The sequence below is a fragment of the Hyperoodon ampullatus genome, assembly GCF_949752795.1.
Source record: "Hyperoodon ampullatus genome assembly, chromosome: 9".
NCBI lineage: Eukaryota > Metazoa > Chordata > Mammalia > Artiodactyla > Ziphiidae > Hyperoodon > Hyperoodon ampullatus.
Window position 1 is genome coordinate 63,038,482 of NC_136922.1, and position 284,198 is coordinate 63,322,679.

Sequence of the window (284,198 nt, forward strand, 5' to 3'; positions counted from 1 at the left end):
AACAGAAATAATCCACTTAAAGCCTGCCTTAAGTCTCTTGTGATTATGCGTTTTTCCTTTATTTGGACCTCAGGGGCATGCATTTTAATTGATCAGAGTCTTTGAATCATGATCTCTTGTCATCATTAGCCCATATATGGCCCAACTTTATTCTATTTTAGTCTTTTCTTTTTTGGAAGTTTGTACGTAGTAGCACATATAAGGAATCTATTGCCCAATCCAAAACTAGATCATTACCAATCACTTACAAATTTATCTATATACCCCTCCCTCAGAGGGAACATTCTTTTGAATGTTGTGTTTATCATTCCTTTGCTCTTAGTTTTTTCAGTTTTATCGAATGAATATATGTCTAAACAATAGGTTGTTTGCTTCTACTTGTTTCTGAACTTTGTTAGTCAATATGCATTTTCTCAATCAGTGGACACCTAAAAGGAGATCCCTACCACGTGGGGACCTGAGAAACTATTCCTGAAGTCCGAGGGCATCCTAACAGCCTGCATGTCCCACCGCAGGGGCATGGTTAATGAAGGATGATGCATCCCCACGGTGGCTGCTAGGCAGCACCACAGCAACGTGGTGGATGAATAATTAATGACACAGGGAAATGTTCACTCTGAATTACAACAGGAAAAAGCAGGTTACAAAACTGTAGACACAGGATCATTCCAGTTTTGTGGAAAAAAGAAAAAACATGAGGCTCTATGGTTTGATAAACTTCTGGTGGATGTAAACATTATAAAAAATTCCTGGGTTGTGGGATAAAGAGTATCGTCTTCTTTGTTTTTTTTTCTTTTTTTTTTTGCGGTACGCGGGCCTCTCACTGTTGTGGCTTCTCCCGTTGCGGAGCACAGGCTCCGGACGCGCAGGCTCAGCGGCCATGGCTCACGGGCCCAGCCGCTCCGCGGCATGTGGGATCCTCCCGGACACTGGGGAACGAACCCGTGTCCCCTGCATAGGCAGGTGGACTCTCAACCACTGCGCCACCAGGAAAGCCCTGGAAAAAATATTTTTAAAACCCAAAGAAGGGCTCCCCTGGTGGCGCAGTGGTTGAGAGTCCGCCTGCCGATGCAGGGGACACGGATTCGTGCCCCAGTCCGGGAGGATCCCACATGCCGCGGAGCGGCTGGGCCCGTGAGCCATGGCCGCTGAGCCTGCGCGTCCGGAGCCTGTGCTCCGCAACGGGAGAGGCCACAACAGTGAGAGGCCCGCGTACCGCAAAAAAAATATATATATATATATTTTTTCCAAATTAAATATATGTAATATGTATTCCACTTATAAACAGATGGATGATATTACAAGTCAAGCAGGGCAGAGCTCGTGTTTGGAGAGGCTGGGACTCTCTCCACTAGGCTCAGAGGTGGGGAGGATGCGTATCACCTGCCAGGAGTCACGGGGAAGGCGAGGGTCCATGCCACACACTGAGCAAAGAGGGAGGGCAGGGAGAAGGTGGTGGATTTGCTACAAACAGGTGTTGCCTCTGAGAGCAAAGAGCTCTGGCGAGGGGAGGGTGGGAGCTCTCCTGAAATGGGGGGGCCTCCATTTTTTGCCCGATGGCTGCTTGACACGCTGGTGTAGCCATGGTCTCTCTTTCAACCTTCACAGTAAGCCTCTGAGGTCGACTTTGACCAATTTTTAACAGATGAGGAAACTGAGGCTCAGATGTTACAGGCTGAATAGTGTCCCCCAAATCCATATGTTGAAGCCCCAATCCTTAATACACCAGAATTAGACTGTATTTGGAGATAGGTTCTTTAAAGAGGTCATTGCTTTAAAATGAGGTCATTAGGGTGGGCCCTAATCCAATGTGACGAGGGTCCTTGTAAAAAAAGGAGAATAGGACACAGACGCACGCAGAGGGAAGCCCATGTGAAGACACAGGGAGAAGACGGCCATCTACCAGCCAAGGAGAGAAGCCTCAGAAGGAACCAAATCTGTTGACACCTTGGTCTGGGACTTCTAAGGTCCAGAATCATGAGAAAATAAATTTCTGTTGTTTAAGCTACCCAGTCTGTGGTATTTTACAGCAGCTCAAGCAAATTAATACAGATGGGTTGGCTGACTCATCCAGGGTCACAAAGTTGTTAGGTGGAAGAGCTAGGATCCAGACTTGGGTCTGTCTAACCCTAACACCTGAGCTCTCGGCCACTCCACTGTTTAGGAGGGCAGACAACAAGGTTTTCCTCTTTATGCGTGACTCGGGCTGCGTTTGGTGCTGGGTCCCAGTTCTGACCAGCACCCTTGTCTCCTTGTGTTCCGGCAGTAGCTCCAGATCCCAAGGGCACCCACAGCCCTCCTCCTTCCTTGCTGCTTCTGTGGATGCAGCCCTGAGAAGGCCAGGACACTGTGCGGGGCCTTGGGGACATCTTTCCAGAGCCCGTTGAGGCCCGGGGCTCTTCTGAGTTAGCTCTGCAGTGGCTAACCCTGACTCTGAATCAGCCTCCAGGAAACTCTAAGGGGTCAGAACTCAGGGTCCCAGCTGCTACTTCACAGGTTCTTACCAGGAGGTAACACCTGTAGCCACAGGAACGGGAGAACGTGTTTTACACCTTCTGCCGGTCTTGCCGGAGTTTGAGAGCAGCGAGGTGCCCCCTCCTCGGGCACCTGAATGCCAGGCCAGCCAGCTTCCTTGGGTGTAGACGCAGGGAGCCGGGAGCTGGAGGATGACTCCCGGCCAAGTTCTTCATCATCGGTGAAGGACCTGAACCCCAGTGGGGAAGGGGCTGCCCAAGGACAGACACAAGGCCCGGGCCTGGAAGCCAGTCACCCTTCACCACCTGCTGAGCTGGGGCTGGCCCGGGACAGCCCGCTTCTCCCCCAGGCCCTGGGCCCACCCCCAGCTTCCGGGGTCTGCCGCCGGTGGTGGCAGGGGGCTGGCATACCTGAGAGGTTGGTGAGGGTCATGACTGCGTGGCAGTACTGTTCCAGTAGCATCCACATGGGCTGGTCTCTGGGTGCCTGGCTGGGCCCGGCCGCCTAGAGGACAGGAAAAATGAGGGTCAGGCCCTGGCTAGACAGTGACAGCACATGTCTGCCTGTTCCCCACCCCACCCCGCCTCGTCCTGTCACTCATCCCTTACCCCTCTACTGTACAGAGGAGAAAACAGAGGAGGGAAATGCCCAAGGCCACACAGCAGAACAGCAGCCTGGCCAGACCTGGAACCCTGAAAAGGCCTTAGAAGTGATCTAGTGCATCTTGGCTCCCAAGGGAAGACTAATGCTCTGTCCATCCCTTGGCCCCCAAAGGTCTCTTCTTCCAGATGGGATGTGCCCTGTGTCCTTCTGTCAGCAAAGCTGGGGTGGGGGTGTCCACCAGCCCTTCGTTTCCCCAGCAAACATTTGTACTGTGTCTACTGTGTGTCAGGCCCTGGCTGGGGGACATGGTGTCCTCAGGGTAGTCCCAGGCCAGGTAGGGATCCCCTAGACTTGGAAGGTGCAGAAAAGAGGGGAGAAGAGTAGATGATTTGACTTTGTTTCCCTGTCATACAGGTAAACAGGCAGTTACAAATGTTAACACATGGGACTCCTAACTTGGACTTGGGAAGACAGGGGAGGCTTCCTGGAAGAGGTGGCACTTTGGAGGCAACCAGATGGGTGAGTAGGGGAAAAGGAAGGAACCACTGTGCCAATGTGAGCACTTGCCAGGAAACAAATGTGATTGTTGCGACAACGGCAATTCCATCCAAAAGACAGAAACCATCTAGGATCCCATCTCCTGAAAAAATCATGAGGGAGTGCTGGATGTAGAGTGACAAAGTAGATGTGGTTATCTCTGCCCTTCAGGGGACCATCTTCTGGAGGGAAAGATGGTTGGGTAATCAACTTGTTACAGTGTCTACAATGTGCTGAGAAGGAATAAGGTAGCATCACAGAGGGGGTCATGCTGATGTGGGCTTTGAAGGTTGAGTAGGAGTTTGCCCAGCTGATAAGGGTGGGGCCAGGAAAGGCATCCTAGATAGAGAGCAAAACATGTTCAAAGGCAGAGAGGCTGGGAAGTGCATGGTGTGAAACTGAACAAAAGCAATGCCCTCTAAAATTCTAACCCTTGTTTCCCATTTTTCCAAGACCATCACTTCTCTTACCTTGTGGCCAGTGCGTGCGCACACGTGCACTTGCACATGTGTAAGCAAGATGACTTTTTTTTCTTTTTTAATTTATTTGGTTGCACCAGGTCTTAGTTGCGACAGGCAGGCTTACTTAGTGGCAGCATGCATGTGGGATCTAGTTCCCTGACCAGGGATCGAACCCCCGCCTCCTGCATTGGGAGCACAGAGTCTTAACCACTGCGCCAACAGGGAAGTCCCACAAGACGACTTTTGCACGTCCCCCCAACACCGATATTCCTGATCCTGGGATTCTGGAAGGCACTGCCCCACTAGTGGGCAGCCCCTCCCCGTTCTCCTGCCTGTCAGATATTTCCACCCTGGCAGCTGGGTCAATGTTTGCCCCAGGATGTCCCCGGGACCAGAGCCCAACAGCCCTCAAACATCACGTTCCCCATGTCGGGCTCAGTCCATTTCCTGTGCTGGGGCTAGAGGCTGCATGCTCAGCGTCACCACACCGACCTGGAGCCCCTAATTAATGACCCCGTTCGGTCAGGTGGGAGAGCCGAGGACGGCACAGCCACCACTTACAGGCACTCACTGCACCTGGGTTCTGCCAACTGTCTCCACAGGGCTGGAGGCAGGAGGAAGTGCTGGGAAGCAGAGGTGCTGTGTGTGAGATTAGTGTGTGTGCAAGGCATGTGTGCAGGGTGTGTATATGTCTGTGTGGGGTGTGTGGTTGTGTGTGAGAGTAGTATGTGTACAGTGCATGTAGTGTGTGTGCGTCTGGCTGCTGTGAGGGGCTTCCTGAGCCATCAGCCGGGAGCTCTGGCCACTTGGCCTGCAGGACAGACACTGGGGGCCATGGCCTTGCTCTTCACATATCCCAGGGCTGCTACCTGCCCACCTCACCCTTGGCAGAGAGCCACCTGCCAAGGGTGAGGTGGGCTGGGGAGGGGACACTCTGGGTCCTGGGAGTGTTCTGATGCCCCACCCTCAGCTGGGTCAGGGGAGAGTGTGGGCCCTAAGCCCAACCCATCCCCCGTTCCCATCCCCCTTCTCTTCGTTTGAGAAGCAGCTAGTACGCTCTCTCTGGGGGCAGGGGGGAGGGCTGAGTTCCTAGTGAGCCACCAGCCTCTGGAAGTCATGGTAGAGGCAATGCTCAATGCAGAGGCGTGTGGTGTTGATGGTGGACTCTGACCAACCAGATTCTGCATCTTAGATGCAAGCTCCTTTTCTCAAAGCCCCCAGTGGCCACACTGTGGCCCCATCACTCAGGCATCTCATGTTCAACTTTGGGAGGGTCTGAACACTTGGCTCTGAGCTCATGGACGGGGCGGCCAGGCATCCTGTGCCAGGACTCAGGCACTGAGTGGGGCTGTCCTTGTATCAGTTGCTGTCATCTGAGGCTGTGGCTGAGTCTTCTTGCTGAGCAAAGCAGGGGGCACTGGCTGCCGTGCTCAGTATTGATGTGTGCTGTTCAAGCCTGGGCAAAATGGGCGAGCAGATCAGAAGTGGTTGTGAAATAATTCCCAAGTCTGGGCTCCATCTCCAACTCCTTCTCCACTGGTTGAATAAGCTGGCAAAGCCAAAGATGTTCATTCTCTTCAAGGGGGCTGGTTGGGTGGATTTGACTCAGTTCAAACCTGCAACATACCCTGGAGGTGCCCATTTTGGACAGAGCCGCTGCTGCTAACGGTGGTGGGTGGGTGGGGGAGGGGCGGGCAGGGAGGAGGAAGGAGAGACCGGTGCCCTCAGAAAGCCCACAGTGGGCCAGGGAAAGCAGAGACACAGCCATGAATAATTATCCCCAAGGCCCGGGTGATGAGCTCTCAGAGGCAGCAGACTGCGAACATGCCCATGTTCAGGGCTCTGGGGATGTTGCTTCTCAGCTCTGTGGCCTTGGCCAAGTTACTTAAATTTTTTGAGCCTTGGCCTCCTCCTTTAAAATGGGGATAATACAAACCCCATGGGGCTCTGGTGTGCATTAAACAAATTACTGACTGTCAAGAGCTGCTACATAGAAGACACGTGTTACATGGTGGCTCTTGTCAAGGACTTTAGGAGGAGTACAGTTAGGGAGCTCAGTAATGGGGGGTTCAGACCTCATTTGGGGGAGTCCCACAGCCCAGTTCAAGCCCTTCTCCTCTAGAAAAGCCTCTTAGAAACCCCATGCAGCCAGCATGGCTCCCCCTCTCAGCCCTCACCAGCCCTCCCGTGTACAGTGGCCCCTGAAGACGCACCTGCACCTCCCTCACTGGGCTCACTGCTCAGCAGTGCTCAGTGGATGCTGGGTGAGAAAACTGCACATGGAAGCTGAGTCCAGGAGGATGGAAGGACTTGGTCCAAGGTAGCATGAAGGGTAAGAAGAGCAGAAAGAAATTCCGGGGCAGGAGCTGAGCGAGCAAAGGCTCAGAGGCAGGGAAGCACAGGGCCTGCTCAGGAAGCAGCAAGCCTCTGGTTTGGGGATGCTATTAAGAGGACAGAGGGTGGGAAAGAGGCTTCTTGGATGTGAAGTCAGCATTTACTATGTGCTAGACACAGCTCTAAATGCTTCAGGGCAGCCCATTTAATCCTCACCACAGCCTCTGAGGTGGCTGTGAATGACCCCATTTTACAGGTCAGGAAACTGAGGCCCAGAGAAGCGAAGTCACCTCCCAAGGCCACATAGCGGGTAAGGGGCTAAGGCAGGACTGTTCAGACAGTCTGGTAGGTCCCGAGTTGGTCAGACACACACTGAAGAGCTGGTCCCGTGTGAGGGGGTGAAAGTCTGGGGTCCGCAGGTGCTGGGAGGAGCCCAGCTCCAAAGAAGGGTGAGTCAGAAGCAGATCTCACCAGTGGAGTGGGGGCCTGGGGGCAGAGAGCTAGGTCATGGGAGGAGGGGAGGGAGACCCAGCCAGTCTGGCAGGGCCTTGCTCAAGGGAGACAAGAAGTCTGGCTTCTAGAACTGACTCTGAGCCACCTGAAGACCCCATTGTCTCTCTTTTGTGGGGGACACCTTGGACTTCTGTACTGATCAGTGCTTGGCTGTCACAGGGGCAGAGAGCTGCCCCCCACCCCACCCCGCCTCAGCCCCGCCCCATGAGGCTACAGGCTGCTGGAGCTCAGGGCCCATATCTGTCTGCTTCACATCTGGGTCCCCAGTTCCCAGTCCAGAGCCTGGCATGTAGCGGGTTCTCAATAAATGTTTGTTTGGATGAGACCATGGCCCCCTCGGCCAGGGAGAGCTGCACCCCTACCCCCAATTCTGGGAACTCAGTTCTGGGCTTTTCCTGCTTGTCAGGTAGCCTTCTTTCTGAATTCTCCCTTTGAGGACACCCCGGGTCCAGCCTCTGTGTGCCTGGAGTTGGAAGTCCTCCCTTATACAGGGCAAGGGAGAGGCCCTGGCAGGGGGAGCCAAGACAAGAGAGCCAGCTGTTCTTCCTCCACCTTGGGCCCTGTCCAGGCAGAACCTGGGGCCCAGGCGCCAGGCGGGCCTCAAAGGTGCCACCTCCCTGGAGCCGGGGGTCTGGCCCAGCCTTGTGCTCCCTCCTGGCTTGGCGACAAAGCTTCCTCTAAATTTAGCTGCTGGTCTAAGCCTGGGAGAGTTGGGACCACAGGTCCTGCAGCCAGGCTGCCAGTACTGGACAGGAACGGGGTGAGCTCCCTCCCTGCCTTCTCCCTCTCTGCCCAAGGTCAGAGAGGACTCCTCTGGAGTGTGTGTGGGGGGGTTCCTCCCCAGTGTTTTCTTTCATTCACTGGTCTCACTGAGCCTGAGCGAGGAACAGAGGAAGGAGAAACTCAGGCCCTACCCGGGGGAAGGAGGAAGAGATGGGGACACTGAAGACGGGGTATGGGGAGGAGGGAAGGAGGGGCAGAAGAGAGGGAGGAAAGGGGGAGGGATGGGGCGTGAGGAGGCAGAGTCTGCGCCCTGAGCAGACACAGCCCAGACAGTACTGGAGCTGCGGTGGCCTGAGGCAGAGGGTGAGGGACTGGCAGTCAGATGAAGGAAGTAGGTAATTGTTTTCTGGAGTATCCGAGCAGGCTTCCTGGAAGGGGAGACTTTTTAGCTGCTCAGTTCTAACTTATTAGCTGCCGGGACCTTGAGTGAGGGCCCCAAGAGCCCGCAGCAGCTTTCCATAGGGCTCTCCCTATCCTGAGTGTTCCAGCAGTTCCCTCTTTCTAAGATGTCCCACTATCCCATCTAGTCTGAATCCAGCCACCAACTTGCCTGGAGAAACTTCCAGGTCTTTCCTCGGCATGCGTTCTCTCTCATCTCAGAAAGCCTGTGGCTCCCTCTAGCCTCTGTCCCTCTTCTCTGACCTCGGCCAAGCCCTGGGTCCTGCATACAGATGTCTGAGGGAGCAAGGCGGGAGGGAAGGCAGGAGCTGGCCTGCGAGAGGTCCTACAACAGGTCACGAGGCCTAAAATCTCCTTAATGATCAACTCACCTAATATCCAGTTTGCCTAAAAGTCACCTCTTTCTGATTTGTTTTGGCATCTGAGTGTCTTACACTTTCGTGAAGGGAAGGGAATATGGAGTCAGGCTGCCTGGTTTGAATCCTGGCCCTGCTACTACCAGATGAGTGACCTTGGGCACATGACCTTGCCTTAGCTTCTTCATCTGTCAAATGGGGATATTGATGGTCTTATGCCTTAGGGTGGTTGTGAAGCTGAAAACAGGTAATGTGTGTCAGAGCTCAGAACAGTACCAAGCATGTGGTAAGTCCTGTGTAGATACTAAACAGAATTAAAAAAAAAAAAGCTTATTGGATAATATATCCCTCCCTCTGGCAGATTTGAAATGATATCTTAAAAAATTAGAATTTTGGGGCTTCCCTGGTGGCGCAGTGGTTGAGAGTCCGCCTGCCGATGCAGGGGACATGGGTTTGTGCCCCGGTCTGGGAAGATCCCACATGCCACGGAGCGGCTGGGCCCGTGAGCCATGGCCACGGGGCCTGTGCGTCCGGAGCCTGTGCTCCACAATGGTAGAGGCCACATCAGTGAGAGGCCCGCGTACCGCAAAGAAAAAAAAAAAATTAGAATTTTGAGTAAAGTGACTTATGACTGACTGAGGAGTCCTAAAAATGACTAAAATTAGATAAAGTAGAAAATGATAGCTAAAGGAATACAGAATAGTCCCATAATTCATAAAGTGCTGCAAATCTGAGACTTACTAGGAATACGAAATTAAATAGGCAGACAGACAAACTGGTTTTTTAAAAAAATACTAAAACAGCAACAAAATGGCAGAAACAGAGACTAAATTAGCTGATTAGGTTAGAAAACTCTCAGAGAGTAGTTGAATTTGGGGGAAGAGTTATTAGATGAATTAGCTTCTGGTAAATGGCCCTTGAGTCCCCTGCCCTCAACCCTCTACAGACCCCGGGTGTGTGTGCAGGGTCCTGGCCTTGGTTTTGGGGAGAGCTGTGTAGGTTAGGGGGGTGTCCAGGCTTCTGGAATTTGGGCCTTCCGCCTTTGTTGAGCCTTCTCAGGACAGACAGCCCCACCAGAAGCAAGAACCTGGGGCAAGAGACCACAGAAGTGCTGTTCTAAGGCCCTGGCGGGGAGCACCTTGTTGCTCAAAGGTCCAAGGGGTTGGACCCAGACAAGACTTCTTGGGGTCTTCACAGAGGGGGAGGCAAGGTTAGAATCAAGGGGTTTGGAATCCAGCAGCCATATTTCTTAGCCTTACTCAACCTGCATTTCCGTCTGTAAATAACTGTCCCAACCTTCCCAGTGTTTTAGTAAAGGGCTTAGCATGGCACCCGGTGCCCAAGAAGCCTGCATGATTTCAGCACTGCTTCCCAACGTAGCTTCTCAAAGGCCTCGGAGGGCAACTGGTAGCACCAGGGTCAAGGCTTGGCTCCTGCAGGCTCTTGCAGTGCGGGCTGACCCAGGGTGTCCTCCCAACTCAACCACCAGCTGGAATTTTCACAACTGCATTTGAGATCAGGCCCCTCCCCAGCTTAGCGAGCCCTGAACTCCCTGTGCCCTTGGGATAGAAATCAGATCCCACCAGGACCCACCATGCCCCCTGGAGCCTCACACCATCTCTTCTCAGGGTTGGGACTCTGGAGCCTTCCTCCCAGCTTGCTCTTCCCTCAGCCTCCCTCTAGGACCAGCCCATCTCCGTCCCTGCCATCCTGCCCACCTCCTGCCAGACTTCCTCCCAATCCTGGCAGAGGCTCTTATACCTGCACACACTTGTTCTCAGTTCCCATGATCAGAGTTTGTAAATACACACTTAATTCTTAGCCGTTGTTTTCTTCGGCCAGTGGCTTCTTTAGGCTATCAACTTCATAGGGCAGGGGCCATGGGCTGGTGTTTTCACCCTTATGTCTTTACCATGCATGATCTTCCTTAAATACTGGCTGAATCAAGTATTATTGAATAAATGAGAGGGAGGGAGGCCAGACCCTCCTGGATCACCTTCCTTCCCCCCCCACCCGCTCCAGGTCACTTACTCTCTTTTCATAGAGAGCAGAAATCTCAGAATAGTTGGACGAGGACCCAGAAATAAATCCCATTACCACGAAGACCCAAAGCAAGGAAGCCTGCGCTTTGGGGCTAGAGAGACCACGGTCCTCTCTAGCTGGTTACGTGCTGAGTAACTTTGGGTGAGTAACTAGCCTCTAGTCTTGGGCCATCCGGGGAGCTAGGGGCAGGGTCTGGGCTGACTCTAAGAGGAGAGCAGACTGTTGCCTCTGAGGTCGCCAGTTCCGATGTCCCCGGTACCCAGGGTACCCTCTCAAAGACCCCTCAACCTGGCCGGGCTCTGGGGTAGCAACCAGAAACCCTCTCCATCCCACCAGCTTGGGCGGTTGGCATCATGGCCCCCAGAGAGGGATGGCTGAGGGGCCACCCTGGCTCTAACACCAACTGTCTTGAAGGCAACTATCCCCGGAACAAGTGCCAGGGGGCAGAAAGAGCTCAGAGCCCAGGACATCGGGAGTGGGAGGTGGGCAGGAGCGGGTGGTAGTGAACCCACTCCACAGCCTCCACCCATCCCTGCAATGTCGTTAAAAGGACCTGGCAGGTCTAGGGGCCATCTGCCCATCGGGGCACTGACCACACCTCAGCATGGTGCCCTCTCGTCCACCTGACCAGATCCCCTGGTAGGGCAGGGCCCCTAGTGCCTTCATCTCTGCTTACTCTGTGCCAGGCATGGTGCTCAGAGCTTTACCTGTACTATCTCAACTATTCCTCATGACAACCCTATTCAGTAAGCACCAAAATCATCCTCATTTTACCCAGGAGGAAACTGAGGCTGGGGAAATTTGAGTAGCCTGTCCAAGGTCACACACTAAGCAGCAAAGCAGGGATTTGATCAGGTCTGTCTGCAAAGCCACTTTGCCACAGACAGTGGACGCTCACTACCCATCTGTTGAATGAGTGTTGAATGAAGGAGTCCTCTGTGTACATATGGGGATGGGGCCAGGCATCCTGACCTCCAGCCTGGCTCTGTCCCTTGCACTGCATGGCCTCTGAAGCCTTTTAGTGTCATGGCTCTTCATGAAAAGTGTGGCCTAGGACAGGTCACCCTTCCTCTCCGAGCCTCAGTTTCCCCACCTGTAAAATGGGGAGAGGGTAAGAGGTAGATTCCTCTGACATCTGTTTCTGGAAATCACCCCCTCCTAGCCTCACCCCCACTTCTTCAGCTCTTCCTGTACAGCTCCTCTCCATCCCATCACCCTCGGCTCCTACTTGCAGACCCTGACTCTGGCCAGTGGGCACACCCACAGCTCTGAGAAACCCCTGGCAAGGCTGGTTCCCCCAAGTGCCCCCTCTGCCCCATTGCTCCTTTGATACTGAGGGCTGCCTGGTTTCAGGCACTGAGACAAGTGTGGGGACCGGGCTGTAGGAGACGGGGGACAGCTTTCTGGGGGTCCCTTGTGGGGAAGGGCCAGAACTGGGATGGGGTGAGGAAGGGACTTGAGGCTCCTGCAGGGGAGACGCAGCGGGATCTATGGGGGAGGTGACAGAGTGGACAGGGGACAGGAAATTTCTGGACCCGAGGAAGGGCATGTCCTAGACACTAGGGCGTCCCCCAGAATGCTCTGCTCCTCCACAAAGGCTTCCAGGTCCCATCCTAGCTGGTGTGAAGAGTTTCATCTCCCCTCCACTTGCCCCCTCATCCAGGTAGGACATCTCCATCCCATCACCGGGCACAGGGATCCCCAACCCCATCCCGGCTACCATGCCCTAAGACCTCCTCCATCCAACTCCTAACAGGGCTAAGTGAAACCGAGCCCAGTAACTGAGCAGTGAGACCCCCTACCGCCTCGCAGTCAGGAGAGCAAGGAGCTCCAGCTCCCGGCGCCCCGACCCTGCGAACAGATCCCCCCGCCCCGCGCCTCCCCGTCCCACGCCTCCCCGCCAGCCACCACTCCCCGCACTTACTCTGAGCAGAGGCGGCAGGAGGCAGAGCAGGCAGAGCAGCGGGTGCGGGGCGTGGAGAAGGCGCGGGGGCCCCGCGGGACCCCCCATGCCCTCAGCGGCTGCGGACCCGATCGCACCTCAGAGCACAGCGGTCCCGCCCTCCCCCGCCCCAGGCTAGAGCTGTGCGGGCCCCTCCCTCCCCAACGCGCCAGGCGGCCAAGGTATGGCCCTGGGCACGGGAAGGGGGGGTATTCTCCCCGCTCCACGCTCCGCAGTGACACCGCCCCACGGCCCGCCCCCTCCAGGTTATTTATAGCGGTGCTGGGTGGCAGCTTCTGCCCAGGCAGCCGGAGAGAACAGACTCTGCTTCCAGTCTGCAGGGAAGGGGTTAATGCCTTTCACCAGCCTGCCACCTTTGCCAGGGCTGTAGCTGCCCACGCTGGGGAGAGAGGAATTGAGAAAGGGAGGCGGGGGTCTTTGTGGTTTTGGCCAGAGCACAGAGTGAGCTGGGCGGTTCTCATCCCCACCAGGCTTCCCAGCCCTGCCGGCATCTTCTAATTGTCTGGGGAGCTTTTACCACACACCACTGCCCACTGGGACGATCGAAATTTGAACGTGGAGGCCAGATTAAATAATAATTCTGTGTCAGTGTTCAACTTCTCGATTTTGATAACTGCCCTATCCATAGGTAAGAGAAAATTCTTGGTCTTAGGGAGTAATATTTAGGGCTAAAGGGATACCATATCTTTAACTTATTTTCAAAGGGTTCAGAAATACACACACACATACACATACAAATACACATATAGAGAGAAAGAGAACAATAAAACAAGTGAGGTAAAATGTAAATAATTGGTAAATGTGGGCAAAGAGTATGTGGGTATACTTTGGATCATTCTTCCAACTTTTCTGTAAATTTGAAATAAAATGCTAAAAAAATATATCCAACAACAACAAAGGAACAACAACAACAAATGCGGCAATGCCAGACCCCACCCAGAGCTTCTGATGATACAGGCTGGGGCAGGGCCCAGGCACTGATATGTTTTAGTAAATTTCACAGGGATCCTGATATCGGGCAGGGCTGCGCAGTGCTGGTCTCAGATGGGGACAGGTCCAGCCTAGGGCTGGGTCAGGGCTCAGGAGGTGAGGATTCTGGGAACCACTGAAGAAGGCTGTGGAACTCTTCTAACAGGTGGGCCTGGTGCACAGCGTTTAAAAGCTTAAGCAGCAATTCCAATGTTATTAGGATCTGAGGGGAAAGCATTTGAGGAATGTGATTAGTGAGGCACTGAGCTTTTCCTGGAGGGTGCAGACGAGGTGGGTACAGCCCAAGTTCAAGAGCCTTAGACACTCTGTTTACTCTGGTCTCTGCCTGGGATACTTTTCTGTCCCTCAGTTCTTCTCCTCCACCTGCTTCCTCCAGGCAGCCCTTCCTGACTGTACCAGCTCCCACATTGGCCTGCCCTGAAATCTCAGGGCCTAAATCTGAGCCCCTAGATTCTCCTCTATGTGGACTGTTCTCTTATGGCCCCTTGGTTGAGGCTGGCCTCCACGCAGCTTGGTTGGGATGCAGGGGAGGCACTTCTTTTTATTTGTTCCTCCCTTTCTCCTCTGTTGCACAGAGCCTAGCTCCAATGGTGCAGGGGCATTTTTATGGGGAGATCAAAGGAAGAGTTGACCAGATCTCCCCATTCATCTGAAGGTGACAGGGTAGAAACCCCTGAGACAGGATATGGCTTTACTGGACCCAGTCAGATGGGCTTGATCAGAGAGGGCTCCTGGTAGGAGATAACCACTTAGTCGGACTTTGATTGAAGGGTGGGTAGCCTCAGAGCTGATGAGTCATCATGAGGTTCAACAGTTGTTTTCAGCACGTGTTACTGGAACATCTCCATCACAATGGGTGCCGTAAAGCAGAGAGCGGAGGCTCCGACCTTGAGGCCAGGCTCATTGCCTGTGAAGAGAGTGCCAGCAGAGGGAAGGGGTGTGGACCCTGTGAGATCTGGGCCTGAATAACTGTGATACGAGGTGCGGGACAGCTCAGGGAGTGGGGTGGGGGTGGGGGCGCTCTGGGGGAAAGGCACTACAGGAGCTCCTTGAATGATTTAAACAGATGGAGAAGGGAGAGGTCTTTCCTCCAGATGGAGGAGTTGGGGAGAACAGGAGGAAGGAGCTGGGCAAGCACAGCTGGCTGGGCTGGGTGTCTAGCTGGGGTGAGGACAGTGTAGGGTCAGGCAGTGAAGGACAGGCTGTAAGGAAGCTAGATCTGCTCTAGTTCTAGGAGGGTCTACAGAGCAGGCACATGGGTGCTCAGTCTTGATTCTTCCCTGGTAGGACATTCTGTGTGAGCTTCCCTGGCTTTCCTTGTGTTTCCAAACGGTGCCCTCCTCCAACCTGGAAAGTTCATAGGAGGGCATCCCTTGGACAACTAGAGCTGCATTTTGCACCAAGGTAGGGATTGATCCCCAGGAACCCAGGGGTTTACATCTCCCAACCCCCAAAGGTATGCTTTGCCATTGACTGGCTAGTGCTCCTTTTCCTGGAGGTGAACCAACTCCAAATGTGATTAACTTGGGGCTCCCAGGCATCTCACTGCTGGGGGTCTTCTTTCCCTTTTCTGTCTTGCATTGCCCCCTCTCTTACCAGTCTCTCCTGGGAGCACCTCCCTTATGAGTGCTGTGTGGGAATTCTCATCTCACCTCTGGGAATCTAAGGGAGCCTAGAAGGTTAGGAGAGTCTGGACTTGGCCCTCCTAAATGTCATGGGTTAAAAACAAACAGCAACAACAATAAGACACATACAAAAACTTTTGAGCCCCTAAACTGTCCTCTGGACAACTTTTCTCTGCTTTCAGAGACTGCTGGTGGCAGAAGAAACCCTGCCAGCAGCTATGATCTGGACGAGGCTAATACAAATCGTCATTCATAAGCTTTCTCTTCCTAAGGGCAGACTGGCGCAGAGGGGCCTTTTTATTTATGAAAATGCCTTTATGGCCCTTTTTGGTTATGAAAGGCAAACTGAGGATGGTCTAGAAGGGAGGTGGGTGGCTTGCTTTGTAAAATGAAGCAGTGGAAATTCTGCATTTAGCCTAGTTTGGCATCTAAGTCAGTGACGGTGTAGAAGGGCTGGGATCTGGGCCGAGGGTTGTCCCCGGGACTTGGAGAGAAAAAGGGGGGGACAAAGACTGCTGGGTCTGAGGAGGGGTGGGCTGGAGGGGCTTCCCAGAGGTGTGAATAGTCAGTGAACGTGAGCGATGGGGCTGGAATTATTCTCTGCTACCCCCATCTTCAGAAATAGTCCATCCTACATGGCAGCCTGTGTCAGTGGCGCTTGGGGAATGAGGACGGGTGCCTGTGCGTGGATAGAGCTGGAGAGGGGTCAGCAGCTGCAGGAGGGAAGGGTGCTCCACATTGTTTTGTCCAGAACGGTCCTGTCCCTCTGAGCAATGCTCCGTCCTCTGCTCCAGTGTTTCTCAACAATTTTTCTTTCTTGTTGGTTTTTTTTTTTTGCGGTACGCGGGCCTCTCACTGTTGTGACCTCTCCCGTTGCGGAACACAGGCTCCGGACGCGCAGGCTCAGCGGCCGTGGCTCACGGGTCCAGTTGCTCCGCGGCATGTGGGATCCTCCCGGACCGGGGCACGAACCCGTGTCCCCTGCATCGGCAGGCGGACTCTCAACCACTGCGCCACCAGGGAAGCCCCCCCATTTTTTCTTTTTACATTATCATCCCTCCACCCAAAAGGAGCCCTTTTTATATATTTTCCTAATTGCCCTCCCCCCTATGAAATTTTAATACCACAGACGTATTGTATATCTATTTATGTACTGTGGTTCTTTGGAGGGCCATAAACCCTTATAATATCTAAGATTGTTTTGCCTTCCAAGTGCCACTTTTTGCCTCCTTGGGGGCAAGATTCTCCTCCCTTCCTGCCCCCACCCTCCCCAGTGCACGTTCTAATTCAGCCACGTGATTGGATTGGCCTATGCAATCAACCAGGCTGGACAAAGGAGAGGGCCTCACCCTACCGAGCACAGTTGGTTGGTACAGGAGTGGATGGCTGATCTGAACTGACTCAGTCAGAGTCCTTCCCTGGGATTTTTAAACTTTGCATCAAAGAGAAAGACTATTCCTCTTTTGGAGAAACTGACAGATGCAGAGCACAGCCGTTGACTTGGCTGTTGACTGTTGTCTGGGGAAAGCCAAGCTGAAGGAAAGGGGAGCAGAGAAAAGAGGAGGGGAGAGGGACCTGGTGGCCTTTGAGGCTCTGATTCCAGTCCAGCCAGAAACCCACTTTGCCTCTGCCCCCAGAAAGGGACTCTCAATAAATCTTCACTGATGCCTGAGCTAGTTTGAAGTGTATTTCTGTTGCTTACCGTGCAAGGAATTCTGATCAACACAGAAGGATCAAGAATTGAACAGGAGTAGAATTTAGAGTAAAAGGTGACCAGGAAAGTGGAAGACACCCCATGTCTGGGAACCAAAACTGTTGGGGAGAGTCCGACTTTCTGTAAGTCTAATGGGCTGGAACAATCAGGTCATTGTGTGTGGTTATGAAAGGAAAGGGTGACTTTGGAGGACTGGGGTTCTTAGGGACACAGGTTGCATGTGTCTCTGAGTGGAAGAGGGACAGGGTTGGATCTGCAATCTAGAATGCTTGCTTGGGCGGCAGGGTGTTCTTGCGCTAGAGCCACAAGTCTGAAGTTAAGGAGAAAGCAGAGTGGCTGGTGCAGCAGCCCGGGCAAGAGATAAGATGGCGTCTCAGTCCAGAGTCTGAGGGAAAGGCAGGGGCTGCACCACACAGGGGGCATTGTCCATACTCCCTGTCCCGCCTGGCAGGGCCATCACATAGACCCCATCTCTCATTTGGGACTGAGACTCCTCAGACCCATTGCCACAGCAGATGAGGGGGAATGCCCCCTTTATGGCCAGATGACATCTTGTCCCCCAGGTTTATGATGCTATCTCCTTATTTTAGCTGTGGTCACACTCATTTAGCCCCAGACTGCAAAGTATGCTTTTGCGATGCAATTTCAGAACACAATTTTATAGCATTGCTGAAAGAGTAGGCATTGATTTTGCTCTTTTTTTTTTTTTTTTTTGCGGTACATGGGTCTCTCACCGTTGTCGCCTCTCCCACTGCGGAGCACAGGCTCCGGATGCACAGGCTCAGCGGCCATGGCTCACGGGCCCAGCTGCTCTGCGGCATGTGGGATCTTACCGGATCGGGGCACAAACCCGTGTCCCCTGCATCAGCAGGTGGACTCTCAACCACTGCGCCACCAGGGAAGCCCAGATTTTGCTCATTTTTAATTTTTATTTTTTCTGTTGGTTCTGTAGGATATTACTCTGATCTCTCTTTCTCTCTCCCTCTATTTTTTTTTCCTCCCAAATTCTGGTTCAGGGTGGTCAGATCCAAGTATGAGTTATGATCAGCTCTGTTGTCACTTGGCTCCAAAGAAAAACAAGTCATCATGTTTGATTAATAGGGATTAAGTCAGCTCTGGCACAGTTTTTACCTGCTCATCAAGGAGCCTTGAACTTTGTGCCTGGAGAACAGCTGTGGGGCTTGTATTTTCCCGAACAGCTCGGGCTCTGGTGCTGAGTGGCACTTGGGGCCTGACTCCTGGATGTCATGTCTGTGGTTTCACAGCTGCCCCCTGTCTCCTGTGTAGGCTCCTCCTAGGGGCAGGTGCCACGGGCTGAGCTGGGCAGAAACCCACGGAGAGGATCCCGAGGGTGGGGCCGGCCGGGCTGCCGCTGTCCCCTGGGAAAGGGTCTGGTCTATGGTGTCCGTCCTGCTCCAGTGCCTCCTGGATGACACATCTCTCTCTACCTTTTCTCCTCAGTTGCTGTACCTGTCAAGTGAAATAATAACACCTACCATGGAGGGTCTTTGTGAGGACTGGAGGAGAACACCACTTCCTGGAAATGCGAGGGAATATTAATCATTGTCACTCTGTTTCTTCCCATTCAAAGTCAACAAACATTGAGGACTCATTATGTACAAGATACCGTGCCTGGCGTGACTGTGGGTGCCTAGCACGGAGTAGGTTCCTAACAAATGTTTGTCGAATGGACAAAGGAATGGGGATGACCATGGGAGGCTTGGAGTACGAGGCTCAGACAGAGGGATTTGAGATGGCCCTGACACAACGGGCAGACTCTGAGTGTTTCCACCCAAGTCTGCCTTTCCTGGACTCCTGTAAGAGCACTAGGCAGGAAGGCAGAGGACAGTCGGTACAAATTCAATTGCTATTGAGCACCTATCAAGTGCAGGGCGCAGGGAGAGGAGACACAGTGGCTGTCCCAGCATGATGGCAGGAACAGACCAGTAATCAGACAAGGGCTGTGAGGGCCAGTGAGTGTGGAGTCACCAATACCACCCAGCCCCCGGGATGGTGGAGGATGAGCAGAGCTCACCTGCCTGATGGTGGAGGTGTGGAGGCCAGTGGAAGGGCGGTCAAGGTGGAGGGAGGGTCTCCCAGAGTGAGTGAGAAAGAGACAGGCTCGGGGACCACCGGGAGGCTTTCGGCGTGGAGTCAGTCATGGATGGGCAGTGGGGACCACTGAGGTGAGGCTGAGCAGTGGCCAGAGCCCCAGCCAGGGGGCATGTGGGCTGGGTAAGGCAGGCACTGGCTGAACTGGTGACATGGTCACATCGGCACTGTAGAAAGAACAGAGTGGACAATGGCTTGGCTGGGACATGCCCCAAAGGCAGGAGACAAGTCGGGTGGCTCTAAGGATAGGAAGGGGTGGTGGCCTGAGTTCTGGTCCTGATGCTGCTCCGCAGAGAACATCGGAGCTGGAAGGAAGCTTAACAGTCACTCAGTTCCCATCCCCACTTTACTGGTGACAGAGGCCCAGTGAGGGCCCTGCAGGAAGGCTGCCCCTTGACTGTACCACCGGCCCATCCCCTCCCCACCTCTGCCTGCAGAGTGAGATGAGCCCACGTCACAGGTCCCTTCCTCTTCTCCTGGGCCAGGCTGCTTCTGCTGCGGGGTAACTTGTGGGTCGGTCCCCCAGAGGGCAGGAGCCCGAGACATAGCTTAATAAAAGGTGGGTGGTCTGTGAGGTTGATGGGTCCTGGATTCAGCCCTTTGCTGCCAAGAGTCAGGCCCAGTGGCTGGGCAGCTTGGGAGTATCTGACTGAACTTGCCCCAAGCCTGCATTGGGAGTAAGGGTCCAGTCCTTCTGCATGACTTACCAGCTGTCTGCCCTTGGCCAAAAGCTTCACCCTCTGAGCCTCAGGCTTCTCATCTGTCAAGTGAGGATAAGGCTTCTCTGTGGTTGGTGTGCCTTACATTACCCCCAGGTCATGGAAGAGTCTGGAGAAGTTCAGATTCCCAGGGAGCTGGTCTCCCTGTCGGGGTCCCTGGTCTCTGTTTGGCCACTCTCCACACTGGGGGTTGATGGCCTTCCGGGCAGACACTCTGATAACTTCCTGGCCCAGTGGGGGCTGGCAGTTCTGCTTTGCTCCCTGGGCCAGAGCCAGCCGATCAGTGATGTGGGATAAAATCCACTTCCTTCCACCCTGATCTCCTTTTCACCACCGTCCTCAGCTGTGCCTGGAACAAGACAAGGCCCTGAAAATGACAAATTAGGGGACGTGGAGGTTATCACCGCTAAAGACTTGCACCTGCTAATTCACCCCCTTTCATCTTCCCAAGATATACAGAAAATCATCAGCAGTGCCAAAGGCTAGACATAAGCCAGAAACAAGGAGACATTTAATCCAAGCTCTAAGAAAGTCCTGAAAGAGGACACCAGCCGCTCTGGGCCCTGCTTTGCTGCCAATATGCCTGTGTCCCAACTGTGGGAGGGCTGCTCTCCCCTTGGCCTCTCCCACCCATAGCGCTTTCCATGTGACAACAGCTGTCCTTTGAGATTTAGCTCAAGTTGCTGTAAGCACATTATCCCGCATCCCAGGGGAGGTTCAGTGACCTCTCCGGGAGGTCATGTATTCCAGGGAGCTCATGTTCTCATGGTCATCTCTGGTCAGAGTCCCAGCTTTTGCTGGCCTCTTGTCCTGCCCTTGTCTCTTCTGTCTGGCTTGCACAGACCCACACATGCATTTCCCCTGAGCCCCTGACCACAGAGCAGAGTGCGGCTACCCCTGCTACGTGGAAGCTCAGCAGTGAGATCCTTCTTCCTCCTGCTGAGCCAAGACCCTTCTGCTCCTGCTGGCTGTGCATGGATCTGCCGCCTTGAACTTCACCCCTGCCAGGCGCCAGCCCCACTAGCCCCTGCCTGGGGACAGAGGCTATGCAGGGCCCAGCGAATTGTCTGCTGGGTAATAGGGAGGGAGAACAGTCCTCATTAGAGGCCCCACAGCAGGGTGCTTCTGGGTGTGTGTAGTGGGACAGCGTCTGTTGTGGATGAGTGTGCCCACAGGCCACCAGAGAGGTGGGTTCGAGACCGTTCAAATGATTGCCAGAGTGGCGCATTCAGACCACTCTTTCCCTCCAGCCTCTGGCCTGCTGTGACCCACCCTCACGGGTCTCAGAGCTGCTCTGCCATTTGGCTTTGTCTGTGTTCGTCACGGGGTTCTAGACAAACGGAGCCAGTAGGATATGTATACATAAAAAAAATTCATTTTAAGGAATTGGCTCATGCAGATGTGGGAGGGAGGCAAGGCTGAAGTCCATAGGTGAGCTGGCAGTTGGAAATTCAGGTGAGAGTTTGTATTGCAGTCTTGAGTCTGAAATCTGCAGGGCAGGGCAGGCAGGCTGGAAAATCAGGCAGGGTCTCCATGTGGGAGTCTTGAGGCCGAATTCCTTCATCTTTGGGGAAACGTCAACTTCACCTGATTGGACGAGGGCCACGCACACTAGGAAGGTAATCTGCTTTACTCAAAGCCTACTGGTTTAAATGATTTAAAATCTAAAAAACACCTTCATAGCAACATCTCAATGGGTGTTTGAGCAAGCAACCGGGTACCATAGCTTAGCCAAGTTGACACATAACATTAACCATGGCAAAGCCCTATACCTGTCTGTTTTGTGGGCCTGGATGCCTGAACCCCAAGTGTGGGCTTGATTTTGAGTTTTTCTGGGAGTCTCCTAGCTCACATGTAAACACCCAATGCTACTAGTTGGGCTAAAAGGCGGGGTGCCCAACTCCTTCTAGCGGGTATCACAGAAGCTTGGGCATCTACTATGTCTGTATGAGAGGACAGAACCATTTGTTAGACACAGATAACTCTGGGTCACAGACAACTCACAGCGAATCATGGGTCAATGATTTCTTACTTTTTCCTTTGTGCTTTTCGGTATTTTCCAAAATTTTACAAGGGTATGTATTCCTTTTTACTATTAAGAAAAGATGCATTTTAAAATGTAGGAATTAGTTATGGCTTGTTCTGGGGGTTGAGAAGGGGTTTCCCTCAGCCCCGCAGGTAGGGTGAGTGAGTCTGGGCATTTAAGGAAGTCTGCTGTGGAGGAGACCACAGGGATCCTGACCCCTAGGCCTGAGCCTACCCCCATTGCACTGAACAGGCTCATGGTTTGCGGATCTAGTCGAAGACTTGGGGGCTGAAGGCTGCGGGGAGAGTGAGGGCCCTGGGTTAATTCAGCGCCTGGAGTCTGGGGTACCTTGTTGCCCCCCCCACATAGAAGCTCCTAGGGAGTGGTGAGTGGGGATACTGAGAGAGCTGTTTTTGGGTCAGGTGGGTCAGGTGGGTTTTGGCTATTGGCCTGCAGTGAATATAGAAATTGAGAGTAAGTGTGTGGAAACTTTTATGGCAGTTAGCAGAGTAGTTTTATGCTTGTTGAATCTAATCATAAAAATGTGAACATATATTCTGTGTATCTTTATGGTTTATTTCATTTTTTCTAGAAGTCTATTTTTATTGTACAGCCTTTGGGGGTGCCCTCCTCCAGGCTGCTTTCCTTGACCATCCTGGGCCCAGTGATCTCCCCACTCCTGTGTTCCCCCTGAGTCTGAGCCTCATACTCCTGCCCTGGCTCTCCCCTCAGCTTGGTTTCTTCTCACTTGCACCCATGGGTATTCATAAACACTAATTTTAAAAATTATGTTTTATAACATAAGAAACACCCAAATATATTACCATTATTAAAAATAGGGCTTCCTTGGTGGCACAGTGGTTGAGAGTCCGCCTGCCGATGCAGGGGACACGGGTTCGGGCCCCGGTCCGGGAAGGTCCCACATGCCGCGGAGCGGCTGGGCCCGTGAGCCATGGCCACTGAGCCTGCGCGTCCGGAGCCTGTGCTCCGCAACGGGAGAGGCCACAACAGTGAGAGGCCCACGTACCGCAAAAAAATTAAAAATAAAAAAATAAAAATAAATAAAAAAGAAAAATAAGAGAGACAGACAGCCCCCTTGGCCCTCTCAGTTCCATCAACCTCCCCAGAAAACACGTTTTATCAGTTTCCTGAGTTCGTTTTCACACCTTAAATTTTTCATTTATGCTTGAAATTTTGTACTTCTATTTCTTCTGAGGGTGTTTACACAAATGTCATACTGTGCAGATGCACTTTCACTGAACAATATGTCTTAGAGATCTTTCAGTATCAGTACTTATGTGCTATGTGTCATTTATGTATGTCTTCTATGTATATCATCTATGCTACAGAATGAATATGGCATAAAATACCATCCATGGTAATGGTGGCCTTGTGTACCAGAGGGGGGTACAGTGCCCTTGTTAACGGAAGTGTGCTACGTTTCCAGAGTTCCACTGTTATTGACTACACTGCAGAGAACACTTTTGCACGTGCCTCTTTGTGTAACATGTGCAAGTATTTCCCTGGGATACAAACTCCAACGTGGGATTGCTGAATTGGAAGATACAGACATTTTGTATTTTAATAGATGCTGTTAAATTGTCCTCCAAATTGCTGGCTTCCCAGCACCTGAGACCCCCAATATATCCTACTCGTGTCTAGAGCAGTTATTATCAATCTTCATTTTGCCAATCTGATAAACAGGAAGGTGAATCTCATTCTTGCTTTAATTTGCATTTCTCTGATTACTCATGAGGCTAAGCATATTTTCTTATGGTCATTAGCCATTTGTAGAGGAAACGCTCACTGAATGAATTAGGGGCTGAATAAAGATACTGTGAATGGAGGAGAAGAGTAACTCAGCTTGGGACAGATTGCTCTATGAAGTCCAGGCTGGTCCAGGAGGGATGCTCACAGGACCTGGCTGGGGTGTAGGGTGAGGATGGCATTTCTGACACTTAGAACAATAGAGTCACACAGTCAAAGACCAGACTGGGACCTGAACCCGAGGCTTCCTCAGCTCATGGGATCTCACCCTAATTGGTGTTCCTCATTAAAGGATCTGTCACTGTCTGGCTCAGGAACCTAACAGATGTGGTAGGGAGGACTGTAGTCTTTTGGCTACAATTCGTTTGTTATCCATTGTTGCAAACTACCCCAAACGTAATGGTTAAGACAACAGCAATCTTGGTTTGCTCATGCTTCTGCAATTTGGGGAGGGCTCAATGGGAACAGCTCAGTTGTCAATGGCCAGATCCATGAGTTGTCTGCTGGGCCTAGATCATTCAAGAAGGCTTCTTCATTCACATAGCTGGGCCAAGATGGCTGGACCAGTTGAGGCCTGGATGGGCATCGTGCTGCATGGCCTTTTCAAGTGACAGCATGGTGATTTCAGGGAAGTGACATTTTTACCTGGTCATTGGCTCCCCTCAGGATGCACGAGTGAAAGCTGCCAGGTCTTCTTAATGCTCGGATCTGGAAGCCCCGGAATGTCATTGATGCCTCATCCATGGGCTAAATCACAGCCTCAGGGCCAGGGGAGGGGAAATAGATCTCACTAACGTGGAACAGTGGCACGGGCCTATTGCAAATGAGCATGTGGGTTGAGAGAGATTGTTGTAGCTTTTGGAAACACCATCTACTATACAATTAAAATCCTCTCAAACAGACTGAGAAAAAAGAGGGGAATTTGTAAGGATATGGAGTGTCTCAGTGAAGTCCAGGCCAGGAAATGCAGCAGAGGGAAGGTTTGGCTTGGGAAAACCCATCAATAACTCAGACTGCATCCCCCTCACTTCCCTGGGGGCACCAAGGCCTCCTGTACACACCAGTTTTCTCTGCTTTCTGTGTTCATGGGCTCTATGACGCTGCCTCAGGATAGTGCCCTCAGACCCCAAGTCCTCAGCTTCCCTAGGTTTTTGTGAATCCCAGTTCCAAGCCCCAGAGAGTCCGACTGGTCCAGCTCAGGGCAGCTTTTCTCCCAAATGTGGAAAACGAGGCTCAGAGACGCCAAAGGTGTTGCCTGGCGCCGGAGAGCGGCGGGGTCGGGTTCCTAGCCTTGAGCTTCCATCTGATCCAGAGCCAAGGCTCACCCCAGGCTGTCCCTGAGCGCGGACCCCCTCCCCACCTCCCCCCAAGCCCCTGTCAAGCTCAGACCTCGGGAGCTGACAGCCTCCTCTGGTCCCCGCTCGGAAGGGGCGACATCCTGCCATGCAGGGTGGGTAGGGGGCCACTTAGAGGTGTGATTCATCTAGAGTGAAGGGCTTCAGTCACCCCAGCGGGCTTTCTGCCTTCTCACTCTAGCTTCAGCGTGGGCTGGGAGTGCAGAGTTTCCGAGGTGAGGTGCAGAAGGAGGCAGGCAGTAATGCTCACTTCGGAGGCCCCTCGGTGAAGGCAATCCATCTTTCTGGCAGCTCTGATGAGAAGGCTTGTTATATCTCCCTGGGGTGCAGCTGCCTGGCTGGGATGAGACACCCCAGGGCTGCTTCTGACCTCACACCTTCCCCTACAGTCTATCAAAAACCTGGTCTGTGGTCCCACGTCACCTGTACCACTTTCTCGGCCCTACCCAGGGGCTGGTCTGCTCTAGGTTTCCAGACCCTTCTTCTTCTGTGCAGGTCCTTAGCTGATGTCAACCCACAGCCTGGAATATCCCCTTCCCCCTTTTCTACCTAAGTGTACCCTCTCCACCCTCCACGGCTTGCAGCAAAGGTCACCTCCTCCACAATGCCTTGGTCAGGTTCTCATGAGAAATGTTTCTACCTCCCTTTGGACATCTCTCTCCTTTCAGCTTGGATCACTGGGATTCTGGACCCAGGCAGCAAGGCCTGGAACATCTTCATAACATATCATTTATTCATTCAACTATTTATCGAGTGCCCATTCTGTGCCAGGCACCGTTGTAGCACTGGGGAACAGATGAGATGAAAGTCACGGCCTCTGCGGACCTGAGATTCTTTTGTGGGAGGCCGGCGATAAACAAGATGATTGAGTCACGTGCGCGGTGAGTCACATGGAGTAGGTGCTATGGGGTGAGATGAATCAGGGGAGGGAGCATAGAGTGCCAGGGATGGGACAGGATGGGGTGGGGGTCGCCTTCTAAGGTGGCCACGTCACTCACCAGCTGTGTGAGTTTCAGCCAATTTCTTGATTTCAATCCACCAACTTTTAGTTGCCTTGACTATAAAACCAGAACAATGGCACCTAGCTCAGGTAGAAAGTCACAGATAATGGAAAGTCAGTGCCTGGTGCATAGTAGGTGCTTCCTAACTGAGCTGTTACTACTACCACCATCATCGCCTGCCAACAAGGACTTGAAAGCAAAGTTTGCCCGAATAATCCTCCCTGGGCGGGTGGTGGGGAACAACTCCATCTCATCAGATTCCAGCTCCTGAAAGGGGCACAGAGTTCTAGAGGGTTCTGTCGCTTTAAGAGGATGAAAAGGGGGGTAAATCTGCCTCTGCAGCCCCTCAGCTCAGAACACTTAAGCTGACTCCCTTTCATGATTTCAGGCAGTCCTCAGCATGCCCCTGCCACTCTACCTGGGAGTTCAGTTTCTAGGAAGAGTTGATTAATTGGGTGTCAGTAATTGGTTTTGGCTGCTGGAAGGCAGAGGTCACAGATTCTGGGGGGTGGAGCGCTCTGCAAGCGGGATGCACGTAGCAAGGTGGCTGGAGCCCTCAGCTGGGAGGGAAGCATGGGTCCTCTTTCCTGCGTGTGTGTGTGTGTGTGTGTGTGTGTGTGTGTGACAGAGAGAGAGTGAGAGAGAGTTCCCACTTCTCCCTGGGCCTCTGCCAGGACAAAATGGGGTGTTTCAGCAAGGTGGGCCAGCACGTGGAGAGTCTGCAGGTGAGGTGGGACACATCCTCTTGGTAGGCAGAACTTGGTTTCTAGGCTCCAAGAGTCCCCCTGGCTTCTTCCACCTACCAGGTCTCTTGACCATGGGGTAGCCAGCAATTGCGCCAGAGCCACTGCCTTTGGCAGGCCTGGGGCACAGACCTTTGGCTCTGAGGTGGGGACCCGGACCCCATGGCCTCTCTCAGGCCCACCTGGTGCCAGGACTCGAGTTAATGCTCACCAAAAGAGCCCCTTCTCCCTGAGGAAAATTGCTGCCGAGGGGGGATAAATTTAGGACTCCAGATGGTTTCTCAACCACGCAGAAGCAGGGCTCAGCCTGGAGTCTGTTGATCTTTTTTCGGTTACGTAATGTAATTCTACCTTGAATTTGCATAGCCCTTTTTCTTTTCTTTTTGAAGCTCTGTCCCGTCGACCCATTCAATGCCGGCACCTCTTCGCACAGTATATCAGCCAAAGCCTTCTTCCCGCTCTCCAGATGGTCAGCGGCGGCCCCTCAGCAGGTCAGAGGAGCCTGGGCCGCACTGAGCCGTCTATACAGACAGCCCCACCCTGATAGAAAAACAACTCAGTGTGGGTGAGGTCTAGTTAGCCCCTTACCGCCCTCACCCCATGGTGTGGACAGTGCTCTGGGCCCAGAGAGCGTGAGCACAGGGCAGAGGGGTACCCGAAAGTGGGATCCGGCTGCTCGCCGCTCAAAAGCCAATGAAGAGGCCAGGTTGGTGGAAAGGAAAATTTGCTTTATTTTGGATGCCGGCAACTGGGGTCGGGGGGGTGGGACATCTGCAGGCACATGTCCCCAGTGTGCACAAACACAGACCCTTGCACGAACACGCACACAGAGGCCTGCATACACACACACATGCACACACACACACACAGAGGCCTGCATACACACACACATACGCACGCACACACCTGCATAGCCTGCACCTGGAACTTGCCAGCCGCTCTCCCTTCTCAGGGTCCTTACACCTGCTGTTCCCTCTGTCTGGGAGGCATCTGCCCTGATACCTGTGTGGCTCCCTCCCTCACCTCCTGCTTCAAATGTCACTGAGGCCCTCCCTGGCTGCCCTGCAGTGGACACCGCTGTGCCCCACCAGATCACCTGCCTTTAGGCTGGTGCACCGTAGAGATGAGTTGGAGAGGAGAGGCCTCGGATCCTTGGAGGAGACCCCGGGCAACACCTTCCTTCCACTACCTCATGTCAGGGAGGAGTGACACATGACACTCAAGGCCACACAGCTGATGAGAGGTCCAGCTGCGCCTGGAATCCAGGCTTTCCAACTCCTGGCTAAAACTCCGGGGCACAGGGTTACCACCCGGCTTCATACCCTCAGGCTGCTCCCCTCTCCTGGGGTCTCAGTTTTGCCATCCGTGAATTGGGTGCTTGTCTCCATGGCCTTTGAGGGACCTGCCTTCACTGGGACTCCCCTTTCCTGCCAGCTCTGGGGAAAGATAGACACTGAGCGGGTTCCATCTATGGTGTCCTTCTCCCAACCACTTTGGGATTCCGTCCCACCTTTCTACTCCCCAGCCCACCGGCCCCCAGCACCTCAATGCAGGAGTGAGGGGTCACTTGACTGTCTGAAAGCCAAATGCTGGGCTCTCTTAATGGATTTCAGAAGCTTTCTGCCTTTGCTGCCACAGTAGAAAAGACTTTCTTCTTTGTGGTATTGAAGGAACTATAAGCAGTTATGCCTTTTGAGATCTAAAATGAGCACTATAACCCCAGGTGAGATGCGGGGCGGGTAAATTACTGGCCGGCAGAACGGACAGTGGCCATCTTTCTCAGATCCAGAAGTTATCATTACAAAGAGAAATTCATTCTTTTCTTTTCAGCCTAGGGGGTAGGCTACCAACAGCACGAAGTGGATTTCTCCCTGAATTACAGATGTGCACTCCCACTGTCTGTAGCCATTCAGCCCCCGTCGGGTCTCAGCTGGGCCAGCCTCTCCAGCAGGAGCGGCTGCATCTGCAAAATAAGGATTTCCTGGCCATGTTCCCTCTGGGAAAGCCTCTGACCCTCCCTCCACCATGGCCACAGAGAAGCACGTCACCCTCCTTCGCTCTGGCCCTCCCCTTCCCAAGGAAGAGGCATCAGGAGTCCTGACATGCCAGACCCTATTTATTCAGACCCTTCTTGCTTCTCCAGCCTCTTATCCTCTGGTCCGGCACCCACCAGCCACCCAGCCTTCCTGATCTGGGTGCCCCATGCCTGCCCACCTTCCCACTGCCTTTGATCACACCAGTCTCTTTGCCAGGATGATCAGCCCTAGACCGGCCCCTCTGCCTGGGGAAACCCCTCCAGGCCCATGCCAGCCCCTGCAGGAGACTTGATGACTCTCCCATGCTCCTTTCCCTCTCTCCTGGTGCTCACCCTGGCTGTGCCCCCTCTCAGGGGCAGCCAGCCACACCCATGTCACACACCCACCCTCAGCCTGAGGACTAAAAGGAAGGCCACAAGGTACCTCCTCTAGACCAACTTCCCACCGGGTGCTGGGCTGCAGGAGCCCCTCTCCTCCATCCTGCAGGAGCTCTCAGCCTCTGGTTACATAGCCCACAGTGACGGGGAGCTCACTCCCTTCCTCCTACACCCATACACACACTCGCCCACCAGCCTCCTCAGTGGATGAATGTGTGCCCTTCCTTGTGTTAAGGCCCCATCACCCTCCCCCAAGGGATGACTCTTGCCCCCTGAGCCCCTCCTGCTTCCCCAGACATCCCAACACCCATGGGGAGCTAGATGGGCAAGACGTTGTTGCCTTCACGGCCATGCCAGGGGCAGGGGGGTGGGTCTGAACAAACCTTCACCCCCCTGTCTTTTGCTCGGACCGTCGATATTGCACTATGATCTGGGCTGTCCCGAAGTGCCCTTATGCTGTGCCCCCGACATGGAGCTCAGGACCCACCAGCAGATGAAGATTCACTCAGCATGTCAGGAGGAGACCACCCACTGTCATCCAGGTGTGTGGGGAGGGCAGGGCCTCAGAGCCCAGCCTCACCCAGGTTCCCACTTTCCTCAGAAGAATCTGAAAACCAGACCAGGGTCCTACCACACAGGCCAAATCTGGGAGAGAATTGGGCCAGCCTTGAACATGCCTGTCTTCTAGAGGTTTCCAGAATGCTCAGCTTCTGTGTATCTGTAAGCTGGATTCTAAGACTCAAGTATTCCATGAATGTTTGCCACTCCCAGTCTGGATTCCAAGTTCAAGAATTCCCAAGGTGTGCACGTTTATTCTTTGGTGTTTGTCAGGCTGCTGGGCTCCACTTCCTGTTCTGGTCCTCAGAGAGCTTGATGGCCATTGCAAGGCTGTCCGTGACCAGCGCAGCCGCTGAAGCAGGAGCCCAGGGCTGCCTTCACGGTGCCGACCCCCACAGCAGCATCCCAATCCAGCCAGTCGCTCATCCCATCCATCCAACCCAGCTGGGCTCTGTCCCCACTCACGCCTCAGCTTCCTCTCCTATCACAGTCTCCTCATAACGCTACCTCACCTGCACACGCCAGGTATTTTCCCCTCCTTCCTGTGACTGTGTCATCCTGGAAAGGTGATGTCCTCCTCATCTTCCTTCTTCAGGGTCAAGCCCTGTGCCCTCCCCTTGCCTTTAGGGGAGCTCCCTCAGGGCCCACTGACTTCCTTGGGGTTCCCTAAATCCCTATGGACCTCCTTGGGAGCCCCCCGGCTTTGCATGCTGGAGCCCACCCTCCAGCCACCTCTGACTGAGCCACTGATTGATCCCTGGATGCCCAGCAGGGTGGGAGTTTCCTCCTCTGTGCTCACTGGACATGAGTGGAATTAAAAGGGAAGGAGTCCTGACAACAGCCAACGCTTCATAGCGCTTACCTTGCACCAGACGAGATGCTGAGTGCTTACTATTATATATGAACTCATTTCATCTCCACTATCACCGCATTTTGCATATGATGAAACAGCGTTGGAGAGAGCTTAACTAACTTGCCCAGGTTCATATACCTGAGTGTCAGGATCAGGATTGAAACCCAGGTAGTGATGCCTTTGACCTCCACTCTCTACTGCCCTCTGTGATACAGCGATGGGGAGGACAATGGAGGGCTGTGTCCAGTGACGATTAGCTCAGCGGACAATGGCTAACTGAGAAATGTGCTCATCTGTGCTGATTCCCATGTTAACATGCCATGTTCCAGCCCTGGGTGTACAGAAGTAGTTAAGACCTGTCCCCAACCTGATGGAGCTCACAGACTTGTGGCAAACAAGATGACGGGTCCACAGAGCCTTGCAAAATACCATGTGGCACTGTGCTGGTGGTGAAGGGGGAAGGAAAGATGCTCTAGGTGGAGCAGATAAACTACCTGGGTTTAGAGCTAAGGGGAGGATCTACCAAGTATGGCCACAGCCAAGGCCAAAGGCATGCAAAGCAGAGTAAACAGCACATGCAAAGATCCTGAGGCAGGGAGGGCTGAGGTTTGGGAACAGTAAGGTCAATGTGGCTGGAGTGTTAGGTCACGTCAGGTGACCCCTAAGGAAGTTTGGAGGAATTTTTGTTATCTTCCCATGTGGGGTGTGAGGGGCTGGGGTGGAGGACCCTTCCCTTCCATAATTCCAGGCTCCTCTGCTGAAGCTTACATCTGCCTTTCCTGGATTTCTGGATTTCCTGCTATTTTAAGCCCTGATTTGGCCCCAGCAGGACAGAACTTGTTCCTTGTAGGTGCCAGTAATTATGGTGTAAATTTCTTCTTCCTACACAATCTGTTTCTTCCCTGTTGCTTTTTTTTCCTGTTGTTTTGTTCTCTAGTGATTAGGTTCTCCTCACATGTGTGGCAGTCCTTAGCTGTCTGTTCATACTTGGAGAGGGGCACTGCAGAGGTTAGAAGCTCTGTATTCATGGGGGGGGGCGTGATCTGGCTGAGCTATTTGTTGGGGGACAACCGATGTCGATTCCTTAGGTCAATAGGACACCTTAAGTCAACTTCTCTTGCCTTGGTCAGATTCTCCAGAGAACACCCCCTCCACCCGGCCTCCTGCTAGAGGAAAAAACACTTTGCAGCAGGCATTCTGGAAGCTGAGTAAGAGGGAATAAGCCTGGGGTAGGGGATGGCCTTGATATTCAGCCTGTAAGTCTTCATAATCCTTTTATTTTCAGGATGGTGCTTCTCCCATCCACTCGTAGTCCATGGTCCAGCCGCCCTCTGTTTCGCCCTCTCTGAGAACCCACCTTGGTCCTGTGTGTGGGGGGTGAGGAGTGCCAGCTGCCCTGGGTTGATGAGCAGGGTGTGAGCACCTGGCCTTATCCCACACAGTGTTCAATAACCCTCCGGTTGTGTGCCCACAGTCAGCCCACTTGATCTGCCTTTTCCAGAAGCAGCCAGTCCAGTCTCCTAAAGCAAATCATGTTGCTTATCAGCATCCACCACTGCGGGCTTATGATGCAGCGAAGTTAGGGACCACTAATCAGGCTGACCCCCAGCTTTCAGAATCGTGGTGAGGTCATCTCCTTTCCAGTTTGTCCTTGTGGGTTTATGGTGTTAAATAATGTTTGCTGTCATTTTAGTGGGGTTTAAGAACAGATCGAGCTCAAATGTGTGTTTGCTCTGCCACTTTAATTGAAAAATCTGTTTCAGTTATTTTTTGTGTGGTAGCCACTTACCCCCCAAATTAGAGACTGAAACCGAGAAGCATTTATTCATATATATTTTTTTGCGGTACGCAGGCCCCTCACTGCTGTGGCCCCTCCTGCTGCGGAGCACAGGCTCTGGACGCGCAGGCTCAGCGGCCATGGCTCACGGGCCCAGCCGCTCCGCGGCATGTGGGATCCTCCTGGACCGGGGCACGAACCCGCGTCCCCTGCATCGGCAGGCGAACCCTCAACCACTGCGCCACCAGGGAAGCCCGAGAAGCATTTATTTTTATTTAATTATTCTGTGAGTTGGCTGGGCAGGGCTGCTGGTCAGGGCCGGTTTGGCTACTCTCTGCACTCAGGTGGCACCTTGGCTGGGCTGGTGGTCTGTCTGGGAGCCCCTCACTCGTTTGCCTGGCAGTTGGCTCCATATCAGCTGGGGCGGTAGGCACGGCCACCAGGATCCAGAGGCCACCTGGGCTTTTCAACATGCTCCAGGTCACAGGGTTCCCCAGAGCAGCAAGAGAGGAAACAAGCTCCAGTGTATGAGCACTTTTTTAAAAAAGAGACTTTATTTGTTAGAGCAGTCTTAGGTTCACAGTGAAATTGAACAGAAAGTACAGAGGGTTCCCACTTTCCCCCTGTCCCTCAACTTCCCCCACTATCAACATCCTTCCCTAGATGGGTACGTTTGTTGCAATCAGTGAATCTACACTGATATCTTATTACTCAAAGTCCACAGTTTCCATTTGGTTCACTCTTGGGGTACATTCTATGGGTTTTGACAACTGTAGGTAAAGACATGTATCCACCATTACAGTACCATACAGAATAGTTTCACTGCCCTAAAAATCCTCTGTGCTCAGCCTATTAATCCTTCCTTTCCCCCATCCCTGCAAAAGTTGATCCTTTTACTGTTTCCATAGTTTTGCCCCTTCCAGGATGTCATCATATAATTGAAATCATGGACTATGTAGCCTTTTCCGATGGGCTTCTTTCACTTAGTAATATGATTTAAGGTTCCTCCATGACTTTCAGGGCTTGAGAGATCATTATTTTTTAGCACCAAATAATATTCCATTATCTGGATGGACCACAGTATATTCATCCATTCACCTATTGAATGACATCTCAGTTGCTTCCAAGTTTGGGCAATTATGAACAAAGCTGGTATCGACATCTGTGTACAGGTGTTTGTGTGGACATACATTTTCAACTCTCTTGGGTAAATACCAAGGAGCGAGAGATGGAACAAGCCCCATGTGCAAGTGCTTTTCAACCCCCTGCCAGCATCACCTTTGCTGATGCGTATTGACCAAAGCAAGACACATGGCCCAGCCGAGACTGGGAGTGGGGAAGTGATGCGGAGGAATAGATGTGACCTCCCAGTGGGAGGAGCAGCCAAGTCATTTGCAAAGACAAGTTGCCTGCTGGAAAGGGAAGAATTTTGGTCAGTTTTGCAATCTACCCCACCCTGGTACATGCTTTTGAAATCTGGATGTTCTGCCTGAAGTATAAAGTTGTTGGATTCTGGCCCATTTGAAATGTAAAGAATGGGACAAAGCTGTTGGATTAGACAGTTTTGGCAGCTTTGAAGTTCAGAGGGTGAAGTCCATAATTGTAAGTTTCACACAGTCAACTTCTTTATTTAAAAATAGTTGTGCAGCTGGTACCATGTGATGGGCACGGGGGGTACATCAGGGAAGGAGAGAACGTCCTTTCAGGGGAGGGAAGGGGATAGAGACAGCAAAGAGAATAACATGTGCCCTGAAGGAAGAAATGGGTGATGTGGTGGGAATGGAGGGGGTGAGGAGGGAGAATGTGCTCTGTGTAGGGAGGTGGGGACCCCCAACCACTGAGCTGAGGCAGGAGGGTGAGGAAGGCCGGAGAGGAGGCTGCTGGGAAGGAGCCCTGCTCCCTCTCCTCTGCCCTTCCTCCCCCTCGGCATCCTGTCTTCATCTCTGCATTTCTAAATCAGGGCTTTTCAGGTTGTAGCGCAGGAGAAGCCCCTGGGGATCTTGTTAAAGTGCAGGTCTGCTTCAGCAGGTCGGGGCTGGGATCTGAGAGTCTGCGTTTCTAACAAGCTCTCTCTGATGCCCATCCTGCAGCCCAGAGTCTGTGGGTGGGGGAGCCCTGACCCTTCTCAGGCTGGGGTGTCCAGGTTCAGGGAAGGGCCTGGCTGGTGGTGAGGAGAGAGGGAGGGAAAAAGGGGTCACCCCTGGGATCAGGGGGCCCCATGGCTGTTCTCTCCTGGGACACTCAGCGGACCCTCCTGGCTTCTGGGGAGGAGTAAGCTACAGAAGATCACATCCCCTCACAGGGATCTCAGAACTGATGTCTAAGCATCTTTGGGTACCATTTCAGATGAGGAGAGTGATGCCGGGGGAAAGAAAGTTCTTGCCAAAGGTCAGCAAGTGAGTGAACAGAGCCGCCAGGACTGGACACCAGGGCCCCTGACTCTTTCCTTCATGCAGGTGGCATTTATCAAACCCCTCCTGTGTGGCAGGCCCTGTGCGCTCCAAGGAGTTTATTGGCTGGTGGAGAAGATAAAATACAGGCACAAAACAGCAGATATGGAGGCTGGGACCGGTCAGGAATGCATGGCAGAATTGAAGTGAGGATAATATGGCTGGGTTCAGGCAACGATGGGGTTGAGAGCAGTTGGGTGGATTTGAAGAGTTGTTTAGGAGGTAACATGAAGAGGCCTGGGTGAGCCAGGGTGACAAACGATGGTGAGAGAGGAAGGAGGTTGGGATGGGTGAGGGCATGGACGCAAGTGTCCTCACTGGGGTGGGGACGGGGGAGGAGGAGAGGGATGGGGGATGGGGACTTTGCCTTTGCACCTGCTGAGTTAGAGGGGCTGAGGTCTGGCAAGTGGAGGTGGCTGGACACTGTAGTCGGGAGGGCAGGAGAGCAAGTGGGGCTAAAGTACAGACAGTCGCTCTGTGGATGAACTTCTAGAAGGAATGAGTGACTCTTGGATGCTCCCAATGACATATTAGTAGAGGCAGCACAGAGAGATCTGGCTTTGCTGATTCAGAAGGCTTTTGTGAATCGGTCAATACCCCAGGTCTGAAGAATGTGGTCCATTGGGGGTCATTGCTTTGCTTTGCACTTGGACCACTTTATTGTGTTCCTCAGTCCCCCTCCCCCAGCTAGCACGGGCCCAGGCTGGGGGGACGAGAGGAGGTCCCCCCGTCTGTAGTCTTGTTTCCCAGACTGGTTCTGGGATCAGCTGCAGAGGCATCACCTGGGGACATGTTAGAAATGCAAATTCTCAGCCCATCTCAGACCTATCAACTCAGAATATGCATTTTATTAGAGCCCCAGGTGGTCCATGAGCAGTGGCCCAGGTGAGTAGTTCTCCATCTGGGTTCCACACTCGAATCCCCAAGAGAGTGTTACGAAATACTACTGCCTGGGTCCCTCAACCCAGAGCTTTTGATGTAGTTGGTCTGGAGGAGTTCCCAGGCTGCAGGGAGGTTCCAGCTCCCTGGGTGACTCCATGCCCATCCAGGGTGAGAACCCCAGTCCGAGCCCCCAGCCTTCTTTGAGGGACTCGTGCTGGGAATGTGGAAGGGCAGTGCCTTTGTGGAAGCCACTTTGCATCTTTGGTCCTCATGTTAATCCACCCTGTCCCCTCTGCCTCTTAGGAGCTCAGAGGAGGGCAGGTGATGTGGCAGGTTGAGGGGTGTCTTAGTCATGAAGGGCTGGCAGGCAGGCATCTAGTTGTTTGAAACACATGCCGACCTCAGCAGCAGCAAATCCTGCTGAGTGAGGAGTCTGGGGGCTCCCTCAGTCCATTCCCTGAGGACTTCCATCTGGAGGAGAAGCTTTCAAAGAGCAGAGGGAGGGGAGAGCCCACCAGGCCTGGGTTAAGAGAAGGGGAACCGGAGATGTTTTCTGGGTGGAGTGCTGGGCCTCCTCCCTCTCTCACCTGGAGCTAGGGACCAGAAAGTTAGGTGTGCCAACTCCAAGGTGTGCCCAGCAACCCTGTTACTCAGGGGGAAAGCAGAAATCAAGATGCATTCCTTAATGCCTTGACCTTCAAAGTATGGCCTTTGGACCAGAAGCATCAGGATAGTTTGAGGCTTGTTGAGAATGCAGAATCTCAGGCCCTACTGGACTGGACCTATTGGATCATAATCCATAGTTTAACAAGCTCCCCAGGTGACTCACATGCACGTTAGTTTGCAAAGCCCTAATCTCCTGGGCCCCAGCTGACATGCAGTGTCCAGGACCCACAGAGACAGCAAGTCCCGGTATCATGGAGGCTCTTCCTGTCCAATGGTTTCCAGGCTCCTCTGACGGGTCTGGTTATGGCTCTGGGCTCGGTGAGGCCTGGCAGGACCCAACTGAGCCAAAAAGGGGCCCAAGCATGGAATTGTCTTTCCAAGCAAACCTCTGAAATCTGCTCTCCTTGCACGTCTGCCGGCAGCTTTCTGCCCTGCACTGCCCTCTGGTGGTCATGGGGAGCCATTGCCGCCTCACATTGCCCCCTCTCTCCTGTCAGCAGCCCATGTTTCAGCTGACATTGGAAGGAGGAGGACTGTCCTGCTGCTGCCCCCTGCCTTAAGGCTCAGGGACCCCCAAGAACACAATAGAAGCAGTTTGGAAAACACTGGGCTTTAGCAGCAGGTTAGCAAATGGAGGCTGCCCTTTTGTCTGGGTGAAGAGTCCTGGCTCAGCCCTTCTCCCTGTCACTGCTGTGTCCTGGACACCTTGTTGGAAGCTGTTCAGAGCTGGGGCATGGGCTGGAGGAGAGAGAACGAGTTTCTGGAGTAAGGACGTGCAGGTGGGAGGAGGCTGGACGTTCAGGGAGCCCTGCGTGGTAGCTGCAGGACACGAGGCAGCAGCCAGGTTGCGGAGAGCCTCGTGGGCCGTTACCTGTTGGGACCTTTTCCCGGGGCCCACGGTTCCAACAGGGCAGAGGCTTGACTGCATTTGCTCTGGGAGACTGCTTGATGGAGCATGGACTAATGTAGACACTGGGAGCTGTGAGGGGCCCATGCCATAGGTCAGAGAGCATGAAGGGCTTTGTATGAGCCAGGCTTTGGTGGAGAAAGGCCAACACTCTCCCACATCCCAGAGAGAATATGTCAGCCCAGAGTCAGGAGCTGGCTGGGATGTGAGCTGGCCGGCTGTGTGGGCAAGGAGTGTCTCGAGAGACACACGACTTCGTGAAGTTTCTTCTAGGGATGTAACCCAGGTCTTCCCAAAGCTCCAAGAGCTTGTTTTCTTGGTCATATGGATGGAGAGGCCTGACTCCCTGCCCTGCCTGGCCTAGTTCAGCTGACCACTCCCTGGGGCTCCATCACCTGCCAGGTCCATAGTAGCCTCACTTCACACATATTCTGGGGGAGCTGCCTTGGCCCTCTGGTTGCCCTTCTAAGCTCAGGGTACTGGGCCCATGGGGTGACCTGAGGAAGAAAGAATGAGGGGCACAGAGTCCATGGGCTGGGTACAGGCCCCTGCCTCCCCCAGGTTCGCCAGGTCTCCCTTTGTACCCTCTCCTGGCAGCTCCATCCCCCATCCAGGTCCATCCTAACCTGGCCCGCGGCTCCAGCTCCGGCTCTGCAGTGGACTCACTGAGCCATCAGGAACCAGTCACCTCTCCTCCCAGATCTTGGTTTTCCCACCCAAGGGGGAATAGGAGTTTGGCCCGGAAATCATCTAGTTCTTGCAGATGGCTTTCGGCTTTGAGAACCTGAGGTCCTCGTCCTCCAGCAGAAGGGCCAGGCTGCCCAGACCAGCCCCACCCTCCAACTTCCAGGGACCAGCCCTGCAGGTCTTTGTCTGAGTGTCTCTCCCTGTTGCACATGATAGGCAGGCTCAAAAATCCTGGCCAATTCATGCACCCTGGGCAGCCCTCAACCACGACCCTGGGAGTTGGTGGACAAATGCCTCAACTTCCTGGAGTGGGGCGACTCTGAAGCCCCCCGACAGGTGATCTCCAGTTGCCCGCAGTGGTGACGGGCTTGATGACACACCCTTTATTACTTGCCTGTCTGCCTGCCTTCCCTGCTTTCCTTCCCACGCTCCTATTGGTGTTTCCTGGGATCCTCTCTCAGATAAACTATTTGCTCTCAAATCCTTGTCTGAGGGTCTGCTTCGGGGGGGTGGGGGGAGGAACCAAATTAAGGCAATATCTAGCTGAGCCACTTTATTTTCCTGATTTTTTGGTGCAGTATGAGCCAGAAAAGGGTGTGGGGGACGGATCCCTGGGCTGGGGGCAGGGAGACCCTGCTTTTCACCTGTGATCTTGGGACATAGTAATAAGAATGAAGGGATAGGGTTCAGGTTGGCCCTGCATCATTAGGGGGCTGTGGAGTGAGACTCTAAGAAACGCTGGCCCTGACTTCCCTTCTGGGGCAGGCCCTCTCTGCCAGGCTGGCCTCAGGCCCCGGGACCCTTGCGGGCGACCACAAAGCAGATGCCCTCGTTGATGCAGTGGGCCTCTGAGTAGCTGACGGGGGAGTACTGGCACCTCAGCACCTGGCAGCCGGCCTCCTGCAAGGCCTTCTCCACCGTCTCCTTCTCCAGGTGGAGCCCAAAGAACTTCTTGGCGCCCACCATATAGTGCTGGGTGCACAGGGCTACTGCGCACGGTGACCAGGTGCCTGCCCGGCTTCAGCAGGCTGACCAGGCCTTGCCTGGCCGCCCGGTAGGCGTCCACGTCATGGCAGGCGCACTCCAGGGCCAGCAGGGTCAGCACGCAGTCAACTGGTGGCACCTGGGCAGGCCCCAGTGGGTGCGGCTGGTTCGCGTCACGCTTCAGTAACCCGCGTGGCTGTCCTTCGGAGACGGGCCTCCTTCTCCTGCCACTTGCTCCTGTGGGGGAGGGTCATGGAGGTGATGATGAAAGTTATGACAACATCCCTCCACCCCTCGCCCCCTATGCAGGGGCTCCCTATGGGCAAGGCCCATGATTTAACCTGTTGAGCTACTCTTTGAGGGAGATCGTATTTCCCCCATTATACAGATGAGGAAACTGAGGCACAGAGAGGTTGAGTGATTTGCTCAAGGCTACACAGCTGGTAGGTGACAGGGGATTTGACATTTGATTCTTCCTTCTTCCTCTTTGTCCACTTCCTCCTTCCTCTCCTTCTATTTATCTTTCTTCTTGATAATTCAAAATAATTCAATTTTTGATACATTGCCTTATTAATTTTTCAAGTTGTAAAATATATATAACAGAAACTTGCCATTTAAATCACTTTAAATGTACAATTCAGGGGCCTTAATTGCATCCACAATGTGTGCAACTATCACTACTGTCTGCTTCCAAAATTTTTTATCACCCCATACTGAAACTTTGTCCCCATTCAGCAACATATCCGCATGCTTCTTCCCTGCAGCCCTTGACCCTTTAAATATGCTCTGTTAAACATGCTCTTTCCCATTGCTGGGACTTGGCCCTTGCTGTCCCCTCTGCCTGACACTCTCTTTCCCCAGATCTTCACATTCTTTCTCCTTCACCTCACCCAGGAAGCTGCTCCGAGGGCTCCTCCTTGGAGAGGCCTCCTCTTACCATCTGCTGTGGACGGAATTGTGCCCCCCTCATAATCATATGCTGAAACCCTAACATGAATGTGAGGGTATTTGGAGATGCAGCCTTTGGCAGGTAATTAGAGGTAGATGAGATCATGAGGGTGGGGCCTCTCATGGTGGGATTTGTGCCTTTTAAAAGAAGACACACTAGAGAGCTTGCTGACTTTCCTTTTCCTTCTTGTGAGGACACAACAAGAAGACGGCTGTTTACCAGCCAGGAAAAGGGCCCTCACCAGACCTGATCTTGAACTTCCAGTCTCCAGAACCGTGAGAAATGAATGTCTTTGTTTAAGCCACTGGGTCTATGGCATTTCTATGGCAGCCTGAGGTGATTAAGACACCATTCCACCTAACACAGCACCCCTACCTCTTGTAGGCCTCTACTCAGCTGAAGATTCTTCTCTAGAACACTTGCTTTTCCCTGAATATCTACCTCTATCTAGCTTGGTTGTGTTGTCTTCCCTACTAGAATGTGAGCTCCTTGGGGCTGAGACTTTGTCTGTTCACTGTAATAGTTCCAGTATCTAGAAGCAGGCGTGACCATCAGAATGCTCTCCGTGAATGATGACAGGAATGAATGAAGCCCAGGCTGGGTTGATGTGGAGACCCTGTGCTTAGAGACCCTCCAGCTCTGTCCCCCTTCAGGCTGCCCCTACCTATAACTAGGTCAGAGCCCCATGGGCCAAGGATGGGTCAGGAATTTAAACTCTGATCTTTGTCCTGGCTCTAAGGTGTCCTAGAGGCCACTCTCCATGTCTGGGCCTCAGTTTCCTCAGCTGCAAAATCAGGGCCAGCATCCTGCCTGTGACCCCTGGGGCTCTGGTAGATGGGTTCCCTCTCTGTGAATTGGATGGGGAAGGTGCCTGGAGGGGTCAGTGCTGTTGGTCTGTGGGATTTTGTAAGAGTGCTTCAGGGGGATTCCTTGAAGCCCATGTCTTCCCATAACAAGTCCCCCTCCAACATTAGGGTTAAGGAGAAGCTGTACCAGAGGGAAGTGAGATCTGTGTGAGCTAGAGCAATCAGGGGAGGCTTCCAGGAGGAGGCGGGACTGAAGCTGGTTCTGCAGGATGGGTGGGATACAAAGTATGGAGAGCCCAGTAGGGCAACCAAAGCTAAGAGCACAGGCAGCTCTGAGGCTGGAGGCAGGACTCACTCAAAGAGAGGGAGGTGCTCTGGGTCAGAGACCCAGGTCAGGAAGAACCTGTAGGGAAGTGGCAGGTGAAGCAGGGTGGCAGGTTCAGGCTCTGGCCTGCAGGTGACGGGGAGACCTCATCTGAGAGGGATGGTGGCCGTGGGTACCTGTCTCCCTCCAGCTCACACACGTACTGCATGGCTGGGGACCAGTCGTAGGCCCCTGGCTCCTTCTTCAGCCACTTCTTCAACTCCTGGGGGTTCTGCTCCGAGTGGTCTGAGGCGATGATCTCCCGGAAGGCTTCACAGGCCGAGAGCAGCTGGTAGATGGTGGGGCCTGGGCCAGTGTTGATCAGGACGTCACCTCTCACTCCTGCTGCAGGAGACAGTGTTTTCCAGGTGCGTGGGAGCGGGGGACACCCTACTCCAGGCCCAGCTGTGATGGATGGAGATGCCGGGCTCTGCCCTGCCCCAGGACTTGCCAGCAGGGGAGGGTGGCTCACAGGGGACCCGACCCTGCCTTGGGTAGCAGCCAGGCTGTGTGGGGAGTCCAGACCCCCATGCCTGGGGCTCAGGGGGTGACGGCTGGCAGGTGGGGCACAGCCTGGCGCACACCACGTCCCCCTGCTGCCCCAAGGGTTGCTACCAGAGGCCTGATAGGACAAGTTCTGCACTTCTGGGCAGGTTTCAGATTGACTTCTTGGTTGGAACTGGTTTGTTTCCAACAGTCTTCTGACTCTGGGTTTAAAACAATGGTGAGAGTGACCCCCCATGGCCCACTCTCCCACCTCCTCTGTTGCAGAAGACAGAGCTTCTGATAAGGGATAAGACCCGAGCCAGTGGGTTCAAAACTGGCTCAGCCAATCAGGGGAGGCAAGGGGATCCGGTGATGAGTTGAGGGGAAGGATCTTTGCCTCGGAGAAGCACTAAGTGCACTTCCCTCTTCTCCCTGCTTCCCCCCTCCTCCGCTCTCCATTGAAACACACCTGTCTATTTTTCAAGGCTCAGTGCCGGTCCTTCCTCTAGAAAGTGTCCTCAGATGTCTCTGTGAGCCTTAAGCTTTCTTTCATCTGTATTTTTGTGGACATTGCTTAATATACCGTTCTTGGCACTGATTACATAGTAAGGCAATGTTTGCTGAGTGACTGAGTAACCCCTAATTGTTCAGTATACTCCCTGCCCAACTGTGCATGGCAGCCCTGCGTTAACTGATCTTGAAGTTCGCTGCTGCCACTGACTGGCAGTCTGACCTGGTCTGGCCACCCCCTTCTTTCCCACCTCAGCCTCTCCTTGTGTGCACTGAGGAACCTGGGCGATAATCCTTGCTGATCACCCAGCCTGACGCCCAAGAGCAGGGTTTTGTAAACTGAGCTGTGGTTTGGCTTTGTGTATCCATGAGCTCTCTTAATTCTGAGTAAAAGATTAGGAGTGTGACTGTGTGTGTGTGTGTGTGTGTGTGTGCGCGCGCACGCCTGTGCACCAGAGCTTTCCTCAGATTTTCAAGGGGATTCAGGAGCCAAGGCTACAAACCCCGGCTTTACGGGAAGACAGGCAGAGATAGTCAGATGCGGGCAGTGTGCTCATGTCTGTTGTCTCAAATCCCCTCCAGCATGAGCCTGTGAGCCCCACAGCTCAGGAGTTACCTTCCCATTTCACAGGGGGAAGAAACTGAGACTGACTGTCACAGACTCAAGCCTGGCTCTTTGGCTTCTAAGGCCAGTGCTTAGGTCCCGCTCAGTGGCCACCCGGCAGAGGGCCTCATGGGTTCACAGGCTGAACTGCCTTTGCAACATCCTTGGTGAGCAGTGTCCCAGAGCACAGGTCCCCTGCCGCCGGCAGCTCTTCCTGTCAGGTGCAGCCCTGTCTCTCCCTGAGATGGAGACCAGACACTCACCTGAAGAGAAGGTTTCAAAGAGGTTTTTCAGGTTAAATGTCAAGATTTCATTTTCAGCTACGGTGCCTGAATCGAAGGTGCAGTACGTCTTTAAGTAGTCCTGGGAGTCGATCTCTTTCCTGTAGTCCTCTCCTGTGTACAGCTTGCCCTCCATTCTAGCTGGGACCTGGCTGTGTTTCCCATTGCTGTAGTCCCGTTATATCCACTTTCCTCTCCCTGCCTCTTCCCATCAGGAGTTTCATAATCTCCTTAGACAGACCCTCCCGCCCAGGGAGGAGCTCAGATTCCACATAGTTGGAGTCAGGCCACGATGTTAGCTTTTCTGGCTGGAGTTTATCTGTTTGATAATTATTTCAACACAGAAATGCAACAGGGTGGCCAACATGTGCTCCTGGGGGTTCTCAGTGCTTGGCTCGTGAGAGGTGATGTTTTGAATGCACGTACTGCGGGTGAGGGTTAAGGTTGGGAGGGCATGAAGCAGAGGGGCAGTGCCCCAGAACTAAGAGAGAGACACAGATGGACAAAGACACAGAGAGACCAGCATCTGGAATAGGTCAAGGATGCTTCCCTCTTTGGGATTGGTGGAAAAATGAGACGAAGAAAGGAAAAACCCGTAGGGTGGAAAACAGGATGCAAAGGTGGCTAAGATTTCACTGACTGAGGTCAGTGAGCTTGCTCTTGAAAATAGTTTGTCCTGACCTTGGTTAAATATTTCCTCCTGTCTTCAATCCTGTTTACTCTATTTGCTTAATCAATCCTTTATTTATTTATTTTTTTGCCGGTACGCAGGCCTCTCACTGTTGTGGCCTCTCCCGTTGCGGAGCACAGGCCCCGGACGCGCAGGCTCAGCGGCCATGGCTCACAGGCCCAGCTGCTCCGCGGTATGTGGGATCTTCGCGGACCAGGGCACGAACCCGTGTCCCCTGCATTGGCAGGCGGACTCTCAACCACTGCGCCACCAGGGAAGCCCAATAAATCCTTTATTTTGCTGAGGGTAAAAGTAAACTTAACCGGGGCCCCTGAAAAGGTTGGGAAGCCTCTGTTTGCACAAACCATTTAAAAACTATTGGCATACATAAACACAACATGTGATTAAATTGCATAGAATTTGTGCAAACACACACACACACACACACGCAAACACACACATATGACTACCAGTAAAACTAGGAAAAGATGAATAAGAGCAGTGGGTTGTATCAGTGACAATATCCTGGTTGTGATATTTACTATGTTTTGAAAGATGCCGCCATTATGGAAACTGGGTAAAGCATACGTGGATCTCTGTGTATTATTTCTATAGCTGCATCTGAATCTACATGATCTCAAATAAAAGTTTTATATAAAAAAGTGTTGCCAAATCTCTTTCAAAAATTCACCTAAGATCAGAGATTTCAGGTAGCAAACTCTAGTGTGTTTTGCAAACAGGCAAGTCTGGGGCCCTGGCCTATAATACGTGCCAGGTGTGTCCCCCACCCTCGTTCGCTGCCGTCTTCACAACAATCAGTAGAGAGGATGTTGAGACCCTCCCCCCTCCCGTTGGAGATGAGGAGGATGAAGGTGACGGGCCTTTTCCCAAGGGGGTCCTGCAGCAAGTCTAGGTCTAGGTACAGATTCAAGGCCCATGTCCAAAGCCAAAATAAAGACCAGCTCCAAACCTTATTCTCTCCCCATCATACTGCGCAGTCTATCCAGGTCCCTTAGCTGTGCTGCTCAAACTAGTGTGCCTGGGAATAGCCTGGGGACCCGGCTAAATGCAAATTCTGGTTCCCAGGTGATACTGAGGCCACTGTGATGTGAGCCGCACAGCCCCAAGTCCTACCACCCAGAATCAACATTTATTTTTCAGGTTTTTGAGTTTTAACAGACTAGAAACTCTATTTTATTGTTTTCAGTGCAAATTTCCCCCTCTTCTGATATTACTAGAACCTGTACTTGTGCTATTTCCACTCAGTGAGAAAAGGGTCTATTATATAATAAATGGTGAGGGCACAACTGCCTGTCCAGTTGGAAGAAAATAAAGTTAGATGTCTCTCCAATTTGTTAAAAAAGTATTTTATATTCAGACTCAATTAACATAAACTCTAGGAGGATTAAAATTATTGGTGACACTGAGTGTGTCATATTTGTCACAGGGTTTCTTGTTATAAGTGTGCCCCCAGACATGTGAACCTGCAGTGTTTTTGCAGGGCCGTAGAGTCACCGTGTGTGCCCCCCATGCCTGCTTGGTTGTCCGGCACGGGGTCAGCATCCCTTCTCTGTATCACTCTAAATGAGCTCGTAATGTCAGTTTTTAGTGTTGCCTAATAAACAGTACACAGAGGTCCAAGTAACTTGACTTAACTGCTCCCCAAGTGGTTGACAGGTAAGAGACTTACAGGTGTTCATTGTTATAAATAATCTCATAATTAATATCCTCGTGCAATAAGCTTTTTCTGTATTTTGGATTCTGGCTTTGGGCTGGATTCCTAGACATAAGATTAATGGATCAATTTTTAAAAACTTTTCGTACAAATAATTTAGGTAAATACTTGCCAAATTATTTTTCTAAGGAAAACAATGCTTTTGCTGTTTATTGTTTCAGGACAAATATTTAATTTTTCTTTAATAAAATGTGTTAAATTATTTTTCCTTTGGGCTTGTTTCTATCTAAGCTTTGAAAATCCTTCCATGTCCAGAGATCTGATAGCTATCCAATTGTGATAGCTTCTGTGATGATTTTAAAAAGATATTTAGCCTTTATTTTGGTGTTTGGTATGAGATGAGGCTCTGTGTGACTGCTTACAACTCACTAGAGAAAAGTCTTGTTTACCCCTGCAAGTTCTGGACTCATTTCTTCACCCCACAGGCTCATGTGGGAAGAAAGATAACAGGGGTATCAGAGCGGGAGATGCTGAGATGATAGTTTTCCTAATCTGGAGAATGAGACTGATTCTTTTCTCAGCTGGTCGACTCTTAAACAGTTTATTTTCTTGATAGCTTGAAAATGTGCTCCTGTGTTTGAAATTAGGGCAGAAGTCTTCTTAAATGGAAATTTTCCTGAGTTATTCAAAAGTCACAGTATAGAAGGATGTTTAAGATGATGCAGACATTCTTAAAAGGGACTGAGACAGCCCTGGCATCAACAAAATGTCAAATTGATGAAGGCAAACCTTAGGACAGTGGTTTCTACACTCACCCCTCTACAGTCTATTCTCAACCCCAAAGCCAGAGAGATCCTGTTAAAACCTAGCTTAGAGCCTGTCTCTCCTCTGCTCAAAAACCAATTCAGAGTAAAAGCTCAAGTCCTTCCGAGAGCCACAGGCCTTCGTAGTGGGTCTTGCTGCCTCATTCCCTCCTGGCCTCCCTGTTTCACAAGCACTCAGGCTCAATGCTGTCTCAGGACCTTTGCACTTGTTCCTTCTACCTGGAGTGCTCTTTTTCTGAGTATCTGCATGGCTTTTATCCTGTCTTTCTTCAAGTTTTTGCTGAAATACTACTATCTAAGTAATCGTTATGGTCTAATGTTTGTGTTTCCCCTAGATTCATATATTGAAATCCTAACCGCTAGCATGATGGTATCAGGAGATAGGGCCTTTGGAGGTGCTTAGGTCATGACGGTGGAGCCCTCTTGGAGGGGATTCGTTCCATTATAAAAGAGGCCCCACCAAGCTCCCTCACTCTTTCTGCCATGTGAAGATGCAGTAGGAGGATAGCCATCTACGAACCAGGAAGCAGGTCCTCACCAGACACTGAATCTGTCGGTGCCTTGATCTTGGATTTCCATACTTTCCTTTTGAAATAAATCTAGAAACATGTATGATGGCTTAAAGTCAATAATATGTTAAGTAACAGTATAGGTTTTATGGACTGAATTGTGTCCCTCAAAATTCGTATGTTGAAGTTCTAACCCCCAGTACCTCAGAATGTACGTGTAGTTGGAGACTGGGCCATTAAAGAGGTAATTAAGTTAAAATGAGGTATTTAGCGTAGACCTAATCCAGTTAACTGGTATCCTTTTAAGGAGAGAAGATTAGGACACAGACATGCAGAGGGAAGACCATGCGAAGACACAGGGAGAAGGCGGCCATTTATATGCCAAGGAGAGAGACCTCAGAAGGAACCAACTCTGCTGACACCTTGATCTTGGACATCTAACCTTCAGAACTGTGAGGGAATACATTTCTGTTGTTTAAGCCACCCAGTGTGTGGTACTTTGTACACCAGTGCTAGCAGACCAATACACTGGGTGATGCGCGGATGGGGCGGAGATTGTGAAGGTGGTCCCCAAGTGACTGAGTTTGGGGAAGCTGATACTGGGCAAAGGCATGGGTTTGGCTGGAATCCTAGCCTTGTCAGTTCCTAGTTGTGTGATCTTTAGCACAATCTTAACGTCTCTGAATCTCAGTGTCTTGGTTTAAAGAATGGGCCGATAGCAAGCACCTTGCCTGGAGGTTGTAGGATTAAAGATGTGATAACGTGTGAAAATGCCTGGTGTTCAATAACTGGCAGTCTCCTTATGGGACAGCAGGCACCAAGGGGGCCAGGGATTCATCCTTTAATTTGAGCACCAAGTCAGCAGAGAGTCCTGGGCCTCCTTATCCTTGCAGCGGAGGCCAACCAAGGTGGGTCAGCCTGGGGGAACCCAGGAGACGGCTGAGGTGCTGGGGGTGGACCTCTAGGGGCCACTTCACTGGGGGTTTACTCCTCTAGGAACCAGGAGCCAGGCACTCTCCCCAATTCAAACCTTGTGAGATGCTACTCAGATTGGAACAGCGACTTGTTCTAGGCCACCCAGATGGACAGGGCCAGTGCCAGGACCTAATCCCGGAGCCCGCGGCCTGATCCCTGGGATGCACGGAGCTTGTACCTTCTGGGTTCCGCCTCCAGCTCTCAGGGCAAGTTTGAAGGTTGCTCCGCCCCTTCCCTCCCGCCTTCCCAGCCCGCGCGCTCCCAGGGAAGGGGCGGAGTTCTCCGGGTCTGATGACACCGTCGCCGCGGCAACGCGGCCATACTGGCCGCGACGGACCCGGGATCTGGGGCTGCGGCGCTGCGGCCTCGTGGGCAGACCGGAGCATGGACAGCCTCTTCGTGGAGGAGGTGGCGGCCTCCCTGGTCAGGGAGTTCCTCAGCAGGAAGGTACGTGGCGCCGCCCTCACAGCCCTGGGAAGTTGCTCAATTTTGGGGGTGGCGGGGCGAACAGTCTGGAGGCACTCCTGCAACCTCTGCACCTTGCGGGAGGGAGCCCTTCCTCTACCCGCTGCCTGCCCTAGAGATGCCCGAGGCAAGCGCCACTTTCCCGGGCCTGGGGAACTACCTTTCCCAGGAGCCATTTCTCTCACGGTGCACTTCCCGCAAAGCGGGGCGAGACCGCGGCCGTCCTCCCGGGCGTCTCCCTCCAGGGCGCGCGAACCAGGGGCCTGGGCCCTCCCCATTTTCCTAAAGTTCACGAGGCTCTGGGAGCCCAGCAGGCCGGCCTTGCCGCCGGGCTCCATAACCAGTCCCAAGGCTTACATCCCACTAGGAAAGAACTTACCCCCAAAGGAAATCCAAAGGGCTAAAAAAAGTTGTTGTCAGTCAGACCTTTTAGTCTTGTTCATCAGTGGGAAATTCAATCGTTGAGGTCGTTTTGTTTTTAATTTCTCCTATTGTCTTGTCCCAGGAGAGTTTTCAGAGAACTCAGAAGTTGGGGAGGTCCTTGGCTCCCACCTGCCCTGACAGTGGAGATGAAGGCAGGCTGGGGAAAAGGTCACTGGGGGTCACTGTGTACTGGTGTGTAGGGAAAGCACCCACTGCTGACCCAGGCTGACCACCTGCTATGTGTTTGGTGTCCTCCTGGCGTCATGTTGGGCGGGGACGATGGGCTCTTGTCTGGCATTAAAAGACACAAACAAAATAAACAGTGTTTTGAATGGGGGAAAGGGAAGGGCTTTGGAGTCAGAGGGAACAGTTCAAATATCTGCTATTAATTAGCAGCTCAAGCTGGAGTACCTTACTCACTGCCTTGATTTCCTTATCTGTAAAAGAGGAATAATAAGACCTACTCTTGGCAGATTTATAAAGAGGATTAATAATAATGTACGGGCAGGTCCCAGCCACTGTATCTGGCACATAGTTGGCATTCAACATTGTCTCCTCCCCCATCTCTGATGTGCACTTGTTTTGAAAGTGTCTTTCTTTGCTTTTTGAAAATGTATTTTTATTTAAAATGCAATGTGGCCTCACTGTACCTGCTCTGTTTTTATGGCTAATTGACCTGCCATCACCTAGTCCTGGCTACACAGGGGATATCAGTGATACACCCTGTGAGGCTGACCACAGCCATCGTTTCTTTTAAGTCTGGGCTACCAAGCAAAACTCTCTGAGAGTTTTCCTCATACGTATCCTTTCTCGAGTACAAACGAAATCCAGAGACCTCACCTGATATCCAAGGCTCCCCTGTAGCTTGACCTCACCTTACCAGCCCAATCTCATTTCCAGCTTCTCTCACATGCTTTCTTTTCCCTGTTCCACCCATGGCCCATCCCAAGTTCCATTTCCTTCAAGATGTCTCAGGTAACTGCGGCTGAAATAACGGATTCATTTGTCTGTGGTTTGCTCATCGGTGCTCATGTCATAGTTTACACATCTGCCTGTCTCACCCACCAGACAGGTCCACAGAGCTGACACCTGAACTGGGCGGAACCTTGGCAGTCGTCTGGTTCACTTGGTCTCCTCTCCTTCCTACTTTTCATCGGGCACACTAAAGCCCCGAGAGGAGAAAGGAGTTGCCTGCAGTCATTCAGAAAGTCATGGAGAGTTGGAACTGCAGCTCAGGTTGGCTGCTTTGCTTATCACCTTCTGCTCTGGGGCAGAGACTGTGTACTCCCCTCAGGGCTTGGCACAAGGCAGGTACCGAGCGGTTCTAACCAAGAACGTGCCCATCGTGGTGCAAGGTACCTTCTAGATGCCTGTTTGTTTTCTCAAATCCTCATAACAGTCCTGAAAGAGGTATAATTATTTATTCCCTTTCACGAAAGACTATGATCAGACTGGCAGGCGAAGAAACTTGCCCAAGGTGAGCAGGTCAGATCATGTCACTCCTCTGTCCAAAACCGTCCATGTGCTTCCTTTTGCAATTAGAATAAAATCCCAGGGAAGGCCTCACCAGGGCCTACCAGGCTCCCCATGACGTGGCTGCCGGTTCCCCCTCGAACCTCACCTTCCACTACTCCTCCTCTACCCTCCAACCTACTTTGTACCCAGCTACACTGGCCTCCACCAAGCGTGATCCCCCTGCAGGGAGAACCATGACAGTCTCCTGGCAATGGCAGGGTCCACCAAGGTGACTCTTCTGGTGCCCTAGCCTTCCAGGCCTCCCTCCTCTCGTGCCCCAGCCTCCCTCTCCTGCAGGGACCTGTCCCATCTGACCTTTGACACTCCTTCCAGGTGGTCATGCCCTAGGCTTGTTTCCATAATCTCAGTTCCAAGCATCCCATCGTCCCTCACTTCCAGCTCACCCCCATCAGTAGCCCGCTATAAACTATTCTTCAGCCTCATTCCCATCTCCATTCCACTGTTTCTGCCAACTTTTCATCATTCCTCAGCCCTCTGTGACCTCTCCTCACGTCTTACCCGCCCATCATTGTAATCACGCCCTCAACACCACGCTCAACTCCCTTGCCTGTCTCTCCCTTCTTTATACTCCTCTGATGTTAAAAATTCAGCTTGGTCTACTCTGTGCCTGCACTGCAGAGCTGAATGGGGCTGGGGGAAAACACACCACCATGTTGATGGTTTCATGCCAAATTCATGGCCACTCACTCCTGTGATGCCTCAGGGATGCCTGCCCATCTGCTTATACCTCTCCAGCCCGTTCACTCTCTCAAATCTTGACCGACCATTTCACACATCTCTCTCCTCAAGCTCCAAAGCCCCCTCCTCCTCTAATTTCACTGAGAAAATAGAAGCAGCCTTGAGAAAACTCCAGCACGCCCTACCACCATAGTAACTAACCTTCCTGGGCCTGAACTATTTGCCCCACCCTGCCTCCTGTTCTTAGGGATGAATTCTCCATCTTCCTGGGTAAGGCCAACCCCTCCCTGTGTGCCTGTCCCCTCTTGTGTGTTCCAGGACACTGGTGCAGTTATCATCATCTCTCTGTATTGTAGCATACATTTTGCTTTCTCTACTGGGTTAGTCTTATCAACGTGTATACGTGCTCCTACCAATTCCATCTTGACCCCCAAGACCCTCCAGCTACTAGTCTCTTTCTCTTTTATAGCAAAACCCATGAAAGGGCTCTGTATGTTCTGATTCTAATTCTTCTCCTTGTTTTCTCAAACCCACTTTAATCAGGCTTTTGTCCCCATCACTCCATGGTAACAACTCTTGTCAAGTTCACCAATGACTTCTGATTTTTGTTCCTTACACTTATTGATCTAACAATTGTGTTTGACTCAGTTGATTATGCCTTTCTTGGAAACTCATTCCCCTTGGCTTCTGGAGATCACCCCCTCCTGGTTTTCCTTCTATACCTTCTCAGGTTCCTGGCAAGTCCCCCCTGGCTTCCTGAGCTGTGCATGCTGGTGGGCTTAAAGACTGAGTCTCTGGCCCTCTTCTCTTCTCCATTCATTTCCCAGCCACTTCCACCACTGTTGTGGGTTCCAATACCATCGATATGCTGACAGTTTCCAAATGTCTAACTCTATCCAAGACCTCTCCTTGAACTCTTACATTCTTTCCAACTGCCTATGTTACATTTCCACTTGGATATCCAATAAACATCTCAACTCCACTTGGATATCCAATAAACATCTCAACTTAACACGTTCAGAACTCAATTCCTGATTCCTTCACCTCCTGCAATTTTTCCAGCTTCAGTAAGTAGCATCACTAACTGTCTGGTTGCTTGGACCAAAACCTTTGGAACCATTCCTGGCTTTTTTTTCCTTTTTGTGCACCCTGCATGCAGTCCATCAGTAAATCTGTGGGCTTTCCCATCAGAGCACTTAAAGAATGTAGCTACTTATTCCCACTTATGCTGCAACCACCCTGGTCCAAGTCACCTCCATCTTTCATGTGAGTTGTTCAATAGCCTTCTAATCTTAATATGTGATCCCCTATCTCATACAGTCTGTTCTCAACCTAGCAGCCAAGTGATCCTTTGCAAATATAAGTTAGTCCAGGATGCTCCTTTTTTCAAATCCTCCAGGAGCCTTTCCATTGTACAAAAGCCGACAAGGCCTTTCCTTAGCAAGCTCTGGGCAACCTCTCTGACCTCATTTCTTGACACTTTTCCCTAGTTACATGGCTCTAGCTGTACTGGCCTCCTTGTAGCTGCCACAGGGCCTTTACCCTTGTAGAACACTACCCACAGGTGTCTGCACAATCTGCTCCCTTAGTTCCCTCATGTCTCGACTCTAATGTCGCTTAATCATGAAGCCTTTCCTGATCACCTTTTATAAAGTAGCAACCCTTCCCTGCACTCCCTCCTGGCCCTGTCTGTTTCCTGACTCTGCTGTATTTTTTTTCCCATAGGGTATTCTATTTGTTGTCTTTTTCCTGATAGTAGGTGAGCTCTATGAGGGCCAGGACTTTGGTCTGTTCACTCCTCTGCCTCTAGCAGATGAACGAGTGGACTAATGGTTTGTTCCTTTCATTTCACAGATGGGGAAACTTGAAGACAGGAGTGAGCACATGGATGATGCTCAATAAATAGCTGACTACCTAAAATAGTGTCTCCCCTCTCTCTGTTTTCTCTGTCTTCATAATCGAGCATATTAGCAGCTGGTGTACTGTACATTTACCCCTTTGTTTATGGTTTGCTTCCCTAACAGAATGTCAGTTCCATGAGGGCAGGACTTGGTCATAATCCATCTATATCTCCTGCAGCTAGAACAGAGCCTTGTTGTGCACAGAGTAGGTGCACGACAAGTGTTTGTTGAATGAATGATGGGACCGATGACTGGCTGATTTCTGAGGGCATCCTTGTCCACTGCTCCAGTGGTTTTCAAATGCCAGTTTGCACCACAATCCCAGGGAATATGTTAAGTGTGCCAAGACTTGCTGATCTGAACTGCTGACAAACATCGAGAGTTACCCAGAAGAGAGGGACCCTCATTATACAGGTTTCCACATCACTTTGGTGGGAAAGCTATGGTTAAGCCCCCATGAAATGCAGGTGCCTCTTGAGTCTCACCTCTCCTTCCGGCTGACTCTCCTTAATGGACCCAGGCATGTCCCTACCTTTTCCCCAACATTTCTTTCTGTTTCCCCCCTCCCCAAGACTTCTTTTCATTCCTTTTGGTTCAAGGTTGTGTTCATATGTCTTGTTTCACAAATTCTTCTTGTCCCAATTCATGGCAGGCAGCAGGTTTTGTCTTGTTTTCCCAGCACTGAGAGCCTCTGTAAAATTCTGAATACAAAGCCTAGGGGAGCCACTGAGGCCTGGCTTGCACTGGGGTCTGGATCCATCAGAAGCAAGGGACTCCCTTAATGCCAGGCTGAGCTGTGTGTGAGGCATCTCCTCATCTTCCGCCATTTGGTTATCACTGCGTTCTGGGGAGGTGGGCAAGCCACAGCTGCTGTCGTTTTCAAATGAAGAAGCCAGGCTCTTAGGGGGAATAGTGCTTCCCATGGCTGGCCTTCTGGGAGTTCAGGGCCGGATGATGGAAAGCGGCTGCGCTTGGGCACTGCAGACGCTTACCACGTGCTTCGTGTGAGTCTGGGTCCTCGCATCACTGCCTCGCAGCCTGGGATGGTCAGAACTCCCGCTATGTGAGTCCACTGTGTTATGTTGGACAAATCGACCCTGGTGCCCCATCTGAAAGAAGGAAATGAATATTGGCCTTTTGTTTATGCTTTTCCTTTTGTTTATTTTTAAAGCTTCATGTCCTGTGGCCCCAAATCTAGGCCAAACCCAGGGCTCCTGAGCCAGCTTTGGGCCAGACAGTTGTTACCCGGATTTCACTTTCCTTTTCTGTAAAACGTGCTGACAACTTCAGCCTGAGCCCGGCCCACAGGGTGGCTGTTAGATTCGGAATAATAATTGTGAAGATGATAACAAGTGTAAAGGTTATACAAAAATAAATGCTTAAGTCAGTTTTTGGTCCTCCCAATATCCTGAGAGGAGGGCAGGAGAAGATGATCATAAAGAACATCAACAGTCTTTTGTTTATCCTCTGCGTCAGAGCTGGAAGGTTTTGATTTAAAATGGTAAAGAGTGATTCAGAGTTCTTCCCTCAGGGCTTAAAGAAGACGTGTGTGACCATGGACCAGGAACGCCCGCGCTCTGATCTCAGCATAAACAGCAGAAACCATCTCCGAAAGGTTTTGCATCTTGAAGTTCTCTACAAGGAGAACAAGGTACGTGCTTTTAACGTGTGGTACGGAGTTCTGGAACGGAATGTGGCAACGTCAAAAGCACTCGTGAGCCCTGCCAGGTCATCCGAGACCAGTGGGCGGAGGCTTGCCATACATGCGGTCAGGGAGAAACAGACCAGGCTGAGGGCGGACAGATCCCAACTGTGTGTGTGGGGTTTCCAGCCTGAGTCGGCAGCGCCCAACTGGCCTACCGCGCCGCGCATGCGCAGCTCTGGGGCGCAGTTTGAACCCGAGCCTGCAACAATTATTCCCGGTGCTCCCTCCTCCCCGCCATGAGGCTATTTTTAGTAAGACTGTACTTAAAAATATAGCATTCAGTTATGCTAAAAATTTCCATTCTCTGCCTGCATATGGTTTTCCTTCTGCAGTTCTGAGTAACACCTTTTTCTTAAGGTCACTGTGACGTTTAATTCAGGCAGACGCAGGGCTTGGGTTCAGCTAACGCGGGTGTGTTGGAGTTGAGGTAGCAAATGGAACAGGCACCTCGGGGTGCTTCCCTGAACCCCCAGCCTCGATGCCCCCACTTTCTGTTACAAGCCTTCAGGGTACCCCTTATTTTTCCTTTGTTGTGCTTATTATGTTTATAATAGAATATTTGTGTGGTGGTTTAATTAGGATCTGCCTTCCGCACTACCTTGGACGCTGCAGGATGCGTTGTATCCCCATACTTGACATGGGGCTGATGACATAGTAAATAGTCAGTGTGTATGTATGAATGAATGAGCGAGTGAATGAATATACACGCACGAAGGAATGAAGCCACCGTTCTGAATTAATTGCTCTTTCTGTAAGAAGAGAGAATGTTATAATTTGATTCAAGAATGGGCTCTCCAGCAGATGCCCTGTGGGAGGGCATAGTGTCAGAGGTGGAAAGAACTTCGTGATCCTGTCGTTCAGCATTTATCACAAGGGGCAGCCAGGTGAAGTCCTACCGGAGGCCCGGTAAAGACCTTCACCCTCTGGGTCCTGCAGTGACACTTGGGCCCCTCCATCTCCTGTAGACAGAAGACTGTTGCCCCAGGCAGCAGATACTCAGCAATCCTCCTCTGGCTGTCTTTTAAGGCAGGAGAGTAGACTGTACATTTTAGAAAGATTTTCCACAGAGAGTGAGACAGTTAAGCAGAAAATTCAATTAACCATTGCTGCACAGTGGAATTTTTATATAAATACATCTTTACCTAATTTCCCAGAAGCATCTTTGCCATTCAAGTTATTATTATTATTATTATTTTGCGGTACGCGGGCCTCTCACCGCTGTGGCCTCTCCCATTGCGGAGCACAGGCTCCGGACGCGCAGGCTCAGCGGCCATGGCTCACAGGCCCAGCCCCTCCGTGGCATGTGGGATCTTCCCGGACCGGGGCACGAACCCGCGTCCCCTGCATCGGCAGGCAGACTCCCAACCACTGCGCCACCAGGGAAGCCCCTCAAGTTATTTTTATTTCTTCACTGTGGTATAGTCTCCCTAAGGTAACTATTATCTTGAGATACTTAAGATATTTTCATTAGATCTTGATAAGTGCCCTGATAATTTGATTTATACAGTAGTTAGTAGCTGTTATACAATGAATTGGAGCTTATATTTTACAGGAAAATATACTCATTAATCTATCTATGGCATTATAATTTTGACGTTCACTCAGCACAAAGCTAGAGTGATTCTGGGAAAGCCCTGCCAATTTAATGTTAATTCCAGTAACTTGTTTTTCCCTATTAAGTGTGCAGTAGATAAAATGCCTGTGTAAAATTGAGGTTTTGAAAAATGGTATCTAGATTCATATAAAGGCTGTATCTATTACGAGCAAAATGATGTAAAAGGCCACAAAGTACAGTTCAGGTATTCAGGGCCCTAACTCTCTCCTACTGAAAGAAGAACAAGAAGGTTGAAATAATTATTTAACATCCCCCCCCCAAACTGTCTTCCTTGTAAATTTCATCTAGACTTAGACAAAATAGCTTTTTGGGTCCCATTCTAAAAAAAATAAAACTGTCCCCTGATTTTGACTGCCTGATAATTCTGTTGAGTTTGATCATAACTCTGTGGGTCTTGGTCCCAGAGTTCTGCTATGTAGGTCAAGGGAATAGAAAGGGGGAAAGACTGGATACACCCGAGAGTTCCCTCTGTGCCAGGCTCTTTATCAGGCGCTTTACCACTCTGACTGCAAACTCACCACATGCCCCACGCCTGGCCGCAGTTCCTAAAGGGCCTGGGTGTTACTGGGCAGGTGGGCGGGCTGACACATGGTCTAGCCCGTGAGGCCAGCCTGTGGATTGCTGCTTGGATAACTGTGTCTGTACAAGTTACTTAGGAGACTTTCTAAAAGAAATCAAGGTTCTAATCTTGGTGATTCTGGCTTAGTAAGACTCAGCGGGGCCTGAGAATCTGTCTTTTATTTTTTTTATTTTTCCACTTTTTTATTTTTATTTTATTTATTTATTTTATTTCTTTAGTTTTTTCTTTATTTATATATTTTTTTATTAGTTTCTGCTTTATAGCAAAGTGAATCAGTCATACATATACATCTGTTCCCCCATCCCTTCCCTCTTGCGTCTCCCTCCCTCCCACCCTCCCCATCCCACCCTTCCAGGCGGTCACAAGGCACCGAGCTGATCTCCCTGTGCTATGCGGCTGCTTCCCACTATCTATCTACCTTACGTATGGTACTGTATATATGTCCATGCCTCTCTTTCGCTTTGTCACAGCTTACCCTTCCCCCTCCCCATATCCTCAAGTCCATTCTCAAGTAGGTCTGTGTCTTTATTCCTGTTTTACCCCTAGGTTCTTCATGACATTTTTTTTTCTTAAATTCCATATATATGTGTTAGCATATGGTATTTGTCTTTCTCTTTCTGAGTTACTTCACTCTGTATGACAGACTCTAGGTCTATCCACCTCATTACAAATAGCTCAGTTTCGTTTCTTTTTATGGCTGAGTAATATTCCATTGTATATATGTGCCACATCTTCTTTATCCATTCATCCGATGATGGACACTTAGGTTGTTTCCATCTCCGGGCTATTGTGAATAGAGATGCAATGAACATTTTGGTACATGTCTCTTTTTGAATTATGGTTTTCTCAGGGTATATGCCTAGTAGTGGGATTGCTGGGTCATATGGTAGTTCTATTTTTAGTTTTTTAAGGAACCTCCATACTGTTCTCCATAGTGGCTGTACCAATTCACATTCCCACCAGCAGTGCAAGAGTGTCCCCTTTTCTCCACACCCTCTCCAGCATTTATTGTTTCTAGATTTCTTGATGATGGCCATTCTGACTGGTGTGAGATGATATCTCATTGTAGTTTTGATTTGCATTTCTCTAATGATTAATGATGTTGAGCATTCTTTCAGGTGTTTGTTGGCAGTCTGTATATCTTCTTTGGAGAAATGCCTATTTAAGTCTTCTGCCCATTTTTGGATTGGGTTGTTTGTTTTTTTGCTATTGAGCTGCATGAGCTGCTTATAAATTTTGGAGATTAATCCTTTGTCAGTTGCTTCATTTGCAAATATTTTCTCCCATTCTGAGGGTTGTCTTTTGGTCTTGTTCATGGTTTCCTTTGCTGTGCAAAAGCTTTGAAGTTTCATTAGGTCCCATTTGTTTATCTTTGTTTTTATTTCCATTTCTCTAGGAGGTGGGTCCAAAAGGATCTTGCTGTGCTTTATGTCATAGAGTGTTCTGCCTATGTTTTCCTCTAAGAGTTTGATAGTTTCCGGCCTTACATTTAGGTCTTTAATCCATTTTGAGCTTATTTTTGTGTATGGTGTTAGGGAATGATCTAATCTCATACTTTTACATGTCCCTATCCAGTTTTCCCAGCACCACTTATTGAAGAGGCTGTCCTTTCTCCACTGTACATTCCTGCCTCCTTTATCAAAGATAAGTTGACCATATGTGCGTGGGTTTATCTCTGGGCTTTCTATCCTGTTCCATTGATCTATCTTTCTGTTTTTGTGCCAGTACCACACTGTCTTGATTACTGTAGCTTTGTAGTATAGTCTGAGGTCAGGGAGCCTGATTCCTCCAGCTCCGTTTTTCGTTCTCAAGATTGCTTTGGCTATTCGGGGTCTTTTGTTTTTCCAAACAAAGTTTGAAATTTTTTGTTCTAGTTCTGTGAAAAATGCCAGTGGTAGTTTGATAGGGATTGCATTGAATCTGTAGATTGCTTTGGGTAGTAGAGTCATTTTCACAATATTGATTCTTCCAATCCAGGAGCATGGTATATCTCTCCATCTATTTGTATCATCTTTAATTTCTTTTATCAGTGTCTTATAATTTTCTGCATACAGGTCTTTTGTCTCCTTAGGTAGGTTTATTCCTAGATATTTTATTCTTATTGTTGCAGTGGTAAATGGGAGTGTTTTCTTGAGTTCACTTTCAGATTTTTCATCATTAGTGTACAGGAATGCCAGAGATTTCTGTGCATTAATTTTGTATCCTGCTACTTTACCAAATTCATTGATTAGCTCTATTAGTTTTCTGGTAGCATCTTTAGGATTCTCTATGTATAGTATTATGTCATCTGCAAACAGTGATAGCTTTACTTCTTCTTTTCCAATTTGGATTCCTTTTATTTCCTTTTCTTCTCTGATTGCTGTGGCTAAAACTTCCAAAACTATGTTGAATAAGAGTGGTGAGAGTGGGCAGCCTTGTCTTGTTCCTGATCTTAGTGGAAATGCTTTCAGTTTTTCACCATTGAGGACGATGTTGGCTGTGGGTTTGTCATATATGGCCTTTATTATGTTGAGGAAAGTTCCCTCTATGCCTACTTTCTGCAGGGTTTTTATCATAAATGGGTGTTGAATTTTGTCGAAAGCTTTCTCTGCATCTATTGAGATGATCATATGGTTTTTCTTCTTCAATTTGTTAATATGGTGTATCACATTGATTGATTTGCGTATATTGAAGAATCCTTGCATTCCTGGAATAAGCCCCACTTGATCATGGTGTATGATCCTTTTAATGTGCTGTTGGATTCTGTTTGCTAGTATTTTGTTGAGGATTTTCGCATCTATGTTCATCAGTGATATTGGCCTGTAGTTTTCTTTCTTTGTGACATCCTTGCCTGGTTTTGGTATCAAGGTGATGGTGGCCTCGTAGAATGAGTTTGGGAGTGCTCCTCCCTCTGCTATATTTTGGAAGAGTTTGAGAAGGATAGATGTTAGCTCTTCTCTAAATGTTTGATAGAATTTGCCTGTGAAGCCATCTGGTCCTGGGCTTTTGTTTGTTGGAAGATTTTTAATAACAGTTTCAATTTCAGTGCTTGTGATTGGTCTATTCATATTTTCTATTTCTTCCTGATTCAGTCTTGGCAGGTTGTGCATTTCTAAGAATTTGTCCATTTCTTCCAGGTTGTCCATTTTATTGGCATAGAGTTGCTTGTAGTAATCTCTCATGATCTTTTGTATTTCTGCAGTGTCAGTTGTTACTTCTCCTTTTTCATTTCTAATTCTATTGATTTGAGTCTTCTCCCTTTTTTTCTTGATGAGTCTGGCTAATGGTTTATCAATTTTGTTTATCTTCTCAAAGAACCAGCTTTTAGTTTTATTGATCTTTGCTAATGTTTCCTTCATTTCTTTTTCATTTATTTCTGATCTGATCTTTATGATTTCTTTCCTTCTGCTAACTTTGGGGGTTTTTTGTTCTTCTTTCTCTAATTGCTTTAGGTGCAGGGTCAGGTTGTTTACTCGAGATGTTTCCTGTTTCTTAAGGTGGGATTGTATTGCTATAAACTTCCCTCTTAGAACTGCTTTTGCTGCGTCCCATAGGTTTTGGGTCGTCGTGTCTCCATTGTCATTTGTTTCTAGGTATTTTTTTATTTCCTCTTTGATTTCTTCAGTGATCACTCCGTTATTAAGTAGTGTATTGTTTAGCCTCCATGTGTTTGTATTTTTTACAGCTCTTTTCCTGTAATTGATATCTAGTCTCATAGCATTGTGGTCAGAAAAGATACTTGATACAATTTCAATTTTCTTAAATTTACCAAGGCTTGATTTGTGACCCAAGATATGATCTATCCTGGAGAATGTTCCATGAGCACTTGAGAAAAATGTGTATTCTGTTGTTTTTGGATGGAATGTCCTATAAATATCAATTAAGTCCATCTTGTTTAATGTATCATTTAAAGCTTTTGTTTCCTTATTTATTTTCATTTTGGATGATCTGTCCATTGGTGAAAGTGGGGTGTTAAAGTCCCCTACTATGATTGTGTTACTGTCGATTTCCCCTTTTATGGCTGTTAGTATTTGCCTTATGTATTGAGGTGCTCCTATGTTGGGTGCATAAATATTTACAATTGTTATATCTTCTTCTTGGATCGATCCCTTGATTATTATGTAGTGTCCTTGTTTGTCTCTTCTAGCAGTCTTTATTTTAAAGCCTATTTTGTCTGATATGAGAATTGCTACTCCAGCTTTCTTTTGGTTTCCATTTGCATGGAATATCTTTTTCCATCCCCTTGCTTTCAGTCTGCATGTGTCTCTAGGTCTGAAGTGGGTCTCTTGTAGACAGCATATATACGGGTCTTGTTTTTGTATCCATTCAGCCAATCTGTGTCTTTTGGTGGGAGCATTTAGTCCATTTACATTTAAGGTAATTATCGATATGTATGTTCCTATTCCCATTTTCTTAATTGTTTTGTGTTCGTTATTGTAGGTCTTTTCCTTCTGTTGTGTTTCTTGCCTAGAGAAGTTCCTTTAGCATTTGTTGTAAAGCTGGTTTGGTGGTGCTGAACTCTCTCAGCTTTTGCTTGTCTGTAAACGTTTTAATTTCTCCATCAAATTTGAATTAGATCCTTGCTGGGTAGAGTAATCTTGGTTGCAGGGGAGGGAGGGGCACGGAGTGCGGGGCGAGCCTGCAGCGGCAGAGGCCGGCGTGACGTTGCACCAGCCCGAGGCGCGCCGTGCGTTCTCCCAGGGAAGCCTTCCCTGGCTCCCGGGACCCCGGCAGTGACGGGCTGCACAGGCTCCCGGAAGGGCGGCGTGGACAGTGACCTGTGCTCGCACACAGGCCTCTTGGCGGCGGCAGCAGCAGCCCCAGCGTCCCACGCCCGTCTCTGGGCTCCGCGCTTTCAGCCGCGGCTCACGCCCGTCTGTGGAGCTCCTTTAAGCAGCGCTTTTAATCCCCTCTCCTCGCGCACCAGGAAACCAAGAGGGAAGAAAAAGTCTCTTGCCTCTTCGGCAGCTCCAGAGTTTTCCTGGACTCCCTCCCGGAGTGGCGCATTAGCCCCCTTCAGGCTGAGTTCTCGCCGCCAGCCCCAGTCCTCTCCCTGCGCTCTGACCGAAGCCCGAGCCTCAGCTTCCAGCGCCGCCCACCCCGGCGGGCGAGCAGACAAGCCTCTCGGGCTGGTGAGTGCCGGTTGGTACCGATCCTCTGTGCGGGAATCTCTCCGCTTTGCCCTACCCAGGTACGTGGGGAGTTTCTTGCCTTTTGGGAGGTCTGAGGTCTTCTGCCAGCGTTCAGTAGGTGTTCTGTAGGAGTTGTTCCACGTGTAGCTGTATTTCTGGTGTATCTGTGGGGAGGAAGGTGATCTCCGCGTCTTACTCTTCCGCCATCTTCCCCTCCTTTTTCTTGTAAGAAACATTAGCAGGTGTATTTATGCCCTACCTTATACATTTTGATAAGCCCTTTGGGAACCTAGAAAATAATTTATCATGCCTCTCTTCTTTACCCCAGCATAATAAGAAACAAGCTCTGGATCAATAGTTGAAATGTGCAGGGGCCACCTACTTAAAGTGAGGTTTCAGCAGGCTAAATTCCTCTTTGAGCATGGTTAGGGATTGTATGTGTCTTCAAAACCTGTCACAAAGGAAATAAAGTTTAGAACATTGTCAATCCCCACTTTATACCTCAATCCCTACCATAGTCTCTTCCACCAACGCTACTACAACTACAACCTGACATCCAGACACTGGCGGCATCTTTCTCAAAAGCCCAAGACGTGTGCTCCCTTGCCCAGTTGGCTGAAACACCTCCTGATGTCCAGCCTGTGTAGTTCTAAGGGCCAATGAGTCAATCCCTCAGCCCAGTTGCCTGTTAAGCACTTTGAATAATTTATGCATAATGTTAAAAAAATTTAACATTTTTTTTGTGCTTACCGTATGCCAGGCACCATGCTATGTGCCTTATGTGTATTAGTCCATTTGATTGTCATAAAATCTTATTAGGCGGGTGCTACTTTTATTCTTAATTTTATAGATGAGGATGCTGAGATTTGGAGAAGGAAAGTGACTTGCTCAATGTCTCATACCCGCCTCTTAAGTTGTAGAGCTGGGATTTGATCCCAGATTGATTTGACCCCAAAGCCAATCTCTTGGTCACTTTGCTATATTGTCTCTCAGGCCACTTGGTCATACCAACTAAATTATGTACAAATCTCAACACCTCAGTCTAACTCAGATTTTAGAGCCATACTGTCACCTGCGAGTGAGACCTTGGGCAACATACTTTAAGTCTTTGTGCCTCAATGTCCTCACCTGAAAAATGGGGATAACATTACCTACCTCATAGGTGGTAAAAAGGATTAAATGAGTTAATGTAGGTAAAGCACATTTAGAAAAACACCTGGCACATGGTAAGTACAGAATGGTTAGTATTATTATTTAAATCAGAATGTGCCATGGGGAATACTGTGTCCTCTGAAACAATATCCAGATGATGCTAGCCTAACAAACTATGGTAATCCCAGTAGGCAGAGATTATTTTTTGCTCTAACATTGGCATAATATATTTAGGAGTTCTGCTCTAGTCACTGTCTGTCTCCTATATAAATAGAGAAACTTTGTTTTTCCCTGTAAATCTTTTAATCCACAAATATTATGGAGAAACTACTAGCTGTTTTAGCACTGTACTAAGAGTGAGACCATTACAAAAGAAATATGAGATAGGAGCCCTGTCTTCAAAGAACCAACAGTCCAGTGGAAGAGAGTAGCACAGGATAGATAACAATGAGGATGCTGGGCAGTACCAATTAAGTGCTCAACGATATGGTCCTTATTTGAAGAGACGTAAGAGTTCAATTCAAAGAGGTGAATTGGAATCAATATTCACATCTAAGCCAATTGATGAGAATATTCACTCCTAAAGCATGCTGCAGAGCTGTCTGTTTGCATGTTCACTAAAGCCAGAGTCAGTCTAGCCTAGTGGGCATTGGGGCAAATGTCACCTAGTCGCCCAGCAATTCCCTATTTACTCTCCGAACTGTTTCCTACCCAGCTGCCTTCACTATTTATCTCCTTACCCTGTGTTCTTTTTCTTAATAGCATTTATTACTATCTGACTGGACCATATATATTTACTCATTTTGTCCTAGTCCGTCTGTCCCACTGGATTCTCTGCTCCTTGACAGCGGGAACTTTGTTGTCGTCACTGCTCAATCCCCAGGCCCCACAAGAGTGCCTGGCTCACAAAATATTCTTTGGGACAAAGGAATAAACCCTTACCAGACCTGCTGTCTCCAGCTTTCTCCTTTGTTCTAAAGCCAGGCTGTCCCCAGTGCTGCTGCAGGTAATTATAATAGTTACTGTTTATTAAGACTTCCTATGGGCCAGGCTATGTAATGTGTTCCACACAGCCACCCCAGTGAAATCAAGAATGTTATTCTTTCCAGCTTATCAATGCAGCAACTAAGGCCTAAAGACATTGTGTACCTTGTCCAGGTTCACATACTTAAGAAGTGACTGACTTCCAATAAGGGTTGACCTTATGCTCTCTGGCTTTAATCTAGCAGTATTGGGACATGGCCAAAATTTGACTCCTTTTTTTTTTTTTTTTTGGCTGTCCCACACGGCTTGTGGGATTTTAGTTCCCCAACCAGGGACTGAACCCATGCCCTTGGCAGTGAGAGAGTGGAGTCCTAACCACTGGACCACCAGAGAATTCCCGAACATGCCCAGAATTTGAAGCAGAGAAGTAGAACCCTAAAGAGGCAGGAGTGGTGGAAGGGTGGATGTGAGAGTCAGTGGGTAGGTGTGATGGGTTGAATTATACCCTGCCGCCCTCCCAAATTCACATGGTGACGTCCTAACCTCAGTACTTTAGAATGTGACCTATGTGTAAATAAGGCTGTTGGAAAAGTAATTGTTTCTGATGAGGTTATACCGAGGTGAGGTGGAGCCTAAATCCAACATGACTGCTGTTCTGATGAAAAGGGGAAATCTGTACATGCACACACAAGGAGAATGCCCTGTGAAGATGAAAGCAGAGACTGGAGCGATTGCCAGCAAACCACCACAAACTAGGAGAGAGGTGTGGAATAGATGTCTTCCCCGCAGTTCTCAGAAAGTACCAACACTGCCCATACCTTGATCTCAGACACCTAGCCTCCAGAGCTATGAAGCAATAAATTTCTGTTGTTTAAGCCACCCAGCTTGTGACATTTTGTTATGGCAGTCCTAACAAATTAATACAGTAGGAGTAGGCAAGAAGACTGAGAGAGAGAGAGGAAAAAACCTCTCACAGCTCCTGGTGGGCGTTCTTGCCCGTATTCCATCCTTGCCTCTTCTACCTTCACCCACAAGCCAATCTGGCATTCTGAAGACATAGCTTTCTTCTGGCAAGACCCTGGCAAGCCTTCTGAAGGACCTAGTGATTTCCTAGGAGATGAAAGCGAGCTTCCTGATTGTCCTTGTTAACTCTGTTAACCAGGCCCACAAAGTGGATCATAGTGCACAGATAGCCACTTAGAAATTTCACTGCCCCGTGCAAAGAAACCTACAGGGACTTCACAGGCTCTGTGGCCTCTCCAAGGCCAATGTTGCCCTGAACTATCCCAGATCTTTGTATGAACATAAGCTTTAGAAAATCCCATGAAGATAGCTCCCTCATCATTCATATGTTGGTGGCCCTGCTTGATGGAAAAAGTTGGAAACGGGACATTCAGGAGGAAGATACATCCCTAATATCTGCAGCGTCTACTGCGGGATATTGATTCCATTGTCCTTTAACCCGCTGGCACTGGGTTGATAGTATATTACTGGTAATGAAGAGAGAATCCTGCCAGGAATTGTTAAATGGTTGCAAGTCACTATAACAAATCTTTTCACAGTAAAAATAATGAGGGCTCAAGATGATTTCAAAAAGAATGGCAAGAAAAAATGTTTTTCTCCATCCCAGGCCCAATACCCATCCCCACAAACCTACTCAGGGAATTTCAGCAACGTGTAGTCTCCTTCCAAGCCCCAGAAATTTCTGTATTGGACAGAACTTCCCTGTCATGACAAAAGGAACCTTTCCTCATGCGTGGGGTAAGTGTTTGATTTCTATAACACAGTGGTCAGCAAACTTTTTCTGTAAAGGGTCAGACAGTAAATAATTTAGGCTTTGAGGGCCATCACTGTTGCAACTGCTCAGTCGTGCTATTGTTGTGTGAAAGTGGCCATAGATCTCACACAAATGAATGGCTCTGGTTATGTGCCAATAAAACTTTATTTAAAAAAACAGGCAGGGGCCAGATTTGGCCTATAGGCCATAGTTTGCCAACCCCTGGTGTATAGCACAAAAAGACTAGAACTTTGCTGCCAATGGAAACAGTGCTCCTTTTTCCAAAGTTTTGGTGTCCAGCTCTTTCCTGGGAAGTGTCATCTCAGGGCTCACATTCTTTTGCATCGCTGTCGTGAAACAGAAGAGAGAAATGAATGAATCTATCTCATTATTCCTTTTAGGGCTCCATATTGCCAACCAACACTGAACTAAAGTGATGCCAACCTGTAACCCTTTAATTTCTTCCCCTAGACTTTATCAGCTCATAAATTTTGTGATAAAGAACAAAGAAGAAATTGCCTTGCAGAATGTCTCCTTCAGTGATGAAATGGCATTGATAGAAGAGTACTAGGCTTTGTCTAGAGCCCTGACTTTTTGTTCCTGTCTCTGCCCCTGACAAGCCCAGTGACCCCTCACAAATCATTTCATCTTTCTGGTGTGACAACTCCTTCCCTTCCTACTTTATGGGATTGTCACGAGAATAAACTAAAAAGACCACAATAACAGACATGAAAACATTTTACAAAAACTTAAATTGTCACAGATCTATTGCTCCAAGGAAGCAGGAGGATGAGAGGGGTGCTTTTCTGCACAGGTGGAAATGTTACAACTAAAATAGAACTGAACCCTTGTGATGTAGAGGGACCAGGACAGGAGAGGGCAAAGGGCTGCACATGAAGCTGTGGCAGTTTCAAGCCTGCCCATTAGACTGGCTGGCTGTTGTGTCATTTATATCTAAATTGATTCCTTTCACTTTTGGTTGTTTCCCAGCAAGTCTATTGGAAAGAGCAGGTGCTCATTATTGAATTCCCTTGTTTATTTTCCCCCAAATCTATTAAATCAGTACCAAACACTTAGAATTCTCTGACACTAAAGCAAGTGATTTATTTATCTATAGCTATCTATTGCATCTGGCTTTGATAGGCTTTATCTCTATGTGCTAAAAACACAGAGCCCTTTAAAAGTTTGATTTTATTGCAAAAAGGAAAACAGCTGTATAGGGGAACCTGGATGGGAGTAAAGGAGAGCAACTCTCTGGCTGACAAGTCTAAATGTCAGTGCTTTTTTCAAGCGCATCAAAACATATAGAATCCAATTGTGGACCAAGAGGCCAGACTTTCATAAATCCTTATAGGGAACTTTGTTTGGGTTTAAGCCTAGGGTGGGAGATTAGGTGTAGAGGAAAGAGCGGTGGGATCAGGAGCCCTGATTTAAGTCTGGGTTCTGCCACTAACTTGCTGTGTGATTTTAGCTAAGTTACTCCGTCACTCTTGACCAGTGTCTTCTCATTTGTAAAGTGAAGAGATTTTAATTTTAAGACTCCTTTTCCTACCCACTCTCTAGGAATTAAGGATTCAGTCACCATGATGCATAAACCAATAGTGCCTACTATGGATCTCATCATTCATTTGTTCAGGAAACATTTATTGAGATGCTACCGTGAGCTAGGCACTGAGGGTATAATGACAGACAGACACACTCTTTTGTATCCCATGGAGTAGAGAGGATCTCTCTCTTCCCTCCTTTGAATCAGAGAAGCAGAAGGGCTTTGATACGATCATTGTTCAATTACTCTTTTATTATCCTTCACATTATTTTATTTTTTAATTTTTATTGGAGTATAGTTGCTTTATAATGTTATGTTAATTTCTGCTGTACAACAAAGTGAATCAGCTATATGTATACATATATCAATTATTTTAGCCCATTCTTTTGAATAGCACAGATTTTACCCAAGTCTTAGCACAATCTTGACCTGACCTAGAAACAGATTCTGATATGGTCGTGAACACATAGTTTGACTATGCACGTGGAAGATATTTTTTGACTTAAGGCTTATTGGAGGCTGGTTTCCAGTTTGGCGCAAGAGTTGCCAAGCTTTTAGACCTTGTCTGTTCAGGGACTCTGGTTAGCCCTGTAACCTCACCAGAGGCCTTGAGCCCAACTAGCTCTACCTTTGGACTGGGCCAGGGTGGGCAGGACTGGATAGAGGAAAAAGCAGCTTGAACAGGCTCTCCAGAGAAAAAGACAAACCCAGAGCTCCAGAAAGCATAGGATGTGAAAGAAATGGGTAGGATAGCACAGAAGTGTTTAAAAGGGCTGGAATGACTAGGAGGGATAGGTAAGGGACAGGAAGAAGGAAAAGTTGGGCACAGTTTTCTGGGCTCATAATAGACAAGCAGAGCCATGCTGGGGCTACTACATAGCTGTGAAAGTTAAATATTCACCCACTGACATTTATCTGCTGAGTGCCTAATAGGTACTTTGCTAGATTCTGGAGATGCAGAGGTAAATTAGACTTCATCCGTGCTCTCAGAGAGCTCATGGTCCATTGAAGGAGGCAAATGAACAAATGGTCAATTAGAATACAGACCTGAACTAGGTGAGGACAGTGTTCTAGTCTGCTTCATTCACTGCTGTTTCCTCAGCTTAGTATATAACCTGGGACAAGACTTTGTTGTAGACCAGATGATGGCTCAGAGAAAGAGGGAAGTGGAAGAATCAAAGAGATATTAAGGAGAGAGACTAGACCGCATTTGATGATGAATTGGAGTTAAGGGCAGAGGGAAGATTCAAGGATGACCTTCAGCCCTCTGATTAGGACAATTAAGTGGACGGTGATGCCATTCCCTGAGAGGTGAACCCAGAAGTTTGAGGCAAGTACAGAGACTGCTGAATAAGGATTGGGATGCTGGTAAGTCAGTAAATAGTGTCTAGTCCCTCTGTCTTCAGGAATTCCAATGCTTGAGTAACATCCTGAGGTTTCTGAAGGGATAAAAGAGAAAATCTACTTGGGGATATTTCACCTAATGTCGGTGATGTATCTCAGCTGATAGACGTGAGTATAGGGTTTGCCTTTCATCTACAAAGGACTATGACCTCATCTGTGATTCCTTGAAAATTTGAGGTTATCATTCTCATAAAGGCTTCTTTTTAGCACTATTATGGCAATTAAGTTCAGGCAGAATGGAGCCACATCCCCAAATATTATATTGGGCAGCAAGATGAAAAACCACGATGAGATACTACTTCATACCCACTAGGAAGGCTATAACTTTTTTAAAAGGAAAATAACAAGTATTGACAAGGATGTAGAGAAACTGAAACACTCATACACTTCTGGTGGGAACATAAAATGATACAGCCTCTGTGGAAAACATTTTGGCAGTTACTCAACAAGTTAAACATAGACTTGCCATATTACCCAGTAACTCTACTCCTAGGTATATAATGAAAAGAGTTGAAAAGGAGGGAACAACAACAAAAAAAAACACAGGTGAATTGAGCAACACAAAAGCAAAGGGCAGATAATGTTTCAAGAAGTAAAAAATGGTCAACTTTATTAAATACCTTTTACAGGTAATATAGGGACAGACAAATGACGATTGAACTTGTTAGTAGAGAAGTCATTGGTAAATTTGATAAAAAGGAAATTGAAAGAGTGGAAAATATTTTAATATAAACCTGGATGTGTATTAAGGAGAAAATGTGAGATCAGAAAGTGAGGGGCGGATAGACAATTTCTTTTGAGAGTTTTGGTGCTAAGGGGAGGAGAAATATGGGACTATAGCTGGAGGGGGATTTGGTATTAAGAGAGTGTATTTTTAAGAGGGTAGATTCTAGAACGCATCTAGCCAATATAAATGGCTGAATGAAACTGATGACATAAAACACCAAAGGGATAATTGCAGAAGAAAAAATATTGAGAAAGCAAGAAGGGTATTCAGAGCACTAGTAGATGGGATCCGTAGCAAATGTAGAAATGTTGGCTTTCCATGAGAACGAGTAATATTTATAGATTTTGCAGTGGAGAAGGAAACGATTATGGTATGATTACAAATGCAGGTAAGATGGTAGATTTGGTGGGGAAGATATAAAAGAATTTTCTCTTGACTCTTCAGTTTTCTCAGTGAAGGATGAGATAAGGGCATAAAATAACAAGAGTGAGGGTAGGGTTTTGAGAAATTGAGGGGAAGATAAAGTATTGGATATTCATTTTGTATAATGGAAATGGGTGTATAATATGGAAAGATTGATAATTTAAGATATGTGGTCAAGAATTTAAGGTGAGATCAGTTAGCTTTGTCTTGTAAATTTCTACAGCAACATCCATCACTTGTATATAGGAACAAAGTAGGTAGATAGCTAAATTTAACAAGGGTTGTGGTTTTGCCAGGGAAGTACTAGGGTGGGAAAGTGAGTAGGGAGATGAAGGTTTATGACCCCCCTCTGCCACCTGCAGTCTCCGCCAGTGAAGGGGCTTCTAGTGTGTGGAAGCCTTTCCTCCTTCACGGCTCCCTCCCACTGGTGCAGGTCCCGTTCCTATTCTCTTGTCTCTGCTTTTTCTTTTTTCTTTTGCCCTACCCAGGTACGTGGGGAGTTTCTTCCCTTTGGGAGGTCTGAGGTCTTCTGCCAGCGTTCAGTGGGTGTTCTATAGGAGCAGTTCCACGTGTAGATGTATTTCTGATGTATCTGTGGGAGGAAGGTGATCTCCACGTCTTACTCTTCCGACGTCTTGAAGTTCCCTCCAGTCTATTTTAGAACGTTCTCAACACCTCAAAAAGAAGCCCTTGTATCTTTTAGCTATTAATCCCCTGTGTTCCCAACAGCTTCTGCCTCAGCCTTAAGCAATTATTGATCTATTTTTTATCTATAGATTTGCCTGTTCTGAGCATTTCATATGAATAGAATCACATAATATGTGGTCTTTTGTGACTGACTTCTTTCACTTAGCATAATGTTTTTAAGGTTCAGCCATGTTGTAGCATATATTAGTTCTTCATTCCTTTTGATGTCTGAATAATATTCTGTTGTATGGATTTGCCACATTTTGTTTATCCATTCATCAGTTGATGAGCATTTGGGTTGTTTTCATCTTTGGGTATTATGAATATTGCTGCTATGAATATTTATGTACAAGTTTTTGTATGGACATATATTTTCATTTATCTTGGGAATATACCTACAAGTGGGTCATACAGTAACACTGTTTCACCCTCTGAGAAACTACCAAACTTTTCCAAAGCAGGTATACCATTTTACATTCTCACTAACAGTGTATGATGGTTCTGATTTCTCTAAATCCCCACCAACAGTTATGATTATCTTTTTGATTCTAGCCATCCGAATGGGTATGAAATGGTATCTTTCTGTGGTTTTGATTTGTGTTTTCCTGATGAATAATGATGTCAAGCGTCTCTAATGTGCTTGCTGGCCATTGGTATATCTTCCTTGGAGAAATGTCTATTTAGATCTTCTGCCCATTTTAAAAGTTGGGTTATTTACCTTCTTATCACAGGCATGTAAGAGTTCTTTATATATTCTGAATAAAAATCCCTTATCAGATACATGATTGACAAATATTTTCTCCCATTCTGTAGGTTGTTGTGCTATATTCTTTACATGAATTATTTGAGTTGATCTTTGCAACAGCTGTATGAGATATTATCCTTCTATTTTTTTTTAGAGACCAGAAAACAGGCTCAGAGTGGTTAAGTACCTATCCTAACTCACAATGCTAGCATGGGATGGTTCCAAGATTTGCGCTTAGATCTCTATTGGAATTTCAGTTAAAGTCCTCCATCCTCTTGCCTTGATGCTCATATATACGGTTTGTATTTGATGAAAGAAATTGAATCTTAGGATTGTATTGCCCTGTCTATTCTTCACTCCTAGACATTCCAGGGGATAAACACTGAAAATGAAAACACTTTGGCAGTACTCCTCAAATTGATTCTCTGGGGACCATGCTGATTCCCAGCAAGAAGGTGTAGCCACAAGGCTCCTGAGGTTGTTTGAATTGATGTTCTGAGTCTGGATTTATAAGCATGGGGAATTGTTCCTTTAGAAGACAGTGACAAAGAGAACCCTTTTAATGTGAGCCAGATGCAGCCATGATTTTGATTAAATGTTTGCTGGTAACCATACTTAGGCGGGAACATTTGCCCACTGATGAGCGCCCTGGAGTTTTAGCAGGTGAATTTATGTAGGAAATACAGCTCCAAGTACTTCTTCCTGAGGAGAGATGTTAGGCAAAAAGAAGCTTAATTTCCTTTCTTCCATTTTTTGTCCACCTGCCATTTAGGAAGCCTAAGTAAATACATTCCTGTATTGGGATAATACCACTTCCCCTTGGCCTTCTATCTTCCCCAGCTTTGGCTTTGCAGGTGCCCAGTAAGTGTTGGTGCTTGCATCTGGGCCACATCTGTGCAGGCATCTTGGGTTGTCCAAGAATAGTGCATGGCTCCATAAGCCTATAGTAGCAACCCTCTGACATTAGAATTTGCTGTTGATATTTTTCATACACACTCACACTCTTAAGCAAACACACTCCTTTCCTTTCAGACCTACCTTCTTAGATGTCCTTACTAGTCTATCTTTGAAATGCTGGATCATCATACAGGATACATGATATTTAGAGGAAACAGGTTTCAATGGTGTTTCTGGATTCTTCTTAGTTCTAGGTCAGCCTAGATTAAGCAATCTCTAGTCTGGAGGGCTTTACTCACCTCCCAATCTGCCATGCAGTCACAAGGTCCATCTTGTCTTATCACTTTTACTTAAGTCACCACCCTGCAGATTATCCATCATTAACTAGACCCTTATTCACGTATTGCTCTGCACTTGACAGAATTGGACCCAACTTTCTCCCCAACTTCATGAGCGCTTCTTTCCTGCCATCTGTAACTCATAGTCTATCATTAAGAGACTCCCCAGTAGCTTCAAGTTCTTCTCTCAGTGTTCCCTTAATCTCTGTTTTATAACTGGAATATGGCTGTGCCTTGAGGAAATCACTTCCCCTGCAGTCCTCTTGAGCAAACGTTAGTTTTCCTCACATACCCCAAGGAGTCGACTCATTGTCACTTTCAAACCATTTCTGCTCCTTTCTCTTTCAAACTTCAGAGCTCATTTGTAGTTCTTGCTATTAGATAATAGCATGTGCTACCCCATCTTATTTCTTTACCTTCATTCATTAGACACTTTCCCAATCTTCTTCTCCACTTTTAGTACTGCCACCATCTTGGCAACTTCAACATCTGTCATCTATGTGGATATTCATCCAGCATTTTTGGCCTTGCAAATCTTTCATGCCCTCAATTCCAATGATATTTTTCTTCCATCATACTTAAGCCACTCACTCTAATGCTCATGCACTAGACATTGACATTCTCAAAAATTACAGCAACTCTGAAATCCTGATTTTAAAACATACATCTCTTGGGCTACAACTGATTATTCTTCCTAGCAAAATACTTCTCTCTCATGCAGGTATACACACCTACACACACCCAACTCTAAAAATTCTTCAATTTTGAACTCCAGTCTGTGAATTCTACTACTTTTCAGCATCAGCCACATTTCTCTTTTCACATTTCCTCATTGCTTACCAATTTATCATTAGTATCATTTACTTTCATAAATCTAACGACTAATGGTATTGAGCATTTTTTCATATGTTTGTTGGCTATTTGTATATCTTCATTAACACAATGTCTATTTAAGTCCTTTACCTGATTTTCAGTTGGGTTGTTTGTATTTTTGTTGCTGAGTTGTAAGAGTTCTTTCTGTATTCTGGATACTACACTTTTATTAAATATATGATTTGCCAGGATCTTTCTTTGGTGTGCCTTTTCGCTTTCTTCATGGTATTTTTTTGCAGAAGAAAACATTTTAAAATTTTGATATAGTCCAATTTACTCTTTCTTTGTTGCTTGTGCTTTTTGTGTCATATCTAGGAAACCATTGCTTAACCAAGTTCTATGTTTTTGATCCCCATAACTGACCAAAAAAGTTGAAACCCATTCATTCAACAGAAATATTCATGGCCACCTACTATGTGCCAGGCTCTACTGTAAATACTGGGGAGAGTGATGAACAAGATGGTGGAGACAGAGATTGCTAGCTTATCTCCAACATTTAAGTTCTCTTCTACTAGGTAGACTACATTTCTTATTTTCTCTTGTAGTTAGATGTGGCTATGTGAGTTTTTCCCAATGAAATGTGAGCAGGAGTAATGCATACCCCTTTTGAGCCTGGCCCATAAATATTCCCATGTGCCCTCCTATATGCTCTTTTCTGCTTCTGCAATTGGAATGGAGATGTCCTGGCAGAAATGACAGAAACCGCTCTTTTGCCACTTATCTCGATAGGGTTGTGACGAGGATTAACTATGTATATGGATATTTAGCATAATTCCTACATAGAGTTGGTAGTCAATAAATGTTAGTTTCTGTAATCATTATTACAGTCTTTGGATGCTACACTAGTCACCCAGGATGGGAAACATGTTAGAAACCCCTCATAATTCAGCAGATAGTACAATGAAGTCTGCTCTTTTGTGACCAGTGTGTCAGACCTCCTGATGCTAGCAGTCTTTTCTCTTTCTACACAGTTTCTCTGTGATGAACCAAGATAATTCTAAGCCACCTTAAATAATATTTAAAGGACCATAATTTGGGAAATACTAATCTAGTGAAACGTAGTTTAACTGAAAACAATATAAGTGTGGTTATAATGGTTATGAGAATTCTAAACTGTGCTAAACACCTTGCATTTACACAACATTATTCTATAAAAGAGCCCTACCACTGCCTCTTCCCCTACTTACCTATATCTGATAAGAAAGCTCAGGTACTCTCTCTTCTGTGGGCCAGGAGGAAGTTCAGACCTGACCTGTGTGTGGGAACACTCCAGCGTCATCCCCTCACCACCATAAAAGCCAAGCCAATCTCCTTCTTCTGCTCTCTTAAGCCATTCTTGAACCTGCTTGAGAGCCTGCCCTGCTCTCCCCAGAAAGCCTCCTTATGTAGTAAAGTTTTTCATACTCTCTAGGTGTATGTGTTATCAGTCTCGACATCCAAACCGAATTTGGGTTGAAGGATCCATCCTGTCTCTGTGGTGTGATTACAACAACTGCTCCTGTGAGCAGGACATCAAGGTGCTATCCCTTACTACCAGGGGTCTTTCTTCTCTTGCTTTGGCTTTCTAACTGGCTCTGCTGTATGCTGGTGAACAGGCACTTGGGCTACTGCCTGCTGGCTAGCTTGTGCTTTGAACTTGCTTCTTTGTGCTGCATTTGTTAGTCCTACTGAGTGTCTGCTAAAGCTTTGACCAACATAAGTCAGTTTAGCCACTTGGCATATAGTGAAAGGATTATTGGATTGGGACCTTTCTTAAAGCAGTCCTGAATCCTGTGTCTCAACCTGGACCTATTTGTGATTCTCAGGTTGAATCACGTGTTTCAATTCCAAAATAAGGTGTGACTGACACTAACCTCAAAGAAATGACTCTTACCTTGTGAACACTGGTTGTGTCTCAACCACATGTTGGCCCCCTTTCTATATAGAGCTCAGGAGAAAGACTGACAGTCTGTTCAATATACAGGTCCATTGGATGGTCACTCGTGTGGAGGAAGAGCAGTTAACTATGTGGGATGCTGAGGTCATACTTCTAAAAGTAAATGACTCACTAGTACCTTACAAAATGCTTCTGCTGCTGCCCCTGTGCCTCTGTCATAAATAAAAATGATCCTGATCCTCAGACCTCTAGAGAGAAACATCTGTGTCACCTCTGTGACAAAGCCAAGAGATTAGTTCAACCATTGCCATGGGGAAGTCCATAACACTGATGGTACTGACTTGATTTGAGGTTCTCTGGAAGAAGAAACTTATAAAAACTTTTACCTATAAGAGCAATAACATCTGCAGATCTAATGTAAAAGACAAAACACAAAACCCCAAACTGTCAAAGTCTTCAAAAACAAGAAGTCTAAAAAACTGTCACAGCCAAGAGGAGCCTAAGAAGTTATAACATGGAATGACTACATTTAATGTAGAATCTTGGTTGGGATCCTGGGACAGAAAAAGAACATTAGGTAAAAAATAAGGAAATCTGGGGCTTCCACGGTGGCACAGTGGTTGAGAATCTGCCTGCTAATGCAGGGGACACAGGTTCGAGCCCTGATCTGGGAAGATCCCACATGCCGCAGAGCAACTAGGCCCGTGAGCCACAGCCACTGAGCCTGCGCGTCTGGAGCCTGTGCTCCGCAACAAGAGAGGCCGTGACAGTGGGAGGCCCGCGCACCACGATGAAGAGTGGCCCCTGCTTGCCACAACTAGAGAAAGCCCACGCACAGAAACGAAGACCCAACACAGCCAAAAATAAAAATAAATTAATTAAAAGAAGGCTCAACATTTAAAAAAAAAAAAAAAAGGAAATCTGATGAAGTACAGACTTTAGTTAATAATACTGTTTCAGTGTTGGTTCACTAAGTTGAACAATTTTACCATACTAATGTACAATGTTAATAAGGGAAATTTGTTGTGGAGTATATGAATGTGATCTTCACAATTATTCTGTAAATCTAAAACTGTTCTAAAATAAAAAGTTTTTAAAAAACCACACAATACTAGGTGATGAGATCTGGGAGACAACAGAATTAAACACTGAATGGGAGTGGCCATGTGGAATGGTTTGGAGGGAACACCTTCTTCCTAACATGTGCACCACAAGAATTGAACCAGAGAAGATGAGGAAGAGTGGAAGGTCAATTTGGGAAGGCTCTTTAATGGGTGTTGAGGAAGCAGTCCCTTTCTCTAACCAGAGCACCTAGACTTCTCTGCACCCCTCCCCTCCCCCCATGTATCTTCAAGGGTGGTGCTTTGTGATGTCACAGCCACCCCAGCACTACCATTGGCTGACCAATCAAAGCTGATGGGTGTGGCTCTTCATTGTCCTGGCAGGGTATATATAGAGAGGCCAGGAGCCTTGGAGTAGACCACACTGTTGCTACTGACATGGCAGAGGAAACTGAAAACCCACAGGAGCCTAACTGCGATGCAGAGACAAACACTGAAAGTTCAGAGCAACAGACACCAGGCGTCCAAGGCAAGAGGGAGAGGACGAATTCTCCACTCCAGGGCTATAAGATGGAGAAGGTCAGATTACCCGACTCACGTGCCTCCTCTTCATCCCCCACCCAAGACTTACCCAGCCCTTCCCTGGCACAAACCCCTTCTCAATCCACACCCATTCTCTCAAAGTTCTCCTTCCCATCCTCTTTCCCCAAATCAGTATCTTTCTGTATCACTTTGTTTTCCGACCAGATTCGGAAGGTGGTCGAGTTAACAAAATCAGTCCGTCTTCAGAATTCGGGAAGAGGTCCTACACAGAAGAAGTCAGAGGTACTACTGTTCTACTCCCGGCGGAGTACAACAATGACTAAAGAGCCAGAGGAGGATGAAAACGTCCCAGAGGGCTCTTCCAGCAGTTCATAAAGTGCTGCCCTGGGTCTATCAGGTGACTGAGACCTTGCTGTCTCTGTCGTCTCTCCAGAAAAAGCACTGGAGAAATGGTCATTTGTGTCGAGATCAAACACAAATGGTCACCTGTGTAGAGACCAAATAAAAAAGCCCTCAGCTATTGATTTACAAGCTGTTGTAAAAAGATGTGTGTGTATCTCTGTCTGTTCTTCGGTGATGGGGAGTGAAGGAAGGCAGGAAGGGGCAGGCGTGTGAGAAGGGAGGGAGGTAGTATCCTGCCAGTGTGGGGCCCAGACCAGCCAGTCCATAGTTAGCCAGACACTGGGAATAAGGACTGGGTGAGGACTGAGCTCTGAAGACAGATTTCTTCCTGAACACTTTATCCTGCTGGTGAGGAGGAAAAGGACTTGGTGTTTCTGTGTGTGTTTGGGAGGTCCCACATGGGGAGAGGGGTGATGTATGGGTGGTGGCAGTGTGTGTCATAATCTGATTCCACTTTTGATGTTTGACAGTTGACAGTTTTGAAGCCTCATTAATTCCCCTTCCCCTTCTGGCCCACGTCTGGCCCACACTGTATGTCCATCTACTCCCAGCCAGGGCGTAGGTGAACATAAAATAGAAACAGCTATGCCTAACCTGAACCATCCGAATTATTTCCGTGCCTAACTTTTCCATAGCCAAGACATCCATTACCCTAAAATATCCTCTAGTGCACGTGGAGAACCTGACCCAATAAGTAATAAAGTTAAGTCTCTGGCCCTTATAATCAGCTTGAAAACTATGGGACCCTATGGACCTTTCCCTCTAGTTAAAATAATACCTTTCACCTCAGTGTTTAAGAAAAGGCTCAATCTAAATGAAAGCACGGTTTTCACAGATTGAAACCCATTATATAAGACCTATTTAGAGAAGGTGTGGTTATCCCCACTTCTGCTGCCTTTAACAGCCAAGTTTTACTTGTTCTTAAACCCGGGAAAACAGGACCGGTGCCTCAGTGTGAATTCGTACCCTTGGCGTCATGGCCCCACCCACTAGGGCTCCATATATATTATTGAAATGACTGATTCCACCCAATAATAATAAGTAACTGGTAAATACTTTGTAGTTATAGCAAAGTATTTGGCTAGCATGTTCTATTCAGTGCCTATTTCAACAACCTCTCAGCTGCAGTTAACCTTCACCTTTAAAGGGACACAATACACCTTCACCTGGGTACTCAATGGGCTCAGTCTCCACGCCTGCCATCTCACATAGTCTTCACAGGCAATATTTTAACCAGCTCTAACTTTTTTCGGGTACACAGTTATGACATCACACTAATGACATCCTCCTTTGAGGAGATTCACATGAGACACATAGTACAGGGCCCCACCACTTCAGTTAAGTTCCTGAAAATTATTTAGTAAGTTGAGGGCTGCTCCAGTCCTGACAGTGTCAAGAAACAGCTTTTAGTCTTCTTAGTACCCACATTGTTAAAACAAGCCCAACATGTTTTCGACATTTTTAGATTCTGGAGGCAACATTCCTCATTTACAAAGCTTTTTTGTTCTGTAACTTGCAAATAGGCCCAACTTGAATGAGACCCCCTGTAAAAAGATACTAGAATCTGCCTGAATTGCCATAGAACAGGCATTCCTGTTACGGCCCCCCGAGATTCCTTCACTGTGGGAGCTTTAGCAACCTTCTCTCATATATCTTGGAGTCCCTCTACCATCAGTGATGGCCGTTAGTTGCATGGGCTTCTGATACAAGGAACTACCTTCCTTGGCCCAATGCTGTATGCCATTAGTGTAGCAATTGGTGGGTACATACTGGACTTTCCTGGAAATATAGACTATCTCAGGTCCTGAACCTGTGACCCTCAGTATACAGCTGCCCGTTAGGCCTTTGATCATGGAAGCAGCACCCTGCAAGCCTAGCACAGCTAGTGAGGCCTCCTTGCTACAGGATGGAGCTGAACCTGGGCCCTCTGCATACCCTACTTTCAGGAGAGGGTAACGTCCCCTGTGCTGGGTCCCTTGCTGGATGCCACAGTGCTAGAGGAGGTCATCTCTTAGAACACTTGGATACCTGGGGAGCCCCTTAGGCTCAACACAGTGAATACCAAAGGGAGTTCATTCACTTAACCAATGGCATTGTCACTATCACACTTAATGGAGCTTGCTTGACTCTTGCTTCTTTTCATCTCTTAATCAGAATGTTCCTGATAAAGGACAGGACACAGGGTCAGCTCAGTTGGCCAAACTTTAGGCAGTTATCTTAGCACTTGGCCATGTCTTGGCCAACAATTGGCCTCATCTGCACATTTTTATAGATCTTTGGGCCACTGCCAGTGGTCTGACCATCTGTTCTGGCCAATGAAAACAATTCCTTCTCCAAGGTTGCCTCATTTGGGGTAAAGAACTCATAGAATCTCTTGCCTCACGGATACCCAAAATATAAATCAAGGTCACACATCTTCTGCACATATTAAAGCCACAATACAATGTCTCACCATAGCACTCTTTATCTTTGAAGTTCTACACACTGATAGAGAGACTAAGGCACTCATTTCACTTCTCAGAATATATAGTACTAGCTCTTGATAGTACTAGATATTCAATGGAACATTCACCTTTCTTATTGGTCTCATGCTGCAGGTGCCATAATGGCTTACATAAACAAGTCCAAATTAAATTAAATAAACAACGCAATGTTTTAGTTATCAGACAAACACCATGAGTAAGTTGTCATTGAGACTGATCCCATTTTTTTCAGTTTTATTGAGGTATAATGGATAAATAAAAATTGTGTATACTTAAGGCGTAGAACTTGATGTTTCAATTATTTCTATATCTATACCTATATCTATAGAATGAAAGAATCACAACCATCTAATTACCCATCACTTCACAGTTACCAGTTTTTTCTTTTTTTTTTTTTTTTTGGTCTAACTGCATTTTTGATGCATAACTCATTATGTGAGTAATAATCCTTTTCATACCTTCTTGGTATATGTGTGGCATCATTAGTCTTGACATTCAAACCAAATTTTGGGTGGGGGATGTACATTCCACTTCTGTGAGGTGACAACAAGCTCACATATCCATAAATATATATATGTAGATATACTCATAGGCATATGAGTATGACACTTTAAAAAAGATACCAGTATTTCAGGAAACAAATATGTCCTGAGTGCCTAGTAGGTGTCAGATATTACTGTTGGTTCTGGAATTAGAGTGAAGAACATGAAATCAATAGTTCCTGTCATCAAGTAACTTCTGTTTTCATGGGCAAAGGGGTCGTTCTTGTTGTTGGTGTGGGGAACCTTCTCTAAGGAGCTGATATTTGAATCAAGATCTGAATAATGAGGTTGAGTCCCCCCAAGTGGAAAGGTGGAGTGCCCCCATAATGCACTGGGGAACTAGGACTGCTTCTCAAACAGCAAACACAGCCTTTCCAATTTCATAAAGGAAGAAGCTGAGCTAGCTGACACCTCTGCAGTTTGGCTAGGGACTGTAGGAACTAATGACCTCCACTAGAATTTTGGGGGCGGGGAGTCCTCCTCGCCTCTGGACACTGAGTCTCTCTGTCCCTGTCAACCCAGAGCCCACGGGATAAACATAACCAAGTCATGTTCTCTTTAAAGGCAGAGGGTGGAAGGTGTGAAGCCAACTGTGTGGGGTGGGAGATGTAAAGTGCTTGACGAGTCTGAATCACTTTGCTGTACAGCAGAAATTAACACAGCACTGTAAATCAACTGTACTTCAATAAAATAAATTTAAAAGTTTTTAAAAATAAAAATAAATTAAAAAATAAATAACGTGCTTGACGATCGGTGCCAGATGTTGGACTTAAGCCCCTGAAGTTTCCCCTCGTTGCTCTAGTTTGGGAATGGACGCATTTCATGACGGTATTATTCACAGCCTCTGCTGACTATAGTGGTGCAAGAGAAAGAACATGAGTGTTCTCACCGTGTGAACCCCACCGGCGCCTCACCACCCACAGTTCCTTTTCTCACACTTATAAAGCCAGCTCAGAGGGTCCCAAGAGATCTTTCTGACTTCCTCCCCCAAATCTGTAGCTGAAGAACCAGGGGTGCAGAGCCTCAGCAGCCAGGCCAGAGACATGCCTCAGTAAATTAATGGAAAATTAAAACTCAAAATCAAACTTCCTTTGATGAATAGTGAACTATAGCTCGTTTCCTTACCAATGACTGTCAACTGGAGGCAGCACTGGCTCCCGACCACCACCAAGGGACATTTGAAAATTGTGTGCAGACATTTTGGGTTGTCAGAATGATTCAGGGTAAGGGTGCTCCTGGCATTAATACTCAGGGGTCTGCAGTGCATTAGACAATCCCACGTTACAAAATGCCAGCATGTGCCATTGAGAACCATTGCAGGCCTACACCAGGCTGTATCCACTTAGAAAAATACAGAAGAATACAGTCATGTCTTCACCTTGTCTCCTCCTTCTCCTCAGCAGAAAGCATGAGGAGGGTGAGACTGGAGACCTCGGTTCTAGCTCTAGCTCTGGCATTACATCATTGTGATCATGGTAATCTGGCATTACATCATTCACACAAGCCTTCCTCTCTGGACCTCAGTTACCTCATTTGTAAAATAGTGGTTTTGCCAAGATGGCCCTCAAGAACTCTTCCGATTCAGCATTCTGGGCCTTCTTCTTTCAGAATAGGGTCCAGGCAGTGCTTGGGCTGCAGCTTTTTAAGAACCCAGATTTCTGGACCCCTCCATAGACATGCTAAATCAGAACTGATGAAGGTGGGGCACTGGGATCTGTATTCACCTCCCCCCACAGTGATTCTGAAGTACAGTAAGTTTGAGAACCATGCTACTGTGGCCCTGAATGGGAGGTGGGAATGATCTCTTTATACTCTGTAAGTGCTAGCTGATCAAGTATAGCTCTGCCGTTTAAAACATTAGAAGCCTGGTTCTCAAACTTACTGTGGGCTCCCTGCCAGACCGCTGAGGTCTGTGAGCAGTGGTGGGGGAGTCAGCTCAGGGACTGGGGCTGGTGGAGGCAAAAGGTCTCAGAGGGTGCAGTCTGACTTTTGAAGACTGTAGGGCTTACTTCTCTAACTGAGAGGAGACAGCCTGCACCTGTTACAGCTGCACACCTGCCACTTGCCTTCTCAAGCAGCTACCCTGATGAGGCTGCAAGCTCAGGCTCCATGCTTCGATGGCTGCTAACTACAGAACTTCTTTATTTGGTCTAAGTAGGGCCTCTGCAGCCTGTCTCCTTCATCCCAGCACAGGGGGTGGAGCCTGCAGTGAGCATGTTGTGTACAACACACCCAGAGTGAATTGATGGCTTCTTCCTGTTGGCTCATAGAATGCTTTGCTCTTCCATCCACCAGTCCAAACTTGAAGGCCTTCATCAGTGCTCAAAGCCAAAAGGCTAAGACATAGAGTTCACCTTTGGCTAGTTTGGTGGAAAAAAGGTTGGTTCTTTGAGCTTGGAAATAACGTGTCAAACAGACTGCTTTTATTCATCATGCAAAAGATGCGAGAGTTGTGTCCCAAGGAAGCTTTGAAGATTTATTGCCTGGCATTCTTGATGACCTTCAGGCTGACAGGCCATCGGTAATCACCCTACTAAGTAATGCAAAACATGTTGGCCACAGTTTTCTCAGGGAGTCTCAGGGATTTCGAGGCCTCTCAAGAAAACGGAGGAAGGGAAGAAGTTAATAGCCAAACATAAGCTAGTGTCCTAATTTAGGATGTACCCTCTCTCCTATAGATAGCAATCTCTCTCAGTTTATTTTGCCTAAAGTCATAAAATATATAGATGGGAGGTTGTGAGTGAAAGTTAAAATAGCAACATTCCAGCATACTTTTCTTATGTATTACTTAGAAATAATCTGTGTTTTCCCCTCTGCTGCCCCCCCACCCCCAGAGGGGGGGAAAAACCACCATTAAAGTAGTGTTTACAGTTCCTGAGCACCAGTTTCTGCTCAGAGAAAAGGCCAAAGAATGTATATGTCCATCATTCAATGGTTGGATGTAAAGATTTCATTACAAGTAATTAATTTATTGAGAGTAAAAAAATAAGTCAAAACAAAGGCCAAAATACGATGCACTGTCAGTGAGGTAGGGCCCACTTTACACCTGTTGGAAAGCTTGCTAGTTTTTAATCTGCCCTGATAGGAAGAAAGCATTTTTGTACCTGACAGCGTTGATAAATGTGGCGAACACTGGCCCTACATTTTAAAATCAATATGGAATGTTTTTCAGAGCAAACCTGGCTCAAGCCAGCATACCAAACATAAATGACTAACAACCAGCATGGAGACTAATTGTTTAAATGAGTTCCAGGGGACAAACAAAAATCACAAGAGGGAAAGACAGAAGACAAGGCTGATAAAAGGAAAATGGGCTCAGCTTGGTTCAAGGAAACTTTTCTCTAATAAAAAGGATCTTTGGAATGTGAAAGGGACTTGTTATGGCAGAAAGCAGTAAAATGCAGGCAAGAAATGAGCAGGCATTCATACAGTACTTTACAGCTAGTATGCACTTTGGGGCTGAAAGTCTGAACTATGAATCAGAATCATACAAAGCTATAGTGCAGAAGCCCTAACATAACCTCAGAATCTTCCAGGTTAGAAGTATCCAACTGTAGCTTATAATTTGCCTGGATTCATTTATTTCTTCAACAAGCATTTATAAAGAATTCTGGAGAGTCATTAGTGACTAGAACAGTGTCCCTGCCCTCAAGAGGTTCACAGGAGAGTAAGATAGAGATATGGAAGAAAATTTCCAGCACCATGCAATAGTGCTGTGATTGAAAGAGGCATGGGGGCCTGTGAGAGCACAGAGCAGGGGAACCGAGTCCAACCTGGCAGGAGGAGAATCCAGGCAAACCTTACTAGAGAGAGACTATGGGGTCAGACAGGCCTGAGTTCTTAACCCAGGTTCTACTGCCTTGTAGTTGTGTGTGACTTTGAGCATTTACAGATGAAGAATAGGAGTCTCAGAGCGTCTGACTAACTTGTCATGATGGTTAACTTTATGTGTCAGCTTGACTGGGCCACAAAGTGGCCAGATATTTGGTCAAACTTTTGTCTGAATGTGTCTGTGAAGGTGTTTATGGGTGAGATTAACGTTTGAATCAGCAGAGGAGAGCAGATTGCCCTCCCTAATGTGGCTGGGCCTCATCCAATCCATTGAAGGCCTGAAGAGAACAAGATGACTAAGGGGCCGCCTCCTACCAGACTGCCTTCTAGTGGAGATATAGGGTTTTTTTTTTCCTGCCTTCAGATTCAAACTGAAACATTGGCTTTTGCTTATTGGCTTTTAAACTGGAGTAACACCATCAGCTTTCCTGGCTCTCAGGCTTTCCTACTCAGACTGGAGCTACACCCCGGGCTGTCCAGGGTCTCCACCTTGCTGACTGCAGGTCTTGGGGCTTGTCAGCTTCCATAATCACATGAACCAATTCCTTATAATAAAACATACTCATTCCCCCTATTGATTCTGCTTCTCTGGAGAACCCTGACTAATATACTTGCTCAAGTTTACATTGCTGGAAAATGGCAGAGCTGAAATTTCGGACAGGGTCACTCTTACTGCAAAGCCCACACTCGTGACCACTGCACTGCCAGGAGAGTGCATGCTACCTGGGAGCTACCATCCCACACCCCCACCCCTTGGTAGGGCATTCCTGTATAGAGTGCTCAGGGAAAACTTGCTTTCTAGACCCTTCTCTTCTCTGACAAGGAAAGGAAGCACTTGTGCCTGCTTCTGATTCCCCTTACTCATACCTCATTCTAGGGCTAATGTGTTTTTTACACCCAAGACAAATTTAGGATTCTTTCTGTTCTAGATATTTGAAATCATCTTTTTTTGCATGAAGATCTCAGTTGCCTACAGGTCAAACAAGAAACACAGGAATCATATGTGTATGTATTCAAGTTGATCAAAATGATATTGGGAGCTTGAGTTATACATAATTTGCCTAAATTATTTTCTCATTAAATAGATAAGCCTTCTAGTTGCTTTAACCGATGTGGACTATATCACTACTGTTTAAAGGCAAAGAAAAGTAAAGCTGTCATTTGTTGAACATCTGTTATATGCCTGGCTCTGTCACTGTAATGGTTAATTTTATGTGTCAATCTGACGGGGCCACAGGGTACCCACATAATTGAACGAACATTATTCTGGGTGTTTTTCTGATGGTGTTTTCAGATGAAATTAACATTTAAATGTGTGGACTCTAAATAAGGCAGATTGCCCTCCACAGTATGGGTGGGCTTCATCCTTAGCTGAAGGCCTGAAGAGAGCAAAAAGATTGACCCTCCCCCGAGTGGAAGGGAATTCTCTAGCTGACAGCTTTGGACTTTGCACTATCAGCATTCCCTGGTCTCCAGCTGGCCAGCCCACAATGCAGATTTGGACTCGCCAGTCTCCATAATTACACAGGCCAGTGCCTTATAATAAATCTCTTTAGCTAAGTATACACATCCTATTGGTTCTCTTTCTCTGGAGAATCCTGACTAATATAGTCGCATATTTTATTTTATTCTTTAAAAAGTTCTGTGAGATTTAAACATTATTATGCACAGTTAACAGACAAAACAGTGAGGCACAGAGAGACTAAGTACGTGCCTAAGACTACAGAGTTAACCCATGCTTTTCCCCTTCCCCAGGCTGATTCCAGACCCCTGTTTATACTTCCCATTTGCACAGAGCAAAATGTTACCAGTGGCTTAGAAATGTTACCAGTGATACCAGTGTCACTAGTGGTTCCAGACTATAGTGCATCCAGCCCAAACTGTAATACCCATTGAAGGACATGGCACAGCACACACAGACACACAAATCTATTTGCTCTGTGCAAATAGAGCTATCAAGGTGGGAGTGTACTTCAGTATTCACAAAAGCTACTTCCTCATCCAATATGCATTTCTCCAATCTGAGAGCCTGCTCTGCACAGCAAAGACAGAGCTCCAGCAAATTTAATTTTTCTCCAATGCTGAAAAACTCCAAGTTTGGAAAACTCTTTCTCATTTCTTGTCAAGGTGCTGGATGTCCTGGGTTAAGTCCAGCCCCTTATGAAACTACTAAAGGAAAAGGGCATCACAGGACACTGGACAGCAAAGCGGTGTCAGGAAGAACTGGGGAGAGGATCAGGTGGTAGACAGGGATAGATTTAGTTGAGGAGTGGGCTGGCCTCGGGTTTTCTGGTGAAAGGTTTTTTCATCCAACATTTATTAAGAACCTGTGCTGTGCCAGGCATGGGAAATCCAAACACAAGTAACACACTGGCTCTGCCTTCGAGTCCATAACCTAGCATATTTCACAAGACGACAGGGAATTCATTCATCTGTAGAACAAACAGAACAACTACCAACTCTGTGCCAAGCCAGTGTGCTAAGTGCTGGGCATAGAGTGGTGAGTAAATCATGTATTATGTACAGCAGAAAGTAACACAACATTGTAAATCAACTATGCTCCAATACAAATTTAAAAAAAATAAAAAGGTATAGATGCATACAAAACATCATGTATTATAGACTCCTAACCATAAGTAGGCTCACAGTCTACTGGGCCATTACACCTGGCTTCACAATCCCCAGAGTGGGGAGAGGACCCTGGAGCTCCTCTCAGATCTCCTTTAGTTGGTCTCTTCTGAAACAATATGCTGTGTCTCTCTTTGTAGATTCTGAATTCACTCCCTACCTCAGGAACATTACCCTGTGACTGGGGAGAGATTATTGTATTTTCAGTCATACTAAGCTAGTGCTTTGGGGAAAAAATAAGACAGACAGACACTATATTCAGACATGCAACCTCCTCAGCCAGGAAGCAAGGCAGCCAGGTGGAGCAGTGACGGCCATCAGTCTTCCCTAGCCCAACCCAAGAACAAACAATCCTACAATAGCAAAACAAGGAAATTGACATTGGTACAATCTACAGAGCTTATTCAGATTTCATCAGTTTTACAATGCACTCGTGTGTGTGAAGGTCCATGTAATTTTATCACATGTATGGATTCGTGTAACTACCACCATGATCACAATATGGAGCTGTCTCATCACCACTAAGGTCCCATGTATTGTTCTTTTATAGTCACATCCATTTCCCTGTCATCCTCCCCATCCATAAAAGCTGGCAACCACTAATCTGTTCCCCACTTCTTTAATTTTGTTATTTCAAGAATGTTACATAAATGCCATCATACATAATGTAACACTCTGAGATTGGTTTTTCCCACTGAGCCAAATTCCCTTGAGATTCATCCACGTTGTTACATGCATTCCTTTTTATTGTTGCATAGTATTTCTGGGTATGGATGTGCCACAGTTGGCTTAATTATCAACCTGCTGAACTACATTTGTGTTGCTTCCAGTTTTCAGCTATTACAAATAAAGTTGCTATGAACATTCACATACAGGATTTTGTGTGGACATTGGTTTTTGTTTCTCTGGGATAAATGCACGAGTGTAATTGCTGGGTCATATGATAATTAGTTTTAAAAGAAACTGACACACTACTTTCCACATGGCTGTATTATTAAAGGTTCCACCATAAACATATAGTGATCCAAACTCTCTGCATCTTCACCAGCATTTGCCATTGTCAATATTCTATTTTATTTTAGCCATTCTGATAGGTGCATATCATATATCATTATGGTTTTAATTGTATTTTCCTTAGTGGCTAATGATATTGAACATTTTTTTCATGTTTTAATTTTCCATTATTATATCTTATTTTGTGAAATGTCTGTTCGTGACTTTTATCTATTTTCTATTGGATTTTTAAAAATTTACCATACTGTTTTATCAGTTTGTTAGTATTCTAGTTATGAATCCTTTGGCAGTTATATAGCTTGCAAATTATCTTCCAGTGATTGGTTATTAAAAGTATATAATTAGTGGGACTTCCCTAGTGACACAGTGGTTAAGAATCTGCCTGCCAATGCAGGGGACACGGGTTCGAGCCCTGGTCTGGGAAGATCCCACATGCCACGGAGCAACTAAGCCCATGAGCCACAGCTACTGAGCCTGCACTCTAGAGCCCGCAAGCCACAACTACTGTAGCCTGCACGCCTAGAGCCCATGCTCTGCCACAAGAGAAGCCACTGCAATGAGAAGCCCGCGCACCACAACCAAGAGTAGCCCCTGCTCGCCTCAACTAGAGAAAAACCACATGCAGCAACAAAGACCCAACACAGCCAGAAATAATAAATAAATAAATAAATAAATAAATAAATTTATTTTTTAAAAAGTATCTAATTAGGGAAGGCCTTTGGGAATGGTGGAGTTAGGGCCTGTGAAAATATTTTCCTTCATAAAAGCCATGAGAACACTGGCAAAAATTCTAAATCAACTTTTCGAGAACTCTGGAAATTAACCAGAACACATAAATAACTCTTACAACTTGACGATAAAAAGACAATAACCCACTTAAAAATGGTTAAGTGATTTGAATAGTTATTTCTCTGAAGACTACATAAAAATGGCCAATAAGCACATGAAATGATGCTCAACATTGCTAGTCATTTAGATAATTCAAATCACAACCACAATGAAATTGCAGTAAACACACCCAGTAAAATGGCTACATTTTTTTTAAAAGACAGTAACACATATTAGTGAGGATGTGATGAAACTGGAATCTTCATACACCAATGGTGGGAATGTAAAATGGTGCAGCCACTTTGGAAAAAAAGTCTGGCAATTCCTCAGAAACCTAAACATAAATTTACCATATGACACAGCAATTCCATTCCTAGGTATATACACAAAAACTTTTTTTTGAAGTATAGTTGATTTATAATGTTTCAGGTGTACAGTAGAGTGATTTAGTTTTATATATATTTATATATATATATATATATATATATATATATATATATATATATATATAACTTTTTCAGTTATATATAAATATAAAACCTTTTCAGATTCTTTTCCATTATAGGTTATTATAACTATATTCAACTATATTGAATATAGTTCCCTGTGCTATACAGTAGGTCCTTGTTATCTATTTTACATATAGTAGCTTACAAAAACTCGTACATGAATATTCACAGCAGCATTATTCACAATAACTAAAAAGTGGAAACAACACAAATGTCCACCAACTGATGACTGGATAAACAAAATGTGGTGTATCTATACAATGGAATATTATTAGCCATACAAGGAACAAAGTACAGACATATCTACAACATGAATGAACCTTGAAACGTTATGCTAAGAGAAAGAAGGCAGACAAAAAAGGACACATATTTGTATGAGTCCATTTATATGAAATGTCCAGAGTAGGCAAATTGATAGAGACAGAAAGTAGATTAGTAGTTACCATGAGCTGGGGGAAAGGAAGATTGAGGAGTGACCTTTAATGGGTATGAGGTTTCCTTCTCAGGTGATGAAATATTCTGGAATTAGTGGTGGTGTTTGTACAACTTTGTGAATATAATAAAAACCACTAAATTGTACACTTAATTTTTTTTTACTTTAACATTCATTTAATCAAACTAAAGGAAACACATATATTAAGAGAGTTTCACTAAGAGTAGTAGAGTAGGTAGGCTCACAGTTTCTCTCTAAAGTCAATAGCTCTTTGGCTTCACAGAAATGATGGGCGGGGCGGGGGGTGGTGTCGATGGATCCTAAACCAGGAGGACAGGTTGCCACGTTAACAGCCCAAATGAGTTCTCGAGGAGTTTGGGGGGGCTTCAAAATGTGTCCTCTTCATATGCTCATGTAAACAATCTCAAGTATTATGAGCTACAGTTCAACAAAGCCTCTGACAGAATTGGTTACCAGAGATGGGCAAGCCTGGTTGGTCCCACAGAAGGAGCTGGCATCTGGACCATGCTGGCCGTCCCTGACCCCAGGAAAGAGCTGCTCAGTTCTCTGAGCTGCTTTGCAGGGACAAATGCCGTGGGAAACGCCCCCCTTGGTGGCGGTACAGGAAGGTACAGGCCACATATATGGGGAAAACCACGTCTTGGTTTTCCAGGTTCATTACCTCTAGCTCTTGATTCTGTCTCAGAGAAAGCATCCGGTATTCTGTGCGCTTCCTGAAAATGGCTCTCCCATTCCTGTCCAAGGAGAACAGGCGCAGGCGGAACACGACCTTTCTCCTCCCGTGTAGGCTGACCCCGAGGCTGAGGGACTTTTTCCGTGCGCTGCACCGGCTAAGGGACTTTTTCCGTGCGCTGCACCGGAAAATGATGCGCTGGTTGGCGTAGCACAGCACCAGGTCCCAGCTGAATTTTAAGCCTTCCAACCGCCAGCTGCACTGCTTGTCCCTGTGGAGCTGGCCCCCGCACCGCATGCTTCTCTCCTGGGGGTCGGACACGTAGACGCCCACGGGCCAGAGATTTCTGGTCTGCTCAGCCCGGAGGGGGCCAAGCCAATGCTCGTTGTACAAGGGACACAACCAAGAGGGAGGGATCAGCGCATCCTGCTGGATGACGTGTGCTGACGTCGGGTCGCACATTACGTAGGCAAGCCGCAGCTGCTGGAACACTGGCACGAAGGCTCTGCCCTGCTCGGTCTCCAGGAAAGGGGTGCCCTCCGAATCCCACCTGTAACTGGCAAACCATGTGTTGGTGTGAGGCAATAGGGCACAGCGCGGGCCCCTCCATGTCGGCTGCAGCTGCAAGAACATCCACATTTTCAGCATGGTGTACACGTCCATCTCCACCCCCATCACCAAGAGCCGTGAAGAGGCAACGACCTCTCGCATAAGATCCAGGCTGACTTCTCGCAATAGCTCCTCACTACACTGGGTCATCACGTTGTCCAGCAGCCACTGAAGACACATGGTCCTGATGTTCTTGAGTCCGTAGCTTTCAGCAGAGTAGTAGTAGCTGCACACGGTCTGGGCACTGACAGTCTCCTTCATGACCTGCCCGCACCGCTGAATCAGCTCATCCAGCTGCAGCATGCTGGCTGTGGCCAGGATGGCGACGACTCGACCGGGTGGGATGAGAATGGAGCCTCGGTACAGGGAACCTAAAGCCTCGTGCAGTGCCTCGCGATCAATGTTCTCGTCAGGCATCTGCAACTCTATAGTATCCATGTTTGTCTCCCGCCAAGTGCCACTGAACATGCTAGCAAAGTACCCTGACTGGCACAAGTAGACCCTATGCAAGTTCCACTCCTCCCCCAGTGCGCAGATCCGCACGTCGCTCCCTTCTCCTCTCAGGAAGAGTGCCTCATAAATGGACCCTGAACGATCTTTAGCACGTTTCCAGGGGGGCTCTTTTGTGAGCGGCCCCCCTGGGCCTGTCTTCCGCTTGCGGCTCCTCTGACGGGCGGCGGGTCTCGCCTCTTCACTCTCCTTCCCTTCCTTTCTCTCTGCCACTACTGCCTCCTCAGCCGCCTCCTTCCCCCCACTGGCACCTGGCTCCTCTGGGGCACGCCCCCACCAGTGCCGTGGCATCCGACTGCTTTGTGCTCCCATGGCCTATACCTCAGTGGTGCAGTGGACAAGCTTCCTCTCCAGGCGCCGTTGCCGCGGGCACGAGCTCATCCCAGAGTGCTGCTGGGTACTATGACGTTTGCTCTAATGGTCTCTCGAGAGGACGCCACGCTAAGCCACACCCACTAGGCCCCACCCTGCCGGGTAAGGGCACTCCGTACCAGGGATTCCACTCTGTTTATCTTTCCCTCCTGGGATGACTGCTCTCAGGCTCCCTTCATAGGATGATGGTGGAACAGAGGCCTTTGTGTGCCAATTTTACCCATTAATTTCAAGAACACAATTCGCTCTTGCCCATCTAAAACAGTTAGTGATTATTCCTTTATGGAGAATTACATCTTGGTCCCAGCTCTGTCCTCTAGGCACCTTAATTTCCATAATTAACTTCTTTCTTTCTTTTTAATTAATTAATTAATTAATTTTTTATTAGTTCCTGCTTTACAACAAAGTGAATCAGTTATACATATACATCTGTTCCCATATCCCTTCCCTCTTGTGTCTCCCTCCCTCCCACTCTTCCTATCCCACCCCTCCAGAAGGTCACAAAGCACCCAGCTGATCTCCCTGTGCTATGCGGCTGCTTCCCACTAGCTATCTACCTTACGTTTGGTAGTGTATGTATGTCCATGCCTCTCTCTCGCTTTGTCACAGCTTACCCTTCCCCCTCCCCATATCCTCAAGTCCATTCTCAAGTAGGTCTGTGTCTTTATTCCTGTTTTACCCCTAGGTTCTTCATGACATTTTTTTTTCCTTAAATTCCATATATATGTGTTAGCATACGGCATTTGTCTTTCTCTTTCTGACTTACTTCACTCTGTATGACAGACTCTAGGACTATCCCCTGAGAAAACCATAATTCAAAAGAGTCATGTAGCAAAATGTTTATTGCAGCTCTACTTACAATAGCCTGAAGATGGAAACAACCTAAGTGTCCATCATCCGAAGAATGGATAAAGAAGATGTGGCACATATATACAATGGAATATTACTCAGCCATAAAAAGAAACGAAATTGAGCTTTCTACTTCTTTATTCCCTTCAAGTAACCAGGAAATACCAGAATTTCTCCTGACCTTCCTTCAGGTTTTTACTGCTTCATTCTAGTCTCCCTTTTGCTGCTAATTAGGAGGTAAGTCATCCACGCAGAATTTGTACAACCCAATCAAATGAGAACGTTCTGTCATCACTGAGAATCTGTATCGTGTAGCTGATGCAAATCCTCCAATAATGAGAAAGTTTCATGTTCTGTATGAAAACAAATTTCCGGTAATTAGCATCCTCTTGTCATCAGTGTGTTCCGGCAGGTTGGCTGAATGGCCTGGGCCAAGGGATTGGCAGCTCTCCAAAGCCTCAGTCTGTTGGGAGTTCAGGCCTCTCAATAGTCTGAAAGGAAATAACTTACGAAAGAGGGAGAATGCTCAGCACTTTTCATTTCACACCATAGGAGTGGCCTAACACTCAGCACCCTCTGTGCAGAAAGCCCCCAAACACTCTCCTGTCATTGTCACTTTCCCATTCAACCTTCTTGGGTCTATTGCGACTTCAATGTTTGACTTGGGAAAGCCTCCTTCCTTCTCTTTGTCTCAACCTTTTCTGTTAATTGAGTAATCTAGGGGAGGGCCAGGAGGAACTCTGGATCTACTGGATTTGTATTCTTTGACTGTCTTCACCCCCACCACTACCACCAACACCAAAAAACTCCCCAGGTAACTAAAAGGGGTTCTACGCTGAATTCCAGTGTGATGAGGGGAGGTTCCCCACACCAATGAGCATTTCTCAGACGCCAGCTGGGCATTCTACAATTCATCTCAATTCTGAAACTACCTACCCGGAGACAGCATCAGATTGCACGGGTTAAGGGTTCAGTCCTACAAGGCTGCCCCACCCCCTTCAGACGGCAGTCACAAGCCCAGGTTGTCACTTGTGCTTCTGACCGACCAGCTATGTATTAGAGGTTCCAATGGCTTCCTCCTTGGGTTTGATTAATGTGCTAGAGTGGCTCACAGAACTCAGAGAAACATTTTATTCACTAGATCACCAGTTTATTATAAACGAATATAACTCAAGAACAGCCAGATGGAAGGAGAAGCATAGGGCAAGGTATGTGGGAAGGGGGGCCACCCTCCCAGCACCTCCAAGTGTTCACCAACCTGGAAGCTCTCTAAACCCAGTCCTTTTGGATTTTTATGGAGGATTCATTACATGGGTATGATTGATTAATTCCTTGGCCATAGATGATTGATTCAACCTCCAGCCCCTCTCTTATCCCCAGAAATCAGGGGGAGTTCCAACTCTCTATTCATGGTTGGTTCCCCTGACAACAAGTCCCCCATCCCCAGCTGCTTTCCAAAAGTCACCTCATTAACATAAACCTAGTTATGGTGCAAAGGGGCTTGTTATAAATAAGAAGACTCATTTCACCTTCATGGCTCTGAAGTGATTTCAGGAGCTGAGGACAAGAGACCAAATTTATGACAAAAGATGCTCACATTGCTCTTATTGTTCATGAAATTCCAAGGGTTTGGGGAGCTATGAGCCAGGAACTGTGGACAAAGAACAAATTTATATGAGAAATACATTTTGGTCCACTGAATGACCAAGTATAAATTTCTTATAAATCACAATATTGCAGTGACTGAGACAACAGCAACAAAGGGCTTTATTGGCAGGATATTGGGAGGCTTGCAGATGCAATGGGAGGCTGGAGACAAGGCTAGGAAACAGAAAGGAACCAGGACAGAAACAATTTGAGCTTAAACTGCTGCTTGTATGGATGACTTTCAATCATGTGTATTTTGTGCTTACATCGCTCTGCTTAAGATTGAAAGTGCTGGGATTTAGAATCTAGTTGTCTCTATTTAGGTCACCTGCTGGCCTCTTGGATTTGGAACAAGGGTAGGGCAGCAGGAGCCTCCAGGAACCCTTTTGACTTCCATTATGGGAAGGCAAGCTTCCTGATCACCTCTGCAAATTCAAATAGCATGATCAAACTATTCCGTTTATTGACCCGTTAACAACAAACAAATATCTTAGCTTCCCACTTTTGTAGCCTCAGAAGCTGGAGTCACATCCTTCCCTTTTCATCTCCTCACTACCTTCCTCCAGCTTTTATCTGCTTGTTCCTTTATTTTTCCTATTGCCAAGGTTGATAAAGTGTATGCTTTATTTTGCAACCATGCTTAAGTTTTCCATGCTTTTTCTATAGATTAATTTTTTAAAATAAAGTTTAACATTTATTATTTTTATTTATTAACTATTTTGTTTACACGTCAGTCCAGTTGATGTCTCTCTAGTTATTTTGGTTGTCTAAAGCTCATTTTCTAGTAGAGTTTTCTAGTAGAGTTCTGCTATGTAGGTCAAGGGAATAGAAAGGGGGAAAGACTGGATACACCCGAGGGTTCCCTCTGTGCCAGGCTCTTTATCAGGCGCTTTACCACTCTGACTGCAAACTCACCACATGCCCCACGCCTGGCCGCAGTTCCAAAGGGCCTGGGTGTTACTGGGCAGGTGGGATGCGGACTGACACATGGTCTAGCCCCTGAGGCCAGCCTGTGGATTGCTGCTTGGATAACCGTGTCTGTACAAGTTACTTAGGAGACTTTCTAAAAGAAATCAAGGTTCTAATCTTGGTGATTCTGGCTTAGTAAGACTCAGCGGGGCCTGAGAATCTGTCTTTTAAAAAAACCTCCAAAGGTTATATTTAGTGCTATCAGGGTAGAGAAATACTGATACCACTTATTTCCAAAGCTTACTACTAAAGAGTTTCATTTTGGACTTCCCTGGTGGCGCAGTGGTTAAGAATCCACCTGCCAATGCAGGGGACATGGGTTCGAGCCCTCATCTGGGAAGGTTCCACGTGCTGCGGAGCAAGTAAGCCTGTGCACCACAACTATTGAGCCTGTGCTCTAGAGCCTGCGATCCACAACTACTGAGCCCGTGTGCCTAGAGCCCGTGCTCCACAACAAGAAAAGCCACTGCAATGAGAAGGCCACGCACCACAACAAAGAGTAGCCCCTGCTCATCGCGACTAGAGAAAGCCCGCGCGCATCAATGAAGACCCAATGCAGCCAAAAATAAATAAATACATAAATTTATTTTAAAAAAAAGTTTCATCTTGTCTTTTTTAAAGATTGGGGTGTAAACTGAGTCAATCCTGACTGCCTCTCTCTGCTCTTGCGCTAACTTTCTGCAGCGTTGTCTCTGTAATTCCTTATGCGCAGTGTTAAATGTAGAGTACATAAACTAAAATCATTCAGGTCCCAAATGTTTATAAAGTTGTAGGGTTAGCGATCATAAAGACTTATTTTTTTAAATAAAAAGATACATATTTTATAAAGTTATTCCCAGGAGAAAAAAACAAGAGGAAATTTGCTTGGGTATTCCTCTGTTCATATCACATTTTGTTACAATTGTTCATTGAATCTCCTGACTCATGCATTGGATGCTAGTTCTTTTAAGGTACTGATTTTTGTCTTCATCTGTGTTGCTACCTAACACAGTACCTGATATATAATAAGCAGTCAGTGAATGTTTGCTGAGAGAATGTATGGATGAGTAAGAAGCTGATAAACTATGTCAAAGAATTGTGATGGCTGTCTTTCCCACCCTTCCCCAAAGCTGTACATAAAATTAATGATTTTTTTTCTTCTGATGATAGGCAAAGGGAAATCCTCTAAAAACAAACCTTGAACTCATCACCAGATATTTTCTGGATCACTTTGGAAATACTTGTAACAATTTTACTCAAGAGACACCAATCCCTGCACTCTCAATACCAAAGAAAAGTAACAAATTACCATTGAGATGCTCAGAGACCACGCTGGTAAATATATATGACCTTGCAAATGAAGATGCGAGTTGGAGAACATCATTGTCAGAAACAAGCAAAGCCAGGTACCTCTTCTCATTTATACTGTGGATTAGTTTCTTATTTCTGCTATAACAAATTACTGTAAACTCAGTGGCTGTAATAGGGTTCTCCAGAGAAACAAAACCAAAAGGAACCAATAGGATATAAATGTGTATACGTCTAAATATATATGTGCATAAATATATATTTAAATAAAGAGATTTATTTTGAGGAATTGGTCCATGTTGTTGTAGGGCTGGCGAGTCTGAGATCTATAGAGCAGACTGGCATGTTGGAAGCTCAGGCAGGATTTCTGTGTTACAGTCTTGAGGCAGAATTACTTCTTTGGGAAACCTTTGTTTTTGCTCTTAAGATCTTCAACTGATTGAATGAGGCCCACCTGTATTATCTAGGGTGATGTCCTTTATTTAAAGTCAACTGATTGTAGATATTAATCACAATATGTTAATTAATCACAATATAAAAAATATCTTCACAGCAACATCTAGACTAGTGTTTGACCAAACAACTGGGCACCATAGCCTAGCCAAGCTGACATACAAAATTTAACCATCATGGTGTCCTAAAGCAACACCAATTTATTTATTTTACAGTTCTGAGGTCAGAAGTCCAAAATTGGTCTTACTGGGCTAATGGCAAGGTGTCAGTAGGGCTGGTTCTTTCCAGAGGCTTTGAGGGGAGAATCTGTTTCCTTTCATTCTTCAAGTTCTAGAGGCCGCCTGTATTCCTGGGCTTGTGGCTGGCTGCTTCCTCCATCTTCAAATCACATCACTACAACCCCTGCTTCTGTGTCACATCTCCTACTACTGACTCTCATCCTCCTGTCTCCCTCTAATAAGGACCCCCGTGATTGCATTGGGCCCACACAGTCAATCTAGGATAATGTACCATCTCAAGATTCTTAACATAATCATGTCTGCAACGTCCCTTTCTTTTGCCATGTAAGGTAACATATTCACAGGTTCCAGGGACTAGGTTGTGAACATCTTCAGGAGGCCATCACTCAGCCTCCCATCCTCTGCATTTTCAGAATCCCTGTCATGGAGCACTGTTCTTTTCCTCTGGAAGCCATGAGAATGGACCACTTTGTGATGGAGGATACTTATTATGCAAAATGTTTAATTTAAATTCCATGATTCATAAGGTTCGGGGGCTTCCTTTGCATTTTCTTTTTTTTTTTTTTTTTTTACACCCAACACCATCAAATAATTTATTTGAAATCAGAATTAAAAGAACATATGACAGTTGTGAAATGTATGTTGATTCTGTTACTTCTCATCAGTTGTACAATTAATCTAGGACAAATTACCAGATAAATTTTACATTATTTCTTCAGGACTGTGGTTTCTCGACGACTTCAAACTTGGGATCTTCAAATGTGAAGTTAGGGAACGTATTCATGTCTGCTTTACCATACATTTGCTTAAACTTAAAAAGCTCCCTGTGTAGGTCTTGCTGATACTCTGGGCCAGCATCAACAGGTCCTCCAGATGTCACCATGGTTGATTATCTACCCACTTACTGTCGCTTAGTTCTATATTCTCTAATCTTGTCCAAGAAGAGTTTCTGTACAGGATCAAGTTCCTTATTAAATGCCACTGCTGTAAAACCGATGTTCCTCCTCAAAGAGACCGAGACTGCAGACTGAATGACAGAGGTCAACCTGAAGAGCCTCTGAAGAATCACGGTGATTCTGTTACCTCCCAGTCACCTTGCACTCGGTCCCGAGCTGCCAGAGCCACCGCCGCCACCGTTTTACTTCCCCTTTGCATTTTCTTAAAAACAGGAGTAGAGAATTCTAAAAGGCCACTAAACACTGGAGCGATGGAGAAATCTGAAAAATAAGGCCTTTTGGAACTCGGGAAGAAAATGAACTGGCATTCTTGATTGTACCTCTATTATTTGGAAAACAGTTATTTTTTTTCTTCCAGTTTTATTGGTATAGAATTGACATACAGCACTGTATAAGTTTAAGTTGTACAACATAATGATATGATTTATATATGCCATGAAATGATAACTACAGTAGGTTTGGTGAACATCTATCATCTCATATAGATACAAAAGAAAAGAAAAAGAAAAAAATATTTTCCCTTGTGATGAAAACTCTTAGGATTTCCTCTCTTAACAGCTCTCATGTATAACATACAGCAATGTTCATTATATTGATCATGTGGGACATCACATCCCTAGTGCTTATTTATCTTATAAGTGGGAGTTTACACCTTTGACCACCTTCATCCAATTCCCCCTCCACCTACCCCCTGCTTCTTATAACCACAAGTCTGAGCTCTTTTTCTATTTTGTTTGTTTGTTTGTTTTTGAAGTATAAGTGGCCTACGGCACTATGTTAATTCCTGTTACACAGCATAGTGATTCGATATTTTATACATTACAAAACGATCAGTGCTGGAGAGCAGTTATGTTAAGTTACAACCTTAACACACTGCATGTCATCACCAATAGTGAGTCTAACTTCCTGGGAAAGGGTGTTTTCTTCCAGCTCTGTTGAAAAACATTTCCTTTCCTGAGGGTAGCCAAAGCTTAAGGTCTGGGTGTCAAGCTGCTAAAAGATGGGGACCACCAAAAAATTAACTCAAGGCTTAAGATGTGAAAGGAAATGAGGGTGGTATGAAAAAGATGGTTCCTCCTTCAAAGACACTGCCTGGCTGGGAAATTAAATTCTTCTGAGCCGATAAAAAGCCAGCAATGCAGAGGTTGAAGCTTCTGAGTTCCACCCAGTTACCCAAGCTAGAAACTTCGGTGTTATCCTTGACTCCTCCTTGTCTATCTTTTTTTTTTTTTTTTTTTTTTGTGGTACGCGGGCCTCTCACTGTTGTGGCCTCTCCCGTTGCGGAGCACAGGCTCCAGACGCGCAGGCTCAGCGGCCATGGCTCATGGGCCCAGCCGCTCCGTGGCATGTGGGATCCTCCCGGACTGGGGCACGAACCTGCGTCCCCTGCATCGGCAGGCAGACGCTCAACCACTGCGCCAACAGGGAAGCCCTGTCTATCATTTTTGCATCCTTTTGTGTCCTTAATGCTGCTAGACTCTTTCCCCACTTTCTCTGTCTTGCAACAGCGGCCTCCATTCACACTCTCACCTCTTTCCCTGGCTATCTCCCAGGGTCTCTTTCTCTCATCTCCAGGCCCCTGGTCATCTTCTCAAATCCACCCTTGACCTAAGATAGAGTGAGATTTCCACAAAACAAGCCTGGCCATGCTCTTCCCTGCTGAAAGGCCTTCAGACGCCCCCTGTAACTTTTAGGATAAAGTCCAGATTCCTTAGGAGAACTTGCAAAGCCTTTTCCACATCAGCAGGTGTCCCGGCCCCCCGCCACCAACCAGCTCACCTGAGCATGTCCTGCTTTTACAGGACTCTGTGCTGGTGCCTGGGGCCTTCTCCTGGTTACCTGCTGCCTACTCATTCTTTCAGACTCAGGTTCTGCCTTCTCTGGAAGCCCTTCTAGATTTCTCTGGGTTTGGTTCCGGATCCTTCCTCTGCTTGGCATGTCCCAATCATAGCACACATGACCACTTCTGTCACGCATGACCCAGTGCGTGGTAAGCAGCTTGGCACAGAGTTGATGTCGATGCCTCTTTATGCCAGAGTTCGGTAGAGCATTGCCCAGCCTGTGTCGGAGGGGTTCTGGGCTCTCAGTGTCCACAGGTGGGATTCCTCTTTCCCTGGGTCTCTTGCTCTGTCTCTTTCTCATTCTTGTTCTTCCTCACTCCTTGCTTTTGCTCTCAGTCTCTTACCCTCTTTTGTTCTCTCTCCCTCTCTTAAACACACACACACACACACACACACACACACCCTCTTTCTTTCTTACTCTTCCTCTCTTTCAATGCCAAGCAACCCAAGAAAAGAAGCCGTTGGCATGCCTAACTTTACTAAACCTTAACTGGGAACGCCAGGTTTTCCAAAGGTCTCTATCCACCACCCTCAATGGTGTGCAGTAACTGGGCTCCACCCCTCTCATCACTATACCATTGTCCCCCCTTATCCATGGGGGATACATTCCAAGATCCCCAGTGGATGCCTGGAACCATGGATAGCACCGAACCCTATATATACCATAACGGGAGGGGGGGACTATTGTATTGAAGGGCTACAGTTTTCCTTAATCACTGGGGTCTGGGAGAAACAAGGCTGCTCTTCGTATTGAAGATTCAAGGGATCCTATCATCAGTCATCGACTCTGATTTTGTTTCTTGTTTCAGGTCTCATTTTGTAGGCCAGACTCGCCCTGATACAAAAGTATTTTCTTTTCCTTGCCTTTATTGATAAAGCACAGTCCGGTTAGAAGTCATCACAGATTTGTGAATGGGCTTGCTATGGGTGCATGTGGAATGTGGAATTTATCATCATTGCTAGTGATTCCTTTTGGGGAATCTGTTTTAATGGAAATATCCCTTTTTCGCAGACACGACCATCTTAATGGGGATGTACTTGGTAATTTTGCATCATCCAAAAGGGCCTCCCACAAAAGTAAGGCCTTGCAGACTGTCCCAGGTGAAAGCCCTCCCGTGGCTCCTGCTTGGGAGAAGATGGACAAGCTTCAGTCATCAGAGCCTTCCTTGGACACGAAGAGGATGGGAGAGAAGATCAGACCAAAATCTGGCCTGATTGTCCGAGGCATGATGGCCGGGCCCATCGCCAGCTCCCCACAGGTGGGCTTGGTGCTCTTACTATTATTATGAGCATGGAAAGTGAGGACCGAACAGGGCTTAAGGGGCTGCCTGGCTTTATTTGGGGGTACCCCACGAGACAGCTCAAGAAGGGAGGATCTGCGTGGTAGATGGGAAGAACACTGGCCTCTGTTTCCTCCCTGGCTCTACTGTCAGGTCTCTGGAGCCATGGGTAGGCCTCATCACCTCCCCTGCCTTCGGTTTAACTATCTGGTCAACCAGGTGGTTACCAGGTGGATTCCTTTGCAGGGTGAGAACCCAGCTTCATCTTTGCCATTCAGGCGTGGGGGGACCCATCCCAGTCTAAAGGACATATTTTTTTTTTTTTTTTTTAACACATGGTAGTGAAAAGGGAAAAAGAAATCCCAATCCTTATAGCTTTGTTTTGTTTTAAAAAAATTCTAAAAACTTAACACCGATGTTTTATAGTCTCCCTTAAGGAGGGGCCGTGGTAGGGTCCCATCAGGTGGGAGACTAAACCAAAGGAGAGAATGAATGTCAAAGGGGTTTGTAAAACAGAAGAGAAACAGAAAAACAAAGGAAGGTCAAATGCCAAACTCAAAGTAGAGTATCAGTCAAATCAGGGAGCCTCAGCCAACCAAAAATAGGTCATCTGTGTCCACACTGGTCACCTCCACCCTCATGTGTGGCATGTTTACGTGTGGGTGTGGCTGCAGATGCCAGCACTGCTCTCCCAATTCATCTGGAATCAAGGCAGCAAGCAGTGGACCTTCTCCCTGCCTCAGCCTACGTCCTGTGAGATTTTCGGACAAGATCTTTGTTCCTCTTGGCCATGGTCTAGTTTGTTAGACCAGGTGTCTAAGATCCCTTCGAGATCTGGAATTTCATGGCTCAGTGATGGTCATGCAGTTGGGAAAGGGAAAAGTATTTTAATAGTCTTTTCAGAAAACTAGGGGTATTTTTTAATATTACACCAAACCTAGACAAGTTGAGAATTACGTTTTATTTGACGGACTTTCTGAGGACTTAAGCCTGGAAGACAGCCTCTCAGATAATGCTGAGGGACTGCTCTGAAGAGGTAAGGGAGGAGCCAGGATATACAGGAGTTTTTGCAAGAAACCAGCTAGTAGGAACAATCAAAAGGTCACTGTTAATTAAAGAAAAACAGGGACTTCCCTCGTGGTCCAGTGGTCACGAGTCCAGGCTTCCATTGAAGGGGGTGTGGGTTCGATCCGTGGTTGGGGAACTAAGATCCCACATGCTGTGTGGCGTGGCCAAAAAAAAAAAAGAAAGAAAGGAAAAAAAAGAGAAAAACAGACATCTCAAGTTAATGAAGTTAGCACTTTTCTTTGTACAGGAAGATGCAGAATCGGAGTTCATTTAAACCATTCCTTGAATACGCACCTTATCAATGGAAAAAAATGTTGCCTGCCATTTCAGTAAGCAAAGGATGCGGCAGCCATCAAGCCATCACACTACAGTGGCCTGATGGTGAGCCCTGAGGGAACTCAGGGTAGAAATAGGATGCCGACCATCAGACACTGCAGCCACCACCAACCCCCGCATAGTGCACCCTGAGGAGACTCAGGATGTGAAAGCACAGGATGCTGACCCCAGAGAGCTGAGGTGCGCATCAAAGGAATGATTTCAGTGAGCCCTAACTTTTGCATCTTCCCATATATAGAAAAGTACTAAATTCCTTAACTTGAGATATCTGGTTTTCTTTTTCTTTTTTTTAAAATTTATTTTTTATACAGCAGGTTCTTATTAGTTATCTATTTTATACATATTAGTGTATATATGTCAATCCCAATCTCCCAATACATCCCACCCCCACCCCCCCGCTACTTTCCCCCCTTGGTGTCCATATGTTTGTTCCCTACATCTGTGTCTCTATTTCTGCCCTGCAAACCGGTTCATCCGTACCATTTTTCTAGGTTCCACATATACGCGTTAATATACGATATTTGTTTTTCTCTTTCTGACTTACTTCACTCTGTATGACAGTCTCTAGGTCCATCTCCCTCTCTACAAATGACCCAATTTCATTCCTTTTTATGGCTGAGTAATATTCCACTGTATATATGTACCATATCTTCTTTATCCATTCGTCTGTCGATGGGCATTTAGGTTGCTTCCGTGACCTGGCTATTGTAAATAGTGCTGCAGTGAACATTGGGGTGCATGTGTCTTTTTGAATTATGGTTTTCTCTGGGTATATGCCCAGCAGTAGGATTGCTGGGTCATATGGTAATTCTATTTTTAGTTTTTTAAGGAGCCATACTGTTGCTTAAAACATACTGTTCTCCATAGTGGCTGTATCAATTTACATTCCCACCAACAGTGCAAGAAGGTTGGTTCCCTTTTCTCCACACCCTCTCCAGCATTTGTTGTTTGTAGATTTTCTGATGATGCCCATTCTGACCGGCGTGAAGTGATACCTCATTGTAGTTTTGATTTGCATTTCTCTAATAATTAGTGATGTTGAGCAGCTTTTCATGTGCTTCTTGGCCATCTGTATGTCTTCTTTGGAGAAATGTCTATTTAGGTCTTCTGCCCATTTTTTGATTGGGTTGTTTGTTTTTTTAATATTGAGCTGCTTGAGCTGTTTATATATTTTGGAGATTAATCCTTTGTCCGTTGATTCGTTTGCAAATATTTTCTCCCATTCTGAGGGTTTAGACAAGTTGTTTCTTAATGTGGAATCTGAAACCATCCCAATGAACTTTTTCTACATATCAGTTTCCACTGGTTTGTCTTGAACTTTGAATGACTCTTTTACCACTGCATGGTTTAGTAACATGATGCATTGGATCATGTGGAAATTATCGGTTTACTAAGTTATATGGATCTTCTGAACATTGACACATTTCAATATACAAAAAAAAAAACACATAAAAATTGCATTTGTTGATGTCACTACTCAACTTATCAGAAAGTTTTTGAGAAGCCCTCCAGTTCACAATGGCAAACACAAGTGTCCTCAGATTCTAATTTTTACCTGATGACTTGTATTTTATCACGGCAACAGTGTATCATTTATTTTCCTTGACGTGACAGGCTCAGTTTATTTTCAAGAAAATGCCTGCCAAATACTCAATACTCAGTATTCAAGTACTGAATAACCATAGTTCATCTGTCAGTTGTTCCATGAAAAAAATAGCAAGTTTAGCTCACAACTCAGATGGCTGCATGAGTGCTTCTCCTGGTGACAACCTCATCCTCTGCATCCCGCAGAATGTTTATATATACCTCGCATTTTGTCACACAGACTATTAAAGAGATGTATAACATAGGGTCAAGATTGAACACAATTAATATTTTTTATGCTTCAGCATGGACATTCTTAAGTGAAATTGGCATTTCACTTATTTACTTTTATTGCAAGTGGTGTTAATACCTCGAGTACTGGTAAAGTTTGGTGCTGCTGCCTTGATTCGTGCTAAGGGCCAGCCAACAGTTTTTCCCACCAGTGCTTTATGCCATCAGTACAAATGTGGACACAGTGAAAAAGGCAAATCATGTTGTATTATTATTATGAAAATAATTTTGAGCTCCCTGAAAGGGTTTGGGGTTAGACCTGTAAGGTCGGTGAACTGCGCTTTGGGAACTGGTAGACCAGATGAACACTAGGGTCCTGTCCTATCATGACTTTCTAATCATCAAGTCTGTGCAGTTCAGACCCCTTCATAACTGAGGTGTAAGGAAGATGGCTTGTACCTGCTTTACTGCTGACAGATTGCTGCAAACTTCTCCCCAAAGGAGAAGTGATTGTTCTCGGAGGTGTTCTTTTCCCCTGGGGTATCTGAATCCCGTGAAGAACATAGAGGTAGAATTTCCCCAGGTATTCTGGAAGGTGTTCTGTGGGCCTTTGAGTACCTTGGCCATACTTATTGGTTGCTCAAGAGAAAAGAGCAAGGTTGCTAGGTATGACATCATTAGGTATGGCATATGGATCAGCTCTGCACTTTTGAAGAATGAGTAAGAGGCTGGGTTCCCTGACCTTGGCCGGAAGTTTGGGTCTCTTTGGGAATGTTGACTAATGTTTTCCTTGTTCTGTGGCAAGGGATGCCCTGGGTGGCTTTCGGAGGAGGTTTAGTGCCTAGTAATTTCCACCGGGTGGGAATATGGCAGAATTAGCTGTTCTTTTTCCGGCACAGGCTTTACAATTTGGCTCAGGATTATTTCTGGAAATGCTGGGAGGTCCAGAATTTTAAACCCAGGAAGAGCCCAGCAGGTGTATTTTTGTCCCCTACCCCTCTACCTCAGATTGGTAACAACATGAGTTCTCATTTCATTGGTTAATGATTGATAGTGAGAGAGGACATTTCTGTTGACTCCTCTGAAATTCCTTCATTTCAAAAAGTAAGCATTGCTTACTATGTATAGGTCACTGGGCTGGGAGCTCTGGGGACACCAGAGTTGAAGGAAGAATGGCCTCCATCACCTGGTCTACTGGCAGGAAAGGTTAAGGCCATATGTAAGTGGGGACGGGGGCAAAGATGCATAGTAGTAAGTAATATTTGCTGGCTGCTGTGCAGGGTTTGGCTCTGTGTTGGTGCCTTACATGGGTCTGGGTCTCTCCTTTAGTCCTCACCATGGTCTTGTGGGAGATTGGCACTGCAGGTCCCCAATCCCTCATCCAAAACCTTTGAGCAAATGTGTTTTGGAATTTAGATTTTGTTTTTAAACTTCAGAAAGGAAATACAATGCATAAACCACATACCAAAGAATGCCCGCAGTAGGGTTTGGAGTAGCATCCCATAAACAAAACATTTCTGCAGCAAAACATCTGAGTATTCACACTTAAAAAAGGACCGCAATGGAATTCCCTGGCGGTCCAATGGTTAGGACTCTGTGCTTTCACTGCTGAGGGCCCGGGTTCAATCCCTGGTCTGGGAACTAAGATCCCGCAAGCCACGTGGCCAAAAAACCCAAAAGAAACAACAAAAAAAACCCAAGAATGCAAGCAACCTACCTCATAAGAATGAAAAAGAATTTGCCATGGGATTCCAAAAGAAATGTTCATTTTTTAGGGGCTTTGGGATTTAGGAATTATTGATAGCGGGTTGTGGACAGGTTCTATTGCAGGTGGGGAAGTGAGGGACAAAGAAGTTCAATGACTTGCCACAGAGCACACGGCTGGCAGGGGGTGGCACAGGAATTAGAACACAGGTGTGACCCTGGAGCTCTCTGTAAGGGGATGGGGGAGGCCGAGGCATGCTCCTGGGATTTATGTGGGTGGGGTTCTGTGAAAGCGTTACAGAAGTGGTAGCCCCTGCGTGTCTCCTCAAAGGGTGGGTAGGATTTTAAGAGAAGGAGTTGAGGATGGGAAAGACATTCCTGGGGGAGGGAAGATCATGGGTAAATGCTTGACGTGGGTTATTTTCTCATCTCCCTCCAAGGGGATCCTCACCGCTGCTTTTGTCCTTGCTCTTTTCAGGATTCCCTCCGCAAACGCTCGCTGAGGCAGTTCCTGGCCTTGAGCAGCACGACCCAACCCCACGAGGAGGGGAGCCTACAAGTGCCCGAGCTGTCTGCTCACACCCCAGCCTGTCCCCCGCCTGTCCCACAGGAGGGCCCGGCTTCCAGCACCACCTCCACCCCCAGGAGCACCCTGGACCTGCTCAGCCAGCTGACTTTGGAAAAGTGGAGAGCCTCGCCCAGCAGCCCTCTTCACCTGCCAGGCAAAGGGCTTTCCCAGAGCGGGAGCGGCCGGTGGAGAGACCTTTCAGAGGACAGCCCAGCCGTGGACAACGGCCTAGAGGCCGACAGGACCGCCTTGAATTTCTCCTTGTCCAGTGGGAATGCCCCGACGACCCAGGAGAGGCTGGAAAGAGTGTTCAAACGGCAGGGGAGCCAGCCCCCAGCCCTCAGGTGAGTGTGCTGTGCCCAGATGATGGTTTTCGGAGAACCGTCCAGTCCCGAGTGGCTCCTTGGGCTCTCTGAGCGAGGCTGTGAAGTAGGAGAGGTGATGATAGTCACTCCACCAGGGAGAAAGCAGCCCAGAGTGCACACACCAGGAGGCTTTGCGGGGGGGTGGTTCTTTAGCCCTTATTACTTCTTCTCAAGGGTCAGCCTGATATGGTGCAAGAGATGCATCGAAGCCAGAGGTATGGTGGTGAATCAGTTCCCACAAGGCTCCTCTGGTGCAATTTTTTTTAACCCTATCCTAAGTCCTTTGCTTTTATTCTTTCACAATAGACCTTGGTGATCCCTACACTGATTGTTTTTTGAATGTTAAACCAACCTTACATTTCTGGAATGAACCACCCTTGGCTATGACGCATTATCTTTGTATATATTGTTTGATTTGACTTACTAATATTTTGTGTAGGGTTTTGTATATAAATTCATGAGGGAGATTGGCTGGCAAATTTCCTTTCTTGTAACAACAGCCTTGTCAGATTTTGGTGTCCAGGATATGCTAGAAGTGGTCCCTCTTTTTTTTTATGGTCTTGAAGAGTTAGTGTGAGATTGGTCTTATTTCTTCCTTAAATATTTGGGAGAATTTTCTGGAGAAGGCTTCTGAGCATTGAGTTAAAAGGTTTTAAATTGTGGATTCAATTAAAAAAATTTTTTTAATTAAAATTTTCTATTTCTTCTTGTGTCAGTTTTGGCAAGTTGTATTTTTCAAAGGAATTTAACCACTTAATTTATATTTTAACTTTACTGATATAAAATTGTGTAATTATACACAATTTTTTTTATTGGAATAAAATTGCTTTACAATGTTGTGTTAGTTTCTGCTATACAATGAAGTGAATCAGCTATATGTATACCTATCTCCCCTCGCTCTTGGACCTCCCTTACACTCCCCACCCCATCCCACCCATCCATGTTGTCACAGAGCACCGAGCTCAGCTCCCTGTGCTATATAGCAGGTTCCCACTAGCTATCTATTTTACACATGGTAGTGTATATATGTCAACCCTAATCTCCCAACTTGTCCCACCTTCTCCTTCCCACCCTGTGTCCAAATGTCCATTCTCTATGTCTAGGTCTCTATTCCTGCCCTGCAAATAGGTTCATCTGTACCATTTTTCTAGATGCCACATGTATGTGTTAATATACGATATTTGTTTTTCTCTTTCTGGCTTACTTCAGTCTGTATGACAGACTCTAGGTCCATCCACATCTCTACAAATGACCCAATTTCATTCCTTTTTATGGCTGAGTAATATTCCATTGTTTATATGTACCACATCTTCTTTATCCATTCATCTGTCTTTGGACATTTAGGTTGTTTCCATGTCCTGGCTATTGTAAATAGTGCTGCAATGAACATTGGGGTACATGTGTCCTTGTGAATTATGAATATCCTCTTATTGTCCCTTTAAAGTCTGTAAGATCTGCAGGGATGTCTCTGTTTCCATTCCCGATACTGGTAATTTGTGTTCTATGAATTATATGCTTTCTTCAAAGAGCTAACTTTTGGCTTTGTAAGTTTGTTTTCTAATTAATTGATTCCCACTCTTACTTTTATTCTTTCTTTCATTCTGCTTTCTTTGAGTTTAATTTGCTATTATTTTCTATTTTATTTTATTATTTATTTCTATTTTATCTTCAATTATTGATTCTCAGCCACCTCGTCCTCCTTCTTCTTGTTCTTCTTCTCCTTCCTCTTCCTCTTATTCTTCCTCCTTTTCTTCTTTGGGCATTTCTGATTCTAATTTTTAGGGGGCTTTGTGACTGCTATTTCAGGATTATTTTCAATATTTCTTACATATAATTATTAATATTGAGTACTACCATTAATTGAGAGTTTACTTAGTGCCTGATACTATACGAGGCATTTTCATATATTATTCTATTTCATACTTGAAAAAACCTGCAAGGAGGTATTATTATTCCTCAATTTACAGATGAGGGAATACAGACTCATAGAGGTTATCACTCCCAAGGTTGCCTAGCCAGGAAGTGAGCGGGGATATGAACCTAGGTGTTTCTGAGTCCAAAGCCCATCATGCCTGTAAGCACCATCCTGTTCTAGTTAGGTAATTGCATTTTTGTTTGTGTGTGTTGTGTATGTTTTAAACACTAGTAATTTTCTTGGAGAATTTCTGCAGGGGTGGGTATAAGAAGTATTAGGCATCCTGGTTTGTAATACTGGCTTTTTTTTTTTTTTTTTTTTTTTTGCGGTACGCGGGCCTCTCACTGCTGCGGCCCCTCCCGTTGCGGAGCACAGGCTCCGGACGCGCAGGCCCAGTGGCCACGGCTCACGGCCCAGCCGCTCTGTGGCATGTGGGATCCTCCCAGACCGGGGCATGAACCCACGTCCCCTGCATCGGCAGGCGGACTCTCAACCACTGCACCACCAGGGAAGCCCAATACTGGCTTTTTAAGTCGTTTACTGTGTGCCTAATATGTGCCAGGCACTTAGGCACTGGTAGTGCAAGGCAAGCTAAACAGATATAGTGTATTAACTCCCTTTGTGACCATAGATAAGCTGGGCCTACTTTGCTTACACATTTTGTGACTATGTTATTTGATGCATACACATATAGAATTCTTATAGCTTCCTGTCGGATAGTCTTTTCTATCATTATGAAATCTCTCTTCATCTCTAATAATGCTTATTGCCTTAATGTCTATTTAGGTATAGCTACTTCAGCTTTCCTTTGATTAGTGTTTTCATGGTATATCTTTTTCTCCATCTTTTTACTTTCATCCATTCTGTAGCTTTACATTTAAAGGTGCCAACCAAAAGTCTGTGCGGTTTATCAAGATCCTTCACCCTTTAAAAAAATAATTATTATAATTTATTTAAATTAAAATAAAGCAAAACAAAACAAAACCAGTTTACCCATTTCTCCCACCTTCTACCCACCTCAGCCTTCTTCTTTTTTAATTAATATCTTTTAAGGCTACAAATTTCCCTCTAAGTAATGCTTTGTATCCCAGAAGTTAATAAATTATATAATCATATAATTTAGTTTAAATATTTTCTAATTCCCATTGTGATTCATTCTTTTGACCTGTGGGCTATTTAGACATGTATCGACTAATTCACAGCATTTGGGCTATTTTTCTGGTTATCTGTTTGTTTTTGATTTCTAGCTTATTTCCACTTTAGTCATAATATATTCTGTTTGAAATATATGATTTCAATCCTTTGATATTTGTTGAGATTTCTTTATGATCTAGTATATATTTAAAGCTTATCTCTTATAACCAGCATATATGTGGATTTTAAAAAATCCAGTCTGATAATTTTTTGTTTTAGTCGGAATAATTATTGCATTTATATTTTCCTTTTGCCTGAAGAACTTTCTTTAGTATTTCTTTAGCAGGTATATTACAATAATTTTTTTTTCAGTTTTTGTTTGGTAATGTCTTTGTTTTGCCTTTATTTTTGAAGGATATTTTCAATGGGTATAGAATTCTAGATAGGTGGTTTATTTTCTTTTCAGCACTTTAAGTATTTAATTCCATTATCTTACCTTAGTCTTTCATTATCTCTATTGATAAATAAGTTGACATTTTTTATTACTACTCTTTTGAAGGTAATGTGTCTTTTTTTTAACCTCTGACTGCTTCTTTTTAATTTTTTTTTTTTGCTTCTTCTCATTCTTTAATTTTCAACAGTGTTACTATGATGTACCTAGATGTGGTTTTCTTTGATGTTTCCGTTAGTATATGTAGAGCTTCCTCAGTTTGGGGTTGATACCTTTCATCAGTTTTGAAAATTATTGTCTATTGTCTTTTCAAATATTGCTATTATCCCATCCTTTCTTTTCTCTCCTGGTACTCCAGTTATACATATATTACTACATATTTTCACTGTGTTCTATAGGGTTTAAAAAAATATTCTTTCCTATGTTTTCTATCTTTTTCTCTCTCTGTACTTTAATCTAGATATTTTCTCTTGCTCTATCTTCTGGTTCATGTTTTTTCTCTTTTGCCATGCTATTAAATATATATAATAAATTACTACTTTCAGTTATTTTTCAGTTTTATAATTTCTGTTTCTTTGTAAAAAGTAGATATCAGTCTTTTGTGAGATTCTCCATCTTTTATTTTCTTGAGCACATTATTCATAGTCATTTTAAAGTTGCTGTCTGGTAACTTCCATATCTGGATCACCTATAGGTCTATTGATATTGTCTTTTTTCTTTTGGGTTTTGATAATTTTGTCCTGTTTCTTTGCATTTCTTATAATTTTGATTCAATTCCAGACATTGCATGTGAATAATTGTAGAGGCTCTGGTTAACATTACCTTCCTCCAAAGAGGATTTAATTTTCTTTTGGTAGATATTAATCTTTTGTTAGTTTTAGACTTTGTAAAATATCTTTTCCTTTGTTGGACAGAAATTCTTAATTTTGGCATAATTAACCAATCTCTTGTTTGGCATACGATTTGCATTTTTTCTTTATTAAGTCCTTTCTTTCCTTTAGGTTTCCATAGTATTCTCCTGTATTTTTTTCTATTAATTTTGTAATTTTAGCTTTCACATTTAGATATTTAATCTTTTGTATTTGTTAGGTTGAAAGACTCACTTTTATTTTTCTCCATATAGTAAGACAGTTTACCTAGCACCACCTACTCTACAATTTGTTCTTTACCCCATTGATTTATGGAGCTGCCTTGATTCTTTTCTAAGCTCCTGTATAGATTGTCCAGCCAGTGCAATAACAGTGCTGTATATTCAGAACTTCTTCCCCATTCCTTTTTCTAACTACGATTGCTGCAAAATTGCAGAGACCTTATATAGGCAATCATCAGAAATCGTAATCCATCCTGGTGCCTTTTAGGGTATCCACAGAGACACTCTAGAGAACAGCCTTATCTACTTACTAGTTTTTAAACTAGAAATGGTAGGACTGGCTGTACATTTAACAAATATTTAATATATATATTTTAAAAGAATCATGACCATCTAACAATATTTTAAGGTTGCAGCCATGCACAAAATATACTAGCTCACTCTTGTGTTTCATTGGTCATGACCATAGCTTTTATTACTATGGCTTTGTAGTTATAACCTGGTATCTTGGTAGGGTCAGTTCCCTACTTCTCCTTTCTTTCAGGATTGACATAGCTATATACAGATCTTTTTTCTTTATGTAGACCCTTTTTCCTATTCACCCAACATGTCTAACTTATTTCTACAAGAGGGATAACTGGTTTGTCCCTTTGCTGTAAAGGCCTTGTTCTCAAACCATCTCATGAGTGTCTCTTTCTTGTCAGTCAGGTGTTTTATGCTCATAGTGGTTTTCTTTGACTAACTTCACCTCCACCCACTCACCTCTAGCCTGTTTTATTGTTATCACAGCACCCATCATAACCTGAAATGGGCTCTGGAGTCTGATGACCTGGACTGGCAAACCACCTCTGCCCTTTATAACCACTGTGGCCTTAGACCAGTTCTTTGGCCCTTGAAAGATGGTATGGACTTTGTCTTAGAGGAGGAGGAAGGTAGCAGGTAAATGTGCTGCTACAGACCCCTCCCTCAGGACCAGGCGAAGTATGACCAGGAGTGCTTAACACGTGATAATAGTGTTGATCTTTATATCAGTAAATGTTTTGGGAGCTTTGTTGTTTACCCACTACTTATTCCCTGTATGCTGAGCACCATGCTAAGCACATGTGTGTATTATCTCATTTGCTTTTTACGATAATCCATTCAGGTGGATATTTCTGGTTTTCTTCTCAGGGTGGGGGAGGTTCTCATTAAATAGTATTCTTCTCCTCCTGAGTTCTGAACAAATTGCCAAGTAAAACAAAGGATATCAACTAGATTGGGGTAAAATACATATCATCTCTGTGATTGATAAAGGGAAGGTAGGGGACACAGCAAATCATGAGGCCTGGTGGGCCCAGAGCTGGACAGACTTCTCCACCTCATCTCAGGCTCAGGACCATGTGGTGGGAGGGGCCAGCCCCTAGAAGAGCAGCTCACTCCCAGAGGAGAAAGGGTGCAGCTGAGCCTAATGCCCCTCTTTCCTTTCTTTCCCAAATTAACCAATCAGGTCACACATCCTCCCTCAGGATGGAGTGAATAAAAAGGAAGAGAGGAAAGGTCTACAGGGTAGACCAGTAGAACTCCTTCCAAACTCCCAGGAGACACTGGGAGTTGAGAACAAGCATCCTCCCACCCCAGCAATTATTATTCCATTTTAGATGAGGAAACTGAGGCACAGAGAACTAAAGGAAACTGTCAAGATTCTGGGTAGATGCAGGGCTCATGGTTTGGCAAATGGAATATGGGTTGGATTTCAGCAGTCTCTCATCCCCTCAGTTAGGCAGCTTTGTGCAGTGCACATACTACTCAACTGTATGTGGCACCCTTGGTTTGAAACCAGGGCCAAAGTAATCCCACTTGCTAAAACTACCTACCTCCTGCCCTTCCCAATACCCCTCCAACAGTCTTGTCTGCCCATCACTTGTTTTTTTCATTCAATACAGTAAACATAGGTCTGAGACCTAGTGTGTATAAGATCCTGTGAACTCTTCAGGTGAGAGAGTCGTGTGCATATGTAATTCTTTTAAAACATGACGAGGGACAGTGAGATGACAGCAGAGCTGGCTCGCATGCATGGCACATGCTCCATCACTCAGCCCTAATGAAGCTGGAGGAAAGGTGGCTACTGGGAGCCTTTGCTGGGCCTTGCAACATCAGGTTTAGGGATGGCCATGGAAGTCACACCTGGGGGTGGGGGAGTGAGCATGTGTCCTGGGAGAGGGGGCAGGTGGAGGACGTGACCTGCTGAGATGTCAGGGAACATGAGTATACGTGCAGTCAGGCCCTTCTGACACTAACTCCTTAGATCTGACTCCGTTGCTGAAGGAGCTATTTTCTGCTTTGATTTTTGTTTCTTTCTTGTGTCCTTTGATCTTAGAAGACGCTTAGAAAATGTCACCTTCTCATTGTTGTGGCAGTTTGGGGCCATTTGTCACTTGTCACTGGCTAGTCAGGGCTGCCCTTGTTGGACTCCTCTCACAATCAGTCAGATCTGCTGGGCCTCTGGCCCTGACCTGGGTGGTCCCATAACCCTTGCCTCACTCTGCTTCCTCTATACCTTTGCGTATCTTGCTATCATCTACACACCTGGCCCAGACTAGGCCCTCTAGAAACCTCAGGCGCAGGACTAAGAGCATCAGAGCAGTGATTCTTTATTTACAAGCCCCGGAACCCAGTCTGCCAAGCCTGTGGCTCCCCAGGTGGCACTTAGTGAAGGTTGATAGTCTGGTTGGGGGCAGTCTCACTTGTGGTGCTTATGCTCTCTTGGGGCCTGATGGCCTGGCCTGTCATTTGTCTGAGTCCCTCAGAGTGAATCCTTGGGGCTTCTCATGGCCACATGGACCCTGCTGTGGTTGATTTTCTGCATGTTAGTTCAAAACACATCATGCCGGGCATTTGACAATAAGGACTAGCTTCAACTTGTGTTTTTCAGATGTGTGTGGGCTGCAGAAGCTGCAGCCACGTACATTTTGCCCAGTCTCCTTTGGAAACATGGGTGTAATCAGTGTCATGAAGTTGAGAAGAGTTGTTGGCCTCCCTTGGGAGTTCAACCCATGGCAGTGGCCCAGCAGCAGTGTCTAGCTTCTGGAAGATACAGGTCAGAATTGGGTCTCGTTGGGCTGAAATCAACATGTTGACAGGGCTATGGTCCTTCTGGAGGCTCTAGGGGAGAATCTGTTTCCTTGTCTTTTCTAGCCTTTAGAGACTGCCCACTTGCCTTGGCTTGTGGCCCCTGTTTTCCATCTTCAAAGCCAGCAATGTCAGCCGGGTCCTTCTCAGGCTCCCATCTCTCTGATTGTCCCTTTCGCCCCTTTCCGCCTCGCCTCCTTCTTCCCCTTTGAAGGACCCCTGTGGTTCCATTGTGTTCACCTGGATAATCCAGAATAGCCTCCCTATCTCAAGATCAGCTGACCAGCAGCAACCTTATCTCTGAGAATTCCCTTTCCATGTAACCCAACATGTTCGCAGGTTCCAGGGCTTAAGACAAGGGCATCTTTAGGGGTGGGCATCATTCTGCCTGCCACAGAGGGCAACTGTTTTTTTCTTGCAGTGTTTAAAATCTTTTTTGGTCTGATTATTTATTTATTTATTTATTTATTTATTTATTTTGTGCTACGCGGGGCATCTTACTGTTGTGGCCTCTCCCGTTGCGGAGCACAGGCTCCAGACGCACAGGCTCAGTGGCCATGGCTCACGGGCCCAGCCACTCCGCAGCACGTGGGATCTTCCCGGACCGGGGCACGAACCCGTGTCGCCTGCATTGGCAGGCGGACTCTCAACCACTGCACCACCAGGGAAGCCCCAATCCCTTGGTTTTGGAGAGGCTTGATTTCAGACCCTGAGTTCATGGCGTTTGTCCTCAAAAAATCCCCATCAATTCACAGAAATATCCATTTATTCAAGTAACTTATTAACAAGTTTTTAATGAGTGCTGTAGTGTGTCAGAGCCAGCTTGTACTGGCTCACGGACCTGATTGTTGCCATGTCTTCCTGACGTCAATGTGGTAGCTTGAAATTGGTCATGGTAGGAATATTTACACCGTGGAAACTGGCAAATGCTGCAAATTAGCATCCCCCTTCCCTGGAGAGCCGGTTGTTAACTTCTACCAGCACGCCACCCGTGATGGCCTACTATGTGCCAGATGCAGTTCTAGCCACTGGGGATTCCACATGGATGAAACAGACCAAGTCTCTGCCCTCTTGGAGTGTATACTTCTGATGGGGAGAGGCAGCCCACGACAACAACCCAGTGACTAAATATATAACGAACCTGGGTGCCACGAGGAAAAGTAATTCAGGGAAGTGTGACGGGGAGCCCTGGGTTTGGGGTTACTATTTTACAAAGGGGTATCTGGGGAAAACCTTTCTGAGAAGGTGACGTGAGAGGAGACCAGAAGGAAGACAGGGAACCAGCTTTTGATCCCTGGGAGCAAATGCAAAGAGAGCAGCTGTGCACAGGCCCTGTGGTGGGAACAGGGTGCTTGTTCAGGCTGAGTCGATGAGGGGGAGAGGCAGAGAGGGAGGGGGAGAGCGAGCAGGGGCCTGGAGGCCGCTGAAAGCGCTGGCTTTGCCTCTAGGTGATGCAGGAGCCTTTGGAGGTTGGGCAGAGGCATGGCCTTCTGTGACTTGTGCTCAGCAGGATCCCTCTGGCTGCTGGGTTGGGGTTGAGAATAGATTCCAGGAGGCAAGGCTGGAAGCAGGGGGACCAGGAAGGGGGCGACTGCAGTCATCTGGAGGAGAGCTGATGGTGGCTTGAATCAGACAGGGCAGTGAAGGTGGCGAGATGTGGGCTGGATTATAACACACGCACGCACACACACACACACACACACACACAGGGATCCTCTGCTTTTCGAGTTAGCTTTATTCCACTTCACTTTCACTAAAGACCTACGTTAGCTAACCAAAATAAATCCAAAGAGGATTTTCACTTTTAAGGAAAAAGGCAAAAAGTGCAAGTGGTGATCAGCGTTTTATAAGAAGTCGTTACAAAGGCAGCTCGCACTCTGAACAGCAGCCAGGGAGGCACCGCCAAGCTCCTTCCCTGGGAGCCATACTCAGCATCAGGCCGCCATAGCCCTGAACTGGTCTGTGAGCCTCTGTGCTTGATCTCGATTTATTTTGTGCCTCCATTAGCAAGATGTGTCCTAAGGTAATTGCTTCTTCGCTTTACACCATCTCAGCTTAGGAAAGGTTTCATAGGAATGCTCTACTTTTGGGTAGAAGGGGAAACCTGCATATGGTAGAGTCAGCAGGATTTGACCATGGATTAGATTTGCCTCATTAGAGAACGACAAGAGGCAAGGATGACTCCAAAGTTTTTGGCTGAACAACCGGAAGATGGAGTTGCCGTTCCCTGAAATGAGGAAGATGGTGGGAGAAGCAGGTTTAAGTCATGGGCACCAGGCCACAGTCCATTGTCCTCCCTGCCCTGATACTTTTTATCTGGCCAGTCGTGTTTCTTTGTTGACTGGCCTCCCTGTGGCCTGAGTCAGAGACCGTGTGTCTGGAATCCACGGATGTGAGCAGTCAGCTGTCTTGTGGTTCTCATTTCAGGCCCTATTGATGCTATTGTGACAGGACAGTTCCTTTCTGGCCTCAGGGTCTTATTGAAGCTGTGAAGAGGTGGTTTCTCACACCAAGACTATTACTAGAGACCATGTAATAGGATTGCTCACGGCTTTTCTCTGAGGACAGTGAAAGCAATTGTCTTGCCTTTAAATCGAGCACTTATTTTTCCTGTGTTTGCAGGTTGAATGTCTGCCTTGGTCAGATGTCCAGCCCTCTCTGGGCCTCTGTGCTCCTGTCTGTAAGGGAAGGGGTTGGATGGACTGCTCTTTAGGGGCTCCTCCGTCTCTGACATCCCCCTCATCCTACACTGTACACATGGCCTTGGGCGTGTCCAGGCCAAACTTCCACCTTCTCTGTGATCCAGGAATCATAGTCTATTCAGCTGGTCACTGATGTTCATCTTGTGTAAAGAATGAGCATGTAAACGGGGCCCTGTGCCTTGGGAGTCCCTCCTAGATGGTGGGCTCCTCTGAGCTCCTATAGTAAAATGATACAGGACTCAGCAACATAGATTCACCCCCAGCCCCGAGCATGAGGGTCTGTTGCTGGAGGCCTGATGATCTCCTTTTCTGGCTGCAGGGTTTTGTCTGGGAGGCTGGCTGAGTGCTGCATCCTGCCACCTCCAACCCCTTTGCCTATTACTTGTTGAATGATTTCTGTCTTAGGTCAAAGTGCCAAGAACAGCTATTCTCAAACTGTGATCCCTGGACCAGCAGCACCTGCATTGCCTGGGAACTTGTTAGAAACACAACTTGTCTGACTTGCTGAATTGGAACTTTGGGGGTGAAGCCCAGCAGTGTGTTTTAACAAGTCCTCTAGGTGATGGGCTGCAGGCTAAGTTTTGGGAACCAGTGCTCTGGAAGCTAAGCCTGAGTTGGAGGGTCAGATGCATGTGATCTGTTGGGCGTGTGCTCTCAGGAGAAAGGCAGCAAGGGAAGCAGGACAGGGCAGGGGAAGGTCTCAGCAAGGATGTGGAGGGTCAGGTGGCTCCCACAGGGAGATGAGCGTGTGAAGTGACCCAGAGCTGCTCCCACCTTTAAGCTAGGAGAGGACTTATCTTTCTTGTGTCAGTCATTGGCTATGGGTGGCCCATCCTGGGGTAGGGCAGGCAGTGTGCCATCTCCTGGCTGAGTTTTGCGAAGAAGAGTTCTCTGGAGAAGGGTGCAGCTGTGAGCCTTTAGCAGCCAACGTGGATAGCAGCTGGGATGGGTGCGCCCAGTCAAGGTCATCTGTGGGGGACACCTGCATCTTCCACGTCAGTTCTCATGGTTCCTTCTATACTCGCCCAGCTCCCAGTGGGATAATAGAAATAGACAATCTCGAAGCTTGCTCATGGCCATCACTTCTGGTGCACGGGATGTCCTGGTGAGGCAGGCCAAGCAGGGATCATTTACAGGTGAGGAGGCAGACCCCAGAGGGGGAGACTGGGAAGAAGCTCGATAGAGGCCCACAGACAGCCCCTCCCGTCACGACACCCACAGCTCACATTGCAAGAGCACCATGTTAACCCATCACTGGCTTCAAGCTGGGTGATGCCCTGCTGTCTCAATCAGACAGGAGGTGTCCCTGAGCTTTCTTGGCACCGAGATCTGGCACTGGGGATGTGGAAAGATGAGATGGCTCCCTGCTCTGAAGCCAAAGGCCCGCTGAGGCTGTATGTAATTGGGTGCTTAACTGTGGCCCTCAGAGGAGTGGAAGATCCGGAAGCATGTGGAGGTGCTGTTGACAGGGCAGGAGGGCCTTGGGCTTGGAGAGGCTGTGTTGGATGCCAAGACTTGATGGTGAACTAGTAACACTGGGCGAGGAATAGCTGTGATTAGCCTGCCTTGTTCTGCGTGGATCTCTGCAGCCTGGACACAGACACAGCCCCACTAAAGCATCAATGTGTGACAGCTCTGTGTCAAGGCCTGTAGTCAATTCCAGGGATACGGCGGCTGATGTAGGGTGTGCCCCCATCAGGTTTTCGGGTTTTGCAGGAGAATGGACAGTAGGTGGCAGCAGATCTTCATCGATCTTCAGGACCCCAGAGACTTTGGTTGGCCCTGTTGTGTGATTTTAGCCAGCAGACACTCACCAGGCCCCTACCAACGATGATGACATGACGACACACTCAGGTGGGAGAGAGATGAATGAGATCCAATCCCTCCTGGGTCCTCCCCACTGCCGGGCTCCAGATCACTAGCCGAGACCTGTTTGCATCCTGAGAGGGAGTGAAGGATGCCACCTGGGGCCTGGCAGAGGCTGAGCAGAGGATGTGGCATTTGTGGTTTATTGACTGTTCCCCATATCCGAGCATCCAGAGTCTGACAACATCTGCGCTGCATGGGACGAGTAATGGGTAGAGTTTCCATTTTAATGTGTCTCTGCACGTTATTTGGACTTTATGTCAGACTACGGAGGTTCGAAATTAGCTGAGTCTTGAAACATACACAACACACAGTTGCTTTCCTGTGTGCCAGAAACCCCGTGTGAACAGGTGGCCTGCCTGGGGCTCCTGTGCTGGTCCAGCTTCCCCTTCGTAACTGACTTCAGGGACCTGTCTTCTGGGTCAGTACGGCTGCCCCTCACACCTGCCATCAGTGCCCTGTGCCTCGCTGGTTCTCCTTCCCACCTCTTACCCACATCCACCCTACACGTGTGTCCCCGGTCCACAGTGGAATGCCTTCTCTCTCCTCCGAATGCCGGCCTCTCCCTAGCACGTCCAGGACTTTAAACACGAGAAACGGCTCCAGCGCACATGACAGGCCACTCGGAGCCCTCCAGGAGCAGGGTTGATGCTCTCACCCCTGTGCTTTAATGATAGCTGCTACCTACCTTCAGTTCAAGGGTTTCTGAGTCTTTGATCCAATGCATCCCCCAGGGGAAAGAGACTTCTCATGAGTCAGATTTCCTTTGAGATCAAGAAAGTGGAGCTAAAGAGGCAAGAGAGCGTCCACACCTCTCCTTGGAAGGGTGAATGATCTCATTTTGTCCATTTTTGGACATTAAGATGGCAGCTCTGAGATCCTCCTCTGCACACACCTGGGCCCTGCCAGCTCTGCCCTAGGCCCAAGTCCATGGCACGCAGGCTGGTAAGACGTTCCGTGCAGGGGAAGCCACTGCTGCTAGATGGAAAGAAGCTGTTAAGGCTCAGGGATAATTTTTGGGAGGTGAGTGTCAGAGAGCAGGGGAGGGATATGGAGACTCTTATTTCCTGGGTGCTTTTTTCCCCTCATTCCAAGATGCTTACTGGCTGGTCTGTGAGCTAGCTTCCAGCAGACCCTAGCTACCAAAACCCCAAAGAGAGGCCCATATGGAGATTAGCAACAGGGTCAGGATGAGAGTGAAGCAAGTGAGGTATCTCAGGGGCAAAATTTAAAGAGGCACTCACTCTTACGGTGTTTCAACTGCAGTGTAGGCACCTCCATGAACCTTGAGACTGAGTGCCTCCTTAAATTTTTCATGCTAGGTACCTTGTTATGTTTCACCCTAATTCTAGCCTGGTCCGAAGTCTGGCTGCTTCTCTTCTGCTTCTCAGTATCATGGGTAATCCTCAATAGAGCATAATGATTTGATAATTCATCTTTACTTCCATGAACTCTTTGAGGATTGGAGTGGGCCTTATTTCTTTGTTGTTGTTGTTTTTCCTAGCTATATCCCTGGACCTGGCAATCTGTATGGAGCAAATGAGAGAATGTACATAGTAAAGAGAATGAAAGGGAAAACCATGCTGATCTGTTTGGGACAGTGTCGTGAAACTTAAGTTGATAATCTTTAATAGAATTGGAACAATCCAAACTTTCTCTTCAAGTTCACTTGTCAGCATTCATTCATTTACTCATTTATTTTTTATTCATATATTCATTTAACCAACTAATCATCCAGCCAACCAACCATCCATCCAACCAACCAACCAAGCAACACAACCCCTCACAACTGTGATGTCCGGTATTGAAGTCATCTTTTTTTTTTTTTTCTTTTTTTTTGCGGTACGCGGGCCTCTCACCGTTGTGGCCTCTCCCGTTGCAGAGCACAGGCTCCGGACGCGCAGGCTCAGCGGCCATGGCTCACGGGCCCAGCCGCTCCGCAGCATGTGGGATCTTCCCGGACCGGGGCACGAACCCACGTCCCCTGCATCGGCAGGTGGACTCTCAACCACTGCACCACCAGGGAAGCCCTGAAGTCATCTTGAATGTTGCCTTCTTTAGGAAGCCTTTCTGATCTCTTCCCTGCTCCTATACCTGGACGTGATCCCCTTCTCATACCTCTCATAGCACATGTCACACTGGAGACCTGACAGGCTACCATGTTTCTCCTTCTGGATTGTCAGCCACCTGAGTATGGGGATAAGTCGTCTGTGACCCTGCCTCCCTCAGTTTTGCTCAGAATTGTTCCAGACTTATTGGATGGAGCTGAATTATTGGCGTGGCCTTGTGGGAGGGGGAGGTGAAATGTCAAGTCTTCCCCTTCATTCAGGGGACACACAGGAGAGTGGGGCTAGTGATTTAGCGAACAGGAAAGTCACCTAAAAATAGGAGGCAGATCTGTCCCAGAGCCAGATGGATGGTGCCCATTGAGGTGCCATAGGATCTTAGAGGGGGTGGTGCTGTTCCTGGGCTGGGCCTTGAAGTCTGAGCGGAGTTGGAATAGACCAGTTGGGGGCCAGCCAGGGGCCTCCCTGCTGTGCCTGACATACTCGTCACTCTTCTGCACCTTCCTCCAAGCCTGAGATTTTGGCGGGGGGGATGTTTGCTCGTGTCCCTGGGGATCTCATTCCTAAAGACTAAAGCAGCTCCCTTGCTCTTCCTCAGCCCTTTTTTTTTTTTTCTGGGGCCTGCATTGTGTTCTGCTGCATTTGCAGACATTTTTGGATAATGTGCACTTATGGTGTCTCATGGAGAAAGAGCCTAATCGCGTAGCTTTCCTAAGGATTGGGAAAGGGCACTGATTTAGGGAAAAGATGGGCATCCTTGTTCTCACCCCAAGTATAACCCTGATAGGCTGGCTGCCTTGGGGCCTGGGTGGAGCGAGCTGAAGTCTTTCCCCTGTCAAATCCTGTTGCATCCTGCTAGAGTGGACCTTCCCTCGTGACTCCTCAGCTGGTTTTCCTAAACGGTGGCCATGACTCACTTGGGCTGGTGCTTCCACCTTAGAAAGATGGCCTTTGATGCTGAGTTCTGTCAGGGGCATTTGGGGTAGAATTCTTCAAATCACAAAGATGACCCGCCAGGGCAGTTTCCTGTGTAGCTGGATTCTGTGTGTGTGCCTCGTTCCAGAAAATTCTACTTTGTTTTCTCTGCTCATCGCACAAGAAGTTACTAAAACCATGGGATTCCTTCCATTTCCTGTAGGGGCCGGTTTCGCGGCCATGGGTCCCTCAGAAGTAGAGCGTCTTCGCGATAGAGTAAACAGTTTTTGATCTCTATGTAAATACCTGTTATTTAATTTTATTCAGTTCAACAGTACATTTATGGAGTTCCTCTTGCTTGTTCGAATAGCGCTGGGGAGAGATGCTGAAGATGTGGCTCTTGCCCCAAAGAGGCCGAGACCTCCATACACATAAAATCATGATTAAAAAAAAAAAAAAAGAAAAGAAAGTGACAAGTGGACAGGGCAGGTGCCATGGAGCTGGAGTCTAGATTGTTTGAAGGGTAATTGAGCTGCTGGTATTTACTGAATACTCGTTCTGTTGCAAGAGCATTCGATGTATTACCTCGTTTAATTCTGACAGCAACACTAAGAGGGTTATCAGCTCCGTTTTACAGATGGGAAAACTGAGGCACAGAATTACCAACCAGCCTGAGTTCATGCAGGCAGTCTGGCTCTAGGGACCTCAGTCTTAACCCCTATCCTCAAGCCCCTGTCTGAGGAAGAAGGACTGATGGGGAGCCGACATGGGCGAGGACTTAGAGGGTTGGTCTGGTGATTCAGGGAGTGGACGCATGCCAAGCTGAGGGGCCAGTGTGAGCAAGTGTGAAGAGGCAGGTGAGGTGGTGTGGCTGGACCCCAGGGCATGTGTGGGGACCAGGAGGAGAGGAGACTGGAGGACTGGACAGTGCTTGAGAGCCAAGCTAAAGAGCATAGAGAGGAACAGAAAGGTTTCTCGAATTTTTGGTTAGGTGGTGGTGGTTTTTTTTAACTGGTTAGAGCTGTGCTTTAGGGAGATTAGTCCAGGGGCGCTGCAGGGCTGACAAGGGTGACCAGTAGCAGGAACCTGACCTAGAAGGTGGGGTGGGCCCTGACCCGACTGTACCAGAGGGGCGAGGAGCAGGGGATCTGGGAGGAGAATCCTTGGGACTTGGTGTGCAGGGAGGTTTTGGGCCTGGAGGGCCGGGAGGCTGGGCGTGCAGATGGCAGAGAGAGGGGACCTGACTCGGGGAGGCACTGGGTCAGGAAGCGGATGAAGAGGCTGTGCCTGGAGATGTCCAGTGGAGCTGTTGTTTCCGCAGTCAGGAGTGGGGCAGAAACGCAGATCCTGGGCAATGTTGCATGAGAGGTTGGGAGGGGGCATCTGGGAGGGGCTGGCACGGGGCTGAGAGCTGAAGTCCTTGGAGGGGTGGACATGGCCAAAGGTACAGGATGAAGGGGCCAAGGTCAGAATCCTGCAACGGGAGAGCCACATGTTTGATGTGGTAAGGAAGAGGGGTGGTCAGAGCAGAGGGGGACTTGGGAGGTGAGGGAGGAGAGGGTCTCCAGGAAGCAGGAGGTGTGGGCAGCTTCGGAACCTTAGGGGGGAGATTGCAAAGGTCACCAGGTCTGGTGACAGAGTGGCTTTGGAGAGAGCACTTTCAGGAGGGACTGGGGGCAGAAGGTCACCTGCAGCAGGGTGAGGACACGCACGAGAGCATGCAGCTTTTTAAAAGAAGTTAGAGGGCTTCCCTGGTGGCGCAGTGGTTAAGAATCCACCTGCCAATGCAGGGGACATGGGTTCGAGCCCTGGTCCGGGAAGATCCCACATGCCGTGGAGCAGCTAAGCCCTTGTGCCACAACTACTGAAGCCTGCGCGCCTGGAGCCCGTGCTCCGGAACAAGAGAAGCCACCGCAGTGAGAATCACGCTCACCATGACGAAGAGTAGCCCCCGCTCGCCACAACCAGAGAAAGCCCGTGCACAGCAACAAAGACCCAACGCAGCCAAAAACAAATAAATCTATTAAAAAAAATAAAAGAAGTTAGAGGGGATGAGAAGCATAGGGACAGTGGGCAGCTCAAGAGGGTAGAGGGTTAGGGCACAGGGTCTTTCTTTCCAGGATGGGAGAGATAGGAGCACATTTGTAAGCCAAGGGCTGGGCGGCAGGAGCAGAGGGGAGAAACTGATCATTAATAGAGACTCTGAGGGGACAGGAAGTGTGGGCCTGGGCGGGCCCGGGAGTGGGCAGCGGCCACAGTAGCCAGATTCATCTTCTGCCAAGCTCCACAATGATAATTGATGTCCGTAATGACGGGCCCGGGGCACTACAAGTTCCCAAAGTACCTTTTAAATCCTCAGTGAAAGAGCCAATTCTGCTCAGCAGAGTTTCTGAGTTATTTGAAATTTATTCCAATTAAGCAAATCTTTGTTAAGTTACTGAGGACTGCTGTTTGGGAAACACTGCATTTTATTGTACTCTGAGATTTTGCAAGGTGGCTCTCCATCTTTAATATATTTTAGTAACCCAGCATGGTGAGGTTGAAAAGGCCCGAGATTTAGAATTGGACAGATCTGTCCCTTACTAACAGGGTGACCTTGGGCACAGTGTGTGTGTGTTTTCAAAAAAATCTTTACAACTTACTTTCTTCATCTAAAAAATGGGATGACATGCCTACTTTTATGTTTATGTTATCTTTATGTTATGAAGAGTAAATGAAATAATGTATGTAAAACATTTGGCCTACAGTAGCTACTGTAATAAATACTTCCTTTCTTTGCTACTGTTTAGTTAGCCCAAACACCCTGTTTCTTGAATGGATGGACGTGTTCCTGAATAAATGAACATTTTGTAAGAAAGGGATGGGAAGTGAGATTAGAGGCAGATTATGCAAGATGGTGATGGTTAAAGAGAAAAGTTGAGCCCTATTGTGTGGGCTACAGCAAAGGGCAGTGAGGAGTGTGGGCTGGGTTCCCTGACTCAGGCACGGAGCAGGCCCGCCTCCGCAGGGCATGTCCACCCTGTGCACTGAGGGCCCAGGTGAGGCGGGGGCCACTTGGATGTGCGCTCCCGCCTTTCTTTTTTTCCAGAAGCTCTCCGGAGGCCAGGCCTGGATGGTGGGCAGGCACAGTGAGCTGCCCTTGCCCGGGCCGGCACGGCTGTGGCCCACACTCTCACGGCTTCTGCTCCAGGCCTGGGGCTTCATTAGATTCCTTGATGGAGTGTAGCGAAAGGGGAAGTCCATGATGGAGGATGGCGTTCCTATATTTGATGATGACGCTTCCTTTGCTCCCACTGTCACTTTGTTTGGCCTTCTCCCTTCTTCTTTTGAATGAGAAAAAAAAAAAAATTGAACAAACTAAAAAAGTCAGTGACGGAAACCAAACCAAGTACCCATCTGGGGACTGGAGGCCCTTTTGCAAGGCTTAGAGCTGCCTCGTTTTTCTTATTCACCTCCTCATGGAGCAATGACACATTGAGTGTTCATGTTCCAGAAGCTACTATCCAGAGGGCAGATGAACTTATAAGGGCATTTCAACAAGTGTCTAGGAGCCAGTGCCAGAAGCTGCCGAGGAAATCCAGCCACACGCCTCTATAACTCACAGCCTCTTCTCCCCACACCCTACACAGTGTATTAAAAGAAGAAGAGAGAAGTTGAAAGTATCCATGTTAGATAAAAACCAAAAACAGACCTGGCCCATTAAAGGCATTATGACTGATTTATCATTCTTCTTTTTCAAGAAAATAACTCCAAAATAGTACACTTATCAGACACAGGAATCTGGGAGAGCTTAAACAAGGATCCTGTTTTTCTGGGTTTTTTTTTTTTTGTGGTACACGGGCCTCTCACTGCTGTGGCCTCTCCCGTTGCGGAGCACAGGCTCTGGACGCGCAGGCCCAGCGGCCATGGCTCACGGGCCCAGCCACTCCGCGGCATGTGGGATCTTCCCGGACCGGGGCATGAACCCGCGTCCCCTGCATCGGCAGGCGGACTCTCAACCACTGCGCCACCAGGGAAGCCCAGGATCCTGGTTTTAAAAAGTGTTGTCCTACAAATAAACCCCCCGTGGATTTTGTAGGAGACTGTTATTGTTCTTAGGAGTTAGGCTGACGTAATATCTGCAACTTGCTTTCAGATGGTCCAGCAAAAAAAAAAAAAAAAAAAATGTGTGTGTATGTGTGTATTTGGAGAGAGAGAGAGAAGGAGAAGTAGAGAGGGAAAGCAAATAAGGCAAAATATTAACAATTTGTCACTGTAAGTGAGGGGTATACCAGTGTTATGGTATTAATCCTTTCCATTTTCCTGTAGATTTAACACTTTTCAAAATAAAAAGGGAAAGTATGTATGGAACAAATAGGAAAAATGAAGAGTCAATAGGATCTATTTTTTGTCTCTCAGAAAAGATCATGAAGAATGTAATAGGGTCATAGTGAGTCACTATGGAATGGTGGCATCCGGGTGAGGTGACGGTACAGACACAGGGCTAGCCCAGGAGACACCGAGGAATCACCCCAACACAGCCCCTTCCTTGTTGTATATGGGCATTCTCGAGGCCTTTGACCTCCAAGGAACCAGTGGCTGTGACAGAAACAAGAGCTCATATATGTTTTCCAGAGGCACAGAAAGCAGCTTCTTTTGGTGTTATCCTGGTGGGCTCTGCGAAGCCCATTCCTACCCTCCCTCACCAGATCCATCCTCCCCCACCCACGCTGTTGGGCCTGGAATGCACACGCCCACAGCCTGGCTGCGTCTTCCCGCTCCATACCTTCCGGATGTTTTCTCGAAACTCACAGTTCCTTGATTACACCCACATCGTGAAGCTCAGTGTGACATTTCCAACAGGAGACTGCCTGACGTGGGTCCAGCTGCTTCACATGGTTTTTCTATTTGTCCTGGAAAAAGCTCCAGATACCTTTGGTCAAAGCTCTTCCAGTTGGCCGTGCTCCTTGGGACCATTGCTCGCCCACACGGTCCAGCAGGGGCTGCAGTCTGCAAGTCCCTGCACGTCCACCCTGCCAGGGATAGGTAACCTTGGCAGAAGGGAGTGGCCTGGAGAAGCAAGGACTCCAGGGGGGGTTTTGGAGGGCGTGTGCTTTCAATCTCCTGCCTGTGTTATTTGCATTTAGATCCCTAGAAACCAAGGGAGTCAGAGCCTTGCCAAAGGGCTTCATTCCGCTTCTGCAGAAGTTCCACTATTAAGGAGAAAAGAGAATGTGCTGCTTTGATTTTTTTTTTTTTCCTCCTTGCAAACTCACATGGAATATTGTTACCTCTTAAGGATCTGGGAAGGAATACTTGCCCTGTGCTAAAATTCTCAGTCCTCAGGTCCTGACTTCTTTGTGAGGTGGGTCCTGCGCTCCCCTGCTTTGGGGCTCATGGAAAGTTCCAGCACAGGTTCCCCACCTTTGAGCAGCTGTGCTTATCCACATCCCAGCTCCCACTGAATAACCCCCTGCCAGGCTCTCCACCTGAGAAACCCTCATTAGAGGCAGGGGTGGTAACCCCAGAGGGGTGGGGAGGAAAGGCTCCCACACTCTGGTTGGTACCCGGGGACCCTCGCACCTTATTTCAAGTGCAGACACTACCTGGAGAGGCACAGGGAGGCCACCTAGCTGGCCCAGGGACACGTCTAATTTTAGCCCAGGGTGTGCGTGTCCTGACGGGGGCTGGCTCACCCATGGAAATTCCACAGCTCTCCGGTTTTATGTGTGTGAGTGGTGTAATGCTCAAAGTTTGCAAAGCTCAATTGGGTTTAAAGCAACATTTCTTTCTCCTTTTTCTAAGAAATGCCCAGAAAACAATCAGTCCTCTGTGGTTTTGGTGTAAGTCAAAATTTCCTAGAGATTCCTTTTTTGTGTGTGTGATGGGGCAGCATGGGGTGGAAGAAAGGGAAGCTTCATGAGCCAGTCTTGGCTGGACCTTTCTCTGTATGAACTTGGACAAGACAATTACAGGGTGTCTGGGGCGGAGGAGACTTTGGGACATCTCTTGGTATGATGGGTCACTGGGAACTCATGGATCAGCCAAATAAAAAAGGAAACAAAAGAACAAACTCCTTGGGTTCAGGTTCAGATCCAAACATTGTGAGCCTGAAACTTACACAGTTTGGGTGCCTCTTGAAGACAAAGAATATAAAATTACCTCATTTTTACAAATTTGACAAAAATAGAAGACCATGCCAACATGTGCTAGGGCCTCTTGGAATGGCCTGTGCAAGGGAGGGTCCCTGAAGCTTAAGCCCCATTAACTTCATGGTAAATCAGACACTATTCAGGTTGTTATTATTTTTCTGGCTAAGTAAGAACATTAAAACAATTCTGTAAAATGTAAATATAGATATAATCTTGAAAGAAAAGTCCAACCTTTGAAATAAATAACTTAAGCCTCAAGAAAGATTCACAGTATTGTATGGTCCCCATTTGGCCATGGATCTGTGTGCCACGGACTGGTTTGTATTGGACGATTTTCGGTTTTCTGAGCCTCAGTGTCTTCATTTTTGAAAATAAGGCTAAAAAGTCCCTTTGCTACCCCCCACACAGGCTTTTTGTGAGAAGTAAATTAAAAACTGTGCTTTCAGAGTGCTTGGTAAAGTAGAAATAAACGCCCAGATAAACAATTCCTATTGTAAGGACAAAACTTAGAACCCTTAGAATGTCACAGAGAAGACAGTGGAAGCCCAGGGAAGGTGAAGATTCATCCATGTCTGCTTTGTTGCTTTGTTTTCAAATTGATATGAAGTTAACCTCGGACCCAGACAGTATTGTTTCAGACTTGCTGCTCATGGCTCTTTTATTAATGCTTATGCAGGGGAACGTTTTGTGAGTTTAAAATGAAAATATTTCTTCCCAGAAGTTGTTTTACGCCACCCTTTGGCATATTTTACCAAACAGAACCTAAGTGGGTTTAATGTTTAATGGGACTTGGAAAAAGTCGGCCCCTCTCGTTGGGACAGCTCCTTCCCTGGATGCGTTGTCCTTTACTAGCACAGTAAAGAGCAGTCATGGTGCCCAAAAGCAGTTTCTCCTAGCAGCTAAGTAAACATCTTCGCACAGCTTTCCAATCCACGATGGAAACTGGCAGCAACTCTTATGGAATGTCTTTCAGGCGCACGTTAGAACCTTCCCTTTTATAACTCCGAGTGTGACTTTAGACTTCCTGGGGCCGGGCCAAGGTTGTAGAGGCAATCCTTTCCATCCTGCGCTGTCACACGAGCCTCAGGGAGGGCGGGGCCAGGGGGAATCTCTGTCTCTGAGGGAACCATCCTATTAGGCCCTCACTCCGCTGCCGGGAGCCCTAATCAGAGGCAGCCTTAGGGATCCCACCTGCTGGGTGTGCAGTCTGGGGCTCACACCGGGAGGGGGCGGGGCTCACGGCATGGGCCTGTTACCACATCATGTCTCTCGCTCCATCCCTGGTCACTGGGCTCATTCTGCATCTCACAATGGCTGGGCTTGGCTGAGCTATGCAGCCAAGTGCTGGTGGGCAGAGCGGAGGAGGCAAGACCGAGAGGAAGGAAGGTTGTGGGCTAGCAACACAGTGCTTGGTGAGCTGCACAGTTTGGGTGAATGAGTGCTTACTCAGCGGATCTGGCCGTGTCCCAGAGGTGTACTCCATAGAGACCACTTGTCCTTCAAGAGGGTATTTTTCTTTTCCTGGAGCCACCTTTTCACCTCCTGTTGAGCAATGCCTGCCTCTCAGCACCAGTTGCCATGTGGAGCTGAGCTCAGCCACACCCGGGAAACTGCAGGCTGAGAGAAGGGCAGAGCGACAGGAGCTGGAGGAGCCTCCAGTCCTGCTAGTGTGCATCCCTCACCGGAGGAGCGAGCAGCCGGTCCCAGTGCATTCTGGGTCTTAAGGAAACACAGTCGGTGGCTCCAACATCCAGCATGGGATAGATGAAAATGAGCTAAGGTGAGAGTCTGGAGCCTGACATTGTATTTTCTGCTTTGCCCACGACCCAGGGGTTCTTGGTAGAAGCTCTGCCTTCCATTCCCACCCCTGACAGACTAGACGGTGTGGGTTAGCCCTTCCAGCCCTTCCAGATGGATGAGCCTTATCTAGGTGAACTCTGAGTACTCCTCAGCTTCCAGAGGGAGCATCCATTAAACACCAGATGTATGCCAAGGCCTCGTGGGAGAATAACATGGAAGAAGGGCACATCTGGTACAGTTTTGTTTTGCCAGTTGTGTGCCCATGCAGGAACCCTCCCAGTCTGATATCTTGGTGACCGGGGTACATTTCTTCTCTGTTCCTGAAATGTGCCAGAATCCAGCCCAACTCAGGGAAGGAGAAATGTTGGACTTGGTTGTGGATCTTGCTCTGGCTGTGCACACTTCTGGCCAAGGGTGTTTGCCAAAGCCTGTGGGGAGGGGTGCATACGGAAAGAGAGTTAAGCTGATAAATCATCACCCTCAAAGAACAATGGTTCAGGAGGCGAGAGTACAGCGTGTGTTCTCTCCAGCTCCACAGGCTGAGCCGATTGCTTTTCCAGGAGGATGCAGGGCCATCAGGGACCCCTCCCCTCCCAGTCCGTTCTCACACGGTGATCCCTATCTTTGTCCAACCTTTGTCCAGCCCGGATGAGAGAGTCTTGGCTATGCAGCCCAATTCCCAATTAAAGTTTTTCACTAGTTTCAGTAAGATAATTTATTTGGGCTGAATTGCTAAGGCAGATTGCTTTCACAGTATTCCAGGCAGAGCACTTTCTCACAGGAAATCTCAGACCAGGCAGTTCCAGTCAGGTTTTCCACATCCTTAAGAGAAAGGAGAGAGGAAAACAAAAAGATTCCTTTTATATGTTGACGGTCAACAGCTGGAGAACTGGCAACTGCTGGGGATAAGACTAAGATCTGTGCACATGATGACTTCTTGATAACCCAGCCCTTAATGAGACCTCATGTTCTTTGACAGCTTAATTTTAAAAATGCCTGTGGATGTGACAGCCCAGGGAGGTGGAGCGCTTCCTGCGGCTGGGACTCGGATCGCTTCGGGCTGAGCACCGGGCGGTGGAGACACTGGAGGAGCCCCCTTCCTCTCCAGAGTGCAGTGTCCTCATCTGTAAAACCAAAGGTTATGGCAGATGACTCCTGAGCGCCTTCCAGGTCTAACTCACCATGATTCTGTACCCCGTCTTCATCTGGGGGAGCTTGGCTGAGCCTCTGCAGGAAGCCAAAGGACAGGAAAGTCAAAATCTTTTCTTCTCTGGAGAATTTTTTTTTTTTTTTTTTTGCGATATGCGGGTCCCTCACTGCTGTGGCCTCTCCCGTTGCGCAGCACAGGCTCCGGCTGCACAGGCTCAGCGGCCCTGGCTCACGGGCCCAGCCGCTCTGCGGCATGTGGGATCTTCACGGACCGGGGCACGAACCCGCGTCCCCTGCATCGGCAGGCAGACTCTCAACCACTGCGCCACCAGGGAAGCCCTGGAGAATTTTCTTAAAAGTTCTTTTTACATTAGTTTGCCGTCAGGGATCCACCTCACTAAGGCTTACCCCTCCCGAAGTTCAGTCTTTGATAAGACCCTGTAATCACAAGGGTTGTGCAGAGTCACCGTTGGGAAGGCAGGGAAGGAACACGACACAGCACAGCCGTTCCTCCCAGGGCACCTCCTAGGTGCCTGCCAAGCGCACAGATGGCCAAACAGCGCCTGCGGGTAGGCATTCGGTGGGCCCGAAGAGCTGAAACCCAGAATCACTGGAGGTGATGGCCCTTGCAGCTTCACAAGGATGACCCTGGTCAAAGGGAAGTTGAGACGTGAGGCAATCAGTCTATTGCCAGATGATGCCAGTCTTCTCTGACACGAGCTGGACCTGCGGCTCATCTGTCCAGTTTCGGTATGTCCATTGACAACTGCATGGCCCTCTGCTTCATTACCATCGAACCTTCTTGTTTATTCCAAAAGGATGTTCTGTTTGAAGCAGGATAGTAGAAAGAGTGGTGAACCTAGGTCAAGAAACCTGGACCCTGGCCCTGGGGTTGTCAGTTTCACTTGTCTCATTATACTGCCTCTAGCATATCTCTGGTATAGTTTGGAATCTCGTGGGATAATGGACATCCTCATCAGGCTACTGCCTCCAGTGGGGAAGCTTCTAAAGCTTCAGTGTTAGGATGCTCTGTAAGCTTCAAATATGTACATATCAAGTAAAGCAAAACCCTTCTCTTCCCTTGAGCTTGCTAAGTTTTAATTTTTTAAATTTATATGAGTATTTATTTTTATCAAATGCTTTTTCTGCATCTATTGAGATTGTTTTACATGTCTTCCCTCTTTTGGGGAACTTCTAGGTTTTCTAGGGAATTATTAGATTTTCTAATGTCAAAATATTCTTGCATACCTACTTGGTCAACATTTTTTTCAACCTCATGGCTGATGAAGTGGTCTTTTATTTTAGTTCATAGTTTTGCACTTACGTTTACAAGTGTTAGGTTTTTGGATCAAGGTTATACTTGCGTCATTAATGATCATCATCTCAGGTAACACATAGTAATTTAATTACTCTGTCAGATACTATTCTCAGCATTTGATATATTAACTTGTTGAATTCTCGCCACAAACGTTTGAGGTAGGACTATTACTAACCATTTTACAGAGGTTCATGATGGCTAAATTTCCATGTTGAATCGCTCCTTTTGTTATTCTGCAACAAGTAGGTTTATCACTAATAATGCTTTTTATCGGAGAGTTTATTTTTATCCGATAGCATTTAGCTACATTTGCATTTAAATGGTTGGCATACAAGTGACATATTTTTTCCCCATGCTTTACTCTTTTCCTTTGTGTCATGTATCATGTGAAACAGCATATTGCTAATTTAAAAAATCAATCTGAGTGTGTCTGTCTTTTAACTGGAAAGTTTAATTTATTCACCTTTATTATAGTTATTGATATACTTGAATTCATTCGTCCTGTTATATTTTACACGTTGGTTTTGCCATACTTTTACTTTCTTTTTTTCCTTTTTTTTTTTTTAAAGATTTTTTTGATGTGGACCATTTTTAAAGTCTTTATTGAATTTGTTACAATATTGCTTCTGTTTTATGTTTTTTGGTTTTTTGGCTGTGAGCCATGTGGAATCTTAGCTCCCCGACCAGGGATCGAGCTTGTACCCCCTGCATTGGAAGGCAAAGTTTTAACCACTGGACCTCCAGGGAAGTCCCTTCCTTTCTTTTTCAACGTAACCACTTTAAAGTGAACAATCCAGTGGCATTTAGTGCATTACAAATTTGTGTAACCACCAGTTCTACCTCGTTCTAAGACATTTTCTTGTCTTCAAAGTAAAATCTCTTCCTATTAAGCAGTTTCTCCCCATTCCTCCCACTCCCAGCCCCTGGAAACCACCAGTCCACAATATTTCACATAAATGGAATCATATGTGACCTTTTGTCTCTGGCTTCTTTCACTTAACATAATGTCTTTTTTGCCTTTGTTTTTTATAAATTTATTTTATTTATTTTTATTTTTGGCTGCGTTGGGTCTTCGTTGCTGCGCGTGGGCTTTTCTCTAGTTGCAGTGAGCGGGGGCTACTCTTCGTTGCGGTGCGCGGGCTTCTCATTGCGGTGGCTTCTCTTGTTGCCGAGCACGGGCTGTAGGCACACAGGCTTCAGTAGTTGTGGCACACGGGCTCAGTAGTTGTGGTGCATGGGCTTAGTTGCTCTGCGGCATGTGGGATCTTCCCGGACCAGGGCTCGAACCCGTGTCCCCTGCATTGGCAGGCAGATTCTTAACCACTGTGCCACCAGGGAAGCCCTAACATAATGTTTTTGAGATTTATCCATGTTGTAGCATGTATCAGTACTTCAGTGTTTTTTATGGTGGATTAGTATTTCATTGTGTGATGTATAACATTTTGTTTATCCACTCATCCATTGGTGGACATTTGTGTTGTTTCCACCTTTTGGCTATTGAGAATAGTGCTGTTATGAAGGTGTGTCCCTGTTTTCAGTTCTTTTGGCTATATACCTAGGAGTGGAATTGCAGGGTCATATGTTAATTCTATGTTTAACTTTTTGAGGAACTGCCAAACTGTTTTTTACAGTGGCACTTTCTTGTGAATTAACTGATACGTGTTCTTTTTTCTTCTGCTTTCTGATTTGGAAGTTATATACTATCTTTTTACTCTTTTAATGGTTACTCTTAAATTTTGATCATAACTGACTTAAAGTTTTAAGTTTAATCACTATCTCTATCCCCTCAAAAAATGCAAAGATTTTAGAAAGCTTTAATTCTGATCATTTCCCCTTCCCAGGTTCCCTGTTTATTATTGTCTCGTATTATCCCTTTGTTTTTAACTCCCCCCAGATTAGTTGCTATTGTTATTATTTTTATTGTCAGCTCTTATTTAGGTTTATCTAAATGTTCACAGATTTCTTTTCTGCCATTGCTTGCTGCATCCTGCTCTTTCTGGGTTCAGTTTTCTTCTCCTGAAGTAAGTCCCTTAGTCGTGCATTCAGTGAAGGTCTGTGATGGTAAACTTTTTTAGTCTTTGTCTGAAAATGTTTTCATTTTGTCCTTACCTTTAATATTTTGAATACTGAAGATGTCTTTTGTTAAAGTAATTATTTTTTATGGATAATCTATCTACCTTTTCTCTAAGATTTTTCTCATTGCCTTTGGTATTCTGGTAGTTTTAAGATGACATATCTAGGTGTGCATTTACTTTCATGTGTATCATTTGAGACTTATTATGTTTCTCTGAGGATTCATGTCTGGTAGGTTCTTAGCAATTATATTTTCAATAATCTCCTTTCTCACATTCTCTTTATCCTTTCCTTCTGGAACTCCTTTTAGATGTATATTGGACTTAAAATTTTTTCCCTCCATGTCTCTTATTTGTTCTTTCATATATTTCATCTCTCTTCTGATTGAGTTGCATTCTGAATAAATGTCATCTGACTGTTCCTAGTAATTTACTATCTCTTCACTGTATCTAACCTCCTTTTTTAAGTTTACCAGAAGTTTCCCCCAACTTTAAAAAAGTTCTAACCCATAGAAAAGTTGAAAGAATCGTACGTGAAACCTACCTTCTGCAATTCTAAGATTTTTTTTGCACTTGTTTTCTCTCTCTTTCTTTCTCTCTCCCCCACATTTTTGATGATTGATTGAAAGTAAAATTCAGATATCATGGCATTTCACCCCTAAATATTTCCGCTTGCATCTCCTAAGGACAAGAACATAACCACAGCACCATTATCACATCCAGGAAATTTCACATTGACTCAATAACATCCGCTAACATAAAGCCCATAATCAAATCTCTCCCAAATGGCTCCAAAGCGTTCTTTGAGACTTTAGTTTTTCAACCCAGGATCCATTTAAGGTTCACTCATATTTGGTTGCCATGTCTCTCTAATCTCTTTTACTCTCAAACAATTTCCCTCCTTTTTTAGTTTTTCATGATGAATGTAGGCTTGGTATCTCATAGAATGACCACATTCTAGATATATCTGTTTCATTATTGGATTTATGTTAAACAATTTTTGGCAAGGACAATACATATGTGATGTGGTGTACTTCCCAATACATCACGTCAGGAGCACGGTAATGTCAGTTTGTTTTATTTTTGGTGATGCTAAGTTGGGTCAGTCCGTTAGGGTTTTGCCAATCTCTCTGTTTTTGGAATTAACAAGGAATCTGTAACTTTCAGACCATATGAATATCCTGTGCCTCAGAAACCTTTTAACCCATGGTTTGAACATCCATTGGTGATCTTTTCCCATATTAGGAATTTATAAAATTGTGATTTTCTAACTTTTGTCATTTTATCGTTCCTTTTTCATTTATTAGTTGACAGTGTTTTACAGAGAAGAGCTTTCTGTTATCTATCCCTGCCCTCCTTCCTCCTCTAGTAGCAGACTCATGGATTTAAAAAATATGTATTTAATATGCTATTATCCATCACCATCATTATATGCCCCAGAGTTTTCTTATTTCCGTGACTGTATTTGCTTTTCAGACTTGCCCATTCTTTGCTTAGAGTGTCTATTTCTTTTCGCATGATTTCCATTCCTTTTTAAAGAAGTTCCCCTACTCTCTCTAATTACAGCCTCTTAGATTGCTGTTCTATTATCTCAAGTTCTTAGGAATCCTACTTGCTATGTCAGTTGGCTTTCACTTATGGTGGATCGTTTTCTCACATATTTAACAGTTTTTTGTTTTGAGCATATTTTCAGTGGGACTTAAAAAAAAACAACAACTCTCTCTCCCCTGGGGAATCTTGTGTGACCTGCTCTGTAGAAGTGCCCCTCCAGATAATTTTGCATGGCTTGAGTTAAGGTGTGCTGGCATATCACTGGCTCGGGAAAATTTTATGTAAATTTCTTATGTTCTGGATTCTTGTGCTGTGTGAGTGGGGTCAATTCACACTGGCATCAGTGTTTCCATCAAATAGAATATATAGTAAGTGATCAATATCTTTCTTCTCATGGAATATCTTTCTTTTGTAATCATAACTAATTTAGCCAAGTATCCAGTACCAAACACAGAGGAAGGAGCATCTCCTTGTCTGATTTTAATGCTAAGAGCTGGTGAACTATTCTGAATGTTGGGTGTGTAAGCAGTTGAGCATCTTCAAGAATAACATGACCCAGGCATGTCAGTCCTCTCAGAGCCCCTGCACCTGGTCATGTTCCACAGCGAGTGGTCTTGCTCAGGCTTTCCCCAAGGTAGAGATGAGGCACCTGATACCCACAGAGGTAGGTGACTTGCCCAAGGTCACTCAGAGTCGGGGGATCAGAGGCAAGAACTCTGGTCTCTGAGTGGCTCTTTCTACCCACCCAGGACCCAGTTATCCAGGGATTGAGTCCTGGCCCTATGTAGCCCCCGACACCTGCGATGCCCTGGCCCTTGCTCCTCCCTTGGGGGCACGAAGAGGAGCTTGGCTGGGAGGTGGAGACCTCAGACCCAGCAGGCAAGCGCGTGTTTACAGCCTGGCTCCCGAGGATTTATTAGATGCGCACTTTAACACATGTCTCCAGGTTATATGCACAATCGCATTTTTAAAAAGTGTTTTGAATCCTTGATTTATCTTTTTGTCATTGTTTTTCATAATAGTTTTCACTCAAAGGCAAGAACATGCTTTTAAACTGACCTTTTAAACTTTGTAATGCTTATGCCACAAAGGGACACATAAAAGGAACAATAGGGCATTCCCTAAGTGTGAGCATTACTGAAGTCTCCTCTGGTGAAGAGATCTATGGGAAACGGCACAAAGCATCTGAGCTGGGCTCTTGCAGCTGATGGATGGCCTCAGGGTGGACGTCTCATGACTGGGAAGAGGCCCAGCTGTACCCTACACAGCAGGAACATCATCCCCACCCTCTCCCCATGGCTCGTGGCCATCCGCGTGCCCCTGCGGCTTTGCCCTTGGGAGCCAAGGGGACAACTTGGGAGGTTTGGACTTTGTCTCCTGGTCCACAGGAAGCCGTGGAGGGTTCTGGGCAGGGAAAGGAAGCATAACATAGAAAAAAGAGCAAAACAGAGCATTTGGAGCCAAGGGCCTGGGTTTGAGCCCTGGCTCTGGCACTTCTACGCTGTGTGACCCGTGTGAGTCACCTAGCTTGTGAGAGGGTCACTCTGGTATTGGCACCCATGTATGGAGCAGTGACTAGGTGCTGGGCATGCAGGTTACAGAGGCAATCAAGAGAACCTCACAGTCCTTTGTTCCTCCTTGATTGTTTCTCTTACTGTGTGTATTAGTTTCCCATGGCTGCTACAACAAATTACCACAATTTAGTGACTTGAAACAACATGAATTTATTATCTCACTGTTCTGGAAGACTGAAGCCTGAAATCAGTTCCACTGGGCTAAAGTCAAGGTGTTGGCAGGGCTAGTTCTTTAACAACTAGAATCTGTTTCCTTGCCTTTTTCAGCTTCTAGTGACCACCCGCATTTCTTGGCTTGTGGCCCCTTCTTCTGTCCTCAAAGTGCATCACTTCAACCTCTGTTTCCATCGTCCTCCTACCTGTCTTCTTCTGTGTCAGATCTCCTTCTGCCTCCCTCCTATAAGGACACTTGTGATTAGGTTGCCCCCACCCGGATAATCCAGGCTACTTTCTTCCATTTCAAGATCTTTAACTTAATCTCATTTGCAAAGTTCTTTTTGCCATATAAGGTACCATTTTCCATTTCCGGGGATTAGGATGCAGATATCTTTGGGGACCATTATCCAGCCTACCACAGCATGTCATAGTGCAATTTATGTCTGTTTATTGTACACAACTGGGTCTCCCTGGGGCAGGAAGACAGCCCTGCTGGACAGCTGCCACATGTTTGCTAAGTGAGTGAAGACATGAATGAATGCATGCTTTGCATTTGAGAGGAAGGTAACATTCCAACGGGGCTGTAGAGGATGAGTGTGAGTTTGCCAAAGGATATTCTAGCTGGAGTGAACAGCTTGTGAAAAGGTGTGGAGGCGTGGGCTGAGAGGTTAGCGTGGAGGACATGCAGGTGGAGTGGGAGAGTGCAGAGGGAGGTGATGCTGGGGTGGTAGGTAGCCAGGTCACAGGCAGCCCAGAGGGCACCCTAATGGGCTTGGGTTTTGTCTTATGAGGAAGCAGTGTATGTCATGGTTGTTGCCGTTATCTTTGGAGTCATTGCTTAGGTTCAAATCCCTGTGCTGCCACTTATTTGCTGTGTAACTCTGGGGAAATTACTGGACCTCTCTGAGACTCAGTGCCCTGACTACTTCCTAAGGCTCTTTTGAGGAGCAGATGACATTTTTTTTTTTTTTTTTTTTGCTGTACGCGGGCCTCTCACTGCTGTGGCCTCTCCCGTTGCGGAGCACAGGCTCCAGACGCGCAGGCTCAGCGGCCATGGCTCACGGGCCCAGCCGCTCCGCGGCATGTGGGATCCTCCCAGACCGGGGCATGAACCCGAGTCCCCTGCATCGACAGGCGTACTCTCAACCACTGCGCCACCAGGGAAGCCCACAGATGACTTTTGATGCTTGCAAAGCACTTAGCACAGTGCCTGCAACAGTCAAAGGAATCAGAAAGTATTTGCCGCTATAATTGCCATCATTTTTATAAATATGATGTCTCTTGTTGATGATGATGCTGGGGAACCTTTGAAGAATTTCAGCCAGGCCGTGGCATGGTCAGATTTGCTTTCTAGAAAGATGCCTTTGACACTCATGTGAAGATGTGGGGACCAGCATGGGGTGGGGCATCACACGGGGGGTCAGGAAACCAGTTAGGGGGCTGTGAGAATGATCTGGGTGAGAGACGAAGAGGCAGAGAGCAGAGATGGGTCCAAGAGAGATGTTGTTGCCATCAGGGTGTTCCAGAGATGTCTTTACTCCCGATGTTCCCGGCTCAGAATGGTTCAAGGTGGCTTCCAGAGACCATCTAGCACCTGCGCCTCAGTCCTTGCTTTTCAGACACCTTGCCTTAGTCTCTGGGTGAAATAGTGACACAGGGGATAGAAGGGATGGGACTCAGGTCCTCGGCTTTAGTGGCAGTGAGGATGGGGGTGGGGAGAGGTGTGGCTGGCTGGTGGAGGCTTCTGATGAAAGTGCAGCTCCTTATTGCTGGGCCCTGGGGAGGGGGGCACAGCGTCTGTGTGGCCTCCCCCCACATCCTCCTGCTGCCCCTCCGTGCCTTAGCCCCCCTTTCCAGCTTGTTCTCTCACCATTCCCCACAAGAACACTTGCAGAATCCTGGTAGCCTAGGGGCGTAGGAATTTTGTGGTTCTGAGTTGAGGAAAGTGGGCTTAGCTGCGTGGGGGAGGAGGAGGGGCTGCCTGGGGGGGCGGGTAGGGAGGAGCTCTGTGTTCCAGCGCCAGAGGAAGAAACCCGGAGTCCAGAGCAGGACGTGCTCAGGGATTCGGTACTGCGCGTCCTCCGTGGTCTTCCACTCACGCGCCTTCATACATCTTCAGGAGGAAGCCAATTCAATAGAACCTACGTAGCAAGATTATGATTGTTACTTCAATCATATCTTAGCCTGCAAGGATGTTGGAGGAAAATATATTTCAATGCCACGTTCAAAAGAGCTGTCATTTTTAACATTGTAAATGGATTTTTCAAGGGAGTGATGTAATGTTGTTATTTTGAATACATTCTTTTTAAAAAATGATTTTACTTCAGTTCAGATCGATGCATGCTGGGGGGAAAAAATATCCAAAGGGAGCTGAAATACAGGTGGGCCATTTAAAGAAAGCTCTGTGTGCACATCTGAATTTACAAGTCAGGATCACAGTATGTATTCTTTGGTGCATTCTTGAGGTTTCTGATAAATGGCTGCTGATAGCTTTACAAGAAAGCTGGGAGAAAGGGAACAAGCAAAAAAATGAGACAAGAAAATCTGTGCAGTGATTGCAGGAACTTGATGTGTGTGTGTGTGTGTGCACGTGCACGTGTGAATGTGTTCCCCAGCAGTATTACAGTGGCATCAGCAAATTAGCTTGCATTCGGTTCTCGGGAAGTGCCAAACTACAGGGTCCATCGTCCTGTATTGGCTGGTGTGTGTGTGTGTGTGTGTGTGTGTGTGTGTGTGTGTATGTGTACAGAATTGAAAAGCACCCCAGAGGTGATTTGGTCCCTTCTGATATGGAACCTGTGGCTCAGTGAGGTAGAGTGCTGGTGCAAGGCACACACAGAACAGCCGGGCCAGAGCTGGAGAGAACCTACCTCCTGAAGCCCCATCTAGTGCTTCTCCCACTCTTCTCTGCTGTTTGTATTTCTCTGTCATTCTCCTATGGTACATTGACATTTCCTTTTTTTATTTCTAGGAGTAATCAGTTGCCAGCATCCAACAAGGTCGATGGTGAGCTGGGTGTGCTGCAGCTTGGTGGGTACCACTGGGGCCTCTGTGCTGTGCCCATCAGGGCCCAGGGGGTCTTCATTTGGTCTGCCTGGGAGGTAGTGGGTGGTAGCGCTCTCTGCTGGCCTGGGGGTGGGGCTCCTTTCTTCCCACCTGACCTCAGGAAGGAGGGGGCTGACCTGGTGTGTAGAGCAGGCTTCTCTCTTTTTTGGTTGATGTCCAAATCCGTCTTCCACTGCCTATCGCTCCCGGAGAAATCCTTATAAGAAGTCTGGACATTTCTAGATTCACACTGGGAGAGAGGGGGCAGAAAAGCCTTTTCTGCATTTGGGGGTTCTTTTGGGGTTACTCAGAACCCATAGAAGTCTCTAGAAACAGTGCTCAGTCAAAACATTAGTATATCTCTGCCTGGAGAAGCCCATCCTTTAAACATTTCCCCCCACATATCATTGAGGTGTAAACTACAAATCGTGAGACGCATCAGTGCACAAAACTTTAGTGTTCAGCTCAGTGCCCTTTCACATGTGTATACATCTGTGTACCTCCTCTGCAAGATCTAGATAAGAACATGTCCATCCACTCTTTCGTTTTGAAGCCATCTGTTTTTTTTCTCTTTCTGGAATTCTCTACTCCCCAAAGACTGATGTGTTTGCAGCCCTTGGTAAAAGCCAAGGATAGAATAAAGGAGGACAACCAAGGACCAGACGTGAAAGGACGAGGCTTGAGTGCCACTGACCTTTGCTCTCCTCGTGGAAGCCAGCAATTTACCTGTTGGACCATTTTGGCGTACAAGAGCTGAGAGCTGCTCACACCCTTAAACGTCTCCTTTTAAGCACTCCCTTTAACATGAAGGAGGAAAGCAGCTCGCCCTTTAGAAGTGACTTGTGTGAGACATGCTATCTGACAGTTTGCTTTGATGAAGTTGAAAGGCAGGGGCAGGCCTCCGAATGATAGAGGCAGGGGTTTGTATTCTGCTTAGTTCTCCTCAGAGGTAAGAGTTCCTCAGAGTTTTGGGGGTTTTTTTGTTTTTTTATTTTTGTCTGCATTGGGTCTTTGTTGCTGCGCACAGGCTTTCTCTAGTTGTGGCGAGCGGGGGCTACTCTTCGTTGCACTGTGCGGGCTTCTCATTGCGGTGGCTTCTCTTGTTGCGGAGCACGGGCTCTAGGCGTGCGGGCTTCAGTAGTTGTGGCATGTGGGCTCAGTAGTTGTGGCGCATGGTCTCAGTAGTTATGGCTCACAGGCTCTAGAGTGCAGGCTCAGTAGCTGTGGCGCATGGGCTTAGTTGCTCTGCAGCATGTGGGATCTTCCCGGACCAGGGCTTGAACCCGTGTCCCCTGCATTGGCAGGCGGATTCTTAACCACTGCACCACCAGAGAAGGCCCCTCAGAGTTTTAATCACCAGAAATGGCTGGTGGGATCATTTGGCCCACCCAGGAAGGGGCAGATTTCACTGGGCACACGGCTGTGCAGAATGAAGGCCGGAGCCGGGAAGGGCTGGCATCTGAAGGCTTTCTGTGAAGCGCTTTAAGATTTTCTAATAAAAGCCACTCCTGTTTGGACATAAAGTGAAGCAGTTCCCGGCCTTGGGAACCCAGAGGGCTTCTATTGGGAGGAAGGCTTTTAGCAGTTCTCTCAGAATGCAGCTGTTTGAAGTGTGTGTGCCTTTTCCGGAGGGAGGCCGACCCCTCTTTGCTGGTGGCTCAGCTGATGATTTAGAGAAGAAGACGGAGGTAAAAGATAAGAGGGCATGCAACCCAGTCACCCAGAGAAAGGGCAAGAGAAGTTTGGGGTGGGGGGTCAGAAACAAGGAATAGCACTCCCTTCCCCATCCCAACTCATCTTTCTTTGGTTCAAGTCAGCAAACTTTGGTTAGCATTACATGCCTGGGCACATACAGGGCTGTCAAAAGCACTTTTCATCGCTATGATGAAAAGCGGCCTCACCTTCTTGGAGGGTGGGGCTGGGTGAGACGAAGGAATAGAGGTGACCCCTGATAGCAACACACAAAGTGGATGACCAGCAGCTCCTCACTGCTTCAGGAGGTGAGTAGGCCAAGTCTGTGGTGGGTTCCGGAAGTTTCCATAGTGAGGTGGCATTTAGACTGAGCTTGATGGATGAGCAAGGTCTTGTCAAGCAGACATGTGAAGCGAACGATGTTTGAGGCCATCTCTGGATGCGCGTGGAGGATGGATTTTAGGGACAGGAGTCTGCACGTTTGGGAGACGGGTGAGGGTCTCTTGGAATAGTCCAGAGAAGAGGTGCCTGGGGCCCTGTTCTATCTGGGGAAATCCTATGGGTATTTCAAGACCCTGATCAAATATTTACCTCTTGTGGGAAGCTTCCCTGACAGTTTAAGGCAGAATTATTTGCCTCTTCCCCTCTGCTCTTATAACCTTTGCACCCGTCTCCATTTTAGCACTAACGTCGTGTTCTTTGTTTGGGGCTCTGTCTCCCCCTCTAGGCAGTGAGCTCCTTGAAGGCAGGGGTGGTGTTTTCACCATCTCTGGACCTCCTCCGTCCCACATAACCAGTGGCACATCATGCATGTTCAGCAAAGTGCTTGATGAACAAATAGAAAAATGACAACACATTCCTGTAACAGTGGGGAGAGAAAGGGCGGGGGGCAGCGTATGAGGATTCTGGAGGCAGTATAATCTGGAGGCTGGAGCAGCATGACGAGAGGGTTGAGGTTTTGGCCTGGGTCCTTGGTGGAGGGTTGGGGAGATGGAGTCTTATCAAAATGGAAGCCTGGAAGGGTTCTGTGCTGAGAACCCTGAGTCCGGGGCATTGGGGTGCTTCCAGGAGAAGATATCTTGCAGTCAGTGTGAAGTACTGGGTGGGAACCTGGAAAAAGAGATATACGGGCCTCTATTAAGTACTATCAAGTATATGTATATGTTTTCCTCCAAAGGGTAAATAAAATGGTATGGGAAACAAAATCCCTTGCTTCTTTTCAACCAGGCATTTACACCAGGGCCTTAAAAATAGCATTTTCAAGCCACTGGCCTTTGCAGCTGGTTTTGTCTGCTTGGCCAACATGTCATGCTGGAGTGCTTTGTTTTCCTTTGCATGGCCATCCCGCCACACCTGGACCTGCCTCGTGGTCCTGAACCAGCTCCCTGCGCAGGCGCCAGCTGCCTCCTGGCAGAAGCCGAGGGAGGCTGCCTCTTCCCGGGGGCTCCATCAGTCAGCTCCCCTTGGGCCCCCAGCCTCCAGCCTCAGACTTAGTTCATGGGACTCAAGCAGAGCACGTTTCAGCCCTGGTTCCCTTCAGGACAGCCTTACACTAAACAGAAGCCTCCAAATAGGCTTAAATCCTGCCCGCTCTGGGCCTCCAGGAAACAGTCTGGCTGAGGCATCACAAGGACCCTTCAGGGCCTGGCGGAATGACTCAGTTACTCTCGCCCTCTGTCTTGGCCCTCAGATGCCTAGGATTGGATTAATCACACATCTCTGTTACTTAATTAACCTTCTCAGTATTGATCTTTGCAAAGCCTGCTCATTGGCCTCCCTCTTGCCTTTCCTTCCTGATTTCCCTTTAGCCTCATGCTACACTCCCATGACCCTTGTCTCCATAAGCAACCACTCTCATGTATTTAGTGATTTCTTCCTGCTTGTGTATGTTCTTGCAAAAATGTTTAGTGTTGTTTTGTGTGCATGTGTTTATAATGGATGTAAAATCGTGTTGTGTTATACATCCCATTTGCTTTCTTACTTTCTCTACCCAGAGCCATGTTTTCAAGACCCGTGTGTGTTGCTGGGTGAACATCTGGTCTTTATTTCAGGTGTTTTTGTAAGGCCATGGTCACTGGGTGGCTTTTTTAGAGACCCTAACTAAGAAAGGTTCTCATTTAAATTCCAGACTTGTTTAAAATCTTTGTTTCACCCTAAAGGTAAAATCTGTCTCCATTTCAGTGGACCGAGCCTCTAGGAGTTGGCTTCGTGCTGTGCCTGGTCCTCTTCCAGGGGAGAAAAGGAGGCTGTAGAATAAGATTTATGGCATGTGTTCTGGGGATGTTGGCCTTTGCACACCGTCTCAGAAGATGCGGGGCAGGGACTGTGACATTTCTGTAGTCCCAGATGCACAGAATTATGGCAGGCAATGTTGGTTTCTATACAGTGTGGCGTGCTTTTTAAATAATCATTTAATCTTGGGGAAAGGGGGATGGAAGAAGTCTCCAGAGGCTCTCTGGAGACCGGCCTGCCCAGCTTTGCCAGCATAATTGCCTTGGGTTGTTTTCACTTGGGTCCTGCATCTGAGGGTTCTGGTAGATGCTGCGGCAGTGCGTATCATGGCGAGAGGGAGCCTCACTGGCTGGGAAGGCACAGGCTGGTGCTGTCAACACCTACGCTGGGACCCTCTCTGGGCCTCAGTCACCTCAGCTATGAGCATGTGACGTAGTGTCCCTTCTGGCTGGAGGTCCAGGGAGGTCTGACTGGCAGGATGGCCGAGGAATTAGGAGATGGCCTGGGTTTATATTCTATCTCTGCAACTTTCCATCTGTGTGACTTCTGGTCAGTTACTTAACTTCTCTAAGCCTCAGTTTCCTCATCTTTAAATGGGGATGATGATAATTGGAGCTGTTCTGGGGCTTAGATGATAAAACACAGATGGTAAGTAAATGAAAGCCACAATGGTGATAATCTATTATAACTATTATTATTCTCTCAGGAAGGGCGGCATCTTCTTTCCTAATTCCGCCCTCTTCATGTTTGTCCTCAGGGGGACAGATTTATGGGTCACGCCCACCTTATGTAAGAATTGTGTCTGAGCCAGGCTTTCCTGGGCCTGACTCGACAGCTTAGGCCTAGGCCCTTGTTTCTGCATGTCCACAAGCAGAGCTTTCTAGTGGACTGGTAGCCAAGTCCCATCTGCCAGCATCCTTGGACCAGCGTGGGGTGACAAGGATCAAGGGCTCTCACTCTGCCTTTTTCCTTCTGATGAAGCCTTGAGAGCCTCCGCGGGGACAGGGGGTGGGTGGTGGAGGAGCCCTCCTCTCATTCCAACCACCTCAAGACTCATCAGTGTCCTGGGTGTTAAACGGCTTCCCAGTCTGTTCTCTGTGAGTCATAACAAGGAGCTCACGTGGCCACGGTTTTCTTTCAGAGGACGTGGAGGATGAATTGGTGAGGGAAGAAGTCATCCTGTCTCCAGTGCCATCAATGCTCAAGCTGCAGGTAGAGTCAAAGCCCATCGACCTCTCAGTGGCAAAGGTAGGTGTCAGTTGAAAAGTGCGAGGTGATGTGTCTGGATTTGAGTTGGTGTGCATTGAAGGCGTCTGGATTTGAGTTGGTGTGGATGAGGTGATTTTCATCTCTCTGGCTCCATTCATCCCGTTATAATCTCTCAGTCACCGTTAAAATGGAAATTTGCGTGTGACGTGGAAGAAAACCTGAGCGGAGAGTCAGGAAAACGAGGGCCTAGTCCTGGCCTCTCCCTCTCCTTCTCTGAGACAAGAGGTGAGGATACAACCTCCTCCCATTCAAACATTCTGGAATCCAGCTTTTCTTTTGGTCCAGAGCTCTGCTTCCCATGTCCGCAACCGGTAACTCCAGGGTTGTGATGGGAACACGATAACTGTCCTCATTAGCTTGACTGTGCTCCTGCACTGGTCCCCTGAGCTGGGCTCAGGCTGGGCTGCAGTGAGGGAAGGACAGGGAAGTGTTACCAATTCCTCAGCGCCACCTGGGTTCACACCAGTGACCTTCTGGGTTCACACCAGTGACCTCCTGGAGTCACAGGACTTCGGGAGCCGGTTCCTGGCCTTAGCAGCCTCCTCTGTGGGGATGTCCTGGATTCCTCACCATCTCTGCTGCCATAGGGCCTCGCCCTTCTCCGTGGCCAGCGGTTCCTGCGGGATGGAATGCTGCCCCTGCTGTCCTCTGCTGGCTTTTCAGCCAGGATCCAGGAGGGAAAAATAAAACTCCTGGGGACACAGCTGACCCTGTTCTCTTCCTACTTACCAAGTATTTACTCAGCACACAGATGAAAAGTCAAAGGTTTTTCTAGAGGTTTTGTCCCTCCCCATCCTTCTCCTCCTTTTCCCTTCCTTCTTCCACAGGGAGAGGGTCAGACACAGTTAAGTGGCTCCAAGCCTGGGAGTAAGTGCTCTGGTTGTCTGTAGCCACAGGGCTATGATTCTTTGCAGTGGGTACCGCTATTTTGGGAAGGGTCCTCAGAGGCCTCTAAAGACCACCCAGTAGTAGCATCTCCAAAAGCAGCTGAAAAAACCGAGGCCCACACAGAGAAAGGAGGACCCAGGACACGTGGTGTCCAGAGCAAGCAGGACCCAGGTTTCCAGGCTCGTAACCCTGTGACCTGGCAACCAAACTGTGCCTAGCTGGGAGCTGTCATTCTGTGATTGAGAGAATAGACATGGGCTTCAGCCAGAAAACTCAAGGTCCTGTAGTTTCTAGGCTCTTGGGAAACTCAGTCCAAATACATGGATGATTGTAGTTGGTGCAAGAAGGGGAACCAAGCCCTGACAGACGGATTTACCCACCCCTCTCTCCTGTGTGCCACCAGCCCACATGTGATGACGTGTAGACAAACGCTCTGTCATAGAGATTTTCCTTGTACTTAGTGAAAAGAAAACAAAGAACCGATTCTAGAGGGAAACGTGAGTCTATAGGAAAGGTATGACCTGGAAAGAGACAGTCTGAGGGGGTAGTGACAGAATCCACATGCTGGCCCTTCAGATACTCTCGGACGTAAAATCATGGCGGAGAGAGAAGAGGCAGCTGGCATGGGGAAGGGGCAAGTGGAGAGAGGCTCTGCTTTCCCATCCACAGGCTGGCCAGTGGGGAGGGGTTGGCACTTTCTGGGGCTCTGGAGGGTGAGGCTTGGGTTGATGGGAGATCCGTATCAGCCAGAAGTTTTGAGAACACAGAGCTGTGAAAAAATGGAGGGGCTGCCTTGGGAAGTGGTGGGAACCCTCTTCACTTGGTGGTTGGACTGTTCAAGCCAAGTTTATGGGGGGACCACTCTCTGGTGATGTTGCAGAGGAGATTCTTACATGTAGGAAGGGGTTGTACCAGTGTGGGGTTGGCAAACTTTTTCTGTAAAGGGCTACATAGTGTATTTTTGGCTCTCGGTTGCAACCACACAGCTCTGCCATTGGAATGTAAAAGAAAACACAGACGATATGTAAACAAATGGGCATTGCCGTGTTTCAATAAAACTTTATTTACAAAGCCAGTGGAGGGTCGGATTTGGCGTATGGGTCACAGTTTGCTAGAGCACCAGTTCTCAAACTTGGCTGTACGTTGGAATCACCTGGGGAGCTTTTGATAGTACAGATACCAGCGTCCGATGCCCAGGGGTCCTGCTTTAGTTGGCCTGGCACGGGGCCTGAGCATCAGGATTGTTCAGGGCTCTGTAGGTAATTATAATGTGCAGTCAAGAACCTCCAAGGTCTTTTGTAAAACTAAAATTTTGTGTATCAAGGAACTTCTAAGGATGCTCAAAAGATTTTGGCCTGGGTCAGCACAGGCTGGTAAGGTTTACAGATATTCCAGAGGTAAGACCCTGAGGGTCCATTTTCTCTTTCCTCAAATATGAGAAGAATGGGTTTGCAAAAGAAAAAGAAAATAGATTACCCTGCTGGAAAACAGACTACCCTGCTAGAATTCAAGACCAGCTCCTGTGGGAATGCAAACACCCAGCAGTGTACTGCTGTTTGCTTTTTTTTTTTTTTTTTTGCGGTACGCGGGCCTCTCACTGCTGTGGCCTCTCCCATTGCGGAGCACAGGCTCCGGACGCGCAGGCCCAGCGGCCATGGCTCACGGGCCCAGCCGCTCCGCGGCATGTGGGATCCTCCCGGAGTGGGGCACGAACGCACGTCCCCTACATCGGCAGGCGAACTCTCAACCACTGCGCCAGCAGGGAAGCCCTGTTGTTTGCTTTTAAAACAACCAATACAATTCTCTCTTCTTTTGACAGGACATAAAGACAATTCTGTTTGGTTCCAGCTTTTGCTGTTTCAATGAAGAGTGGAAACTTCAGAATTTTTCCTTTAACGACTCAGCATCATTAAAATATGGCATCGTGCAGAACAAGGCAGGTTGTTTTTAAGTGCCCCCGGGGACTCTGCTGTGGGCCCATCATGGACAGGGGCACACGTCCCCCAGTTTCGTAAATCCTGTGGGTGTTGCCTGTGCCAGCCCCTCGTTTGCTGAGTTGTCACCCAGGGCAGGAACTTCACGTGTGGCTGGCAGAGCAGAGCGGGGCAACATGACCGCTGCCGTGAGGGGTGCGTGATGCTGGAGGGGACAGGGAGCAGGAGGGGCCTGTGTCTGCTCTGGGGTACCAGAGAGGGTGCTGAAGCTAAGTACTGAGAGACGATTTTGCAGGTAGAGCTGGAGAAAGGACACTGGAGGCAGGGGGCAGCATGAACAAAGGGAGGCTGTGTGAAAATACAGGGACTGCAGGAAGGGGCAAAAGTATCAAGCGTGAGGACCAGAAGTATACGGGGAGGATATGATATAAGACGGGGAAATGGAGGTAGATTGTGGCAGGATTTGAACATGGCTTATACACAGTTGCCAAGATACACATTTTCAGGGCCAGAAGATAACTGTAAAATCCGGTAGCTTATCCAGGTTCCGTTTCTCAAGCCCCAGGAGCCTCCTCCTGCCCCACACTGCCTGAGGAAGAACCCCAAGACCACCCGCTTCTGCCCCTAATTTGGCCAAGTCAGCACATCTTCTTGCACCCCGAGTTCAAGGGCACTCACGGCCCCTGCTCTGACAGTCCTTGTACTTGTTGATGCTTACAGGGGTGAGCTCCTCAAGGAGCCCTCTCCCTCCAAGTCACATCTACTAGGTGCTGAGGCAGGCCACCGGCTGGGGAACAAGATTGCTTACACAAGCGGAGGCTGCCCAAGGGGCTTGCTTCTAGCTGAGATGGTCAGGGAAGCCTTCCTGGAGGAGGAGGCCTTTAGGATGGGCCTTGAAGGCTGGGTAGACAATTGACACCGTCAGCCTGTGGACACGGAAACATGTCTCTGGATGCCTGGACACCCATGGTGTCAGCCCCTGACGGGTTGTGAAGAATCACTTTCCCCCCATCACACACTACAGACTTTGCTCCTTCCTCTAGCGATGGGCACCTGGGCCTCTGTCACCCCCTCTCTGTGACTCAGGGTCAGCACTTCACAGAAGTAGTTGCCACGCAGGAGACCCCTGTTTGAGGCTCTGTAACCTGTTGGAGGAGGCTGGTTCTGGAGGAGCAGGTGGCCCTGCCCTGGGTCAGTTCTCACAGGCACTGACGCGCGTCCTTCTTTGCAGGGTGGTCCCTGTGGGGTTCTGGCAGCTGTCCAAGGCTGTGTCCTACAGAAACTCCTGTTTGAAGGAGATAGCGGAGCTGACTGTGCTCGGTAAGTCAGCGCTTATTCCGGCAATAGCTTCTCTTCCCAAGGCTTCTCCTCACTGTCCAGAAAAAATAAGCAAGGAAATGTGTGTTTGTTCCCTGATATTTCCCGTCTTCTGGAAAGGGAAACGGTGGCTGGCTAACAGGGCCAGTGCTGACCAGTTTAAATGACCTGCATGCCATTTGTTTCTAAGGGCAGGGAGGCTTGTTAAGTCCTGTGCCACATGGGAAGTGGCAGTGGGAACAGCACTGAAACTCAGGCCACCCCCTCAGGAGTGGAGCACAGCAACCGCCCAAATCCCGTCCACACCCAGGTCAGCCTGCTGACCCCTCCGCTGAGCCCAGGTCTCCCCTCCCTCCCCTCGTTCCCCCACCTCTGCTAACAGCCATCTCCACAGGGTCCAGCCAGACCTGCAGGATATGGCTTCCTCCCCTTGGCCATTCTTTCTCCACCTCACACACTGAGTGTTTGCACACAGCCCCTCATTCTCATCCTCACTCCCTCCACAGACATTTCTGGAACATTCTCTCTGTGCGGGTACCAGTGATTCAGAGAGGAGTAGACACATTCTCTGTTCTCCAGAGTGCTCTGTGAAGTTGAGGGATGGAGAGGAATCCATAATCCTACCTTGCGGTTGGTGCTCAGGTAGAAGGATTATCGAGGGGCTACCCAAGGCTGGGGCCAGCTCGGCCAGTTTGAGGAGGCAGCCCTCTTACCTTAACCAGTAACTGTGTGCCCAGTGGTACTGAGTCACCCTCAGATTTACAGAACTTCTGGCACTTCTCTTTTTTCTTTTTTAGTTCAGATCTAATATACATACAGAAGAGTACACAACTCAAAAAAGGGCACAACTCATGTATGTTCTGCTTAATGAATTATTGCAAAATCACACACCCATGAACACATCACCCAGATCAAGAAAGAAAATATTTCCAGCTCCCTGGAAGCATCCTCCTGCCCAGTAGACACCTCCATTCTCTTCTCCAAAGTTGTGATTAAGCGGATTTGAAAATCACAGCTTAGTTTTGACAATTCCTGAACTTTAATGAAAGGGATTTGCCTTTTTTTTTTTTTTTTAAAGACAACAAGGCCCATCCCCCATTTATTCACGTTCAAATTCCTGGGAAAGACACTAGTTCCCCAGACATCCAGCCAAGCTTGTACAAAACGAAACACATTTTACCAGCTTAGAGGATGTGGCCTTAGACAGGATCCAAGTGAAGGTGGCTTTTCATGCTTGGCATTTCAGAATTTGTCCGATAATATGATTTGTCTAATTACTTTACAAGGTAACAATCAAGGTGCTTGGTTTCAAGCTGAAAGATGCTAACCATAAGCATAGCGTAACTATAGCCGGAAGCCCAGCGACACAACATTTGCACAGCAAGGTCTGACCTTGTGCTGTTCTTCTCCCCAGTGCCTGCTCTGGAGTCCAGTCCAGCAAAGTGCGGCCCGCACAGTGAGTGTCTGATGGTCAGGGACGCTCCTGGCTGGCTGGCTGGCTGGGACTGGCTAAGCGAGGGACCTCTGGCTGCCTGCCCTCTAAGGGCGCAGGGACCCTCTCGGAGCACATATGCACCTCCACCCCTACCTTCCCTCCTTGCCCTGGAGAGAGGCGCACGGGGAGGACTTAATAGGCACTTGGAGGGCGTGCGGGCCTCAACAAGGCAGCTGTGGCCTTGCCCTCATGGCACCTACGACTGAACACGAGAGCCAGATGAACAGGAGGTCCCAGGGGGACGTGCAGGGAGCTCAGGGCCCACCCGGACGTGAAGAGGGTCAGGCAGGCTTGCTGGAGGAGTGACATTTTAATCTTACTGAGATCCGGAGGATGAGCAGGGCTCCTGACTGGCTTCGCACACACCCTCGCACAGGCTTGTTCCTCCCTCGATTTCTCCTTTCCCAGCAAATCCCTCAGCCTCCTTCCCTGGCTCCTTACGTGCAGAGGCCATGGCCTCAGGGCTGCCTTCCCCGACCTCCCCAGACGCTGCGGCCCCCACCACTGGATGCCCTTTTTATCCAAGTCATTACCTGTCCATTGTCTGTGCCCCAGAACACAAGCCCCCTGAGAACAGGGGCCTTCCTAAGCTGCCTGGGCCGTAGCCCATCCCTGGCATCCAGCCCCAGGCCTAGTGCACAGAAGAGGCCCCTCGGAACTTTTGTTGAATGAACGCATGGACAAACATATGAGTTATCCAGACTGACTGGGAGGGGAGGGGATAGTATTCCAGTAAGGAGAACAACATGTGCGGAGGCCCGAGGTCAGGGAGTGGCCACGGCAGAGTGTAGGGGGCAGGGCGAGACCCAGGTCAGGCTGCCAGAGGGCCCGCAGGGCCCAGCGGCTAGCTCAGGTCAAGCCTTGGCCTTGGCCCTCGTGGGAGGTGTTTGATAATTCATTTCAGCCCCACGTCCCTTCACAGCTGCTTTTGAACTTGGACTTTGGACTTCTTGGGGGAAGTTGTAGATCATTTCCCAACAGTCAGGAAGGGGTGTATAAGTTGGTTCCCGGAAGGGCCGTTTCTGCCCAGGACACAAGGCAGGCTTGGCTCCCTGTCACCTGCCCTACAGCCCCACTAAGGGGATGTGACAGCCTCTGGATCCCCAGGCACGTCCTCGGGAGAGAGTTCTGCTCGCCACACCTGAGAGGGGAGCTAGGGCTTGGAAGGCAGAAAGCCATTCGGGCTGGGGGCCCAAGACGGGCTCTGGGTAGAAAGAAAACTGTACCAGCTGTGGGAAGAAGAGTTGGGGCCAGCCTAGACTGAAGGCCCTCGGAGGCCGGGCTGGTGGGGCAGGAGGGGAGGAGGCTGGAAGGGGCTGCTGGCTGCTGGGAGCTACGTGTGGGGTGTGCCTGGTGGGAAGGAGCCCCGCTCTGGGGGAAGGCTGCCTGGGTGGGCCAGAGGAGGCCTGTGCCGAGCAGCCAGGAGAGCTCGGCCTGCTGGCCAGGCAGGGTCCCGCCCACGGGAAGCGCGGAAGGGTTCATGCTGCAGAAGAGTGACCTCACCTTTCTTTGGAGTCCCACAGCCCACAGCCGTGGGTGCTCCTCGTAAGTCCCTCCCCTGTTGCCCCTCCACGCCCGCGGCCCCAGGCCCTGCACCCAGAGCTGCTCTCCACGCAGGCTGAGCATAGTGGTCTGGCTTCCTGCTGGTGCTGGTGGCCGAGCAGGCCCAATAGTGGGCATTCTTCCTACCCATCCGAGAGGGAGGGGCGGAGAGCTTGGCCTAGTGACCTGGCTGCTCTCATCTAGCCCAGACCGCTGAAAGTGCCTCAGGGGACTCAGGGAGACAGGGCTCCGAGGGAGACCAGCTGGGGGAGGTCCCAGTGGTGATGGGCTGTGGGCAAGGAGCACCAGCTGCCTCCACACCCCCCATCCTACGTCTCCTCCTCTGGCTTCCGCTGCTGTGGACCTAGCTTTGCTGAGGCATGAGCCTGCCTTGGGGCTGGAGGCTGACTGGGGGCGAGAGGAGAGAGTCCTCCTGGGTTCAGGCTAGGACTTGGGTCAAGCAAAGGCCAGGGGAGTGAGCGGCCGGGGCCTGGGCCTGGCAGCCAAGGGGGGAGGTGAGAGCGGAGTCTGGATCGCCGTTTGCTGAGGTGAGGCCCTGCAGATTGGAGGCCACAGAAAGTCGTCCTTGCCAAGTGGGTGTCGGTGCAGCCTATAGGTGCCCGTGCTGAGGCTGCGGGGAGTGCCCAGCTCTGTGGTCCTTAGCCTGTCCCAGGATGGCGGTTGCTGAAGAGAGCACTGGACCAGCCAGAGACCTGGATTACAGTTGTGGGCCAGCAAGGCCTCACTTCCTCCATTTGTGAATCTCTGTCCTGCCCAAGTCTGACTCAGTAAGGAAATGCAAACCAAATCCTTTGTAAATCAAGGGCTGTGCAAGTGGGTGGGACCTTGAGATCGCCTGCTGTGGTACATATGGGGAAACTGAGTCGCAGAGAGGGAAAGATGCTTGTCCAGGTTCACACCTGACCTCCGGGGCAGAGCCAAGCACGTCTGTCACACCACACTGTGCCCTAGAAGAGACTCTGAGCCCCAGGCGAGCCAGAGAGGCCAGGAGGCGCTGGTGCTGGGAGGCTGAGTGTCATGGGCTTGAAACACCCAAGGGCTGGACACCCAGATGGACTCTCAGTGACCAAGGTGCAGCTCTTTAGGCTCTGTAGTTCACGAAGGGCTCCTAGGCAGAACCTCCCCATTTTTCCTAATTTGGGGAAAAAAAAAAATCAGAAGAGTACAGAAGAGTAATACGGCAACCCCCTGGGGACCTGCTGCCTCATGTGAGTAAAGGATGACATTCGACATCCCTGCGGGAACCTCTCGCAGCCCCGGCTCCTCTGGTTTCCTTGATTCATTTATACAATCTTAATATTGATTGTTTGGGTCATTGATGTCGCTGCACAGGCTGGTGTGCTGAGCTGGGTTTGAGCCTTCAGTACTCCCTTTTGACTCTGAAATTCCAAGATTTCAGAAATGATCTGGTTTTAAAAAAAAAAAAAGGGAAGAGAAAAGCAGGCAAGCTCTTCTGTTCTCTCTAGGAGCACTGCGTTGGCCCTCATGCCACACAGAGGCGGCACCTACAGCTGCTGAATGCTGGGCGCTTTGGGAGCTCTGGGACCAGGGCCGGTGGGCCTTCCTGCACTGGGTCTGCAGGCCTGGGCGGGCGTGGCCCCCTGCTTGCCATCTCCCCACACGAGGCTGAGTGTCATATGAGCTTGAAACACCCGAGGGCTGGACACCCAGATGGACTCTCAGTGACCAAGGTGCAGCTCTTTAGGCTCTGTAGTTTACGAAGCCGCACGAGAATGTGACTGCGGCCTCCAGGGAAATCATGCTGAAATAAAGGCTTCTTGGCAGAGGTGGTGTTTTTTCTGCAGGACTGTCTGGCTTCATTAAGACTCATCCCATCAGGCTGGCAGCCGGCCTCTCCTCAACTGGGGACGACAGAGCCGGGCGGCAGGGCTCGGTGTTTTTCCACTTGAGGAGGGCTGTGCCAGCCGCCTCGGCTCGTGGGAAGCGATGGTGAGCCTGGTTCCCCTGCGGGCTTGGGGAGTGCCACAGGCAAGGGAGCTGTCCTCTGGCCTCTACTTCCCTTTTCAACTGGGGAAGTCGAGGCCCAGAGAAGGAGGGGCACTTGCCCAAGGCCCCTCTGGACCCATTAGCGGAGCCAGGCTTGGAACCCAGGTCTGGTGGTCCCCAGGCCAGCTCTGGCAGCGTTTGACCCTGAAAGGGGGCAGAAAGGTCTGCAGTCATTCGCCAGCTTTCTTCTGATTCTTCTACAGGCTCAGACTAGCGGGCACGTCAGGGTGGACTGGTGAGCCCTGTTCTGAGTTAATGATGGTAGAAACATCTTTTTAATCTGAAAGACTTGGGTAATTAAGCCAAACTCAGGATGTATTACTTCCTGACGCCCATCGTCCATCCTTAGACAAATCCTGCACTTCTTCTGTGAGGTATTAGACTCTTTTAAAGAAACTTCTCTTGGTGCGAGAGCCCGGCCAGGTGCTAGATTTCGCGGTAGGGGTTGGATAAGCGTGTGTGTGACTGATGAAGACAGTGCAGGACCACCCTGGTCACCGAGGTGAAGGCAGACCCTGAGTTCCCCGGTGAAGGTGGAGGCCGGCGATTCACTGCAGCGCCTCCCTCCTCCCTCCTGTCATCCGCACGCACCCCAGCCCTGAATACCCTGTGGCTGGTTTACCTGGCAGAAGGGCCGGGCTGGACTGATGCTTGGGGGCATCTGGCCCAGGGTCTGCATTCTGGACATTCATTTCCTTGGAATCACAACCCACGGTAGTGGACTCCGTCATCCCCAGAGCGTGTTTCCTGCCCCAGCCCCATCCAGGTGACCGTCAGTCGTGTCTGTCCCACCTCCTGAGCACCTACGCCCATCCTTCCCGCCCCTGCCCAGGACTGGGGTGCCGTGCTCCTCAGCTGAGCTGTACGGCCAGTGCCCGACCAGTACTGCTGCTCCATCTTGCCGTCCCTCCAGTCCTCACTGTACGTACTCACCACAGGCTCCTTTTACAGCACAGGTGTGACCAGGGCACTCCCCAGCTTGATCCCTCGACATGGGCAGGAGCGGGGCAAAGTTATGCCTGGATTGTATCCTCCGTCTAGAATGTCTATGCTGGAACACCTCCAGACGGAGCTACCAGGTCACCTTGCAGACGTTCACTATGGTCCACACTAACTTACTGAAGCAGGTAACGCTTGCCTGAAAGCTTCTCAGTGCAGCCACAAATAAGATTTTAAAAACCAACATATATTAAGTACTTATCGCATGCCAGGCACTGTTAGAAGCACTTCACACGTATTACTTCATTAATCATTAAAACCACCCTATGAAGGAGGTACTATTATTGTCCCCTTTTAAAAGGGGGAAACTGAGGCACAGAGACTAAATGATTCACCCAAGGTCACACAGTTAGTAAAAACTGGACAAAGTGAAACAGCAGTGAGGGAAGAAGGAGAGCGTGGCGAGGTGGAACCAGCCATCTGGAGCTCCTGGTGTTGGGGACCAGCATCCCTTTGCCTCTGAGCCCATCTTTCCTGCACCTGCAATGCTATCAAGAGACCTCGCTCCTGGGCCCGGCCTATCTTCCAGGTCTCACAGGCTCTAATTACAGACCCTCTGAACTTCCGTGTTTCTACACAAAAGTTCTCATTCTTTTCAATGGCTTCCATTTAGTCTCTCCATCCTTCCCTGTGTCTTCTCCAGCATGCTCTTCCCTGCATCAGCTCCAGACACAGCTTTCCAGAAAACAGTAGCACTGGGAGAAGTGCGGTGGTCGGGCCTGGGTTCCATTCCTGGCCTAAGGCCTTGGGGAAGCCCCTTGCCCTTGCTGGCCTTCGCCTCTGCACCCGGATCCTTTCTCCTTTGTCCAATGAGCCCTGCTTTCCAGGCCCTCCTTCGTCCTTGGCAGCTTCTCCTGAATCCCAGAGCAATGTTTCCTCATTTTTGTTTTCATAGTTGACAGTGGCCCAGGGCCAGTGCTTCCCAAATCTCAGGTGCCCGGTTTGCTGGTGGTGTGGTAGCTGTTTCCAGAGGAGCAGGCAGGCTTCCTGAGGCTGCAGACATACCAGGGAGTCTGCATTTCATTTCTCAAGTGGTTGAGTGCTTGTTTGTCTCATTGAGTTCGAAGGACTGCCTGGTGTCAGCGGCTTGTCATCACTTTCACATCAGATATAGGGAGTTCACCATCCTGTGAACTCTCTGGCCACAGCCAAAGTGGGCACTTGACATTTCCATAAAGACAACAGCAATGGGTACCCTTTATTCTCCCCATGCCAGGCACTGGGCCATGGACCTTACACAGATCATCTCATTTAAAGCTCCCAACACGATGAAGGAGGTACTACTGCCCCAGCCAGTCTAGGGATGGGGAAACTGAGGGACCCTGTGTCACGTTGCCTCCCACTTTAAAGTCACTGGACCACAACAGCCTGGGTGCAGAGGGCTGGCTCTGTGGCCCAGGGACTGGGCCGTGACCACATGCTGCCCACCATGGTGACCTGTGTCTTGGTCTCCGGGTTCTCCTCTCCTATCCTGGAGAGGAAGGACAAACACCAGTTTTCACCTGCTTCCCACCCAACAGCTCAGCCTAGAGCTTAGGGTACTTGGTGGCTGAAAACATGGAAGGTCCCTCTACGTTGCTGGGAGCCCTGGCGTCAAGCCCCTTTTGTTTGTTAGGTAGTGAGACACTCAGACACTCAGCCTGCCTTCGTAGGAATTTAAGAAAACTTCCCAGAATCCAGGGGTGGGCAAGGAGCACAGCTCTGTGGAGCCCTAGAGACAGAAAGAGCGTCTGTATGTGGCTGTCGCTTCTTCTGTCTTTCTCATGGACTTCATGCACTAAGGGCCTCTTCGTTACCGTTTTTATGTTAAGAAGTCTCTCTGCCATTTTTTTTTTTTTTTTTTTTTTTGCGGTACGCGGGCCTCTCACTGTTGTGGCCTCTCCCGTTGCGGAGCACAGGCTCCGGACGTGCAGGCTCAGCGGCCATGGCTCACGGGCCCAGCCGCTCCGTGGCATGTGGGATCCTCCCGGACCAGGGCATGAACCCGTGTCCCCTGCATCGGCAGGTGGACTCTGAACCACTGCGCCACCAGGGAAGCCCCTCTCTGCCATTTCTGACACCACTGACTGCCTGTCCTTCTCCAGCCCTTTTGCTCCCAAGACTGTAACGGCCCGTCTCCGAGCTCTGCCCTTCCTGCCTGCCTCCCCTGCCTCTCCCACGCGCTGGAGTTCCACTGGGCTCCAGCCTTGGCCGCCGCCTCTGCCTTCCTCATCCTCTCTCTGGGAAATCTTAGCCACGCGGGGTGCCGAGGACCCCTCACACGCTGCTGGTTCGTAAGCCTCTACTCAGCCCGAGCCGCTCTCCTGGGCTTTAGAGCGACGGCTTCACCTGGGCATCCCACGTGCACCTCCAGCTGCCCACGCCCCCCACCGCCGTCCCCACCCCGTATTCCCCATTTCAGTTGGTGGCACCGCCATGCACTCACCGGAAGCCCTGCCGTCCTCCCGAATCCTCCGTTTCCCCCGTCCCCACGCCCTATGTCCAAGTAACCATCAAGTCAGGCTACTTTCCCCTCAGCACTCGTGGTCTGGTCTCCTATCAGCTGGGGGAGCGCGGGGCACCTGCTTGCGTGAGCCGCTGTCTCCAGGGGCCTGGGTGTCGGGACTGGCCAAGGCTGGGCAGGGCAGGGCGGTGCCCCTGCCTGGGATGGCAGCAGTTCCGGGCTCAGTCCCCTGGGCTTTGTCAGAACCCGCAGCCTTTTCTTCCACTGCTCCGGGCCCTGCCGAGTCTCCAGAGGCTGCTTCGCTCCTGTGGGCGATTTCCTCAGCCTGTTCCTCCTCCAGCCCTGCCAGGGCCCCTCCCTCACAGCTCTTCCCTTGGTCTTCATCTGCAGAGGCCCTCGTCCCAGGCTCTGCCCAAGCCCCTGGGCCGCAGGGCTCCGCTGGGCAGCAGAGGAAAGGACAGGCCATCTTCCACAGGGCTGCGCTGTCGCTGATGTCTGTCCCCATAGGCATAAACATACTTCCCTTTTTGTCCTCAGGCAGCTGCAGCCTTCAAACGCTCGTAGGACCCGCTGCCTGGCCCTGGCCATTGCGGACATTGTGTGGCGGGCTGGAGGCCACAAGAGAGCCGTGGTCACGCTGTAAGTGCTTCCCTGGGCTGTGTTGCTACCACTCCACCTCGGGCGGGCACAGCTACAGGCCAGCTGGCTGTGCGCTTTCCTGTCCTTGGGGAAATCATCGTCTTACACAGGCTGTCTGGGCTTGAGGACTGTGTCTGTGTCCTCCCAGACCCCTGCCCTGTGCTCCAGGCCAGGAGGAGCCCAGATAGTTGGCCTGATGTGCTGGGCAGCCCCACACCAGGGGAGGGCCAGCCCTCCACATGGCTCCAGTCGAGAGGGGTCGGATCTGGGGATCCTTCTCTGCAGGGGGTGCTGGCGGATGTAACCTGCCTGAGAAAACCCATGCCCCCGCCCCCCGACACCGGCAGCTTGCTCCCCTCTACATTTCTCTGATCTGGAGGCCTCGGAAAACAGCCTCTAGGTCGACCCAGTCATTTGTACTGCTCCCCCCAGTCCCCAAAGCATGCTCCTATTTGTTCTGTCACTTGGATCCCCGTTCCGGTGAGGAGACTCAGAGAGATGAGAGGTCAGCGGTGGAGGCAGCGCATTCTCCTTCCCCGCTACCTCCGTCCTACTGGTGGAGGATGCCATGCTTGTAATCTATGTGGATGGTCTGCCGGCTTTTCAGCCTGACCCTTCAGAGTGGAAGCATCACTTCATCCCAGCTGTGTGGCTAAGCTTTAGTAAAGGGGGTGCCCTTTGGATACAAGGGCCACACCCTGGAAGGGGGCACAGTGGTCAGTAGGGCACAGTACTTAAGAGACTCCAGAGGCTGACTCCCAGTGCTGTTGCTTATTGACTCTATGAGCTTGACTGACTGACTCGACTTCTCTGTGCCTAGCCTGTTTACTCACCTGGAAAATAGGGGTGATAGTAATGATTACTTAATGGGGTGAATGTGAGAATTGAACAAGTCAACATAAATAAAAGGGTATATAATGAATGACAATATCATCGATCAGTTTAAATAATTTATCTGTATAAATAAGTGATAAAGAATAGTATGAAGCACTTAGGATAAGGTCTGGCTCATACTAAGTATCGTGTCAGTGTTAGATATTATCATCATTATCACTATTGTTCTTATCGAGTGCTTGTCCTTGGTACCCACGTTCCAGGTGACTTACAAACCCTGGCCCTTAGGATCTGCATGGCAGCCTTGAGAGCATATGGGGCAAAAATTCAATCTCTCCTTACTTTACAGATTAGGAAACAGAAGCCCAGAGAGGGGCAGTGGCTGGTCCAAGGCTGCACAGCAGGCTAATGTCATAGTGGCCCCAAACCCAAATGCAGCTTCTAGTCCATGCCTTCCCGGGCCGCACATGCACGTGCTGTGTAAACAGATGTCCTCCAAGAGAACAGAGGCTGGACTTCCTCAAGTCCCTAAAGACGAAGGGCAAGTGAGCATTCCTTAGTCTGGAAGCACGCTCGTCGGTGGGTGAGAGGCAGGCTTCCTGCTACCAGGATTTGGGTTTGGTTATCCCGAGCTCTCCTTCGGCTGTCTTTTTTCCATCCCATGTTAGCACCCGCACCTCCACCCCCTCCCCTTTAGTGGAGTTCTCCGGACCCGGCCTAGCGGGTGAGTTCAAAGCGGGGAAACGAGGTGTGCTTGGCTCCCTTCTTTCCTCTGGGCCACCTTTTGGGTTGTCCTCATTGAGCAGCCCGTGTGGGTTTTGCCCTGGCTCTGGGGCACGTCTTCTCTGCGCGCAGAGACTCATGCATCTCCCTTTCCTTTTCAGGGCTTCGAGAACGCAGCAGTTCAGTCCAACCGGGAAATACAAAGCAGATGGAGTCTTAGAAACAGTACGGCTTTCTGGAAAATTATCACGCAACCTTTGGCTTTGTTTGGGGACAGTCTCCTTTCATATAAGTAAATCCTTCCTCAGTTGGGGATGGACCAGCCTTCCCTGTGGCCCAGGCCAGCAGCATCCTCCACCTGGGATTGGGGTGCAGGCAGAGGTGGGGGCCTTTGGGATGAGCTCTGGCCAGAACGGGCTTTATGGCCAAAAGGCCGATGGGCGCCCTGTCATGTTGAGCTTGTACAGAACCTGACGTCCCTCCAGCATTCGGTGCCCCATGCCTTTTGGCTAAACCCCAGCCTTCCCCGTGTCCCCCTTTACGTCATAGCGTCGTCTCTGGGATTGCTATGAGAGGGTAGTGGGGGTGCGAGAGAGAGGAAGTTAGAGAGCAGAGAAGAGCTTTGATGGACGGAGCACCAGCTGGAAGCCAGATCCAAGTAAGATAAAGGACAGGAGAGAAATGAGAGACGTGTGAAAATGTGGAAACTCTGAGACTTTCCCACAAATTAACCTCCTCTTCACTGAGGATTTTTGTTCTACTTAGCTTGTTTCCTTTGACCTTTTGGGCATGTGTGGCTCTGGGATCTTAATTAAGCATCTCCCTTTGTTGGATGTTATCTGTGAAAGTGTTTTTTTCTGACCTGCATGAGAAAGCACAGGAGACGCATAACCACTGCTTTGCACCGAACTCAGGGCACTGCCTGCTGGGCTTAGAACAGGCCTGGTGATGGCGACCTGAGTGGGTCACCCACCCTGTACTGCCCTGTCCCCCCACCCTCCCCGCCCCCAAGGGGCTCCTCAGATATCTGTGACTAACCTGCAGGGTGCAGCCCCGCCCGTCAGGGCCATCCATGCATGATGCTGGCTCTGTGGCTTTAGTTCCATGATGTCTCCAATCCTGGGGCCTCTAAAGGCAGGCCCAGTGTTGCTGCAGGGCGGGAGCCCCAGAGCCCCCAGCTGGGCCCTGCAGCCTTTAAATCACACACAGGTGTAGGAGTGCCTCTCCACCCCCGCTCCCGAGGTCGCCGCTCTCTGACTGTAGGGACATTGCCCAGTGGGGTCTTGCAGCTGCTGAAGTTAGGGCCACAGAAACTAATCCAGCACGGGAGACCGTCCACCGGGCTTGGGCAGTTCACCCTGTGTGTTTGTGTTTCCCAGCTCATACTCCACAGTTTGACCTCCTACGAGGAACTGGTGACTTTTCTTCAACAGAGCGTCCATCAGGTATGAACAGTGGTTTAGTTTGTGGGATGTGCGTTGCTAAGCTTCTGCTTTCTCTGTGGGAGACATGCTGGTGAACTGGGGTTGTTCCCCGTTCATCCCCACCCTGGGGTAGTGGGGCGATGTCGGCTGGAGAAGAGTGGGCTTGGGGGCAGAGGGTCCGACCTCTGCCACTATGTCCTGGAGGGCTGGCCATGACTACAGGTAAAGGGAGCCGCTGCAGCGGGGGCTGCAGAAGCAGGGATGGAGCGGGGTCAGGCTGAAGGGGAGCAGCTATCAGACTGTGGTTATGAGAGCTTTCTCTCTGTCCGAGGGCAGGCAGCTACCTCTGCAGGTAAAGAACGTCAGTGAGTGGGGCCCAGTACCATCCGGGAGGTGACTAGGACATGGGTTCCTGGGCTGGGTTGGAGGTCTGAGCACTGTTGACGGAGATCCTGGTAGTAGAGGAGCTTGCTTGGTGTCCCGGGAGGCAGGGCTGGGCCCGGAGGGGCCTCCGGAGCATCCTGTCTACTGGAGGAGAGCCGTGCACCTGCTCCAGGCTGTGAGATGGGGTGGAACCCAGCCAGGGCCTGGGAGCAGCCCATCAGAGGGCTGAGGGAATTCAGAGTTGGGCTGTAGCCTTGGGGCTTTGTGGAGGAGGTCGTTGAATGCTCTGAGGTGTGTGAAGAGCATTGTCTCTGGAGCCTGTCAGCGTTAGTGGGTGTTTACATCTTAGTAGTTCTGTGACCTTGGGCAACTTACTGGACCCCCTGTGCCTCAGTTTCCTCCTGTGTACCATGTGGCTGATGACAACGGTGCCTGCCTCAGAGCGCTGTGCAAAGCGTTTGCCTGGAGCCACTGTGTCCTGCTCCGTGTTCCCGGTGGTCGTTAGCTTTCATTGTGGGTGTTTCATCACCTTGAGATGGGTTAGTTGTAGACAGGTAGAGATGGGAGGGAAGCATGGCAGAGAGAAGCAGCCAGAGCCAAGGGACGCTGCGTTTCCGCGCCAGCCTGTCCCGCAGGTGCGTGGGAGGGGCTCTGATGTAGGAGGGGTCCTGGCCTTGGCACTGGGAGTCCTGGGCTGGCTGTCACTTGTTCCTGTCCCTGGCTTTCTCTGGTTCTTCATGAGCATAACCCAGTGGGCAGTCTGTAGATGCAGCGTGCTCACCACCGGCTCAGGGCCATGGGGCGCCTGGCGCAGAGGCCCTGGGACCTCCTCTGGCTTATTCCTTGGTCACAAGTGGCCTCAGGAAAGTCACTGGGCTTCAGTGGCCTCATCTGGAAAGTGGAAGATGGAGCAGTTAGTTAGCGGGTAACTGCCAGCTCTTTACTTTCCAACTGTGATTCTTAAAGAAGAACCTTACACGCGTGGGAAAGAATGTCTTCCAAATTAAGGACCAGGCAATTTAAATAAGCAGAAAGGACACCTTTTATTAAACATACCAGAGCAGTGTGAGAATACAGCAATGCATCTGAGAGACGAGCAAATCCTGACAGCATCAGTGTGCATTCAGGGAGGCCAGGACCAAGGGCACCTGTGTTCACACTGTCAGGTGACGCAGAGCTGGAGGAGGAAAGCCCTGTGGGGCAAAGGAGGGGCCCTGGGGTGATTGCTCACATGACCTCAGGATCTGAGGCCCCATCATTGCCCCTGAGGCCCTGGGGTGGCCCTTCAGCACCAAGATCGTCTACATCCTTGTCTATAGATGGGGTCTCCCTCGTCCCTTGGCCTGTACCCCCAGGGTTTCGATGAAGCCCAAGCGAGACAGTGAGTGTGAAAGAGGTTCTGAGAGTGGGACCCTCGCCAGGGGCGGGAGCCGCCTACTTCCTGCCACACCTCTGGGCTCAGAGCAATTCCCCCTTCTCTCCTGGCCTTGATCCCTGGGTACGATCGGTCACCATTTGACCCTCGCTCTGGAAGGCGTTGTTTTCCCCCTGCAGTTGAAATTATGTTTTTGCTGGAAGCCGTTGAGCTGCCTCAGCACTACCCTCACCAAATTCATTTTTCATGGTCTGGGCCTAGGAGGGGTTCCTCGTGCCAGGCCTGGAAATGAACACTGAACCACGTCTGCCCAAAATTAACAGCCTCCTTGCTGTGTTTTCATTACCGCTCACCCTCCTGGTGAGATGTCTGGCTGCCGCCCCCTGCGAACTGGGGGGTGCTCCTGCCCCTGCCTCCCACTGGGGTTCTTGGTGGACTCAGGTCTCTCCTGGGCCAGAGCAGCTCGGTGGAACGACCCCTTCTTCCCAAGCGGTACCAGACATTTTTCCAGACCCTGCTGGTGGGTTCTGGCCCAGTTGCCTGCCTGGACTCTCCTTTCAGTGCAGGCACTTCGCCCTGTGGCCTTCCATGGCTTGGCAGCTGGAATTTGATGAGATAATTTTATAATAATAAATGTTTTAAAAACAAAATGGGATATTGGTGCCATTCAGTCGTGTTCCATCCGGCAAGGGCCAGAGGCCCCAGGTGGGGGTCATGTCCCCGCCCTCTGCAGTCTCACCTAACCTGTCCACATGCAGGGGCATATCCATGGCTCAGGATCAGGTCCCCTTGGACGTGTCCCAGGGACTGTGGAAAATGCTGGCCTGAGTATAATAATAGTTCTCCACGTTTACACAGAGAGTTGGCTTACAGCGGGAGTCTGTGTTCCTTACTTCATTGCAGTCCTGCGAGTAGGAAGGCACGGCAGAGGGGGAAACGGACCCAGGAAGTGCCGTGGCCTCCCTAGGACAATGTGCAAGTCCATGGCAGAAGTATGTAGGCATTTCAGAAGGGGAAACTGAGACTGAGAGAGCTTTGTCACTTCTTGAGGCAACAGACAAGACTGTAGTAGAGCTGTGACAAGGGCACTGTTGGCCCGAGTCCTCCCAGGCCTCTGTCCCCCTGCGCAGGGACATCAGCATTCCTCTTTGCAATTGTCAGAGCACTTCCACCGACCTGGCTTCATAGGACGTGCAGCATGACCTAAGGAAACATGCAAGGGAGGTATTTGTTGTCCTCATTTTGCAAATGGGAAACTGAGGACAACAGAAGTGAAGTGACTGGCCTGAGGTCACAGAATTAAGGTGACGTTGATTTAAGATTATTGTTGATTCATTCATTCCATTTCTGCTTCCAAAAAAAGATTTAAAGGTAATTATTTAAAAAAATGGTGTCCTCGAGGTTTTTTCCGTGCTCCAGCCATGGTAAACCTTCCCTCTCTTGCCTCTGGGCCTTTGCATGTACTTCTCCTCTCATCTGGAACAACGTTCCCTTTTCTGATTCCTCCCTGTCCCTTGGGCTTCTGTCTAGACATCACTTCCTCCGGAAAGCCTTCCTTGACTCTCCCTCCTTCCCTAAGCCCTAAGTCTGCATTGAAGGCCCTTCCTGTGTGTTTCCAGGGAACCTTGTTTTTCCCATCAGTGCAGAGCCCCTTCCCCGCTTTTTTCAAGTTGCTTATTATTCTCTTTTTCCTGAGTTACTTCTCGTGAGGGCAGATCTGTGTCCACCTTGTTCACAGGTATAGCTTTAGCAGGGAGCATCCTCTTGGCACAAAAAGTTCAGGCAGTAATTTTTTTTTTCTTGAATGACTGACTAATTGAATTATTGGGTGAAAATAAAGACTATATACATATATAATATTTAGAAAATATAAATCTATATATATATATTTTTTGTGGTACGCGGGCCTCTCACTGTTGTGGCCTCTCCCGTCGCGGAGCACAGCCTCCGGATGCGCAGGCTCAGCGGCCATGGCTCACGGGCCCAGCCGCTCTGCGGCATGTGGGATCTTCCTGGACTGGGGCACGAACCCGTGTCCCCTGCATCGGCAGGCGGACTCTCAACAACTGCGCCACCAGGGAAGCCCTATAAATCTATATTTTTAATTGAAGTATAGTTCATTTACAATATTATATTAGTTGCAGGTGTACAACATAGTGATTCAATATTTTTATAGATTATACTCCATTTAAAGTTATTATAAAATAATGACTATAGGGCTTCCCTGGTGGCGCAGTGGTTGAGAGTCCTGCTGATGCAGGGGACACGGGTTCGTGCCCCGGTCTGGGAAGATCCCACATGCCGCGGAGTGGCTGGGCCCGTGAGCCATGGCCGCTGAACCTGCGTGTCCGGAGCCTGTGCTCCGCGACGGGAGAGGCCACAACAGTGAGAGGCCCGCGTACCACAAAAAAAAAATAATAATAATGACTGTATTTCCCTGTGCTGTACAATATGTCTGTGTTGCTCATTTATTTTATACATAATAGTTTGTGCCTCTTAATCCCTACCCCTATCCTGCCCCTCCCCCTTCCCTCTCCCCACTAGTAATCACTAATTTGTTCTCTATATCTGTGAGCCTGTTTCTCTTTTGTTGTATTAATTCGTTTTATTTTTTAGATTCCACATATAAGTGATAACATACAGTATTTGTCTTCCCTTGATAACATCTATATTTCGAGGAAAAGCAAAGATAATTCTATCAGAAGTTTGAGCTAAAATAGTTTGAGTAGTTTGAACATCATATTTGGCTCTGAGCTTCCTGGCAGCCAAGGCAAAATGGAAATATGATAAGTTATATGATTCTCATTGTTCCAGGAAAGTAAGCTTTCTTTTTTAGTTTTAAGTTCAAAAAGAAACTGATCACCCCATAAGGTACACTGACTATTGTAACAGGCAGCATCTTCATCAACAATTCCAAAAGTGGTATCGTCGGGGGCTTCCCTGGTGGCGCAGTGGTTGAGAGTCCGCCTGCCGATGCAGGGGACACGGGTTCGTGCCCCGGTCTGGGAAGATCCCACATGCCGCGGAGCGGCTGGGCCTGTGAGCCATGGCCGCTGAGCCTGCGTGTCCGGAGCCTGTGCTCCGCAACGGGAGAGGCCACAACAGTGAGAGGCCCGCATACAGCAAAAAAAAAAAAAAAAGTGGTATCGTCCCCACAGTGGGATGAGTAAGGCCTTCACACTCATTTGCCGTTGGGAGACGGTGTTCCTTCAGGAAGCAGAAATGACATAGTCCATCCCAGTAATCTGTGGCCTGCTGGGCTCACTGGACACGTGGGCAGTGAGGACCCAGCATCGTACTAATAGCTAACACAGGTGTCAGGCCCTGTTTGAAGTGCTTTACAAGGATGATCTCACTAAATCTTCACAACAACCTCATGAGGATGGGTCCTATTTTTATTGTCTTTGTTTTACAGATGAGGAGATGGGACAGAGAAGTTAAGAAATGTCCCTGTGGTCACATAGCTAGGAGTGGCAGAGCCGGGATGTAAACCCAGGCAGCCAGGCCCCAGGTTCTGGGCTCCAAACCAGGGTCAAGACTAGGGGAATATGGGAAGACGAGTGAGGCGCTCCCCAAATTCAAAGGGGTCCTCCAAACCTCAGTAATCAGCATAAATAATATTTTAGTGCAATAGTTTAAAACTATTAAAATTAATCTCAAAAAATCCACGATGAACAAAAAAATTTGAAACGATGGGATCTGCTCTTGCGCTTGCCATGCTCACCTCACTGGCACCTCCCCACCCGATTCTCCTCCAAACTGCTCTCTGCTACTCTCTGCCCAGTGCAGTTCTTAGGATCCCTTAGGAGTTAGGGATTTGGAATCAGACGGAGTCCCCTGGATACCCATTGGGCTGCTTGCAAGTTGTATGACCTTGGGCCAGTCACTCAATTTCTGAGCCTCAGTTTCCTCACATGGCAGAGGGCAGTAATAACAGTATTTATAGCACAGGCCTGGGATAGTTTTAAATGTGATATTGAGCAGAAGACACTTGCACGGTAGTGGAGGCTGCCCCAGGCCACTGCTGTCCGTGAACTTCTGGGACTCGGAGGTCGTGGGGTGTTCCTCGGCGGGCACTGCATCTGCTCCATTGTCATTCAGGCTGGTGCACTCCTCATCCCTTAGCGAGTCTGGTTAGTGAGACCTGCATGGGATCTGCCATGGGGCTACCTGGCGACCTCTGGGACCTGGCTGGAAGCAGCTGGCTCGGGGTCAGGCTGCTCCCTGAGTCGTGGTCCCCAAGGAAGTGACAGGAGGGAGGTGCACACACCTGATGGGTTCTCATTCCTCTCTCCTCTTCCCAGTTTGAAGCAGGCCCCTACGGATGTGTCCTGCTCACCCTGTCGGCCATCCTGTCCAGGTCCACAGAGCTGTGAGTATCTTCCTCATTCAATTCTGGGAGCCGGGCTTGTCTGTCTGGTTCACTGCTGCCTCCCCAGAGCCCAGGGCAGAGCTGGGCACACAGTGGGTGCGTTGTGAGCATGGATGAATGAGGCAGTGGACTGGGGCAGTTGGCTGGACAGGGGAGAGAGAACAGTTACATTCTTTGTACATGTGTGTTCAGTGCTACCTTCTCCTCCGTCTCCCCACGTGTGCTGGGGAATGCATGAGATTCAGATCCAAAAGACCCCCCAAAGAGCTTACAGCCTCCCTGGTGTCCCAGCGGCACTGCAATGGGCGGGTACTTGGGCACACACGTGGACTCCTCCGAGACATGTGCGGGGACATAAGAACTGGGAGGTGACTGAGGGCCCTGTGAACTTGCTGTAGGCCAAGGCAGTCCCGAAGGCTTCAAGGTTGGTGTCTAGGGCCAACCCTGAGGGGCTGAGTGTGCCCCGGGGCCTTGGAGGCCGGGGGAGCAGGGAGGCTGGGTCCCCGGCTTGGACTCCACACATCCTTATCAAACATGGCCTCCCGGGCTGCCCAAGAACTGGAGTTCCGCCATCACCCTCATTCCCTAGGAGCTTTCTAGGCCTCTTTTCTGTATTTGTCACCTGGGCATTATGTCACTAGGGAGGGTAGCAGATTAACAGCACATTAATAGGTTTGTAAAGTACAATCGATTGCCCTGTCCACTTCCAAGCAGAGTGCAGACCCCAGAGGGCGTGGAGACCTGGGGGAATGAATTTGCACTTTGCAGGGGTACGTGGTGTTGGGGAAGATTTGGGAACAGCTCTGAGCAGGTGGGCCCTGGGAACTGGGGAGGCAGAAAGAGTAGCCATGGGGAGCCCAGGCTGGGGAGGCCCGGCAGAAGGAGACGCACGCCCCCCACTCCTGGTCCTGGGCGGGCCCTGTCCGAGTTCCCCGTGGCCTCTGGTGTGGGTGGGAGGAGGAGGGCAGGGGCTCTGCAGCCTCGTGCTGCTAGCCTGCCTGCTGCTCGCTGCTCCTGACCTTATTAAATGCATGTGTGTGCACTTTCTAATGGCATTTTCCTTCTAATCCTGCCATAATGATATGATTCATTCCTGGCCGGGCTCACGTGCACGGGCGACTGTAAGCCGCCCTGCCTTCTCCCCAGGCCTGGGTTTGCTAATCCCTGGGCTGACGGGTGTGTGGGTGAGACCCTTGAGCTCCCTGAGGGGAGGCTGAGCTCTCAGGAGGGCCAGGCCCTTTTGCAATCCTCTTGGCCTCAGTTTCCCCGTCTGTATGGGGGCCCCTTGGCTCTGAGGGTCAAGGTCTCTGTGCTCAGTGTCTCTGCTCTAGGTGCCATGGGGCTCGTCAGCCTGGGGGCCGGGCACCCTGTTCACATGCACACTCCTTAGGGACTGCTCTGGCAGCCCTGCCCGTCTGAGGGGTCTTCGGGGCCCCATGTCCAGGCTGTGCTTCACGTTGTCCAGAGCTGGAGCACTAGGGCAGTTTCTGCCGCCTCCCCGCTCCATCCAACCAAGCCACGCAGGGGTCAGTCCCTGCCTAGGTCGTGGCACCTGTGGGGCATCTGTGTTGGGGAGGGTACCTCGCTGGACCTGCACAGCCTCGTGCCCATGGGCCTGAAGTCACAGTGCTGCCATGCCCCTCCCCCTCCACCAGTCACAGACACACACACACACAGACACACACAGACACGGGCACAAAGGGACATACATAGACACAGAAAGAGACATACACAGACACACAGATATACACAGAGACACATGGATACACACACAGACACACACAACGCTGTGGGGGTCCCCTCCTTCCCCTTGTCCCTAGAGAGAGTATATAAAGACAGTCTCTCCTGCATAGGGCCCCCGAGGACCTTCCCTGGGTCCTGGAGGCCAGTGGTTCCGAAGCCTCCCAGGGCAGCTATGGGCAGCCTGGCCCCTGCCTTCCAGGAGGACCTGCACAGAGACCTGCTTTAGCGTTGGCCCCGGCAGTGCTTTGGTGGGAGTTGTCTTACTCCTGTGGCCTCCCTTTCCCTTCTTCTAAGAAGACAGCATAGAGAACATTCTCATCGGCAGTAAGAAGGAAAGCAACCAGCATCTAGTAAGCTTCCGGTGTGCCAGATCCTTTGCTGTAGCATTTTACACGAGACGCATATAATCCCCACGGCAACCCTGTTAGGGGTCACTATTGCGATCACCGTCACCATCTCTGTCTTTCAGGTGAGGAAACGAGGCTCTGAGAGGCGAATGACTTGCCCCAAAGTCACACAGCTCAACCCAGGCAGCCTCGTCCCAGACGGGGTTCTCTGGGTTTTGCTGTTTAAGGACCTGAACTTGGGAATAAAACAGACTTGGTTTCAGGCCTGACTCCAAACTCCTTTGAGCTTGAGTTTCTTACTCTGTAAAATGAGGATGACAATTCCTGCCTCACAAGATTAAATGAAGAAATACATGTCGTGTGCTTGGCAGGGCTCTGGGTGGGTGGCAGGCCTCGGATAGTGGCCGCTGCTGGTCCCATCCTCTCCCAGCTGTGCTCAGGAGCCTCTTGTGCCCCGTGCTGTCCTGTCTTGCTCTCAGTCTTGGCTTGGTGCCTCGTGGTGGAGACATGGCCACAGGGACATCCTGCAATGGGTGATGGGTCCTCCCTGGTGCCAGGAGACTGCTCTTAGGGGGAAGCCCCAGTTCTGCAAACACAGCTTAAAAACCACAGGACCAGGCGATCCCAAGGGCCTTCCTGCTCTGGGGTCCAGTTTTAGCTTTGCTGAACCCTTTGATACCATTTCAGGGTGATCCTGTGCTACTTTGGGCAGTTGAGAACATGACCTGGTAGCCCAAAAAAGAGAGCAAGTCTCTCAAATCATATGCTGTTTGGCCAGGAGAAGTGGAGCTGGGGGAGGAGGGGCTGGGAAACGCAGCCAGACACAGTGAGTATGTGTGCGTTTGTGGCAGAGGGCGTGTGTGGATGGGAGATGGGTGGGTCTGAGGGGCTGGGTGTGAGATGATGTGGGTTTTGGTGGTTGTGTCTGAGATTGTGCGAAGGGTGACTTGATTGTGTGTGTGCGGGAGTGTGAGTGTGACTGAGCGCATGGCCGTCCCTCCCTCCTAGCAAGGCTCTGAGACTCATGCCTGAGGCCCAGGGGCAGCTGTCACAACAGAGTCATTGCCTCCTGTCCACGGGCTGTCCCCAGCCCTGGGTGGAGCCAGGGTGAGGGCGCCATGGGCAGACACAAATGCAGCAGAGTGCAGCCTGGACACTTCACCCTCAGAGGCTCAAAGAACAAGGGGCAAAGCTGGCCTTTGAGTTTTGCTTACCCCAGGCTGAGTGCAGAGGCTTGAGAAGGTTTCATTATTTTCTGCTTGATTTGAAGCCATCCATGTTCTTTCCTAAGATCTCAAATTGCTTACGGTAAATCTCATACAGGCTTTCATGTTCTCCTAGTTCCCCTGCTTTCCAAACCGCATGGCCCAGAACTTTCCCCAGCGCATTCTCACAAGCCCCAAGGATGCCCAAGTTTCTGGGATCAAGGCCAGCTCCGAGCCAGCCCTGCACAGCACAGTGCAGGGGTGGGCCAGCCCCTCGGCACAGGGGACGGCTAGGGTGCTGCCCCCCACCACCACCCCGGGTGACTTAGGCCTGGGCGGCGAGAGGAGACAGCTTGTGAAGAAAACCTTTTCATTCAGTAGACCATTGGCATTCATTACAGTGGCAACTTTGGATGCCCAAGGGCAATCTTGAAAGTCCAAAATAGGCGGTACTTTGTCATTTGCCGAAGTGATTTTCTAGCAGCACAAGCCAGGCACTGGGGGCGTGGAGAAGCCTCCACACCACGTGGTTCTGTGTTCTTTGTAACCATCTCCAGCAGAGGGAAAACAACAACACAGTGAAACAGCCTTGAACTGAAAGCCAGCGTGAGTGTTGGTCTGGCGAAGGCAAGTGACAGAAGCACAGTTCTTAGCCAGCGTAAGCAGAAAACAATGCAATTAACTGATTCATATCAAAAGCCCAGGGCTTTGGGAGTGGCTGGGTCCAGGAACGCAGACAGTGTCTTTGGGACTTGGTGTCCCCCATTCTGTCTCTTTTCTCTCCTTTCCTCTGTCTCGATGTCGTGTTCTCGGGGGAGCCTCCTGCACGGCGGGCTCCAGGGACCCTTTTCTCGGGCTGCCGCAGTTCCTGATGGCCTCATGGTGGCCAGGCCCAGGCCGCAGCCATTGTGGGGCAGGTGAAACTCAGGGGCTCCCCCGGAAGGTGGTCCCTCAGGACCACCCTCAGGGATCTACCACACTGGCTGGGGAAGGGACGGGCTGCGTAGTCAGCAACTGGAGGTATGAGACGGATCAAGGAGCCGAGAGCAGGCCTGAACTCGGGGCTGAGTCAGGTCTGGGCCTGATGGAGGCACTGCAGGCCACTCTCAGAAGTGGAGAGAAGCAGTGATGAAGCTCCCAGTCCACCTCAGGGAGGCTGGGCGGGCCAGTGGATGGCAGCGTAAGGGTTCGAGCAGGGGGCTGTTCAGGTTGAGAAGCCCAGGATTTTGGTGGCCCTAGGTGTGCTGTGCTGGGGGAAGGAAAAGATAGGAGACTTGTCAGCGTTCTCTTCCACCCTCCTGTCGCACCCCCTAAACTCTCCCAGCCCAGGATGGGAGGTGCACACAGACCTGCCCAGACCGGGTACCCTGGCTCGATATGGACAACAACTGCTTTGCAGCCCTGAACGGAGCCTGGCCTTTCTCCCCTGGGTCTTCCAGGTGGGACACGGGAGACCGGGCAGGATGGTAAATGGCCCTCCCTCACGACATGCCAGGCTCTTTGGACTATAGCTGGAAAACAGGAGGAGAGGAACTTTCTCAATGACTTCCAAGACACCCGTCACCTGGACTCGGATTCTGGTGGAGGCCGTGCTAGTGAGTGCTTTCAGCAGACGTGTCTGAGGAGGCCATGGTGGTGGGTGGGAGGCAGACCCAAAGGGCTTGCTGGTACCTTTGTCATCGGAAGCAGCAGATGCTCCACCCAGACCCCACTTCCTTCGACTGACCTTCCTTCCTCGCCCAGGTTCCTTTTCTGGGAGCCCCCAGCTCCCGTGCAGTGAGCAGAGCTCCATCCTGTAGCTCTCCAGCTGGCTCCCCCAACCCGAAGAAGGCAGTTGCTGGAGGCCCAGCCTCATCTGGAGGCGGAGGAGAGAGGGAGGGGCCCTGGGCCCCTGCAGGTGCACAGCAAACGGGCCCCAAATGGTGTGAGCCTGCCCATACCCAGGCCTGTGGAACGGCCTCCAGAAGCTGGGTCCCAGGCTGTGTTTGAAGGCAGGCAGAAGCAAGTGTCCTGCCCAAGCAGCTGAGGCTGGCCTGGAACAGCCCACCCCAGGCTTTGGGGGCTGCCAGCAACCCAAGGGACAGGCCCATAGGCCTGGAACCATCATCCCATTCTGCAGCTGTGGGGACCAAGGTTCTGAGAATTAAGGGCAGGTTGGCACACAGCTGACACCATCACCCGAGTCTCCTGTGCCTGCATCTCCCATCCTGGGCTAGGGGAGGAATGACAGGCGCTGGTCAGCTGTGTCTGCCCACTTAGAAGGAGAATGGGAAACAGGACCCCAGGGAGTCCCAGACCAAACTGATGCTTGTCCACCGGCTTCACTCTCCACCTCATTTCAGCTGGCATAGTCTGGTCCCAGGCTGCTGAAATGTCAAGTCATGGCCCGTGAGTGCCAGTGGGGTGTGGCTGAGGGCAGCAGGTCTGCGCATAGACAGAGCCTGAAGGCTGGATGCAGAGAAGGGCGACCAAGCCCAGGCCACGCCGGGGTTAGTGGCAGAACTGGGAGGGTCTCCTGATGCTCGGTGCATCTAGCACCCCTACCCACTCACCCCAGAGCTATACATACCTCCTTGTTCCACGAAGGGCTTGCTTAGGTGCCCAGGTAGAGAGGATAGGCCTCAGGAGGTAGGAGAGGCCATTAACCTTTTTTTTTTTTTTTGCGGTACGCGGGCCTCTCACTGTTGTGGCCTTTCCCGTTGCGGAGCACAGGCTCTGGATGCGCAGGCTCAGCGGCCATGGCTCACGGGCCCAGCCGCTCCGTGGCATGTGGGATCTTCCCGGACCAGGGCACGAACCCGTGTCCCCTGCATTGGCAGGCGGACTCTCAACCACTGCGCCACCAGGGAAGCCCCCCACCTTTTTTTAACATCTTTATTGAAGTATAATTGCTTTACAATGGTGTGTTAGTTTCTGCTCTATAACAAAGTGAATCAGCTATACGTATACATATATCCCCATACCTCCTCCCTCCCGCGCCTCCCTCCCACCCTGCCCATCCCACCCAAGCCACTAACCTTTTGAAAGAATCTTTTGTTCCAGGCCAGCTTCAGCCATTTGGGTGGGAAGCTTGCTTCTGCCTGCCTCCAGACAAGGCCTGGGTGGGACCCAGCTTCCGGAAGCCGTTCCGCAGGGCAGGCTCACATCATTTAGGGCCCGTTTGCTGTGCACCTGCAGGGTTAGGGCCCAGTTCTGGGCACCATGGGGCCAGACGGACACAACATAACCCAGGCCCTCCAAGTCCTTGCTACCTGGAGGGGCAAGGCTGGCACCCGAAAAGCAGGGGGTGGGCACTCTTAGGAAGGGGATGTCTGCAGGGAGATGGGGCACATCTCTCTGGGGCAAGGGAGGTGTCCCTTTGTGGAGGAGGTGACAGTTAGCAGGGCTCTGAGCATTATGTGGGAAGGGTTGTGGCAGGCAGCAAGAACGAAGCAGGCAAAGGCTAGCAGAGGGGTTTTTGCAGGGAAGGGCTCCTCGAGGCGCGGTTGGAAGGAAGGTGCCGGCCCGTGGAAGAGGACTGGGGGAGGTGAGGTGGAAGGCAGTGGGGGAAGGGCTTGGGAATCTCTGCTTTCTCCTCCTTCTTCCAGGCAGGTCCCTCTCTCTCCATCCATGCTCCTTGCCCTGCTTCCTGGGTCCCCTTCCTCTTTAGGGCCCGTGCCTGCAGAATGGAAATAATACCCGTGCCCTCTAACCTGTGGAGCTGTCTGCAGTTTACAGGGCCTTTTTATGGCCTCAGCCCTTATTGCAACGACTCTTTGAGGTGGTTATTGTTATCGCCATCAGGGGATGACACACCCAAGGCTCAGAGGTAGAAAGAAATTTGCCAAAGGTCACACAGCGCAGGTGGCAGAGGGGGCCTGACACCCAGGTATTCTGACGCATTGTCCATTCCCTGTTAACGTTTCTGAGAAAACAGTCAATATCCGCCACATCCAAATCCTTTTCAGATATTCATGGCCACAGTTCAATTGCTGGGAGCGGAGACTCCATTTATTCTGGGATTTTGGCCGTGATACGAATAGTGGAGGTTGCAGGAATCATGACCTCTCAGTCATTGTTTTGTTGTTGTTGTTGTTATTGCTGGTATTGCAGGAAAAAGGAAGTTACATTTACTAAATGTCAGATGCTTTATATAGTTCATCTCGTTCAGTTCTCACAGCAATCTGTAATAGAAGGAGGCGTCTTCATACCCATTTTACTGGTGGGGAAACTGAGGCTCAGAGAGAGGAGCAACCGGTAAGCGGCAGCAGCTGGATTTGAATCCCAGGCTCCCTGACTTCAGAGCCCACGTTCTCTTAGTTGTTCCACAGCTGTCCTTTCGCTGCTGATATTGTCCTCAAGAGTCAGTAGAAGTCCTACCAAACAATGGGTGATTGTTTCTGGAGGCCGCTGCAGGTGGCAGGGAGTGCAGTGGAAGGTGCAGTCTCTGGGGGAGCGTGTCCTGGGAGGGACAGGCAGGAGCTGACCCAGTGGAATGTGGTGGTGCCCCGGGCCTGGTGCCCTAGAGGTCAGGTGGGGGGGAGGTGGCTGGTTGGGTCCTCCCGGGTTAATGACCAGCTATTTTAGGCATGATGTTTTAAATATCAGAGTCGTGGACCAGGCACACTTGTTCACATCCTGGAAGGTCCCCGGAGACCCCTTGCTCCAGGCCTCTGGTTTTATAAATGCAGACACAGGCTGAGAGCGAGGCATTGACTTGCCCGAGGTCACTCAGCCAAGTCCAGGCCATTGACCCCTCCTCTTGTGGACACTGATTTTAGGTGAATTTTGGCTGTAGACCAGAACCATATTTGTAGGCCACTTGGACATTTTTTCCTTCTTATTCAGAAACTTCTGCACAAAATGCCCAGATTCATATGTTCAGTCGTGTGTTGGGGAAGCTTTAGAGGGAAGGGACAAGCTGAGTCCCGGCCGGGGAGGGTGGGGACCAGGAGTGGGGCTTCAGGGCTCAGGGGTCTGCCTAGAGCTGGCCGGCCAGGTTGACTATCACGTGTTTCAGGCCACCCTAGACAGTGTGATGTTGGTGCCAGGGACACAGTCCCTGACTCTGTGTGACCACAAGTCCCTTCTCCTTTCTGGGCCTCAGTTTCCCCATCAGTAGAACAGAGATGGCCGCTCTTGCCCGCTGACCTCACAAGACTTTAGGGAGGACAGTGTCCCTGAAAGCGTCTGAGACCGCAGACTCTGCAGATCTGAGGCTCGGGTGCTGTAAGCTGCTCAGTGGCAGAACCTCTGCCCCTCTGAGCCCTGTGCCAGAGGGCGGGCTGGACAGAGGCAGTGGAGTTCTAGGACCAGCTTCAGCCTGAATGTGGGCTGGCACCTGTCACTAGCCCTGGACCAGCTGCATCCTTTCTCTAGCCATCCATTCTCCCATCTGCAAAATGCTGGGCCCCGGAGGCTCTGCCAGCTCTGATGTCCTCTTTGTTCTGTTTCTTGGTGCAGTGCGGTGTCTCTGGGACCTCCCGCTGGGGGCAGAGCTGGGAGAAGCCGTTCTTGCTGGCATCCTGGGCAGAGCCCCTTCCTCTGTCAGGGGGTGGACTGGACACCCCCAGGGTCAGGCCATCACCCCAGACCATTGGTCCAGGTTCTGGCCCTTGGCTTCCAGAATGCTGAGGAGGCTGGCGGCAGGGCAGCCAGGGCCAAACCCGTCCTCATAAGTTTCCATGCCCTGGGCAAGTCCACTCAGGCTTCCCCCGCTCTGTGCTTCCTGCAGTCTAAACTCCAGGCAAGCTCCTGTTCCCTGAAGTGTTCCCCAGTGCAGGACAGTCTCAGGGGGCGGACTTCATCAGGCCCTGGCTCCCCTCACCCAGCCCGGCGCCTGGGTCCTCGGGCTATGCAGAACTCTCCTGGGGCCCAGTGTTGTCCAGCTCCCAGGAGGACTGTGGAAGGAATAAGCTGCTCTTTAGACTGGCATGGTCAGTCCCAGGGGAGGGCCCATCACAGCTTATAGCTCTGAAGCCCAGAAAGTAGGAACCTTAGAGCTCAGGCAGCCCCTCCATGGATTCAGCCCCTGCTCCCAGGACACTGCCTGCCCTTGTGCAAGTCCCTCATGTTGCAGAAGGGGAGACTGAGCCCCAGAGAGGAGAGGTCTGGTCCCAAACGAGCTTAGAAACTCAAGCTCCATGACTCCATAGCAGAAATGCTTTCTTGTGGATTTTACTAACTGTGGCCGAACAGGGACGGTTTGTGGTCCACACGAGAAGACGGGCTGGGTTGACACTGCAGGGCCCAGCCGAGAACCACGGAGGCTGGGGGTCCTCAGGAAGGGCCTTGGAGGCTGGCCTGCCAGAAACGACGCAGCGGGCCTGGGAAGGGGCCAGCTGGGGGGACGGAGGAGGCCACACGGCAAGACAGGGCTAGAACTCCGGTCTGGTGATGGCCCCGCCGTGTGAATCGCCTCCTCTCTGGGGCAGAGCAGAAGCCGCTGTTTCTTTGCTCCAGGATTCCTCACACTCAGCTCTCCAGGGATTTCCCCTAGAGCGAGGTCTGGGCATCTAGATTTGCCAAAGTTGTAAATCTCTTAAGCCATAAGCTGCTCCTTGGCATCTCCCAAATGCCCTAGTATGAAATACAGATGTTCCTCCTTTTTAAGATCTGAGCCCACTTCTGAATTTCCCATCGTGTTTGCACCTAAGGATGCAATTACCATTTCCTCCTATTGTCCTTTCTGCCTGTCCCTCTGCTCTCAGCTGACGCAGGCGCTCAAACCCGCTGGGTGAACACGAGGCTGTGAGAAGATCAGACTGCTTCTGAAAGTTTCGGGGTGGCTTGGGGCCAGCGATCCTTATCAGTCCACCCAGGGCTCCTCGGAGGCTATTTTCTTCCCTTCAGAAGATGCCTGTATATGTGCCGCAGGGAGCGTTTCCATCAATTCTTCTGCCCAAGCCAGTGCCAGCCACACGCCGACCTCGTCCATTTGTCCCCCGTCCCCCAGCTGGCCCCTTCCCAGGCCCGCTGGGTCGTTTCTGGCAGGCCAGCCTCCAAGGCCCTTCCTGAGGACCCGCAGCCTCCGTGGTTCTCGGCTGGGCCCTGCAGTGTCAACCCAGCCCGTCTTCTCGTGTGGACCACAAACCGTCCCTGTTCGGCCACAGTTAGTAAAATCCACAAGAAAGCATTTCTGCTATGGAGTCATGGAGCTTGAGTTTCTAAGCTCGTTTGGGACCAGAGTGTATGTTTTAGGTTTGTGGACTTATGGCAGATTGAGATTTAAAGCATAAAAGTGAGACCAGGTTTTTTCTTCTCTTCCACTAAAAGGAAAAACAAACGTCATGATTGCTTGCCTCTTCCTACCTCTGGGCCACCCCTCGGTGCTCTCTTTGGGGTGCAGATGCAGACCGTGCTGGGTGGGGCTCCCTGGTGAGGCCAGCTCCCTGGCCTCACATCTCCCCCCTGGCGTTACCTCTCTGAGCTTCTTTCCATGTCTGTAAAATAAAGTAATTCCTACTTCACTGGGTGGCTGGAGGTTTGAAATGCTGTCCTCTAGTGCGGTCTGTAGGTGGGAGCTCCTTTCCTGTTACCCATCTGTCCCACGGCTCTGTTCAACAATAATGCTTGGTCTCCCGAGGGATTTACTTTGGGGTAAAAGGAATAATAATGTCCTCATGGTGGGCTTTCTAGACGGTAGGATGGTTTTGAGATTTGGGGGCAGGGGGCTTGCCTGCTGGTGCTGACCTCACATGTGACAGGGCCATTGCTGACCTGACACTCTGCACCGTTCTGGCCCCCAGTAGCATACAGCCCTAGAAATCTCTTTCTTTCAGTTTGGTGGGTTTCTTTTGGCAAAGGGGCTTTTCACCTTGTGCCCTTAGGGGGACCCCATTCTGAAGGTGGAGCCACAGAGGTGATCTAGGGTCGGGGGGAACACAGACCTCGGAGACTGGCAGCTAGATCTCCTGCCAGCTCCATCGCCCACGAGCTGAGTGCCCTGGGCACGTCAATTCTTCTCTGAGCCTTGGTTTTTCTCTCAGGGTTTAGGGAATAATAGTCATACTCGGCCTGGTACAGAGTCTATGCCCAGGTGGTGGCAGCTGTTGTTTTAGGACTCAAGAAGGCATGAGAGGCCATTCCTCCCATTTAACCGACTTGCAGACCGAGGACTGGAGGTGGCAGGGGATGTCCCAGTCCCCATCCTTAGTAAGCGACAGTGGGAGTGTGAATGCAGGACGTGGATTCCAAACCCAGGGCCCTTTCGGCTGTGGCATGCTTCCATCACGAACCTCTGGTGTCTGCCGAGGGCCTGGTGGCCCTCTGCAGGCCAGAGTGGAGGCCATTGCCCAGAGCAGAGTGAGCCCCGGACTCCGGCCCCAGGGAGGGCACAGGGCACAGAGGCTCAGGTTCCCGCCAAATCTGGAATTCGGGGCCTCAGCCTGGAACCCGAGGGGAGGCCCTGGCCACCCTCGAGGTTTGCCCGGCATTCTGAATCAGCCAGGGGTGTGCTAACAGCCCTTTCTTCTTGCTCTCCAGTGTCCGCCAGGACTTCGACGTCCCCACCAGCCACCTGATTGGAGCACACGGATACTGCACGCAGGTCAGGGCCGCAGGGGGGCGTGGGGTGGTCAGGCGCTCCTTTCCCTTCCTCTTGCCTTCTGTCTTTGCCCCTGCCAGCACTCCCCAAGCAGCTTTCGTGTCCCGCCTCTGCTGGGCTTCTTCCTCACGGAGACCTAGAAAGGGAACTCAGGTTAACTTCTGTTTCTGGAGTTTGCTGTACCCGATCTGTGTGCCCGGAGCTGCAGGGGGTGCAAGAGAGGCAGAGCCGGGTGCTGCCCAGCCCGGAGCCCCGGCATAGGCTGGGAGCCCCAGGCCCAGCCTGGGGGACGACGGCCATGGCACCCTACGATGGTATAGCACATTGTCTTTATGATGACTCACCCCTATGCATCTTCACAAAGGGGCCCTCGAGTGGCTTTGTGGAGGGCAGGGGGTCCCTTAGCACAACTGCTTGTCGTCGATCCTCCCCGTCACCCGGTGACACAAGGAAAGGGATCTGTTTCAGATCCTATCCGCGAGTGTCAGGACTGGAGCCAAATGCTACACGTGACTACTGTCTGAGCCCTTCTCTGCATGGCAGGGCCTCCTGAGTGGCCACCAGGCCACAGTTAAATCTGACCCTCAGCGTATCTGGGGGCGGCGTGTGTAGCACAGACAGGCTGAGCAGAGCTGCTCTGGCTGCTGGGCCCAGCTGAGGACCCAGTTGTCCTAGGGGTCCTGGCTCCCTTGTGCCAGCCCTGAAAACATACCTGGGCACCATGCAAGGGCCAGCTTGGGGCCTGTGGTTTGTCCAAGGCACCCAAGGAGATGTGAGGTTGGCTGCAGCTTGCCCCCCAGAGAAAGGTTTCAGGCTGAGCGACTGCCAGTGGTGGTCCAGCTCCTGCTCTGGGTGCCTGTCCTCCCCGTGGGAGCTTCCCGACGCGCTGTCAGAGAGCGATGTGACCCAGGGGTGGGCAGTTAAGCAGCGTACAGAGGATGCAGAACAGAGTCTGGGGCTGGATTCCGAGCTGTGTCGGCAGTTTCACTTGCGGCGTGAGCTGGAGCATTTGGACTAGATCGGTGCTTCTTAAACTTTGATTGTGCACACGCGTCCCGCAGAGTCTCGCTGAAGAGGAGGCTCAGATTCCGTGGGCCCGGGCCAGGGCCTGAGGTTTTGAATTTCTAACAGGCTTCCAGGAAGGGTGATGCCGCTGGTCCACGGACTACACTTTGAGTAGTAAGGAACCAGACGACCGCTAAGCTTTGCCACTGTGTGATTTTGAGTCTAGGGGCAGGGAGCGTCCTGTCACTCTTTCTCCCCCATGTTGAGGAGGCTTCCTGCTCTGAGGAAGGTTTTGAGACACACCCCAGATGGGGAGCAGGACCTTTTCTCCCCCTTGAAAACCCGCTGGGAGCACTTGCATGTGTCTGAAGAAGGCCATGCCTCTCTTAGGCAGCTGCTGGCCCTGAGGTGCAGTATCTCAGAGCAGACATTTCCTCCAGATTCTTTCTCGTTTCCTCTGCAAGAACACAATGAGGCCCCCTCGGTATCTCCCTCCAATGAGGGCCCCTCTGCGGCCATCAGAAGGGCCTCTTTTACTACCTCTGGGGCAGGGATCCTGGGGTGGACGGAGGGATTTATTAACCTGAGCATCACTCTCACAATTCCGGGGAAAACACTTCTGTGAACTCTGCCCTCCAGAGTTTATGATGGGCAAGGGCTGTTATGGCCATTCCCACGTACCGTGGAGGAGATTCCTGCGGGCTGGCCTCACGCACACGCCAGCCCTGGCAGAAGGAGTTAGACAGAAGCTCCTGCCCCAGCGCTAAGGCTGGGCTCGCGTGTATCCTTCCTTAGCAGGGCAGCGCGTACTGAGCGGTTGCCCTCCGTTTTGAATCTTTGGCTGACCAGGTGGTACCCTGAGGGTAACAAGTGAGGGGAGAGGGAAGGGACACCAGAAAGGGGGCCGGAAAGTGAGGGTGGGAGTCCGGCTCTGTCACTAAGCAGCTGTGTGGCCTGGGCAAATCCTCTCCCATCTGCAAGCCTGTTTCCACATTCCTGACAGGAGGTTGGAGCCCTGGATGCTCTGCTTGAGGAAGGGCCCTTGCAGACAACCCAGTGCCGGAGGCACTGGCTAAAGGAGATGGCCAGAGAGTCAGAGCTCCACAAGTCACCATCTCCTGGTTCTGGGGTTGGCAGGCTTGCTGGCCTGTCGGGTGCGAGGCATGAGTCGTGCAGCCATGCAGCCAACAGAGGCAGAGACAGAGGGGGAACCCAGGCTGGGGCCCGCCTGCCTTCTCCTCCCTGCCCCTGCTACCCTCTCCTTTCCTTCCCCCCCTTGAAGACCCCGCCCTCACTGGTGAAATCCCAATATGGCCTGGAGCTGAGTTATTGGTGTCACCCCATTGTCAGCTTCCTGGTGTTGATAATGTACTCTGGTTATGTAAGATGTTATCGTTGGGGGAAGCTGGGTGAAGGGTGCACAGGAACTCTGTACTATTTTTGAAACTTCTTTTGATTCTAAAATTATTTCAAAATCAAAAAAGCTTATTAAAAAATATCCAAGACTTCAAGACCCACCCAAATGCCGCTTCTCCACAAAGCGGCTCCGACTCAGTCATGTGGTCCTGTGTCTGTGTGGACCACAAGTGCTCTGTGCACACATTGTTATAGCCCCAGTCACATCCTACATTGTGCTTCAGGCGTGCAGGCCCGCACTGGTCCCCCCTCTAGACCCGGACGCCCGAGGTCAGGAGCCACTCTTTCCCTCCAGCGGGACCCGCACCCCACCCCCAGCCAACCCACACACAGGGTCCTGGGCACAGTTGGCGCCCAGTGAATGCTTGTGGAATAAGGATTGATGAGTTCCCAGAGTCACTTTGATGGGCAGAGTTGGCAGCTTCCCTGAGGTCTGTGGGAACGCTGAAGTCACGGCCCCCTCTGATTTCGGTCTCTCGCCCTCCTTGCTTTCTTCCTTCCTTTTCCACCCTTTTTCTCTTGTTCCCCAACTCCCCTTGACAAACCTTTCCCCTTTCCCTCATCAACAGGAACTTGTCAATCTGCTCCTGACCGGGAAAGCCGTGTCCAATGTTTTCAACGACGTGGTTGAGCTCGATTCTGGCAACGGGAACATCACGCTCCTCAAAGGCATCGCCGCGCGCAGCGACATCGGCTTCCTGTCCCTCTTTGAACACTACAGCGTGTGCCAGGTACCGAGCCCTCGGGCCTCCAGAGACCCAAGAGCCTGGCTCCCTGGGACCAACAGGAGGGAGGGAGGAGAAGGAGAGTTGGCTCCAGTTCCCGGAGCTGGGTCCAGTCTCAATCACGGAGCGTATGGGCAAACTGCAGCTTCACCGCCATCCAGTACAGGCATGTAGTTCCCTCCCAGAGCCAGCTGATACCATGAAAGGGACTTCTAGGGATTTACAGTGTGCTCGTGCATTAGGGTGGCCGCAGTTGTCGTGTGTGTGTGTGTGTTGGCCAGGGGGTCTTCTCCAGGGACAAGGGCCTGAGGTCTTGGGCCTTGTGTTAGTTTCCTAGGGCTGTCTCAACAAAGCACCACAAACTGGGTGACTTAAAACCACAGAAACGGGGCTTCCCTGGTGGCGCAGTGGTTGAGAGTCTGCCTGCCGATGCAGGGGACACGGGTTCGTGCCCCGGTCCAGGAGGATCCCACATGCCGCAGAGCGGCTGGGCCCGTGAGCCATGGCCGCTGAGCCTGCGCGTCCGGAGCCCGTGCTCCGCAACGGGAGAGGCCCTCTCACAACAGTGAGAGGCCCGCATACCGCAAAAAAACCCAAAAAACAAAAAAACCACAGAAACGTGTTGTTTCATAGTTCTGGAGCAGAAGTTCTCCTAACAGAAGTCCAAAATCAAGGTGTCGGCAGGGCAACACTCCTCCTGGAGCCCACAGGGAGAATAAGCCTTCCTTGTCCCTTCTAGCTTTTGATGTTTTCCAGCAATCCTTGGTGATCCTTGGCTTGTGGCTGCATCACTCCAATCTCTGCCTCTGGTGTCACATGGCCATCTTCTCCCTCTGTGTCTCCTTTTCTTATAAGGATGTCAGTCATGTGGATTGTGGGCCCACCCTACCCCGCTAACCTCGTCTTAACTAGTTACATCCGCAGCAACCCTATTTCCAAATAAGACCACATTCTGAGGTACTGGGGGCTAGAACTTCAACAGATCTTTTGGGGGGACACAATTCAACCCATAACAGGCCTTACTCAGTCTGTTTGCAAGTGTATTGGTCCCTCTACCTTTTCTCTCACTGCAGCCAGGGTCTTAGAAAGGGCCGGACCCCCAGGTGAAGCTGGGCACGGGGTAGGGTGACAGTATCTCTGGGCAACATGGGCAGGGGACCACTGGGCCCTGTGTTCTTGTCCCAGCCTGCTGTCGAACCTTCTCTGAGCCTCAGTTTTCATGTCTCCAGGGAAGACATTGTTCTGTGGTCGATTACATGAAAGGGTTGTCCTGAGGGGTAGCAGGAGGTCTTTCTCTGGTGACTGGCCCAGCAAAGATGCTTGGAGGGTCATGATGAGGCCCCATTCATCTTACATCCCCAGAACCAGGGATGCAGAGACTGACCCAAAGGGATACTCAGAGTATGCTAGGTGGATGGGTATGCAGGGCGGTTCAGTTTCATCATGGCCTTCCTGCGTGATCACATGTTTGGGTGTGCTGTCCCATGGAACGCCGTTGCTCAGGTGGCCCTGTGCCCAGATTCCGCCTCTGGGTGACACCCCACCCCCATGGACAGGAAGCAGCCTTGTGGGTTCCAAAGACTTGGGGAGAAAAGAGTGACAGTGACTCCTTCCCAGATGTGCTGGTGTCAGGAGGGACCCCAGGAATATAGCCACGTGGCCCATGAGAAGCACCAGGAACCCTGAGCATCAGATCCTGGGTGGCCTCTGAAGGCATTCAGCCCAAAATTCCGCGGGCTGAGAGGTAACCTCGCCCAGGCTCGCAGAATCCCCAGGCTTACCATGAGCCCTGGTTTCACTCTCGTGTGGAGGGCATTGGTCAAAATGTAAACTATTTTCCTTCGGTCTGTTGAGGGTAATTGATGGGAACAGCAGTTGGGCATCATCCTGTCCTTGGAACAAAATGCTGATTGCACAAATTCAGGTCCTACAATGATCCTTGAATCCACATAGACCCCACCACCACCACCGCTCTGCTATTGTTCGCTTCCTCGAAGACTGGGTGTATTATCTCCCTGCAGCAAGGGATGGTTTGCTCCTCTGCCTTGGGACTGCAGCCTCGCTAAAGAAGGACCCCAGGGCCTCCTCTCCTACTCTCCAGAGCTCACTGAAGGCTGGGCCTCTGAAGGAGAAGGCAGAGGCTGGCAGTTAGACAAAGCACTTTTCCTTTCCCGTAACTCCACCCGCTATCCCTTTGGTCACTGAGTTCCTTGGGGCTTTCATGATTAGCCACGTCAGACAGAAAGGGAATCCAAGGAGGTTTAGCCTCCAGGCCCAGACCTGGACCCAGAGCCGGGGCCCCCTCTCAGCCTGACCTGGTCTTCTTCCACCTGGCAGTACAGACGTGGTCACTGGGGAAGATCTGGTGTTTGGGGCCGCCTGGGCATGGCGTCCACAGCGGGGCTGTTCTGATAAGGCTGAAGCCTTTCTTTCATGTAGACGGCAGAACCAGGCCCGCCTTCACTCACAGCCCATCTCCAGGCTTCTCAGCGTGGCCTCTGGCTGGGAGCCAGGGTTCTGGGGCCCTCATGAGTATGTGTGTGGGAGGATGATAGGTCCTGTCTATCAGCGAGCTTGTCAGGTGACCCACATTCCGGCTGTGCCCGGGGGAAGCAGAGGCAACTCTGGGCCAAGAAATGCACCCCTGCCGTAAGTAACCAGCCCCCCGCCCCAGCATGGCTGTGTCCTACAGGACCCAATCTGCCATCGCTGACCCACTGGGCTGGCCTTGCCTTGCCCATCTGACTTCCCCCTCACTCCCTCCATCCCAGAGCGCAAAGTGAGGATGGGCTGCACTGCAGGCTGCACTGGGAAGACCAGCCCCTCCCGGCTTGTGGTGGCAGTGGTGATGGGGGACTGAGAGGCCGGGGAAGGACAGCAAGGCACAGGGAGTTTAACTTCAGGGCTTCCCCATGACCTGTAGGTCACGTTCATTGCTGCCTTCAGGAAGGGACCTGGGCAAAGGCTGAGCTTGGCAGGGAGAGCTCTATAAGCACCATCCTCCTCCTCCCATTTGTCCAGCTCTGCAAACAGCACCATCTACCCAGTTACTCAAACCAGGAGCGCATTTAATCCATCAAGAGGTCGTGGGGCTCTTTCCCGAAGTTGTTTCTCAAGTCTGTCCACTTTCACCCTTATCCGAGCCACCAGCATCGCTGTTCTGGACACTTGTGATGGCCCAGCTGGCCTCTGGCTCCTGTCCCCACCTCCTTCCAATCCTGTTTCTTCACTGAAGCCAGTGTGATCTTTAAAAGAGTAGATCAGTCACATCATTCCTTTGCTTAACAACCTTCTGTGCATTCCCAGTCCTCTGAGATTGTTATGGGCTGAATTGTGCCGTTCCCCCCACTCCCCCGACCCTACATTCATTTACTGAAGTCCTAGCCCCCAGTACCTTGGAGTGTGACTGTGTTTGGAGATAAGGCCATTAAAGAGGTAATTAAGGTAAAAGAAGGTCGTATGGTTGGGCCCAAATGCAGCGGACTGGTATCCTTATAAGAAGAGGTTAGGGGCTTCCCTGGTGGCACAGTGGTTGAGAGTCCGCCTGCCGATGCAGGGGACGCGGATTCGTGCCCCAGTCCAGGAGGATCCCACATGCCGCGGAGCGTCTGGGCCCGTGAGCCATGGCCGCTGAGCCTGCGCGTCCAGAGCCTGTGCTCCGCAACGGGAGAGGCCACTGCAGTGAGAGGCCCGCATACCGCAAAAAAAAAAAAAAAATAATAATAATAATAATGGTGACTCTGATGGCATCTTAGATTCAGTGAAATGTGGTGCAAATGTGTCTGTGTGATTCTTTGTTTACTATCTCCTCCTCATTCGGCAGCTAACCCCATAAGGACAGGCTGTTCCAGGGTACTTCACCACTGACCCATTGTCTCACACGGTCCCTGGGACCAAAGTATAACTCATGTTGAATGGATGTCATCCTTGGCGATGACAGACTGTCACTCTGCCAGCAATCAAATGTTGATCCTTTTATTTATTTATTTATTTATTTATTTTTTTGCGGTATGCGGGCCTCTCGCTGTTGTGGCCGCTCCCCTTGCGGAGCACAGGCTCCGGACGCACAGGCTCAGCGGCCATGGCTCACGGGCCCAGCCGCTCTGCGGCATGTGGGATCTTCCCAGACCGGGGCACGAACCCGTGTCCCCTGCATCCGCAGGCGGACTCTCAACCACTGCGCCACCAGGGAAGCCCGATCCTTTTAAATTAGGGTTTCGAAGCTGGCAGTCCATGGTTGGGTTGGAGGCATTCACACACCTCACTCCTGCAAAAGATGTTAAGAATCCAGGTAAAAGTACAAGTTGACCCTTGAGCAGCACGGGCGTTAATCTGTGTATGATTCATAGTCAATCCTTCGTATCCGCCGTTCTTCTGTATCCAATGATTCAACCAACCACGGACCGCGTAGTGCTGTAGTAGTTACTATTGAAAAATATCCATGTATAAGTGAACCCACACGGTTCAAACCCACGTTGTTCAAGGGTCACCTTAATCCCTGATTGTGCTGCACGTTCACCCACCAGGAGAGAGGCTGTGCTGGAGGAAATGTGCCCACCCACCCTCCTTCCTCGCCCTAGGCTTTTGGTCAGCTACCCCAGAATCCAAAGGAAGTGAATTTCATCTTTGGAAAATGTCACCCAATTGGGAGGGGCTCCTGAATGAGAAAACTCATTTATAAACTCCCCGGGCAGCTTTTTTTGCCCTTAATCTTTTGACTGTTGCTTAAATGGCAAGCTGCCCTTTTGTCCCTCTGCTGGAAAATTCAGGGTGGCTGTTTCTGCAGACGCCTGTTCCTGGTGGGCTGCATGGCTCTTTTTTCCTGCAGTGAATGAGCGCTGGCTTCCCAGTCTTTAAGGCTCCCTGTTCGAGGTGATGCCCTCACCAGAAAAGCCTGGAATTTTAACCTGGAATGGAGGCCAAGTTTGCAGTGGGGTTTAGGCACGTCCAGCCACATCGTTTAAGACAACTAATTCCACCTCCCCCCGCCACACCGTTTCCACCAAGGAGCGAGTCACACTTTAATGTTCACAGGGGGCTGGGGTGAGGGCCCAAGGGGCCAGGTGGAGGGGGCGGGTGGGGGGCTTGGGCAATGAGACAGTGAACACTTCGTGAAGTTCACCCTGCTACCCTCTGTAGGAGGTTCACGAGCAAGCATTTCCCCGGAGCACAGCCCCTTTGTCCGGGACACCCCAGCTCCAGGTGGGCTCTGAGAGGCCCGAGGAAGACTGGCCGGGCAGTCGTCTGTGACGGGCCCCGGAGAAAGTATGCCCATCTCCCCACTGGAAAAATAATTCCCATTCTTTCCTTAATCCACAGGCTGTGGCTGTAAATACCTGAGCATGCAAACATCTCCTTGGGGCTGGTGGGGATTAGGCCGAATCAGCTGGCCCACTGCACGTACAGAAATGAATAAACTAGGGCCCGGGGTGGAGAGTCACAGGTGACGGCGAGAGAGTGCATCGAGGTCTGGCCACCGAGGGGCAGACCAGCCAGGCATCTGAGCAGGCCTTCGGAGGGCCCCGCCACGCCTCTCTCTTCTGCAGGCGGAACCACAGGAAGGCCCTGATGCTGATTCCGTGCATCTGCCTTCTCCCAACACCCCTCTACCATGAAAGTCCTCTGCTGGGAACTTTCCAAAGGACTCCGTCCTCAGAAGGAAGTTCCAGCTCTTTATCCTCCCCTTCCCCTGCTCTTTCCTGATGCCCTGATTTTCTCCTGAATGTCTCTGGACATTTGTTCTGGCATCACCCACAGACTGCTCACCCAGAGGCCCTCCCTCCCTTCCACCTGTGGCTCCAGCCCCACCTGTCTTCAAGCTAAAGTCCTAGCTCCAGTTCCGCTTCATTCGCGAGGACCTTCAGTCGTCAAACATTTGCTTATGTTGACTTATACCCCCTGCTCTGGTCTAAGGGTGTAGTCCGTGCCAGAGGCAGGCATACATGCTTATCGTGAGGCAGAGTGATGCACTGCAGCAGAGGAGGGTGGGTACCGAGCACCTAGTGCCTAGGACTAGAAGCGGGACATGATGCGTGCTCTCTGATTGGGCGATGCAGAACCCCTAGGGGAGGAGAGGTGTACGGGTGAACAGTGAACGCACAGGCATGAGGCTTGCCGTGCTGGATTAGTTTGAGGACCGGTGAGAGGTTCTGTGTGGCTGTGGCTGGGGAGGGGAGGGTACGGAAGAGCCGGCTAGGAGGTCATTGCTTGGGGAGGAGAGGCTGGGCCTGGAGAGCTGTCGGGGGCAGGGTGGGCAAGCACCGCATACCAGCTGGATGTGGGAGATGAAGGGGGGGGCGACGCCCGGCTTTCAGGCCAGGGTATCTCCATGGGACTGCCTGTGGGGCAAAGGCCCTGCGAGCAGCGGGCTGAGCAGGCAGGGACAGCTCTGTGTCAGTGAGCCGCAGACGGGGCCCCAGCCTCACACAGGGTCTGGGATCCCCAACGGGGCCTCGCTGAGGTCAGCCTGGGCCTGGGGCTGGACAGAAGATGCTCTGGCCCGCTTCCCTGGGGATGGTGCATGGTATTAGGTACCTCTGTCTGCTCCCTCTCCCTCGTCCAGGTCGGCTGCTTCCTGAAGACCCCGAGGTTCCCCATCTGGGTGGTGTGCAGTGAGAGCCACTTCAGCGTCCTCTTCAGCCTGCAGCTGGAGCTGCTGCAAGATTGGAGGACCGAGAGGCTCTTTGACCTGTACTACTATGACGGCCTGGCCAGCCAGCAGGAGCAGATCCGGCTGACCATCGGTGCGCCGCCTCCCCACCTGCCATGTCCGTCCCCAGGGAGCTTCCAGACCGGTCGGGGACGCCGGCCTTAGCACGCCCAGTCAGGGCAGTCCGAGAACAATGCAGACTGGGGGGTCAGAGGGCAAGTGTGCGCAGGTCCTCCTGCAGGAGGGGGCTGGAGCTGGGCCTTAAGGGTACTGATGTTCTTAAGGGTACAAGGTGAGGTTGAGACTACGTAGCAGACAGTATCACGGCAACAAGTTTGGGTTTTATTCTCCAGGCAGTGGGGAGCTATGGAAGGTTTTGGATCAGGGGAGTGGTGGGCTAAGACATGTTTTTAGAAAGAATTATTCTGGTAGCTGAAAGGGGGCAGGAGGGTGGGGTGGAGACTGGAGGTGGGAGGCCAGTGAGCAGGGACACCTGTGGTGTCCAGGTCAGAACCGATGGGCAGGAACCAGGGAGGGTCCAGATAAGAAGAGAAGAGGGGCAGGTACCGGAAGAGTCAGGTCCCAGGAGTAGGGTTGCTGGTGCTGACCTCGGGGTGAACGTGGGCTCCGGGCTGATGAGCGTGTGCCTCTCTCCCCGCCGCTCCCCAGACACCACCCAGACCGTCCCTGAGGACAGAGACAACGACCTCGTTCCTCCCCTGGAGCTGTGCATCAGAACCAAGTGAGTCAGGCCCATCTGTGGCTTTGGGGCCTTGCCTGAGTGGCTGGGAGGAGCAGTGGTTGGGAGTGGCCTGCAGGAAGGGGGGTGGGTTCCTGGATTGTCCCAACTAGGAGGGGTGTGGTGAGGGGCCAGTAGGACCCCTGCAGACTGCAAAGACACAGTGCTTGGCTTTGTCTGTATGTGGCATTTTGTGGTCACCATGGCCCAGGGAGACGTGTGCGACTGGCGAGATGCCGTGTCTTCAGATAGCTCCCCAAGATGCCCCGTGGCAGGGGGTGGAGGTGAGCTGGTGCCTCCTGAGAGCTCCCCTCATTCCAGGCAGCAGCTGCCAGGTGTGCTGAGTGCTGTTAGGCCCGCAGGAGGAAGAGCGAGTGAGGTTACCTGGTGGTGGCGGTGGAGCTCGGGCAGGATCGGAAGCGCAGCCAGGGTGTGCTCGGAGGTGGCTTCCTCCGAGCAGCGACCCTCACGCGGGAGGAACAGCCCCCGTCCTTCTGCGGGTGCGGGTGCGGCCGTCTGAACACTGAGTGGAGGTGCCCCAGAGTGGGGTTGCCGGCGGGGGTCCTTGGCTCGTCTCACCCAGCCCTCAGTCTTTAAGGGAAACTGAGGCTCAGGCCAGGGGAGGCGGGTGAATAGGAGTTCTCTGACCAGGCCCCAGGGCTGGGGCAGCAACCGTCCCCCCAACCCCCACCCCGCGGACAGGCGGTTGTAGCCGTTGGGAATCATAAAGTCTTTGGGTGGTGACTTGGAGGCCTCAGGGTGCAGTGGGAGGGGCAGGCCTGGGGGAGGGAGGAGACCTGGATTCCAGTGGGGAAGCGTTAGAACTTGCCAGTGTGGTGAGCATGCATTCTGGCGTTTGAATCCTGGCCTTGCTGCTTTCTGGCTGAGAGTCATTGGACCTCTCCTGTCTATACCTCACTTTGTCATCTGTAAAATGGGGGCAGTGGCCGTGCCTGGCTCACACGGCTGTTGTGAAGAGCGCCCTCGTTAACGTCGTCTCAGCCGCTCCTGACTCTCTGTGACCTCGGGCGGAACCTCTGTTTTCCTGTTTGTGAAATGGTGGGGTTTGGGGTGGAGGATGTAGGCCATGGCTGGGGCCCTGCGGCTCTGACCGCCTGCGATCCAGCGGGCTCCCCTGGAGTCTAGGGCCGCTGCCCACCCACGGGCAAGTGAGCCCTTGAATGGAGCCAAAGAGAGAAAGAGGACTCCACATACACAGTCCCCAGGGACTGTGTCCCCAGGGAGGGGACGTGGAGGAGACGTCGTGACATCTTCATTACCGCCCCACCCACGCGTCCACCTGCTCACCCGTCCACCTGCCCGCCCACTGGGCCAGGGACGGAGCATTCCTGTGGGGTCACGTGCCAGCGTTTCTTTCATCGGGAGGATTAAAGGCACATGCAGGTCGCTTTCCTTTCATGTACAAAGGGCCACTCATTCAGAGTGATGAGAGAAGGGCTGCATGGGGGAAGGAGGTGACACCAGCCTTGGCACCTTCTGCAGGACGGGGTGGGAGGCCACAGGGCATCCTTCCTGCAGGAGGACCTGCCCAGCAGGGCTCTGGACCGCCCCCTGGGCACAGGCTCCACCCCCCCTCCGGACCCCTGGGACCCCTCGCTGAAGCCCTACATCTGTCTCTGTGCCCCTCCCAGGGGTGGCCCACCGCCCCAGACCTCTGCATCTGCCTCCGTCTGGAGTAACTCCTCTTTCCCCAAGAATGCTTCTGCTGCAGGACTCGACTCACCAGGCACCTCCCAGGGGCCTGGGGATTGGGCTCAGCCCTAATTGGCAAGTGCTTGAGAATGACTTGGGGCTCTGGTCTGTCAGGGAGCTCAGTCCAGAGACATCTGAGTGTGAACGTGGGCCCGGAGCACCTCTTCTTCTTCTGTCAGCTGTCCCTTCTCCCAGAACCTACCCCTGTCCCCGGGGCCATGTGCCATGAAATGCACCAGCGAAATGACGGCATGTGAAATGATCTGCAGAGGCTGCACACAACAGGAAGCGAGCCCTCGGCCTGGGGCAGGCGGTCCAGTCTGAGTCCCTGCCCTGCCCTTGTCTGTCCCTGCTCACTGTCGCGGGAGGAGCTTGGGCAGGGTTGAGCCTTGGCCTCTCCTCCAGCAGTGCTTCCTAGTCCTCGTCACAGATAGCAGATCATCGTACTGCGGCAACACAAAGGGTTAGGGACGAGTGGCTTGGGGACTCCGGTTGACCCAGACTCTGCCCAGTGCCCTGATGGCTGACGGGATCAATGGTCCAGCACGTCTGTATTTGTCTATGGCCGCCCACTGGGAAGATTTGCTAGAGCATATGATCATCAGGGTTCAGCGGGCATCCCCGCTGGAGGGTGTGGTAAAACACAGATTGCTGGGGCCCCACCCCTGGGGCTTCTGGCTCAGTAGGTCTGGGATGAGGCCTGAGAATCTGCATTTCTCAAGAGTTCCCCGGTGCTCCTGGTGTTGCTGTCCTGGGACGGCACTGTGAGAACTGAAGTTCTGGTGGCTGGTGAAGGCGGTGCCTACCTCTCCCTCACCCTCCCTGGCTGCCTTGTGAGAGTCAGATGTCAGGTGAGGTGCTGACCCTCCAGCATCTGGTCTGCTGTAACATACCAGACCAGGGGTACTTTCTTCCTGGCTCCGCTGGCTGCCCCCTGCCCCCCGCCCCCCCACCCCAAGTCTGATGGCTCGGTCCATCTGGGCAGTTAACACGGTGAGACTTTTCCCAGCATCATTCCCGGAAAGCTGAATGGGTGAGTGAATAGCGGGAACGCAGGGTTTTTCCCCCTCTGTACCCATCAGATAACATACCCCACTGTAATGGGAAACAACAGGCCCAGCCTCCTGGAATCCTGTTCCGAGGGGTTGGATTACAAAGGCTTTGCGTATTGTTTTCATCCCAGATTCTCAAACAGCTCAAAGGGAGAAACTTGGGAAAGTAGCCTTCAAGGTCAGTGAGACCCGCTAAAGCTGGGGCCCTGCCTCTTAGGGGATAAGTCCTGCTGCCTTGACAGGAAGGGCATATGGCCCGAGCTCAGGTCATTTCCAAGGCCAGTCAGAGTCCAAGCACCCGCTGAAAGGCAGCCGAGCGCTCATGGCAGGGTAGGCCAACCTGCGGGCTGGCGGGGTTTCCCTCTCATCACTTCAACCTCATGGAACCCCTGGACTGGACTCCATGGAAGAAACAGCTGGATAAGACGCGCTTCTTGCTCTCAGAGTTCACAGTCAAATAGAGGTCAAGTTCAGAATCAACTCTGTTCTAATCCAGGGAGAGATGCGCCACCTGCCCTCAAAACCACCTCTGTTGCCCCATAAGAACCTCTGACATTCACGCTAACCCACACGGAGCATGCCACCCACATCCCTGGCCACCTGGCCACCTGCTTGGGATCCACAGAAAGGCCCTTGGACACCGCCCGATATGGCCCTTCCTTCTACAGATGGGGTCGCCGGAGTGGAGGTCTGACGCCAGGCCACACCTCGAGTCAAGAGCAGTTCAGGGCCTGGAGCTTAGGCCGGTGCTATCCCAGCCCAGTGGAAGGTCACTGAGCAGGCAGTGTGACTTCCCGCCACCTGGCTTTGTTGCCACGGTGACATTGCACAAGACCAGACTGCCAGTTTTGCCTTTGGAGAAGAACATCCTAACTTGAACCATCCCCGGGCCCCGTGCTGTCTCCACTCTCTGGTGTGACGCACACCTAGACCTCAGAGAAGCTCCTGTTACCTTCGCTTGTGTCTGTCCCCCAGCCTCCTCCCTCCTCTGTTCTCTAACCATCTCAGCAAAAAAAAAAAAAAGACTCATTTATGGTCGTTTCCAAAGAAGACACACACAGTGACCTCTCTCAAGCTTCCAGCCTCGCTAGAATGGGAGTAAATGAAAGGGTTGTCACCAGGCCAGAGAAAAGAGGAAAGAACTCATAACCGGGGCCTGGGCCTGGGCGACAGATGTTTCTGTTTGGAGGCTCAGACAAAAAATGGAAAATGTCATTTCAGCTGGGAACGGTGCCTTTGAGGGGCTGGAGCCGAGCGCCTGCCTCCCTCACCTGCGCACCCGCTCGCCCGAGGCGTCTGCTCCAGCCTTCACGCCTCTGCTGACACCCTTCTTGCTTAGATGCCCTCTTCACAGTGCCTCTCCCCCATTGAGGGAGGGCTCCTGGGTGCTCCCACTGCCCAGCCCCCTCTTGTGAGTCCCCTGCCTGCAGCCCACGCGCACAGGCACCCCTGGTCTCCTTGTTCATGGCACGTGCAACGCCACTATGCGGAGCGGAGCAGCCAGCAGGAGTCTGGAGACCCCAACTGCGTCGTGGCTATGCTGCCGTCACGTGGCACGACCTCTGGAAGGGCTGGCTCTGTCTGGACCTCAGTTTCCCCATCTGTCGATTGGGTAAAACGATGCCTTCCCTGAGCTGTTATGAGGTCGAGAGGAGATGTAGAAGCATTCCCTCTCCTTTGGAGACCTCAGGGGGCTCACAGGCAAGTGGGGGGAGGAGGAAGAATGGGAGGAGGCAGAGGGGAAGGGACGAGAGAGCGGAGGTGGGCGATGGACAGGGCTCGGTGACCACCGGGGTCAAAGGGGAGGGAGAGTGAAGTGTGATGAAGACTCAGGTTTTCCCTCTGGTGCCTGGGCTTGAGGAGGGGAAGGGCGTGTACAGGGGGTGTGTTCACTCGGCAGCATCCCTGGGGGCCCAGCACAGAGCTAGAGGTCATTGAGGGGATGGAGGCAAGTGAGACCAGCTCTGCCCTCTAGGGACTCACAGTCTAGCAGGAGAGGGAGACCCCATGACAGCATGGCCGGGGAGAGCCTGACAGCAGTGCTGAGGGAGGATACTTCCGGAGGGAGGGATCCTGGATCTGACCCTGAAGGAGGAGGAGTGGAGAGGGAGGATGGTCCTTCCAGGTGGAGGGCGCAGCACCGGCCAGGTTCGCAGGTGAGAGACAGCCTTGGGGCTCATTCTGTAGTTGCCCTGACTGCCAGCAGCTGACGCGTAGGACAGGACACTTGCACACACGGTACTTGTTTGGAAATCCAAAGTGAGTAAGAGAAGAGCTTGGGTGTATTTCTACTGGTCAGCTCTGGTGGCTTTAAAACCAGGCCTGCCCTCTTCTCCTTGCTGATACAGCAAAACATCATGTTCAAAATCTGTGAAGTCAGGTAACTGCTGCTCTGATGCAGTGATGGCTGCTGGGGAAGAAAGGGATTCAGTCGTGGGCAAGAGATGGGCCTGCCCATGACGCTGAGCTGACCTCAGCTCTGGGGACCACGGCATCTTCACTGAGCTCAACCCCGAAGCCAGTGGTCCTCAACTTGGGGCAGTTTTGCACCCCGGGGGATATTTGGCAAAGTCTGGGGACATTTTTGGTTGTCACTCGTTTGCGGGAGGGTGCCAGATGTCCTACAATGCACAAGACAGCCCTCCTCCCCCCCCCACAACAGAATTATCCAGACCAGAATGTCTGCTGTGCCCAGGTTGAGGAACGCTGCTCTAAACTCTCACACGCTCAGCCTCCTCTACATCAGCATAGATGAGTGAGCCTTGACGGCGCCTCTGCACTCAGAAAGCGGTCCATTCCATCCCTCCCCTTTCTCTCTCAGCCCCTAATTGCATATGCAGAGTTCTTCTTTTTCATCCTTGTAACTGATCCATAGACTTTCAGAACTGTTCCTAAGGGGGAACCATTCATCCCCTAAATAAGCACAGTATCCCAGCATTGCAGCCCTTTCAAAACGTCTCTGCTTTGATTTCCTCTTGTGGTTGTGAACTGCTTCTTTCTGTGTTTCTAATACTCTCCCTGCCTCAGCACCTGTAGTCCAGGATTGGGTAGGTTAGTTACCTCTGTGAAAAGCCTCACAGGCAGCATAAACCTCCCAGCCTGACATTAGGACTCGGTGACTGTTGGTGTGACCTGGGCTCTAGCAGCAGATGAATATGACTCACCCCTGCACTGAGGCAAAACCCTATTTTGTCACATTGGGAGCTCACAGGAGGAACTTCTGTCTGCCTGTCAGTATGGGCAGAGGAGGGCGATAAGGGAAGGGCCTTGGGGGCCAGGCTGAGGGTGGATCTTATAGGGATACAGGAAGTCTAGTCTATTTCTGACTCTTCCCCCTTCTTCTCTCCATGACTGGAGGCAGGAATCCAAACTGGTCTGGGCAGTAGTTTGGCCTTTGCAAACCTGCATCCCTGGTGCCTGTCTGGAGCCAGGCTGTGGGTGGGAATGTTACTCCCCTCTCTTCCTTCCACCTGCCACCCCTGGATGTCTGGATTCATGATGTGTCCCTAGTGTCTAAGATTTTGATAGGAAACTTACAGAGGCTGATACTCCTCTACAAGTCTTAACAGGACAGTAAGTCCCCTACATACGAACGAGTTCCATTCCAAGAGCGCATTCGTTAAGTCCAGCGAAGTTAGCCTAGGTGCCCAACTAACACAGTCGACTATATAGTACTGTACTGTAATAGGTTTATAATACTTTTCATACAAATAATACATAAAAAACAAATACAAAAATAAAGAAAACATTTTTAAGCTTACAGTAAAATACCTTGAAAAGTACAGTAGTGCAGTACAGCAGCTGGCACACGGGGCTGGCATCGAGTGAACAGGCAAGACGAGTTACTGACTGGAGGAGGGAGAGGAGGTGGGAGATGGTAGAGCTGAAGGATCGTCAGCAATAGGAGACGGAGGGCAAGCTGCAGTTTCACTCACGCCTGAAGTGGATGGAACTCACGTTTGCATCTTTGAAAGTTCGCAACTTGAAGGTTCATATGTAGGGGATTTACTGTAAAAGCTTTTTAATGATGTGTTTCAAAACTGCAACAATGATGAACAGAGCAAGAAAACTGAAAACCTCAGGTTGCAGGGTAGAATCACTAAGGCTTTGTCTTATGTTGCTACAGGTTGCTAAAGTGCTGTTAACCCAGTAGATGCTGTAGGTCCACCTACTCCCTTGGAACCTGTGGTTATCTCAGTGCCTTCCCAGCTTGCCTTACCTCCCGAACCTGCTCAGTTGTGCAAGTCAGAGCTGCATGTGTCTTCCCTACCAGCTGAACCTATATTGGCTACCCTGAGACATCATCAGGGTCCAGCACCAAAAGTGCAGGCAGTGGGCACTCACCACCAAGGAGCAGCCTGAATTCTCCCGGGGTTGCCAAGTTGTCTCCAGATACCTACCATCCCAGTATCTCTCCTTCGAGCAGTGATGAATGCTATGATGCTGATGGATTCCATCAAAGTGGCTCAACCCCAAAACGTCTAATAGATTCCTCTAGATCTGCCTCAGTGCTGACACACAGGAAGCAGTCTAAAGCACCCAGCTTCCAAAGAATCACTTAATTCTTCCACATCCAATGGAACAAGTGATGCTGAGCATGTCGATGCACATGATATGACTGATGATAAAGCAGAGGCAGGGTCCATGGATGAACACGAGAGGTTATCACACATTTCTTATCACAGGTTAGGCTTGGAATGGATCTTACTAAGGTAGTTCTTCCAAAAATTACTCTTGAGAGAAGCCCCCTTCTAGAAATATATGCAAACTTTTTGCACATCCAGACCTGCCTCTGAGTATCTGTGAGCAGAAGGATCCCAGGGACCAAATGGTTCAGGTGGTCATATGGTAGCTCTCAGACTTTTCGTGCAGGAAGCAAAGGATCAGTTGCCAAAAAGCCACACAACTGCATTTTGGGTGAGACCTTGCAGCCTCATGAGGCACTGCCAAATGACACTGAAGAGAACAGAGAGCTAGTTTTAGAGGGACTCGTTTCTTGAAACAGTATAACATTCGTGGCTGAGCAACTTTTCCATCATCCACCCATCTCAGCCTTTTTTGCTGAGTGTTTTAACGAGAAGATGCAATCCGGCATTCATATATGGACCAGATGAAAATTTCTTGGGATGTTGATTGGCGTGCACAACATAGGGCAGGGCTGTGCCTTGTGTCTAGACTATGACAACTGTTACATTCTCACATTCCCCAGTGGTTATGGAAGGCTTGTCCTTACAGCGCCGTGGGTGGAGCTAGGAAGAGAACGCACATATCAATTGTTCCAAAACGAGCTATATGCAAATATTGTCTCCCATGCTACTCCTGCACAGAATTACCACTAAGATTTTTTCTTCTCCAAATGACAGATCTTTTTGCTCACTTGAAGGGAAATGGAATGGTGTAAAATATGCAAAATTCTCAACAGGGGGTCTTACAGTCTTTACAGAGACCAAGAAGTTGCTGGTAATCAGGAGGAAAGTAGGTTGGAAAAACAGAGTATGAATCCCACTGCCTCTGCAAGGCTGTCTCTCTCGACCTAAAAATCAGAGACGTTGAGGTGGCCATTGAAGCAAGGCACAAGCGAGAAGAAAGACAAAGAGCAGAAGCCTGAGGAAGGAATAGAGAGAAATTCAGTGGAGGTCTAGGTTGTTCATGATGATGGAGAACGTTGGCTTTATGGCGAACCACTACTGAAACTCTGTGATGCTTCTAAGCATTAGATTGGGAAATGCAACAGCCTTACTTTGGGAGAACCTGTTCACTCCCTTCTTGCAGCAGGTCCAATCTCAGGGATACAGGCAGACCTCAGAGATATTGTGGGTTCGTTCCAGACCAGTGCAGTAAAGCGAGTCATACAAATTTTTGTTTTCCCAATGCATATGAGAGTTATGTTTACACTATCCTGTAGTCTGTCAAGCATGCAATAGCATTATGTCTAAAAAGCAATGTACACATCTTAATTAGAAAACACTTTATTGCTAAAAATGCTGTCATCTGACCCTTCAGTGAGTTGTAATCTGTCTGTGATAATAACATCAAAGATCACTGATCACCATAACAAATTTAATAATAATGGAAAAGTTTGAACTGCTTCAAGAATTACTCAGATGTGACACAGAGACAAAACAAATGCTGTTGGAAAAATGGCACCGATAGACTTGCTTGACACAGGGTTGCCGTAAACCTTCAGTTTGTAAAAAAAAAAAAACCAACACAGTATCTGTGAAGAGCGATAAAGCGAAGCCCAATAAAATGAGGTCTGCCTGTACTGGACTTTGCAACGCAGATGTACAAGTAAAGTAAAAGCATCCCCTGTTTTCCTCCCCTGTGGCAGTTACAATTATGACTTCAGTCCTGAAGAAAAACTTCAGGTTTTGAAAATGTCTGCTCCCTCCCCAAACCCCACACCCTGGGAAGCGTTTCTAAACCCCAGTCTCAGAGTCTGTGCTCCAGTACTGCTGTTGAGGCGTGCAACAGCTGTTTCCTAGTTTGTATAATCTTAGGATGTACGTCTATGTATAATACGCCTAATGACAGATTCTTCAGAAATATTCCATCGGCTATAAATGATTCCTCTGAGTTGTTTTAGAAAACTAGTTCCATGTATTAAAATCAAGTGCTGGTCTCACCTGTAATAACTTTAATTTTGGAATTGAACTATTATTAAATTGTGTCTAAGCCTGGACTCCTGTTTAATTATACTCAGTGCTTCTTAAGGCTTCATAAAGTAAGTTTTTAAAAAGGCAAATCAGTGCTTTACTGAACCACTCACAGCCCTTCACTAGCAGTTCTTAGAGCAAAGCCCAGAATCCTTGCAAGGCCTCCCGGGTCCCGTGTGGTGCCACTCCCGCTGGCTCCCTATGCCCTATGCCTACCTTTCTGGGCTCTGGCAACTGGACCTCCTTCCGTGCCTTGAACCCTCCAGGATGTCTCCATATCTAGGTCTTCCCATGTGCCTTTAAAGTGCCACCATCAGGCACCCCTGGAAAGTGGCTGGATTCAGATGCGTGTAGATCGTGCACCTCATTTGAGGGGTTTAGGTGCGTTTGTTTTGTAGGGGCCTGGTGTGTAGGCTTGTCTGTGAGTGTGGAGGGGTGAGGTGGGCATGTTGGAACCTGAAATCCTCGAAGGCCCGGAGAGAGCAGTTCCGATGAGTGAGGACAAGAGCTAGCTCCTGTGTGGGCCCCTGCAGCTCTAACTCTTTCTCTGTTCCTCTGCTCTTAGGTGGAAGGGGGCATCGGTGAACTGGAACGGCTCAGACCCCATCCTGTGACCCTCCATGTGGGTGAGCCCCATGGCTTCAGCACACATCACTGGGGGTGACGACTGAGCCCTGGGCCTCAGGGACAAGTCTGGGCCAGCACTGCTGCAGAAGCGTCCAGAACCTCCCTGCCTCTTCCATGAAGGGCCTGCCCAGGACTGTGCTATGGACCCAGAGTGCTTCTGTGCAGCCCCTCCCAGCTGAGCGGTGACTGCCAAGGCCTGGAAGGAGGCTGGTGGGGCCTCTGCTGCCTTTTCTATGCATCCCTCCCTCGCTCCCTGCGGGGCCGGCCCCTTGCCAAGCCTCTGATATGGTCGGCCCGGGACCCTGGGCACTCGTTATTTCTGATGGTTGGCTTTCTATAAAACAGGAGTCAAACCCATGCTGAGGGCCGAACCTTATTTGTTCTGTTGCCGCAAAGGAAGCATGAGGTCTGACCGGCTCATGGCTGGGGCGGGGATGGTGATGGGTGGAGGGGCCCCAGAGCCCCGGAGACCTGTGGGCGAAGTCCTCACCTAACGAGGGTCTCTGCAGGCGAACCATGCCCTCTGGCCCACTGATGTCCCTGGCGGGGCCTCTGGTTTGACTTGGCTTCTGTGGATCAGCCCCAGGTCTAAGGCACCAGGCTCCAAAAGCTGTGCCGACCAGGAGAAACTCAGGCTCCCTGAGAGCCCATCTCGGGGCCGACCTGGATCTCTGCGAGGCCCCATGAGGACGGTCATGTGGACCTGGAGGGTAGGCTACAACTGGCCAAGCAGATATGGGGAAAAGAACCTTTCAGGGAGGGACCTCTTGGCCAGGGAGGACAACGAGGTCAGGATGAGAAGAGGGACTGAGTGTGGTCCCCCGTGTGGCTGCAGTGGGGCGTGTGCAGAGAGAACTGGCTGAACTGCTCCGGTGGGCAGAGCCTGTGGAGACCCTTGCATTCCATACTGAGGGTAAGATAGGTGGGAAGAGGGAAATCTCCATAATCACTTGTGAAGGGAAAATTGTACTCAAAGCCTCCTTTGTTCCAACAATTTATATCCAATGGATTCCAAAAAGGAATATGAGCAAGTATAGAACCACAATGGGAGGCTGGTGAAGAAGAAAGACCAGAGAGAGAGTTTTGTCAAAAACAGAAGCTGGGGGCCCCTCTGCAGTGGCTCCCAACGATGGACTGAGCGAGGGCGCCCAGTGGTAGGGCACGGCCTCCAGGAACCTCTATCACCAGTCTGTCCACACGGGAGTCAGGAGCCACATCATGGCGGAGCCACATCATGGCGGAGCCACATCCAGGGCCCACCCTGCTGTGCCCCTTGGGTGCTTGGCTGGGACTCTGAGTGGGGCCTGCAGAGGTGGGTGGTTACACGTGGTGACTGGGGCACGCACTCCTCTGCCATGTGCCCTGACCCAGGGAGAATCATAGACACTGGACGGCAGCCAGTCCCCAGACTCCGTGTGCCCCCTTGGGCTCAGGATACAAGCAGCTCGGGGGCCGTGCTCCCCGGCAGTGCTGGCTAAAGGGAGACTCCCTCCTCTTTAAGGGCCAGGCATGCAGGGGGCAAAGCTGGTATTTGGTGGTGACAACTAAAGAGCCTGTTTTGTGCTCTCGTGAGCTGGGTAAGAAGAGCAGTGGCCAGACTATGGGTCTTTGGGGAGCGGCAGGGAAGAGCTGGCAGGGAGTGCTTTGTCCAGGCTGTGCACGGCCCCCGTGAAGTTTGCTATGTAAACTCCAGTGGCCATTCACAGCAGGCGTCCAGCAGAAATGCTTCCTATATGTCCCTGAAATGTTTATGCGTTTGTTTTCCTTGGCCAGGATCAGGCCTCTCCAGCTGAGCGACCGGGTAGAGGAAGTCGGTTTCCCTGCAGTGGCCTTGTTTATCAGCCTGGGAAGGAAAAGTGTGTCTTTTCAATAAAACACTTAACCTCCTGACCAGGGTGCCATGGGCGGAGCTGGAGAAATCAAAATATTCCCAGCGTTGCTTGGGAAGACCAGTTCCAACAAATTACAAAAGCACTTTTCTAGAAGCCGAGACATAGGTACATGTGCAGCATGACGTCCCTTGCCTGGGACTTTCTGGAAAGGAAGATGAGCGAAGCCCAGCACCGCCCTCTCCCAGGTCCACAAGTCAGAATGAGCCCATGGTACCGCTGCCAAACCTACCAGAATGAAATGCAGGCGCTGCTTCCTCACACATGGTGCTCCCCTTCTGGGCTGCGTGGTTTTCTAAGGAGACTGAGGGTAGTCTTCAGAGGGCCCATAGCCCGCCCCACCCCCAAATTAAATTAAAATCTTTGTGTACATGTACATTTGTGTAATTTTCTGGGGAGAGAGTCTATAATCCACCTCATGGCCTTGATCTTGGAACAACACCCCTGTCCTTTCCCCCAGAAGGTTAAGAACCATATCCTTGGGTCGAGTGGCCTCTCAAAGACTGAACCTGGGCTTGACTGCGCTCTCTCTCTGGCCGCCTCATGCACAGGGGAGCCGGTTTATTGAACGTGCAGACCTAAGTGGGAGGTGAGCAGGAAGCAGCTTTATTCTTTCTTATTGCACGTGGCTCCCTGTATCCGTGGGTTCTGCATCGGCGGACACTGAGGGCCCAACTGTGGGATTTGAGCATCCTCGGAATTTGGTATCCTTGGTGCATCCTGGAACCAATCCCCCTTGGAGACCGAGGGACGTCTGTATTTCCCCTTGGATTCTCTTTCTCTCGATTGTTCGTTTCTTTGTCTCTGGATGAAAGGGTAGGCCAATTCCACTGCTCTTGCGGCAGTGTGACCGGAAGTTGCTGACGGCAACACCTAACTCCACTCTCATCACTGGAAAGATCCTCCCCCCCCTGTTCTTGTGGGGGACCTCCCACCCATAGGGGTCTCTCCTGAGTCAGGTGACTCGTCCCCAAGCTGGTGCTGATGGAGGCTCCCAGCACCTGCCCCCATCCAGCTTCCGGTGGAGTCAACCTCCCTCCTTCCCCTTTTAAAAAGACGGGAGTCTTCCTTCCGCAGGCTCCACATTTGAACAAGCAAAGCACCGACACGTCTTTGCCTCTCCAATTCTGGAAGTCAGACCTTCCCACCTCAGGCCGCCTGTCTGCCCAGCCACCCATCGGGAGCAGTGACATGTCCTTGTCCCCAGGTGGGAGTCAGGGACCATCCCACACTGCAGGGCACACATGGCAGGCTTTCGAGGAGTTTTCTTGAAGCCTCCCTCGCTTGGCTTAAGGAGAGGAGATGCTCCACTAGGAGGCGGTGGGGAAGGGGATCGCAGCACACGGATGCCTCTCTCCAAGGAAGCTCTCACCAGCTGCTGGTCTCTTCCACTGCCAGCCTTCTCGCGAGGCTAGAGGGCGTGATGGGCGCGCCAACCTTGGCAGGACCATTTCCACCCTTCTCTGTAAGTTCTACATGGTTGCAGCACAGGTAAGAAGAAGAGTTTCCAGTAGAGCTGTGAGAATTCCCTGGGGGCCAGGGCTGGGACAGGGCTCAGAGGGGCGTTTGGGGAAATCCTAAGGTAGGGTTGCGTCCAGACTCCACCTGACTGCTCCCCAGGGTCTCCGTGTCTGAGCTGGAAGGGAAGTCGGGCGGGGGCTGGGGCCTATCCCATCGGAGGCACTGCTGGTGGAAGAGGAGGCAGCAGTGGGCCCAGGCTTCTGGGAGGGCCGGGAGCGGTGAGGGGCAGGTCTTGGAAGCTCTGCCCTGGAGCTTGCGATTTTGTGGGGTGACAGTTTGGAAACTCAGAAGTCTTCCCCATAATGAAGAGGTACTGCCGTATAGACACAAGGGAAGAAGATGCATCGGGACCAGACGGCCTGAGTTTAGTCCTGACTCACCACTTCCTGCCTGTGTAGCCATGAGCACTTGACATAAGCTCTCTGGACCTCAGTTTCCTCATCGGCAAAATGAAATCCCCCCCGCCCCCCACAATAAGTCCGTAATGAGGATGAGGTGAGTCCATAGAGTGTGAGCACGGGGAATAGGGCCTGCACATCACAAGGACTTGGTAAGTGTTTGCTCTTAATATTTCCACCGTGGGCTAGAAGAGGCTTCTCGGTGCAGCGTCTAACCTGGACCTTGAAGGGTTTCGACAAGTGGAGAATTGGATGGAAGTTCGTTCCAGCTGAAAGGAACGGTGAGGGCCGAGAGACCATCAAAGTCCAGGATGTCTTTTTGTCTCATTGCGGGGGGGGGGGCGACCCGAGAGTGGGAGGATAAGGACAGGAGGCAGAGTTGGTGAAGGACTTAGACGGTGGGCCCTGAGGGTGGGACGTTTTCTCCGGAGACAAGGACTGCTCAGAGCTTTCCTTCAGACCTTTCTCCTTGGCAGGGGAGCGGGTGTGCAGCAGAGGCAGGGGGCACATCGAGGGGCTACTGTGATGCTCCCAGGGAGGACAGTACTAGTGGAGAGGCAAGGAGGGGATGGAGGCGACGCATGCTGATGACGTTTGCTACCAGAGGCCCCATGGACCATCCTCACTGGCCACTGATTCCTTTCGGGATCCTGACACTTGCAGGAGGCGAGGAGGCTGCCAAGTCCTTTTGCAGGTATTTCTCTCCACCCACCAGAGTCCTCCTCACTCCCTAATCACGCCCTAATCCTCACGGGGCTGTGGGAGCTGGAATTACCAGGCAAAAATGCCAGGCATTTGCGATAATGGGGATTGCTTAATGCAGGACGAGGGGTGGGCTGGCGGTGGGGGGGCGGGTGGCAGGCAGGCTGTCCTGGGCTTGGGGCATACCCCGCCAGCGCCCACACGTTGCTGGGGATGCTGCTCCGGCAGACCTGCTCTGCACGACACAGGGAGCAGTACTCCCCACCCCACCCCACCCCCCGGGCTGGGCGCTCAGTCTGCCTTCCCGCCCCTCCTTCCAGGCCATTTCAGTGTCGTGGTGCTTCATCCCACTGTCCGGCCCACATTCCCACATCCTGTTCCTCAGGAAGTCACTGAAAGCCCTCTCTTTACAGATGGGGAAACTGACCAGATAGCCGTCTGTAGTTAAGAGCCCTCCTAGGACGTTTCTCCTTCACGGGGGTCTCTTGGAGACCAGACCACCAGCGTGGTCTTTGGATGGAAGGGAATACATCTGAGGGGGAGGCCGTGGGGTGGGGGGATGATTCTAACCTCCTCCAATCCCGTCTCCGCCTCTGCCTTCTCCAGCTCCGTGCACTCCCCACCCCAGACCATAGCAGCTGCTTCCCTGGTGAGCCCCTCACTGCCCGAGGCATTCACAGCTGCTCTCTGCTGCACCTGGGTCCCTGCCCTCCAGCTCCCCGTGTCCGTCTGTCAAATACTACCTATCCCTCAAGGTCTGTCTCTAAGGGCCCTCCTCTAGGAAGCCCTCCTAGATTACCTGGCTGAGTGCCCTTGATCAGATCCTCTCTCACAAGCCCAGCTCCCAGTGAGTGGGTGCCGGTCACACAGCTACCGGTTTCCCCCTTTACTGTGTGTGTGTGTGTGTGTGTGTGGCAGGGGCCACCTGGTCTTCCCTCTCTCCCTCGTCCCCGCCACCAACCGGTACCAGTCCCATCGTGGGGAGATGAAGCTCAAGGTCCATTCCCCTCTCCCCTTCAGGCCTACATCGGGCCCTCCCTCCACCCCCCGCCCCACCTCCGGGCGTAAAGCCACAGTCACTGGGTGTCTGACTGGGGAAGTGCTGCCTGAGGTCTCTAAACCGTTGAGTTGGCTGTCGTTTTGAGATTAAACCTGGCGCCTTTCCTGTGGCCTCTGATAAGGGTGATCCTGGGTGCTTATCTGGCAAGTCCTGTTTTAAGGCCTGCTGACATCTGCGAGGCTCAGCAAAGTCCCACCTCCCTGTGGAGTGGAGCCCTGGGGGATAAGTGCCCACCTCCCCTTCCCCATCTCCTTGTGCCCTGCTGGGGCACCCAGGGGAGGCACTCTCAGGGCACTGGGGACACTGGGCCCTGCCCCCTCTGCCTCAGCCCTCCCCTGCCCTAGCACAGGGGCTGAAACTGAGCGGGTGCTATTAATAATTACACGAGGACAGTTGTGTCAACAGACTGCACTGTGTGTGGGAACCTTAGTCTAAGGAAGGATTGTTCCATTATTGATTGATCTCCTGGCACCCTGTTCTCCAAACTCCTGGGCTCAGATCCTTCCTGGATTTTACTGGGGGCATAGGGCTCAGAGGAGGGAACTTGTATGGATGGGAGCAGTTAGGCAGGCTTCTTGGAGAGGGAGGATTGAAGCCTGACCCTGAAGGAGGGTAGGGAAGCAGGAGGGGCAGAGGCACTCCAGGCGGGATGGGCGGGGACAGAGCTGCCAGGGGAGGGGCCTGGGGAGTCTGGGGTGCCAGGAAGATGGAGCATATTAGGGCTGGATCCTGCATGTCAAGCAAAGGAGCTTGAGCTGCCTCTGTGAGCCCTGGGGAGCCATGGGGGGTTTCAGAGCAGGGCTGTTTTAGAAGACTCAGACTGCAACAGTGTGGAGGGCGGCTCGGAGAAAAGATGCCAACTTCCGAGCTAGGGCCACGGAGAGGAGGAGTGGGTGGGCGATACCCTGCGTTTTAGTGATTCAGCCTGGGGAGCAAGGTGGGACCCCACGGGCCTGGAGTCAAGGCCCCTCTCTCCCCTGCTTCCTGGAAGGCAGATCTCGGCCTTGAGTAACCATTCCCTCTGTGTGCTCCCCCGTCGGCACTGGCGGCTGCAGCTCTCCCGGGAACAGTCTTTGCAAAACATCCCTACCTCCTGATGAAGGCTTCCTCAGTCTCCTGCCTTGGCAAACTGTGAAGGAGGGGGCCTCAATGCGAGGAAGTGCCCGAGCCTTTGTTCTGGCCCCAGCCACGGCTAGACCCACTGCCCATTGTTTTTAAAGCTGTTGGTGACCTTGGGACCAGCTGGCTCCCTTGGGCCTGGCCACCTCCAAGTGCACATGGAAGACAGCCAGTCTGGCAGGATGGTTCTCAGCCCCTCGGTGGCCTTGGGGAGGACCTCTGCCATGGGGGTGCCTCGGGGCCCCATTTGTGTTCTCAGAGTCTGAAAGCCCCAGCTCTGGCCATCTGGGATGTTGGTGGGCATTCTGGAAACTGCTCATCTCTTGAGGACCAGGAATTTCTCAGACAGGAAGGCAAAGAGAGCTCCCAGTCCCTGGTCCCAGGTTCATGCTTCCTCCACATCTGCTGCTGTCGGGGCCCTGGCTCTCCTGAACCTGTAGGTCAGAAGGCCCAAGTCTATGCACCTACTGTTCTCTCTCCAGGTTTTGGGGATCCTTGCTGCACCCACCATGAGGTGTGAGCTGTGAGAAAGGGGCCTGGACAGCTTGACTATTTGGGTTTAGATCTTAGCTCCAACGTCTCAGTTGCGTCACCTAAGTTACAAAACAAGCAGACAAAATTAAAACTTGTCTGAACCTCAGATTCCCTACCTGTAAAATGGGAATAATCGTACCCCATGCCTCTGCAGGTTGGTGTGAGGAGTAAGTGTACAATGCTTGGAACAGGGCCTAGCACCCAGTCTGGGCCCAGGAGATGCTGGCTCTTTTACTGGGAGCTGGATGGGAGGCCACAGGAATTGGGGTGGGTCTGACTCACTGAGAATCAAGAAGGGTGACCGTGCGGAAGCTGAGATGTAGCGAGGCCAACTGGACCTTAGCCTGTCCACTGACCGCTGGAGGTCAGTCCCTCTCCCACTACCTTTCCAAACCCACCCCCAAGTGGCTGTCCCTCTTCTCCTTTCCCCAGCTCTTACCAGGCCCCATAGCTGCTCCTGAGTTAGATGGAGAAATGTCTTCCTCTCTGGTTGCCCCCGTAAAGCCCTCCCTCCCCACTCTAGGCTTTGGTCCCCTGTTTGTGAAATGAGGCAGCTGGATGATGTGGCCCTAGGCAGCTGGGCCCACACTCTCAGCAGTGACCGCTCCTGAGTCGAGGGCCGCAGCGGCAGGCACCGTGGGCAGCACCTGACGGGCATCTCCCTCAAACCTCCCGCTTCCAGGTGAGAAAACTGAGTCTCAGGGCACCAAGGCACTCGGCCAGGGCCCCAGGCAGACTGCTGGCGGGTGCCAAGCCTTCCTATTTGCTCTCCTGCCTCCTGGAAGGTTAAGCAGGGAGGAAGAGAGGGTGGGGCTTCCTGGAACCCCTCCTCTCCTATCTTCCCTTACTTCCTCCCCAGTCGCCAGCCCAGGCCTGAGACTGTGGGGGCTCTGGAAACATCTGCAAGTGTCCTGGTTTCTACACCGGCAAGCGATTGTATGGGAGCCCAGCCTTTCCTTCAATTCAGGCTCCAGACTTCTCCCCTGGAGCAAACTGGAGAGAAGGATGGGTCAGAGCCCCTGTTTTGGCCCAGACCAGAAGGAAGCCTGGCTGGCCAAGGCGGGAGCAGCCGTCCAGCTCCAGCGTCTCCGGCAAACCCCACTTCCTCTTGCCCCCCAACCCCTGATGGCTTTGGCAATCACAGAAAACGCCAAGCACTTTTGTCTTTCTTCCCTGCTAATGCAGACACACTCTGGCTTTATTTATCTAACGGTTTTCCATTTCCTTTTCTGGGAAGTCATCAGGGTCCTACACGTCCCTTTCATCACAAAGGAGGCTGGGAAGAGAGGGTGTGTCCTGTGCCACCCTGGGAAGAGCAAGTGAGGAACACTGGGGACCCCGTCCCCAGGTGACCCCACTGTGCTCTACCTGACCCCCCTTCAGGCCGAGATGACAACTTGGGTTGGCCTTTCATAGGAACATCCCCGTTTACAGGTGAAGGGCCTCGGGAGGGGCAGTGACTTCCCGAGTCCTCCTGGAACAAGGCTGACCAAGCCTCTCTCCCCCTGGGTCCTGTCTGTGGCTGTACCCACAGTCATGTTCAGAGGCCTAACTGTCCGAGCTCCTCGCTCAGCCCCAGCTCCCGCCTGCACTGGTCTGGAACTCTCTGAGGGCAGAGCCTCTCCATCTGCAGCATGGGTGCTCCCTGAGCAGGCAGGGCCCACGCCTCTCCCTCTGCACCAACCCGGACAGGAAGCAGAGATTCAGGCTATGAGGAGAAGATAGACTCATGCAGAATGTCCCGGGCATAAGGTGGGGGGGCTACGCCATCCTACCTCCACCAGCCCCTCTCTGAGGGTCTGAGCCAGCGGTGGAGAGGGGCAGTGGGGAACCTCTCCACCTCTGCCGTGGCTGGAAGCCCACCCCATCCCATCTCCCCTTCTGCTTGGACTTTCCTCTCCCCAGACCATTTCTCTTCCTTTACATAAACAAATTTGTCTGCCATGTCCCCTCCTCCAGGAAGCCTCTCCTGATTATTGGGAAGAGGTGGGGCTCTTCCGCTGCCCACATATCCACCTCACCCCTTCCTGAGGCTCAGGCCTGGGCCTTAGCTGCCCTCCCCTGAACACTCAGGGCTGCATGGTGAAGCATCAGAACCCCAGGTTTCCCTCTGTTGTCAGGGGCCCTTGAGCCAGCTAGTGTCTGAGCCACTAGGTGGTGGAAGAATGGCCTCCTATGGGCATTGACCATGGCACTGACCCAGGCTTGGCACAGGGGGCACTGTGTTATCTAAACTGTGAACGTCCATCAGGGATGCACCCCATGGAGGTGCTCAGGCTCAGTCCTTCTCACAGAAAGGCCCACTGTGCCCCTAAAACACAGCCTGTTTCTCAAATCTCATGGTAAGATCTGCTCGATCAGTTCCCTGGGCAGCCAGAATCAGGGGAAGGACTTTCTCCTGATGACAGACAGCTGTCTCTGCTGTCATAGAGTAAGAGTTGGTAAACACTTCTTTCTTTTCTTGCCATGGCTTCCAGGAAGCTCAGACGGAAAGTGATATTCAATTGCAATCTCTCGCCCATATCATGAGAAGTTTCCTTCCTTTTCGTATTTTTATTTTAACTAGATTGTGATCAGGAGTTTATTTTGTTTGCTTGTTTATTTTGGTAATTCAGCCCCTTGCTGTTCAGAGACCTGAGACCAGTGGTCTTGGGACCAGCAGCATTGGCATCATGTGGGAGCTTGTTAGAAATGCAGAATCTTGGGCCCCACCCAGACCTACTGAATCAGAATCTGCCTTTTAACAAGATCCCCAGGGGGTTCATGTTCACATTAAAGTCTGAGAAGCACTGATGGAATCCTCGGATGCTCTGGGAACAGATATGAAAGGTATGTGAAATAAGACCAGTAATGATTCTCCCCTTTCCTACCCTGATTTCTCTACCAAAGAAATTTATCTTCGTTGCAGCCCTGCCCAAGCCTGACATACCAGCCCTGGCTGTGACTTTGGTTTTCAGTGGTGCTCTCTGGCAGGGTCAGGTCACTGAGGGGTATGGGATGGGGGCCCTCTTGGGTTGTCATCTAGAGGATGAGGCAGGTGGAGGGCCTGTGCCCCGGGGGACAGGGGACCTTCCATAACTGTCTGCTCCCTCATGGACCAAGGGGTAATGGAATTGTCCTGATGTGATCTTGCTGGGTTTGGGCCCCCACTACGACCAGGATGAAGCAGGAGCACAGAGGGCAACAGAGACCTCGGGATGGCCCCTCTGAGAAGTGACAGCCCCTGAAAAATAGGCCTTATGTCCCCACTTCTCCAAAAAGCTGTCACTGGTCGGTGTTGGGGGGCACACTTGGTCTGTGGCCCCAAAGGGCAGCACGGGGAAAGGTGGAAGCATTGCTGGGAGGTGACATGTAAGGAGCCACTCTCTAACCATAAGAGCGACTCCACAATGAGCCGATAAGCGGTTCCCAGGGGGAACAGTAGCCACAGAGGGGACCATAGCACTCTGGCAGGGATGATACTAAGGCGCTTTCTGGGTCTGATGATATGCAATTTCAGGCAGCCTGAGCTATATTTAGCCTCTTTCAGGCCTGGGCCTGACTTGGACAGAGGAAGGATCGACGTGAGGTGACTGGGTTCCTGAGTTTAAGGCACTGCAGCCCAAAACCCCTCTGGCCCTGGCTCTTCAGAGGTCCCAGTGACGTCAGCCCGGAGACGGGGTGGCGGGGGAATGAGTCCCGCCTTGCTCAAGCCGTGAGTCCCTGCCAGTCCACTGTGTGCCCGTCTGGCTGCCGCTCTGACAGCAGGGCCAAGGGCTAGGCTGAGACTAGTTCACCGTGTATGACATTGGGAAAGCCCCTTCAGCCCTTGGCCTCAGTTTGCCTTTGTGCAATAAGGTGTTCATGACCCGAAGGCCCTCCTATGCTAATGGTCTAATCCTCAGGAGTTCGGAGGTGCCCAGTCCTCGTGATGGGAGGGCCCTGGAGCGGACCGCGCGGGCACCCTGTGAGATGACTTCCTAGGACTGACAGGCATACCTGTAAAACAATAGCACAAAGCAGGAGGCCTGTGTGCTGGGATGAGGCTGCTGGTGCTGGGGGGCTGGGGAGTTAGGGCCTGGCTGGGCACAGGGGCCAAGGGCAGGGGGCCATGTCATCATTTTCTCATTAGGCAAGACAGCGATCTGCCTGTGTGAGATGATCTTGCTGGCCCTGTGGGCTCCAGGAATGTTGGCTTCACATGAATAGAATCCCCAGACTGGACCACAGAGGGAGGGGTCTCCGGTGGATGGGGAGAATGCCTACTTCCTCCCACCCTCCTAGACTCACCCCCACCGGCCCAGCCCACAGCATCACAACATCCTAGGAAGCCAAAGAGTGAAAGCGGGGTGCGGGTGGGGGGGTCCCACAGTTTGCCTTGCCCACTCCTTCCCTGTGGGGGCCCAGCATCCCCCTCCTGACACCGGCTGGTAGGCTGGCAGACAGCTGGTTCCATTCACCTTTGAAAACTTTCCCAAGCTGCCCTGCACATTAAACTTAACTCCCTACCTGGCTGCAAGAGAGCTGGGTCAGACCCAGTCCCCATCCCCACCCAGGGTGGGTGGTCTCATCTGGAGATGAAGAGAGGCTAGATATAGTATTCCCAAGAGAGGACTCACAAAGCCATGGCGTCGCAGAAATGGCCACCGCCGCGTTCCTCTTGCCCACGGCTCCCCCGCTCCACCATTTAAGTTCAGCTTCATGTTAAGGAGCTGAGGGAGGCCCCTGGATTATGAACAGCATGGGTGGCTGCAGCTCTGAGTGCTCAGAGGTGCCAGAGAGACCGTGCAGAGAGGTCCCAGGGCTCAGGGCACAGGCAGCAGAGGCCACGGTGTACATGGCAGAGGGTTTCAGAGGTGCAGGGGTTGTGGCCATGAGGCATATCTTTACCCTGTGTATTTGCATGCATGTGTACATGTGAGGATGTGTGTGCACTTGCAGGTGTATATATTTAGGCATGCACACGTGTTTGCATGAGTGCAACACATGTTCTGTGTATGCAAACCAGTGTGTGTGCATTGCATATATATACGTGTGTGCCCATGTGTCCATGTATATGTGTGTGAGCACATGTGGAGTGTGTGTGTGTCCATTCACTGTCAGGAGAGAAGGAAGGGACAATCTGGCCTGTGTGGTGGCACCCGGACCAGGTGTGACTTGGCAGGGCAGGCAAGAGGGATGAAGGACCCATGATAAAGGAGGACAAGAGCTGGAGACACAGCTCAGCCCAGGAATACGCCTTACTTGTCGGAGGGGTCAGTCTGAGCACAGCTGGAGCATGCGCATCTCAGCCCGCCCTGACTACCGCCCTTGGCCGTGGTGGCAGTGGTGATGGCCATGGTGGTGCTGCAGGCCGCATTATGATTTTTGTGGGCCCCTTCCTCCATAAAATAATATTAAAAATGAAACTTTACGACTAGGGGGATATAAAGAAAAATATATTAATCCTGGTGATGAGGTGAGTGAGAACAGTGCAAACACTGTTTGAAAGAGGAATTTCCCTAAAGCCCTGGAACCTGCAGCACCCGCGCAGTCCCACGGTAGGGCCCAGAGGGGGCACAAGGTAGCACCCGGCTGCACCTGCTCCCGCTGCTGGAACCCAGCTGGGGTGTGCTCGCTGGAAACACCGAAGAGCCTGTGAGGCTCTGGCCCTGAGGTGTGCCCAGCTGGGCCAGCAGTGGGGACCGAAGGAGGCGACGGCACCCGGCACCAGGGCCGAGAGCACGGGGTGGCCAGCCGGAGCAGGGTCTGGCAGCCGGGACTGTTCTTAGGCTGTAGTGAAGACTGGCAGAGGCAGTGGGACCCGCAGGAGGGCAGGGAGGCCCTGTGGCCAGAAGACACGGGGGCGTCCAGGAGCAGGAGGTTAGCGAGCCTAGAGTCCCTGCCTGCGGGACTTGCAGTGCCCACCTGGACACTCTCTCTGGGGACGGTGGCCATAGGTGAGGGCTGGGATGGGACAGGGGCGGGGGAGCATAGAAGGTCCCCCCTGCCCACCGCAAACTACCTTCCAGCTGCCCGGGCACTTTTCTGAGTCCTCACTGGAGCCCGAGGAGTAGGTGGTCTCTTGTCCAGCAGAGAAAGAGGAGGAAGAGGCTGGGTGAGGCTGACAGACCAGGCCTGGGCAGGAACGAGAACACCTGGACTGTAGTCCTGGCTGCACCCTGAGCCACCAAAGAACCTCGGGCACGTCACCTCACCTCTTTGAGCCTCCGTTTCCCCATGTGCAAAATGAGGGCATCAGATCCCATGCTCTCTGACACCTTCTCCCAAGTCTTGCTGCTTTATGATCGAACAAGGCAAAGACAGGAGATTTTTGAGGGCCCAGGGCAGGAGGGGGTCGGGGTCTCGGAGAGTCGAGTGGAAGCTGCAGCGACAGCCAGGCCAGGGGAGAGGGGAGTGCCCTGTGTGTGGCCAGCGTGAGGAAAGGCTCCAAACCCTGGTACCCAGTGCGCCGAGGCCGGCTCCAGCTTGAACCCCCTGTCCTGCCTGGCTCCCCTCAAGGGTGTGGTTAGCGGCTTGGGAAAAAGGCCACCACTAGCATTTTCTGGAAATGAGAGAGGCCTCCCTCCTCTCCCGCAGGGCAGGGCTGGGGAAAACGTGACCTCACTCCTTCTTAGACGGCCGCCTCCAGTCCCAGCAGAGTTGGGGGGTGGGGCAGGGGCAGCCCTGTGTCCTCAAGGTGCCCGCATTCAGGCCTAGGAGCCCGGCCTGACTCTCCCAGCCAGGCGGGGGGCAGCTTTCCCACCTGCCTCTCAGGCTCCTCCTCTGTGGCATCAAGTGGAGGCTGTTGCTGGGGAGATGCTAAAACATCAAGATAGAAAATCCCGCTTGCCAGAAATAGGGTTGACACTGTCCCACCCTGCCGGCCTCCCCACCAAGCCTTGGTATTATTGCTCAGGGCAGGCGGGAGGGCAGTGTGAGGAGAGATGAATGGGAGGCAGTAGTTTAGAAAATTACTAAAGTGTTCCGCCTCTGGTGAATCACTGGTGGCCCGCTAAATCCTGTTTTGATTTAAGGGGGATCGTGTGACGCCTAAACGGCCAGGAGTTAGCTGTCAGACAGGGAGGAATTCACATGCTTTAAGAGGTGGGTACCTTGTCTCCAGGGGGAGTCGGACAGTCAGACAGCAGATGGTTCCAAGATCACCCCGCCTGCGCCCAGCCCCGCACTCAGCTCTGCTGGGGGCACGGTGGATGGGGAAGGAGAAGACCCAGGCCCTCGGGCCCACCCTCAGCCCCTGGGGTCAGGAGGGGACAGCCCAGGCTGGGGTGAGCTCACTGCTGTAGCTGTGGGTCCTGCCGTGGAGGAGGGATCAGAGGAGGCTGGCGCAGCGGGGAAGGAGAAGGAAGAGTGTGCGTGCAAACATCTGGGGACAGTGAGCCTGGTGGCACGGGAGCCCGGGCCCTGGTCTGGGGCTGGGAAGGGGAGGTGACAAGTGTGCCCCAGGGTGGTGAGTGGAGAGCCTTGAGGACACGGCCGAGGAGTTGGAGTCTCCGTTTTGGTCTCTGTGCTCTGGGCCTGGGTCCCGCCTCTGCTCCCCCTCGGTGGGGCATGGCCACACCTCCCAGGGACAGTGACTTCACCCTGGTGCTAAATCCTCGCTTCTGGCGCAGGCCTCCTGGGCAGCGGGGGCAGACAGGCCCCATCCGGGCAGCCTAGATCAAGGTCAGGGTGGGATGGGAGCCAGTGCCCTGTTGACGGGCAGAGCTGGGAGGACCAGAGGGTTTGTCCAGGAGGGGGTGTTCACTGGTCCTTGGCCACCCTCGCCAAGACCCGCAGGGACTTCGGCCTGTATTCCCACCCTCCACCAGTGCTCTCGGCCATGATTCAGAGAAGTCTGACCGAGGGATTTGGGGAAATTCATCCAAGATGCTGGTGGTCACGGCCAGTCAGCTGTCGGTGTCTCCTCCTACCTCAAACGCCATCTTCCCGGTGGGCCTCCTGGGGGGAATGAAGTCATTGTTCCCCACAACTCAGACTGTGGGTGGGGAATCCCTGGCGGCCCAGAAGGGAGGGTCCGTCCCCTCGGTCCCTCTGCCCTGTGCTGCACAGAAGCTTCTGGCCAAGAGAGTGACAGCTGTGGCCACACCCATGGGCGTCCTCTCCCCACATAGCCCGAGGGCCGGCTCCTTGGCCAGCATGTGAGGCTCTGTGCGTCCACCTCTGGACAAAGCTGAGCCTCTCCCGCTGGATCCGGGTGGGGACCGGACCCAAACGGCCCTGGAACAGGCGGCTCTGACTGGAATGCGGGTCTTGTAGACATGGCCGTAATATGGCACGTCTGGCAAAGCGTTCGCTGAGACCTTTGCTCTGGCAGGGCCAGACAGTGCCCAGGCCCAGTGGCCTCCAGCCCTACCTCAGGAGCTGGGGAGGGGGGCAGCCCCCCTTCTTTAGCCTGGCTCAAGCCTGCGGGTTCTGGAGGCTGGGCCCACGCGGCTGCCCGTGGGAGGGCCGCGGAGCCTGCTGAATCAGGTCACACTGGAGGGGGAGCTGGGTGGGTGTGGTGCCCTCCACAGGGCCCAAGCTCCCTGCTGGCGGGACCAGAGGGGCGGCCCTGGCCTCTCCCAGCTGCTCCGATGCCCCCTGCCCCACCCCGATTACGCGGGCTCGGGGCGAAGATGGTCCTCTCACTCCCACCCCCCCCTCATCCCAGTGCCTCCGGGGCCAGCTTCCCCTGCCCTTGGCTTTGTTCCTGGCCCAGGAGAGCTGGGGTTTCCATCTGGTACCCGGGTCCCTCAGGACCCTTCCTGATAGGTGGGCAGAGAACCAGACTGGGGTTCCTGAGTTCCCCAGCTCTGCCGTTCCTTGGCAAACCGCTTACCCTCCGAGCCTCCCAGGGTTGCGGTGAGGATGGACCCTCAGACAAAGGCTGTTTCCTTCCTTCTCTCCCTGGTTGGCCTGGGTTTGTGGCAGACCAGGGAGGAGGTGGAGAGGTTTGGGGCCTTTTTGGGTCTGGGGCTCCCCTTTCCCCATTGAAGTGGCCACAGAGGCGCTTTTCCATTGTGGGAGATGGTGGGTGAATGAGGTGGGCAGTATTCCGGAGATGCCTGCGTTCTGATGGCGCCTCCTGGTGACGGCCGTGCCTTCACCCAAAGGAATGTAGCTATAATGGTGGCATTTAAGGCAGGTGCCATGCTGACCTGGGAGAGGGGGCAGGAAATGCAGGGGTTTCGGGGGCTGTTGCCCTGAGGACCCTCGTATCCTCCTGAGATTAGTGGGTGCCTAATTGGCCTGGGCAAAAGTGCTTTGTCAAAACCCCTGTGTCCCCCGTCTGCTGCCCCACTCCAGACAGACATGGCCATCCAGCAAGTACATGCTCACACACGCGTGCCCCCCACAGTAATACACTCAGCCACTCACACAGAGCCTGCAGGCTCATGTGCTAGAGGGAGCACTTCAGTAGCAAAAGGAACTGGGCCGCCTCGTTCGTAGCTGTCTCCCAGTGCCCAGAACAGTGTTTGGCCGTGACATGGGCTAAGTAATTATTTGTTGGGTGAATTAGTACTTCCCAGGTGACTTTCACCCTCATGCCCAGTAGCACGTGATGTGTCCTCTGCTGCCTGGGTCCTGACCTGGCCCGTGGACACTCTCACAGAGCCTGGAGCACACAGAGGCCCACGCAGGCTCCGATTCTTGTCTCTGGGTTGCTGTATCCCAACACCGGCCCGAGTCTAGTGGCTCCTTTGGGGCCAGCTCTCCCCCTGCTGCCTTCCTCAGGCCCTCCTGGCTGGGTCCCAGCACCTACCACGGTCAGAACTAGTCCCTGCCCCAAGCAGAGGGTGTATGTTCCTTGGTGGACAGGGAGCCTGTGGCCTGAAGGGAATGGTCCTGCTCCGGAAGACCCTGCTCTGAGGTGCACCTCAGCCTTGCCCTCCGAGACGGGTCTGAGGGGAAACAAGGCCATCCAGCAAAGCCTCAGAGTGAGGGAATCCCAGCCACGTGGTGGCAGCTCTGGTCGGAGGCTCGGAACTGACCAGAGAACCTTTCATCACGGGGCGTGGTGGCCACCAGGCCATGGGGCCAGGGTCAGGGCGTGAGGAGCCTCCTGGGGCACGGAGAGCTGAGCCAGCTGCCCAGAGCGAAAGATGCGGAAGAGGCTCCAGGAAGTATCCTAGTGGGGCCGGCTTCCTCCCTTGGACGGTTAAATAAGGCACCGATTACCTCTGGGCACTGGGCTCTCTGGGCAGGCAGGGCCCGCCAGCCACCATGCTAGCTCCCTGCCTCACATCCACCCTTCCTGTACTCACAGACCCTTAGGTGGACACATCTCCCCCACCCCTAACCCGGTGGGCCTCCTGCCCCCCCCGCCGGCAAACACCAGGCTGATCTCTGGGGGCTCACTGCCAGGGTGAGGGCAGCCCTGGTGCGCTGCAGCCAGGCAGGACGGAGGTCAGTGAGTTCTAGCGTCATCTTCAGCAGGTGGTCCCTGGACACACACAGAGCTCAGAGAAGTCCTTCCCCTCACTGGGCCTCATCTTCCCACCTGTAAAATGGGGAGAAGCCAGCATTCTGGTGTAGGGCTATGGTAAGGGGAGGGAGGAGAGGGCCGGAGAGGCCCCTCCCTCCTGGGCCCAGCCTCGCCCAGGACCCCACCTGGATCCTCTTCTCACAGAATAATGTGCAGCAGGCTGGTGGCCTGGGGCTCCTGACCGGGCTCCTGGCCCAGGAGTCCAGTTTCTTGCTGAGTTCATTGGCTGCCGCTGGGCCTCTGGCATGGGGATGCACGGGGCACAGGTGGGACTGCAGGGCGGGGTGGGGGACTGCAGAGCAGCCCCTTCCCCTCCCCCTGCTCGGGGTGTTGTCTGCCCCCCGGCCCCCACCTCCCCTCTGCTCACTCATCTTTCTCTTTTGGATTCTTGCCTCTGGGTCCAGTCCTGTGTCCCCTCCTTCCAGTTTGTCTCTTCACCCTCTGCGCTCTCTCTCTGTCTCTCTTCCTCGGCCCTGACCCGTCTGCCTGTCTCTGTCTGGGGATCTATCCCTTTCACTTCCACTTTTGCTGATTCTACTTCTCTCTGTCCTTCCTTCTCTCTCTGTCTCTCTTCCTCTCTCTCTCTCTCTCTGTTTCCTTTTCTTCTTCCTTTTCTGTCCGTGTCTCTCTGCCTCTCCCTTTCATGCTCCCTCCTTGTCTCCCCACTCCCTCCCTCCCAGGCTTTCCAGTATCCAGGCTAGGCTGCCATTCCTTCTCTCTCCCCGTGTTCTGCCAGCTTGACAGTCTTTGAGAGGAAAGTCCTCACCTGCCCTCATCTTCCCACACCTGCCCCGAAATCATTAGCTCAAATTGCTTCAGAAGCTGGAGGGCTCCCAGCATGGGGGCCTCTCAAATTCTTACTGATCTCAGGCCTGCCCTTGGCCACAGAGTGGAGGGTGGTCCACGGACAAGCTCTCTGCACCCTCTGATGCCTCCGTGTCCCCATCAACTTTGGCCTGGCCGCTGGGGCTGGGGGCTCTGGGCCATTCCTACAGTGACATCCAGTGGCCAGGTCTGGGCCAGGTGCGAGAGGCCCAGACTGCCCCTGGGGACCCCGGACCTGTGGACTCCAGACTAATGTCACTCTGAGGCGGGATGGGGATGCCAGGCCAGCAGGGTCACGGTGCCTGCCTCCAGGAGGGCAATGTCCACCTGCTGAACCCAGCTGCTCACCCCGCCCCATCCATCCCGAGCGCCTGGATGTGTCCTCGGGCACCCCCTGAGCTTTGCACACAGGGCGGGGACACCTGGATTTCTCTGGCCCTCTGAGTGGAGCCAACTTGGAGGAATTTCTCAAAGCCTATTAGAGCAGTGGCTGCCTCCTGCCTGCCTCCTCGGGCTGGGCAGGGCTGAGGGCGGAGGAAAAGAGGGAGGGAGGGGAGAGAGGAGGAAGGGAAAAGAAGTTGGCAGGCTGACAGCAGAGCTGTGTCTGCATCCATCGCTGGGAGGAGGCCCATGCGGTGTGGGGCGGGCCACGAGCAAGGAGAGGCCTTCCTCCCTTTGTGCTCCCCCCTGCTCCTCCCCCCAGGGTCCTATAAATAGGCCCAGCCCGGGCTGTGGCTCAGCTCTCGGAGGGAGGCAAGCACCAGGCAGCGGTCTCCAGCCAAGCCCCCTGCCAGCATGGCCAGCGAGTTCAAGAAGAAGCTCTTTTGGAGGGCAGTGGTGGCCGAGTTCCTGGCCATGACCCTCTTCATCTTCATCAGCATCGGTTCTGCCCTGGGCTTCCAGTACCCGATAAAGAGCAACCAGACGACAGGTGCCGTCCAGGATAATGTGAAGGTGTCACTGGCCTTTGGGCTGAGCATTGCCACGCTGGCCCAGAGCGTGGGCCACATCAGCGGAGCCCACCTCAACCCGGCTGTCACGCTGGGGCTCCTGCTCAGCTGCCAGATAAGTGTCCTCCGGGCTGTCATGTACATCATAGCCCAGTGCGTGGGGGCCATCGTCGCCACTGCCATCCTCTCGGGCATTACCTCCTCTCTGCCCAACAACTCGCTTGGCCTAAATGCGGTGAGTGGGGTGGCCCCAGGCTCTGGGGGCTCAGTGCTGAGGCGGCGCTGGTCTCATCCTCCGCCCGTTGTGCAGATGGGGACACTGAGGAACAGAGAGGACAAGAGGTTGCTGGAGGTCATGCAGAGGTGGGACTGGAACTCAGCTACGCCTGCCATCCAGAGTCTGTTTCCTGCCAGGCACTGTGGGGGAGCTGAGACCCAGCATAATGGTGTGGCCAATGTCCCCTGCGGGCCTCTATTGTGGGGAATAAGCACGGGTGGCAGCTCACAGTTGGGCCAGCAGTTCCTCGCCCCTGGGCTGTGGTTTCTTGTACCACCACTCCCCAGCCCTGCCTGTGCGGCAGCTCTCTCCCTGTGCAGCCTGGACCCTGGGGACACTCTGCCTGCTGTCCCCAGCCTCCCTGCACCACCTGCCCGGCATGTCCTGCAGCTGGCCACACAGTCCCGTGTGAGCAGGGCTCTCCTGGAGGGGGGTCACTCAAGCTTCCAGGCAGCCACCCAGGTCCCCCCAAACAAACTGCCTTCAAAGAAAAAGCTCCTCTTGCTCTTCTGGGCCCGGGAATGAGACAAAGATGGGGGGTGAAAACACTTGCTGGACAGCCCGCAGGCGGCTTTCCTGGATTACAGCAAGGCGGGCGGGAGGGGCGGTGGCCGGAGCGGGGACATCTCGCCTCCTGTCTTGGTCCACTGTCACCAGACACAGAGAGGTGTGGCGCGTGTATTTGTGTTTGTGAACGGTGTGTGCACGTGGGTGCCGGCATGGGCCTCCAGGTCTGTGGAAGCTGGCTCCACTGCCTCTGGAAGTGTGTCTGTGAGCACGTTAGTGCTGCTCTGTGAGCGTCCCAGGGGGTGCGTGTGTCCCTGTGTGCGCCCACTGCTCGCGGCTTGAATGGGGCCTGGCCTGGGGGCACTCATGAGAAGCAGATGTGGGCCACTGGGTAGGAGCTGCGGAAAAGAATTCCTCCCGGGCCGCTTAGCACAGCTAATTGGTCGTTGGCGGCAGCTGCCTGCTGTCGCGGACCTGGGCTTTTCCAGACCCTCAGCCAAGTGCAAACTCAGACCTGGCTTGGGCCACAGCAGGGGGAAATTTGGCCTGAGAGGCTGAGTAAGGCTTGGAGGAGGTCTCAGAGCACCCGAGGGGGTGTTTCCACAGGGAGGGAGAGAGGCAAAGGAGCAGAGAGGAGGAATCAAATCAGGTCGAGACTGGCGGGGCCTGGGCCGGGCAGGCCGGTGTGGGAGAGTAAGGGAGCCGGCCAGGGGCTCTGCAGAGAGAGCCGTAGGTGATTTGAGAAGCAGCTGCCCTCTTGCTTCCCAGCCAAAGTTCAGATCCTGGTGCTGCAGCGTGGGGGAGGCTTGGTGAGGTCTGTGCAGAGGGCAGCTGGCATGACCCTGCCAAGGAGGGATTAGCACTTCTTGTGTCACAGTGACACCTCACCCAGCCTAGGACTGAAGGTTAGCCCTGCGGCCTGGAGTTTAGACTTTAGTCGGGGAAGATATGGTCACGGTGGATGGAAGGCCCTCCAGGCCTGTCTCTCCAGTGGGGGCAGAGCCAGGTGACGTCGGGGAGCGCACACTGGGTCGGGTCAGGACCACCTTGGGGCTCAGCTGGGCACGATGGGGATTGGGAATGGGTCCTCCTACGGGAGGAGTTGAGTTTCCCTAGGCCTTCCGACCCCCTCTTGACCTTCCCTCTCAAGGGACAGGCAGGACAGGCATCTGCTGGCCGACTTGGCTCTCTCACACGGGCATCCCAGGCAGACTTGAGGAGGGCAAGCGCCTACCTCTGTGCCATCTTGATCTGGCCACACCCTGCTTTAGTGTCCCTTTCCCTCTCAAGGCTCCATTTTCCAAAGTCACCCCAATACCTGAGCTGGATGGGTTGCAGAAGGGGGAGAAAAAGGGGCCCAGCCCTGGGCGGGGAAGCAGGCAAGTTGGGTTCAAGACCTGGCTACTGCTAACTTGTTGAGTTTTCTTGGAGTTGAGAACCCTGAGGCTCCAAGAGGGGACCTAGGTCTCTTGATATCTCTTGGCCACACCCATACTACGAACAAGCTTACTTTGTGGACTTGAGTTTATCACTCTTCCCAGCAAGGTCTGGCTAACAGGAGCCCAAGAGGGGCCAGGCTGAACATAAGGGCACTGAGGGCTGTGGTAGGGGCCCAGGTACTGCCCTGGCCACACCATGGAAGTTTGGGGTCCAGAAGCACAAGTCCTGGGCTGAAGAACAGGAAAAGGGTCCAGAACACTGAACCTGGGATCTGAAGAGACCTGGGAGGTGGCCTCAATACCTCAAGAGGGGCAGAGACCAGCCTACACAGGTGACACACTCTTTACTCCAGGCTCTGGGCGAGGCTCCCACAGCCCCTTGAGTCCCAAGCCCCACCCCAGCCCAAACCCATCGTTGGCATGGAGATTTCCAAAGAAAATACAGAAGGAAGTGGCAGGAAGCGGTTGGAATGAGTCAGGGTGTATCCCCCGGGGACATGTTGAGGACAACTTTCTCCTCACTGAGTCAGGGCTCAGGATATACCCCAGAGGGACCATGGACCTCTATCCAGCCTGGCGCATCCTGGCTAGTTCTCAGAGCCAAACCCTGATTTTGTTCCTAGAGTGAGAGGCTCAGAGGCAGGGGTCTGCCCTGCCCTAGCTCAACTACTAGTACCCTGTGTGATTTCATGCAAGCAACCTTGTCTGTGTGGCCCCAGCTCCCATCTGTGGAAAGGGGAGCTCGCAAGGTATGGCTGAGCACTGGGAAGTCGAAGATGCTCCTGAACCTTGGAATCTGGACCATTCGCCTGCCCTTTTCACTCTTCCCCTCTCTGGCTTGCTCACCCTATAAACGTGACTGTCACTGCTGCAGCCTGAATGCAGGGCTGAGTCAGCCCAATCCCTGCCCTGGGAAGCCCATGGTCCTGTGCAAGATAAGCCCGGTGCACATCTGTCCGTGATAGGGGGCAGGAGGCTGGTGCGATAAGAGGTATCAGGGCACCTGGGAACGTCTGACTTTGAGCTGTGGTGAGGGCCAGGAGGGCTTCAGGGAGGAGGTGCCATGAGAGCCCGAATGTAGGTAGAGGAGGTCATGTCCTGAGAGTCGTGGGGTGTGGCTGACGGGGGGTCATGGTGGGAGGCTGGGGCTCTGGAGAGAGGTGAGGGCTCAGGGTTCAGGCCAGTGTCTACCTGTGTCCAAGAGGGGACTGGATGCCAAGCCATCCAGAGCCTCTGATTTCAGCCCCTTCGGGGGCTCAGGCAGAGAGCACACTTCCCTCATTTGGGGGTCTTTTCTCAGCCCCATTGATTCTGGGTCTGACTGCCTGGGGACTGTTTCTGCGTGCTGCATCCAGGGCCTGCCTTTAGCCCCAAACTTCCCCAGTTTCCTGGGCCTCAGTTTCCCCAGCCACAGAGTGAGAGCACCCCGTCTCCCTAACCCCCCCTTCCCCATGCCACTGGTTCTTCCAGAGTTGAGGGTCCTCGGCCTCCCTCAGAGCTGGGGGTGGGCTGGGGGAATGGGAAGCCAGTTTTCCGACGGCCCTGCCCAGGGAGGGGGCTGGGGGCTGGGTGGTGATGCCATTGATGGGACATATAATTACTGTTTCCAGCCAGAACCAGATGAGGGGGAGGCCACAGAGCAAGGCAGGAGCTGTGCGGTGGAGACTTTCCTTACCACGGAACATTCTTAGGCTCTTTCCCCCCTGAGAGCCCTCGGAGCAGCCCTGCCCGCCCCATGTTGCCCACGCTGACACCTGGCCCTAGCCAGGGCTCGCTGTGGGAATCCTCACGTGAAGGAGCTACGTTCTGAGAGGGGACATGGCCCGCCGGGGTCCCTCGGTCTAAGGGGAGTTGCCTTGACTCCCCCGTCCCCCGGTCACAGCCTCCCCTCACACCTGGAGCCTTTAGCTCACTGCAGGCCAATCCCACGCTGTCTCCCCCCAACCTGATCTCAGACCCAAGCAGTGGTCCCCGCTTTCTCTAGGGCCCCGCCCAGCAGGGGTGCCTTTAGCCTTACCCATCAGGGCTTTCCCCAGGCAGGTCAAACATGCCCCCTGCCTCGCCTTGAAGACTGGTTTGGGCAAGCTTTCCTGGGGGCACAGGGAGCGCTTGGTTCTTGCTGGCAGAGCCCCCCTGGGGGGCCATGGTCCTTGCCCTCGGGAAGCACCGACGGGTCTGGGGTCTCCTGAATGGGCGTGGGCTGAGCCCACATACCTGCAGGTAGGGGCAAGGAAACGTTGTCCTGGCCAGGGTCCCCTCAGCCAGAGCCTCTGTCTGGGGTCCGGAGGGGCTCCTTACCCACGGTGGTGCCCAGGGGGTAAGTGAGGGGCTGTCTTTACACAACCAAGGAGCTACAGTCCAGCGGGCAAGCACACCCTGAGGCTGGAAAACCTCAACTCAAAAGAGGGTAGAAAAGGCTGGGAAATGCCCATTCCAATGAGCACTTCCTTTCAGTGCCTGAAATCCCAGCATCAGGACAACCAGAGGCAGGTGTCTGCTCAGTGTAAAGAAAGACGCTTTTTAAAAAAAAACTGGGGAAGATCAGCCTCCAAGTCAGTAAGCTCAGGGCTGTGCAAGTAGGGTCTGTCAGGCAGCCGGCTGCTCTGGGGCGTGTGTCTGTGGAGGGCATCGGGCGGTTACAGGTGGCTGGGAGGTCCTATAACAGGCTCCATGCCATATGGAGACCAGTGGTTCAGATGGCCTTGTGGGAATCCTGCACTCAGGATCCTGGCCCGGAGGGTGACCGCAGGTCTTGGGGGCCGGGGTCCCACGTCAGGCGGGGAGGAATCCTGGACAAGATCTGGGGCTAGAATCTGGGCTGAGGCCTCTCTTTTACTGGTAAGGAAACCGTAGCCCACAGAGACATGGAGACGTGCCTAGGTTGCATAGCAGATGATGGCAGGCAGGACCCCCCAGCCTCCTGCCTCCAGCCCTTGATTATCTCTGCTGCTCCAAATTGCACACATTTACGCTGCACCAGTACACACACGTGCACTCACACACACAGTGGTACATGGCACATGGGCACACACACATGGGCATGAAGCACACTCTCAAGCCTGGGTGGTCCCACTCAGGCCCTGGGACCCTAGGAGGGTACGGGGAGGGTGGTCCTCAGTGGAACCTCTTCCTTTCCCGGGCAGGAGGACAGGGCTGCCCTGAAGTGAGGAAGGGAAGGAGGAAGCCATTGCTTTGTGTATTGTTTCTTGTCAGGAAGATGAAATGGCTTCTGGGAGCAAATAAAGGGCACTTTGAGACCTGCCTCTCTCTCTTTTACTCAAGGGGGCTTCCTTCTCTTCTCCTCCATCCCCAGCCAGTAGTGGCACTTGTGTGTGGGAGTGCAACACACAGGGACAGGGTGACACACTCAGAAATGCGTCAGACACACAAGATGAGCATCTAGGGCCACACAGAGAGCCCTGCCCCAGCCTCTGCAAAGCCCCCCTCCGTAAGAGATGGCACCCTGCGTGATAAGGATTTTCAGAGACAGTTAAGATGCATCTGGCCAATACATGATTAATTTGTCTGAATGTCCCACATGGGCTGAAAAAAAAGAGGGTATATTCTCAAATATGGAGGTGCAGGGCTTATGCATTTTCCTTAAATCAAACTTGTTAATTGTGGGGTTCAAATCTTCCTTGTTCATGCTCTTCATATTTTTTGACTCTTCATTCCATCCGTTTCTAAGAGAGGATTGTTAAACCCTTTCACTCTGGTAGTGGACTGATCATTTTCTTCTTGTAATTCTGTCAATTTTTGTGTCAGGTATTTTTGGCTTGTGTTGTTTAGTGCGTACAGGTTGAGAACTTTTGTAACTCTTGGATAGACTTTTTGTTGACTCATTGTCTAATAAACCTCTTAATGTCTAATGAAAAAGAAAAGAGTCACACCTGGACACATGTGGTCACCCACAGATACCAATCTACAAAGACACACAGGGGCACACAGAGGCACATGCATGCCAGAACAGTCACAGAGGGGTGATGTTGGGGGCCTCACCGAGGCCCCCCTCACTGGGAGTGCTGAGTGCTAGAGGCAGTGGGTGCGTGGGGCAGGCCTCAATGTCTTCCCTCCCCTGTTCTTTGAGAGTGGATGCCCAGAGCCACAGCCGGGCCTGGCTCTAGGACCTGCTGTTCCCCAAGGGTGGGACGCCACGGTGCCCAGGCCAAGCTGGGGCCCTGGCCCTTAGAAGCTACTTTGGTCATCCTGCCCATGGGCAGTGGGGAGGGTTTGAGGCCCATTCCTGGAGAGGTCAGCCTTGTGCCACCCTGGTGCCTGGGACACCCCGGCAGCTACAGAGCATATTCTGCCAGCTCCTCAGGCCAAGCTGGGGATCGTCAGAACCCTTAGCCCAACCTGTGGGTAGCCAGCACCTTGGCCTGTGAGTTTGGGTGGCACAGATCCCCGGAGCAAGGATTCTGACTTTGCTCTCTCCTTCCTGGGCCTTGGCCTCCTTGTCTGTCATCTCACAGAGCCTTGAGCAGGCTGCCCTGCAAGGTCCACAGAGACCAATGACTGGCCTGTGGTCTCCCAGTTAGAAAGCAAATGAACCAGCCCTGCCAAGCTCCAGAGGGCTTCCCTGACTGCCTCCAGAGAGGGTGGAAGTGCTAGAAAATTAGCATCGTCTGCTACTTCTGTCACCACACAGCGAGTGTCCCCTTTGAGGTCTGGGTGGGGAGATGAGAAGGTGTCTCCATTCTGTCCCCACCGAGCTCCCAGGCCAGGGTGTCTGAGGCACCCACACAGGAGGCAGAAAGGTTACTTCTCTGCAAGATATGCAGGCCGTTCAGTGAGGGCTTGGCAGAGTGGCAGCAGAAGTCAATTCTAGCCAGGGACCCAAGAAAACTTCTGGGTGCTAGTGGAGTCTGAACTGGGCCTGGAGAGTGGGCTGCAATGGGTTTGATACAAAAATAGAGAGCCTGCATCTTTCTGGTGCTTTAACCAAATGTGTGGATTTTTCTGTTTTTTCTACTTGTGTTCAGAAAATTGATTGTTAACTTTTTTTTTTGGGGGGGGGCCTTCATCAGTGAAATATAAGACCTGGACTGGGCAAAACTACCTGGGGATGTGCAAACATTTTTTTTTCTATAACAAGAACCGCAACTGGGATTAGCCCTATTTAAGCAATTGTGTCAAATTTAATAGGTTGTAAACAGGAACATAGGGTCTGAATGTTTACTTGCTCTTTTCTGGACATCAAGTTTCAACAGACCTTTAACTATCCCTTCCGATTTTGAGTTATCAATTGTTTTTTTCAGATGTAAGTAACACAAGGGCTTTGGCAGTTGAAAGAGAGGAGGTCATAGACATGGAAACAATGTGGTTCTGGGCTGTCAGGTTCTAAGGGCTCTGGGCAGCTAGGAAAGGGTACATCCTAGGGTTCCCAGGGCAGGTGTCACTTCCTGTGGACTGGTCATGGCACCAGGCCCCCTGCTCTGCACACTTTGCATGAAAAGTGGTGCCCTTGGGCAGAGCAGGGACTGGGATGCTCAGACCTGGTTAAGAATCGGGGCAGGAGGTGAGCTTGCCCAGACCACATGTGTGAGGAGAGTGTGGTGGGGATGGGGAGTATGAAGCAGGAGCCGCTTAGAGCAATGGCTCCATTAATCAGTGTGGAAGGGCTGGTTTCAGGACTCCTGGCAGCTAGCAATTATGCGGACCCTGGAGAACAAAGGAGAGAGCGTGAGGAGGAGCCCTGAGCTTCCTGAGCGCTCAGACACGGAGGGTAACAGCAGGTGTGGGTGTGATGGGCATTGGTACAAGCTGCCCGGCCTCACCAGCCTCGCCTCCGTGGAGCCTGTCCCGGCTCCAGGCGGGCCTCACTCCCATCTCCACACTCCTGGGCAGCAGAGCCTCTCCCCTTCTGCCTGCCACAGCCCCCAATCCTGGGGATGAGATGAGAAAGAGCCCGAACAAAGCCACAACAACCATCCTGATCCCTCCTGCCTCTGCAGCCCTTCCCAAATGCCCCAAGACTGTCCCCACAGCCTTAGAACCTCTGGCCTCTCTGGAGAATGGGAAGGGAAAATTAGATCTATTTTACAGATGGGGAAACTGAGGGCCAGAGAGGGTGGAGACCATAGTCATGGTGCCAGCAAGTGGGAGAGCAAGGACCTGAACTCAGGGTTTCTGCCTCCACAGCCCCACGTTGGGGTATGAAAAAACTGGGTATTGCCCAGAGGGCTGGCTGAGCTGAGGGGCTGCAGCCCTGGGGTTGGCCAGGAAAGGCCCAGAGCTGGGGCTGCAACACAGGGGAGGGGATGTGAGTCACTTTCCCTGTGACCCAGGGCTGCAGACAAAGGAGGGAAGAGAATTGTTCTTGTAGGATGGCCTCAGGGTGGGGCTGAGAAAACCTCTGGATGGTGGTGGAGTGCCCTCCACCTAGGACTCTGCAAAATGCCCTGTGGCCTTGGAGACAGCCCCATTCCCCTACCCTCCGGATGAGACTTCAAGTTCAGTCTTATTTGGACACACCAGCCTGGGAGAAGGCAGCCTCCGTGGCCACGTCCAGGCATCTTTGTGAGGGGGCCTGTGCTGACGTGGCCCAGCTCCCCTGTGTGGGCATATCTGGCCGCTGGGACCCTCATGTGCGGGAAGGTGCAGGGGCTCCATGGGGAAGGGTCTCCCTGGCAGCTGCAGAGGGAGGGCTCCAGTGACCTCACGGCAGCTCCCATTCCCTTCTTGTTCCATGAGTCATGTTTCTAAAAGTGGCCCAGAAGCAAGTGGGAGCCAGACAGTGGTGGTGCAGCCAACATAGCCAAAGAGAGGGAGGGGCGCTGGGCCAGGAGGGACAGGGAGGGGGTAGATAGGGAGGGCAGGGCCCAGAGGAAATGGGAGACAGACACTGGACCAGGGGAGAGACAGACAGAGGTGGGGAAGGAGACAGAGGGTGGGGATGCAAGGGACGTAGGCTCAAGGGCAAGAAGGACATAGGGAGCTGTGGCCAGCTAACTGAGGAAGACCCTCACCATCTTTGGGAATTTTAGATGCAGCAGAGGATGGGGGGGAATGTTCAAGACTTTTGGAGTAAGAAGCAATGTCTCCAGCTGGGCCCTGCCACCCATTTCCTTTTCTTCTTTAATTGTCCCTGAATGTCCCTAACCATCTCCTCCCATGTCTAGGGCTCACCTGTCGCCTATGGCCTTGGTACCCCCAAGGGTACCCCGGCCTGGATGTAGCTGGATGCAGAAGCCCTGCCCCCCAGCAACCCCAGGCCTCTCCGGCCTCCAGAGAGAGTGCCACAGTGTTTAGGCCAAGCTGGCACTTCAACAGGTGTGGGAGGGGACTAGGTCCACTAATGGCTGTATGTGCTTGAGTGTGGCCTTGCCAGGCGCTGATGCGATGGGCTCTGAAGGCACTGAGGGTCTGGCCCTGGGGGCCTGGTCCTGGGGGCCCTGGGACACAGTTCTTACTGCCTCTCTCCCCTACAGCTGGCCCCTGGCGTGAACACGGGCCAGGGGCTGGGCATCGAGATCATCGCCACCCTGCAGCTGGTGCTGTGCGTGCTCGCCACCACGGACCGGAGGCGCCGGGACCTCGGGGGCTCGGCGCCGCTCGCCATCGGCCTCTCTGTGGCCCTGGGGCACCTGCTGGCCGTGAGTGGGGGACCTTCCCAGGTGGCGGTGGAGGTGGGGAGGGCGGAGCCAGGCTGTTGCGGTGTCCTGTCAGGACAGTGGGTGGGACCCCGACAGGGCTCATGCCGTGGGGTGGGGGGACCACCTACCTGGGAGAGGAAAGCGCAGGCACCTCCTGCCCGTCTTTCTGGGTCTGCCGGTCACTGGGCTGTTTCCTCTCCGGTCCTCTCTCTGTGTCACCCTCTCTCTCCCTCTGCCTCTGTCTCTGTGTCTGTATCTCCTCCCCTGTTGCCCCTGCGCCTCCCGCCTCACAGATCGACTACACAGGCTGCAGTATTAACCCAGCCCGGTCCTTCGGCTCCGCGGTGATCACACACAACTTCCAGGACCACTGGGTAAGGGGTCGCAGGGCTGCCCCGTGGAGGTGGGTGGGAGGTTCTGGTGCCTTATGGAAGACCCGCCCCCGTCCTGTGACATTATCTCCCATCACAGAGGCTCTGGGAGATGGCCAGGGCGGAGGAAATAGGGCAGCTGAGAGCTGAGATGAAAGCGCCGGTGGGCTCACGCCTCGGGCGGCGTAGGCCAGCCTCCCGTCCCAGCTCAGACCTGCCCCATGTCATCCCAGTGTCTCTTGGCGCCTGTGTTTCCTGAGCTGGGAGGTGCGGGTGTGGGAGTGCCTGCTTGGCGCCCAGGACAAAGGTCTCGGCACCTGTAAGCTGAGCACGACACGGGAGTCAGTGCCCGAGGGATTTAGCTGTTCCCACTGTTGCTGTTGCTTTTCCAGGCCACTTTTTTTTTTTTTTTTTTTTTTTTTTGCGGTACGCGGGCCTCTCACTGTTGTGGCCTCTCCCTTGCGGAGCACAGGCTCCGGACGCGCAGGCTCAGCGGCCATGGCTCACGGGCCCAGCCGCTCCGCGGCATGTGGGATCCTCCCGGACCGGGGCACGAACCCGCGTCCCCTGCATCGGCAGGTGGACTCTCAACCACTGCGCCACCAGGGAAGCCCTCCAGGCCACTTTTGATCAAACCAGACTGTCTCTGGGACCTCTTCAAAGCTGGGGAGGGTGGGGCACTGGCCACCCTCAAGAAGGGGCTGGTCTGACCACGCCAGGCGTGCGGAGCTGGGTCGCACCGAGGCAGGGAGACACCCACTACCAGAGTCCTGCCTTGGGCCAGTCGTTGGGTGGCACAGGAATGGGGATGCTGGGGTTCAGGCATGGGTGGGAGGGAAGCCAGGCGGTGGCGTGGTGGAGCAGGGGTCTCAGGGTAAGTAGGTCCCATCAGACGCCCTCTGAGCACATCTGCTCTGTTCCTAGATTTTCTGGGTGGGGCCGTTCATCGGAGGAGCCCTGGCCGTGCTCATCTATGACTTCATCCTGGCTCCGCGGAGCAGCGAGCTCACAGACCGCGTGAAGGTGTGGACCAGCGGTCATGTGGAGGAGTACGACTTGGATGCCGACGACATCAATTCCAGGGTGGAGATGAAGCCCAAATAAGGGGGCCTGGCCCAGGCATCCATGTTGGGGGGGCAGGGGCGGGTGTAGGGAGGGGAGGGATGAAATCCGTATTGTAGACACTCTGACAAGCTGGCTCAGTCACTCCCCAAAGATCCGCAGGACCTGCATAGTCAAGCCTGATTTGGGGCTGTTTCTATCACCTTCTTTCTCTTTCTCTGTTTCCTGGCCTCAGGGCTTCCTGGGGACCAAGATTTTCCAATCACCCACTCCCTTGAAGTCACAGAGGAGGTGAAAGAGAGGGACCCACCTTGCTAAGTTGTCCCCTCAGAGTGTGATGGCAGGTGTGCCAGAAAGTCCCCCCTCATCCCAAAGTTGCTCACCAACTCACCTGCTGCAGGTGCCTGGGGCTCCACTGTGATTGCTTTGTGCCTTTGGGCATGGCCCTCTTTCCTGTAAAGTGCACTTGCCCCCAAGGATGCTCTGATGGGGAAAAGATCCCAGCAGGTGCAGTGGTAGGGGCAGGTGGCAGACAAGCCTCGGCCTTGTGACCTGGCTCACTTCCAGGGCCCCCCTAGATGTGCTGCATGACCTTGGGAAGGTCTCAATCTTGGGGCCCCAGTGACCCCATCTGTAAAGTTGCAGGGACAGGGAAAGCTATATGGGCCTGAGGCCCCTCTCTAGGATTCTGTAAGTGTAGACACACTGCAGGTTCTGGAAGATGTAGTCTGGACCAGTGCTGTTTCTTCCACTTGCCAAGTAGGTAGTTGTACCTACACATCTATGTGAACACGTGTACGTAGGCATACATGTTTCAAAGCAAAGAGCAGCAGACCATCCAGCCACTGGAAGTTCCTGTTCCTGGGGGGAGCAGGTCCAATAGTGGCTCCACTGGACAGAGGCTGCTCTTGTAGAATGAAGGTCATCTAGAGGGCGAGGGAGGAACGCCCATATTCCTTCACTGAGTTGTAGTTGATCTTTTCCACCTATCACTGCATCACCCCCATCATTATTTGGTTCTTCACTTTCTCCTGCCAGTGCAGACACAGGTCACCATTATGCAGGTGTGTTTATTAAAGGGCACTTGGTCATCTGAAGGTTACCAAGCCTGAGGACACATGACCGTGATTCGGATCAGCCCTTGGAGGCAGATGCCCTCGTTGGACACTTGGGGGTGCTTCTAAGCCCCCAGCTGATCCCAAGGGAGGAGGAAGAGCAGATTCCCCCCTTATTCCTGAGCTCCTATTTGGAGGCATTTGGGGCAGCTGGGTGACCTGTACAGGCTGCCCAGGTCATAGTCTGCCCTCCTCTTTTATCTGGAGGGGAGAGTTGGTCTTGACCTGAGGAAGTAGCTATGGCTGCAACCCAAGGACAATTCAGAACACAGTCTGTTTGGGGGCAGCTATCTACACAGTCCATTCAATTCCACCAGGGTCAGAGCAGGTCTCCCTATGTGCCTGTGGCCATGATGGTGATAAAAACTGAGAGACACAATACACAGGTATCTAGGAGCAGCAGGACGATCCATCATGATATCCACACACTCCCTTCTCCATTTCCTAGCAAAAACTTCTAGCCCATTTAACAGATAAACTGAGGCCCAAGGACCCACAGCTAGATAATGATTTGGCCAATCCTAACAGCCAGGACCATGTCTCTGGCTACTCCCTGGACTGTGAGACTGGCCCCTCTCAGTCCCAGCTTCTGCATTTCTGCCTGGGCAATGGCCAGGGGCCAGGAGGGGTGAGGGTTGTGCTGGAGGGGAGAAGGGCGCTGACCCTTCCTGTCCCGTTCTGGCTGCTGCACACCAGAACCCTGCATCTGTCTGCTCTGCATATATATCTCTTTGGATTTGGAATTTCATTATATGTTAAGAAAATAAACAGTAATATAAGTCATCCAAGCTCTCTGGAATGAAGTTCTCCTTCTTTTGCCACTATTTCTCACAAGGGATCTCTGGGTCTGAGAGCTTGGGCCCACTCCTAGGGACCCAGTCTGAGGGGGAACCACTGTCTGCCCTCCTGCCTCCAGGATCCCTGGTCTCAGGGAGTGGACACAGCCCCACCCAGAACTCCATCTGAGAGACACAGGGTCTTGCCCCTAATTTTTGATTCTGACCTGTGAAAGGGATGAGGGAAAGCAGGAATGAAGTGTGACAGCCCGTGGCTCCCCTGTGACCCCTAAGAACAGAGCCCAGGGAGCACCAGGGACTTCGCAGGTGACCCTCCCTCTGACCCGCCTCACATTTGTGACCCACCTACACCTGGGCTGGGCACTGGGGCCCACAGGCTTGCCCGGGGAGCTCAGGCCCAGGGGTGGGTATGGAGAGAGACTTGCCCACCAGAGTGAGGTTAGTGCCAGGCGCAGGGGGTACTTAGCTGGCTGGGGAAGGATGAACTGCAGTAGCTAAGAGGGGGAAATGCCACTTAGTTCCTTGAGACCTTGGGGGGCTAAGGGCTCCTCCTCTCTGAAATCATGAGCCACATTCAGTGAGGTTGTGCATTTTCCCATGGAGAATCTGTGGCTTTTGTCAGACTCTTAAGGGGTGTCCCCAGGGCAGAAGGGAAGAGAAGTCAGAGTGGGCTGACCTCTGCCCCCAGGGTGACAGGAAGCCTGGAAAGGACCCCTCTGTCTGTTCCTGCCTTTCCATCTGTCCCCCATGTAGCCCACGGCCAGTGTGGGCTGAAAGGTTCCATCTAGGCCTGTTCAGCTTACAAAACCCCTTCCCATCCACGGCCACCCCCAGTGTTGGGGGCTCAGCAGGCATGGGCATCCTCACTTGATGGAGGGGAGTGGATACTCAGGCACATGTCCCAGTAATAGGACAAATCTTTACCAAGCTGACAGTTGGACCGAGGCCCCTGACACTCTCCCTGACATGCACACACACCTTGGGCTAGTTTCTCAAAACAGGGACAACTATACTGGGAAACCTAGTGCCCAATGACAGGAGGCCCAGAGTCTGGGAGGTTCCGAGAACCATAAACCTGGATATCTCACTGGGCCACATGGACAGGCGTTGCCATGAGCATGGGCTGAGCAGGTCAGGGGTGACTGGGAAGGTCCTGGCATCACAACTCTGCTCCTAAGAGATGCACAGTTCCTGCCTCCCTCTGGTGGGGGGCTTTGCTGATGGTGATACAAGGGCGGCTTGGCCTGTGGAGGCCAAGGCTCAGTGCTGTTGGAGCAGGCTTTCTTATTCCAGTGTGAACTGGGCCACTGCGAGTGGCACCTGGGCCCTCAGTCCATGCAAACTGCCTCTGCACCTCCCAGGCTGAGGACAGGCTGCTATGAATAGGAGGGTGCTGGCCAAGCTATGGAAACAGGGTCCAGTCTAGCCTGCGGCAGCCCACCTGTGCAGGTGTGCCAAGGCTCTCTCTCACAGCCCTTCTTGGCTTGTCTCCTTACCTTGTCCCATCCTCCCTGGCGTGAAGCCCTCTCAGAACCCATAAGGGCCCCTGGCCACCCCCGCCTCAACCCTTGCTCTTCCTTTGGTATCCCCTGGCCATTCCAGGATAGAGCCTTTCTTAGTGATTGTTTTGTCTTAACTTCTAGAATCCTAGTGCCAAGATACACAGCCTGAAGAAGAGGTCGAGGAACTTCCCTGGGACTTCACATACAAGCTTTCTAATCTTTATAACATCCTTGGAAGGTAGAGATGACAACCTCTATTGTAGAGGACACTGAGGCCCCTGAAGATGAAATGATTTGCCCAAAGCCACACAGTGCGCTGGTGACAAAACTGGGATTTTGAACTTGCTCTGTCTGGCTTCAAAGATTGGGCTCTTTCCACTATGTGGTGCAGGCCCATTTTGTCAAGACTCCCACTAAGTTTAACTCTGGTCCAGCTAGGCTTCCTCTGACTGGAGGGTGTTGAGAGGAAAAAGGAAGGGAAAAGAATATCTGGCTGAAGGGAACTCTAGTACCAGGAGAAGTGCCATTCATTCTGGGGCCAACTGGCCATTGTTTCTGCTTGAGACATATTGGCACCGCCTGGCCCAAGACTGCTCCCTGGCACTGGCCTCACCCAGTGCCCTCCAGGCCTGACTGTCTCTCTCTCTATTTGGGACGGATATGTCTGATAAACTTGCTCATCCAGAGGTTGTCCTCTCCCACCAGAGTATATGAGAAGGGGTAGGACAATGCTATACCCTGAGGGATAATAATGCACCATTCAGGCCTGAGAGCAAAATCTGTAGGGCCGGGCTGTCCCAGACTCCCTCTCATCTTCCAGACCATGGGTTCAGGGCTTCAGGTATCCTATCTCCCAAGGGTCATCCCCACTCTGCTCTGCTCATGTTCTGTCCAGCCCAGCACAGAGGAGAGGTTTTAGGAGAATAACTGGAACTGAAGTAGAGCTTCTGGAGCAACCAGAACGCTTGTCTGTTTTGTTCGTCAAAATTTAATGGAGAGAGTATATTTCCTGGAAGATTCCATGACTCAACCTTGGTTCCCCAGCTGCCAAGCATTCAAGCAACTACACACATGAGGTGCTTTGATGAGGGGGTCATCTATCACCCTCCTCCATCTGGGTCCATGCTGACCAGCTACCAGGCCACCTCCTCCACTGGATTCCCCCATGGTCCAATGGATACCTGCACATGGAGGTAGCTCAGCTGGCCTGGAAGGCTGTGCTCTCTGTGCTTGGCCCAGAAGGAAGCAGGATGTAATTCAGCAGTTACTGAATCCTAGAATACTTATCTCTCCATTAAACGCTTTTTTAAAATAAATAATTAATTAATTAAAATTAAGAGATGGACAAGGCCAGATTTATGGGCCTTTAATAAATAAATAATAAATAATTTTTAAAATTTATTTATTTTTGGATTCATTGGGTCTTCGTTGCTGTGCGCGGGCTTTCTCTAGTTGTGGTGAGTTGGGGGCTACTCTTCATTGTGGTGCTCAGGCTTCTCATTGCGGTGGCTTCTCTTGTTGTGGAGCACGGGCTCTAGGCATGCAGGCTCAGTAGTTGTGGTGCATGGGCTTAGTTGCTCCACAGCGTGTGGGATCTTCCTGGACCAGGGATGAACCCGTGTCCCCTGCATTGGCAGGCAGATTCTTAACCGCTGCGCCACCAGGGAAGCCCTGTCATTATTTTTTAAACATTCTGAAGGTTCAAGCAAATGTCACAATACAAGAAAATAATCAGTATAAATATTGGGATATAAGAAAAACTATTATTAACAGTTGATATGAGTATATGATTGTATATGACCCCCTGCCTCCAGTCAATCAGTCCTGGGTTTCTAAACATCCAGGAATGTAAGATCCTTATAGACCCATATTTCCCTTTTGATATATCCTTTTCCTCCAGGATCAAGGGGACTCCTCTTTCCAGGCCCTCGAGAGTTCTATGAGAGAATTGATCTTTGAAGCTATCCGGGACTGGGGTGAGTCAACTGGTCAGACATAGATGCCACAAGCCTCAATGGGGCTAGCGACCCATAAATCTGGCCCTGACTCCAGCATCCTTGTCCATCTCAAAATCTCATGTAGGCTCCAAGAGGACCCAAATGAAAGGGTGTGGGTGGCTTAGGGTAGCCATTCGCCACTTGGCCTCAAGGACATGGTGCTTTTTGGGGATTTGGTAGAAGCAAGGCGGGCTCACTTCCTTTTGGGGTTCCCAGGCTGGTCCTCAGTGCCCTTGGAACCAAAGCCAGGAGCTGGTCTGGAAAAGCACTGGAGGGACTGGTGCCAGGGGCCCCCACCCGTGGCACGGCCTGGCCACGTGCTGACTGATTAGGATTTTTCCATCACTCCTGGAGGTCACACCTTCACTGGCCAGGAGCCTCTCAAGGAAGGAGATAGTGATTAATGTTTTATGGATGAGCTGCTGGGCAGAAGCCTTGTTTTCTTTAGGTTTAGAATACAATGAGGATGATGAGTGGAATTTGCTGTGAGCTGGGGGCCAGGGAGGGGCTGTTTTGGGGGGCTGGGGACACACAGGTGATGATGTTTACTGTCCTTGGTGTCCCTAAAGGGGAAATTCTGGAGGTAGGGCAGGCAGGTGAGGTCCTCGCCAGCAGGGCCATCATCCCCGGCCCTCAAGAGCCAGTTCCTACCAATACCTCGGGCCCTGCTGGGCAGAGAGGCCACTGGTGAAGGGAGCCCAGAAATTTTAACGAGCTTGTCCTGCTTAGATGACTCTACTTCAGTCTCATAAATCATATTCTCAGTATATAGGGTTGTGCTTATTTTTCTGTTCTTTCCAGTGTGTTGATGGGGAATGGCGCGAGGGTAGAACTGATCTTCGGCCATGTGGGGTAGTACGGCCTCACCAATTCTTTGTTTGTTTTGTTTTAAAAATATTGTAAGTAACAAATTATATTTAAGTTAACTAGTAAACGGCACCAAGTTGAGTATAAGTCAAGCATGTTACTAAATACATTAAAAATGAAGTTAAGTTGAATGAATATAGAAATATTTATTTCCTTTGAATTTCTTCCCCATTAACTTTTTCTAATTTTTATGTTTTTATTGAAGTAGAGTTGATTTACAATGTTGTGTTAGTTTCAGGTGCACAGCAAAGTGATTCAGTTTATAGATTCTGTATATATACATATATATATATATATGTATATATATATGTATATATATACATATATATATATATATATATATTCTTTTTCAGATTCTTTTCCCTTACAGGCTATTACAAAATACTGAGTATAGTTCTCTGTGCTCTGCAGTAGGCCCTTGTTGGGTATCTATGTCATATGCAGTATAGTGTATATGTTAATATTAAAATACCTCCATTTATTCTGAGCTCTGCAAGTACCTGCCCCCACCCTTCACCCATAGCAGTCTCGACTCGGGCTACCCTGGTCCTTCTCTAGTCTCTAGCCTCCCCTGGACCTCTCCACAATCCAGCACTTAAAGGCTTAACATGTCATCAGCAGGGGACCTCCAAGACCCTGTCCGCCTCAACAGCTGTGGGATAGTTCTGGTGGATTGGTGCCCTTGCCACGCAAGACATATATTTTGCATATCACCTCTAGGTAGGAAAGAGTGCATTCTCCCTCTCTCTTTCTCTCTCTCTTTCTGTGTGTGTGTGTATATATATATACATATATACATATATATATATATATATATATATACACACACACACACATATGAGGTGTCTATCCAGTAAGGTGTCTATCCAGTAAGGTCCAAATTATATATATATATATATATACACATATGAGGCGTCTATCTAGTAAGGTCCAAATTAGAAACTCTGCTTGTATGTGTATGTGTGTGTTGGGGGAGAACTTATTCCTGCAATACTATATTTGGAGTCATCCTCTGATCTGTCCTAAGAACCTGCCAGTGATTCTCACTCATGGGAGAGCCACGGCACAGCTTTGTGTAGGCACACAGACCCAGTGTTCTGCCAGCTCTTGCAGCCTCACCCAGGACCAATCCCTACCACATAGTCAAAGGCTGAAGAAATGTCCTCTGCCCAGGGTATGTTTCTTAAGAGATGTCCCCACTAGGTGCTATGCTCAGTTTGTCTGAAGCCAGCCTATCCTCCATGGAGAATATGAGCCTGGGAAGGCTGGTCTGGCTGTGCTCATAAAGGGGGACCTAGCATCCACTTTCAACAAGCTACTATGGAAGCCAATAGAACTACAATTTGGAGGGAGAAAAATATTGTCTTTGGGGAGAAAAATGAAAGAGAGGGAGGGAGGAAAAGAGATAGAGGGAGAGAGAGAGAGAGAGAGAGAGAGAGACTCAGTGAATCCAACCAATGAGTCCAATCCAAAAGAAGCAAACCCAAAGAATTAATAAAAGATGTAAAAGTTCTCAAGGATGGGAGGCCACCATTGATAGCACTCTTGAACATTCTGAAAAGTGACTAATATATCCTTGACACCTTACTTAACATGAGCTTTATTTTTTTTAAACTTAGCTTATATTTTTCATAATGCAACATAAATAGATACAAAAACCTATGCCTTTAAGGAGCTCAAATAGAAAACCCAAACAACCTAAACCCATAAAACCAATAAAATTAATTATAATCACGCAGACACTGGCATCTGTGGACGGTGCCCATGTCATGCTAGGTGTCAATATATTGTTGTGGGTGTGGGGAGAGTGCTATCAAGCCCATAAAGTAGGAATCAGTGATGTCAGAGGTGACCGTGGAACCTCCTACAGCATCTTCTGGATCGTGAAGTCTCCTGCTTGCCACTGGATGACGTGAACAACTCACAAATTTTTGGTTATTTGTTTAACTCCAAGGAAACCTTCTTTAAATCAAACTTGGGTTTTTGAACGCAATGAAGGCACGTTACCCAGACCACAGAGCAGACAGGCATCTGCTGAGTTCCAGGCGGTCCATGCCGATCTGCCCACTGGGAAGAGCAAGTTCCTGGGAGTCTGGTAGAGACCAGGCTCCCTCCCTTCCCTCGCCAAATCAGGTCTTCTTGCTTGGGTAGATTACACATAACTTGGTGGTGTTTTTGTTTTTTTGGCCAGTGAGATTTTTTTTTTTCAGTGAGAAATACATAATAAATTATCCATTTGATAAAAATGCTGGCAACCTCTGTTTTCACGTACATACTTCCTCCTGATTCCTTGTGACTCAGGCATTGCGAGGTGAGTTCCATGTTCAAGAATGGAGCTAGTTTCATGTCCTGGTCAAATCGTTGACCGAGGCTGGTTTTGGAGGCAACCTCTCCCGAAGGCACAGGGCACACAGCCGTCAATGTCCACAGGCCGTCTGGCATGTACCAACTGGCAAGCATACCCCAACAACTCTGCAACAAGCATTCGTGACCTGCTGTTCTAGCGTTCTGTGCATTCATCCCTATTTCTGGGTCTCATCAGCAAAGACAGGGACATGGGAATTTCCTGATCCTCCGTATCCCTGTATCCCTTTGTCCCCTGCTTCCCTTTACCCCCTCTGTCTGCCTCTCTGCTCCACACCCTGTGAGAGGATTCCTGGGCTCTAGGGAGAGAATGACTCTGTTAAACTGTTTATAAAGTTCCGGGATTCACTGATGCGCCCGGATTGTGACTGATGAGCCGGTGGCACCTTCCATCCGAGACGAACTCCAAGAATTTCCGCTGCTGGCACTGACCTCCTGGCCTGGGAGGAGACACTGCATCTGCCTCCAGGAATGTGGGGCCTATAGAGACACCAAGCCCAGGAATGCCTGCATGGGGCCCAAAGCTTCAGTTCCAGAAAATTCTGAGAGCTCCCAGCTCCCTGCCCATTTCCCTCTTTCTCCCTGTGAAGCCGCCTCAGGCTGCAGGGAAAATCCTGGAGAGTTAAATTTGAAACAAAGCTTAGCAGCCATGGGGATTTTACTGGCAGGTGCCATCCCTGTGCCCGGACAAAGCCTGAGTGAGTGGGCGTAGGTGGATCACCTGCCCTACGTGGTCCCCGCGGAGTGAGAGCCCCAGCTCCTGACTGGTTTTCCCAGGTGCTGAGGTAATTTTGAAAACTGCATCACCCTCTGGGAGACTCATCATAATAGAGGCTCTGACAAGTCTCGCAATAAGAAACTCACTTGTTTAAGCCAGCGTTCACCAAACTTATTTGTCCACAGACCTCTCTTATGGAAGCAATTCGATGACCGTTTTGGAGAACTGGTTTCTACAGAGCACATACTGTCATTGTTGGCCTGGGCATTGTCTCAGCTTTCAGATTCCCCTATTGAAAACCTTAGTTTATCAGAACTCGCCTGAGGGCAGGTGCAAGGGAAGAGGGTGAGAGAGAGAGGTTCTGAGTTCAGAGTGAGGGGGCTGGAGGTACAGGGGAAAAGAGAGGTGGGTAAGGGTGTGTGTGTGAGTGTGGGTGCAAGAGAGAAATAGAGAAGGGGGAGGGTCGGGGAGAGAGTCGGCGAGAGATAGAGATAGCCAGTTATCAGGAGAGACAGAAGGAGTACAAGGGTTGAGAGACACAAAGAGAGAGAGAGAGAGAGAGAGAGGCCTGGGTGTCAGGGCTGGGCTGCGTACAGTCCGGTTGGTGGGTGGGGAGGACCTTCCTCCCTGCAGTGACTCTTCTTCCTCTGGGCCCATCACTGATTAATCCCCATCCTGCTCGGTCCAGGGGAGCTTGTACAGGGGCCAGTGGCAGGTGCCTGGTGTACTCAGTGAAGGCCTCCAGGAAAGGAGCCTCCATGAATCATTGACTGGCCTTTCATTGTGCTGGAACCAGCTGGGGCTGGTGTGCGTGCCAAGCTCCCGGAGCTGTGGGTAAAGGTGGCGCAGGCTGGAGGGAACCCAAGCTGAGCCAGATCTCATCCAGAGCCTTGGAAACAGGCTGATCCAGGGCTGTCAGGATGTGCTCGGCACACCAGGGCTCCCCCGCCGCCACAGTCGGCTGCAGCTGTTGGAAGTGGGCTAGGAGTCCGGGGCCCAGAGTACTAGGCCTACCTCTGCTACCCTCTTACCATGGAACCTTGGATGTGTTCCTTCTCCTCTCTGGGCCTCGGTTTCCCCAGCTGTATGATGAGGATTGAATTTGAGAGTCCAAAAAGCGCCTCTCAGGTCTAGGATTTTGCTCAAAGTCCTTTCAAAACCTCATGCCTGGAGGCCTCTCCCCATGTGTGGGCCCGGGGGTCTTGGCATTCTCACCCCAGCTTATACCTCTGCAGTTCTTCCTAAGGCCCACTGGGCTCTGTGCTTGCTGTGGGGAATGCAGAGGGATGGAGGCCTTGGGTCCGTCCTTGGAAGCTCCAGGATGCTTTGGGAGACCCGACATCCCCCATGGCCAGGATTGGGTCCGTCCAGCTCTGAAAGGCGCAGGACTGTGCTACACCTGTCCTCTCCAGTCGTCTGTGCCTCTGCTGGGCTGGGGGACCTGGAGCACCCCTCCCCCAACTTAGTTTCCCCATAGCACGGCGCTGGGAGGAAGGTGGGTCACTCTGGGTTCTCATGGAGGCTGGGCCCACACACCATCATTCCCAGCCCTCTCTGCCCCGGCTGCCGGTGCTGGAGACCCAGGCCCAGCCCCCTGCCAAGGGAGGAGGGCACCTGGGAAGAACCTACAGGCTGGCCCTCATTTCACATACTCTGGGGCTTCCCAGGGTGGAAACACCACCCTGTACCTCAGCGAAACTCTTGGGGAAGCCAGAGAGGACCCTTCCCAGGGCTGAGTGTGCCCAGGGGGACAATTTCCAAGGCCTTTCTTGCATGCTCACATGGCCCCTACGCTCCTCTTTTTGGCCGCTAATCCCTTGTGGGCCCTACAAGGCAAGTACTGGGCCTTAATGGACTGAGGAGGGAGTCGGGAAGGGGGTGGGTAGGGCTCCTTAGCAGGTCAGGCTGGGAGTAGAAGCTGCCTGCTCGCTTGGGTATCCTGGGACAGCCGTGTCTGCATGTGGGGACCGCGGGGATCGGCTATGATGATGCCAGGAAGCTGAGAAGGTCTGGGGGTGATCAAGAGTTGCCCAAATCCCCCACACCTACATCCCTGCCCCCATTAAAGAGCTGGGAAATCTGAGGCCAGAGAGAGGGGCCCTTCACTCATTCACCTGGGGGCTCCGTCCTTGCTAGGACTAGAGCTCTTCCTGCTGCCCGAGCTTGCTCTGGCCCTCATCCCTGGCTGTCTTTCACTGAGATCATTTCTCGTCTTTGCCTTTCCCTATCCCTGCGGGGCAGCCCTAATCCATCTCTGCAAAGGCCTTTTCAGCCCCCAGAACTGCTCTGAGCACAGTGGGTGCCCAGGCATGGTTGCCAGACTCACCTGGCTCCCCGTTCTGATTTCGGCCCTCTCAGCTTGCCCACCTGTGCACCTCCACTGGTCATGGGGTGAGGGAAATGTTTGCTGAACAAAAGAGAAGAAAGGAAAGGGGTGTCCAGGGGATGCAGGCCTTGCAGGCTGGACCTCAACGGGAAGCCAGAGGTGCTGTTTCTCCAGGCATCATGAGAAGGGACCACAGGGTAGGCAGAGAAGAGGGGAGCACAGGCCAGAGGAACCTCTGGGAAGGAGGCTGGCCTGGGTGCTCTGAGCCGACTCCTTAGGCTCCACGCTCTTGGTGCCTGGGAATTTCAGATGGATCTGGGCTTTGGAGATGGGCGACCCTGGACTGGGATCAGAAGGGAGCCTGGAGCCCTCAGAGTGGCCAGTGAAGGGGCAAGGGGAAGCCCATTTGCAATGTCCTGCTACGTCTTTGCACTGTGCAGGATTCTCATATACATTGCTTTGCTTGATACTCATAAATGAGCTACGAGTTAGGGATTCCCTTGCTCATTCAATGGAGAAATATTTCTGGAGCTCCTATTATGTGTCAAGCACTGTTCTGGGTACTGAGTATTGAATAAAACAGACCATGCTTACATTTTAAAGATGAAGAAAGTATAAATCAGAGAGGTTAGGCAACCAATTCAAAGTTGCACAGCTAGAAAGGGCAGAGCCAGGATTCAGAGCCATGGTCTGGGCCCAAGTTCTCTCCATTTCTTCATACTGGTGGAGTAGAAAGGCAGTGTGGTGAAGAGGAGAGAACCTCAGACTGCCTTGCTGTGTGAGTGAAGGCAAGTCACTTCCCCTCCCGAATTTGAGGAACTTGACCAAGCAGTCTGGAACTGCTCCTGGGAGGCAACAACAGAAATTAAAAATTTCAGGGTTTCCCTGGTGGCACAGTGGTTGAGAGTCCGCCTGCCAATGCAGAGGACACAGGTTCGTGCCGCGGTCTGGGAAGATCCCACATGCTGCGGAGCGGCTGGGCCCGTGAGCCATGGCCACTGAGCCTGTGCGTCCGGAGCCTGTGCTCCGCAATGGGGGAGGCTACAGCAGTGATAGGCCCGCTTACCGCAAAAAAAAAAAAAAAATTTCAATGGGGACAACTACCAGTTTTTGAGCAAGTTCTATGCATCAGGTCCTGCAACATCCATAGGGAGCCCCTGAAGGTTTTCTGAGCAGGAGGAGGGGCCCAGCAGAGCATCCCTGAACTCTGTTTGCCCCGGGGCCTCTCCTAGTTCCCCAAGACCTCTGGTCCTCGAGTTATCAGGGGAAACAGCTGAAGCTTTGGACAAACAGGAGGGACAGGCAGGGACCCAGGGACATATGGTTTATAAATAAGGGGGCTGGCTGGGGCGGGGAGGGTGAGGATCAAGCTGCAGGGAGAAGCCAGGAGAAGGCATGGGGGGACAGCTGGCCCCTCCTTCATGGACCACCTCTCCCACCCCGGGGTGGGCAGGGAGCTCTTGCCCCGCCCCCAGGGCCTCAAAGCGGGGACCAGGGCTACTTTCTCCACGAATCTTCCAGGCTCAGCCCAGCTGCCTTGACTGCACCAGCCACCCTGCTGTGCAAATGAGAGCTCGGTGCCCAGAGAAGATGGGTGTGGGCAGTTGGGTAGGGAGAGAGGAGGTGGAAGGGAGAAGAGGGGAAGAGGAGGGGGAGGGAGGGAGGGATTTTACCTGGGGCAGGGGAGGGCAGGTGGGGGACGTCGGTACCTCACGTGGAACACAGTGGTGGCCTCCTTTCTTACCTCTCCCTGTACATTTTAACTTTTTAAAATGACATTGAAAAATAACATACTTATACAATAATATATGTAGCCCAGTAGAGTGGTTTAGACCATGGGCTCCGGAATCAGACTGCCTGGATTAGAATCCAGGGTCTCATATCAGCTATGTGATCTCCAAAAAAAATCACTGGTGCCTCAGTTTCCTCATCTGTAAAATGGGGACCCACCTCACAGAGGATTAAATGAGCTCATGTATATAATGTGCTCATTAAAGGGCCTGGCACATAGTAACCTTGATATAAGTAGTAATTATTGTAGAGCTAAAATATTAAGTTTAATAATATAGTAAACACCCATGAGTCCATCACTCATCCCCCAAACTAGAACATTTCCAGTAATTTGCATCTAGCTATGTGTCCCCTACTCCCTGAAAACCCCTTAGAGGTATCTACTATCTTGAATTTTGTGTTTATCATTCCTTTGCTTAAAAAAAGGTTTTATTATTATTTTTTATCATGCACACATATGTGCCTAATCAATCTATTGTTTAATGCTCCTCTTTTTGAGCTTTATGGAAATGGTAGCATATTGTGGATACTTTTCTGGGGTGTTCCCTCCATCTTCAGTTTCTGAGATTCATCCATCTGTCACCTGTGGCAGGAATTCACTTATTGTGGAGAATTTGCCACCCTTGGTTTCTCCCAGCTGCCCTTGCCCTCCCCTGACCACTGGCCACACTGTAGCCAGGGAGAGTCTTGCGCAGAACAAATCCCACCACCGGTGCTGCTACAGCCTTGGAGCCTTTCGACCTCCACCCCTGCAGCCCTCTGCTGACCCTCCTCAGCCCCCAGCCCTGGCATCCCAGCCCAGCCAGCCCCTGAATGCAGGGCCACTTCCCCGTCTCCCATTGCTCTGGGAGGAGTGGCTGGCCAGGTAGCACCTTAGCTTTGCTTCTGACCATCTGTGTGACCCTGGGTAGGTCTCCTGCTCTCTTTAGGCCTCTGTTTCCCCACCTGTGAGGAGAGTGGGTGAAGGAGTCCATCTTTCCTCGGCTACAGAGTCCTTCCTCTGCCTGCAGGCGGCACCTTGCCCCATTCAGAAAGTAAGGACAGTGTGTGTGGGGTGCAACCTCATTCTCTCCTCTCACTGGGGCCGGGGCACCTTTCCTTGGTGACAATCCCACAGAGCTCTGGGGACTCTGCTCCCAGCACCTTCAGTTACTGTGTAATAACCTCTTTAACACCAAAAAAAGCCACTGAAATTTTGAATCAGAACCTTGCAGTGAATGATAGCATGGAACTTGGGCCACAGACAGCACCCGAGGCTGGGAACCTGGAGACCTGGGTGCCAGTCCCAACTCAGAGAACTTACTTCCCGTGTGACCTCGGGCACCTCAGTTTCTCCTTCTGAAACATAGGGACAGTTATCCATGCTGGGCATGTGCCAGGGACAGTTATCCCTCACACATAGCACCTCTCGTCAGGCCTGGCTGGAGATAGCCTGCTCCAGGAGGAGGGGAAAGTCTCGGGGGAGTTTAAAGTTTATAAGAAAGGAGTTATCCATGCACACATCAAAGCGCCTTCTCCAGTTAGAGGAAAACAAAGTGTCACATTGTCCTCATGTCGCCTCGCTGAAGGCCAGTGCTCTTCCCGCACCCCACCGCCCTGTCTGCACCTTGTCCCGCCCTGCCCCGCCCCCAGTTAGCAGGTGTTCCTGCGGGGCCATAATTTCTGCTCAGGGGAAAAATCCCTTTGGGACTCTGAGATTGACCTAAAAAACTTAGAAACTGATTCGCCCTCCGAGCCCAGAGAATATAAGCATCCCCACCTCTGGTCCTCATCTTGATCCTGACCCTGGCTGGAGACTGAGCCCTGACCTTGACCCCAGTCTGAGACCCAAACCTGGTCCAATCCAACTCAGACCCCAGATAGATGGCAGGCTGACCTGTGACTCTGGACAGAGATTGAGCCCTGACCCAGGCCTCAGGCAGAGCTGGGTCATGAGTACATGTGAGAATGATTATGGCTTCAGGCAGCCAGAGCCCCTGCAGAGCCTCAGCTAAGTGGGGTGCCCCCTCAGATAGCCAAGGATGGGGCTTCTGTCCATAGGTATCCATTCTGAGGCCTCAGGACCCCAGCTCCTGTGCTAGCCTGTTCCTGCCCCTGAGGAAAGGACAGACTCAGGGAACAGGAAGAGGGGCTAAAACTCAGCCAGGTATTGGGCTTGCTCTGGCCTTGCTCTGAATATACCTTCTGTCTGAAGCCCACCCCGGCAAGGGAGATCCCGGCCAAATATCCAGAAATAGCTGCACCCTGAGGCCTGTCCACCAGCTACAAGACCCCAGCCCCAGTTATGGACACACCTGGACCCACCTGAGACAGGGGCCGCTTTCCAGCTCGGCCCCTCCTGCGGGAATCAGGAAGAGGCAGCATTTGCTCAGCATCACCAGCAGGGGGCATCAGACAGAGGCAGGATTGAAAAGCTACTGGGGCTGGGTTCCCTGGGAGTTTTGCTGTGGGTTGGAGGGGCTCTCAGGGAAGACCTTGATGGTCTGTTTAAAGACGCCCAACTGCTTGTGGTGAGACATACCCCACCCTGACATCTACAATACCCACCAGTGACAAGGAAAAATTAAGCACTAGCTACTGTGATCTTTTACATTTAATTTTAATTTTCCAAGTAGTGCACAAATACATTTTTCTTAAACACTGGAATATCGGAGTTAAAGCGACTGTTCCATTTGACCATTCCTCACATTCCATAACCTGTCCCGTTCCTCTTTTCTCCATTTTTAGGATTTTGATGTGGGAGCTTCCAGACATAAAAAAAAAAAACTTTTATATATACAAATATGTAAGATTTTTCTACATATAATTGTGTCATCTGTGAACAGAGATAATCTTATTTTTTCCTTTCCAATTTAGACACCCTTTATTTCTTTTTCTTGCCTAAGTATTCTGGCTAGAACTTCTAGTACTATGTTGACTAGAAGTGACCAAAGCAGACACCCTGTCTTGTTCCTCACCTTAAGGAAAAAGCTTTCCGTCTTTCATTACTGAGTATGATATTCACTGTGGGTTTTCATATGTGGCCTTTATCATGCCAGGGAAGTTCCCTTCTGTTTTTAGCATATTGAGTGTTTTTATCTTGAAAGGGTATTAGATTTTGTCAAATGATTTTTCTGTGCCCGTGGAGATGAGCATGAGTGCTTTTCTCCTTCACCCATTAAAATATAATATTTTGTATGTTTTGTTTAAATTTCTTGCTGTTAAGGTAGAAGGAGAGTAAATCATTCTCTGTTACTCTGTTTTGTAGGGAAGCAGAGGTTCCTCAAGTATATATTTTTGAAATCTCTCCATGTTGATACAAATAGAATTAGTTTATCCTTTCAATGCTTTACAGTATTCTGTTGTATGAATATATCACATTCTATTTAGCTATTCCATTATCATTGGACATTTGTGTTGTTTTCCGGGTTTTACTACACATTATAAATAATACTGCCCTCTGGAACAAATATCCAGAAGTGGAACTTCTGTTTTATAGGGTATGTTCATTTATATATTTAAAAGATTAGATTATATTGCTTTTCAAAGTGGATATACCAATGTCCACTCCCATCTGCACAATATAAAAGTACCATTTCCCCACATAATTCCAAACATTATATTATCAGACATAAAATTTTAGGCAATGTGATAAGTGAAAAAGAGTAACTCATTATTATTTTAATTTTCATTTTCTTGAGTATTAGTGATGTTGAGCATTTCTTCATCTGCTCATTGGTCCTGTTTTACTTATTTTCTGAATTGCCTGTTTATATCCTTTGCTCGCTTTTCTATTGGGTTATTTTTCTCCTTATCATTAATTTGTGGGTATTTTAAAATACATTTTTGATACTATATCTTTGTCATTGTTGGTCGCAAATATTTCTTTCAGCCTGTAGTTTGCTTGTACTTTTATTTATGGGGTCCTTTCTTGAATATACTTTTTCTTTAATACTGATGTGGTCAAACTTATTAATCTTTTCTTTATGGCTTTAATTTTGTATATAAGAAAGTTTCCTTTCTTCTGAGGTTATAAAAACAAATTTCCAGTTTTGGAAAAAAATATTATTTTGTTGTTTTACAGTTGGGACTTTAAGCCTTCTAGAATTTATATTTTGTAAATGTGAGCTAGAGAGCTAATCTTATTTTTTCCGTACAAAGAATTGATTGTTCTAACTTTCTTTGCTGATGGTCCATCTTGTAACATGTTGTCCTCTATGAATTAGGCTCTGTATGAGGTACTTTATATGCCTTTCCTTATCTGCTTATCCCATCAACCCTACAAGCAAGGTATCATCCTCATTTTTCAGATGGAAAAACTGAGGTTCAGAAAGGTTAAATAACTTGCCCAAGGCCACACAGCTGGTAAGTGGTGGAGTCAAGTTTTGAACCCTGAGCAGATACAGAGATAGAGATGGCAGTTCAATGACCCTGGCCTATTCAGAAGGGACAGTGGGCCTGGGGGAACCTTGGGGAACACAAACGATTATATCAGGGTCTCTCAACCTTAATCCTATTGACCTTTGGAGTGGATCATTTATTATTTTTTAATTTTTTTCTTTCTTTCTTTCTTTTTTCTTTTTAATTTTATTTATTTTTGGCTGCGTTTTGGGTCTACATTGCTGTGTGCAGGCTTTCTCTAGTTGTGGCGAGCGGGGGCTACTCTTCGTTGTGGTGCGTGGGCTTCTCATTGCGGTGGCTTCTCTTGTTGCGGAGCACAGGCTCTAGGCGTGTGGGCTTCAGTAGTTGCATCAGGCAGGCTCAGTAGTTGTGGCATGCGGGCTCTAGTGTGCAGGCTGAGCAGATGTAGTGCACGGGCTTAATTGCTCCGCGGCATGTGGGATCTTCCCCGACCAGGGCTTGAACCCGTGTTCCCTGCATTGGCAGGCGAATTCTTAAGCACTGCGCCACCAGGGAAGCCTGGATCATTTTTAAGATGGTTGTGAGGGCCATCCTGTGCGTGGTAGGATGTTTAAGAGCATGCCCAATTTTTATGGTTTTTATCCCTTACATAAAAATAGCACCGTGTCACACCTCCTCCCTACCCCCGGACCCCTGGCTGTGACACTGAAAACTGACTCTAGGCTGTGCCAAAGATTCCCCAGGCCACAGAATTTCTCCTTGTTAAGAATCGCTAGTTTATATACAATGGAAAATTACTCAGCCATAAAAAGAAGCAAAATTGAGTTATTTGTAGTGAGGTGGATGGACCTAGAGACTGTCATACAGAGTGAAGTAAGTCAGAACGAGAAAAACAAATACCATATGCTAACACATATATATGGAATCTAAAAAAGAAAATGGTTCTGATGAACCTAGGGGCAGGGCAGGAATAAAGACACAGATGTAGAGAATGGACTTGAGGACACGGGGAGGAGGAAGGGTAAGCTGGGACGAAGTGAGAGAGTGACATGGACATATACACACTACCAAATGTAAAATAGATAGCTAGTGGGAAGCAGCCGCATAGCACAGGGAGATCAGCTCAGTGATTTGTGACCTTCTAGAGGGGTGGGATAGGGAGGGTGGGAGGGAGATGCAAGAGGGAGGGGATATGGAGATATAGGTATACGTATAGATGATTCACTTTGTTATACAGCAGGAAGTAACACAACATTGTTAAGCGATTATACACCAATAAAGATGTTAAAAAATTAATTCTTTAAAAAAAAGAATCGCTAATTTAGATAATAATTACCAGTAGTATTAATATCAATTATTAACCCTCAGTAATACTAACTGACACTAATTATCAACAGTGATTACTGCGGTATTTGTTCTTGGGCTGTTGTGTCTCTGCAGCTAGGGGACAGAGGCTCTGGCTGTCCCTTAAAGATACACCTGTTTGATGCTCCGCTTCCAGCACTGCATCCTCACTCAGCCTGTCAACAGAGGGGCTCTGCTTCGTCCCGCAAACGTGCGAGCTAGTTGTGGTGTGAGACCTGCCCCAGGTCACGGCCAAGCACATGAAAACGCTACTGCAAGGGCAGGAATGTCTGGGCCGGGGATGCTTCATGTTTTCTTTTCAAACTATTTTTCTTTGTTGGTGATGAACACAAATGGAAAAATAAAGCCCTGCTGATGTAAAACGATTCCTCAATCCAGACGTGGCAGGGGCAAGGAGCTTCATCATTCATGATTCGAGTTAGGCTGTAAACATGTCTGTGTCACAGCGTCTGGCCCGTCAAGCTCTGGGAATGCAGACCTGCACGCAGACGTTGGGCCCTGCCAGGTACTGGCGCGTTCAGGGCCCTGGAAGATCAAATGTGTTTTCCAATCCCCCCGGTGCCGTGGAGGATCCAGGGCAATTTAGAACACTGTCTGTAGCCTGGCCAATTGGGATTCCTCATTTTAAAGTCTAAAACTATAATAAAAATAACCAGGCAATGAATATGCAAAATAATCCGAGCTCTTGTGTAGGTCCTCTTGTTTCTGCCCCGATAACAGTGGTTTTGCCCCATTCAGGATGGCTTAGCTCCATGAATCTTCTTGCACGTTTCCTGTTTTTATCTGTTGCCATGAGGACTTCTGGAGAGACTTGACAAGGTCCCCCTGTAAAGTCCAGAGCCTGGACACCTGCAGACTTCACCTCGCCATCCAGGCTGGCATCCTTGCCGGGAACAGAAATGAGGTTTTGCTGATATGTCACCTTCTCGACCAGCCCATATGGGTGCTTCGTGATTGCGCAGCCCTTTTCTAAGCTCATTCCTACTGTCCAGCCCCCACTGACACCCTATCCACCTCACCCCAGGGCTCAGAGTTCACCCTCCAGCACTGCGGATGAGGCTGGGATCACAACCAAACTGGGGGCTCCCTGAGGGTGGGTCCAGGCCTTCTTCTTCTTCTCTGAATCTCTCCAGGGTGGGCCCGCAGAGGGCTGGGCTCAGAGAAGAAAGCGATAAAGAATACTGACCTACTGGGGTACGAGGTGTCCTGTGGCTGTCATTTCTCTGTGACCTTGGTGTTAGGACAGACACAGGCCGACTTACCGACAGAGTGGAAGGGGGTGACAGGGGCCCAACCCGTTTCTCCTGGGAACGTGGAGTCCCACCCCAAGGCCGGGGCTCAGATGGGCACGGTGTCCTGTAATCCTGGTGAATATTCAGCCGTTCTGTCCCCTTCGCTGGCTCCTGCCTATGCAAACAGCCACCTGGGAAGGGGAGGCAGACGGTGTGCTGGCAGCGGCGACAGGAGCAGGGGACCGTGGGCAGGAGAGCGGGGCTCACCGAGGCTGACCGAGGAGCCGCTGCCACGCCCCTACCATGGACAGCAAGGTGTGGGGTGCCTGCCTCCTCTGCTTGCTGCGCCCCTTACCCATCGTGAGTAGCCAGCTCAGACCCTCCTGCCCCTCCCACTGGGCTCGAGATCTGGGAGCCACAGGGCCGTACTGGGGTCCACCCTTCACCAGCACAGGAGTCTCTCTACCAAGCCAGTGGTGGCTTGACTTGCAGAACTCCTCATCTCCTCCGTGGCCCCCTCTTCTCCCCACCTCCCTTCCCAGGCAGCCTGCTCGTCCCTGGGGAGCTCTGACAAGCAAACCGTCCTTCCTGGGGCTGAACGGAATTTGCTTGCCCGTTGCTCCCCCCAGGGCCTGTCTGCACCCTCTGGGGGCCACAAGACTCTGTCCCAAGACAGTACTTCCGCCTCCCCTTCACACCCCAAGTCTTATCCACACCCCCTCCTCCGACAAGCTCCCCAGAGCCCTCCCTCTCCCCACGACCCCTGGAGCCACTCCATTTGGTTGCTTCCTTTGAAGAGGGTGTGGCCAGGGACTGAGAGGCCCTGGACAGTAAGTGAGCAGCTGCTCCCCTCCGGCATTTGGGGGACACTTCCTCGCATGATACGCCCTGGGGCCCTGAGAAGCTGTCCATCATCAGATATTGCTCGGAAGCCTAGCGTGCTGGAGAACAGGCTGCCAGGAGGGGGCGCTCTCTGAATGTGCCGCAGTTCCCCAGAATGCTTTCCCGGAGTGCATGCAAGTGACAGGGCACACGTGGATGGGAGACACAGGTCTCGGGAGGCAGCTGCAGCTCCCGGGGACTCCTGAGAGCCCGCGGGGACTGAGGGCTCCCTCTCCTCCACTGGCTTGCGTGTGAGTGTGTGTATGTGGGCGGGGGCCCGAGCCGCGCCTCCCAGACACTGCTGCACCTGCCCCTCACGCATGGCCTTTAGGCTTGAATCCTGGAGCCGTGAAACTAGCGGTGTGATCTGTGCAAGTCCCTTCCTGAGCCTCACTTTGTAAAAGAACACAGTATCTGCCCCCTAGGGCTGTTGTGCATGAAGTCAGGTCTGACTTGTCAAAGGCTAGGCACGGGGTGCAGTATGGGAAACTTCTACGTCCTCCCTTCTTCAGTGAGGGGCGCCTCCTGCCTCTCATCAGTGTGCACCCTACAATGAATGCTTTATTTTTAGGAGGGGAGACTGAGATCCCGTGGGGGTCATTCAGCTGCTGGTGGCAGGGTCAGGGCCAGCACCAAGTCACTGTTTCCCAGTGTGGCTTCCATCCTGCACAGACCCCGGGTTAGCTGTAGTCACGGTCAGCAAGGCCGAAGTACGCAGCGTGACACAGTCTCCCCTCAGGAGGAGTGGGTCCGGTACAGGGGCCAGATGATCCCCGAGCCCTAGGTGAGTGGGGCGGGGGGCGTCCGTCAGGAGCCTTTGGGTAAGTCTTGGAACGGTCCACTGTTCCCCACCCCATGCCGTCTCCACCCGTCACCACACATCTGGGTCATGAGTTGGGCTTCCCTGAATTTTCCTCCCCTTAGGAACTGTGAGGGCTGTCTGTCTCTCCTTTCGGTGGGAGGCTTCCCACCAGGGGCCCTAGTTCTTTTGGCCTCTGTGGTTCCCTAGTCAGGCCCTGAGAAGGTATCCCAGGAAGGGATGGGCTGCAGACGTGGAGGGGGAGGAAAGGCAGACGGAGCTCGCAGTCCCATATCAGGCGAGTCTGCCCTCCCCATCTACCCGCTTCTGACCATCAGACTGCTACTGGGGAATGTGGGGGAGTTAAGACTGGGGAGATGCTCTGCTCTGAGATGGCTCCTGGGTCCCTGAGTCCCGGGGAGGAAGCCAAGAGGCACCACCAGGTTGGAGACCCAGAGCCTGGGCGGCAGGTGGAATCTGTAACCTGAGGTCCCAGGGGCCCAAGCAGGAGGTGGCAGAGCTGAGCCCAAGCTGGATTTGGGCGAACAGGGTCAGCAGGTCAGGACAGGGGTGTCCTTCCCCGTAGGGCAGGGCTGGTAGGGGTGAGCCTACTTACTGGGCTGGGTCTCCAGGTCCTCTCCTAGCCCACTGGCCAGTCCTTGGGTCCCTTCCATGTGGTCACCTACTGTCCACTGTCCCCACTCTGGTGTTTGAAGTCCCTTCTCTCTGACCCCAGTCCCTGTCTCGCATCCACTGTGCTCTTTGCCGTGCCTGGATTTCAGTCAAAGGACACTGGGAGTTAATTAAACACCTGCTGATACAGACTCTGTGCCAGACATCGGGGCTTGTGTGTGCATGTGTGTGTGCGTGTGGGTGCGAGGATGGCCGTGGGAAGGGCTCTCCCCTCACTCAGCTCAGGTGCATCTGCTCTCTCCCTTGTCTGTGCACGTTCTTTGTCCCAAGTGCTCTTTTCCTCACCAATTAAAAAAAAAATGCTCCTTTTTTTTCAGGTCCGGCTCAAATGCCACCTTCTCAGTCCCTGTGAGAAGGGCCGCCCTCCCATAGTGCCTGTCCTGCCTCTGATCAGTTTGTATTGGATCTATCAGGACCAGGTTTTAGCTCCCACCCTCACTCCACTCCTCCCTGTGAAATCCTTGGGGACAGAAATCTACACTGATTGAATTTGATGTGCATGTTGTACACAAATGTGGGCTATGGGTCATATTCACAGTGTAAGGAGCATGTCTTATAAAGCTGGCTTCCCTCACATGTATCTGTCTGGGGCTGTGACCTGTTGGACAGTCCATTTCAGTTTTTCTCCAGTCTGGGGCAGTGGGAGGGAAAGGTGTTAAGAATTCCTGCCTTTGACACCCAGCTTCCTAGAGAACTTGTTAAAATGCAAAGTCCTAGATCCAGCCATAGATCTCTGCATATTCTTGGCTCCATCCCAGGTGATCTGCAGTTAGATCATGAGGCACACTTTCAGAAATACTGCTAGAGGGTTTCCAGAAAAACAGCTTCTTTACCAGCTTCCAGGGATCATTCCCTGTGGTCACTGGGTGGCATCAGGCTCTGGGAAACTCCTAAAACTGTAATCCTTCATGATTACTGAGTCACACAACAAACCCGTTATCTCTCCATGTATCTATCCATTACCTACCCATCCATCTTCATGTGCATGCCCTCATCCATCCACCTGTCCACCCATCCACCCATCCACCATGCATCCAGTCGTCCATCCATCCATGCATGTATTCATGCATCCGTCTATCTATTCACCTATCTGTTGTACGTATGTTCACTCATTCTACCAGCCAGCCACACAGTTACCCATTCATTCATTCATCCATGAATCCAAATTCATCTGCTCTTTCACCTCATTCATCTACTCATTCACTTATCCATCTATCCTCTCACTAATCCACCCATTTTTTTCACATATCTTTGTCAGGGTACCTCTGAAACCAGAGCCTGAGACAAAGGCATCTGTGCAGGTAGTTGTATTAGTTTCCTATCGCTGCTGTAACAAATTACCACCAACTTAGTGACTTAAAACGGCACAAATCAATTTTCTTACAATTCTGGAGGTCAGAAGTCCAAAATGGTTTTCAGTGGTTTAAAACCAAAGTGTTGGCAGGGCTGCATGGTCCTTTCTGGAGGCTGTAGGGGAGAACTCGCTTCCTTGCCTTTTCCAGCTTCTGGATGCCACCTGCATTCCTTGGTTCATGATCCTCCACCTTCAAAGCCAGCAGTGTAGCATCTTCATCTCTCCCTCTCTCTCTCTCTCCCTCTCTCTCTCTCTCTCTCTCTCTCTCTCACACACACACACACACACACTCACACACTTACTCCTCTGCCTCTGTCAGGACATCTCCTTATCTCACCCTGACACTCCTGCTTCCCTCTTATAAAGACCCTTGTGATGACACTGGGTCCACCCAGATAATCCAGGATAATCGCTCCATCTCAAGATCCTTAACTTACTCACATCTGCAAAGTCTCTTTGTAAGGTTGCATAGTCACAGGTTTCAGGGATTAGGACATGGACATTTTGGGGGGCCATTACTCTGTCTGCCAAGGTACTTTATGCAGAATTACCTTCGGGGAGTGGGAGTACAGAGTAGCGGAGTAAAACAAAGAAGGAAAAAAGGCTGCTACATGGATGCATTATTGAGTTGGCCATCTCTGTGAGATCTTCTGAAGATTTTTGTTTAATGTGACTCAGAACTTCCATGAAATGAAAAGGGGAAGCATCCGTCCAAATCTCTATTCTCTCTGCCTCCCTGCCTTCCTGCTTGTCTGCCTTTCGTCCAAATATCCACTAAGCATACCTGGATGAGTCAGGCCCTGTGCTTAAGAGCATGGCCATGGAAATGAATCAGGCTTTATCTCTGTCTTCAGGTCATTAGACCAGCAGACCCAGAAGAAGCATCCAGTTGGCTTAGCTCATCGCATTAACTCTCTCCTGCAGGTACTGGGCCCCGTGCACCCAGAGTGTGACTTCATCACCCAGCTGAGAGAGGATGAGCGAGCTTGTCTACAAGCGGCAGAGGGGATGTCCAACTCCACCTTGGGTACGTGGCTTGGGAGGGCGGGGGTGGCTTGTCACGGGTTTCCTGATCTCCTCCAGCCTCCCATTCAGGATGGTGGACAAGCCTGTCCCCTGGGCTGAGTCTCCTCTGCCCCCATCTCGCTGCCTAGGCTGCCCTAGGACCTGGGATGGGCTGCTGTGCTGGCCGACGGCAGGCTCTGGCGAGTGGGTGAGCCTCCCCTGCCCGGCTTTCTTCTCTCACTTCAGCTCAGAGCCAGGTGAGGGGCAATGGGGGTGTGATGGGGGAAGGGGGAGGACGCGGGGGTGACGTGGTTTCATCTGGTGGTGGCAGAATGTGGTGGCCACACCCCTGGCTTTGGGGCCAGGCAGACCCGGATTGAGCACCGCCTTCCCCCTTCCCCTCTTTCAGTGTGACCTTGGGCGAGTCAGTCACCCTCCCAGACCCTCAGCTCTCTGACCTCCCGTGACCCGGGGAAAACAAGCGCAGTAACTGCGCGGAGGGTGGGGTTAATGATCGGGGCTTGGCAGTGCTGAACTCAGGGCCTGGAATGGAGTAAATGTCCTCTGGGAAGTTGCCTGCTTCACCTCCCTGGCCTGGGTGTCTGGGGTGGACGGTCCCTCCAGGGGCAGAGAGGGCCTCCTTTCTCCCCGCTGCCCTTAGGACACTGGAGGCCCAACTCGCTACTCTCCTCCTCAAGGGAACCATTCTTTCAATGAACGGAAGGTGAGTCTGAGGCCAGAGAGGAAGTTCCTAGACCGTGTCCCAAGCAGGCTGGGCCTGAACCCCAGGCCTCTGGAGAGAAGGCTCCTCTCTCTCTGCTGCAGAGACGGGCTGTCTGTGCAGACCCTGCCAGGGTCACTCCCCGGCTCCCCGACCTCTCCTGGGGAGAGAGAAGGAGCTGTCCTGGCAAAATCTCTCCTTCCTCGCCTCTTGTTGCCTCCCAGGGGCCGGGGCCCTGAAGCGGGATTGCACCATCACGGGCTGGTCTGAGCCCTTCCCGCCCTATCCTGAGGCCTGCCCTGTGCCCCTGGAGCTGCTAACTGAAGAGGTGAGAGGCTCCTGGCATCTTGGAGGAAGGGTCACCGTGGATGTTTGATTGGGTGGTGGACCGCACAACTGTAGAGACCGCCATTCCCATTGTAGTCAGCAGGTTGGAATATTCATTACAGCACATTTCCGGAAGATGGCAGTGTCTGGAAGAGAGGGGGTCTTGTGCTAACTTGCTCAAGGGTGACAGGTGGGCCATGCAGCTAGGAGGGGGAGGGGAGGCAGAGGGCAGGGAGGGAGACGTGCTGGCCGCCGTCTTCTTTTCTTCTTGGCGTACCCTCTCTGTGCCCAGACCTCCAGGGCAGGGAGCTGAGAGTAGTTCTGGGAAACAAAGGCCCTTAGTGGTCCTGGGCAAGCTCCTTGCCCTCTCTGGCCCTCAGTCTGTGGGCAAGCGAGAGAAACCAAAGCCTGGAGTGATGTCACTGCCCCCTAACCTAGCTGGCACACCCCACACTTCCAAATTGAGCAGGGCCTTTGCAAGGTGCCTCCACACCCATAATCCCATATCTCTTTCCCCCCAGCCCTGAAGGCAAAGTATGAGTCTGACATTTTTTCAGATAAAAAGACTGAGTCTGGGAGGGGCGATGATTGCCTGCATCCCTCAGTGGAGCTGGGTCCCCGATCGACCCCCTCCCTGCAAGGCTGCATGCTCTGTCTCCATCTCCGGAGTCCAGACTTGACTTTGATGGATCCAAATCCTTGGTTTTGGAAAGAGCTTTTCCTTACAGCTGTCCCTGGCTGTCCCTTTTATTTGGGGATGTCATGTTCCCAAGCCAGTGAACAAGCTGGATGTCAGTAAACAAGCCCGATTTCCTCCTGAGCTTTGTCAGTCCCCAGGGACCTGCGGTTTCTGTGGCAGCCTCCCCTACCCCCAGCGACAGCCAGAGTTAAGCATCTAGCTCCTCCTCCCCCTCCCCCACCCCTCCCCTGCTTCCTCACCAGCCAACAGGCTGCAAACAAAAGCTTCGCTTCAGTTCCCGAGGGAGTTTGCTGTGGTCCCCACAGACACCCCTGCCCCGACATGGGCAGTTTCGGGATAGAATTGAAAATGTCACCTGCTTGATTGTCAAGCCTCCCTTTCCTCAAAGGCCCAGTTGCTGAGCGTTCCTCCGTCTCCACCCTCCCCAGAAATCCTACTTCTCCACCGTGAGGATCATCTACACCATGGGCCACAGCGTCTCTGCCGTGGCCCTCTTCATGGCCATCACCATCCTGGTTGCCCTCAGGTTCGCCACCCTCATCACCTGCTCCAGAACCTACGCCCTCCGCATCGTCCACAGCACCAAACTTGAACCCTTACCTGGATATTCGAGATGTTCCCAGATCTGGCATCGGCCATTTCTAACTTTTCCTTTCCCTTCCCCCAGGAGCAGACCCATCCCTTCACACTCCAGGTCTGGCTCCCACCTCTACACCTTTGCTTGTGTGGAACTTATTCTATTTGCTTGGAATGCCTGCCTCCTTTTTTCTCAGGGCCCTCATATCCGTTAAAATTCAAAACTCAGCTCTCATCTGCCTCAAGAATCCTCTTTGGCTCTTCTGTGAAGCCCTTCTTGACTATTTTAATGCTTTGATCTCTGCCCTCTCAAAGCCCCACCTCACCCCACCCCCCAGCCTGGCCTGCGCTGTTCTCTGTCTCCTGGGGTGAGCCTCCTCTCTCTGATCATCAGGGGGCTCCCCTGGGCAGGACCCTGTCCTTTCTGCCTCTGTCCTCTGCACTGTGAGCTCCCTGAAGGCAAGGGACTGCTATTCTCTGTCTTCTCACCTACCCTGAGCCCAGCTGTCCTGCAAGGTTATAGCTGAAGCCTCAAGTTCAACGCAATCCATCCAATCCAATCTGATCCAATCCAATCCAAGCCAATTCAGTTCACCTCTCGCCCTGCTCAGCCTCCCCAAGCCCGCTTTGAGCACACCAGAAGCCCCTCTCCCACCTTGCCTCCTGTTCCTCACCCCTCCTGTCCCCCCCCAGGAGGCTCCACTGCCCCAGGAACTACATCCACACCCAGCTGTTTATCACCTTTATTCTCAAGGCGGGAGCTGTGTTCCTGAAGGATGCCACCCTCTTTCACGGCGAGGACACGGACCACTGCAGCTTCTCCACTGTAACAGCCATGGGTCGGGGTGCTGGTGCGGGTGCGGGTGAGGAGGTTGGATTAGAGATGCAGATGTACCTGTCGGGGTAGCGGGGGCTGACCCTGCGGCTCCCTCTTTGCTAACGACAGAACGACAGAGCGGGAAATCACCTCTCCCCCTTCCTCCCCCTCCTTGCGGTCAAGTTCTAAATCCTCCGGGCTGTTTCCTGGATGCCGGTGCCCATCCACAGCGCTTCCCTTATTCCACTCTCCACTCCATATTCTGTATTCCCGTTCCATTCCCCATCCCATATCCCAACCCGGACCACATTTCACTCCAGGCAGCCTTTCCATTTCACACTTCCTCTGAGCACTGTCTGTCTGTGCTGGGCGTGTGTATGTCAGGGGCTGGACAGGACCATGTGCTTCCCTTGAGAAGCACCCTGGGTGCCTACGGGGACAGATTATACCAGATTTTATGGGACCACTAGGTAGAGGAGAGGGCTTCAGGGAGGAGATAGATTTGGAGCTGGGTGGGCAGCAATGATAGGGAGGGAATGGGGAGGACCAGGGTGAACGTGTCCAGTGTGAGAGGACCCACTCTCACAGACAGGAGAAGCTGGGGCAAGTCCAAGAAACAGGGGTGTCATCCTGGGGGCAGGGAGGTGGGCTATGAGAAGAGACCGAAAATAAGGGAAGTTGGGCTGAGTGTGGTGGCCTGGCACTTACCAGGTACTCTGACACCGTGCTGGAAATGAACAGCTACATGAATGAACAAACCAACAGGTGACCTTCATTCGTTAATGAAAGACATAATAATAGCATATGTATCGAGCACTTATGTGCCAGGTATTACGCTAAATGCTTTACATATATTATCTCCTTTTACTTCCTACATCTATTTTCATTTTAGTCCCATATGTAGATGAGGGATAATTGGCGATGTCACCCAGCAGCTGAACGGTGGGAGAGGGACCAAGCCTGGGCCATTCTGAGCTCAGAGGCGAGCGCTCCACACCCGACAGATGAGCAGAGTCATGCAGTGAATGCATGAATGCATGCACGGGTACATGCGTGTATGTTCGCAGGATGCAGCCATGCATGAATAAATGGTGTTCCATATCCTCAGCTCTAGGGATTGACTTGAGCTCAGGAGGGATGGGGTGAGAGTAAAAACAGTAGCAATTCGTATACAGGGTTTCCGTTTAATCCTTATGATGAGGCCACGAGCCGGCATTGCAGGTTTTTCCTTTTAGAGATGAAAAGCTAAGGTGTGGGTAGGTTATCCAGATGGTAAATTTGAACCCAGGCTGTCTGGATCCCAAATCTGTGCTCTTAACCACCACATTACCCTACCACACCCCCTCTGGGGCAGCCCAAGGTGGAGGAGACCTGGAGGTTTGGGGCCTGAGCAGGGTAGGGGAGACTTGGCGGGGCTCCACTGGGTGTCCGGGCTCTGAAGCGCCCAGCCCCTGGCCCGCAGGTTCTGTGCAAGGTCTCTGTGGCCACCTCCCATTTCGCCACCATGACCAACTTCAGCTGGCTGCTGGCAGAAGCTGTCTACCTGACCTGCCTCTTGGCCTCCACGTCACCCAGTGCAAGGAGGACCTTCTGGTGGCTGGTCTTTGCTGGCTGGGGTGAGCACCGAGGGCTGGCTTGGGCACTGTGCGGGTGCTGGGGGGTCGGGGATGCCCAGGGAGCTCACACCAAGGTCCCTTCATCTCACTCACGATGACCCCAAGGCCCAGGGAGAGGAAAGGCAGCCTACAGTCCTACAGCAAGTGCTGGAGTTCAGGGCCAGGTCCCCGGTCTCCGAGCTCTCTCCTGGTCCCGCCTTCACAGTGCCCTGTGTGACTGGCTGTAGTGGTGGGAGGTGGGCGCAGGATGAAGACCCCTTACTCGTGTCTTTTCTGTACCCCCTCAGGGCTTCCCCTGCTCTTCACCGGCATGTGGGTGGGTTGCAAGTTGGCCTTTGAGGATGTTGCGTGAGTCTGGGCTACCCCTTCATCACACCCATACTGGGTCCCCATGGGGCATGGACTGGACGCTCAGGCAATGAGGCTGTCCTCCAAGCTGGGAAGAGGAGGAGAACTCCCAGGCTTGGGAGAGGGGTGGGAGATGCAGTCGTGGATCGCACAGAAGGGGCTTGAGCCTGGGCAAGAAGGGGTGCAGAATCTCAGGGTTCGGGGCTCAGGGGGTAGGGGGCTGTAAGTGGGGGCCTTCTGGAACGGGGGGAGTGCTGGAGCCACAAGAAGGCAGCAAACAGACTGAGTTTTGAGAAACTCAACCACCTAGGTGGAGAGAAGGAGTGAACCCAGCTTGGATCAGGGCACGCCTTTGGAAAGTGCCTAAATGTCTGAGAGGACACAGATAAGGCTGGTTGGGAGTAGGGTGAGGCTAGAAGGCTCAAATTCCAAAGTGAGGAGCCCAGAGGCTGGTAGGTAGAGAGGAGGGAGGAGCATGGGTGCTGCAGAAAAGGGCTTTCCAGCAACTGCACTCTTCCCACCCCATCCCCCCGCCCCGCCCCCCATCAGTCCCGGCCTGTCCTCTCCCCAGGTGCTGGGACCTGGACGACAGCTCCCCCTACTGGTGGATCATCAAAGGACCCATCGTCCTTTCCGTTGGGGTCAGTGCCTGGGGTCAGTTCCTGGGGCCAGTGTCCTCTGCTTTATTCAGCCAACCTCCCTGGGTCCACCGAGCAGCCATACACAGCAGGAAACACGACTCCAGGCTGGGAGTCAGGACACCTGGGGTTCCAGCCTGGTTCTGCTGCAGATTCTCTGTGAGGCCCTCTCTGGACCTCAGCAGCCCATTGGTAAAACCAGTGCTCAGGCCTCTTCTAGCTCAGAGTTTTGATGAGTCTAGCGCCCTGGTTGCAGATCACCTACCACTGCAGTGAGGCTGAGCATAGAAGAGTAGAAGACACGGCAGCTGAAACCCCTACCTGCTCCCACGTGGAAGACAGGGCAGCTAGGACTGGTTTTTGTGGCCTGGGTGAATGTACGCATTTTTGTCAGTTTTGCAGTTGTGCAAAGAGAAGGCCACATGCTTTGTGCCAGAGAAGAGCCTGAGAGGTGCTGGAGGCAGGATGGCAAGGCCTGACCTGTCACCCTTGGTCCTGGGACTGGAAAGGGAAGGGGACCCTGAGCCCCCTGTGGGACCGTCCAGTCTCAGGTGACAAGGTCTAGAGCAATGACCTGCACATCCATCTACCTGACTCTCAAGGATTTGAGGTTTCTAGTCCCCAAAGATGTCCCACCCCAGGCCATTTGGGTCACCCGTGACCCTTGCCTTCCACCTTCCTACACCTCTATTTCCAGGTGAACTTTGGGCTTTTTCTCAATATTATCCGTATCTTGCTGAGGAAACTGGAGCCAGCTCAGGGCAGCCTCCACACCCAGCATCAGTACTGGTAATGTGTATGTGTGTGTGTGTGTGTGTGTGTGTGTGTGTGTTTCTGGGGGTTCTGGGGACATAACTGGAGTAGGAGTCAGCATGGTTCTCTTTTATGCACGATTAGGCATCCATGATCCTGGTCCAGTGCTTGTCCCTATGTCCCCAGAGAGAATAGATATGGTCCCTGCCCTCCAGTAGGTCACAATATAGGAAGGATGGGGCTCCAAACAGCCACTTGCCAGGCCAAATAGGCTGATGAGTGTTGGGATCAATTTCTACAGGAGCCTGCGGAAGGAGATCCTTTCTAAACAGATGGTGGGGTTGGAGTACAGTCTGGGAAGACTTCCTGGAAGAGGTGTCTTTGAACTAGACTTTGAAAGATGCATAGACTTGACTAGAATAAATTGAGGCAAGAGAATTTGGCAGAGGGAACAGCAGAAGCCAAGGGCCCAAAGTAAGGAAGCCCAGGGTGCATGTGAGGAGTTCTCCAGGGTGGCTGGTGTGTAGAATTGATATGGGAAACTGGTGGGAAGTGAAAGTAGGTAGGGGCCCACGGGACTTTCTAATTCCAGCCTTGGGCTTGTCTTTTTCTGCAGGCGTCTCTCCAAGTCAACCCTTCTCCTCATCCCGCTGTTTGGAATTCACTACGTCATCTTCAACTTCCTGCCTGACAGTGCTGGCCTGGGCATTCGCCTCCCCCTGGAGCTGGGACTGGGTTCCTTCCAGGTAAGGACCCCCATAGCACTCACTCCTTCCCTCTGAGTCCTTGGGCAGGAGGAAGGTGCTGCCGCCCACAGGCTTGGTTGATTTCATGGTAGGGTGAGGGCAACTAGGCTTGTTATTCTTCCTTCCAGCCACTCATCCATCTATTCAAGTATCCATCTGTCTGTTTTTCTCCCATCCATCCATCTCTCTATTCATTCAAATACTCATGCACCTATCTACATATCCATCCATTTACCCATCCATTCATTCATCCATCCATCCATCCATCCATCCATCCATCCATCCATCCAATCTATTCAACATTTACTGAGCACCTATTATGTGTCAGGCTCTGTGCTTAATACTAGGGGATGCAGAAATAAAGAGAATCAGAGAAACAGGCCAACGGGGCCAACACTACAGCCTTGGCAGGCTTGCTATGACAATTACATGTGACAATATGCCTGGCACATGGTAAGTGATGAATACGTCTACTTTCCCTTTTCCCAAAGACCTGGTCCAAGTCACAGCCTGGCGGAGAGTAGGGGAAAAAGGTAATAGGAAGACTGCAGACACCTTGAGGCCAGGCCAAGGTGATGGGGTCCTTTCTCTTTGGCCCCGCAGGGCTTCATTGTTGCCATCCTGTACTGCTTCCTCAACCAAGAGGTATGTGACTCAGGCTATCCTTATTTGTTAAGCCTTCCCTCCCACCAGTCCTAAGGCTGCCTCTCTCCTGCCCAGCCCCTGTAAATCCCCGATCAGGCGAAACACTGAGTCCTGCAATCCTTTGTGGAAATCTGTCCTGAGTTTCTGGATCGAGCTTAACCTGAATACTTCCTGTACACATCTTTTATCCATCCCTCCTCTGGGCTGGGCCAAGATTACTGTCCATTCAGCAGGAGGTGGAGAAGGCCTTTCAGGGATCAGAAGAGGGATCCAGGGGTGGGTTAAAAGGATCCTTTAATTCTGTGTTTCTAAAACTGAACGAGAGAGAGTGGGGGAAGGAATAAGTCAGCTCCTGGAGAGACAGGGACAAGACACAGAGGAGCCAAGAAAATCAGAGGTAGACATACAAAGTCTAGGAAAATAAATTCAAGTGCAGAGACAGGGAGGATGATGAAGAGAAAAGCGAGGGACTCTGAGAGAGAGCACCTGGAGGAGAGATGCACAAAAAGAACAGACCAAACAGAGATGGACAAACACATGAATAGACAGAATAGATGGTACCGGTGCACATGTAGAACTATGGAGAGATGGTAAAGAGGAGTGAATCATAACATCCCACCCAGAAGACACTTTGCATTTTTCCTTTAGGACAGACTTGCTTTATGGGGAGGGGTGGGAGAATTTAACTCAGTGCCCCAGACAACCAGGTCCTGTCGCTGTGTGCACAGGCAGAGTCATGGGCTCTCTCTGGTGGCCAAGGATTTGCTGTGGGCTCTGTGTTCTGTTGGATACCTGGATGTTCGGACCTGTACCCCAGCTGTGGAGCATTGCACCCCCTTATTCTGCCACCACTGTCTCTTATTGGCTCCCTCCCCTCTGACATTCTTTGCTCCCACCCTAGCCTTTCTGAGTCTTCTGCAGCCTTATCTGGCGTCTGGATGCAGACACAGGACTGCAGTATCTGATTGTAGTGGCTCATGGGCCCTGGGGTTGCTGAGAGGGGCGAGGTGGGTGGGATCTGGAAAAGGGGATTCCACAGAGAGTTGTGAAGGGATCTATCCCAGGAAGAGGTTTGGGGACCAGATAGTTAAATGCCTCTGGAGACAGGGAGCTTACTACCTACCAATGACACTTTCTATCATCAGGAAGCTCACCTTTATGTTGAATGGAAATCTGTCTCCTTTTTGTCTTTGTCACAGCCTAAATTCAGCTCTGTCAGAAATGTCACAGCCTCTCAGCAGCCTCTTTGCCCCAGCAGCCCCTTGGAGATGTGAAGATACAGACACACACACCCCCACATCTCCCAAGTGGTTTTCTTTCAGTTACTCTCAATCCCCTCAATTGCACCTCCTCAGACAGAGTTTGGAGGCCTCTCTTCCTTCAGGTCATGTCCCCTGGACAGGTTCCCAGTGGCCACAGTTTAGCTCAGTGGGCAGGGGCAGGAATGAGCCCCAGAGCAGGGGATGGTCTAAGCTTTTGGGGAAGACAGAGTAGTCTTTTGGCCAGAAACTCAAGAAAGCACCCATAAATGTCTTTAATTGGGCCCAGACAAAGGCAGTGCTAAAAGGGAAAGGAGTCAAAGGGAATAGTCAGAAATACAGGAAGGAGGAAGTAGTATCTTCTAGAGGTAGTACTTAGCAGTGGCTGTGGCCAACCATAGTTTCTCCTGCTCCAGGAATCCCTGTCTCTGTTTCTCCTGCATGGTCTCCCCCTGCACCCTCAGCCCTCCTGGGGTTGAGTAAAGAAGTGGCAATGGGACCTTCCTAACATCCTCCCTCTTGTCCTTGCTTGGAGGTGAGGACTGAGATCTCACGGAGATGGCGTGGCCATGATCCTGAACTTCTGCCAGCCTGGAGGACTCACGCCAAGTGGACGATGCCTTCCCACTCAAGGGCGAAGGTGCTGACATCTGTGTGCTAGGCTGGCCACATCACGTGACTGGAATACACACCTGAACTTGGGCAGCTACACGGGCCCACCACCCTTCAGAGGAGTGGGAGCAGCGCCCCCTGGGAACCGTCAGTTGACGCCTCCACCCAACCTGCTGCCCAGCCTTTCTTCCCTGTCCTGCCCCTGACTCTTTTCGCCCGGGTCTCTGTGTGTCCACCTCTGATTTCCTTGGTTCCTGTCTGTTCTTCTCATGTTCCTCTTCCTGGAATCTGGGCCATAGCCCAACGCCAGAGGAGCCAATAAACTTGTAAATGAATAGATACACGTTTGAGTGAAACCGTGCGCCTCTGCAGGGGAGGGATCTGTAGGCTTTATCTGAACCCCCGGTGCAGACGTGCATTTATCGCATCTCAGTTCATGTCACGTCCCCATCACTTGTCTGTGCAAGGATCCTCTTGTTTAATTCATTTAAAAAATGTATTCTCTTTTGTCTCTACCTGCACTCCCATTCCCCTCCTCCCACAGGCAAACATTCCAATGTGTTAAATGTGAATTCTTGTGTTTCTGTGTTCTTGCCAAATGTGTAGTGTTGTGTGTGTCTGTACTTTTTTTTTTTTTTTTTTTTTGCGGTACGCAGGCCTCTCACTGTTGTGGCCTCTCCCGTTGCGGAACACAGGCTCCGGAAGCGCAGGCCCAGCGGTCACGGCTCACGGGCCCAGCCGCTCCGCGGCATCTGGGATCTTCCCGGACCGGGGCACGATCCGTGTCCCCTGCATCGGCAGGTGGACTCTCAACCACTGCTCCACCAGGGAAGCCCACAAGGATCCTTTGCCTGGGCCTACATTGAAGGTTTCTGGGCAAATCCCTTGATTGGCAAACCCTTCCCTTCTCGGGGCCTCAGCAACCCCATCTGCAGCAGGAAGGAGTCGGTCAGTAGGTGACTTCTGAGAGCTTTTCGAAAGGGACATTGAATTGCAGGCAACAGAGTTGAGAAGAGCAATGCTTAACTTGACCACCAGGTGGCAGAACAATGACGGTCAAGAACATTGGCCGGGCTGACCAAGCTCCCTGTTGAGGCCCCAATGCTGGAGATGGACAGGGGGTCCCAGGGCCTGGCCTGGGCCACAGTGAGCCTGCAGGGCTGGTGGAAGAAGGACCTCGTGGTGTGGCCAGCGTAGGGGGGCAGGAGGCTTTTGGAGGAGGTGGGGAATGGGACACCCCCGAGCCCTTCCGACCCCAGTCTTGAGGAGGAAGAAGCTGATAAGAAGAGTGAGAGCTGAAGGGATAGGAGAACCTGTGCTCACTGGAGTCTCTGTACAGGGTTCACACCAGATGGGAGGGGTTTCCCTGGACCCCTGGTTTTAGCAGGGAAAGTAGGATTTTCCATCATCCACTGCAGCGTTTTCCTTCCAGCCAGCCTCTCCTCAGGTCCTGAAAGGAGTTTCCTACAGGGAAGGAAGAAACTTCCCTGTTGTGGCCAACCTGTACTCTTCTCCACTGTGGGGAGGAGGAGGGAGGGTAAAAAAGAGGGGCCTGTTCCCTGTCCCAGGGGAGACCCCAGGAATGTTGAAGAGACCCCCAGGGATGAGCCCAAACCTGGATGTGAGTAAGAACGGGTGTGTGGGGCTCAAATTCTCTGGGCTGTGGGAACTCAGAGAACAGGGTGTCGGTGAGGGCAGGAGCAGTCAAGGAAGGCTTCCTGGAGGAAGGGACTCAGGCTGGTCGTATAGATCCTAGAACCCCACCAGGCCAAGAGCCGCCATCTGCCGGGCAGAAAGCAAGAGTGTGGCTGATCTCAGCTTGAGGAGCAACGTTTGGAGGAAGGGTCTGCAGGACAGGATGGTGGGTATCAGACTCAGACTTTGTTCTCCTCTGGGATATTCATGGACATTCCTTTAGGGCTCTGGGTTCTGTGGGACCACCTATTTGCTAAGTACTTGCTTAGGTGGCAGACACCTTGCTAGCATTTAGAAACACGGCTGCAAACAATTCCAGAACATTCCTATTCAGGGGCTTAGGGTCTGGTTAGGGAGAATATGAGTCAGAGGTCTCTGTTGCAGGCCACAGGACCCCTCAGGCTGGGTTAAGCAGAAACATGATTTAGTCGAGAACGCCAGGGAGCTCACTGGGCTCCAGGAGTTCAGTCAGAGGCAGCGCCCACCCCCAGCCAGGGGACCACTGTGGCGAATTCCCCACTCCACCACTTCTGGTTGCAGATTCAGGTGCTCACACCAGTAACACTGGGGACGCAATGCCGGACACCCCACACGGCTGTCCTGAAAAGCCAAACTCCTCCACTGCCATGCTTGCCAAAAACTCAATTGCACTTGGCGCTGGCTTCCTCTTCCGAACCCAGGTCTCACAGAGCTACCTCTGATGGCACGGCCTTGGTCCTGACCCTGCCCACTAGCTGCAGGGGGTGCTAGAGAGCCCATGCTGACTTCTACCCGGGGAGGGCCCACACACTGTCACAAGTTCCTCAGACATAAGACAGGCATTCAGAATAAGCTGGCTGGCCACGAACATGACAGATGTCCAACACTGGGACACAGTCATGCAGCTCAAACAATTGCATGATAATGGCTATAGGTGTACAGAGGAGAAATAGAGTATCAAAAGAAGAAACATCTAGAGGACCAAATCTAGTCTGGGAGTGTTAAGAAAAAGGCTTTCTTGGGCTTCCCTGGTGGCGCAGTGGTTGAGAGTCCGCCTGCCGATGCAGGGAACACGGGTTCGTGCCCCGGTTCGGGAAGATCCCACATGCCGCGGAGCGTCTGGGCCCGTGAGCCACGGCAGCTGAGCCTGCGCGTCCGGAGCCTGTGCTCTGCAGCGGGAGAGGCCACAACGGTGAGAGACCCATGTACCACAAAACAAACAAACAAACAAAAACAAACAAAAAAAGATTTCTAGAGAAAGCGACATGTAAGCTGAGATTAGACCGTGAATATGAGTTGGCTGGGTAAGGAAGTGGGTAAAATCCCAGGTAGCGGAAATAGCACGTGCAAAGGCCCTGAGGTGAAAAGGAGCTTGTCATTTGGCAGGACCTGAAAGTAGTTACTGTGGCTGGATTGAAGTGAGAAAAGAGGAGGGTGGCCTGAGATGAGGTGGGGTGGGCAGCACCCAGATCACGCAGGGACAGGAAAAGCCGTGTTAAGGAGGTTTCATCCCAAGAGCTGTTGGAAGTGTGTGATATAATGAGACATGTTTTTTGCAGTAATCCCTCTGACTGGTATGGATGGGAAGACTGAAGTTTGGGTGGAGACCTCAGCTGGAAGCAGGGAGGCTGAAAAGGGAGGCTTGGCTCAGGGGATGGTGGTAGGAAAGACTAGGCCAGAGTGAAGATGTCTAATTGGGTGATGGGTTAATGTGTGAGGGGAAGAGAAGGGAGCTTTGTAGGAAGATTCCTGAAAGAGGCCGAGGTGGAGAGGAGCACGTTTTAGGAGTGGGAGCGTGATCAGTGTGGGGTGCACGGGAGACAGATGGATGCCAAGGGGCAGGCTGGAGCTGAGGAGATAGGCCTGGCTGGGAAGTGAGATTCGTGAGTTGTGGGAATCTCTGTGGTGGCGTCTGACCCCCGGGAGGTGAGAGTGAGGTGTGAGCCTGAAAGGGGGCTGGAGGGACTGAACATCCACAGGCCCCGCGCAGGAGCCGGAGCCTCCGGAGGAGGCTGGAGGGAGCAGCCGGAGAGTGGGAGGAAATCCAGAGGGACTGGGATGGGGATGGCGTGAGCGCTGCTGCGCAGCCCTAAGACCTGAGACCAGGCTTGCAAAGCGGGCCGTGGACTTGACGGCACAGCTCACGGCAGGGGCAGGAGCGTCTGGGGCAGAAGATGGACTCGGAAGGCAGCCTGGAGGGGGCTACACGGTGAGGGGGCCGTGAGGACGCAGAAGCAGGCTGTGTGGACACGCCCTTTACCCAGGCTGGTCTGGGAGGGGGAGGGGAGACGAGAGGGTATCGGGAGGGGAATGTGGGTCGCTGGGGCTTTGTTTCTTTGTAAGAAGACTGTCTGGATAAATGCTAATGAGCTGGATGTAGGAGTCACCGAAGGATGGGGGGAGGGCAAGTGGTGGAGCGAGGTCATTGAGAAGGTGGCCCCAGGACCCAGGTGGGGGCATGCTGTCTGGGGAAGGGAGCCCCTGCCCCCAGGGAGGTGGTAGATGCAGGCGACAGGAGGGCTGGGGTGGGCAGCGTAGGAGGCCGGCTGCTGGCTCCGCATTCACCCCGGAGGCGAGGTTGTCTGCCGGGCGCGAGGGGAGCTGCGGTGGGGGCGGAGAGCGGTGGGGTCTTGAGGAGGAGGAAGACGCTGGCAGGTAGTAGTGGCTTAACGTGGCGGGCGAGCTGGGCAGGTGAGTTCGGAGTTACGACGCTTTCCCTCGGGGGAGTCTCTGGCCCAGAGAAGGCCAAGGGGAGCCTCCTCAGGGCGGGGTTTTGCCCAGAAGACAGTGGCACTTGAGACTTCCAGGCCATATTTGCAAATGAGGGTTTGCACTGATGACCCCGGGATCTAAGCCAGAGGGGACGGTGGGTGGAATGGAGCAGGTTACGGAAGCGTCTGCTGTGTAGGTGGGGGGCGTTGAGGAAAGACCCGGAAGGGCACAGGCGGGCGAGGTCAGAGGGGATGAGAGCTGCTCTGGTGCGGTTTGCAGCCAGGGCAAGGGCTCCGCGCTGGGCGGGGGAGGGGCTGCCGGGAGACCAGGAGGAGGGCCCGGAGGGGCTGCTTGGCCAGCGGACCTGGGCATCGCAGTCACCTGTGATGAAGGCTGCGATTGAGGCGAAGGAAGACTTAGAGCCAGAGGCTCCAGTGACGAGGGAAGGCTGGCGATTGCAGAGAGGGGCTCAGGCGCGGGGGGACTGACACTGAGTAAGGAGGACAGGGCAAGCCTGAGGGAGACACAGGACAAGGCCACAGGTGGAGAGGACCCGGGCAGGGGGCAGGGCAGGAAGCAGGAAAAGATCCAGGCACTTGCCCCGACTCTGGAACCCTGGTGTGTCCCGGTCCTGACCAGCCATCCTGTGATGGCCTCACCCTCCAAACTTTGGGGCTGCCAGTGGCCGGGCCCTGGAACCATTAGGAACAGGGCTGCCTTCAGAGGTAGAGCCAGGCTTTGGAGACCAGCCATAAACCGTAAACTGCAGATGTTTGGGGCTTTTATTTGGTTGGAGGGGGGCAGTCTGTCCTGTCTCTCTCATCTATGTGAATCTCTTTGTGTGGATATTTCTCTTCTGGGGCTCTTCCCCTCTGTCTCTGTATTTCTATCTCTCTCTGTATTTCTGTCTCTCTCTGTATTTCTCTCTCTGTATTTCTGTCTCTCTGTCTCTGTATTTCTCTCTCTGTATTTCTGTCTCTCTCTATATTTCTCTCTCTGTATTTCTGTCTCTCTCTGTATTTCTCTCTCTGTATTTCTGTCTCTCTCTGTATTTCTATGTATTTCTCTCCGTATTCTCTCTGTATATCTCTCTCTCTCCCTGTCTCTTCCTTTCTCTGTCTCTGTCCTTCTGTTTCTCTCTGTCTCTGTTTCTGTCTCTGTCTCTTTCTTCCTCTGTATGGGGCCCCAGCTTCCAGCTGTGGGAAGTGACAGAACAGCCCATCGGGCAGCTGGCCCGTTTCTATGATACCGGACATCTGGGGTTGAGGTTGGCTGCAGGTGGCTGAAGCCTTTAGCTTGTATCCAGACAGCCAGCTCCCCAACCTGTCAGAATCCTCTGTGGTTCCCTCTGTCCATCCCCCTCCCCCACGTCTTTCTCTTTCCCCCCCGTTTTCCCTCCAGACCATTCTACCCCAGGAGTCCCTTCCACAGACAGGGTGCTGTGTGTGTGTGTGTGTGTGTGTGTGTCTGAGTCTGGGGGGTGACAGGTGGGGCAATAACCCAAGTTCACGGAGCCTGTTTGCGGGCGTCCCAGGGAGCAGGTCAGGCCGGCAGGCAGGATTGGGTTGATAGGCGGACCGTTTCCCAGTCTCGGAGATGTTGCATAAGCAGCCGCAGCTCTGCACACATTCCCATGGTTACGGGGCTGGGACAGGCTGGCAGTGGTGGCATCGCCATGGCACCAGCGTGGCCCGGGGCTCAGCTGGCATGGTGCTGGTACAGAGCAGCTCTGGGTTCTCACTGGACAGATCTTTGCCAGGCAGGGCCCCTCCCGGGCATCCAGCAGCCTGTGGACTCAGGCGGGAGGCAAACAGCCCGGGACCAGCTTTGGGGGGAAGGCTGGATGTTCCCCTCAGCCTCACAGCCCAGCAGCCAGAGCTCTGTGGGCGTATGGGGGTGGCCAGGGGAGTAAACGCCTCCTACACTAGCCAGCTCTGCACAGGCAGACCTGACCCCGCCCACAGCCCAAGTCCTCAGTCCTCAATCTGCAGGAATCTTGACCTTGACCTTGGCCTCAGTCTTGGAGTTCTCATCTCCTGCACACCTTCCTGCTAGGCCTGTGCCCTGGGGATCTCACAGTGGAGACCTAAGCCCTGCTTGTGGGGGCGGGTATGCATACTGGGAACAGAGGCATGTAGGACTCAGGCCAGTGGGGACGGAGGGGATTCAAATATCAGAGGTCAGCGGAGGTCGGAGCAGTTATAGGAGTCCTCCTGGGAGGCAGTGGTGTGTTGGGCCCATGAAGGTGAGCAAGATTTGGAGAAGGGAAAGATCCTGGGAGGAGGAGCAGCTGGCACGCAGGTGGGGAGGCCCAGTGCACACGACCTGCCTGATCAGTTTAGGTCTTTCAAAAAGAGAATATCTGCGTGTGTGTGTGTGTGTGTGTGTGTGTGCGCGTGTGTGTGTGTGTAGAGGTTTCTCCGGGTTTAGCTCTGGGTTGCTCCAGCACAGGAAGTCTTCCGGAGGGTGGGCTAGGGGAAGGTTATGAAGAAGTGCCCTTAGAGGGAGCCTTGCCCATGCCCTGACACAGACTGGAGGGAAGATCTTCTGCAGGTCACCTGAGGCTCCCACGCATGGCCCGCCCCAGCCCCCGCCCAGCTCCTCCACAGCTCCGGTGGGTGTCTGAGGCCAGCCCCTCCTGCTGCCCTCCCAGTTCTGAGTGTAAACCCCATCAGCCCAGCAGTTCCCACACGGATTCCAGGACTAATTCCTGAGTCTCCATCAGGAGGTTCTGAAGCCTCAGCCTCCCTCTTGTGTCCCACACCCATCCTCTTTCACCGATGCCCTTGTTACAACCCCAGAGCTCCTGCCACAGGGTGACCCCTCACTGATGGCCTCTCGGCCCTTACAGGACGTGGCCCACGAGGAAAGAATAAAGCCCCTCCCAGCCCTCCCCACTTTCCCATTTGACTAGGAAAGCAGAACCCAAGTTCCTTTCCGTGGCCTGGACTGCCCGCCTCCCCAGCCTCATCTTCCTTCATCCTCCTCCCCTGGGCTCTGCCCTGGCCACACCAGCCGTCTCATGGTCCCCAGAACCCCCAGGCCTGTGCTCATTTCAGAACAACTGCTGCTTGGGACACGCTGCCCCCAGCACCTCCCCTGGCCGCTGTCTCCCCTGACTCCTAATTCAGTGCCAGTGTCACCTCCTCAGAGAGGCTTGTCATGACCACCTAGTGACATTGCTCAAGGTCATATTGCATTTCCATGTTTTATTTGCTTGGTGCCATTTGGCAGTAGTTACAGCTGAGCCTCATTAGTCATGCCAGTTACAGTCTATAAAGTTGCCGTGAACGCTGAGTTAGCAAATACGGAACCATCGCTCCTAGGAGAGATACAGCGTTAGGCTCCTGTGAGCCTCTAGTCACAAGATTTTGTCAACAGATCAATACATAACCTTGTTTTCTGTGTGTTCTGTTTATAGACACATGATTTAATATATATCGTCGATTCATTAACATTGAACTTGCGGCCAACAGCGCTATCATTCTGACTGAGAAAAGCTAAGTTACACATGTATTTGCTCTGTAGGGCACATCACAGCTTCCTTGCACTGAGCAACTCTAGACAACACTTCTGCACTATGCTTGGGGCCATTTAAAACAGCGAACTCACCCACAAAAAGCACAAAAATGTGAAAAACGTGGCCCAAAGTAAACCTCGAAAAAGACACGTTTAAAGTCTGAGCTGAACCAAGAAGGCAGAGGTCACCATGGCGGAACCCAGCTGGAGACTTGTGCATTGGGCCATTGAAGTTTTCCCTACCCTGTGTACGTCCAAGAATGACCATAATAACACTGTGAGTATCGACATTGGGGTGCAAATACATTTTAGTGAGCAGGCAAATTCACAAATATGGAATCTGCAAATAGTGAGGGTCAACTGTTTGTTATTTTCAAGTGTTTCGTGTTTATTGTTGGGCTTCCCTTTGCTTATTCACTGCTGTATCCCCAGCACCAAACAGGGTCAAGGTCAAGATTCACAGTAGATGCCTTATAAATATTTATTGACTGATTGCCCTCTCTCTCTCTCTCTCTCTCTCTCTCTCTCTCTCACACACACACACACACACACACACACACACACACACTTACAACACAGAGTCCTTATCAGGTCTCAGAGCCGAAAAGATGGGGCATCTTGTTTCTGGGCACCAGAGGCAAGGGAGAGAAGGAAGATTCTGGAAATAGGGGGTAGGTGAGAGTCCTTGTCCTAAAACTTCCCTATTCCTGGCCCCAGCACCTCCCCTGGCCGCTGTCTCCCCTGACTCCTAATTCAGTGCCAGTGTCACCTCCTCAGAGAGGCTTGTCATGACCACCTAGTGACATTGCTCAAGGTCATATTGCATTTCCATGTTTTGTTCCTCCTCTCCCTACTTATTCGTCCCAGGGAAAGCTGTGTGTGCACGTGTGTTGTTAACCGCCCCCCCCGCAAGAATTGATGCGGGCACACGCAGTATGTGCACAGCCTGGCTGAGGACCCCTGCGTCCCGCTCCCGGAAGGTTGGTGTGCTTGTGCACATGTGTGTGCCGTGCCCCCTCGTGTGGAGGCACGTGTGTGAGCACGGGCTCCAGCCTGCCCTGACGAGGCCTGCTGGCTTCCTAGCAGCTGCAAAGCTTGCTGCACTGACAGGGCCTGTAATCACGGGAAATTACCGAGCCCAGAACTAAAATTAAGGCTGCTGCTACCACAAAACCTGCTTACAAAGCCAAGAGCCTGGAAGAGGCCTTGGGAGGCTGTGCTGGGAGCTGCAATGTCTGGGGAGGACAAGGGTGGGGACTGGGCAGGGAGGCCACAGAGAGAGGAAAGAAGCCTCTTGTATTTGCCACGCACCCATGAACTGATAAGCACTGTGCTAGTTAATTCTATGTTTCAGTTTATTTGATCCTCACAGCGGCCCTGGGAGGTAGGAATGGTCCCGCGGGTACCAATGCCAGACCTGGTCTCAGAGGTCGAGTAAGGAGTTTCAGGTCATGAAGCTTGTAACTAGCAGAGCTAGAGTTTGAACACAGGGGTGTCTGCCTCCAGGGCAAGGCCTGTGGGGCAGGCAGAGGGGAGCCCTGTGAGCTAAGTGGGAACGGGTCTCGTAAGAGGCAGGATTCTCTGGCTTTTAGTATTTGGTACTTGGTGTAAGGAGCACTGGAAAGAAGACCCCCATCCATAATACTGTCCCCCTCTTGCCTGTCACATGGTCCATGGCACACTCGTTAATACTTTAGGGTGAAGGTGGCCCTGTGGGAACCCACATATCCCTCCAGGGAAGAAACAGGTGAATCGTGCACATGGACATCAAGTCTAAGGGACCCTGTTCCAGGTGCAGGGTCACCCCTTCCCCAAGGACAGCACCCCCGAACCTCAGATGAGTGGGCCTGAGGGGAGAGACTATAAAGCTGCACCAAGGCCCAGGGTCTGGATTCCCAGCTGAGGGTCTTTTCCTTTTCTTCTTCCTTTTCTGTGGCCCTGCACAGACACCTGGCCCCAGAAGGACCTAAATGTGACCCTGAGAACTACCCTCCCCACCCCTTCCCCCTGCCAGCAAGCAGATCATTAGTGAACAGTGGGTGATGGGTGGTGTCCGTGGAGGGGCATTGGGTGGGGCAGGGAACTCCCTCTGCAGAGGGAAGTGGCTGGACTGGGCGGACATTCATCCACATTTCTGGGCTGGGCTCTTCGGGTGAGCAGCACCCGGAACCCCTCCACTGTCTCAAGGAGAGCCTGGCTCACTGGCCTGGGGGCCGTGGATAGAGAAAACTCAACCCAGAGGCCCCATATGGCATATGTTGGCACACAACTGAACTGGCCTCCAGCCAGTAAGTACTTTCATCTGACTGAGCAATAAAATATTAATAGTGTCAGGGACTGTTCTAGGTCACACACACACACACACACACACACACACACACACACACACACACTTGCTGAGAACCCTTTGAGGAATTAACATCATCCCCATTTTACAGATGAGAAAACTGAGGCACAGAGAGGTTAAGTGGTTTGCCCATGGCCATAGAGCTGGGTGATCATGGAGGCTGAATTTGGACCCAGGCAGTGTGGCAGCAAATGTTCTGAGCTAACCATTATGCTATATTGTCTCTCTCGAATCCACAGTCCCTTGGTCTTTCCCAGGCCAGATACACACTGTGCAGGCTGTCTGGTGAGTGGCCATCTGGTCTCTGCCTGAATATGACCCTCACGGTTCCCTGCAGGTGGCTTGCCTGGGCAGAAGGGCCCTTCTTGAGAAGCTGAAGCAGCCTCTTGGGAGTGTCTGCCTCCTGGGTCTGCTCACCTGGCCTCTTGTGTCTCTGCGGGAACTGGAAGAGGACAGTCACGTGCCAATGGACATTCTCGCGCACCAGCCCTCACAACCCTGAGCTATTCACCAAAGGGCTGGAGGGAGCCTTCCGTGAGCCCAGCTGCCTGCCAGAACCGAGGCTTCACTTCACGTGAGCTCGTTAATCTTTTTCTGTTTGGGTTGTGATCAGCATTCAATATTTTTAATGAAATGGAAGAATAAAAATAGAGTGCATCATGCCTGGTGAGGGTAAGTACTGTTTCATGAAACTTTTATTTCCATTTTACCTATTTATGCATGTTTATGCTGTCACAATGAAAATGAGGTAAAAATCCCAAGTTTGAGGAACAGTCCCATAGGTTGCCTTCTCACTCCTTGTGTCCCATTTAGGTTCCTGCATCCACAGCAGCCAGCCCAGGATCTCCGTGAGGCCGAGCCCAGGAGTCCCCTTGCTCCCCACATTGCAGAGCCAAGCCCAGCTCCGGGGGCCACAGGAGAGAAGTCAGCTTACTGACTGAGCAATGATCAAAGGGACCACGGTGTGATGTGTGCTCACCAGGTGCCGGGCTCTGTGTGGAGTGCTTTACTTGCATCATCTCTTAAGCCTCATGAAGTAATTGGCCCTATTCTCTCCCTTCCACAGACCAGGAAACCGAGCCTCAGCAAGTGTCATCTGCTTGCTCAGTCATGCAGCTCACACACATCATAACTGGGTTCAAATCTGGGTCTGGATGGTGGGCGCGTAGGTCCTGATTACAGGCAGGCGGTGCTCAGAATGCGCCCTGACCCTCCCACCCCCCGCTCTGGGGACACCTCCTCCTTCCTCTTATACACAGGCTCCTCTGCCACCAAGCTCCCCTGAGGCCCCCTCCCTGAAGGCCTGTGGGATTCTGCAGGTTTACTTTGAAGCAGCTTCTGATTCCTGTGACCCCAGGGCGGAGTGACTTGGGAAGGCTGCTGGGAGCATGGGGAGGGGACCCACCCGAAGAGAGCCTGGCCCTGACTCCAAAGTCTGTTGCACAACCCTTGGGTCTGCACATCTGCCCAGCCCAGGCTTTTCCTTTCCCCATGCAATTCACAGCTGGCGCCTGAGGGCAACACCACACTCCTTGTGTTGCTTAGGGCGAATTGTCACGGGAGCCACACTCCTTCCCAGAGCTGCTCAGAGGGCAGCAAGGCTGCCCTTGGCTTCCCTCCCTCCACCCTGGCCCAAGCCCTTGACCCAGGGCTCGGCTCTCAAAGCTAACAGGTCACTGCCACTCCTAGCCTCTCCCTTCTCAGCGGCAGGGGACCTAGTGAGCACTGAGTTTGGAGTTAGTCGGACCTGGGTTCACGCCAGGGCTGGATTCAGAGAAGAGTATGGTGCCTATTCCTACCCCGACAGACACTAATTTAAAATAAAACCTGTTATTTGCCGAACTCTCTAGTGGCTCCCCATTCTCCTCAAAGTAAAACGCCAACGGCCTTAAAATGGCCTACAAAGGGCTTCAAAGACCTATTTCTGCATTTCTGGATACATCTCCTTTCTTCTTTCCTACACTCACTTGGTTCCAGCCATGCTGCCCTCTTGCTGTCCCTGCCCCAGGGCCTTTGCACCTGTGGTTCCCTCGGCTTGGAGCCATCTTCCCTCAGACACCTGCATGGATCATTCCTTCACCTCAGCGAGGGCCCCTGACCAAATAACACCCTTTAACCCCAGCTGCAGCCCATAGCATGTCTTATGCCATTTTCTTGCTTTATCTCCTTCCTATGGCACCTCCTGCAAAAATACTGTATGACTGATTTATCTACCTTGTTTATCATCTGTCTCTCTCCATTAGAATGTAAGCTCCATGAGGGTGGGTTTTTTTCCTTAGCTTGTTCAGCAGTGCCTAACACCGAGTAGGCATTAAAAAAAAGGTGGAAATGAACTGAAAGAGAGTTAAAATATGTATAAAGAGGTCCAGAATTCAGGTCTCTTCCATGAATTCCCTGAAGCTTCCATATCAAATTCTTTGAAACCAGAATCATCTAAAGAGATGTGTCTTTGACATTGCTGCTTTGCTCTAGGCCTTTCTTTGGGTGGGATTCAGCTTTGATTCAGTGCCTGGTCCCACCATCATCCTCCTGGTTTCCAGGCCCCGGGCACGGCACTGTAAATACAGATACAAACCAGAAAGCTCCCCCTCCTGGAGTCACAGCCTGGAGCGGAGGCCGACTAAGCGAATAGGAGGCAATGACACAAGTGTGACAGGGAAGCACCGGGGGCTGTGGGCACCCACAGAACGGGAAAGTGCCCCAGATGGAGGGGATGGCTTGCGTGCGTAACTTACCTCCTTAGAGCCTGTTGCCTCACAGTGACACTGAGCTTCTAGATCAAATGAGATGATGAACTGGAGGACGGTCCTGTCCTGAAAAGTGACATGCAGAGAGATTTTTATGTTTCACTCTTCACAAAGAGGCAGGAAGGCAGGGCAGACATTAGTAAATCCATTTCACAGATTTTGCCGTGTTCACCCTTTCCCGTGTGGCACTTCTTCCTCCTTCCCAAATTTCAGTCTCATCCAGAGCTCCTCAAGGCTGAGACCCTGTCTGCTTCATTTTGCCTCCTTCCTGACCCCATCTCAGCCCAGACCTAGCCTTGGTCAATTAGGACGTTGGGACTCAGAGAGGGAGAGTGACTTGCTCATGGTCACACAGAGAATTAGAGTTTGGGCGGGGCTGGGACCCAGGCCTCCTGCCTCCCAGCCTGAGGCCCTTCCACTGCCAAACATGTGATCTTTGGAGCTCCTGCCTCCAGCCTGGGCTCCCCCGGAGGACGCCATGACCTCTGACCCTGCTAAGCCTTCATCCACTCCTCCCGCACCCCTGGGGCTACAAAACTCAGGGCTGAGGGCCTGTGGGGGCTGGCTGGAAACATGGGAGTCAGGGCAAAGCCAGTTCTCACCGAAGCCTTTGCACGCCTCTGCCACGGCTCTGCACTGCCTTCTCTCCTCCCCTCCTGCCTCTGGAGAGCCGCTCTGAGGGGGGCAACGTCCTACCCTTTTGGGGCCGACTCTCCCAAGGCTCAAGGATACAGATTTTCAGGCCTAGAGGGCCTGTCATGAAATTTGAGGTCCTGCCTCTTCCTGCCATACTAGAGAGGAGGAAACTGAGGCCCAGAGCAAGCGAGAGGCCAGCCCAGGTCCCAGGAGGCCAGAGGCAGGGCCAGGTCTGGAGTCAGAGTTCTGCGCCACCATCAGGTCTGAGAGTATTTGCTCTTTCAGGGCTTCTGGTGTGTTTCATCTGGGCAGCATCCTGGACTCCTGGTGTCTAGCTAACATTTGCATAGCTCCAGTGATGGGGGACTCACTACCAATCTGTGTTTTCTCTTGGTCTCTCCACTTCTGTTCTCCTCATCTCTGAACCCAGACCTTAGAGTTCAGGTTCTCTGCTTCCGATCCTCCCTGCCTTCCCCACTGGTGCTTCTAAGGACGCTCACATGCTTGTTGTCTGTCCATGTTTACAGAGGGGACTTCTGTCCTGCTGCCACCCCCTCTCTACTCTAAACAGCGTACTCAGGGCCCAAGGTAAGGTTTACTCATTCTTGTCATTCATTTCTTCAAAAATTCTTATTGAATGTTTGTCCTGCTTCGTACCAGGTACTGTTCCAGGCACTGAGGGTACACTAATGAAAACAAACACAAATATCGGAACAAACAGAGACTTGAACTATCCCTGACATAGACCCTCCATCCCCATGACAGAGCCTCGTGCAGCTCTGAAACCGATAGCCAGAAGGGCAGACTACCATAGAGAGACAGACACACGGAACACAAGTGTTCAGAGCGAAAGTGGGACAAGGCACAGGGAAACTTTACAAACCACTGGCCCAGTGGTTAGTACAGTTCCTCTGTCAGGAAATACAAGGCTGCCCTTTGACTTTCTTCTGGACTTGGAGGCTGAGAGGCCCTTGGAAACAGCTGAAACATCTGCTAGTCATCCTCTCCCACGGAGGGAGACGGGGCCAGAGCTTGATTGGGCTGGGCCGGGGGCCGGGGAGACCAAGCAGGTCCAGCGGAGGCCGCTTCCTCCTCTCAGGTCCCTATAATATCACTTGTAGAGCCAGGGCAGGCCTGGCGCCTCCCCAGCCTCACCACCAGACCCTGCTCGTCCTGCCTGCCGCCTCTGGCTTCTCAGAGTGGGCTGGGTCCACGGGGGGCGCACCCTCTGCAGGGCCCAGGGATGTCAGCTTCCCCAAAGGAACGCCAGGCTCGGGGGCAGGGTCACCAGCCGAGCCCATGGGAGCTCACTCTCTGGGGAGAGTCAGGACCGGGCTGTGTGAGATTAGAGGTGGGCAGGTGAACGTGCACCGCGGTGGAGGTCCGGACTGGCAGCACCGAAGACAGCTGGGGACAATGGAAGAGACTGATGAGCCGGGGAGAACAGAGTGGGTGACTCACACCACAGACTGAAAGGGATCGAAGCTTGCCCCCCGCCCCTGCTATTGGGGTTGAAACTCAAGGATGTTATGGGCCTAATTGGGGAGCCCCCTCAATTCATATATTGAAGTCCTAACCCCCAGTACCTCAGAATGTGCCCATATCTGGAGATAAGGCTTTTTTTTTTTTTTTTTTTTTTTGCGGTACGCGGGCCTCTCACTGTTGTGGCCTCTCCCGTTGCGGAGCACAGGCTCCAGACGCACAGGCTCAGCGGCCATGGCTCACGGGCCCAGCCGCTCTGCGGCATGTGGGATCTTCCCGGACCGGGGCACGAACCCGTGTCCCCTGCATCGGCAGGTGGACTCTCAACCACTGCGCCACCAGGGAAGCCCTGGGACAACTTTCAAGATGTATGTATCTATTAACCACTCAATATATGGCCAAGCGCTTTTCTTTCAGCAGAAGCCTGCTGACTGGAACTCTAATTTGTCTATTTTTTTTAATAAGCCACACCCATGATGCCTCATCTTTGGTTTCCTGTTCTGGTTTTTTAATATGTAGAGCAGTGAGGGTGTGGGCTGGTTCGCACTCTCTGGCCCTCTTTCTGTCTGTGCGCAGGGCGGGATGGCCCTTCTATGCCCACCTGAAGTTGGTTACAGCCACGTGACTGCCCTGGGCCAGCAGAATGTAAGTGGAAGCGATGGCCTGAACAAAAGCCCCTGCTTACCATGATGAATCTGCAGCATGACTAAGAAAAAAACCCCGTGTGGTTTAACCACTGAGGTTTGGGGGTTACTTGTTACTGCAGCCTAGCCTACCTCCTCCTAACTGGTACACTCGTCAAGTACTATGAGTCCAGTCTTAGTCTGGGCATTTAGATGTATTTCTCTGTATTTCTCCAGTATTTTTGTATGGTCTCCTTAGACCTCATTTCACAATTCTTTTTAGCTATTTGCTTTTACTCTGGGATACCCAGGAGACCCAGCCCTTATTCATGATGCTGTTTCTGTGGTAAAAGTGTGGAACTCCAAGGAGAAGCCCACTGGGCGTGCAAAAGGCAGCACATTGAGTGTGGTCATCTGGGGCACCCTGAGGGCAGGACCCACGCCCACTCCTCTCCTACTTTTCCCTCCTGCTGAGACAGACAACTCGCCATGGACCATGGGCATCCCTCAACATTCCTGCTGGGTACTCCACGAACGCAAGGCCCTGACCGCTCTTCACTTGGGCCACTCACTCCTCAGGGTCATGCTTGCCTCGAGCAACCTTGAGACAAGAGGTAACATCTCCCATCAGGCAAAGAGCAGGCTTCCTATCCACTTTCTATAAAAGTGAAGACGCGACCAAGCTCAGTACTCCTTCCCTGCTACTCCAGCGCTGAGTGACCCACCCACCCTGGGCCCCTTGCTTTGCCTTTGTGGGACTTGGATGGCACCGGAGAACCAAAGCAAACCATTGTGAAGCTCTGGTAACTGCTTTTGTATAAGTAACAAAGTCCTTTGTCTTGGACCCAGGTGTCTGGGCTCTTCATCCGGCATCCATGAAACAGTGGCAGGCTAACTTGTGAGCTTGTACACAGGGTAAAGTCTCAGGCCCTGCACCCTCCACCCCCAGTTCTGCCCAGGACTGGGCAGGCTGTGGGCCGACGGGCAGTAAGCATGTGTCCTTTTCACTCACTGACCTCGGGAGTGGGGAGTCTGGGGACAGTCTCATTCTATACCTGATTCCCTAGGGGCCATTTTACTTCCTGGAGCCTCAGCTTTACCCTCTGCAATTGGCACAAGAAACCAGGAGCCAGTTCACACTCAGGGCTGTTAGATTTGGGGTTTGGAGGAAGATGACTGGCCTTCTCTGGTGATTGCCAGCTGCTTTCTGTCTTCCTTTGAGGTGATGCCAGCACACTTAGCTCCTCCCAGAGAAGTAGGAAAGAGGAAGAATTTACTGTTAGTGAGAAAGGAGGAACGCAGCCAGCAGAGACGCCGTTGGCCGTGGAGTCTTTCCTGTGGACATCTGCACAAGCAGGACAGGGACTTGGTGTTGTCATGAGGCAGGGCTGGAGTGCGTGTCTCCTGGGGCTCTGTTTGGAATGAGAAACGTGACACTCACCTTCAGGGAGCTGATGGGAAGGACTTGCCTTAGTTTCCAGCCAAGGATTTGGGGTTGCTTTGTCGGGGCAGCTGTGGCGGCCTAGGGAAGGTAGATGGCGGCCAGAAACAATGAGACGGACCTCTAAGGTCGCTCCCCAGGCCGTGCTGGAATTTGCACCCAAATAAACATTTGGCAAAGCTGGGGTGTGTTCCTGCATTTCAGATTTAATAAATCCAAAGAAAGCAACTCAGTGTGAAATTGAAAAAACAAAACAAAACAAAAGGGAGGGACAGTTACTTGACTAGCGTCTTTGCTGTGCCTTCAACAGCTCTCACCAGGGGACACATGTGCCCCTACATCTCTTTCCTACACGTCAGGGAAGGAGAAGGCTTAGGGAAGATTGCAGGTGGGACTGGAAGGGGAGAGAAGAGGCAGTGGGGTGGTGCAGCAGCTCTAGGAAAAGGAGACATGGGCCTGAGCCGGGGAGGGAACGATACAGGAGAGAGGAGGGGATGAAGGAGGGGACACGATGAGGGCTAATTCTCAGCAAGGGGTGTGGTGGCTGACTGGCTGGGGGACCCCCGTGTCCCCTCATCTGCCACACCCGGCTCAGGGCTTTTTCTTCGCAGGGGATTCTGGGAACCGTTGCCCCTCCTAGTCTTGGGTCCACAGGTTTGGGGGTCGGGTTGATCTCAGGAACCCAGCTTCCCTACCCCCTATCAAGGAGGGGCCTGTCGCCAGGAGAAGGATAACCCTCCCGTGTCCGAGTCC

At 51.0% G+C, this 284,198-nt stretch overlaps 7 protein-coding genes and 1 pseudogene across 9 annotated transcripts in view; 4 read left to right on the forward strand and 4 right to left on the reverse strand.

Moving 5' to 3' along the window:
- CRHR2 (corticotropin releasing hormone receptor 2) overlaps positions 1-12,515 on the reverse strand; it is a gene marked incomplete at its 5' end in the record, with an annotated part of 43,116 nt that extends 30,601 nt beyond the window's left edge. The window contains 2 exons of one of the 2 annotated variants that reach the window (XM_079711333.1): positions 2,886-2,976; positions 12,429-12,515. In XM_079711333.1, the coding sequence (XP_079567459.1) occupies positions 2,886-2,976; positions 12,429-12,515 (178 nt within the window). Of the gene's footprint in view, positions 1-2,885; positions 2,980-12,428 lie in introns of both variants that reach the window. The other variant, XM_079711332.1, reaches the window with a different exon arrangement.
- Positions 12,516-38,498: 25,983 nt separating this feature from the next.
- On the reverse strand, positions 38,499-42,832 carry INMT (indolethylamine N-methyltransferase; the record flags this gene model as incomplete). Its single annotated transcript, XM_079710986.1, is given in 5 exon segments — positions 38,499-38,705; positions 38,707-38,883; positions 38,885-38,933; positions 40,953-41,160; positions 42,679-42,832. Coding segments are annotated over 5 exon segments (795 nt in total).
- A 4,860-nt stretch (positions 42,833-47,692) lies between these two features.
- On the forward strand, positions 47,693-201,019 carry MINDY4 (MINDY lysine 48 deubiquitinase 4). The gene is made up of 18 exons (XM_079711487.1): positions 47,693-47,796; positions 53,884-54,003; positions 95,866-96,101; positions 100,505-100,751; positions 106,174-106,607; positions 140,598-140,656; positions 145,737-145,843; positions 148,572-148,688; positions 149,918-150,006; positions 159,048-159,149; positions 160,868-160,931; positions 162,086-162,151; positions 168,194-168,261; positions 180,020-180,083; positions 183,071-183,232; positions 189,789-189,969; positions 190,545-190,617; positions 200,601-201,019. Exons 1-18 carry the CDS (start codon positions 47,734-47,736, stop codon positions 200,647-200,649), a joined length of 2,301 nt encoding a protein of 766 aa, XP_079567613.1. The 5' UTR covers positions 47,693-47,733; the 3' UTR covers positions 200,650-201,019.
- Positions 89,626-91,191, reverse strand: LOC307057928 (germ cell-less protein-like 1; the record flags this gene model as incomplete). Its single annotated transcript, XM_079711230.1, has 1 exon — positions 89,626-91,191. One exon carries the CDS (start codon positions 91,189-91,191, stop codon positions 89,626-89,628), a length of 1,566 nt encoding a protein of 521 aa, XP_079567356.1.
- Positions 97,266-97,785, reverse strand: LOC307057930 (ATP synthase-coupling factor 6, mitochondrial-like; the record flags this gene model as incomplete). The annotated part of the gene is given in 3 exon segments (XM_079711235.1): positions 97,266-97,584; positions 97,588-97,596; positions 97,600-97,785. Coding segments are annotated over 3 exon segments (369 nt in total), but the record flags the coding sequence as incomplete, so codon positions are not given.
- Positions 197,494-199,096, forward strand: LOC307057931 (oxysterol-binding protein-related protein 9-like; annotated as a pseudogene). The gene has a single exon. The product of its transcript is annotated as an oxysterol-binding protein-related protein 9-like (transcript).
- An 18,933-nt stretch (positions 201,020-219,952) lies between the features above and the next one.
- AQP1 (aquaporin 1 (Colton blood group)) lies at positions 219,953-231,400 on the forward strand (the record flags this gene model as incomplete). The annotated part of the gene is made up of 4 exons (XM_079711750.1): positions 219,953-220,342; positions 229,761-229,925; positions 230,219-230,299; positions 231,221-231,400. 4 exons carry the CDS (start codon positions 219,953-219,955, stop codon positions 231,398-231,400), a joined length of 816 nt encoding a protein of 271 aa, XP_079567876.1.
- A 20,676-nt stretch (positions 231,401-252,076) lies between these two features.
- GHRHR (growth hormone releasing hormone receptor) lies at positions 252,077-266,313 on the forward strand (the record flags this gene model as incomplete). Its single annotated transcript, XM_079711429.1, has 13 exons — positions 252,077-252,133; positions 256,426-256,528; positions 256,656-256,763; positions 257,452-257,555; positions 258,683-258,780; positions 259,524-259,656; positions 261,110-261,263; positions 261,551-261,611; positions 262,183-262,252; positions 262,947-263,038; positions 263,619-263,748; positions 264,352-264,393; positions 266,188-266,313. The coding sequence occupies 13 exons, from the start codon at positions 252,077-252,079 to the stop codon at positions 266,311-266,313; spliced, it is 1,278 nt and encodes a 425-aa protein (XP_079567555.1).
- Positions 266,314-284,198: the final 17,885 nt, after the last annotated feature.

Bases quoted from the DNA above. Each gene is read 5' to 3' on its own strand.
- MINDY4 (XM_079711487.1), top strand. From the start codon at position 47,734: ATGGACAGCCTCTTCGTGGAGGAGGTGGCGGCCTCCCTGGTCAGGGAG. The intron at 150,007-159,047 runs GTAAGTCAGCGC...TTTTGTCCTCAG, and splicing joins AGCGGAGCTGACTGTGCTCG to GCAGCTGCAGCCTTCAAACG. The intron at 183,233-189,788 runs GTACCGAGCCCT...TCCCTCGTCCAG, and splicing joins AACACTACAGCGTGTGCCAG to GTCGGCTGCTTCCTGAAGAC.